Source organism: Misgurnus anguillicaudatus, chromosome 14, assembly GCF_027580225.2.
Source record: "Misgurnus anguillicaudatus chromosome 14, ASM2758022v2, whole genome shotgun sequence".
Taxonomy (NCBI): domain Eukaryota; kingdom Metazoa; phylum Chordata; class Actinopteri; order Cypriniformes; family Cobitidae; genus Misgurnus; species Misgurnus anguillicaudatus.
In genome coordinates, this window is record NC_073350.2 from 2,407,345 (window position 1) to 2,637,092 (window position 229,748).

Sequence of the window (229,748 nt, forward strand, 5' to 3'; positions counted from 1 at the left end):
TTTGAAATTGCGACTACCAAAGGTGGTTTTTAAATGATTCCAAAGTGGTTCTAATATTGATGTAAACCAGTCAGATGAGATCAGACCATGGTTTTTATTTAGCTTAGCTATTCGTTTGTGCAAAACTTTAGCCAGATTATCAACCACTTTCCCAGAATCTTCCGGAATGTATAGGCAACATAACATTCGGTCGCAATTACAATTACATGTGCTCCCCTGAGAAGCCAACAGCATGTCAAGCGCCATTTGATTTTGCAAAACAACTTTTCTAATTGCATTTACTTCCGAAATATTAGCAATAGAAATGAAAGTGACATTCGCTGTAACTTCAAATGCTTCATTTAATGCTTGTACTTCGTTTTGTAAATCAGTTACTTCTCAGAATGGAATACGTCTTCCTAACCATTTCTCAGTATCAGAAATCACATGTTTAGATAATCCTCTGACAGTACTCGCATCGCTAATAAAGGTACAAATAACAGGTTACCTTTCAGCCCTTAGGAAGTAATGGATAAGTTTTGTTACCACAAACGAAGTGTGTACCATTAAAAGCAATTAGTGTTTCATTTGTCATTATCAGAAGAGCTTTGTCACATCTGGAAAACTGGAAACGAATTTTTCTAGTTTGTAATGTTTACCCCGTTTTCTTCAATACCATAAAGAATTCCCTTCAATTTTACATTTAGAGCAAATCGATGGTTTGATTCAGTACTGTTGTATGCAGGCAAATACCAAGAATTACTTGGATAAGATAACTTTTTGTAGTGGCAAACACTGCTTATGGATAGCAGACTGCTTTCCCATGAATAATCGACAACCTTAAAAACACATCTGTAAGAAATTGAAATTATCAGTGGTTCAATAATCATACACTTGACACTTGCCTTGTGATTTGGTACAATTAGAATCCCCCAAAAGGTTATGAAAATATACTCTTTACCACCCCTAAATGCCTATGCTATGGCCATTTCCAACTTTAACAATTTCAGCCATTTTCAGCATCTCTTCTCAGCAATAGGGCATAGTAAGATAAACAAATTATCTGGTAAGGTTGCAACTTTGATACCAAAACCATTAACTGGTGTCTACCAAAACCATCAACTGTGTAAACCATCAACTGTGGATCACTACTTGGAGTGTTCAAAGATGGAAGAGAGGTGTCGATTATCAAATCAAATGTTACTTTGTTCAGTGATGGAGATTATATCAGATAGCGGTAATGGACGTACATATAGATGAAGATTTTTGAAGAAAAGATTGACATATCCAACAATTGGAAATATTACGCATCTTAGCGTATGTATGAGCTAGAGTTACTGCCGAATTAAGATTACAGTGATTTCTAACCATGGATGGAATAATGGATCTGAATCGTGAATCAGAATAGAAATCAACACAGCAAATAACATTGTGTTTGTGTTAATTTGGCTCATACACTTCAGTGTCATAATTAAAAATGACCCATTTACCTGGTTTTAATCTGGATAAATCTTGTATAACAGTCAAATGGCTTAGATTTCAAAACAAAACCCCTGTACATATGCTGTACATGTGTTAATTAATAGCCAATACAAATACTGAGTGCATACAGTTAGAGTGAATCCATGAATCATTCTGAACAGATGTGAAACACATCACATCTAATATATCTCTGACTCTGTGTCATGTCATGAAGACAACACTTGCAACCATGTCAGTTGTGATTCTTGAAACTCAGAATGTCTCTGTTCATGGAATCAACCAGAATCCACGAAGTCTCACCAGTCTGTCCTTCCGGCAGAATCTCGAAGTACAGCAGAGTTCCAACTGCTGTCTGCTGGAGGTTGGCACCAAAGAGACTCGTAAACATGATAAGGCTTTATTTTTCAGCGAATTTCTTGAAGGCCGCCGACATATATCTCTGCGAAAACATAAAAACAAAAGAAACGAAAACAAGAGAGCTCCATGGCCAAAAAACAACTTTGTATAAACAAATTTGTTAGGAAATATCTTGTTTTGACTATTGCTATAACTAGTTTTGACTCCCATAGAAAATATAGAAAACAACTTGTTTTGATTCTCATAGAAACCTTGAGAGTTTGATCCATAAACTGACTTAACTTGAAAACTTGGATGTTGAACGTCGACCTATGGGCAAGACAATCCAACGCGTCCCAGACCTATCTACCTATCCATCGATCTAACTGATGGCTGGCTAGTCTTCGGAGGGTACCAATTAGGAGATAGGAGATCTCCTACCCGGAGTAGCTCCAAAAATAACAAACTAAAATAACAAACACCACGCCAACCACACAACTGGCGCTAGGAACAGCCATGCTGGTCATGCTCTTACTAACCGGTAAATGCGTTGGACCACCCATGTTTGAATCCTACAACATTTCGATTGTTTAGTTAAGATTTGGGAGTATAAGCTAATTTTGCAGACTAATATTTGTCCATCTAGGTTAACCTAGCAACTTCACTGCTAAGTTTTACTGTTGAATTTTATTTCTTAATTTTATTCGCAGAATTTTATTGCTGAAGGGGTACCTAGTAGGACCGCATAAGGATCATCCCATCTTGGTTTTAGACCTGAGTGTTGTAAAATTTTATAAATTATTTGCCCTGGCACAATATTATGTTGTCCATAATTGTTACAGCATCCTGAACCTGATTTTGCTTTTTTTGTACCACTTCAATCAAAGCCATACAAAATGTAAAAAGAGAATCTGATATTAAATGTAACTTTACTTCTGCAAGGTCTGAAGTTTCTGGCAGCTATAGCCATTGAATCCTCAAAAGCCTACAGACTTCCTGAATACCTGACCAGTAAAGTATTTACCCTGATCAGAATCAATAATGTTTCATTTCATCTGGAATGATGTTTCGAACCAGCATATTAGCCATAAAGGCAGCAAAGCCTTTCTTTGTGAAAAGAAAATTATCAGTTATAATTGTAATATCTTGATAACCCTCGCACTAGGTAAGGTTATAAAGTCACTCTGCAATTCACCAGACAGCCCTGAGGTGTTCTGCTTACAACTGATAGAATTTGGGGGTGCCAAATTGTGGTTTTGACAAGTTACGCATCCGCAAACAATTTCTTTTGCATGTTTCCTAAAACCCCTCGCCCACCAATTTGCCTTAAAATGTGAACACATTTGAAAAACGCCTAAGCGTCCGACACTGTGTATCTGTGTGACCAAATAAGGAAAAGACTTTTGGATTTACAAATTGGTGTTAAAATTTCCAAATATCGTCATTTGCCAATTTGCAACTATTTTCAAACCATTCTCATTTCTCCTTTCTGGAGCATTGAATTTGAAAATCAGCTTCTCAGCTATGTCTGTGAGTAGTTTGTCACCATAGATGACACTTTTGAGCAGTAAGAGTTTCTCTGCCGTTCATGCGGCTGGCAACCGTAGCTGCCTGGTCAGCAAGGTATTCCACAACCTGTTCCCGGGACATCTCAGGAAACCTCTCTGCTGCCAACCTGCTCAAGAGATATGCACAGCTCCACAGGCATAACAAAATATTAAACATAAATGTTAGGTTTTTTGTTACTAGCCAATTCACATGTTTTTTTTTGTGATTTTGCCTTTCCCTTTTTGTCCACAAAAGATAAACATCATTGTAACAAATTGGAATTTTTAAGGGGCAAATTGTCTAAGAACACTTTATATTTGTATAATATCTATACAGTCACAGTCATGGCTGTTTGGAATTGCTTCAGACAGACCAAGTAATGTAGCTGGATTTGATGGTATGCCTTCTTCAATGTCATACGAGCAGCTCTCTCTAAAGATAATAAAGCATAAACAGAATATGGCAGATAATGGTTATCTATTGACCAAGCAAGGCCAAATACACTGCCTGAATCGCTCGTAAACAAGGCCCCAGCTTTGTAAAACAAAGTCAAGTTGTTGTGAATAATACCCATACAGTACAGACTTATTTCAATTGTATTAAAACAGATGTCATATAACCCTTTGTTCGTTAACATACAATGTAAAAGACTTTCTGTGATTAATCATGTCAAGTGCAGGAGCTTCGCGTAAGGCTTCTTTCAATCCCTCAAAAGCTATGTTGGCTACTGAAGTCCAGTTAACTGAGTCTTGGGCCTTTAGATTACCTTTTAAGAAATTGTTTAAGGGTTGTGATTTTTCTGTATACCCTTTAATCCAATTATGACTGTAATTACATAAACCCAAAAAAAGAAAGAGATCTCAGCTCTTGAATAGTTGTTAATAGATGTTTTTTTTAATTGCCTCACAGCGACTAGGTGTTTTTTGTCTTTTACCCTGCGATACACTTTGAATTTGGGTCAAAGATTACTTCTGTTACTTCTTTATTGTACAAGAAATCAAACAGCCTGACGTCTCTCTCATGTTCAGTTTTTGTCTTCTGAACAAATCAATATATAATCAATATATTGAATGATGACTGATGTTAAATCAAAATCTTTCAAATGTCTTTGATGTCTTAAAAGTCTTAAATGTCTTAAAAGTCTTTTGCAAAGACGGCTGATATCAGGTTGACCTTAATTGTAAAAGCAAATAATCAAATAATGATAGAATTTCTTTTACAATAAGTACAGACCAAAATCCATTAGTCATATCAAACACTGTAAACCATTTGTGTTCCGGTTAATTAAGCTGGAAATTGTTAATAAGTCAGCCACAAGAGGTCTTATCTTATCAATGTATTGGTTTGCTTAGCTACTTTATAATCAACTGTGAGACTCAATGATCCATTACTGCCATGTTACATTTTAATTTTGAAATTAATCTGAATTCAAATTGATCAACACACAAATCTAAACATCACAAATGAGTCCCCATTTATGTTACGAACCCCTGTTTAAAATTTGCTTGTTGGAAAAGGGTTAAGCAACATAAATGACATGTGACACTCACTCACACATCTCATTTCCCCTATTCTCGACAGGTGATTAAACTTAAATTATACTTAAACCAAAAAAACTTAACACAGAGAAACATCAAAATAAAACTCAAGTTCCCTTTCAATACGGTTCACTTCGCATTGCGTCAGTTAGCTGACGCTATGGGGAAACTGCTGTTTACTTCGTGACTGAAGCCTATTGGTTAACGTCTGTACAAAGTACAGACCAATGACGTTTGAACCCGCGCGCGGGATGCACACGTCCCTATATAAGCGCGGTTCAAGCGTCAGGAGCTCATTAATTTCTCCTTCAGCGCGAACCTCTCGCTGCTCCGAAGAAGAAGAAGCCTTACCTCGCCGTCGACAAAAGCCCTGCAGCGGAGTCCAGGCCTAGCGTCTTCCCTGCCCTTTCCGGCTGAGAACCGAAGACAGCAGAATCCAGGTCTAGCGTCTTCCCCTGCCGCTTTCCGGCCGAGAACCGAAGATAGCTTTCGCTTGCCGTGGTACGAGCCCTGTGCAGCGGACACATGCCTGACGAGGTCTCCCCTGTGGCCGCCCGGTAAGATCAATATTTTTAATATAAAGCTGTAAGCTAAAAGAGCAGGCGCTGTTGTTATAGCGTCCAGCACAGCGGCTTGAGTGAGCCTCCCTGCTATGAATTTCCCAGAGCGCGTCACCGGTCTGGCACCTCCCACGCCGGGACCGCGCTTATATGCTTCGGTTGTCTTATCCATGTTTCGTGCTCCCCCTGCTGTTCCTCTCTCCCCGGGATGAACACACGGCGAGCCATGAGACTAGATGGATGCATAGACCTGCACACACGGACTAACCCCCCTGTGTTCTGTCACATCGCAACCGTTCATGCTTACAGAGTCCCTTCGCTACTCTCACATTCAGTGGCGAGATCTCTGACACATATGAATCCCCCGAGTGCATCGGGTGATACCGTTTATATGACGCATGGCTGTTCTGTCTGTGTTGCTGCTCCCCTCTGCCGTTCCTCTCTTGTTGAGATGAACAAGCGGGGGAACCGTAAAACTAGAAAGATGCATACGACAAGCAAACACGGGCGGATCTGCCCCTGTTCCCTGTCATAGCACAGCCACTCGTGCTCCACGCTCGCGGAGTCCCTCGCTCCTTTCCCCGCAGTGGTGAGGTCTCTTAACGGCGTAGTTAGCACGCAGTCTTACGGCTTGCTGCCTCTAAATGCAGCTGTCTAGTGTTCAACGATTACAGAGCTTCATGCCCCTCCCCTCCTGGAGCGGCGCGATCTCATTCGTCTGCTCAATAGGGCGGATTCGCCGCTATTGGAGCATCAAGAACACTCATTATAAGAGCTAACCGGCTCACTATTCGTCTATACAGAGCTTCATGCCCCTCCCCCCTGGAGCGGCGCGATCTCATTCGTCTGCTCGATAAGGCGGACACGCCTCTATCTGAGCGCTAAAACACTTATTATAGAGCTTAACCGGCCTGAGTCTATCTCACTTCGGAAAGCTCACTACTAGTCTGCCTAGTCATTTCTCTCTGGTTTAGACGGAATCAGAGGCAGAAAGAATTTGTTTAACATACTGAGGCCCGAATACCTCCCTTTATTCAGTCCCGTCCTATATCAGTGCGTTGAATATTGGTACATTCTTATATACCCAGTTTTTCTGCCCTTTTTAATAAACGGCAAAACCGCGGGCCTCACGGCAGACTTCCTCTCTGCGATGGGTTCAGTCTGACATTAAACCACCTAGACATACTGCTCTGCTCCGTGAGCCTTTCGGGTCACCGTCACTACTGAGGCTCGTGCACCTGAACGGCCGAGCTCTGGTCTTCGCAGCACAGCTGCGTCGACATAGAACTGTCTGGGGGAAGAGGGGTTAAGTCGCGCCTTGGCTGGACTGCCCTGAAATGTTTTCTGTGTGCTGTTTATCCAAAACATACTGTGTAATACTGTTGGTTATGCGACCTCACTATAGTGGCGAACGGTATTGAATTCCTCTAAAAAGAGTAATTTCCGTGCTTACTATACTGTGTATTGACACCCCAAACACTTTCTCGCCTTATTGACAAGCAATCAGTAATACGCACACACGGCCCGCTGTCCATAATTCTATCGACGCTTGCCGAAAAAACCCCGGTTTGGCCATATACTGTGTATTGACACCCCACGGCTGTACGGTGTCTCTAACACCTTTCTGCCAAATTCGCTCGCAGCCCCCCTCAGTTTCTCCGCTACGATTCTGACGCCGCAAACGAGCATGGTCTTACGGCTGTCATTCTCTCTTCCTAGAGAGACGGCAGCCTCAGACTTTTGCATGGCTCCAAGCATTTGAATCGCGCCCTCTCCAGACGGCTACTCAAAGGCTTACAGCCAAGCGGCTTATGACGTTTTTCGGCCATACAGCTGATTTATATCAGCGGATCCGAAGACGCTTACACCTCCGCTCTGCTCCAATACTCGGAGATATTAAGGGTAATATCAACCTGAAGTGAGCTTGCTACCCGCCACAATAAGTTTCAAAACTCAAAGCGCGCGCACAGACAGACGCGCGGCATCTCGTTTAAGACGGGCTCACGTACCCCTCTAACGAGCCTCAGAAAACTGAATATCGTGGCATTTTGTTCATAAGTCCACTTCAGTTTGACTAAGCAAAGGTCCTGCCCCGAGCTGACGGCCGGGAAGCTCATGCTTAAGTTACACACAGCTGCATGAAGTGCTACCATTACGAGATCGCCAGCATCTGCTGTGGGTTGAAAACGCTTTACGACGGCAATCAGCCTTCGGCGCGTGGAACGCCCGTTTGTCTCATATCAATCACCTTGTACTGTACATACGGTCCATTAAGGGGATGATTTTAGCACTGCAGCACTCTCGACCATGTTATTGTGATAATGCGGTCGGGCAAACTACGGTGGTTTCATTATTTACCGAACCAGACTGAGATCTCGCCCCCTGTACAAGCTGGCGAGTCATCTCCTTTATAAAGTCATTGCATCGCTTTATAAGCTATGTTCAATCAGAGTGATACGCATCTCGTGCTTAACTACCAAGATGCAGACATATTAACCCGTTACGATGGGCGTGCAGAGATTGCATCCGTGGGACACGACCTACATTACGTGCCTTATAACATGTTGACACGAGCTGCTAGGACCCCTTTCGCGAGGCGTCCTTATGCAAAGTCTGATCTATTCAGTCTAGTGACAGCGAGAGTCTTCCCCCCGCGAATTGTAGGTGGAACAGCTTTCTCCTCACTACAGAGGCTCGTGCACGGCGGCTTTCTCCCCCTGCGTATATATATATGTGGCGGTGATAACAGCGAACCACGCTTTTATGACCGACCATCCACTTTATTCATAAGTCTGTCATTTCTCAGATGCGGACGGTGCCCGAGGCGCAGCGCTCTGGAACTGTCCAAGGTCCTGTATGACAGATATGTCTGACGTACATCAGACGATCAGCTGTTCATCGGCGTCACAGATCACTCACTAGCGCACCTGTCAATACAGGTTATTTATGGATCGTTGACGTTATCACCTCCCGTGACAATGAAGTCTACTCCATGTATGGATTAGATCCTCGGGCATGGTCTTAGAAGTTTCTCATTTGACATTTGTGACACGGCCGGCTGGTCCCCGCCGTCCACGTTGTCAGTTTACAGCTTCGACATCCCTGCTTCGCGCACTACTGAGGTTTGTTGCATTAAAGGTGCGCCGCGTAAGCTCACCTGTATGCACGATATGGGTTTTAATTATATGAGTCCACCGTGCGCTTAGAGAAGCTCACATATGCACGCTATAACATTTCGGTATACACTAAAGATGCGCTCGGAAAAGCTCATCTGTATACACGGCTGTGACACATACATACATTGTTGTTCATCTGTGTACGTTCACGGTGCGTTGAGTGCCCACCGTGCGTTCATCAATCATATCTGTACACATTCACGGCGCGTTCTGTGCATTGATTTATCTATACGCATTCACGGTGCACTGAAGGGTTCACCCGTGTGCGCACAACTTATTATCAGAACACATGACGGCGCACTTGAGAATCTTGCCGGCCTGTGCATTATAACACTCTGATTCATCTATATGCATTCACGATGTATTCAAGTGTTCACCTGTGCCCGTGCAATTTATAGTCAATACACATTTACGGCGCGCTTGGACAGCTCACCGATCTGTGCACTCTAATACTACCTATATGCATCCCGATGCGCTCGAGGGCGCACCTGGGTTCACACTATTGTGGTATCTGTATAATCCCACGCTACGAACCGTTCTGCCGCATATTATAGTCAGATCGGCCGTTCGTGAGCTTCGCAGATCACTCACTATGTATGTCTGTTGCTTACAGTGGTTATTTAGATGGATCGTTGAAACCATCGCACTGGCTCACGCCCCTCTATGAGCTATGTCCTATATAGAGCCCACTCTGTGAGAGTTTGGCTTTTTCATGGACTTGGTCTACAGGGGTATCTATATTTGATATCTGCTACACGGTCGGCTGGTCTTTTCTCAGATTGTACAGCTTAGACGTCCCTGCCCTACGAGCGCAGGTTCTCTCGGCTCAATCATGCACGCTCATGCGTTTTATGTGTACACCACGGTGCGCTCAGCGAGCTCACCAACGTGACTCTGAATTTACTTATCTCGCACACCCGCGGCGCGCTCGGTATCTCGCCGTCTTGTGCTATGTTATGTGCCCCCAGTGCGTTTAAAACCCCACCGTGTGCGCGTCAACATTTTATATTGGTGCTTACACATTGCTTTAAAGCTGTGAATATGCCGGGTATAGGGCCACACGCAGTGTCTCTCCGGTAAGGCACTTCTGTACGTTGTGTATGCACGGCGTGATGGGATTATGTTCCCCCATAGCGTCAGCTAACTGACGCAATGCGAAGTGAACCGTATTGAAAGGGAACACTTAGGTTACTCACGTAACCACGGTTCCCTGAAATAACGGGAACGAAGCATTGCGTCACTTGCCGTGCTACAAACGTCTACGCAGCGAGTGTATTCGGCTGCGCGATTCAGTCGAATAATAATGAGCTCCTGACGCTTGAACCGCGCTTATATAAGGACGTGTGCATCCCGCGCGCGGGTTCAAACGTCATTGGTCTGTACTTTGTACAGACATTAACCAATAGGCTTCAGTCACGGAGTAAACAGGAGTTTCCCCATAGCGTCAGCTAACTGACGCAATGCTTCGTTCCCGTTATTTCAGGGAACCGGGGTAACGTGAGTAACCTAAGCGTTATTTCGATTGGCCAACATGACGCACACAGAATTCACAGCTGCGTACCGCACTGCAAAGCTGCTGCCTAGGCCATAACACAGAGTTTCTCTGAGAAAAGTCAAACTTTCTCCTGTTGCTTCTGTAACATGAAGTTTCGTTTCTGATGTTAAAGAAACTTCTGTAAGAAAATCAGATGGAAAGATTGTTATCTCTGCTTTTTATCAATGAGAAGATAAAATATGTATTTAAAATATGGACCCTAACATATAGAATAGGCTACACATAAGCACTCTCTCTCTCTCAAAGCTTTAACGAGAGAAGAGAAAAGCTTATCGTTGTTTTGTTTTTTTTGCTTCAGCAATTGCTGGAAGAACAGATACAGCGCCTCACAAACCCCCTCCTTCGCTCACACAAACGTTCAGTGATTTTCAACACTTTAATTTATCCTTCATTTACAACTTGCAAATTCATTCCAAACTACTTACTTTTGTACCTTCCTACATCAAACCAAACCTAAAGGTTTATCCAAACATCTCTTTTAGCTCTATCGTCAGTTAAACGTTCAATACTCAAAGTTTCACCAAGAACTTCTTTCAAACTTTTTTCTCTCTGCTGATGACAGTTTGACTGAAACAATGCTGAACCCATCTCTGACCAATAAAGAAAAATAAATCTCTTTCAGAGCTTCCAAACAGTTAAAACTGATCATGGATATTACATTCCCTACTTCCTTTGATCATCATAAACTTACTCCACTTACTCTAACCTTCATACACTTACTTTGAGCCCTCAACTCTATGAAAAACAGCACACTGTCTTTCACACACATTCGTATCTGAACATACATTTATTGAGCATATTTTATTTAGTTAAAAGAATGAGAGTTGAAACACTTTACCCTTATTTTACCCATCAAAGTTTTACAAAATATTCCGTAGTTGTATTATGCTCTTGTGGAGCTTAATAAAATAGTCCCTTTTATCAGACAGTTGATAGCAGCTGCAATCTTAACACTAATTTGGAAGATTCAACCACAAACTTATAATCCTGTCCTTTAACTGTTATGTTTAAACATGGCAAATTTCGAAAAGCAACTTCCTTAAACATTGTAGAATTAAATGGCATGTATCATGTATATCATGGTATAACTGGCATTTACAAAGGCAGATCTTCATTGCCAAGCACAGCATAGAAGTAGCAAAACCAAAATACTCATCTGAACTCACGAAGGACATGATTGACCTTTTTACAAACATCATTGTTTGTGTCAAAATCTGAAACTGGTTGTATCGATGTCACTACCAGTGTCGCATGCATTTAAAATCTGGTAAAACCGACGTAATTTGCTTTTGATCAACAAAGAGTTGTAACTTAAACATAAGCCATTTTAGATTTTTGTTTATTTTCAAACTGAGCTTTTAACTTTTGACTGTCTATTTTATAACACCTTCAGCATTCCCTCCATAACTTCTTTATCTCTGTTATGTTTGTCTTGATTTTACATTTTCACTTTTCAATTTCTACATTTAGACAAAGTGACAAAAATCCAAGGGATATGCTTCGATTCTCGAGTTCTCATTTTTTGAATTTTGCACATGTTTTTTTAACTCTTTAGATACGTCTTTAATATGTCTTTACTTTTGTCTTGGAAACTTAAAGACCGCCCAACATACTTTTGATGTTATATTTATATTTGATGTTATATTTGCAACTGAATTTTTCTTTTTCCTCTTGTTTGATCTTAAAGTGCTCTTTCAGCTGTTGTTTTAGCTTTTTAATTATATCATCTAGCTTGATTGATTTCAGTCTCTGACTGCTCCATTATCAAAGTAATATAATCTGACCAGTAGACAAGCTACCAACACAGTACGTACTGAATTTTCCAAAATGTCAGAACAGAACACACTCACTTTTGCTTTTGCTTAAGTGGATGAGTCAGGAGAGAGGACACCGGACCAGCCGAGGTTAACCCTCCGTCTTCACTCGCAACTTGGAGTCAGAAGCCAGTGGTCTGGAAACATTTCCATCTGGATGTGCGAGACAAAATCCCGACTCCTCGTTCGGATAGAGACAACAAAAATGTTATTCTATCCTGCCGACTACGCCAAAACGGTTAGATCTGGTCTCCACACCACAGACAAAATAAAAAAACGATCCAGCCCAGGACACCAGATCACGTCAGAAAATATAAGTTTACTTTGTTAAAGCATCTGTCAGACAAGGCTGATCAATCGTTGCTAGAGGAGAGCATAAACAGAGTCGTAAACAGAGTCATGAGACAGAGCTTTTAGATGATAAAATAGAACAGAGTTTTATTGATGGACAGTTAGTTTCAGTTGCATATGCCTCAATGTTCAAACCTCGTCCACCCCGTCTACCCAGGAATACAGCATGCACGGTTATATCCAAAATTGCTCAGCTGCATCATCCCTTAGACCTTGGGCTTCCATAAACATTCTCTTTATCTATCTTGTTTACACACAGACAGAACAGCTCTATGAAACTTCCCAACTGTGAAACTGAACCACCAAGAGACATATAAAATATAGAAATACAATGAATTAATGAATTATATCATAAAATACAGAAATATAATAATGAATGAATAATGAATAAAAACAATAATGAATAAATGAATTAATAAACAATAATGTAATAATAAAAATGATAATAATGAAATTGATAATGATGGAATAATATTAAATAATCAAATACAATAATTAAATGGATAATAACTAATGATTATAAAATGATTATGATGATTATGTAAATAAATGATTAAAGATAAAAAAACACAATAATAAAAACATTATGCACGTGAGGATCTAAGGTAGGATCCTTCATTAGGAACCGGTATCGAAACTGAGGTATAGAAATTGGCACCGGATCGAAAGATTTTAAACAATACCCAGCCCTACACAAATCCCTACTTTTCTCAGTGCTTACACCATCTGGTCATATGGAAAGGACTAGCATTCAATACTGTTCACACAAGTCAGCACAGCTTCAGCTCAATTAGCAAGCAATTACCAAGGTGGAAACACTAAGGGTGGGTTGCACCAACAAGGATTAGGCCTAAATCTGGTTTAAATCAAAGCTTATTTAATAATTCTGTTGCACCAAACTTTAAACCTGTTTATAAATAAACAGGTTTAAATTTAAACTGTCATTTTGATCCAGGTTTAAGGGACAAGTTCGGTATTTTGCACTTGGGGCCCTGTTTTCAGATTGTTTGTGATGAAGTGGAACGGTTTTGACTGGGGTTTCGACATTTGCGGCTGCCCCGAGACTTTTTGGGTGTTTGTGTTTCGGTTCCTACCTCTGCAGTGGGTTTGGTGGTGCACTGGAGCAATCCTTTTTAGAATGCATTGGACTTTCGTTTACAAAGACGTGAAACTTATCGAGTGGTCAGGGGTGTTCAATGATATGCTCACACAAAAATCGCGTTAAAATATGCTTTCCAACAGCTGTTTTAGCATTCGTTGTTAACTTGTGGACTATTTTTCCAAACGCCCCACACCCGTACATTCTTCCGCTTAGAGCTTGAATAATAGACACTCCAGCCCAGCTGGTGGCGCTAATCCGCCATTGACAATTGCAAGAATAGAAACAAAGTTCCCGGCGCGGAGTAATACCGCACTTCACAGCACAACTAATACAAGTCAATGGAGTTGGCAAAAACTACAATAAAACCTGTTGGAATGCGTATCTTGCAGCGATTTCCGTGTGAGCACACCAGTGAACACCCCTGACCACTCCGTGAGTTTCACGTCTTTGTAAACGAAAGTTTAATATGCATTTTAGGAAGGATTGTTCCAGTGCACCATTAAACCTTTTGTAAAGGTAGGAGCTGAAACACAAACACCCAAAAATTCTCTGGGCAGCCGCATATGTCGAAATTTCAGTCAAAACCGTTCTATTTCATCATAAACAATCTGAAAACAGGGCTTTAAGTGTAAAATACCGAACTTGTCCTTTAAATCTTACAGTAAATCTAGATGATCTTTAATCCTGTTGCTCCATTACTTTAAACTCTGTTTTAAATCTCAGTGAGGGATTAACTTTAAACTTGTATATGAGGAGGTTTAAATATGTTTTTTTACAAATAAATGTATGGCTAAATGAATAGAAACACACACTGCGAGCGGGGTGGCGCTATTTAAAGATGCGTTTATTATATCGTCTCAACAAAGTGAGTTTTGCGGCTCAAAAAGATTATTAACAGCACCGGTGACAGCTACCGATGCTCGTATGTGCTTCTCCTCTGTCACGAGATCTCCTGTCAGATGAAGGACAGTGAATGAACGTACACAGGGTGGCGCTTCATGACAAATGCGTCGACAGATCTTGTTCATTATATCTCAATATCTGAGCTTTGCAATATTTCCTGTCACAATATTTCCTGATCTGTTAATTGTTTTGAAAGATTGTCAAATGTTTTTATTTGAATCAGACCTTTAGATTAACCTACCGATGTATGTAGGTGATTTATAATACAAAAGTTACATTACCTTTGCATAAACTGTTTATTTCCTTTTTGAATGACAACGTCAACATTGTTGCTATTTAATTACACTCTCAAAAATAAAGGTACAAAAGTTGTCACTGGGACCGTACCCTTTCAAAAAGGTACACCTTTGTACCCAAAAAGTGCATATTAGCACTTCAGAGGTACATATTGGCAGTTTAAAGATGCATATTTGTACCTAAATGGTACATATTACAGACCTGCAAACTTGTCGCTTTTCGGCGACAATCGCCGTTTTCTTGGTCAATTGGGTCCTTCACGTGAATCGCGTAGAACCGGAGAGTTTTTTTTTTTAGGTGGTGGGGGGGGTCGGGAGGCTGCCCTTTATCTGAATGCCATGCGGGCTAGAATTGCCAAACATTATTGGATAATTTTTATAATTGACACTTCTCTGGGCCAATCGGAATCTTGGCATTTGCTTTTCTCTGGGCCAATCGGAATCTTAGCACTTCCTTCAGAATCTTGAAGACAGCGCGCGAGCGCGGTCCTTTGGATGAGAGACACACCTGGCTACCACGCGAGTCTGATGGACACTTTTAACGTGAAGGAACCATCTTATTCAAGGTAAGTCAACTTTTTGGACCAAAAACAACAACTATTTGTTTGCTTGATTTAAATTAGCGTTAGCTACCGCTTATATTGTATTTTTAGGAACGAGTCTACGCCGAGTAATGCACAAACGTAGACCTTGCATAAAGTTTGCCTATGCTTCGAGCAAAATGACTAATGTTAGCTAACTTAGCAGGACGATTGTTAGCTAGGCTTATCGTTACCCGGGTGCTCTGCCCTGAGTTCCGAGATATACGGCTACTACTCGAATTCTGAGCTAACGTTACCCTGAATAACTTCATTACGGTGGCTGGCGTGCGCGCTTGCGCAGGCCAGGGAGTCATTCGTGATGTGGGTAAATGTGACTGTTTACACAATAGCTGATGCGAGAGTAATGTTAAAGGAAAACCCACCGTTTTTCAATATTTTACTATGTTCTTACCTCAACTTAAACTAATTAATACATACCTATCTTTTTTTAAATGCATGCACAATCTTTGAACATCACGTTGTGAATGTGATTTAGCCTAGCCCCGTTCATTCCTGGTGGCTGTATACCTGGTAAACAGTCATTTTTAACAACATACCGTAATACCGTACCTCACAGCACAACTAATACAAGTCAATGGAGTTGGCAAAAACTACGATAAAACCTGTTGGAATGCGTATTTTGCAGCGATTTTTGTGTGAGCATACCAGTGAACACCCCTGACCACTCCGTGAGTTTCACGTCTTTGTAAACGAAAGTTTAATATGCATTTTAGGAAGGATTGTTCCAGTGCACCATTAAACCTTTTGTAAAGGTAGGAGCTGAAACACAAACACCCAAAAATTCTCTGGGCAGCCGCATATGTCGAAATTTCAGTCAAAACCGTTCTATTTCATCATAAACAATCTGAAAACAGGGCTTTAAGTGTAAAATACCGAACTTGTTCTTTAAATCTTACAGTAAATCTAGATGATCTTTAATCCTGTTGCTCCATTACTTTAAACTCTGTTTTAAATCTCAGTGAGGGATTAACTTTAAACTTGTATATGAGGAGGTTTAAATATGTTTTTTTTACAAATAAATGTATGGCTAAATGAATAGAAACACACACTGCGAGCGGGGTGGCGCTATTTAAAGATGCGTTTATTATATCGTCTCAACAAAGTGAGTTTTGCGGCTCAAAAAGATTATTAACAGCACCGGTGAATGCTACCGATGCTCGTATGTGCTTCTCCTCTGTCACACGTGCTCCAGTCAGATGAAGGACAGTGAATTAACGGACACACGGTGGCGCTTCATGACAAATGCGTCGACACATCTTGTTCATTATATCACAATATCTGAGCTTTGCAATATTTCCTGTCACAATATTTCCTGATCTGTTAATTGTTTTGAAAGATTGTCAAATGTTTTTATTTGAATCAGACCTTTAGATTAACCTACCGATGTATGTAGGTGATTTATAATACAAAAATTACATTACCTTTGCTTGCATAAACTGTTTATTTCCTTTTTGAATGACAACGTCAACATTGTTGCTGTTTAATTACACTCTCAAAAATAAAGGTACAAAAGTTGTCACTGGGACCGTACCCTTTCAAAAAGGTACACCTTTGTACCCAAAAAGTGCATATTAGCACTTCAGAGGTACATATTGACAGTTAAAGATGCATATTTGTACCTAAATGGTACATATTACAGACCTGCAAACTTGTCGCTTTTCGGCGACAATCGCCGTTTTCTTGGTCAATTGGGTCCTTCACGTGAATCGCGTAGAACCGGAGAGTTTTTTTTTTTTTTAGGTGGTGGGGGGGGGTCGGGAGGCTGCCCTTTATCTGAATGCCATGCGGGCTAGAATTGCCAAACATTATTGGATAATTTTTATAATTGACACTTCTCTGGGCCAATCGGAATCTTGGCATTTGCTTTTCTCTGGGCCAATCGGAATCTTAGCACTTCCTTCAGAATCTTGAAGACAGCGCGCGAGCGCGGTCCTTTGGATGAGAGACACACCTGGCTACCACGCGAGTCTGATGGACACTTTTAACGTGAAGGAACCATCTTATTCAAGGTAAGTCAACTTTTTGGACCAAAAACAACAACTATTTGTTTGCTTGATTTAAATTAGCGTTAGCTACCGCTTATATTGTATTTTTAGGAACGAGTCTACGCCGAGTAATGCACAAACGTAGACCTTGCATAAAGTTTGCCTATGCTTCGAGCAAAATGACTAATGTTAGCTAACTTAGCAGGACGATTGTTAGCTAGGCTTATCCTTACCCGGGTGCTCTGCCCTGAGTTCCGAGATATACAGCTACTACTCGAATTCTGAGCTAACGTTACCCTGAATAACTTCATTACGGTGGCTGGCGTGCGCGCTTGCGCAGGCCAGGGAGTCATTCGTGATGTGGGTAAATGTGACTGTTTACACAATAGCTGATGCGAGAGTAATGTTAAAGGAAAACCCACCGTTTTTCAATATTTTACTATGTTCTTACCTCAACTTAAACTAATTAATACATACCTATCTTTTTTTAAATGCATGCACAATCTTTGAACATCACGTTGTGAATGTGATTTAGCCTAGCCCCGTTCATTCCTGGTGGCTGTATACCTGGTAAACAGTCATTTTTAACAACAGGGCTGTTTAGACAAAACAATCTGGCGAGCGTGTTGTCCTAGGCAAATACACCAACAGCAAATTTCTGTATATTAAAGGCCTACATTTTGCATCAAAGTCTGTCAATGAATTGTTTACATTGTGTTGTAAGTTGAATTTACATTATGAACACTAGCACTTTGAGATTGTTTATTCAATGTAAGGAGCCCTACATATAAAATGCATTATTATTATAACTATTGAACAGAAATGTATGTTGATATTCACTGCATATCAGCCATACAGTATGGAGACACGTTGTTTTATCATATTAGTCCTATGTATGATAGTTTGCAAGGTTATATTTTAATGATTTTAATTTACTTTTAGGCAATGGTTCTGGGCACTTTGGTGGAGCACTCACTGCCATTCACAATGGCCCGTCATCGTCATCCTTGCACAGATGCCGGCTGAGGACAAAGTGGCTCTGTCGCACGAACATCGGCAAAATATATATATATATTTTTATTTCTGTCTGTCTCTTGTTATTTTTTATTTCAGTGTCATGCTTCACAACACTTCCAGGCGTTTCCGTGAGTTGTAAATAAAAACATTTGTAAAATATTAAATGTGTCATTCTCCTTAAGCTTCAACGATGTTTTAACATTGATTTTTGATTAAAGTATGCTGATTTTTGTTAAGTCACGTCCAGAATCATATTAAAATCACACAAAAAATAAAGCTGGGGTAACCGCCCCAAAAGTACACCCCCCACCCCCCGCGTGACACTGTAACCTTTTTTTCACTGAGGAGTTTGCAGGTCTGATATTAGGACCTTTTTAAAGGGTACTGCCCCAGTGACAGCTTTGTACCTTTATTTTTGACAGTGTACACCGGAAAATTCAACATGGCGGACAAAATAAATCGCAGATGAAGGGTTTACAGTTTTTTTCAATCGCTAACAAGCGCTTAACCATACTTCAGATACTTTTTTTAAACACTTAACACAGACTCACACCTACAAAACACAATTGGCCAAATGGATAATTTTCTTCTCAAAAACACATTTTGTTGAATATATACTTACTTTTCATTTCAAAATAGAACACATCTTTCTCTGCACACACTTTACAAAAACACTGGAAATCTGACTCAAAATGAAATTATTCTTTCAAAGAATAACACATCTTTTCACTTCACAAGGCACATGCAATCAATTAAAGTTCACCAGGTTTCAAAATACTGGCTATTGTTGACATTACAAAAACTGCATAGACCTTTATGTTTCAGTTTTACAAGTATTTGCATGCAAAACATGCAATCAACCTTTTTTTACACAAAATTTCTTGGTTGGGAACTGTATGTCCACATGTACAGCAATGTTCACATTCAAAAGCATTCCAGTAAAAAGCAAATAATTTTTTTTACCTTTACTGTTGACTACAGGAGGTACGGTAGCCTATGATAGAACTGAAAAGGTTTTACTGTATTGATCTTGATCATTATTGAGGAACGTTCCTCTTCCCCCAGAGGGTCCCTTTACAGGGACAAAAAATTATACATGCATTACTGTATGACCTTATTGACATGTCAAGTGAGAATAGAAACAATCCATGTAAAATGCAACACTTACCAGTTGGTTTGTTGAAAGATGCTTATGATGGAGGCAACCGTTGACTGCCTCAAATTGGGCTGCACTCTTTCACCAGCCTCTCTTACTGAAATTAGTGAATTTCATCACTGACTACTGTTCTTGCAGCCCTTGGAATGCTACCACACTCATTCTTACACTTCTACATTGCTCTCTCTTTGCCCCTGCTTTTCTCCCTTGCCCTGCTCCTCTCACTGCATCTTTTACTGCATCTCTTACTGCTCCTCCACCTCTCACTGCACCTCTCACTGTCCTGCATCTCTTACTGGGCCTGCTCTTCTCCCTGTGCCCTTTGCTCTTACTCTTCTTCGTCCAGACATTACAGTGTTTTTCTGTTTCCAAAAATAGAATTCCTCAAAGTCCTCCTTTTACTGTATAAGTGTCAATGTAAGAGTCTAAGCAAGACTGGAATCAGCTGTGGTTGGCCCAATTTACCCAACATTAAGGTTTTAAACTGTATCTAAGGTTTGGAATATTGTTTTTGCTATTGTGGGATGTTGTGTGTTAACATTCCTAAATACTGCAAAAACAAGGTATAGCTTGTTTAAATTTTAGCATTGTGGAAATGTGTTTACTGACTGCATATTGTGTAAAAACGAAATGAAATGTGTGAATGCTGTGGCCGCAAAAGACCGATGCTGTGCTAATTGTGTTTAGAGTTTTGAAAATGTCACAAATGGTTGGACAAACGCTTGTTAGCGACTGAAAAAACTGTAATACAGTTTAAAGTTTTAATCTAAGATTTGTTAATGTGTGTTTAAGTTTAAGTGGTGTAACACAACTCAAATTAAAATTAAACTGAGATCGACAAACCCTAGATTAGCTCTAAACTCTGCTTTAATTTAATCCTTGTTGGTGCAACCCACCCTAAGAGTCAAAATTGAACACACATCAATCAGATCCTTCAAAAGATAGAAAAAAGGGCCCGAATCAGTTCACTGAGCTTTGGAACAATGGACCCACAGAGAAACGAAGGAATAGGTCGGGGTGAAGGAAGAGGCAGAAGAGGAGGGGAAGAAGGAGGAGGTGGTGAAGGAGGAGGAAGAGGACATGGTGAAGGAGGAGGAAGAGGACATGATGAAGAAATAGGAAGAGGACATGGTGAAGGAATAGGAAGAGGAGGAGGACATGGTGAAGGAGGAGAGAGAGGAGGAGGACGTGGTGAAAGAGGAGGAGGGAGATGAAGGTCAAGTTTACAAGCAGTCTCAGATAAAATTTGAGCCACTCTAGCTGACCATGTCCTTGTCCATGGTATGACTATGAGGGAGGCTGAGCAACGAGTAAAGCCTAATTTGAGTCGCTTCACTGTTGCCTCCATCTTCAGAGCCTTCAGGGAGGGAAACAGATAGGTGTACTTACAGTAAGACTGCTCTGTATAGTAACTAGTGTGCATACACTGTTGGACTATACTACTGGAATAAAGAAATGCATCAAACTCCATACAGATAGACATATCAGTAGATGAATGCCAGGGGTGGATCATGCAAGAGGATTTTACCTTCGCTGTTTGGCTAGGACCAATATAGCCTGTGATGTGGATGAGATTCTCTGGCCTGAACCAAAACAAAGACGGGATGTTGAGGAGGAATATTTAAAAAAATAAATAAAGTTGTGCTGTGTAGCACATGAATGAATAAAAATGTGCTAATGCATACATTGATTGTGTCTTTTTTAATCATGTGAAAAGGTTTTTGAGGGGGAGAACCACAAGCAACTTAACAGTTTTGGATATATTGTTTTGAATTTATTGCACCAGTGTGTAACACTATGTTGTAGTGTGCGTGTTTTTGAAAGCTTGTGTGTGTTGTCTTAGGGAAAAGTCTGGTTTTTCAGAAAGAGTGAATGGTTTTGAGTGTAGAGCTTCATTTTGACCTGAAAATATGATGTTTGGAGTATTGGGTGAGATGTTATGAAATTGTGTTTACTGTTTTGAAAATATGAGGCATAGTTTCAAGAAATGTGTTAAAGCAACTGAGAAAAACTTAATAAACTGCACTTGGGTCCACACTTCATCTTTGCCTCAGTGAGTACTCGTGAGCATTACTGTAATTCCACTACTTTTAACAGTAACAAGCATGTAACAAAGTATTTTTTTAAATCAAGTAATTACAATTACTGAAATTTAAATGAGTTTGTTACTCGCGTTACTCTATTTTGTAAAAAAAATAACACTTGCAGACAGACATTTCTGATCTAACGTCGCAGGACCGTGGTGGGAGGTGCAATCAATAAACTTCATCATGGCCGACAGTGCGTATAGAATGAACATGAAAAATCTAAACGGGACAACATACCTTTGTTTAAAAATTGTGTGCGAGTCATAATCCTCATAATCCAGTCTCATGTTTGTAAATTATCTTTGCCAAGCAATCCCAGTATGACATCAACTTGCATTTGTAGTCCACAAAGTAATAAATCTGAGAAATGTTAATATATTCTTAGATGTTATCATCGGCCTTTATGGAAGAGAATGATCTGCGATTGTTGTTTCCAGTAAAATATGCACTCTGCTGTACACCCGTGTTAAAACTCCATAGTATGTGTGAGTGCGCATTCAGTTTCAGTTTTGGTTTCACTCGCTCCGCATCCAACAAAACAATCCACTCGCTCTGTGTCCGTCCAACAAAACAACCCACGTACTCTGTTTTCTGATTAAATATCTTCCTTTAATACTGTTAATCATTTAAATCAAACATAAAAAATATACAAACAATATATGATCCTACATCTTAAATATCACAGATGCGGTAAAGAGAACTGTGCAACTCCACTGTATTCCACTGTAGTCCTGCGCACTACTCGCTCCAAATTCCTAAAAAGACAGTACCCAATTTAAACACATATATTTTCATTGTAAACCAGGGCTGTAGCTATCGATTCTTTTTGCAATCGATTAATCTAGCACTTAATCGATCGATTAATCGAGTAATCGGATAATTCTTTATATCAACCAAAACAATAATGCATAACAAAAATGATGTGGCTGTAAAATGATCAAGCATTTGGCTTTTATTTCTAAAAAAAACAGAGGTATTGATTCCAACCAGAGTATGTGAGTGGGATGATTTTGCCAGGAGCGAGGAGTGAATTTTTTGAATGTCAGAGCGTCGTGATTTTCTCTCGCTCCAAAAAAGCTCCACTATTGCTCAGTCACGAGCAAGAACCAAAAACACTGTGAGACAAGGGAGGGACACAAAAAATGTTTCTAAACATATTTTGGCCCCAATTGCATTTGTTTTGTATTGTTTAACTACACAAAATTAATATAATATCATGTTATTTATTATGTTTTTAATTATATTTTACTGACCCCCTCGCGATTTCCGCCTTTGCATTATATGATGGACAAATTCATAATAAGCACAGTTAAAGAAAGACAGAAATAAAGAGTTTCTGAAATACTACAGTGCAATGGGGGCAAAATACAAATGTATTTTAAAAGGTAATGATGGCAAAGAAGAACGCGAGTGCGGGGAGGTGATTACAACATCAAAAGATTCCTTGTGTAATCTTAAAAGGCACGTGTCAAGAAAACACAAGTTTTCTGCTTACACTTGGAAAGAAAATCTAAAGGTCGGTATTAATACAGCTTTAACAACCCAAACCACCAACACAGAATAAAAGAAAAAGCCATTTAAATTTGTAAATAATTTGCGGCATTTACCTTGCTACAGCGCATTCAGTGACAGTTATGCCATATGCTTAATTAGAGTTGGACAATAAATTGCGCATTCTGCTACAGAACTGCAATGGACTCATAATTTAAAATGGAGCGAACGCGGAGCGAGGCGTTAATAAGGAGGGCGTGGGGAGGGAGCGAGGAGCGGAATATTGTACACCCAGAGCGGAGCTTGAGCGGAGTTATTATGAAATGCTTTGAGCGCGGAGCGCAAATTCTTTCCACTCCACTCCGCTCACATCCCAGATAGCAATGAGTCGGTGGACCACCGGCGGTGCTCTGGCGGCAGTAAGCGTCATAAGGGCGTAATCGCAAACAGGTCTGACGGCGGACCGCCGCGGCAGCCGCTTTTGCATAAATTAAGCAGTCGGTCCGCCGGCTGCATGCTGGCGGCATCTTGCAACAAATGAGAGTGACGTATTCAGCGGCAAAAGTTTCATCCCCACCAGCGGGACGCACCCATAGCCAAAACTAAGCCTATTTATTGCTATTTTACCCATTTACTGATTATACTTGGGGATCAATGTGTGCTCTATGTCTGTTTGTAGCTATTAACCCATGCACAATTCTCCACTGAAGGTCTCCAGACCTTTTTTCAATGGGATGTTTGTACAGGGTCCTCCAGCTACCTTTGGGGGAAGAACCTGGTCCTAAGAGCTCCTGCCATTTCGATTCCTTTATCCCTTCTAGGCTACGAATGTGTGAAACTTTCACACATGTGATGTACAGTGCCTTTTTCCCTGTTTGGCTAAAAAGGTCCAGTTCAGGTATTTTAAAAGTCAGCAAGGCCCCCTCTTTTTCTTCAAAATCTTCTATGGCAGGGGATATCCTTAGTTCAGGGAAACCAGAGTTCATATCCTCATGAGTAGCATCCAATAAGCATTTAAAATCCACTGATAAACAATCCTGGATCTCCTTCACCAGCCTTTGCACCAGACGAATTGATCTGAACCCAAGCTTAGATGCCAGGATTTCAGTCGTCATCTACCCTTCCGATGTCAATAAATGTCCAATTTTTGTAATTTTTGCAGATATTAGAGCATTCTTCATTGAAGATGATTTTAAAATCTCTGATTCAAAAATAGAATTGTTCAACAAAGGTTCTTCTTTAGACCAAAGACCTTGCAACTCCATAGTGTCTCTTGTGATATTTAACGTCCTCCAGGCTTTCAGCACTGAATAGTAAAAAGAAGTCAGTCCAGACAAATTAGCGTTTTGTATATCCATAAGAAAGAAATGTTTATCTAGCCCCATCCCTCCTGCTCTCCTGAGGAGGGCACAAGCTACTCCAGACCAGCTTACATAGATAGATAGACTTTATTTGTCATTGTGCAGTAGTACTGTACAACGAAATTTACGTGTGGAACCTCTAAAACAATACTCACTTACATAAACACACACTCACACAATAAATAAAATATAAAATATATATAAAATACAACTTTACACTAAAGTCCCATTAAATAAAAACCCTGTTTATAAAGTACAAATGTGCTGACAGGTTGGTAGGGGTACATGGTTGTTCAGTTCTGTGATGGCCCTGGGGATAAAACTATTTTGCAGCCTGGAAGTACGTGCTCTGAGAGCACGATACCGTCTGCCAGATGGGAGCAGAGAGAAAAGGTGTTTTGAGGGATGTGTCTCATCTTGCAGAATGTTATGTGCTCTGCGGAGGCAGCGGATCTTGTAAATATCGCCTAATCGGTGGAGAGGAACTCCAATGATTTTTTTCCACAGATCTTATAACTCTGTCAAGACATTTCCTATCCTTCCCTGTGCTGTTGGCATACCATGCAGTCATCCCATATGTTATGACACTCTCAATGGCACATTGGTAAAAGACTTTAAGAAGCTCAGCAGACAGGTTGTTCCTTTTAAGTGTTCTTAAAAAGTAAAGTCGCTGTTGCGCCTTTTTAACAATAGCGATTGTATTCATCTCCCATTTGAGGTCCTCTGAGATCAGTATCCCCAAGAATTTAAAACAAGATACCTTTTCCACTTCCTCACCATCAATGATGAGGGGTTGGGGGGCCTCCTTACACCGTCTGAAGTCCACTATCATCTCCTTTGTTTTTTTGACATTCATAGTCAAGTTGTTGTTTTTGCACCATCCTGTCAGTCTGTCAACTTCATCTCTGTAGGCGTTCTCATCGTTATTTGAGATTTCTCCCACCACAGTTGTATCATCTGCAAATTTTATCGTTGTATTTGAAGGGTGGGTGGAGATGCAGTCATACGTGTAGATGGAATACAGCAACGGGCTCAGCACGCAGCCTTGTGGTACTCCAGTGCTGATAGACAGGCTTGAGGATTGGTGTGGGCCCAGTTTCACTGTCTGTGTGCGATCTGTCAAAAAATCCTTGATCCACATACACAGGCTGCTGCTGAGGCCCAAGTCAAGAAGTTTAGTGACCAGCTGGTTAGGAATGATAGTGTTGAACGCTGAGCTGTAATCAACAAAAAGGAGTCTCACGTATGTCTTCCCCTTGTCAAGGTGTTCCATACAGTATAGAAGTCTTTTAGCTGTTTGGAGTCTGAAAGTCTTGATTCTACTTCTGATATCCACTAATCCATGTCCACCTTCTTGTCTGGGCAAAAATAACACAGGTGCTTTTACCCAGTGCTGTCCAGTCCAGAAAAAGTCTATTAAACGTTTCTGAATTCTTGATACCAAGTCTTCAGGCAGTTCCAGGATGATCATTTTATGCCATAGGGATGAGGCTATAAGGTTGTTGCAGACCAAAGCTCTTCCCCTATACGATAACTGGGGTAGCAGCCAAAGCCAGTGAGACAATCGAGCACACACCTTCTCCACCAAGCCCTCCCAATTCTGTCTCATACAGTCCTCCTTCCCTAAAAACACCCCTAAATATTTAAAACCAGCTTATCCCCATTGTAAGTTACCTGGAAGGTTTGGAATATTGTGGTCTAAACCACACCACAAAGCGACACTTTTGGCCCAGCTTACTTTGGCAGAAGAAGCTTTACCATAACTCACTAAAATCTCTTTTACAACCTGAACATCCTTATCATTTCTTAAAAAAACAGAAATATCATCAGCATATGCTGAAACCTTTATACAGTCATTACAGCTTAAATCTTGCACCTTCAATCCCATTCATTTCTCTCTTAATTTGCATAGAAGAGGTTCAATAGCTAAACTGTAAAGCTGACCAGAGAGTGGGCACCCTTGTCGTATTCCCCTCTGCACCTTAACAGGGACACTAAGGCCACCTGCAATCTTTACCATACATGTGGCCTCATTATACAACAACTTTATCATATTTACAAAATTCTACCCAAAACCAAAAGCCTCCAATACTTTAAAAAGATACTCATGATCTGCGCGATCAAAGGCTTTTTCTTGGTCGAGTGATAAAATTCCCACATTAATATTGTTACACAAAGCATAATCAATCACATCACGCATTAAATTCAAATTATCAGAGATACATCTGTCTTTTATACATTAAGACTGATCCTTATGTATAATCTTATACAGTATTTTGTTTAGTCTATTAGCGAGACACTTTGATAAAAGTTTATATTCGGAACACAGAATTGCCACAGGTCTCCAGTTCTTTAACAGTGTAGGATCACCTTTTTTCGGTAGTAAAGTCAAGATTGCCCATTTGCAACTTAGGTATAAAACCAGTACGGATACATTCCTGCAGCACTTCAAAGAGATCCGTTCCAATTATTGACCAAAAATGTTTATAAAACTCACCAGGAAGACCATCAATACCTGGGGTACGACCTGAAGAAAGTCCCGCTACCGCAGTACTTAGTTCCCCAAAAGTAAATCCAGCTTCTAAACCTTGTTTATCATCGTCAGTTAAACTGGGAAGATCTTGTAAAAGTTCATTTTGAATTTGAATGTCTATGTCCTCAGCTGAATATAAATGGGAGTAAACATCTACAGCTAATCTTCGCATTTCCATAGGATCAGATGTGCATTGTCCATTGTTGTTTTTCAGACTAAACATTTGATTCACTTGTTCATTCTTACGTTCCAAGCTGAAAAAAAAGAAAGAAGTGGGACCGTCCATATCTTTTACTGATAAATATCTATTTCTCCCCAGAGTTCTTTTGACTTTTTCATTTAAAACCGAGCTCAATTTCAGTCTTTTTTCAGTCCACTCATGTGTATTCACAGAAAGATCTCCCATCATGTTCTTTTCAATCTCAATGATTTCTCTTTCAAGACATTCTAAAGTCTGTTTCAAACACACATTTGAGTAAGATGTATACTGCATACAAAATTCTCTTATGTGAACTTTCCCAACTTCCCACCAAAGGGTAATGTTATCATATCTTTCTTTCTCAATTTTCCAAGTTTCCCACAAATGTTTAAAAGAATCACAGAAATCCTTGTCTTGCAATAGTTTAACATTAAAGTGCCAGTACGCACTTCTTTTTTTCTTAAAAGTCATATTACAATCGACAGTGATTAGTTTGTGATCAGTAAAAGGTGTAGGGACAATAGCTGTATGTACAACTCAACTACAATCTGTCAAGGCGTGCTGCTGAAATAATTCCATCATAAACCTTGACCCAAGTGTATTGTTTTACCAAGGGATTGTTTTCTCTCCATATGTCAGTGAAATTAAAAGTTTTAATAACATTTGCTAGTACTGTAGGTGACTGAAAATGGGGTTCTTCTCCGTTTCTATCCAGTACGGAGTTAAGTGTACAGTTCCAGTCCCCACCTAGAAATATTAACTCACTTTCTTGTTGTTGTCTTAAAAATACATTCAGCTTATTAAAAGTATGTATTCTGTCAGCCCCTATATTAGGTGCATATATGTTCACAAACCCAAATAAAACACCATTTAAATCAACCTTAACTGCCAAACATCTTCCTGGTTCAATTTCTTTTTTATAAAGAACTTTAGCTTTTGTAGCTGGGGAAAATAGAATTGCAGTTCCTGCACTTAAATTAGTCCCGTGTGAGTAAACACATTCATTCCTCCACCACATTTTCAAGTCAACTTCATTATTTACGTCACTGTGAGTTTCTTGTAGGAAAATCACATCAAGGTTTTTCAACCTGATAAATTCTAGAATCGTGTCAGCCTTTCTCCTATCCCTCATCCCATTAACATTTAGAGAACCCACACGTAAGGATTCCATAAGGAGAAAAGAGAGGAGAAAAAAAAACAATCAAGAAGAAAAATGTATTGCCCATTATTATTAATTAAATTTTCCTTTCTTCGCTTTCCCTTTTCCAGTTTTACATTTTTCCGTATATCAGTTAAATGCTTCTTCAGTCTAAAACGTTTCTGCTGTGATAATTCGTCATAGCTGCAACTTTTTCTTGCCCATATAACAGAGGAGATAAATTTATCCAAATCTGGAAAAAATTCTCTCACTTCTGTAGTTTTACCTTTGGTCTCATCTAAAAAAGCATTAATTTGAGCCACACTATACAAATCTTCTGTCATTACTTTAGACATCTCTGTCCCTTCAGACCAATGCCCATCATCTCTTATGCTATCCTCAGTACATTGAGACAGTCCATCTAAATCATCTACTGAGTATTGTTCTCATGTTTGTACATCAGTTTGAGTTACAGTCTCATTTCCATTAACATCATCAACTATATCACCTGTATGCATAGGAACAGCAACACGACATCCAGCCTGGCCTCTACTCTATCAGTCTCATCATCCACACCAGCATCGCTTTCACTCTAAAGACCTTTTATTTTTCTTTTTTGTTGCTTGTTTCTTTTGTGTTACTGTATTCTCCACAGCATCAATAGTGTCGTTATGATGAGATGGTCCGCTTTCAGTTATGTTAACAGGCAATTGTTGTTCGTCATTCACTTTCTTATTAGGGCACGAGAAGCGTTTATGGCCTATATGTCCGCATTCAAAGCACCTCAAATTATCGGTACTTGCATACACCATATACGAATCATCTCCGTGATTTACACGGAACGAAATCTCCAATGTGCGATCTGATGAAGTCAGGAACATTAGTACTTGTCGCCTGAAAAACATAACGTGTTTAAGATCCGTGCTTTTACATCTTAAACGGATGTTTCTGACCCGGCTTGCGATCTTGCCATATCGCATTAATTCCTTAACGATCGCATCTTTTGATACAAATGGGGGTACATTTGAAATAGTGACTTTAGTCGACGGAGCCGATAGAGGAGTCACGGGCACAAACGTTTCCTTAATCCACAAACCATTTTCAGTTACTTGGCTTACTAACTGCTCTGATTTTAAAAACACGACAACAGCTTTATTCATTCGTGATGCTGAGAGAATATTGTCAAAACCGACAATTTCCCCCACCACCACGAGCACATCTTCGACACTGACGCCGAGTTCAGGCACACACCTGCACCCATTACGCAGCGACATGTCTGACGCCATACCGCACGCGGCACGCGACAAAAACAGCCGCAAGCCTAACCGTGCTTAATAACCAGTTACTGTTAAAACTATTGATTCTAATCCAGAGAGGGGAAAAAATAGAAAACACAAAAAAATCTAGAAATCCTACGCTCACTCTAACCAGCACGCTCCACTCGCCCCACTACACACGGACATGCGCAGAGAGAGAGAGAGAGAGAGAGAGAGAGAGAGAGAGAGAGTTTGTTAGTGTGTTTGTGAACGAGTTGAGTTTGAAATATGTCTTAAACAGCATTTTTATACATATTAGTACCCATTTGAAGTGCTTGGAAAAGACAAATTATAATCATTCAAGATACGCTGATCTTAAATTTTCCAGTGAGCCTGAACTTTCTTTGTAGTCATTGGCTTCAGTGAAGGACACAATGGGCAATTATACAATGTGCATCAACATGTGTACTTTGGTATCAGGTGCTTTAAACCTGCTAAGACCTGATATTTATTTATGCTAGGGGTGTCACGATTCTCCAAATCCTCGATTCGATTACATTTTCGATTCTAAGATCACGATTCGATCCGATTCTCGATTTTTACATATTTTTTATATGGCATATAATTTAGACAAAAATGATATGCCATTATTTATTATTATTATTATTATTATTATAATACTTTAACATTAACATGCACATTGCAAAACTCGCATGGGGGTTTGTGGGCTTCACTTAACGAGAGAGCTTGTAGAGAGAGGATTCCTTCTTGCACACACATGGACTATGCGCGGTTGGCTTAATGGATCGGGCGGATGACGTGACGAAAAATAATATTTTAATTAAATTCGGGCGGGTGCCGGATCGACTGCTTGTTATTAGCTCTGTCCTTCTAAGCATGCGACATCTCTGTCTTTCATAGTGGCAGCCTCAGAAGTTCAAGAAGAGAACTGAAATAAGACGGTCTAGCCTTCTGTGGACCCAAAATTTGCGTCACCTGCTGCACACGCCCCCAGTAGCGCCCACCGCGCCTGTCAGCAGAAAACAGCGGAGACATTTCTGACTTATTAAAATAAATATGTAATCAGAAAAATATTAATTTATTTCAGAACATATGACACATTGATGTAGATTAATCTATTTAACAGCATATCAAATAATCAACCTAGAAATATACGCAACATAAACAGAATAATATTAACACAAAACATAACTTATAATACTAAAACAGTGACAAGAAAAAGTTTTCTAATAAATACACACTTTTATTTAATAAAGCTTTTAATTGTTTGGGAAATCCTCGGCTGTTAAGGATCCATTCGTTCTATGATTAACAGCGCGGAGAAATGAGGACGCATTTTGACACAGCTCTTATCAACGCTGGCGAAGGAGGTACGTGGCAAACTCAAAAAATGAGAATTAAAAACAAAGGAAATAGAATGTGAGAAAGGGTTGCCTGGAATAAGTTTTCCAACGTGGTAAATTAGGATGACACCAGTGCAGGCTATGAAATAATAGTCCATCCGCGCATCTCTAACATGGACTTAATGCGCGTGTCTTGGACTCATAGCATCTGAAATAAATCCAGCATAATAAGCAGCTGCGCTTCTCTCTGTCTCACGTGCACGTGCTCGCATCTGTCCGACGTCTGAACATAAACTAAAGTAGTAATCCTTACGTATTTGTTCAGTTTTATGCGTTTCATGCAAGCTGAGGCAAACTATCCTTTTGTTTAATATAACCCGCTGCATCTTTGCGCCTCCCTCGCTATCGCGCACGTGCAGAGAGCTGCGCTCTGTCCAAAGTCAGATCACTGGTAATCCTGTTTATGATATGCATTTCAAGGAGTTGTAGCATCCCTCGTCTTTAAAATATGATCGCGTTCCGCTGGACAGATGTTTTTAAAGGCATCTCTGAGAGTTTTTTTCCTCGCTTGGCAAGCCGACCGGACGTGAAATGGGGGCGTGGCAGCATCGACGATCCCATTTTTTAATTCGAAGTTCGAAGCTGTGATTTAATTTCGATCGATTTCGATTTAAAATCGAAATCGTGACACCCCTAATTTATGCATCTGCAAACATAAATTTAAGAGACAAAAATTAAAATAATTTGGATGTGTATAATATTCTTTGACTTTTTGTCATTTGTTTGGTTGTATTTCATGTATCTCTCATTTTAAGGATTACATTAAAATATATTTTGTTATTTTAAAAATGCCATCTTCATATTTAATAATTTTAAGTAACACCTTGACTAAACAATAATTACATAGAACATCCCAAAACATGAGTCAGTAAAACACTATTTGTTTCACCACCTAAACAAATTTAGATAACTCTTATCTAATTTACTGTATGAAGAATTTGTACCCCATTAGAACATATGCAATATATCAGATAGATATCGGGCTAGTTTTATCCTATAGATTAAAACAACACTTTTAAATTGCATTACTTAAACTTGTATGAATGAAATAAATATCCGTCCTTCGGATGAGACGTTAAACCGAGGTCCTGACTCTCTGTGGTCATTAAAAATCCCAGGATGTCCTTCAAAAAAGAGTAGGGGTCTGCCCCGGCATCCTGGCCAAAACTTGCCCATTGGTCTACTAATCATCCCTCATACCAATTGGCTATATCACTCTGTCTCCCCTCCACTAATAAGCTGGTGTGTGGTGGGCGTTCTGGCGCAATATGGCTGCCGTCGCATCATCCAGGTGGATGCTGCACATTGGTGGTGGTTGAGGAGATTCCCCCATTCATATGTAAAGCGCTTTGAGCACTGAGAAAAAGCGCTATATAAATGTAATGAATTATTATTATTATTATAATAAATATACTTTATACTATATAAAGTGGCTTCCTCATTTCATGACGCAGTGTAGAGTTCCCTCGAAAGGGAACGTCTCAAATTTTCAGTGCACCCCTAGTCTTCTGAAGTGAAATGATAGGTGTGCGAGAGAAATAAAAAGATTTTGAGTTAACTTAGCAGAACTAAAACCAAAACATCAGCTTATCCGCACACAGGCGGTCCGTGTACCTTTTGATAGTTTGTTTTTCAACTTCAAATGAAATGAGCAGAAACGAGAAAACGGCCCCTTTGATCGTTTTTTCGTTTTTTACCGAAAGACGAAAAACGAGATTTTTTGTTTTTTGGAACAAAACGAATAAACCACTATAAAATTCGTTGTGACATATGGGCGGTCGCTAGACGCACCTCTCCGCCAATTGGTCAACCAAAATGTGAATATGTGACATCATCCGTTGTTCCTCAAGTCTGTTCAACAAAATAAAAGTTATAATAGTTATCCTTTATAAACAGCGCAGAGAGGATGCAAAGTACAGGGCCGGGTTTCCCAAAAGCATCGTAAGGCTAAGTAGATCGTAAAAACCCTTACGAAAATTAACCATGGTTTTATTGTGGTAAAAGTGTAGTAACCATGTTTTTTGGTGAATGGATTACTATCAGCAAAACTATGGTTTTACTACACTAACCATGGTTTAACTATGTTTTTTAAAAACCATAGTTGTCAAAACCATGGTTATTTTGTGGTTACCATGGTTTTACTACAGTAACCATGTTTTTTTTGTTTTAACTGTAGTAAAACCATGGTTAATTTTCGTAAGGGAACGATCGTACGAATCATCTTAGAATTTCCCAAAAGCTTCGTAACAAGTAGCACTTGAAAATCATCGTAGATCTACGAGTGGTCTGGAGTAATCGTTAATTCTTAAGTGCATCGTAAGACAACAGAGTTACAAGGACACCTGCAAGACAACTAGCAAATTGCACTCCTGCAATGACGATAATGTAATGTTTTAAATGTAGGCTATATTTATTTATTGGGTTCTTATTTGTTTATTTTATATTAAATATATTAAAAATTCAAATGAGAAATCAAATTTAAATGACTAAACATAAATTAATAAAGAAGTAAAACGTATTTGGTACGAGTTGGTAAAAGTTTTTTTTGTATTTTGGTAAAAGTTGGTACTAACAAATTGATAAATGGTTCCTACTGATTGCTGCTTCATCTAAAAATGTTTTGAAGGGAAATGGCATCTAATTAAAGAAACCAAATAAATATTTACAGTACAATGCAATAATCCATAATAATAAATAAACATATATAATAAAAACAAATAATAATCTAAACTATAATATAAAATGCAGAAGGCACTTCGGTGGGACGAGTCCTAACTAAATACGGAAAATAATATTTCATTATGCACAAATTATTAAAACATTTCATAAAACAAGTCATTGACCAATTATGATTAATAATATTAAAATATTAGGGCACATCGGCTAAAGATCATTAGCCTAAACAAGCTTCTGCTAAAAATTTGAGTCATTCTATTGGTGACATTTCAGCACTTGACAAACGGATAGCGACTCGTAAGTAGCACTTAAAACCCAGCTGCGAGCGATCGTTATACGTGCATCTTTGGGAAACCCACGTAAATGAACAACGAATGTTCGTTAAGTAGCTCGTAGAAAGCGCTCTTAAGTGCAATGTTCAACCAAGTGTAAATGCGTACCTTTCTTCAGTTTTGGACAAGAGATAAAGTTTGATTTATATGACAGATATGAAAAGTTCTTTAAAAAAAACAATGTCAAGAGATAAAGTTTGATTTATACGACAGATATGAAAAGTTATTTTAAAAAAACAATGTCATGTGGTAATTTTGTTGAAGTGATGATTTCGGTTTGTCTTCGGTTGTTTTCTGTGTGCAGAACCACAAATCGGGTTCTTGTGAAGGGGAAATTATTTTATTTTTAATGTGTTTATTACAGCTAAAATAAAAAAATTTGTTATATTTTTATCTAAAAATTATAATACATTTTACAACCAGACTTTCTTAAACTTTTTAAAATCATGAATGTAAAAGCAAGTAGTTTGGTGGATGCTTCAACACAGTGCAACAGATAGCTTTGGCACATTTTTGCCGGATTTATTTGTTTTATGAAGAATTGATGTTGAATCAAATCAATATTGGATTGATTCAATCTCTTACAGTACAAGTGATTTAAACACACGATGATATTTGCTGTGTGGTGAATAACAAGGCCTAACAGTAAATAATAACTAATCAAATCTACAAAATAGAGAAACTCAAAATAAGAGGACAGAATACGACAAGCAAGTTCTGCATAATGCAGAAATGCTGATTGAGCTTCATGTTTCTTTATTGAGATCACGCGCATTGGCTTGGCTTATAATGATCGAGCTAAGCTCATTGCTGGTAAGAAAGATGAGAATTATTAAGACATAATTAGGTAATTAAATAGATTTGTAATAATTATTCATTTATATTTCATATTCATATTGACTGTTAGGCCTATTTATATAAAAAATTATATTTACGTAATAATTTTAGATAGATTTATTTTTATGTCTCTAATTTAAGTGTTAGCACCAACACGAAAAAAACCATGAATGAAATATACATTTGCAAATTACATGGTACATTAACAAGCGGAATTCACACGGTACAATATTTGCCATGGCCAGTGTTGGGCAAGTTACTTCCAAAGTGTAATACATTATATATTACAAATTACTGTCATTTGAAAGTAATTAGTTACATTACAATATTACTGTCTCTGAACTGTAATGAGTTACACTACTTTTGCGTTACTTTTGAGTTACTTTCATCAAAAGAACAGAAGTATGACTAGGCATTATAAAATGTTAAAATGTAGTTTGTTGCTGCTTATAAATCTAGAAGTTATGTGTTGGCCCTCGAGCTTTGAATAGGCAAAGTGAAGACTTATGGCAAAATACAGTAACAATTACTGTCATAATCATAAACATAGACAAATGATCTGGTAAAAGAGCCCACTATAATGCAACCTATAGCCTAATAACATGGTAAGACACGCAATCTCTTTTCATTTCTATTCTTTTGATCACTTTTAATTCAGATTCACAGCACAAACCTGGCATGCACTGGGTTGACACAACTTATCAAAAAGTCCTATTGGAGGATTAGGCCTCAAGGAATACAGCTCATTTCAGTCCAATAGGATTACATGTAGGCTAACATATCATTGCTTAATAAAACAGACAAACAGAGGAACACTGCTTTTTGCCAAACAATGAATAGCCTATAGGTTCCCATACAAAGGCTGGTAAAAACTTAAAACAGTGATGTTTAAATGTACTATTTAGATAACCATGTTTAAGTCTTCACTAATGTTATGTTGTAGTTTAGGTTGCTATTTGTAATAAAACTGTAGATAGCATAGGAATAGCCTAGCAATCTATTATGTATATGGACTGTAATCATAGCAAAGCTTACCTTGTCATTGCTGGTGTGATATGGATTTTACTGGCAACATGTAAAAGTCTCTTTACTTCTGAGGTTCAAGCAGCACAGGAGACCGATAGAAACTTTCTGTTGCTTTTACTTGGTGCCTGATTGCGACCACTTTAGTCAATGCTTATAATACAGCCGCGGACTTCCCAGATTCGGCTCTTTAAGAAACATCTCTATATTTGACGCGCACCGCGTCCAAATCGCATTTCAAATACAAAGTTAAAGAACTTGTTGCATACAGCACGTGGAAATAGACATACGCTGTGTCTCAAACCGCCTACTTCCATACTATATAGTAGGCAAAGAGTACGAGAAGCAGTGCTTTTCGCCCACTATATAGTATGGAAGTATGCGGTTTGGGACGCAGCCATTTACACAGCTTTTTCATGTTTCATCGCGCGCATTGGTCAAAAATAAAAAATTTAAAATAACACGGTCTAATTTTGAAATGCATTGTTGTAACGCGCTCGTTACTAAGACTGTAACGAGTTAAATATTACCAAAATTTTACGAGTAATGCGTTATATTACTGCGTTACAGCAAAAACTAATATATTACTGTAATATATTATATTTTGTAATGCGTTACTCCCAACACTGGCCATGGCTATACTCATGAGTACTTTTTAAATGGCTTCTTTTTAGTCAAAGATTTGTATTTAGTACAGGCACACTGCATGTTTGGGAAGTATGAAAGTACTTTTCCGTAATTAGATTTTTTAGTATTCCCACTCATGCAAATATGACTATTGCACAAGTAGCCTATCTTTTTATATTTCTCCATAAATCTTCAAATACTAACAAAAAAATCTGCTATGATTTTCATAGTTTTGCAATAACAATACATAAAATTACATCCTAACACAAACCCCAAATCTAACCCCAACCGCAAGCAATAATTTAAAAATAGAAAATAAACAGGAAAAACAATACTTAAAATTACATTAAAAAGAAAGTCGTGCGAGCCGGGACACGAAAAACTATTTATAGAAATAAATGTGGTGACACAAAAAAAGCAGAAAAGCATGTCCATGAATACGAATAAATATAAAATATTTCGTAATTATACCACAGAATGCCTTGAGGTAGGGTTGCAACACCAACTAATAAGGAATATAATGAATATATTGACATTACTTATAAAATACATTCATATATTTACAATAAATCTCTATAATCTTTTCTGTGGAAATTATGTTTTGAATGTTTTAGGTAGCCTAATCGGCTTCGTTTATTTACTATTTATTTATATATTTATTAAGGCATTCTAACATCTCTGAGTATATTCATGGCAAGAACGGGTTAATCTATACACAAGTTACAAGGTGATCTACACACAGTCGAGAACAATTTTGCAATAATGTTTCTTATTTAGGCCTATGTTTTATTACTCTGAGTTTGGGAAATAGAATTTGTGGAATTATATGGAAAATATTAAAATATATTTCAATAATAAATATATAATATATAAGTTTACTATATTTAAAAAAAAATTATTATTCGAAGGTTTATGGAGAAATATAAAAATGTTGGCCTACTCTCTATTATATCTGCAAGAGTCATATTTGCAGGGGTGGAAATACTGAAAAATCTATTTACGTAAAAGCATTGTTACTTCCCAAACATGCATGACTGTCCTCAATACAAACATGTGACTAAAAACAAGCCATTTTAGTCATGTACTCACAATGTACATATCTATGTACTCATACAGCCAGTAGCAAATATTGCACTTATTCTGCCTTGCTAAAAACTAAAGATCTGCCCGAAGCCGAATACGTTTACGTTATTAGGCTATAATATAAAATAGATAAAGAGCTTAAATAGATAACAAAATATTAAAATGTACAATTTTATGAGCAAAAATGTAAATTGTAGGCAGTTACTATAGCCATATTTAGATGAAATTGTTTTCATGAGGATGTCTTTAGAAATATGTATGCCTCCTCCATGATAAATCTAGTACGTTTGGATGAAGATTTCGCGGTGGATATGGGAGTTTATAATTCGAAACATCCAAATGCGCTGCACATTCATGTTGTTAATGATCATTCACATTGCTTAAAAAAATAAAGACACTTCACTGATGCAGTGTAAACGCAAAGCACGTGACCATACGGTGTTGATCTAAAAGGATGCGCTCTGTCTTACCAACAAAAATCCTGCAATGTTCAACGGTATGAGCTTGATAATTTTAGCCAAGCCATGTGATCTCCGACAATAAAGAAACGTGAAGCTCAATCAGGAGCAGTTCCGCAGAACTGTTTCTGTCTGGATATTTTAAGTTTCTCTGTTTTTAGAAATTGGTTAGTTATTACTTATCAGGTCCAAATTATTTTCTTTGTGTGTTTATTAAATTTGTGTACTGTATATGGTAAGAGACGGTAAGATTCTATTCAATTCAATTCAATTTTATTTATATAGCGCTTTTCACAAGTGTTAATTGTTGCAAAGCAGCTTTACAAGAGAAGATGTAGAGGAGAACACATAAAATCAATAGATAATATAAGAAGTAGAGAAAGCGGTTAAACCGTACAAGCGAGCATATTAATAATGTAACGTATACAGCAGTGGTTCCCAACCAGCCCTAAGTACCCCCACAGCCCTATCAGTAAGGCTCAAGTACCCCTTCATCGAAACTAAACCAAAGTTGTGATTTGAAGACAAATAATTAGTAATTTTAATTAATTAATTAATTTTTAACATTAAAGTAAAAAGCACTGACTGATGAAGCATGTTTATTTCAACAAACCACTACCATTGCGATCAGTGTTTGCATTTTATCAGCTCATTTGCATTTTAAAAGACACACCCAAAAACGGCACATTTTGCTCAGGCCTACAAAATGGCAATTTTGACATGCTATAATTAATTATCTGTAGGGTGTTTTGAGATAAAACTTCACATATGGACTCTGGGAACGCCAAATACTTATTTTACAAATTAAAAAAATTCATCATATGACCCCTTTAAGGGCCAGATTTACTAACAGCTTGCGCAAACTATCATTTTGGCGTTAAATAACGACTGAACTTACTAAAGACAGGCAATAGATATTTAGCTCTGAAAAGGTGTTATTTTTGCGACCTTATTGCATATGCATTTGTGGAAGTTTCCTACATTAACATTAATGCGAGGAGAGTATTACATTTTGCCAGAGGAACATACTTTAAAATAAATCTATAGTTTGCCAAGCCATGCTGTTTAATTTGCTGGAGAAAAGAGGAGGAGAAGTCACGAGGAGAAATAAAATCAGGTATTTCAAAACTTATTTTACGCTTCATCTTTCGTCCTCCGGTTCATAGTGTACTTTTACTTAGCTGGAATTTCACAATCTGCGGTCTGCATTTTCATTGCGATGTCCTGCCGAGGTCTCTTATTTACGACCCTGTACTAATTTGCGCTGCTCTTAGTAGATTGCAATGGTCATTAGAGAAATGTGCTTATGTCATTATTGTGCCTGTGTATTTTATTTGCGCCTTTGTAGTAAATCACACGCAAATTTTCAGCGCGCTTATTTGGAATTGAGATCTCGGTCCTTCTTAATAAATGCCCTAAATTTACTAAAATCTCAATTTAAGTTACTGATAATTAAAGTGTGCAAATAAGTTAAATTATTCTGTTCAAATATAAAGAGAAACAAAATGTGTTAAGGCATTCTCTATAAATACAAAAGACATCATACGGGACAAAATATGTTTTTTTTGCATAATTTGAAAATGCAACGGCAGCGGGAATGAATATTATAACATTATTTAAACATTAATTAATAAACTTTGTGTCTTTAGAAACTATTCAGGTTCATTAAAAATAGTCAGATCGTTCTTGAGTTGGACATCGCTATTGCGTTTTGGATCATGCAGCGCATTTACTCTTGACGGCTAATTATATTAATGATAAGATTAAAATTACAAAGTTGTCCTTTTTACAATGCTTTCCTCACAAAAATCAATCGTAGGTCAATGACTGGACAAACGAAAGACATTTTTGTTAAAAGTAAATGAGATCAAAGCAAAATGTAAATCGTTTCGCGTACCCCCTGGGGTACGCGTACCCCCGGTTGGGAATCACTGAACTATAACATAAGTAAATATAGCTGCAAGCAGCGATGCCGGGGTCAAGCCGAAAAGGGCACAGAATGAAGTATTGGTTGATGACCATCATGATTTAAGATTTAAGAAGTTTTCAGTAGATTAAGGCAAATATAGCAATTTTTCAAATCTTGAGTGCTGTGTAGAAACAATGGGTTTTGCCTCAGGTCATGTTTGTGATGACACCCACCAAATTTTATATACATATGATTAAGCAATGTTGAGATATAGCCTCAAATGACTTGACCACTAGGGGGCACTGCACTAAAACAATAGATGGTGCCTCAGGTCACGATTGTGAAGACACCCACCAAATTTGGTGTACATACGATTAAGCAATGTGGAGATATAGCCTCAAATGACTTGACCACTAGGGGGCACTGCATCGAAACAATAGATGGTTCCTCAGGTCATGATTGTGATGACATCCACCAAATTTGATATACATACGATTAAGCAATGTTGAGATATAGCCTCAAATGACTTGACCACGAGGGGGCACTGCCCCGAAACAACAGATGGTGCCTCAGGTCATGATTGTGATGACACCCACCAAATTTGATATACGTACAATTAAGCAATGTTGATATATAGCCTTAAATGACTTGACCACTAGGAGGCACTGCACCGATACAATAGATGGTGCATCAGGTCATGATTGTGATGACACCCTCCACATTTGGATTTACATATGATTAAGCAATGTGGAGATATGGCCTCAAATGACTTGACCACTAGGTGGCACTGCACCGAAACAATCGATGATGCCTTGGGTCATGATTGTGATGACACCCACAAAATTTGATATACATATGATTAAGCAATGTTGAAATATAGCCTCAAATGACTTGACCACTGGGGGCACTGCACCGAGACAATATGGTGCCTCAGGTCATGATTGTGATGACAAATCCAAATTTGGTGTACATACGATAAAGTGATCTGGAGATAAAGCCTTAAAACTCTTAACCAGTAGGGGCACTGAAAAGTTTACAAGGGCTTTCAAAAAATGTCACTGATGAACTAGGTGGTGCTGTAACAAAACATTCCATACACCCTCAGTTCATGACATTTACAAGTTGTGAAACATTCACCTATTCATACAGTGTCAGCCACACAAGAGCCATCCAGCTCAACGGGAGCATTTGGGCTTAGATGTCTCACTCATGGACATCTCATCACTTGGTCAGGTGGAGCTGGGGTTTGAACCACCAACCTTCCGATTTGTGGACAGCCTACACTAACCACTGAACCACTGCCAATAAACACATCAATGTGCAAAACCTTTGCGAAGATATAGCCTCAAATCCATTTTCATGCTCGCCATTATATTTGTTGATGTGCTATACAACAACTGACAAAAACTTTTTCTCTAGAGTCTAGATTGTGTGTACCAAATTCAAGCCAATCAAACGAACGCTGTAGGAGGAGTTTTGAAAAAGTTGGTATGCTTTGTTATTGAAAATGTTACAGAAAACGTTTTGATATCATTTGACTCGGCATGCCTCAAGGAATCTAACAATAGCACTTTCATGAATTTAGACTCAATTTTGCAGTAGTTATAAGCAAAAAAAAAAATCACTTTTCAATGACTGTTATGACATATAACTCATGGACATTTTGACACTTGGTCAGGTGGAGCTGGGGTTTAAACCACCAACCTTCCGATTTGTAGACAACCACCACTAACCCCTGAACCACTGAACCACTGCTAATGTGCAAAAACTTTTGCGAAGATATAGCCGCAAATCCATTGCGGCATGCTCATCAACATGCTCAAACTAGGTGGCGCTGTACCGAAACTGTGCACGCACCCTCAGGTCATGACTGCCATCAAAACTACCAAATCTCATGTGAATATGTTTAACTTTGGCGAAGATACTGCCTCAAATCCGTTTGTTCCCACTCTGCGTAAAATTTGTTGACGCGGTGTACGGAAACGGATTGGCGAATCGACACGAATTCCATAACTTTTTGCCATGAGTGTCTCTAGATGCTACACACCCATTCTTTACGCAAATTGGACAAAAGCTCTAGGACGAGTTCGAAAAAGTAGGTTTTACAAACAATTCAAAATATCGAAATAATTAGCATGACGGAAATGATGTCATATGGTGCAATCGAATTGGCATGAGCCAAGGAATCAGAAGAAACAAGAATTGCATTTCTATGACGTACGGGTCAGCAGTTATAACCAAAAATGTAAGTGAAAATTTGGACTGTTGGTGGCGCTATCGGGTTTGACATAGACACTCCAAATTTGGTGTGGGGACTATTTGGAATGTCCTCTTTGGGTGTGCCAAATTTCATAACTTTCCTACAAAAAAAGTTAAAATTCAAAATGGCCGACCCCCAAAATGGCCGACCGAAAACCTTTTGGTATCGTTTGACTCGGCATGCCTCAAGGAATCTAACAATAGCACTTTTATAATTTTAGACTCAAGTTTGCAGTAGTTATAAGCAAAAATAGCCATTTTTCAAATCTCGTGAACAGTAGGTGGCGCTGTGACGAAACTAGGCATGGACCATCAGGTCGTGACTGCCATCAAAACTACCAAGTTTGGTATGAATACGCTTAACTTTGGTGAAGATACAGCCTCAAATCCGTTTTTTCGCGCTCTACGTAAAATTCGTTGACGCGTTATACGGTAACGGAATGGTGAATCAACACGAATTCCATAACTTTTTGCCATGAGTGTCTCTAGATGCTACACACCCATTCTTTACGCAAATTGGACAAAAGCTCTAGGACGAGTTCGAAAAGGTAGGTTTTACAAACAATTCAAAATATCGAAATAATTAGCATAACGGAAATGACGTCATATGGTGCAATCGAATCGGCATGAGCCAAGGAATCAGAAGAAATATACACTCCATAGACACTCCAAATTTGGTGTGGTGACTATTTGGAATGTCCTCTTTGAGTGTGCCAAATTTCATAACTTTCCTACGTACGGTTCTATGGGCTGCCATAGACGCAATGGCGGAAGAAGAAGAATAATAGATAATAAATATAGCTGCAAGCAGCAATTACCGGGGTCAAGCCAAAAAGGGCACAAAAGGATGTAAAATTGAGATTGGATAAGCAGTTTGAAGAACCTAGGTAAACCTAATAATTTTAGATGAAAAAACAAAAAAGTTATCAACAAAAATAATCTAAGTTCTTGTCTACTGCAATCGTCCTTCTGTTATTGACAATCATGGAACATTAGAGCACTGAAGGACATGTGAGTGGTGTTTGCAGTGGCAAAACATGGGTCACATCATGTTATAACAAGTTTAATTAGTCAAAAGAGACCATCCCCGTGTCTCTACAATGTTCTGATGCAGAGATATAGCTTTTGCAAAAACGGTTGATAAGGTATTCTCAATGGTTGCTAGGGAGTTAATTGGCAACATCCAGTGATTATAGTCAAAGCCATGAAATGAATAATCCATGATGACTCATGGTTTTAGATGTGTTGTTGCAGTAGTTTTAGGTAAAAATACCATATTCTATCTCAAAACCAGTAGGTGGCGCAAAGACAAAATTGTGCATGCAACATCAGGTCATGATTGTGTTACATCTAGCTAGTTTTATTACTATACACTTTAGTTTAGTTAAGAAACAGTTGTATGACCATAAGGCTGGCTTGTTATCAAAGGTTTTGTTCAATTATAAGGCCATCTAGTGGTGCAAGCATACAATTTTTTTTGTGTAGCCTCAGAATGTGCTCATGCATCAGCGTATCAAATCTGGTGAAAAAATCTTTTTTCGTTACAAAGTTACAACCATTTATGTGTAAAAAACACAAAATTTGAAGGTAATTTTTCGTTTTTTGCAATTTTCGGCCATTTCTGATGAAAATTTTAATATAACGCCAATAGAACTTTTTGTTCAGAAGGTAAGGTTAGTTTCTTCCTATGGTGTTTTCGAGTCGATCGGAAAAACGCTCGCGGAGATATTCACGCGTGTTTTTTAAGCGCTATTTTGCTGCGCAGGGTTAACCGTAAAGCGAATTCTGGCATGTTTGGTATCGTTGGACTCGGCAACTATTCAGAACTCCAAAGAAACAAGTCCCGTGAAAATACGTCAATCGGAGCCAAAGTTATAGGCGTGTAAAGCATAAGTCTGACCACTAGGTGGCGCTGTGACGAAACTCTGCAGGCACCCGTAGTTCCTGACTGGCATCACAAGTACCAAGTATATTGTCAATAGGCTTAAGTTTGCCGAAGATACATCCTCAAATCCGTTTTTTTGCGCTCTACATAAAATTCGTTGATGCGGTTTACGGAAATGGATTGACGAATTGACATGAATTCCATAACTTTTTGCCGTGAGGGTCTGTAGATGCTTCATACCGATTTTCGTGGAAATCGGGCAAAAGCTCTAGGACGAGTTCGCAAAAGTAGGTTTTACGAATAATTCAAAATGGCGGAAAAAATTTCATGACGGAAAATGACGTTATAGGATCCAGTCGAATCGTCTTGAGCCAAGGAATCAGAGGAAACAAGAATTTAATTTCTAGGACGTACGGGTCAGAAGTTATAAGCAAAAACGTAAGTGCAACTTTGGACTGTTGGTGGCGCTAGCGGGTTAACATAGAGACTCCAAATTTGCTATGGGGACACATTGGACTGTCCTTTATCAGTGTGCCAAATTTCATAACTTTCCTATGTACGATTCTATGGGCTGCCATAGACCGCAATGGCGGAAGAAGAAGAGGCAGAATAATAATTATAAGAAAACTAACAAATACAATAGGGGTCTTCGCCCCTTCGGGGCTTGACCCCTAATAATAATAAGAAGAAAACTAACAATCCCAATAGGGGTCTCGCCCATTCTGGGCTTGATATATTTACAAATAGGGGTGGGCGATATGACCAAAATCTTCTATCACGATAGAATTAATTTTATATCATTATAACGATATGTATCACGGTAGAGTTTTTTAGAAAGAAGATAAAAACAAACAAAACTCAAGCTCTCTGAAGATAAACAGTCAATGATATAAGAATGATAATAAATAATTATGCATGTATGTATAGGCCTATATATATTTTTATTTAAGGTAGAAAAGTGATTTAATCAGGAGCAGTGAGAGATTTCTCTCAATGCTGTTTGCTTAACACGAGTGACAGACAGAAGCAAAATTAGGTAACTTCCCCTTTAAGACCAACGTCCGGATCCAATACACTGTTGCACATGCGCTTTTCTCTTTAAGCTGTTTACTTTCTCTTAAGACCTAACTGGTCGTGTTTATAAAGAATTTTGATGCGTATGTGTATTTAAGGCCAATAAAGCGGGAAAAATGCTCACGAGCTTAATGAGCAGCGGTCGCGCGACTTGCGCGCACCTCATAGACAGAAAGCGCAGCGGTTGCGCGACTTGTCTGCTCCTCCTGACACACAGAAAGAACGCACGCATACAGATCTGTTGTCTGTTTTTCAATGGCTTAAAATAACTTGTTTTAAAACTGTAGTGCTTAAATACGTGTACAAACGTTACGTTTTCGCGACCACACGCATAGGAGCATGTAACCTCGATAGAAACGATAGTCCAAAATCTCTACCGGTTGACAAATTTCTACCGGTTAATTATGTCTACCGGTTTATCGCCCACCCCTATTTACAAATATATTTACAAATGGCCTAAATATATTTACAAATGTTGAGTTGATAGCTGAATTTTGTGTGAATATTATTTAACTACAAAAATAGTTGGCTATTTATTTAATTTAAAGTGAATTTACTTCATACTGAACCATCAATGAAAAAAAGCAATTGTACAAACATTATTTTATTGAACATGTAACCTATTTGTCAAATTTGACAGGTAAAATAATTGACATTAAGTCTACATTTAAAATGACAAGCAGTGTACATGTAACATGTGCTGAATAAACTTTGAGGTCTCTCAAATTCACAGCATAATCAGCCGCATCCTGCTCACACTGTAAAGATAGCGTTATTTAAATGTACATGTTTTAAATTTTGTATTGACCCATAGACTACTAATCGCATGCAGTCAGTGGAGAGTCATAATTAGACGGGTGAGATCAAAGCTTGGCACAGAGGCTGCACGAGAGAGTTGGCGAGCATGGAGTGGGGCTGAAACGCCTCTGAAGGGGGCCGCACACTGGACGAGAAGTGCCATGTATTTAAAAAATCCAACATTATTTTCTATGAATGTACACACACCGACGGCAACTGACGGCGGCTGTCCGCTGTGACTCCGGACGCTGCTCAAATCCCTGTCATGCCACAGAGCGCCACTCACATAGTTTAACATTATATAACATTTTTGTCCCAAATCTTTAACGATTAACTATAGGCTGCTAAAGCATATTTTGTTTCTGGAAGTAGACTCTGTCTGACTAAGCTTGCGCTATTGAATGCAACCATCCAGTGTGAGATACCAGCGTGCGAGTTGTCCTACACGCAACGCAGAATTTTTGTCTACACATACAGCCACATTGTGTGCAGTAATAAAACGATCAGAAATTGATTATTTTACACACAGTTCAAGTAACAAAGCTGTATTAACACTTTGGTGACCTGAATAAATACGTAAAATAAAAATAGTCTCAATTATTCTAACAGTAGCATATGTGCCCTGCTGAAAAAAAACAGCATCAAACCAGCATGGACCAGCATGGGAATTATGCTGGTTTGATGCTGGTTTAGCTGGTGGTCACCAGCATACCAGCCCAAAACACAGCATATGCTGGTATGCTGTTTTTTTCGGCAGGGTGCACAGAAAGCTGTTACTGTACCATGACAATATGGTTCCGATAAGTTGTTTAGGCCTACACAAGAACACAGACAATGCTTCATTAAAGTACATAACTGTAAATATTCATAAATTCAATCATGCAAGAGGCGCAGTTACCTCTGCTGCTGTGATTACGTCAAATAATTTTCCATCCTGTTGGTAGTACGTTTTACTTTTGCATTTATCACTGAGACACGGAAAGGTAAGCTACTACAAAAATGATCCTCACACAAATAAAAATTGATACAATCTCAAACTCCGTGTCAGTATACTGTGCTTGCGATCTCTCAAGTTTTGTACATTAGAGGCAAAGCTTCACAGCAGCATTAATAATGTGTTTAGAAACATATTTCTGCATCAAATATCATGCGGAGTTATCAGTGAGCCCTGCTTTCCGTCGTGAAGGACTCTTATTCTGCCTGACACAAGGAAGCTGGGCCGCGGTTTGGCCAATCAGATGAAGGGGGCGTTTCAGCGCCGTCACCAGAGGCGTAAATGAAATATAGAACCTATTTGGTCAGGGGATCTCTGGATAATCCGTAATTCGTTTGTAATTATAAAACGAAAATACAGTTTTTCTGTTTTTTGTTTCAAAACGAAAAACCAAATAACCGTTATTTGTGTCAGAATCAGAAACCGGAAAACCAATTAAAAACGGACGGTTTTTCGTTTTTGGCGATCAGTTTGATAGTTATTCCTTTTTGAACAATGAATGAATATTGTCTTTACACTTCATTCAATTCGTTTTTCGTTTATTGCAAGTGGTGCCCGCTGCAGAGCTAAATGGGCGGAGCTGGAGCTCTAGCGAGGCGTGGCACCCTCGCTGGATCTAGTGGGCGTGGCAGCATCAAGTGCGCAGGCGCAGATAGAGTTCGTTTAAACTTCCTGTACAGCCTGTATCAAGTACTTCGGAGTATTGCACGGGAAGAAAACGGTAATTTAAAGATAAACTGAACTTTAATATGTATATAAAATCTTAATCTTACAATTATCGCTGTCTCGACGTGATTTTCGGGAGTATGTTGAGTTTCGCGTTAAACACTCGATAGCTAATGTGCTAACATTCTCCCGTCCACCACAAGTGGTACGTACGTAGTGTTTTTATTGTAGTTTTTATTTTTTGTATTAAAATATTTGTTTAACCTGCACAGGTGCACCAGACAATACTTTTGCGAGGACAGGATTTTATGCTGTCTATATCACTGTGCCTAGTGCCTACTGTAAATAAGCATTTACACGAGCTCTGAAATCATGCAGTTCAACAAAAAGGTATGTGTGTGTGAATTAAATATTTTAATTATACTGTGTGTGATAAACATCATGTTTGTTGAACCTTTCTGTTTGTGCATGTCATAGTAATTTCTTCCTTGCATTTAAAACTAAAAACATGTTGTTCATTTAATATTTTCTCGTGTTGTGAAACCTTTGGGATGTCTGAATTTAAACTACTTTATTTCAGTTGTTATAATAGTTTTTCTACGTAACATTACTTATGACAAGTTAAAAACATGTATATAAATACTCTTTATGTTGTGCTCTTGAGCAAGGTGATTCATCACAAAAGCTGTTTATATGCAACGCACTGTACAAAACATGTAAACAAGACAATGATGCTAATTTATTCTTTCTATGTTTTAGATTTTATCATCATCAAGCATGGTCTCAAGTACAGACGATCCCACACTTTCACTGCTGTTACTGTACATCAACATTTTAAAATGTGTAAAAATCCAGCCTCTGGACAACCTACCATTGGCTGCAGCACCACCTTCAGCATCAGCATCCCCACCTTTATTTCCCCTCGACATTGGAACATGTCTGTACTGATTTTGAGGCAGAGCTTTTTAACTTCTTGCTGCTTGTAAACTTGTTTAGATATCTTTAGTGGATTATTAAGAAAGAACAAAGTACACAGTTGTCACAAATAACCCACTGAGGGTCAGTTAAGTAAACCAAGTGCACTTTAACAGAACTATAAACAAACATAAAGTAACTTAACACCAATCACTAGATGTGACAGCTACATACTGTATTAATTGTATATAGTCTAATTGTATTGTCTATAATTAACAGGGTGCCCCTCAACAGCTAGGAGGAATTGATTGTGGGGTATTTATGTTGATGGTAAGTGGTCTTTTATTTGCTGTAGTGTACACCTGTCTCTGTGTACTAAACACAGCATTTGTTAATATTGTTTTGTTTTTTGTATGTACTCTATGTTATGACTGTGAGAAAACATAAAAAAAACGATTAAGATTTTTGATTGCTATCTTTTGCCAGTCTGACACACCAATAATGATGAAGTGGTGGTGCTCAGTTAATTTAGACATGTCCTCTGACAAAGTATGATATTGATAACTATACTTATGATAAAACCTCCATTCTGTGCATTTCCAGTATGCAGAGAATATATATAAATAAAGCAATGCATGCCTAAAAACATTCTAATGTTTGTCTCTTCTTACAGTCAAGTCCCACAACTACTCACCCAGAAAGTAACATATGCAGATAACATGAAATTCACCACCTGAGTCAAATGTCATGGAGATCATCCAGACACCAGAAGTAGATGTATGTAGCGGGAATGTTTATGTACTGATTGACTTGTTTAACTTGTTAATGTGTGTATTAACCTTTCCTGTTTCATGAATTTGTTTATGAGCAGTACATCATTTTTAACTAGAAAATGCACTTCCGGAGGAACCGCAAAAGTGTGCTTGCTCTGGTGCGGTCACTAACGTGATTTGTGAAATGTAAAATTTTAGAATGTTTTTTATCTTGTGCATCCTCGCATTGGAGTCCCAAGTTCATGTACAAAGTTTGGTTTCAATACGTGAAAGCATTCCTGACACACACACACACACACACACACACACACACACACACACACACACACACACACACACACACACACACACACACACACACACACACACGCACACACACAGAAGTGTATACAGGCTTGTAACCAGGGGTGCTTCCAGCATTTAAGGACATCCGGGGCTTAGCACAGACCATTTTATGTAAATACAGGGATAGCTAGCTAGCCTAGAACCAACTATAACGGCTGTGCTGCACATGTTCAGGGTTCGACATTAAGGCTTGTCCGCTTGTCCGGGACAAGTGGATTTTTTGTAGTACAAGTGTAAGAAAAAATTAGTTGTCCGACTCCTCTATGAAAAATCCCTTGCTCTGCCACTGATTAGCAAAACACAAAAAATACATTATATTATAAAACTTTACCCGGACAAGTGACTTTTGTGCATGGACAAGTGAAACACAAATTTACTTGTCCGAAGGACAAGTTCCTCAAAAAGTTAATGTCAAGCCCTCAGTGTTTTCTTATTACATTTTTTTTAGAATTGTAATTTAAATAATTTTAATTTTTGAGTGAACAATCCCTTTAAAGTGCCATATTTTCACACACTAATTTTGTACATAATATACCAAAAATCCTTTAGTACTTAAGATAATCTTAAAAACATGAGACTTAAAGGTGCAGTGTGTAAATTTTAGCGGCATCTAGTGGTGAGGTTCCAAATTGCAACCAAAAGCTCAGTTCACAGCTCACCCCTCGCTTTTGAAATGCATAGAGAAGCTACGGTAGCCACCACAGGACAAACATGTCATGATTTTGTCCATTAAGACTGTAGAAACATGGTGGCATCTGTGTATGTAGATAAAAACATCTCATTCTAAAGTAATAAAAACATAACGGCCATATAAGAGCCATATGAAAGGTCTTTATACACCCCTGATAATATAGTTTTGTATATTATTTTGCATTTCTGTCAAGAGATCCTTCTAAAAATTACACACTGCACCTTTAATGTAGGCCAGAGTTCACGTCACAAAAAGCAGCAGATATAAGCTGCATTTTATTGATCATAAGCTCATTTTTAAAATAAGCGATAGGAAAGAGCGACAGCAGCACTGATAGCCTAATATCGTTTCATTTCTTTACTATTTATGAATATGATTGTGTGTTGAGCGTCTACGACAGGGCTATTCAATTAGTTTGTCATGAGGGCCAGAGATATATCAGTGATGATGACTACATATACATTTAAACATACTCATGTTGTATTTTGAAACTGCATAACAACAAAATAAGTGCATTGTACAATATACTTTTTCTACAAACATGTATTTTCAAACTGCATACAACAAAACTTGTGCATTGTAATATGACCAAGTAGGCTTTATCTACATCCAGACATGTTTGTATTTTAAAACTGCATAACAACAGTGCATTGTAAGATACCCGAGTAAGCTTTATTCTACATTTAAAGGTGTAAATAAGAGCCATATCTACTCACTTAAGTACACATAACCAAAAGTTTATAATATGGAACATAAAATTGTTTTATGCAGTTTTTTGTCAAAGCTTATTATTTCACAACCCTTTATTTAAACTACAACCGCCATCTTAATAACTGGCAAACATTAAGCTAGCTTCTAATAAGAGAAATTATACTTTTAGATTTCATCAGGGCAGTAAAATCAGGTGTATGTTTGTCAGCGCGATACGCATACAGTGGTGCAGGTGCTGGGCTGTGAGCGATGGCCGATTAACTTACTCGTTTAAATTGCATTCTTTTGTGAGAACGATGACTCGCATAATATTTGAGCCTTTGCTGTATGAGCAAGCACAGAGAAAACATTCGCGTCTGGAGATAACTGTAGTTACAGTCCCGAGTAAACAAGTAGATGTGATGTTTTCAGCACTCGGATTAAAACTCAACACTGAATGGCTGCAGAGACGGAGTCTCCATTGACTGTGGCGTTGACTAATGAATATGGATGATCTCTGTTCTTCTCTTCAATGGAGCGGGGCGTGGCTCTTTATAAATAATGCAGTAACATGAGAGACGGTACATCTCCCTCTTTTAATACAGTTAACAACGAAGTACAATATTTGTTTTCGATTTCACTTACACCATTTAAAAGCAGACATTCCAAGCATTATGTAGACATTTATCTTTTGTTTCTATGAAAACAATTCGTTAAGTTACAGCTCATTTTTCTGACGTGTTTCTGAAAGGACGTCACTAAGAGAGAGAACAAACGCGCATTATGTTTATTTTCTTAATTTTGCGAAAAGCACAACATTCTGTTTTTAATGGGAGTGGACAGAAAAAACACTAGACACTTTAACGTTTTAAATGATGTATAAATCATATTTGTAAGTCCAAAATCAGCAGAGTTATCTAAGTCTCTTTGCGGAGTGATTGAAAAATAAAGATTTTGCGGCGCCCGCGCCTCTGTCGACCCAGACTGTGAAATTAATGATAAAAGAAAATATTTCCCTCAGTGATTGACAGCATAATGCAATCAATCGTGTTCCCGTTCAACAGTAGCTAAGCATACGATTTAGATATATGTATCTTCTTACCTGAAGATCATGTAAATGGCATATACGCAGTCTTCTGGCAAAAGCTGTGTTTTTAAATGTGTCATACATTTCTGAAAGTCATGACTGTTTAAATACACTTGGCATCACATGCATGATTTAAGGTAAAGTGACACTTTTTCGCGTCAATTCACAATCATTTAAATCATGCAGCTGTCATAGAGCCGAAGCCAAACAATCACGCGAGCGAGGACGCGATACTGACGCGAGCGAAACTAATACGTTTACAATGTATTACATTGATGAAAAGGGGAATTAAACTTGTCGTGCCATATATCACTGAAATAAAAGAAAGGGATTAAAATATGTCTGAATCATATAATTCCTACCTGTATGTGAAAATGCACGTTCTCCAGAGAGCTCGCGTTGATTCAAGCATTCAGAATATAAAATCCATTTGCAGTTTTGCGTCCGAAACCGCATACTGTATAGTGAATAAGATGAAGTTTACGATTCTAAAAATATGTATCCAGGAATCTGTCCATATACGATACGAAGCTTGGGTGGCAGCCGAGGTTACTGAGTCCTCCAGGGCTCGCAGCAGAGTCTGAGGGTGTCGCCTCTTCTCCGGGCTGCTTTCTCTTCCTCAGCTCTTCGCTGTATTGTGGCTCTTAAAGGAACACCCGATTCTCTCAACAGCTCTTCTAAATTCCATTTTGCCATTTAAACCTTAAAACTACATCCCGCCATTGTTATTCAAACTTTTCCACGGAGCAATAGCCTGTTAGCTTAGCTTCTAAAGATGGCTGCCGCTATCTTTACTTTCTGTCTAAAAAACACGTTTGAACGTAAAGGCTGCCCTCTACTGGTAAAGGCTAATGACATTTTTTATTTTTACACAGGTTTTAATTGGACATTTTAAAGTGAAAATAACAAAATATAGACATGTTACTGCAATGTTTTTTTATCTTGGGCATCTTCACATTGGAGTAAAGAGTTCATATACAAATTTTGGTTAATAAATGTTACAGACATATTGAGATTTGAACTACTTCCTGTTTTGGCGGCGTTGACGCACATTTAGTTTGGGCTGTGGCGCGCAAACGCTTCCGAAAATCAAAAATCCTTCTAGTAACTTTTGTGAGGCTCGGTCCAAGGATCGCGTACGTGGAATTTCATGAAGTTTGGACAAAATTTGTGACCTGTGAAACTTTTTTAAGGTTTTGTGTTCTTTCCAATATGGCGGCCGAACGACATGGATCTGTGACTTCATCCTCTCAAGCAACTTACACCGGTACTGCCCGAACATTTTAAAGTTTGAACGGTGTCTCTGCGTCAAACGGTCTGGTCGCTAGAGCTGACACAAAAAATCTACCCGGGAATAATAATAACTAGAAAATGCATTTCGGGACGAACTGCAAAAGTGTGCTTGCTCTGGTGCCGCCGATTTAGTTTGTGCATCCTCACATTGGAGACCGAAATTCATGTACAAAGTTTGGTTTCAATACGTGAAATCATTCCTGAGATATAAACTACTTCCTGTTTTGGCGGCGTCCACGCACATTTAGTTTGGCCTGTGACGGGCAAACGCTTCCGAAAATCAAAAATCCTTCTAGTAACTTTTGTGAGGCTTGGTCCAAGGATCGTGTACGTGGAATTTCGTGAAGTTTGGACAAAATTTGTGACCTGTGAAACTTTAAGGTTTCCAATATGGCGGACGAACGACATGGATCTGTGACTTCATCTTCTCAAGGAACTTACACCGGAACTGCCCGAACATTTTAAAAACACACACACACACACACACACACACACAGAAATGTATACAGACTTGTAACAACTGTTTCTCTAAAATTTACCATAAAAAAAAATATTTCACTCAGTGATTGACAGCATAATGCAATCAATCGTGTTCCCGTTCAACAGTAACTAAGCATCAGGGACGTGCACAGGAATTTTAAGGGGCAGTTGCTCTAACCTAAAAAAAAGGGCACCTCCCTCCACAAAAAAATGCTACATCCAGACATGTTCGTATTTTGAATTTTAAAACTGCATAACAACATAAGTTATGCGTTACTGGAGAGCAGGGAGACAGTTCTGTCTTTAAACTGTCTCCCTGCTTTTATTACTCAAAACAAAACTGACTCGATGGCGAAAGGTCGGAAGACCAAATCATATCCACCGAGGAAATGTTTTTCGTGTTGTTACAGTAACACTTTGTTTACAGTTTTGCGCTGCTCAGCCTGGATTAGAACACAATGCGTCCGATTCGCGAACTGACTCCTTTGAACGGATTCGTTTGAATGAACGGTTGAAACAACAGATCTGTCCCAACACTAAACTCACAAGACGTCACTGTCAGCACAATCAGTCACTTATAGCGCCTCAGAAAGGAGAATGTAAATCTGTTTAGAAAGATTTGCCCTAAATAACAGTCTCAACTAAAAAACATAGACATTTATTACTATGTTAACTTTATGATGAATAAATATTTTATCAGGTCTACCAAATAAGGATTTTATCCTACAAAGCAATAAAAGCCATGGTAAAAAACTGATCAAAGATGATGACAGAAGAGTGTCAGGTAATATCTGTGTCTGATAAATGCATGGTGCAGAGGAGGTTGTAAAACTCTTCAGAAAGACCAGTCATAATTTTTTTAAAAGACTTTGACTTAAATAGTGACATTTTTACATTTAAAATATCTGCTAATGATGAGAACATTTTGATAATTATGTACATATAGAAAATCGGCCTAACATATCGGCCATCAGCTGCCCTGATTTCTAAATATCGGCATTGGCCAGAGAAAAAGCCATATCGGTCGACCTCTACGTGAAAGCATTCCTGACACACACACACACACGCACGCACACACGCACACACACACACAGAAATGTATACAGGCTTGTAACCAGGGGTGTTTCCAGCATTGAAGGACATCCGGGGTTTAGCACAGACCATTTTATGTAAATACAGGGATCACAAGCCTAGATAACCCGCTCTAGCTAGCCTAGAACCAACTATAACAGCTATGCTGCACATGTTCAGTGTTTTCTTATTAAATTTTTTTAGAATTGTAATTTAAATAATTTTAATTTTTGGGTGAACAATCCCTTTAAAGTGTCCTATTTTCACACACTAGTTTTGTACATAATATACCAAAAATTCTTCTTTAGTACTTAAGATAATCTTAAAAACATGAGACTTAATGTAGGCCAGAGTTCACGTCACCAAAAGCAGCAGATGTAAGCTGCATTTTATTGATCATAAGCTCATTTTTAAAATAAGCGATAGGAAAGAGCGACAGCAGCACTGATAGCCTAATATCATTTCATTTCTTTACTATTTATGAATATGATTGTGTGTTGAGCGTCTACGACAGGGCTATTCAATTAGTTTGTCATGGGGGCCAGAGATACATCAGTGATGATGACTACATATACATTTAAACATTCTCATGTTGTATTTTGAAACTGCATAACAACAAAATCAGTGCATTGTACAATATACTTTTTCTACAAACATGTATTTTCAAACTGCATACAACAAAACTTGTGCATTGTAATATGACCAAGTAGGCTTTATCTACATCCAGACGTTCGTATTTTGTATTTTAAAACTGCATAACAACATAAGTGCATTGTAAGATACCCGAGTAAGCTTTATTCTTCATTTAAAGGGGTAAATAAGAGCCATATCACACTCATTGAGAATTTAACTTATTTACTCACTTAAGTACACATAACCAAAAGTTTATAATATGGAACATAACATTGTTTTATGCACTTTTTGGCAATGCTAATTATTTCACGACCTCTATTTAAACTACAACCGCCATCTTAATAACTGGCAAACATTAAGCTAGCTTCTAATAAGAGAAATTATACTTTTAGATTTCATCAGGGCAGTAAAATCACGTGTATGTTTGTCAGCGCGATACGCATGCAGTGGTGCAGGTGCTGGGCTATGAGCGATGGGCGATTAACTTACACGTTTAAATTGCATTCTTGTGTGAGAACGATGACTCGCATAATATTTGAGCCTTTGTCTGCTTTGAACTTCGGAGAAACGCCAGGATCTTTTATCTAGTTCACAAAAATCGTTTCCTTTATTAAGACATCTAATGTCATTGTGATCGTTGAGCCGACATATCAGACAACAACTGTCGGAAGAGGAGTTGTTGTAAGCTGGAAATACAATAAATAAAGTTAAAACAGCCATAGAGTCCGTGGTCTCTGCATCTTGACGCGGGCAGACCAAAGCGCGAATACACGTGAAGGGGTGACTCGCGCTCTGCATCTCATGCAACAACATATGCACGCGCATCAAGATTGCGACCCTGTCCTCTTGCTTTCCATGTGAAATCAATGCTTCGCTGAGTGATTGACAGCATAATGATTGACAGCATAATGCAATCGATCGTGTTCCCGTTAGTTAAGCATACGATGATATATAACTTTCTTATCTGAAGATTATGTAAATATACGCAGTCTTCTAGCTGTGGCAAGCTGTGTTTTAATGTCTCATACATTTCTCAAAGTCATGACTGTTTACGTTAAATACACTTGGCATAACATGCATGATTTAAGGTAAAGTGACACTTTTTCGCGTCAATTCACAATCATTTAAACCATGCAGCTGTTATAGAGCCGATGCCAAACGATCACTGCTACGCGAGGACGCGAAATTGACGTCTTTACAAACTAATACGTTTACAATGTATTACATTGATGAAAAACGGAATTAAACTTGTCATGTTATATATTACTGAAATAAAAGAAAGGGTTTTACGTCTGAATCCCCGAAACATTCCTACCTGTACTGCACGTTCTCCAGAGAGCTCGCGTTGATTCACGCCTTCAGAATATAACATCCATTTGCAGTTTTGTACACAAATGTATATGAGAAATATTAATATTCCATTGGATTTAGTATCAAATAATCCTCAGTATATATAGTTTTCAATAGGCACGGACTAAGTTTCGGTCTAGTCACGTGTGAAGGCAAGGCAATTAAACACGCTTGGGCTGCCCTCTAGTGGTAAAAGCTATATGACATTTTTATTTTTACATAGGATTTTATTGGACATTTTAAAGTGAAAATAACATAATATAGACATGTTACTGCAATGTTTTTTTATCTTGGCCATGTTCACATTGGAGTTCCGAGTTCATATTAAAAAAATTATAAAGATATGTTACAGACAATCTGAGATATGAACTACTTCCTGTTTGGGGACTACGCCATAGGTATATTTTGACCTGTTTTGGGCAAATGCTTCCGAAAATCAAAAATCCTTCTAGTAACTTTTGTGAGGCTTGGTCCAAGGATCGTGTACGTGGAATTTCTTGAAGTTTGGACAAAATTTGTGACCTGTGAAACTTTTTAAAGGTTTTGTGTTCTATCCAATATGGTGGCCGAACGACATGGATCTGTGACTTCATCTTCTCAAGCAACTTACACCGGTACTGCCCGAACATTTTAAAGTTTGAACGGTGTCTCTGCGTCAAACGGTCTGGTCGCTAGAGCTGGCCAAAAAAATCTACCCGGGAAAAATAATAAAAATAATAATAATAACTAGAAAATGCATTTCGGGACGAACTGCAAAAGTGTGCTTGCTCTGGTGCCGCCGATTTAGTTTGTGCATCCTCACATTGGAGTCCCAAGTTCATGTACAAAGTTTGGTTTCAATACGTAAAAGCGTTCCTGAGATATAAACTACTTCCTGTTTGGCAGCGTAAAATTTTAGGAAAAAAATTGTTCTTTTGATGTTGTGCATCCTCACATTGGAGACCGAAATTCATGTACAAAGTTTGGTTTCAATACGTGAAATCATTCCTGAGATATAAACTACTTCCTGTTTTGGCGGCGTCCACGCACATTTAGTTTGGCCTGTGACGGGCAAACGCTTCCGAAAATCAAAAATCCTTCTAGTAACTTTTGTGAGGCTTGGTCCAAGGATCGTGTACGTGGAATTTCGTGAAGTTTGGACAAAATTTGTGACCTGTGAAACTTTAAGGTTTCCAATATGGCGGACGAACGACATGGATCTGTGACTTCATCTTCTCAAGCAACTTACACCGGAACTGCCCGAACATTTTAAAAACACACACACACACACACACACACACACACACACACACACACACACACACACACACACACACACACACACACACACACACACACACACACACAGAAATGTATACAGACTTGTAACAACTGTTTCTCTAAAATTTACCATAAAAAATAATATTTCACTCAGTGATTGACAGCATAATGCAATCAATCGTGTTCCCGTTCAACAGTAACTAAGCATCAGGGACGTGCACAGGAATTTTAAGGGGCAGTTGCTCTAACCTAAAAAAAGGGCACCTCCCTCCACAAAAAAATGCTACATCCAGACATGTTCGTATTTTGAATTTTAAAACTGCATAACAACATAAGTTATGCGTTACTGGAGAGCAGGGAGACAGTTCTGTCTTTAAACTGTCTCCCTGCTTTTATTACTCAAAACAAAACTGACTCGATGGCGAAAGGTCGGAAGACCAAATCATATCCACCGAGGAAATGTTTTTCGTGTTGTTACAGTAACACTTTGTTTACAGTTTTGCGCTGCTCAGCCTGGATTACAACACAATGCGTCCGATTCGCGAACTGACTCCTTTGAACGGATTCGTTTGAATGAACGGTTGAAACAACAGATCTGTCCCAACACTAAACTCACAAGACGTCACTGTCAGCACAATCAGTCACTTATAGCGCCTCAGAAAGGAGAATGTAAATCTGTTTAGAAAGATTTGCCCTAAATAACAGTCTCAACTAAAAAACATAGACATTTATTACTATGTTAACTTTATGATGAATAAATATTTTATCAGGTCTACCAAATAAGGATTTTATCCTACAAAGCAATAAAAGCCATGGTAAAAAACTGATCAAAGATGATGACAGAAGAGTGTCAGGTAATATCTGTGTCTGATAAATGCATGGTGCAGAGGAGGTTGTAAAACTCTTCAGAAAGACCAGTCATAATTTTTTTAAAAGACTTTGACTTAAATAGTGACATTTTTACATTTAAAATATCTGCTAATGATGAGAACATTTTGATAATTATGTACATATAGAAAATCGGCCTAACATATCGGCCATCAGCTGCCCTGATTTCTAAATATCGGCATTGGCCAGAGAAAAAGCCATATCGGTCGACCTCTACGTGAAAGCATTCCTGACACACACACACACACGCACGCACGCACACACACACACAGAAATGTATACAGGCTTGTAACCAGGGGTGTTTCCAGCATTGAAGGACATCCGGGGTTTAGCACAGACCATTTTATGTAAATACAGGGATCACAAGCCTAGATAACCCGCTCTAGCTAGCCTAGAACCAACTATAACAGCTATGCTGCACATGTTCAGTGTTTTCTTATTAAATTTTTTTAGAATTGTAATTTAAATAATTTTAATTTTTGGGTGAACAATCCCTTTAAAGTGTCCTATTTTCACACACTAGTTTTGTACATAATATACCAAAAATTCTTCTTTAGTACTTAAGATAATCTTAAAAACATGAGACTTAATGTAGGCCAGAGTTCACGTCACCAAAAGCAGCAGATGTAAGCTGCATTTTATTGATCATAAGCTCATTTTTAAAATAAGCGATAGGAAAGAGCGACAGCAGCACTGATAGCCTAATATCATTTCATTTCTTTACTATTTATGAATATGATTGTGTGTTGAGCGTCTACGACAGGGCTATTCAATTAGTTTGTCATGGGGGCCAGAGATACATCAGTGATGATGACTACATATACATTTAAACATTCTCATGTTGTATTTTGAAACTGCATAACAACAAAATCAGTGCATTGTACAATATACTTTTTCTACAAACATGTATTTTCAAACTGCATACAACAAAACTTGTGCATTGTAATATGACCAAGTAGGCTTTATCTACATCCAGACGTTCGTATTTTGTATTTTAAAACTGCATAACAACATAAGTGCATTGTAAGATACCCGAGTAAGCTTTATTCTTCATTTAAAGGGGTAAATAAGAGCCATATCACACTCATTGAGAATTTAACTTATTTACTCACTTAAGTACACATAACCAAAAGTTTATAATATGGAACATAACATTGTTTTATGCACTTTTTGGCAATGCTAATTATTTCACGACCTCTATTTAAACTACAACCGCCATCTTAATAACTGGCAAACATTAAGCTAGCTTCTAATAAGAGAAATTATACTTTTAGATTTCATCAGGGCAGTAAAATCACGTGTATGTTTGTCAGCGCGATACGCATGCAGTGGTGCAGGTGCTGGGCTGTGAGCGATGGGCGATTAACTTACACGTTTAAATTGCATTCTTGTGTGAGAACGATGACTCGCATAATATTTGAGCCTTTGTCTGCTTTGAACTTCGGAGAAACGCCAGGATCTTTTATCTAGTTCACAAAAATCGTTTCCTTTATTAAGACATCTAATGTCATTGTGATCGTTGAGCCGACATATCAGACAACAACTGTCGGAAGAGGAGTTGTTGTAAGCTGGAAATACAATAAATAAAGTTAAAACAGCCATAGAGTCCGTGGTCTCTGCATCTTGACGCGGGCAGACCAAAGCGCGAATACACGTGAAGGGGTGACTCGCGCTCTGCATCTCATGCAACAACATATGCACGCGCATCAAGATTGCGACCCTGTCCTCTTGCTTTCCATGTGAAATCAATGCTTCGCTGAGTGATTGACAGCATAATGATTGACAGCATAATGCAATCGATCGTGTTCCCGTTAGTTAAGCATACGATGATATATAACTTTCTTATCTGAAGATTATGTAAATATACGCAGTCTTCTAGCTGTGGCAAGCTGTGTTTTAATGTCTCATACATTTCTCAAAGTCATGACTGTTTACGTTAAATACACTTGGCATAACATGCATGATTTAAGGTAAAGTGACACTTTTTCGCGTCAATTCACAATCATTTAAACCATGCAGCTGTTATAGAGCCGATGCCAAACGATCACTGCTACGCGAGGACGCGAAATTGACGTCTTTACAAACTAATACGTTTACAATGTATTACATTGATGAAAAACGGAATTAAACTTGTCATGTTATATATTACTGAAATAAAAGAAAGGGTTTTACGTCTGAATCCCCGAAACATTCCTACCTGTACTGCACGTTCTCCAGAGAGCTCGCGTTGATTCACGCCTTCAGAATATAACATCCATTTGCAGTTTTGTACACAAATGTATATGAGAAATATTAATATTCCATTGGATTTAGTATCAAATAATCCTCAGTATATATAGTTTTCAATAGGCACGGACTAAGTTTCGGTCTAGTCACGTGTGAAGGCAAGGCAATTAAACACGCTTGGGCTGCCCTCTAGTGGTAAAAGCTATATGACATTTTTATTTTTACATAGGATTTTATTGGACATTTTAAAGTGAAAATAACATAATATAGACATGTTACTGCAATGTTTTTTTATCTTGGCCATGTTCACATTGGAGTTCCGAGTTCATATTAAAAAAATTATAAAGATATGTTACAGACAATCTGAGATATGAACTACTTCCTGTTTGGGGACTACGCCATAGGTATATTTTGACCTGTTTTGGGCAAATGCTTCCGAAAATCAAAAATCCTTCTAGTAACTTTTGTGAGGCTTGGTCCAAGGATCGTGTACGTGGAATTTCTTGAAGTTTGGACAAAATTTGTGACCTGTGAAACTTTTTAAAGGTTTTGTGTTCTATCCAATATGGTGGCCGAACGACATGGATCTGTGACTTCATCTTCTCAAGCAACTTACACCGGTACTGCCCGAACATTTTAAAGTTTGAACGGTGTCTCTGCGTCAAACGGTCTGGTCGCTAGAGCTGGCCAAAAAAATCTACCCGGGAAAAATAATAATAACTAGAAAATGCATTTCGGGACGAACTGCAAAAGTGTGCTTGCTCTGGTGCCGCCGATTTAGTTTGTGCATCCTCACATTGGAGTCCCAAGTTCATGTACAAAGTTTGGTTTCAATACGTGAAAGCGTTCCTGAGATAAACTACTTCCTGTTTTGGCGGCGTCGACGCACATTTAGTTTTTGCGGTTAACTTATTTACTCACTTAAGTACACATAACCAAAAGTTTATAATATGGAATATAACATTGTTTTATGCAGTTTTTTGTCAATGCTAATTATTTCACGACCTCTATTTAAACTACAACCGCCATTTTAATAGCTGGCAAACATTAGGCTAGCTTCTAATAAGAGAAATTATACTTTTAGATTTCGTCAGGGCAGTAAAATCAGGTGTATGTTTGTCAGCGCGATACGCATGCAGTGGTGCAGGTGCTGGGCTGTGAGCGATGGGCGATTAACTTACTATCTGTCTGATTATTTAGGCTTCAACGTGGCAAACTCAGCCTAGATTCATGAAGATTTTAACAGAGGTGGAAAGAGTAGCCAAAAACTTTACTGAAGTTAAAGTAAAAGTAACTAAATAAATAATTACTCAAGTAGAAGTAAAAAGTATGCAATGAAAATAATACTCAAGTAGCGAGTTACTAGTTACTCATGAAAAAATAAATCTAGATATATGCACACACACACACGCACACACACACGCACACACACACGCACACACACACACACACACACACTCTCACACACACACACACACACACACACACACACACACACACACACACACACACACACACGCGCACACACACACACACGCAGTGCCCTCCATAAATATCAGAACAATAAAGACAAGCTTTTTCTGTTTGATGTGGAGACCAGAAATTGGTAAGATAAATATCAGTATGCCAGAAGTTTAGAATGTCACATTTTATTAACCTTTGTTTATGTTTCAACACATACATGCTTTAACAACAAAGAACAACAGCATTAAATGCTGACTTATGTGTATTGTACACAAATGCACATAAGTGAATCAAACTGATCCTACATATTTTATGCTTTTCATGTGTAAACAGTCAGGACACCGCTCAGTGCCCATTAAAAAAAATAATGTGACAGATTCTGTACTTTTGTCTCATGTTCATCTTTTAATGTTTAGACATTTCTTGACTCCACAACAAACAGAAGAATACTTATGAAGGGCATTTCTACAGTATGTGTAAAACTGCAACATACACCAACAGTACAGAAAAAGAATACAAGCACAGAATAGACAAGCATTTCAAATTAACAAATTAACTTTAGTCTCAATGTTGATGTAGCTTGTAGCTGAAATATCAGACAAGTAAACTGACAACAGTTTTGTATATGTATAAAGTTGGAATCTCCTAAGATGGTCTGAGGACATTGACAGTTTACACTATAACAAAACTCATGTTTTCTTACGTTGTCATGTCACGTGTGTTTTGTGAGAATCACTTACATCATACAGTACATTAAACAGCGAATCAGACGTCAATCATCGAATTCATGGATCATGGATTTTCTTCAATCTGTGCTACAGTGTTTCTGGAGGTTGCACGCGTTTAACTGTGTCTGACGACGAACAGGTCGGCGGTCGCGCGTATGTAATGGCGGGTACATGTGTGAAGTTTTGCTTTTAGTTAAAAGATTGGTAAATTCATTTCCACGTCACCCAACACTGGTTATATTCTGCGTGTTTCTACATAGGTTACGAGTAAAACAGCTTCGGACGATTCCGTGTTTGAAGCGATCTGAACAATTCATTCAAACTGATTCGCGAACCACTTTAAAACATTTGGCCCATTCGCTTTGTAAAGAGTCGACTCAAAAGACTCATTTATTTGCAACACTTTGTAATGAAAACGACTCAAATGAGTCATTAATCCGCGAATGCGCCAGAAACACAAGATAGCAATTTAAAAATAAAATACAAATTTCGTAATTAATTAAAATACCGATGCCAAACGATCACTGCTACGCGAGGACGCGAAACTGACGTCTTTACAAACTAATACGTTTACAATGTATTACATTGATGAAAAAGGGAATTAAACTTGTCGTGCCATATATCACTGAAATAAAAGAAAGGGATTAAAATATGTCTGAATCATATAATTCCTACCTGTATGTGAAAATGCACGTTCTCCAGAGAGCTCGCGTTGATTCAAGCATTCAGAATAGAAAATCCATTTGCAGTTTTGCGTCCGAAACCGCATACTGTATAGTGAATAAGATGAAGTTTACGATTCTAAAAATATGTATCCAGGAATCTGTCCATATACGATACGAAGCTTGAGTGGCAGCCGAGGTTACTGAGTCCTCCACGGGCTCGCAGCAGAGTCTGAGGGTGTCGCCTCTTCTCCGGGCTGCTTTCTCTTCCTCAGCTCTTCGCTGTATTGTGGCTCTTAAAGGAACACCAGATTCTCTCAAAAGCTCTTTTAAATTCCATTTTGCCATCTTAACATTAAAACTACATCCCGCCATTGTTATTCAAACTTTTCCACGGAGCAATAGCCTGTTAGCTTAGCTTCTAAAGATGGCTGCCGCTATCTTTACATTCTGTCTAAAAAACACGTTTGAACGTAAAGGCTGCCCTCTACTGGTAAAGGCTAATGACATTTTTTATTTTTTACACAGGTTTTAATTGGACATTTTAAAGTGAAAATAACATAATATAGACATGTTACTGCAATGTTTTTTTATCTTGGGCATCTTCACATTGGAGTAAAGAGTTCATATAAAATTTTTGGTTAATAAATGTTACAGACATATTGAGATTTGAACTACTTCCTGTTTTGGCGGCGTTGACGCACATTTAGTTTGGGCTGTGGCGCGCAAACGCTTCCGAAAATCAAAAATCCTTCTAGTAACTTTTGTGAGGCTCGGTCCAAGGATCGCGTACGTGGAATTTCATGAAGTTTGGACAAAATTTGTGACCTGTGAAACTTTTTTAAGGTTTTGTGTTCTTTCCAATATGGCGGCCGAACGACATGGATCTGTGACTTCATCCTCTCAAGCAACTTACACCGGTACTGCCCGAACATTTTAAAGTTTGAACGGTGTCTCTGCGTCAAACGGTCTGGTCGCTAGAGCTGACACAAAAAATCTACCCGGGAATAATAATAATAACTAGAAAATGCATTTCGGGACGAACTGCAAAAGTGTGCTTGCTCTGGTGCCGCCGATTTAGTTTGTGCATCCTCACATTGGAGTCCCAAGTTCATGTACAAAGTTTGGTTTCAATACGTAAAAGCGTTCCTGAGATATAAACTACTTCCTGTTTGGCAGCGTAAAATTTTAGGAAAAAAATTGTTCTTTTGATGTTGTGCATCCTCACATTGGAGACCGAAATTCATGTACAAAGTTTGGTTTCAATACGTGAAATCATTCCTGAGATATAAACTACTTCCTGTTTTGGCGGCGTCCACGCACATTTAGTTTGGCCTGTGACGGGCAAACGTTTCCGAAAATCAAAAATCCTTCTAGTAACTTTTGTGAGGCTTGGTCCAAGGATCGTGTACGTGAAATTTCGTGAAGTTTGGACAAAATTTGTGACCTGTGAAACTTTAAGGTTTCCAATATGGCGGACGAACGACATGGATCTGTGACTTCATCTTCTCAAGCAACTTACACCGGAACTGCCCGAACATTTTAAACACACACACACACACACACACACACACACACACACACACACACACACACACACAGAAATGTATACAGACTTGTAACAACTGTTTCTCTAAAATTTACCATAAAAAAAAATATTTCACTCAGTGATTGACAGCATAATGCAATCAATCGTGTTCCCGTTCAACAGTAACTAAGCATCAGGGACGTGCACAGGAATTTTAAGGGGCAGTTGCTCTAACCTAAAAATAAGGGCACCTCCCTCCACAAAAAAATGCTACATCCAGACATGTTCGTATTTTGAATTTTAAAACTGCATAACAACATAAGTTATGCGTTACTGGAGAGCAGGGAGACAGTTCTGTCTTTAAACTGTCTCCCTGCTTTTATTACTCAAAACAAAACTGACTCGATGGCGAAAGGTCGGAAGACCAAATCATATCCACCGAGGAAATGTTTTTCGTGTTGTTACAGTAACACTTTGTTTACAGTTTTGCGCTGCTCAGCCTGGATTACAACACAATGCGTCCGATTCGCGAACTGACTCCTTTGAACGGATTCGTTTGAATGAACGGTTGAAACAACAGATCTGTCCCAACACTAAACTCACAAGACGTCACTGTCAGCACAATCAGTCACTTATAGCGCCTCAGAAAGGAGAATGTAAATCTGTTTAGAAAGATTTGCCCTAAATAACAGTCTCAACTAAAAAACATAGACATTTATTACTATGTTAACTTTATGATGAATAAATATTTTATCAGGTCTACCAAATAAGGATTTTATCCTACAAAGCAATAAAAGCCATGGTAAAAAACTGATCAAAGATGATGACAGAAGAGTGTCAGGTAATATCTGTGTCTGATAAATGCATGGTGCAGAGGAGGTTGTAAAACTCTTCAGAAAGACCAGTCATAATTTTTTTAAAAGACTTTGACTTAAATAGTGACATTTTTACATTTAAAATATCTGCTAATGATGAGAACATTTTGATAATTATGTACATATAGAAAATCGGCCTAACATATCGGCCATCAGCTGCCCTGATTTCTAAATATCGGCATTGGCCAGAGAAAAAGCCATATCGGTCGACCTCTACGTGAAAGCATTCCTGACACACACACACACACACGCACGCACGCACACACGCACACACACACACAGAAATGTATACAGGCTTGTAACCAGGGGTGTTTCCAGCATTGAAGGACATCCGGGGTTTAGCACAGACCATTTTATGTAAATACAGGGATCACAAGCCTAGATAACCCGCTCTAGCTAGCCTAGAACCAACTATAACAGCTATGCTGCACATGTTCAGTGTTTTCTTATTAAATTTTTTTAGAATTGTAATTTAAATAATTTTAATTTTTGGGTGAACAATCCCTTTAAAGTGTCCTATTTTCACACACTAGTTTTGTACATAATATACCAAAAATTCTTCTTTAGTACTTAAGATAATCTTAAAAACATGAGACTTAATGTAGGCCAGAGTTCACGTCACCAAAAGCAGCAGATGTAAGCTGCATTTTATTGATCATAAGCTCATTTTTAAAATAAGCGATAGGAAAGAGCGACAGCAGCACTGATAGCCTAATATCATTTCATTTCTTTACTATTTATGAATATGATTGTGTGTTGAGCGTCTACGACAGGGCTATTCAATTAGTTTGTCATGGGGGCCAGAGATACATCAGTGATGATGACTACATATACATTTAAACATTCTCATGTTGTATTTTGAAACTGCATAACAACAAAATCAGTGCATTGTACAATATACTTTTTCTACAAACATGTATTTTCAAACTGCATACAACAAAACTTGTGCATTGTAATATGACCAAGTAGGCTTTATCTACATCCAGACGTTCGTATTTTGTATTTTAAAACTGCATAACAACATAAGTGCATTGTAAGATACCCGAGTAAGCTTTATTCTTCATTTAAAGGGGTAAATAAGAGCCATATCACACTCATTGAGAATTTAACTTATTTACTCACTTAAGTACACATAACCAAAAGTTTATAATATGGAACATAACATTGTTTTATGCACTTTTTGGCAATGCTAATTATTTCACGACCTCTATTTAAACTACAACCGCCATCTTAATAACTGGCAAACATTAAGCTAGCTTCTAATAAGAGAAATTATACTTTTAGATTTCATCAGGGCAGTAAAATCACGTGTATGTTTGTCAGCGCGATACGCATGCAGTGGTGCAGGTGCTGGGCTGTGAGCGATGGGCGATTAACTTACACGTTTAAATTGCATTCTTGTGTGAGAACGATGACTCGCATAATATTTGAGCCTTTGTCTGCTTTGAACTTCGGAGAAACGCCAGGATCTTTTATCTAGTTCACAAAAATCGTTTCCTTTATTAAGACATCTAATGTCATTGTGATCGTTGAGCCGACATATCAGACAACAACTGTCGGAAGAGGAGTTGTTGTAAGCTGGAAATACAATAAATAAAGTTAAAACAGCCATAGAGTCCGTGGTCTCTGCATCTTGACGCGGGCAGACCAAAGCGCGAATACACGTGAAGGGGTGACTCGCGCTCTGCATCTCATGCAACAACATATGCACGCGCATCAAGATTGCGACCCTGTCCTCTTGCTTTCCATGTGAAATCAATGCTTCGCTGAGTGATTGACAGCATAATGATTGACAGCATAATGCAATCGATCGTGTTCCCGTTAGTTAAGCATACGATGATATATAACTTTCTTATCTGAAGATTATGTAAATATACGCAGTCTTCTAGCTGTGGCAAGCTGTGTTTTAATGTCTCATACATTTCTCAAAGTCATGACTGTTTACGTTAAATACACTTGGCATAACATGCATGATTTAAGGTAAAGTGACACTTTTTCGCGTCAATTCACAATCATTTAAACCATGCAGCTGTTATAGAGCCGATGCCAAACGATCACTGCTACGCGAGGACGCGAAATTGACGTCTTTACAAACTAATACGTTTACAATGTATTACATTGATGAAAAACGGAATTAAACTTGTCATGTTATATATTACTGAAATAAAAGAAAGGGTTTTACGTCTGAATCCCCGAAACATTCCTACCTGTACTGCACGTTCTCCAGAGAGCTCGCGTTGATTCACGCCTTCAGAATATAACATCCATTTGCAGTTTTGTACACAAATGTATATGAGAAATATTAATATTCCATTGGATTTAGTATCAAATAATCCTCAGTATATATAGTTTTCAATAGGCACGGACTAAGTTTCGGTCTAGTCACGTGTGAAGGCAAGGCAATTAAACACGCTTGGGCTGCCCTCTAGTGGTAAAAGCTATATGACATTTTTATTTTTACATAGGATTTTATTGGACATTTTAAAGTGAAAATAACATAATATAGACATGTTACTGCAATGTTTTTTTATCTTGGCCATGTTCACATTGGAGTTCCGAGTTCATATTAAAAAAATTATAAAGATATGTTACAGACAATCTGAGATATGAACTACTTCCTGTTTGGGGACTACGCCATAGGTATATTTTGACCTGTTTTGGGCAAATGCTTCCGAAAATCAAAAATCCTTCTAGTAACTTTTGTGAGGCTTGGTCCAAGGATCGTGTACGTGGAATTTCTTGAAGTTTGGACAAAATTTGTGACCTGTGAAACTTTTTAAAGGTTTTGTGTTCTATCCAATATGGTGGCCGAACGACATGGATCTGTGACTTCATCTTCTCAAGCAACTTACACCGGTACTGCCCGAACATTTTAAAGTTTGAACGGTGTCTCTGCGTCAAACGGTCTGGTCGCTAGAGCTGGCCAAAAAAATCTACCCGGGAAAAATAATAAAAATAATAATAACTAGAAAATGCATTTCGGGACGAACTGCAAAAGTGTGCTTGCTCTGGTGCCGCCGATTTAGTTTGTGCATCCTCACATTGGAGTCCCAAGTTCATGTACAAAGTTTGGTTTCAATACGTAAAAGCGTTCCTGAGATATAAACTACTTCCTGTTTGGCAGCGTAAAATTTTAGGAAAAAAATTGTTCTTTTGATGTTGTGCATCCTCACATTGGAGACCGAAATTCATGTACAAAGTTTGGTTTCAATACGTGAAATCATTCCTGAGATATAAACTACTTCCTGTTTTGGCGGCGTCCACGCACATTTAGTTTGGCCTGTGACGGGCAAACGCTTCCGAAAATCAAAAATCCTTCTAGTAACTTTTGTGAGGCTTGGTCCAAGGATCGTGTACGTGGAATTTCGTGAAGTTTGGACAAAATTTGTGACCTGTGAAACTTTAAGGTTTCCAATATGGCGGACGAACGACATGGATCTGTGACTTCATCTTCTCAAGCAACTTACACCGGAACTGCCCGAACATTTTAAAAACACACACACACACACACACACACACACACACACACACACACACACACACACAGAAATGTATACAGACTTGTAACAACTGTTTCTCTAAAATTTACCATAAAAAAAAATATTTCACTCAGTGATTGACAGCATAATGCAATCAATCGTGTTCCCGTTCAACAGTAACTAAGCATCAGGGACGTGCACAGGAATTTTAAGGGGCAGTTGCTCTAACCTAAAAAAAAGGGCACCTCCCTCCACAAAAAAATGCTACATCCAGACATGTTCGTATTTTGAATTTTAAAACTGCATAACAACATAAGTTATGCGTTACTGGAGAGCAGGGAGACAGTTCTGTCTTTAAACTGTCTCCCTGCTTTTATTACTCAAAACAAAACTGACTCGATGGCGAAAGGTCGGAAGACCAAATCATATCCACCGAGGAAATGTTTTTCGTGTTGTTACAGTAACACTTTGTTTACAGTTTTGCGCTGCTCAGCCTGGATTACAACACAATGCGTCCGATTCGCGAACTGACTCCTTTGAACGGATTCGTTTGAATGAACGGTTGAAACAACAGATCTGTCCCAACACTAAACTCACAAGACGTCACTGTCAGCACAATCAGTCACTTATAGCGCCTCAGAAAGGAGAATGTAAATCTGTTTAGAAAGATTTGCCCTAAATAACAGTCTCAACTAAAAAACATAGACATTTATTACTATGTTAACTTTATGATGAATAAATATTTTATCAGGTCTACCAAATAAGGATTTTATCCTACAAAGCAATAAAAGCCATGGTAAAAAACTGATCAAAGATGATGACAGAAGAGTGTCAGGTAATATCTGTGTCTGATAAATGCATGGTGCAGAGGAGGTTGTAAAACTCTTCAGAAAGACCAGTCATAATTTTTTTAAAAGACTTTGACTTAAATAGTGACATTTTTACATTTAAAATATCTGCTAATGATGAGAACATTTTGATAATTATGTACATATAGAAAATCGGCCTAACATATCGGCCATCAGCTGCCCTGATTTCTAAATATCGGCATTGGCCAGAGAAAAAGCCATATCGGTCGACCTCTACGTGAAAGCATTCCTGACACACACACACACACGCACGCACGCACGCACGCACACACACAGAAATGTATACAGGCTTGTAACCAGGGGTGTTTCCAGCATTGAAGGACATCCGGGGTTTAGCACAGACCATTTTATGTAAATACAGGGATCACAAGCCTAGATAACCCGCTCTAGCTAGCCTAGAACCAACTATAACAGCTATGCTGCACATGTTCAGTGTTTTCTTATTAAATTTTTTTAGAATTGTAATTTAAATAATTTTAATTTTTGGGTGAACAATCCCTTTAAAGTGTCCTATTTTCACACACTAGTTTTGTACATAATATACCAAAAATTCTTCTTTAGTACTTAAGATAATCTTAAAAACATGAGACTTAATGTAGGCCAGAGTTCACGTCACCAAAAGCAGCAGATGTAAGCTGCATTTTATTGATCATAAGCTCATTTTTAAAATAAGCGATAGGAAAGAGCGACAGCAGCACTGATAGCCTAATATCATTTCATTTCTTTACTATTTATGAATATGATTGTGTGTTGAGCGTCTACGACAGGGCTATTCAATTAGTTTGTCATGGGGGCCAGAGATACATCAGTGATGATGACTACATATACATTTAAACATTCTCATGTTGTATTTTGAAACTGCATAACAACAAAATCAGTGCATTGTACAATATACTTTTTCTACAAACATGTATTTTCAAACTGCATACAACAAAACTTGTGCATTGTAATATGACCAAGTAGGCTTTATCTACATCCAGACGTTCGTATTTTGTATTTTAAAACTGCATAACAACATAAGTGCATTGTAAGATACCCGAGTAAGCTTTATTCTTCATTTAAAGGGGTAAATAAGAGCCATATCACACTCATTGAGAATTTAACTTATTTACTCACTTAAGTACACATAACCAAAAGTTTATAATATGGAACATAACATTGTTTTATGCACTTTTTGGCAATGCTAATTATTTCACGACCTCTATTTAAACTACAACCGCCATCTTAATAACTGGCAAACATTAAGCTAGCTTCTAATAAGAGAAATTATACTTTTAGATTTCATCAGGGCAGTAAAATCACGTGTATGTTTGTCAGCGCGATACGCATGCAGTGGTGCAGGTGCTGGGCTGTGAGCGATGGGCGATTAACTTACACGTTTAAATTGCATTCTTGTGTGAGAACGATGACTCGCATAATATTTGAGCCTTTGTCTGCTTTGAACTTCGGAGAAACGCCAGGATCTTTTATCTAGTTCACAAAAATCGTTTCCTTTATTAAGACATCTAATGTCATTGTGATCGTTGAGCCGACATATCAGACAACAACTGTCGGAAGAGGAGTTGTTGTAAGCTGGAAATACAATAAATAAAGTTAAAACAGCCATAGAGTCCGTGGTCTCTGCATCTTGACGCGGGCAGACCAAAGCGCGAATACACGTGAAGGGGTGACTCGCGCTCTGCATCTCATGCAACAACATATGCACGCGCATCAAGATTGCGACCCTGTCCTCTTGCTTTCCATGTGAAATCAATGCTTCGCTGAGTGATTGACAGCATAATGATTGACAGCATAATGCAATCGATCGTGTTCCCGTTAGTTAAGCATACGATGATATATAACTTTCTTATCTGAAGATTATGTAAATATACGCAGTCTTCTAGCTGTGGCAAGCTGTGTTTTAATGTCTCATACATTTCTCAAAGTCATGACTGTTTACGTTAAATACACTTGGCATAACATGCATGATTTAAGGTAAAGTGACACTTTTTCGCGTCAATTCACAATCATTTAAACCATGCAGCTGTTATAGAGCCGATGCCAAACGATCACTGCTACGCGAGGACGCGAAATTGACGTCTTTACAAACTAATACGTTTACAATGTATTACATTGATGAAAAACGGAATTAAACTTGTCATGTTATATATTACTGAAATAAAAGAAAGGGTTTTACGTCTGAATCCCCGAAACATTCCTACCTGTACTGCACGTTCTCCAGAGAGCTCGCGTTGATTCACGCCTTCAGAATATAACATCCATTTGCAGTTTTGTACACAAATGTATATGAGAAATATTAATATTCCATTGGATTTAGTATCAAATAATCCTCAGTATATATAGTTTTCAATAGGCACGGACTAAGTTTCGGTCTAGTCACGTGTGAAGGCAAGGCAATTAAACACGCTTGGGCTGCCCTCTAGTGGTAAAAGCTATATGACATTTTTATTTTTACATAGGATTTTATTGGACATTTTAAAGTGAAAATAACATAATATAGACATGTTACTGCAATGTTTTTTTATCTTGGCCATGTTCACATTGGAGTTCCGAGTTCATATTAAAAAAATTATAAAGATATGTTACAGACAATCTGAGATATGAACTACTTCCTGTTTGGGGACTACGCCATAGGTATATTTTGACCTGTTTTGGGCAAATGCTTCCGAAAATCAAAAATCCTTCTAGTAACTTTTGTGAGGCTTGGTCCAAGGATCGTGTACGTGGAATTTCTTGAAGTTTGGACAAAATTTGTGACCTGTGAAACTTTTTAAAGGTTTTGTGTTCTATCCAATATGGTGGCCGAACGACATGGATCTGTGACTTCATCTTCTCAAGCAACTTACACCGGTACTGCCCGAACATTTTAAAGTTTGAACGGTGTCTCTGCGTCAAACGGTCTGGTCGCTAGAGCTGGCCAAAAAAATCTACCCGGGAAATAATAATAATAATAACTAGAAAATGCATTTCGGGACGAACTGCAAAAGTGTGCTTGCTCTGGTGCCGCCGATTTAGTTTGTGCATCCTCACATTGGAGTCCCAAGTTCATGTACAAAGTTTGGTTTCAATACGTAAAAGCGTTCCTGAGATATAAACTACTTCCTGTTTGGCAGCGTAAAATTTTAGGAAAAAAATTGTTCTTTTGATGTTGTGCATCCTCACATTGGAGACCGAAATTCATGTACAAAGTTTGGTTTCAATACGTGAAATCATTCCTGAGATATAAACTACTTCCTGTTTTGGCGGCGTCCACGCACATTTAGTTTGGCCTGTGACGGGCAAACGCTTCCGAAAATCAAAAATCCTTCTAGTAACTTTTGTGAGGCTTGGTCCAAGGATCGTGTACGTGGAATTTCGTGAAGTTTGGACAAAATTTGTGACCTGTGAAACTTTAAGGTTTCCAATATGGCGGACGAACGACATGGATCTGTGACTTCATCTTCTCAAGCAACTTACACCGGAACTGCCCGAACATTTTAAAAACAAACACACACACACACACACACACACACACACACACACACACACACACACACACACACACACACACACACACACACACACACACACACACACACAGAAATGTATACAGACTTGTAACAACTGTTTCTCTAAAATTTACCATAAAAAAAAATATTTCACTCAGTGATTGACAGCATAATGCAATCAATCGTGTTCCCGTTCAACAGTAACTAAGCATCAGGGACGTGCACAGGAATTTTAAGGGGCAGTTGCTCTAACCTAAAAAAAAGGGCACCTCCCTCCACAAAAAAATGCTACATCCAGACATGTTCGTATTTTGAATTTTAAAACTGCATAACAACATAAGTTATGCGTTACTGGAGAGCAGGGAGACAGTTCTGTCTTTAAACTGTCTCCCTGCTTTTATTACTCAAAACAAAACTGACTCGATGGCGAAAGGTCGGAAGACCAAATCATATCCACCGAGGAAATGTTTTTCGTGTTGTTACAGTAACACTTTGTTTACAGTTTTGCGCTGCTCAGCCTGGATTACAACACAATGCGTCCGATTCGCGAACTGACTCCTTTGAACGGATTCGTTTGAATGAACGGTTGAAACAACAGATCTGTCCCAACACTAAACTCACAAGACGTCACTGTCAGCACAATCAGTCACTTATAGCGCCTCAGAAAGGAGAATGTAAATCTGTTTAGAAAGATTTGCCCTAAATAACAGTCTCAACTAAAAAACATAGACATTTATTACTATGTTAACTTTATGATGAATAAATATTTTATCAGGTCTACCAAATAAGGATTTTATCCTACAAAGCAATAAAAGCCATGGTAAAAAACTGATCAAAGATGATGACAGAAGAGTGTCAGGTAATATCTGTGTCTGATAAATGCATGGTGCAGAGGAGGTTGTAAAACTCTTCAGAAAGACCAGTCATAATTTTTTTAAAAGACTTTGACTTAAATAGTGACATTTTTACATTTAAAATATCTGCTAATGATGAGAACATTTTGATAATTATGTACATATAGAAAATCGGCCTAACATATCGGCCATCAGCTGCCCTGATTTCTAAATATCGGCATTGGCCAGAGAAAAAGCCATATCGGTCGACCTCTACGTGAAAGCATTCCTGACACACACACGCACGCACGCACGCACGCACACACACACACAGAAATGTATACAGGCTTGTAACCAGGGGTGTTTCCAGCATTGAAGGACATCCGGGGTTTAGCACAGACCATTTTATGTAAATACAGGGATCACAAGCCTAGATAACCCGCTCTAGCTAGCCTAGAACCAACTATAACAGCTATGCTGCACATGTTCAGTGTTTTCTTATTAAATTTTTTTAGAATTGTAATTTAAATAATTTTAATTTTTGGGTGAACAATCCCTTTAAAGTGTCCTATTTTCACACACTAGTTTTGTACATAATATACCAAAAATTCTTCTTTAGTACTTAAGATAATCTTAAAAACATGAGACTTAATGTAGGCCAGAGTTCACGTCACCAAAAGCAGCAGATGTAAGCTGCATTTTATTGATCATAAGCTCATTTTTAAAATAAGCGATAGGAAAGAGCGACAGCAGCACTGATAGCCTAATATCATTTCATTTCTTTACTATTTATGAATATGATTGTGTGTTGAGCGTCTACGACAGGGCTATTCAATTAGTTTGTCATGGGGGCCAGAGATACATCAGTGATGATGACTACATATACATTTAAACATTCTCATGTTGTATTTTGAAACTGCATAACAACAAAATCAGTGCATTGTACAATATACTTTTTCTACAAACATGTATTTTCAAACTGCATACAACAAAACTTGTGCATTGTAATATGACCAAGTAGGCTTTATCTACATCCAGACGTTCGTATTTTGTATTTTAAAACTGCATAACAACATAAGTGCATTGTAAGATACCCGAGTAAGCTTTATTCTTCATTTAAAGGGGTAAATAAGAGCCATATCACACTCATTGAGAATTTAACTTATTTACTCACTTAAGTACACATAACCAAAAGTTTATAATATGGAACATAACATTGTTTTATGCACTTTTTGGCAATGCTAATTATTTCACGACCTCTATTTAAACTACAACCGCCATCTTAATAACTGGCAAACATTAAGCTAGCTTCTAATAAGAGAAATTATACTTTTAGATTTCATCAGGGCAGTAAAATCACGTGTATGTTTGTCAGCGCGATACGCATGCAGTGGTGCAGGTGCTGGGCTGTGAGCGATGGGCGATTAACTTACACGTTTAAATTGCATTCTTGTGTGAGAACGATGACTCGCATAATATTTGAGCCTTTGTCTGCTTTGAACTTCGGAGAAACGCCAGGATCTTTTATCTAGTTCACAAAAATCGTTTCCTTTATTAAGACATCTAATGTCATTGTGATCGTTGAGCCGACATATCAGACAACAACTGTCGGAAGAGGAGTTGTTGTAAGCTGGAAATACAATAAATAAAGTTAAAACAGCCATAGAGTCCGTGGTCTCTGCATCTTGACGCGGGCAGACCAAAGCGCGAATACACGTGAAGGGGTGACTCGCGCTCTGCATCTCATGCAACAACATATGCACGCGCATCAAGATTGCGACCCTGTCCTCTTGCTTTCCATGTGAAATCAATGCTTCGCTGAGTGATTGACAGCATAATGATTGACAGCATAATGCAATCGATCGTGTTCCCGTTAGTTAAGCATACGATGATATATAACTTTCTTATCTGAAGATTATGTAAATATACGCAGTCTTCTAGCTGTGGCAAGCTGTGTTTTAATGTCTCATACATTTCTCAAAGTCATGACTGTTTACGTTAAATACACTTGGCATAACATGCATGATTTAAGGTAAAGTGACACTTTTTCGCGTCAATTCACAATCATTTAAACCATGCAGCTGTTATAGAGCCGATGCCAAACGATCACTGCTACGCGAGGACGCGAAATTGACGTCTTTACAAACTAATCCGTTTACAATGTATTACATTGATGAAAAACGGAATTAAACTTGTCATGTTATATATTACTGAAATAAAAGAAAGGGTTTTACGTCTGAATCCCCGAAACATTCCTACCTGTACTGCACGTTCTCCAGAGAGCTCGCGTTGATTCACGCCTTCAGAATATAACATCCATTTGCAGTTTTGTACACAAATGTATATGAGAAATATTAATATTCCAGTGGATTTAGTATCAAATAATCCTCAGTATATATAGTTTTCAATAGGCACGGACTAAGTTTCGGTCTAGTCACGTGTGAAGGCAAGGCAATTAAACACGCTTGGGCTGCCCTCTAGTGGTAAAAGCTATATGACATTTTTATTTTTACATAGGATTTTATTGGACATTTTAAAGTGAAAATAACATAATATAGACATGTTACTGCAATGTTTTTTTATCTTGGCCATGTTCACATTGGAGTTCCGAGTTCATATTAAAAAAATTATAAAGATATGTTACAGACAATCTGAGATATGAACTACTTCCTGTTTGGGGACTACGCCATAGGTATATTTTGACCTGTTTTGGGCAAATGCTTCCGAAAATCAAAAATCCTTCTAGTAACTTTTGTGAGGCTTGGTCCAAGGATCGTGTACGTGGAATTTCTTGAAGTTTGGACAAAATTTGTGACCTGTGAAACTTTTTAAAGGTTTTGTGTTCTATCCAATATGGTGGCCGAACGACATGGATCTGTGACTTCATCTTCTCAAGCAACTTACACCGGTACTGCCCGAACATTTTAAAGTTTGAACGGTGTCTCTGTGTGAAACGGTCTGGTCGCTAGAGCTGGCCAAAAAAATCTACCCGGGAAAAATAATAATAATAACTAGAAAATGCATTTCGGGACGAACTGCAAAAGTGTGCTTGCTCTGGTGCCGCCGATTTAGTTTGTGCATCCTCACATTGGAGTCCCAAGTTCATGTACAAAGTTTGGTTTCAATACGTGAAAGCGTTCCTGAGATAAACTACTTCCTGTTTTGGCGGCGTCGACGCACATTTAGTTTTTGCGGTTAACTTATTTACTCACTTAAGTACACATAACCAAAAGTTTATAATATGGAATATAACATTGTTTTATGCAGTTTTTTGTCAATGCTAATTATTTCACGACCTCTATTTAAACTACAACCGCCATTTTAATAGCTGGCAAACATTAGGCTAGCTTCTAATAAGAGAAATTATACTTTTAGATTTCGTCAGGGCAGTAAAATCAGGTGTATGTTTGTCAGCGCGATACGCATGCAGTGGTGCAGGTGCTGGGCTGTGAGCGATGGGCGATTAACTTACTATCTGTCTGATTATTTAGGCTTCAACGTGGCAAACTCAGCCTAGATTCATGAAGATTTTAACAGAGGTGGAAAGAGTAGCCAAAAACTTTACTGAAGTTAAAGTAAAAGTAACTAAATAAATAATTACTCAAGTAGAAGTAAAAAGTATGCAATGAAAATAATACTCAAGTAGCGAGTTACTAGTTACTCATGAAAAAATAAATCTAGATATATGCACACACACGCACACACACACGCACACACACACACACACACGCGCACACACACACACACACACACACACACACGCAGTGCCCTCCATAAGTATCAGAACAATAAAGACAAGCTTTTTCTGTTTGGTGTGGAGACCAGAAATTGGTAAGATAAATATCAGTATGCCAGAAGTTTAGAATGTCACATTTTATTAACCTTTGTTTATGTTTCAACACATACATGCTTTAACAACAAAGAACAACAGCATTAAATGCTGACTTATGTGTATTGTACACAAATGCACATAAGTGAATCAAACTGATCCTACATATTTTATGCTTTTCATGTGTAAACAATCAGGACACAGCTCAGTGCCCATTAAAAAAAATAATGTGACAGATTCTGTACTTTTGTCTCATGTTCATCTTTTAATGTTTAGACATTTCTTGACTCCACAACAAACACTTATGAAGGGCACTTCTACAGTATGTGTAAAACTGCAACATACACCAACAGTACAGAAAAAGAATACAAGCACAGAATAGACAAGCATTTCAAATTAACAAATTAACTTTAGTCTCAATGTTGATGTAGCTTGTAGCTGAAATATCAGACAAGTAAACTGACAACAGTTTTGTATATGTATAAAGTTGGAATCTCCTAAGATGGTCTGAGGACATTGACAGTTTACACTATAACAAAACTCATGTTTTCTTACGTTGTCATGTCACGTGTGTTTTGTGAGAATCACTTACATCATACAGTACATAAAACAGCGAATCAGACGTCAATCATCGAATTCATGGATCATGGATTTTCTTCAATCTGTGCTACAGTGTTTCTGGAGGTTGCACGCGTTTAACTGTGTCTGACGACGAACAGGTCGGCGGTCGCGCGTATGTAATGGCGGGTACATGTGTGAAGTTTTGCTTTTAGTTAAAAGATTGGTAAATTAATTTCCACATCACCCAACACTGGTTATATTCTGCGTGTTTCTACATAGGTTACGAGTAAAACAGCTTCGGACGATTCCGTGTTTGAAGCGATCTGAACAATTCATTCAAACTGATTCGCGAACCACTTTAAAACATTTGGCCCATTCGCTTTGTAAAGAGTCGACTCAAAAGACTCATTTATTTGCAACACTTTGTAATGAAAACGACTCAAATGAGTCATTAATCTGCGAATGCGCCAGAAACACAAGATAGCAATTTAAAAATAAAATACAAATTTCGTAATTAATTAAAATACCGATGCCAAACGATCACTGCTACGCGAGGACGCGAAACTGACGTCTTTACAAACTAATACGTTTACAATGTATTACATTGATGAAAAAGGGAATTAAACTTGTCGTGCCATATATCACTGAAATAAAAGAAAGGGATTAAAATATGTCTGAATCATATAATTCCTACCTGTATGTGAAAATGCACGTTCTCCAGAGAGCTCGCGTTGATTCAAGCATTCAGAATATAAAATCCATTTGCAGTTTTGCGTCCGAAACCGCATATTGTATAGTGAATAAGATGAAGTTTACGATTCTAAAAATATGTATCCAGGAATCTGTCCATATACGATACGAAGATTGGGTGGCAGCCGAGGTTACCGAGTCCTCCACGGGCTCGCAGCAGAGTCTGAGGGTGTCGCCTCTTCTCCGGGCTTCTCTGCTTTCTCTTCCTCAGCTCTTCGCTGTATTGTGGCTCTTAAAGGAACACTGATTCTCTGAAAAGCTCTTTTAAATTCCATTTTGCCATTTTAACATTAAAACTACATCCGCCATTGTTATTCAAACTTTTCCACGGAGCAATAGCCTGTTAGCTTAGCTTCTAAAGATGGCTCCCGCTATCTTTACATTCTGTCTAAAAAACACGTTTGAACGTAAAGGCTGCCCTCTACTGGTAAAGGCTAATGACATTTTTTATTTTTACACAGGTTTTAATTGGACATTTTAAAGTGAAAATAACATAATATAGACATGTTACTGCAATGTTTTTTTATCTTGGGCATCTTCACATTGGAGTAAAGAGTTCATATAAAAATTTTGGTTAGTAAATGTTACAGACATATTGAGATTTGAACTACTTCCTGTTTTGGCGGCGTTGACGCACATTTAGTTTGGGCTGTGGCGCGCAAACGCTTCCGAAAATCAAAAATCCTTCTAGTAACTTTTGTGAGGCTCGGTCCAAGGATCGCGTACGTGGAATTTCATAAAGTTTGGACAAAATTTGTGACCTGTGAAACTTTTTTAAGGTTTTGTGTTCTCTCCAATATGGCGGCCGAACGACATGGATCTGTGACTTCATCTTCTCAAGCAACTTACACCGGTACTGCCCGAACATTTTAAAGTTTGAACGGTGTCTCTGCGTCAAACGGTCTGGTCGCTAGAGCTGGCCAAAAAAATCTACCCGGGAAAAATAATAAAAACTAGAAAATGCACTTCCGGAGGAACCGCAAAAGTGTGCTTGCTCTGGTGCGGTCACTAACGTGATTTGTGAAATGTTACATTTTAGAATGTTTTTTATCTTGTGCATCCTCGCATTGGAGTCCCAAGTTCATGTACAAAGTTTGGTTTCAATACGTGAAAGCATTCCTGACACACACACACACACACACACACACACACACACACACACACACACACACACACACACACACACACACACACACACACACACACACACACACACAGAAATGTATACAGGCTTGTAACCAGGGGTGCTTCCAGCATTTAAGGACATCCGGGGCTTAGCACAGACCATTTTATGTAAATACAGGGATAGCTAGCTAGCCTAGAACCAACTATAACGGCTGTGCTGCACATGTTCAGGGTTCGACATTAAGACTTGTCCGCTTGTCCGGGACAAGTGGACTTTTTGTAGGACAAGTGTAAGAAAAAATTAGTTGTCCGACTCCTCTATGAAAAATCCCTTGCTCTGCCACTGATTATCAAAACACAAAAAATACATTATATTATAAAACTTTACCCGGACAAGTGACTTTTGTGCATGGACAAGTGAAACACAAATTTACTTGTCCGAAGGACAAGTTCCTCAAAAAGTTAATGTCAAGCCCTCAGTGTTTTCTTATTACATTTTTTTTAGAATTGTAATTTAAATAATTTTAATTTTTGAGTGAACAATCCCTTTGAAGTGCCATATTTTACACACTAATTTTGTACATAATATACCAAAAATCCTTTAGTACTTAAGATAATCTTAAAAACATGAGACTTAAAGGTGCAGTGTGTAAATTTTAGCGGCATCTAGTGGTGAGGTTCCAAATTGCAACCAAAAGCTCAGTTCACAGCTCACCCCTCGCTTTTGAAATGCATAGAGAAGCTACGGTAGCCACCACAGGACAAACATGTCTTGATTTTGTCCATTAAGAGTGTTTAAACATGGTGTCACAAAATGCCGACTTCTATGTAAGGGGACCGTCTGTGTTTTTATATAAAAACATCTCATTCTAAAGTAATAAAAACATAACGGCCATATAAGAGCCATATGAAAGGTCTTTATACACCCCTGATAATATAGTTTTGTATATTATTTTGCATTTCTGTCAAGAGATCCTTCTAAAAATTACACACTGCACCTTTAATGTAGGCCAGAGTTCACGTCACAAAAAGCAGCAGATATAAGCTGCATTTTATTGATCATAAGCTCATTTTTAAAATAAGCGATAGGAAAGAGCGACAGCAGCACTGATAGCCTAATATCGTTTCATTTCTTTACTATTTATGAATATGATTGTGTGTTGAGCGTCTACGACAGGGCTATTCAATTAGTTTGTCATGAGGGCCAGAGATATATCAGTGATGATGACGACATATACATTTAAACATACTCATGTTGTATTTTGAAACTGCATAACAACAAAATAAGTGCATTGTACAATATACTTTTTCTACAAACATGTATTTTCAAACTGCATACAACAAAACTTGTGCATTGTAATATGACCAAGTAGGCTTTATCTACATCCAGACATGTTTGTATTTTGTATTTTAAAACTGCATAACAACATAAGTGCATTGTAAGATACCCGAGTTCTATTCTTATTCTACATTTAAAGGTGTAAATAAGAGCCATATCTACTCACTTAAGTACACATAACCAAAAGTTTATAATATGGAACATAAAATTGTTTTATGCAGTTTTTTGTCAAAGCTTATTATTTCACAACCCTTTATTTAAACTACAACCGCCATCTTAATAACTGGCAAACATTAGGCTAGCTTCTAATAAGAGAAATTATACTTTTAGATTTCATCAGAGCAGTAAAATCACGTGTATGTTTGTCAGCGCGATATGCATACAGTGGTGCAGGACAGATGCTGGGCTGTGAGCGATGGCCGATTAACTTACTCGTTTAAATTGCATTCTTTTGTGAGAACGATGACTCGCATAATATTTGAGCCTTTGCTGTATGAGCAAGCACAGAGAAAACATTCGTTGTGGCGTTGACTAATGAATATGGATGATCTCTGTTCTTCTCTTCAATGGAGCGGGGCGTGGCTCTTTATAAATAATGCAGTAACATGAGAGACGGTACATCTCCCTCTTTTAATACAGTTAACAACGAAGTACAATATTTGTTTTCGATTTCACTTACACCATTTAAAAGCAGACATTCCAAGCATTATGTAGACATTTATCTTATGTTTCTATGAAAACAATTCGTTAAGTTACAGCTCATTTTTCTGACGTGTTTCTGAAAGGACGTCACTAAGAGAGAGAGCAAACCCGCATTATGTTTATTTTCTTAATTTTGCGAAAAGCACAACATTCTGTTTTTAATGGGAGTGGACAGAAAAAATACTAGACACTTTAAAGTTTTAAATGATGTATAAATCATATATGTAAGTCCAAAATCAGCAGTTATCTAAGTCTCTTTGCGGAGTGATTGAAAAATAAAGATTTTGCGGCGCCCGCGCCTCTGTCGACCCAGACTGTGAAATTAATGATAAAAGAAAATATTTCCCTCAGTGATTGACAGCATAATGCAATCAATCGTGTTCCCGTTCAACAGTAGCTAAGCATACGATTTAGATAAATGTATCTTCTTACCTGAAGATCATGTAAATGGCATATACGCAGTCTTCTGGCAAAAGCTGTGTTTTTAAATGTGTCATACATTTCTGAAAGTCATGACTGTTTAAATACACTTGGCATCACATGCATGATTTAAGGTAAAGTGACACTTTTTCGCGTCAATTCACAATCATTTAAATCAGTGATTCCCAACCGGGGGTACGCGTACCCCAGGGGGTACGTGAAGAGTTTCCAGGGGGTACGCGAAAAGATTTACATTTTGCTTTGATCTCATTTACTTTTAATAAAAATGTCTTTTGTTTGTCCAGTCATTTACATAAGATTGATTTTTGTGAGGAAAGCATTGTAAAAAGGACAACTTTGTAATTTTAATCTTATCATTAATATAATTAGCCGTCAAGAGTAAATGCGCTGCATGATCCAAAAGTTCGCAATAGTGATGTCCAACTCAAGAACGATCTGACTATTTTCAATGAACCTGAATAGTTTCTAAAGACACAAAGTTTATTAACTATAAATAATGTTCAAATAATGTTATAATATTCATTCCCGCTGCCATTGCATTTTCAAATGATGCAAAAAAAAAAAAAGTTTGCATTGTTTTTGGCTAACATATTTTGTCCCATATGATGTCTTTTGTTTTTATAGAGAATGTCTTAACACATTTTGTTTCTCTTTATATTTGAACCGAATAATTTAACTTATTTGCACACTTTAATTATTAGTAACTTAAATTGAGATTTTAGTAAATTTAGGGCATTTTCTAAAAAGGACGTGAGAATTCCAAATAAGCGACGGAGTGGAAAATTTGCGCGTGATTTACTACAAAGGCGCAAATAAAATACACAGGCACAATAATGACATAAGCGCATTTCTATAATGACCATTGCAATCTACTAGCAGCGCAAATTAGTACAGGGTTGCAAATAAGAGACCTCGGCAGGACATCGCAATGAAAATGTGGACTGCGGAGTGTGAAATTCCAGCTAAGTACACTAAGAACCGGAGGACAAAAGATGAAGGGTAAAATACGTTTTGAAATACCTGATTTGACTTCTCCTCGTGACTTCTCCTCCTCTTTTCTCCAGCAAATTAAACATAGCATGGCTTGGCAAACTATATAGTTTTTTTAAAGTATGTTCCTCTGGCAAAATTTAATACTCTCCTCGCATTAATGTTGCTTCTAAAAGGAAAACTTCTACAAATGCACATGCAATAAGGTCGCAAAAATAGCACCTTTTCAGAGCTAAATATCTACTACGTGTCTTTAGTAAGTTCACTCGTTATTTAATGCCAAAATGATGGTTTGCGCAAGCTGTTAGTAAATCTGGCCCTTAAAGGGGTCATATGATGAATTTTTTTAAATTTGTAAAATAAGTCTTTGGCGTTCCCAGAGTCCATATGTGAAGTTTTATCTCAAAACACACTACAGATAATTAATTATAGCATGTCAAAATTGCCATTTTGTAGGCCTGGGCAAAATGTGCCATTTTTGGGTGTGTCTTTTAAAATGCAAATGAGCTGATAAAATGCAAACACTGATCGCAATGAAATAAACATGAAGCATGAAGCATGTTGAAATAAACATGCTTCATCAGTCAGTGCTTTTTACTTTAATGTTTAAAACTAATTAATTAATTAATATTACTTGTCTTTAAAACACAACTTCGGTTTAGTTTCGATGAAGGGGTACTTGGGCCTTACTGATAGGGCTGTGGGGGTACTTAAGGCTAAAAAGGTTGGGAACCACTGATTTAAATCATGCAGCTGTCATAGAGCCGACGCCAAACGATCACGCGAGCGAGGACGCGATACTGACGCGAGCGAAACTAATACGTTTACAATGTATTACATTGATGAAAAGGGGAATTAAACTTGTCGTGCCATATATCACTGAAATAAAAGAAAGGGATTAAAATATGTCTGAATCATATAATTCCTACCTGTATGTGAAAATGCACGTTCTCCAGAGAGCTCGCGTTGATTCAAGCATTCAGAATATAAAATCCATTTGCAGTTTTGCGTCCGAAACCGCATACTGTATAGTGAATAAGATGAAGGTTTAGGATTTTAAAAATATGTATCCAGGATTCCGCTGTCCATATACGATACGAAGCTTGGGTGCCAGCCGATGGTGCTGCGTGCCCCACGGGCTCTATGCAGCAGAGTCTCAGGCTGTGGCCTCTTCTCCGGGCTTCTCTGCTCTCCGTCTTTCTCAGCTCTTCGCTGTATTGTGGCTCTTAAAGGAACACCGATTCTCTGAAAAGCTCTTTTAAATTCCATTTTGCCATTTTAACATTAAAACTACATCCCGCCATTGTTATTCAAACTTTTCCACGGAGCAATAGCCTGTTAGCTTAGCTTCTAAAGATGGCTGCCGCTATCTTTACATTCTGTCTAAAAAACACGTTTGAACGTAAAGGCTGCCCTCTACTGGTAAAGGCTAATGACATTTTTTATTTTTTACACAGGTTTTAATTGGACATTTTAAAGTGAAAATAACATAATATAGACATGTTACTGCAATGTTTTTTTATCTTGGGCATCTTCACATTGGAGTAAAGAGTTCATATAAAATTTTTGGTTAATAAATGTTACAGACATATTGAGATTTGAACTACTTCCTGTTTTGGCGGCGTTGACGCACATTTAGTTTGGGCTGTGGCGCGCAAACGCTTCCGAAAATCAAAAATCCTTCTAGTAACTTTTGTGAGGCTCGGTCCAAGGATCGCGTACGTGGAATTTCATGAAGTTTGGACAAAATTTGTGACCTGTGAAACTTTTTTAAGGTTTTGTGTTCTTTCCAATATGGCGGCCGAACGACATGGATCTGTGACTTCATCCTCTCAAGCAACTTACACCGGTACTGCCCGAACATTTTAAAGTTTGAACGGTGTCTCTGCGTCAAACGGTCTGGTCGCTAGAGCTGACACAAAAAATCTACCCGGGAAAAATAATAATAATAATAATAATAACTAGAAAATGCATTTCGGGACGAACTGCAAAAGTGTGCTTGCTCTGGTGCCGCCGATTTAGTTTGTGCATCCTCACATTGGAGTCCCAAGTTCATGTACAAAGTTTGGTTTCAATACGTAAAAGCGTTCCTGAGATATAAACTACTTCCTGTTTGGCAGCGTAAAATTTTAGGAAAAAAATTGTTCTTTTGATGTTGTGCATCCTCACATTGGAGACCGAAATTCATGTACAAAGTTTGGTTTCAATACGTGAAATCATTCCTGAGATATAAACTACTTCCTGTTTTGGCGGCGTCCACGCACATTTAGTTTGGCCTGTGACGGGCAAACGCTTCCGAAAATCAAAAATCCTTCTAGTAACTTTTGTGAGGCTTGGTCCAAGGATCGTGTACGTGGAATTTCGTGAAGTTTGGACAAAATTTGTGACCTGTGAAACTTTAAGGTTTCCAATATGGCGGACAACGACATGGATCTGTGACTTCATCTTCTCAAGCAACTTACACCGGAACTGCCCGAACATTTTAAAAACACACACACACACACACACACACACACACACACACACACACACACACACACACACACACACACACACACACACACAGAAATGTATACAGACTTGTAACAACTGTTTCTCTAAAATTTACCATAAAAAAAAATATTTCACTCATTGATTGACAGCATAATGCAATCAATCGTGTTCCCGTTCAACAGTAACTAAGCATCAGGGACGTGCACAGGAATTTTAAGGGGCAGTTGCTCTAACCTAAAAAAAAGGGCACCTCCCTCCACAAAAAAATGCTACATCCAGACATGTTCGTATTTTGAATTTTAAAACTGCACAACAACATAAGTTATGCGTTACTGGAGAGCAGGGAGACAGTTCTGTCTTTAAACTGTCTCCCTGCTTTTATTACTCAAAACAAAACTGACTCGATGGCGAAAGGTCGGAAGACCAAATCATATCCACCGAGGAAATGTTTTTCGTGTTGTTACAGTAACACTTTGTTTACAGTTTTGCGCTGCTCAGCCTGGATTACAACACAATGCGTCCGATTCGCGAACTGACTCCTTTGAACGGATTCGTTTGAATGAACGGTTGAAACAACAGATCTGTCCCAACACTAAACTCACAAGACGTCACTGTCAGCACAATCAGTCACTTATAGCGCCTCAGAAAGGAGAATGTAAATCTGTTTAGAAAGATTTGCCCTAAATAACAGTCTCAACTAAAAAACATAGACATTTATTACTATGTTAACTTTATGATGAATAAATATTTTATCAGGTCTACCAAATAAGGATTTTATCCTACAAAGCAATAAAAGCCATGGTAAAAAACTGATCAAAGATGATGACAGAAGAGTGTCAGGTAATATCTGTGTCTGATAAATGCATGGTGCAGAGGAGGTTGTAAAACTCTTCAGAAAGACCAGTCATAATTTTTTTAAAAGACTTTGACTTAAATAGTGACATTTTTACATTTAAAATATCTGCTAATGATGAGAACATTTTGATAATTATGTACATATAGAAAATCGGCCTAACATATCGGCCATCAGCTGCCCTGATTTCTAAATATCGGCATTGGCCAGAGAAAAAGCCATATCGGTCGACCTCTACGTGAAAGCATTCCTGACACACACACACGCACGCACGCACGCACGCACACACGCACACACGCACACACACACACACACACACAGAAATGTATACAGGCTTGTAACCAGGGGTGTTTCCAGCATTGAAGGACATCCGGGGTTTAGCACAGACCATTTTATGTAAATACAGGGATCACAAGCCTAGATAACCCGCTCTAGCTAGCCTAGAACCAACTATAACAGCTATGCTGCACATGTTCAGTGTTTTCTTATTAAATTTTTTTAGAATTGTAATTTAAATAATTTTAATTTTTGGGTGAACAATCCCTTTAAAGTGTCCTATTTTCACACACTAGTTTTGTACATAATATACCAAAAATTCTTCTTTAGTACTTAAGATAATCTTAAAAACATGAGACTTAATGTAGGCCAGAGTTCACGTCACCAAAAGCAGCAGATGTAAGCTGCATTTTATTGATCATAAGCTCATTTTTAAAATAAGCGATAGGAAAGAGCGACAGCAGCACTGATAGCCTAATATCATTTCATTTCTTTACTATTTATGAATATGATTGTGTGTTGAGCGTCTACGACAGGGCTATTCAATTAGTTTGTCATGGGGGCCAGAGATACATCAGTGATGATGACTACATATACATTTAAACATTCTCATGTTGTATTTTGAAACTGCATAACAACAAAATCAGTGCATTGTACAATATACTTTTTCTACAAACATGTATTTTCAAACTGCATACAACAAAACTTGTGCATTGTAATATGACCAAGTAGGCTTTATCTACATCCAGACGTTCGTATTTTGTATTTTAAAACTGCATAACAACATAAGTGCATTGTAAGATACCCGAGTAAGCTTTATTCTTCATTTAAAGGGGTAAATAAGAGCCATATCACACTCATTGAGAATTTAACTTATTTACTCACTTAAGTACACATAACCAAAAGTTTATAATATGGAACATAACATTGTTTTATGCACTTTTTGGCAATGCTAATTATTTCACGACCTCTATTTAAACTACAACCGCCATCTTAATAACTGGCAAACATTAAGCTAGCTTCTAATAAGAGAAATTATACTTTTAGATTTCATCAGGGCAGTAAAATCACGTGTATGTTTGTCAGCGCGATACGCATGCAGTGGTGCAGGTGCTGGGCTGTGAGCGATGGGCGATTAACTTACACGTTTAAATTGCATTCTTGTGTGAGAACGATGACTCGCATAATATTTGAGCCTTTGTCTGCTTTGAACTTCGGAGAAACGCCAGGATCTTTTATCTAGTTCACAAAAATCGTTTCCTTTATTAAGACATCTAATGTCATTGTGATCGTTGAGCCGACATATCAGACAACAACTGTCGGAAGAGGAGTTGTTGTAAGCTGGAAATACAATAAATAAAGTTAAAACAGCCATAGAGTCCGTGGTCTCTGCATCTTGACGCGGGCAGACCAAAGCGCGAATACACGTGAAGGGGTGACTCGCGCTCTGCATCTCATGCAACAACATATGCACGCGCATCAAGATTGCGACCCTGTCCTCTTGCTTTCCATGTGAAATCAATGCTTCGCTGAGTGATTGACAGCATAATGATTGACAGCATAATGCAATCGATCGTGTTCCCGTTAGTTAAGCATACGATGATATATAACTTTCTTATCTGAAGATTATGTAAATATACGCAGTCTTCTAGCTGTGGCAAGCTGTGTTTTAATGTCTCATACATTTCTCAAAGTCATGACTGTTTACGTTAAATACACTTGGCATAACATGCATGATTTAAGGTAAAGTGACACTTTTTCGCGTCAATTCACAATCATTTAAACCATGCAGCTGTTATAGAGCCGATGCCAAACGATCACTGCTACGCGAGGACGCGAAATTGTAATACGTTTACAATGTATTACATTGATGAAAAACGGAATTAAACTTGTCATGTTATATATTACTGAAATAAAAGAAAGGGTTTTACGTCTGAATCCCCGAAACATTCCTACCTGTACTGCACGTTCTCCAGAGAGCTCGCGTTGATTCACGCCTTCAGAATATAACATCCATTTGCAGTTTTGTACACAAATGTATATGAGAAATATTAATATTCCATTGGATTTAGTATCAAATAATCCTCAGTATATATAGTTTTCAATAGGCACGGACTAAGTTTCGGTCTAGTCACGTGTGAAGGCAAGGCAATTAAACACGCTTGGGCTGCCCTCTAGTGGTAAAAGCTATATGACATTTTTATTTTTACATAGGATTTTATTGGACATTTTAAAGTGAAAATAACATAATATAGACATGTTACTGCAATGTTTTTTTATCTTGGCCATGTTCACATTGGAGTTCCAAATTCATATTAAAAAAATTATAAAGATATGTTACAGACAATCTGAGATATGAACTACTTCCTGTTTGGGGACTACGCCATAGGTATATTTTGACCTGTTTTGGGCAAATGCTTCCGAAAATCAAAAATCCTTCTAGTAACTTTTGTGAGGCTTGGTCCAAGGATCGTGTACGTGGAATTTCTTGAAGTTTGGACAAAATTTGTGACCTGTGAAACTTTTTAAAGGTTTTGTGTTCTATCCAATATGGTGGCCGAACGACATGGATCTGTGACTTCATCTTCTCAAGCAACTTACACCGGTACTGCCCGAACATTTTAAAGTTTGAACGGTGTCTCTGCGTCAAACGGTCTGGTCGCTAGAGCTGGCCAAAAAAATCTACCCGGGAAAAATAATAAAAATAATAATAATAAAACTTAAGAAGAACAATAAGTGTGCTTTTGCAAGCACACTTAACTAGAAAATGCACTTCCGGAGGAACCGCAAAAGTGTGCTTGCTCTGGTGCGGTCACTAACGTGATTTGTGAAATGTTACATTTTAGAATGTTTTTTATCTTGTGCATCCTCGCATTGGAGTCCCAAGTTCATGTACAAAGTTTGGTTTCAATACGTGAAAGCATTCCTGACACACACACACACACACACACACACACACACACACACACATACTTACCTACATTACAAAAAGGGGACTATCACTGAACACTGACCAAGAGGGGACTAGTGTTTCTGATCATTTTTTACACACAAAAACTACATAGAAAATTTTATTTTAATGCCTATTTTCATAATATAACTTCAAATGTCAATTTTTATTTTTTTTTTTAAATATGCCAAGTGGGGACCTGCAACCCTGACTGATGTCTACCTATCCAACAGGGGACCTCCATACCCTGCAATGGATCTCTATGGGGATTACACTAGTCCTAAACTAAAATAAATGTAAGAGCTGTCCAAATTAAAACAACTTGCACTGACATATATTTAAATAAACCAGTGCCCTTTGTTTTGCCCCAAAATGCACACAAGTTTTTAGTAAGGCATATTTGTTAAAACTAGTTATATTTCCTAATTAAACTAAGGTCTTGTCCAGGCTTAAGCTAATTCCTGTCCGGGAAACCACCCCTATGTGTAAAAAGTTTGGAGCAGTTTCCCAGACAGGGTTTAGATTAATCCGGGACTAGGGCTTAGTTATATTAAGACATTTAAGTGTGCATCCTAAAACAAAACAATGGCACTGATATTTGTTAAGATATGTCAGTGCAAGATGTTTTTAAATTAAGGCAGCTCAAACATGCATTTTATTCTGGGACTAGGATAATACCTATCCAGAAAACTATTTTATCATAATGTAACCTTAATGTTGACATATGTCAGCACAGGGGTGGAGGCGCTGTCCAAACTTAAGAGGGAGAGATTGGAGAGTTACAATTTTGCTTAAAACTTAGAGGGAGAAAGGGAATTTTCAAATTGCAATTTTGCCCAAGGAATTTCTTCCTAATAAAAACAGACTGTATGTTTTGTAACTGTGCAGGTGAATACTGTTTCTTTTGCACACAAGAACTAACGTAGTGAACAACATTCCCTGCTATATTCAGCTAACATTAACTATTAATATGAGCCTTTTGATTATGTTGTATTATGTTATTAAACTTAATAGTGATTTGTGACATATATTTTTATACAATGTAAGTGACTCATTAAGTTTAGCTACCACCCTTTGGCCGGTTTAGTTTTCAAATTTAATATTTTTATAAGCTTATGACATATATAAGCTTTGAAACTGTTCTTACATCAGATTTAAGGTGAATATAGCAAGAGGGCTGAGCAGACAGAAGAGGGAGAGGAAGAACAGTTGAGCAGGTAAAGATGGCAGTCAATAAGTTTTAATATTAGGTTTATACTGTTTTAGTTTTTTGTCTTAGTGGATTTGTTCTTATATTAGAGCAAAGGTGAAGTAGTAGCTATTTAGACAAATCAAAAGAAGGATAGGAAGAACAACTGATCAGCTAAAGCCCAAGAAACACAACTAAAAAGATGGATGAAGATGTTAAAAATGAAAAAGGTTCTAAAACTGAAATGCAGAGGGTGAGAATAGAATCCTGCTTGTCATTAAACATACACAAACACCTACGCTCACACAAAACTAAGAAAGATTAGAAAGACTTTAGCTGAAAGCACATGTCTCAAAACCAGATCGACCCACGCATGTGCCTTTTAAGCAGCAATAGGCATGATCATGTTAGTGATTTCACAAAATGTCTTTGGTCCCCTATTTGATGGTGAAGTGTGACATGTGTTTATCTGCTTTGACTTTTAGGAAACACACACTTCACACTTCACTATTTAACAGGGGACCTAATGTATTATTATCTTGAAGAAACTCACTATTTTATACTATTTGGACAGAAGTTAAAATGTGTAAAATGTGTCTTAGAAATGAGCAGTTTAAGCACCAAATTTAGGCATGATCATGTTAGTGACTTCACAAAATGTCTTTGGTCCCCAGTTTGATGGTGAAGTGTGACATGTGTTTATCTGTTTTGACTTTAAGGAAACACACACTTCACACTTCACTATTTAACAGGGGACCTAATGTATTTTATCTTGAAGAAACTCACTATTTTATACTATTTGGACAGAAGTTAAAATGTGTAAAATGTGTATCTTAGAAATGAGCAGTTTAAGCACCAAATTTAGGCATGATCATGTTAGTGACTTCACAAAATGTCTTTGGTCCCCAGTTTGATGGTGAAGTGTGACATGTGTTTATCTGTTTTGACTTTAAGGAAACACACACTTCACTATTTAACAGGGGACCTAATGTATTTTATCTTGAAGAAACTCACTATTTTATACTATTTGGACAGAAGTTAAAATGTGTATCTTAGAAATGAGCAGTTTAAGCACCAAATTTAGGCATGATCATGTTAGTGACTTCACAAAATGTCTTTGGTCCCCAGTTTGATGGTGAAGTGTGACATGTGTTTATCTGTTTTGACTTTTAGGAAACACACATTTCACACTTCACTATTTAACAGGGGACCTAATGTATTTTATCTTGAAGAAACTCACTATTTTATACTATTTGGACAGAAGTTAAAATGTGTATCTTAGAAATGAGCAGTTTAAGCACCAAATGTAGGCATGATCATGTTAGTGACTTCAAAAAATGTCTTTGGTCCCCAGTTTGATGGTGAAGTGTGACATGTGTTTATCTGCTTTGATTAAATTCTGAATAACTGTGAATGTACTGACAAAATTTACAATGACACTAAAACAACAGTTCTTACCATCAAAAAGATTAAAACTAAAAGTTGTACAAGGATTATTGCACTAAAATGTTATGTTATAAAGTAATTTAGTAAAAGACAATATAACTGAACCAACTAAAACATTTCAATGCATTAAATAAACATAATAGTTTAAGTTTAAACCCCTGAAATCTTTTCTGATGGCAAGAAATGTTAATGCAATTAAACAGATGTCACACTTCACTATTTAACAGGGGACCTAATGTATTTTATCTTGAAGAAACTCACTATTTTTTACTATTTTCACACAAGTTTAAATGTACGTGTTAAAAATGAGAAGTCAAAAGCTCTGTGGATTAGCAGGACTAATGCTAGAAAACACAGGAAAATGGCTAAAGGAAACAAAGGTAAAAGAAATAAAAAATAAGGATGGTGTCTCAAACCTGCAGATTTGTGAAAGACACATTGAAAGGAACAGGAATGGGTCATTTGGCAGTGGCAGACAACAGTGTGAATAGGCTTTATGCCCAGCTGCACTTCTTCCTGAACTTCAGCCAGCTCCTTGTTTCCTGTCTGCCATTATTGGACAAACTGATTAATCCAGGTGTGCCTGACCTCAGTAGTCACAGCAACAATAATCCGACACACCTGAATTAATCAGTTTGTCCAATAATGGCAGACACAATTTTATTATGGACAGTGGTTACACACAACCCAGTTAGTTTTTATTATCATTTCAGAATTGTTTTCAGTCAATGCCAAAATATTTTGTTGCAGCAACACAATTGAATAATGAATAACTAATGTGAAGTGGTAATGTTCAACAAAATCATCTTAATTACTTTTCAGTAACTTAAAATTGTTACGTTTTCTGAACATGTGTTTGTAAAAACTAATCAAATATTTTTTGCTTGTCCAACTCAAGAGTAGTTTATTCTTACAACTCATTTGCATTGTGGACAGTGGTTCCATACAATTACTTTTAGTAACTTTAACATAACAATTTCTTTTTCAAGTTACATCACACATATGCTTTTTGTAATAAACTCTATATAGCGTTCATTTTATTCATAAAAGAATCTCAGACACCAGTTCTTCAAGCCATGTTTATTGCACTTAAACTAGAGATACCGTAAAGGATATACCGACAAATGAGATGTGCTCATCAACTTGAAAAGCTTGCAAAGTTTTTCAAGGACTCTGGATATTACCATGTAACCTTGTAACAACATTACAATTTTTTACAGTTACTGACAACTGAAATGCACGAAGCACCATTCAGGCAGTTTTTTCAAGCCTCCTGATAAATATAATTAAACAACAGTATTACACAACTGTAAAGCCAACTGACAAAATAGGATGCTCTCCATTCAGAGAGCTGGCACATGCGGCTTTCAAAGCTTTTTCAACTACTTTGGACAATTAATGTAAATTTTGTGACATTACAAAACTGTCAAATTGACTGAAAATGTATGGACCTTTTACAAGGCTTGCAAAGCTTTTTCAAGAACTTTGGGATAATTTAAGTTAAATGTTACTGTAACAACATTATAAACGTTAACATTCCATGACAAATTAGATGCAGCACCATTTACGTACAGCCAAAGCTTTAAACAACTCTGCATTAATCTAATTAAATAAAAACACACTGCAAAACTATAAAAATAAATTGACGACACTGTTTACTTCCCGAATGTTATTGTACTGCCATTTTCAAAAACATGGCATTTACATATGAAATATTTAAACATTCCTTGCTCAAAACATCTGCGAAAGGCTTGGGCCCGGTGGCATAAAGCACCTTAAGTTTTTCCCTTAAGCATGACACTTAAGGGGTAAATTCCCCTTAACTAAGAGAATAATTTAAGGGTGTTGCATACAGTATAATCCCTTAAACAGTTTTCTTAGGTAAGAGTAATCGTTAAGTGTTTCACGACAGCGACCCAGGTTTGTCGTTATAAAATACTATTGTTGCCATGGAGACGCAACAGAAAAAACTTAAGGGTTTTTTCTGCAACACCCTTAAGCTTCCCTTACGAAAAAGAGGTATACTTCAAGTTCATTTTATTAAGTATACTTAAGTAATGTTGGAGTATAGTTTTAAGTATACTTTATGCAGTAAGTGTACTAACATTTATGTTCTAGTAGTATACTTTTAAGTGTACTGCTTGAATACCGCTTGGGACTAAATTGGCCCACTTTTAGTATATAGAAGTATACTTCTAAGTGTACTATAAGTGTAAGAGTAGTCAACTTTAAGTGTACAACTAGTGCACAATTAGTTCTTCATTTGTACTGCAAGTGAACTCATGAGTATACTAGTAGTTTTCTAGACTTATACTTCAAGTGTGCATGCAAATGTTCTGTTAGTGTACTCTTAGTAAACTAGTAGGTTACTTATTGTGTGCTGCAGGTATACTTCCAAGTGTTCTTTTAATATACTTTCAGTTAACTAGTAGTTTACTAGTCATATACTGAAAGTGTACATGCAAATGTTCTGTTAGTGTACTCTTAGTAAACTAGTAGGTTACTTATTGTGTGCTGCAGGTATACTTCCAAGTGTTCTTTTAATATACTTTCAGTTAACTAGTAGTTTACTAGTCATATACTGAAAGTGTACATGCAAGTGTTCTGTTAGTGTAATCTTAGTAAAATAGTAGGTTACTTATTGTATACTGCTTGTGTAACAAAGCACTTTGAGACTGAGGATCCACCTGCAGGTTTTTATTAAACACTCTCCAACAGGCAAGGTCAAACAACAGCAAACACAGCAATGTAAGGCAGGCAAATCTCGTAGACATGAAACAGGCAAAAGGGTCAGGGCAGGCAACAAACATACAGTACTCATAAACCAGGTAAAACAGATCAAGATTAATAAATACAGATAGATAAGCAGGCAGGCAAACAGCTCAGCAATGACAGCCGGTACAAATCAAGACTTTGCACTGACTAAGGGCTCTATCTTACACCCGGTGCAATGCAGCGCAATGCGCGACGCAAGTGTCTTTCGCTAGTTTCCACCCAAATTTTCACGTTTAGCGCCGCGTTGTTTAAATAGCAAATGCATTTGCGCCCCCTTTTGCGCCCATGGGCGTTCTGGTCTGAAAAAGAGGTGTGTTCAGGCGCATTGTTGGCGCGTTGCTATTTTGAGGCAACTAAAATAGACTACGCCATTGACCAACAAAAACCTGGTCTAAAGTCTAAGGTCAAGTAGTCAAGTAGGAAGTAGTGCAGCTGGGCATAAAGCCTATGGGAGTTCTGGGTTTATCCCCCACCTGCTTAAATGTGTCCTGTCTTGAAAAAGCTTAAAAGTTAAAATTAATGCAGTTATTAGTACCTTTAGTAGTAGTACCTTTTTATCCCCTTTGGGAAATTCTTTCAAGCATGCGTTTTTTTACACTTACAAAACAATACAATATAACAACAAAAACAAGTTTTTAAAAGAATTCATCATTTAAATATTTCACTATTGTGGTACAAAGGATTTTCCTAATTTTAAGCAACATTGAAGAACTTACCAAGCCTTTTGACCCACAAGAACTGGAAGCTGCAATGAACGCGCTGAAACCTGGGAAAGCAGCAGGAATCGACGATGTACTGACAGAAATGATACAGCACCTGGGACCTAAAGCAAAGACCTGGCTCCTAGAAATGCTGAACTCATGCATGGCAGAAAAAATAATTCCATCGGCATGGAGAAAGGCCAAGATAGTCACAGTTCTTAAACCTGGAAAGGATCCATCATCCCCAAAGAGCTACAGACCAATTTCACTCCTTTGCATTACTTACAAGCTCTATGAGAGGCTTTTACTCCAACACCTTATGCCAGCTATAGACTCTAAGCTTACTGAAGATCAAGCTGGTTTCCATCCTGGTCGCTCTTGCGCTGGGCAGCTATTGAACCTCACCCAACATATCGAGGATGGCTTTGAGTGTAAACTCATCACTGAGCAGCTTTCATAGATCTTACTGCTGCCTACAATACTGTCCAGCACCGCACCATGATTAGGAAACTTTTTGACATGACTGGTGACCTCGACCTGTGCAAAATCATCAAATGCCTCCCCAACAACAGACGATTCTTTATCCAATTAAATGACAAGAAGAGCAAATGGAAAGCCCAAAAGAACGACCTACCACAATGCAGTGTACTGGTCCCCCTCCTCTTTAATATCTATACTAATGACCAACCACTTCACTCACAATACGGTCGCTTTATCTATGCGGACCACCCAACAGGAGAACTTCCAGAAGATTGAGGTTTTCTGGAAAGTGTCCTCTGAGAGATGACAACCTACTACAACCATCTGAAACCAAATCCATCAAAAACCCAACTATGCAGCTTCCATTTAAAAAACCGAGATGCGAAAAAAGAACTGAGCATCTCATGGGATGGCTACAAACTCTCTGTGTACTTGGGAGTCACACTCGACAGGACACTCTCTTTCAAAACCCACCTCCAGAACACCAAAGCCAAGATATACACCCGCAATAACATCCTGCGCAAACTGGTAAACTCAAAATGGGGTGCCGATCCACCAACCATCCGTGCAACTGCTCTAGCTCTGTGTTTCTCCACAGCCGAATATGCATGCTCAAGCTGGAGCCGCTCCCACCATACCAAACTGATTGACACAGATCTCAAAGACACCTGACGCATTATTACGGGATGCATAAAAACAACGGCTCTACCATGTCTCTACGCTCTAGCTGGCATTGCCCCCCCTTACATCAGACGATCCATCATCGCACAAGACGAGCGGAGAACACTGGAGTATGACACCAGGCATCCCCTGCATGGACACACAGCACCCCCACACTGCCTGAAATCAAGAGCCAGTTTCCTGCTGACAGTCCCACCTCTCCAGACAACCAGAAAAATAGCAAGGACCAACATTTGGAAAGATGAATGGAACCAGCTAACCACACGAGCCCAGGACTGGATGGAGAGAGGAATCACTCCGACTGAATGACTTGCCAGCGGGCACGATCTCCCATGGCCAACTTGGAAGACCCTCAACAGACTACGAGTGTAACAGGGGAGGTGCAAAGCACTTTTGAAAATATGGAACCTCCAGACAGACGGCACATGTAACTGCGGAGCAGTACAGACAATGCCCCACCTACTGAAGTGTGAAAATGCCCCCCAGTGCAGTCCCCAGGACCTGGCTGAACCAACCCAATCAGCCGTGACCTGTGCCAGATACTGGCAGAATGACATCTGAAATTGCAACGGATTCGAAGAAGAAGAAGCAACATTGGCATCCTAAATCTTTGACCCGAATGTTCAAACTCATCATACAATGGGTGCATATAATTAAATGTGACCCGTGCTGGCAAAATTAGTCAGAATGAACAAATTTTCAAAAAGAGTTATTTATATTCTCTATTAAAAAAAATATATAAAACAATATATGACTTGTTGGAATGTGACGAAAAATGACAGCACTACACCTGTTTGAAGTTGACAGAGTCAGCAAAGTCAATTTTGAGAAAAATCAAATTAAAGATTTTTGAAGGTTCAAAAGCAAAATCAGCACATCCTTAACTTAAAATCACTGGTAAAAATAATAGATTTAACACACAGTCAAAAACAACATCAATAGGATAAATATATGTTGAACTTACTTTTATTGTTTTATTGACATTGAGACAAACAGCTTTCAGATCTAATCTAATATAATGTTACACATCAGATCCTCAACAGTTAAAGGTAGGGTAATACATTTTGAAAAATGCTAACGGTAGCCGCCTAGCAATGAAATCCCGATCCCGCCCTCAAGTCAAATCGCCATCCAAAGTCACGCCTCTTTCACAACACATGAACACACACAGATCAGACGGTCACGTCTCATGTCTCATTCAGCAGTGAGAAAACTTTGCAGTACAAAGTCGAATAACACTTCCAAAATAACCAAACAACTGTTTACATCAGAATTAGTTTAAGCACACGTTCGGTTGTGTAGACGTTGTAACTATATCGTATATCGTTATATCGTACGTAAAGTAGAATATCTGAATCCATTTCAATACAAACATATCGCGTACCTACCTTACCAAAATAAACAGTGCAACGACTCTTTCAGACCCTTTGCCTCCTGCAGCTGTTTGCATCTCGTGGTAAAGCAGTAAAGTTACTGATGTTCATTTGGGTTTTTGCTCTTGCTGATCCAGGCAGTTTTTGCTGTTGTTGTTATAAAAGATGTCTTTAGTTTTGTGCCTCCTGTGTAGGTTGTCAATTCAGTAGAAAAGTTTGCTGTTCTCACTGTTTACAGGCAGGAGGTGAGCGCACGTGAACGCGCCGATGACGTATGGTGTCTGCGTGGACTCGCTGCGCGGTGGGCATTCAAATTACGCTTACGTATGAGGGACAAAAATGGAAATGTCCGTTCGGACCGAAATCTATGATTTGTTGAACATTTTTTGGTCCTACGCCTTTCACAGATGACATAAATTTCTACAAATACATTTAAACAACTTAACACAGTGATTGCTATCAGGATGTAAGGAGACTTTTAACCAGCATAACAAAAAATGTTTCAGGATCAAATCTGTTACCCTACCTTTAACCAAACATTCACTTAAGACATAACAGATTAAGGGCCCTATTTTAACGATCTAAGCGCATTGTCTAAAGCGCACGGTCTAAATGGGCGTGTCCGAATCCACTTTTGCTAATTTAACAACGGGAAAAATGGTTTGTGCGCCGAGCACACGTCGAAAAGGGTTGTTCGTATACTCCTAATGAGTAATGGGAGTGTTTTGGGCGTAACGTGCAATAAACCGATGAGAGTCTTATCTCTCATCCCCTTTAAAAGTCAGTTGCGCTGGCGCTATGTTTAATCCCTATTTAGATGATGGACTTTGTAAACTGAAAAACTAAGCGGAGGAAGAAGACCCCCAGTTTAAGATTAATGTTAAATAATTGTGTTGTTTTTTACTTGTATTGAAATTGTTATTTTTTTATTAAAACCTTTAAAACCCGTTTTCTTTTAGTCATAGAAGTAAAAATAGCAGGCTTTTAATTGCTGTAAATGTATGGCTATCCAATATCATCAAAAAATAATTTACAAGTATGTAAGAAAAGGTTTGTACTGTAAAAATATTTGTAACAAACAGGAGATAAAGAATTTACAAACGGCTCTCGGTACTGTGACGTGTGGACAGTACTTTCTGAAATCTCCTGCACTACCTATATTTGTATATTTGTAGAAAACTTAAAGGCATGCAAAGAAACCAAACACATACATGCTGAATTAGTAACCACATGAGCACAAGTCATCCACTATGTTAAAGAGTTTCCTCTAAATCACCACATTTAGTATAGCTTTTATCTGAGCTTAAACAGCAACTAGAAACAAAATGAATCTTTTTAAATGGTATTGTCTGTCTTAGATACCCATCTGTCTTAACATTTCTACTCTCAGCCAGAGTTCTAAAATGAAATGTTCTAAGAAATGAAATGTAGAATTTAGTTGCCACTAAATATCCATTTTGCTCTGCTAGGTTCTGCACACTTTGGTAAGTAATGTGGAGAGACTTCCTACAACCCCCCAGAAATTCCTCTGCAAACCCCCACGTGCAATTAGCATTTCTATGGAGAGAGGCTTCAAGGGAACAGTGTGTGACAGACACGTTTAGGATTGTCTGTAAGAGTTTAACCCTAAAACAACCAAATACAAAGTGTAACCAATCAAATCATTTCAACAGGAAAGTTTCAATGTAGTGTCCCAATAGTTGTCCGGGTTTTGGGAGTGTTTTTTTAAAGCAACCAATCAGTGTTGAGATTAAACACCAATGGGGACACCAGAAATGTGCAAAGATGTGAAATTACAGTACCTCTGTAGGTGTGAAAGTGTTCAGCTAAAAGCTACTATTTTTCCTGGTTTGAACGAAGAATTAGATCTAACTTCATATTTGTAAAATGTATATAATTATGATGTGTGTGATTATTGATTATACTTCACTGCATGAAAAGTGTGATTTTCGTCAGTTAAAGGCGCTCTAAGCGAATCTGTGTGATGTCACTTTTTGTTGATGTTTGAACTGTTTTCAAACAAATGGAGTGTAGCTAACACCTCCCCCTCCCTTCCGTGCTTTCATGAACGCGCCCAACCCCCACCCCCAAATCCTTCTTGTCATTTATTGGCTGGAACACTTTGTTATGGTTTCTGGTGGTATGTTTGGCCGTTTTGTTTTTATTGCAGTTTGTGGAGCCTGGGCCCGGTTGCATAATTTTCCCTTAAGTTCACCCTTATGTTTCCCTTACACTTAAGTGTGTTGCAGAAAAAAACCCTTAAATTTTTTCTGTTGCGTCTCCATGGCAACAATAGTATTTTATAACGACAAACCTGGGTCGCTGTCATGAAACACTGAACGATTACTCTTACCTAAGAGAACCGTTTAGGGGATTATACTGTATGCAACACCCTTAAATTATTCTCTTAGTTAAGGGGAATTTACCCCTTAAGTGTCACCGATCGAGAGTGGGCAAATTACCCCAATGTAAAGAAAATGTCTTATTTTAATTTTAAACTTTTAAATTGTTGCCTAAATTTTAAATTGAGATTTGTCTTACCTTAAATGTTGTTTTGCAGGCATAAAAGTAAATTTCTTCATCCTATGTTTTTTTTTATTTATATCTGAGTTGGGAGTTGAAATCCAACCTTATTTCATCCTTCATCACTGACTTGTTACCTAAAATGTAGCAACATTTTAAAACATGTCAACAACTAGTGACGGATAGGATTTGATATGGGGATTTAATAAAATGTTTTTACACAGCAGTGTTTTTTATCCTTTATTTTATCAGGAATAATCACATTGAGATAAAAAATCTCTTCTGGCCAAAAATGGCAGCACACAAAGTTTCACACAAAAATATTTCAAGAAAAACTATACAAAAAACTTCCTGTCCAGCACTCAGAACTACAATTCGAAATAATAACGAAATATATAAATGTTTGAAACAAGAATATGATTATTTCAAATAAGACTCCAAAAGGTTTCTAAATCTAGCATCACAGTAAAAGTGTTTCACCTAAACCTCAAGCATACAAGAGGATAATGAAATAAAAACAAATGTAAATCAAAAAGGGTGTAAAGTGGGTTTTAGTTTTACTCCTTTTATGTGTCTTTGTTTTTAAGCAGTTTATTGTAATAGTGACACAACTTTACATTAAGTTGTGTTAATAACAACAAAATACTACTTAATGATACTAATGCTGCGTTCCAGGCAGGTTTTGAGCCCGCAAATCACGACTTCAAAACCACGACTCAGTCAAGACTCAAAACTTGGAGTAGGACTACGCGTTGCCTGGAACGCAGCATAATATTTATTATAGCGTATCTTCTTTCCCGATGACACGACGTAGCTTGCAATGCATCTTGGACACAGTAGTCTATAAACTTCTACAACGTTTGAGACGCTTTGTGAAAAGGACTACATTTCCCATAATGCCCCGCCCAACGCTCGCTGGAGAAACCGGAAGCGCGAATTTGAAACGCTGAACCAACGACGCGGGACCTTTTGTTTGTATTGTGAAGAGCTGTATAATAAAGCAAGGTAAGTTAAGATACTTTTCTTTTTAAATCTGAACGTATACAAATGATTTAAAGGATGTTTTAGGCTAGAAGTGCTAGTATTTATTTGCCATGATCTATAACGGTCGGTAAACGTGCGTGCTTGCATTGATCTAAGTTAACGTTACATGAGACAAAGAACTATTAAAAGAATGAGTAAAATGTTTGAATCTTTGAAAAATAAATTAAACCCACAAAGAAGCAAACTCAAGACAAGATGTTTTGGTTTTAAAACAACAAATCAGCATTTCTTGGAAATCATAACTGATAGCAAAGTGACTGTTTTTACTATTGTTTCTTAGTAAAACGCTTGAAACCCTGTTTTTTAATGTAAGTTACCAAAAAGACGCGTTCCAGATCAACTAATAAAATGTAAGATTGTTTACTATTCTATATAAAGATTTCTTCAGTGGACAGTGCTTGGTATTTTACAAGATTTTTAAAACCTATTTAATTCCTAGGAGTCATACAGTTTGTCTTTATTGTTTGCCCTTTATTTTACCTTTCTTAAAGTAAAAAAAACCCTCATGTTTTTGTTTTGTTTGCAGAAATCATGTACACATTATCAGCTTTAGAAGTGGATGTCATTCCTGCAGTCTTTGTGAAGAATGATGCGAGTTAAATTTATTTCATTTGAACAACCTAACAGGTTAAACGGTAAACAAATCTGTGTATTTGATATGACTTTGATAGATATTGTTACAACTTGGAAAACAACAAACCAAACCAGTCAGAGACAGCGATGTGAGGACATCAACAGAAAATAAAGTAAGATTATGAATATTATGTTTATTATTTATCTTTGTGCAATTTGATTTGGAGTATTGAATGCATCTAATTAGGGATGTCCCGATCAGGTTTTTTGCCCTCGAATCTGAGTCATTTGATTTTGAGTATCTGCCGGTACGGAGTCCCGATCCGATACTTCTATAATACATAAAAAAGAGCAAAAAAAAACAGATCCAGGATGTTCCTTATGTCATGCCGCACACGTTGCTGTTTCTATGTGGACTCAAAAGGGTCTAAGGGCACACTCACATTATCCAAACCAAACAATACCCCAGCGCGATTGTCACCCCTCCCAACTCCCCCAGATGCACGCACTCACACTGTACTTTTCTCGATCCGAGTCTGGGCGCGCTTTCGTCATTAAGATGCGATTGTTTTGAAGTAAAGCGCTCTCTTAACACTGGAACCCACCGTAATGATAAGTATGTGTTTTTTATTCAGAGTCGTTTGGTGCGCGATTACAGACAGCCCTCTCACAGACAGCCCTCTCACTCGGACATTCACGTAACCCGGCTGCGCGCATCAAAAGGTTTTTACGGAAGCAGATGAAGGTGAGTGGTCGCGCAACTGACGTCTTCACCTTTTGAAACGCGCCCAAGTGAACTGCGCTCCAGCCCACCTCTGCAACCCAGCCGGGGCGCGGCACAGAGCGATCACACTAGTCAGACAAACCAGGCTTTGGGGGTTAAACGCGCCCGAGCACAGTTTGGTTTGGATAGTGTGAGTACACCCTAACTCTGTGCCAGCGCATAACTATAGATGTGTTAAAAAGTAATGAGAATATAGTAGGGTTGTGCCGATAGACGATAGTATCGTGTATCGACGATCTTCAAACCTATCGCCAATGGCAGGCTTTCATGGTGATAGTCATGACGATAGTTGGCGAATGTATTATTATCATCATAGTTTTACATTAACATGCACATTGCATGCTTTCCCCGCATGAGGGTTTGTGGATGTGACGCAATGAATGTTGTTAGAGAGATTCCTTCTTGCACGCACATGGACTTAATGCGCGCGTCTTGGACTCCTTCTAGCACCTGAAATAAATCCAGCGCGTCATAAGCAGCTGCGCTTCTCTCTGTCTCACATGCATGCGCTCTCGCATCTGTCCGAAGTCTAAACATAAACTAAAGTAGTAATCATTATGTATTTGTTTAGTTTCATGCGAGCTGAGGCAAACTATCCCTTTTGTTTAAAATAACCTGCTGCATATTGGCGCCTCTCTCACTCGTGGACATGCAGAGAGCTGCGTTCTGTCCGAAGTCAGGTCACTAGGTAGTAATCCTGCTTATAATGTGCATTTCAAGGAGTTGTAGCAATACATCCCTCATGTTTAAAATATGATCGCGTTCCGCTGGCCCAATGTGTTTAAAAAGGCACCTCATGAGAGCACCACTGCTTGACACGTGTAGCCTTCTGCAACAGCACTAAACAAATGCATTAAATTGTTTGATTGCACGCGCGTGTGTGCCTAAGTGCATTTTTTTTACAGTCAGTAAGTAATCATGTTAAATAATCATGATTATGACTTTTCCCATAATTGAGCAGCCCTAGCAGGGCTAACATGTTCGAGGGGTAATCCTGATTACAGCAAAGGCACTGGTGTGTTTCAATGACATTTTGGACCTCTGGTAGGATTTTATAAGTTTCAATTTTAAAGCTGTGCCACAGGTTGACCCAAACTTTAAAACCTGAACTTTAAATGATGCAAATCTATGGGTCTGACACCCTATATGCATTTGTTGCACATGTCATTATGCACAATTGATCAAACTTTGAAGGAAGTTATAAGAATCAACCTCCTTGACTAATTCTAAGCATAAGATAGGCTACCCAAAAACACTCAATTAACAAGAAAACAACATACTGATTCAGCAATATGTCTTATAAATTAGCCATAGGGCCCGATTTCCGATCATGTGATCGAATCGGGACATCCCTACATCTGATGTGACTTAAAAGTGGCCGCATGTTTTTAAAATGATCTCTGAAATTTACAAACACATTTTCACATGTCTTGAACTGAATGTTAAAAGTCTCTGTTCTTGGACTGTTGGTGTTTTGTACTATGTGCTTCATGTCCTCACTTTTGCATTTTATGTTAATGCATTTTCTAACTGTATGTGTTTGCTACTATTCTAGATGCTGTAAGAAGTCTTTTATGTGCACAGAGATGGAGGTTGAAAAGTTACTAAAACACGCTCATATTAGGCACGGTTCCTTGAATCGTGCCTGAGCTCGCTTTCATCATTAGGATGCGATTGTTTGCAGAACACAAGAAGTAAAGCACTGTCAATGTGAGTCAAACAACTGCTCGACTGAGGAGTTGAAGAGAGAAGGGCAGCTGCACATTTCTAAAATTGTGGTAAGCTTAATCAAACCACCCATGCTTTAATTTGACAGAATCCATTTTGTAATAAGGTATTTTTACTTGTATTTTGTAGAAAGCACTCTGTCGGCTACACAACTCGGAGGCAAATTGTAGGCACTATCACCAGGAGCAGAGGTATGGATGAAAGATAAAGCCTAAAATGCATTCTGTTGTTTCCGAAGCAAATAAACACATTTGTTTTAATTTAATACATTTTGCTTCTATAGATTAAGCTCACCACATAATGGGAAGGACACCTCATTTTTAGTGGGAGCACTGGCTACAAGCCTGGAGTTGCACAATGAAGGCCTTGATAAAAATTAATTTGGTAAGTAATTTTCATTTGTGGTTGTTGTTATTTCTATTTTTGTATAGTTTTGTGTGTATTTTGCTTTTAACAAACCTCACTCACTTGTTTCTAGTGGCCTGCAAGACATTACCAGAGCTAGCCAGTGTGGCCACATCACGGAGTGACCAGAGGAGGAAGAGGGTAAGATTAGAATTAGTTTCTGTTCTAATTCTTTATTTCTGTTTCATTAGTATAAACTGTAATGATGTTCATTATTCTTGTTATATACAACAGTTGTGTTTCTGCTCTTGGAGTCAAACCCAGTGTACTAGCTGTGGACAAAGTGGGCTTCTGAAGGGGAATCACCACTGACATGATTTCAGATGAAGAATACAATGCTGTTGATGGAGTGTCGGGTGGATTGTGAGACCTTCATCGTTCTGCAGTCAGGCGCTCCGCAATCTGTGTGCTAAGCTGCAGCTGCAACTGTGTGTTTTCAAACTATGCAGCGTTGCATCACAGTCTGCAATCTGAATTGCTGTCTAACAGAATGCCACCGCTTACCTATGACCCCAAGGCAGCAAAATGAACACATTTGATGCCAAATGTGATCCCAACAACATAATCGTTGGCTTTTTTGACTTTGTGTGTATTTATTTTTCCTATGCTTTATTAATAAAACTCTTAAATTTTATCAACATGTCTCTCCCAAATGTCTGTTTTCTTTCCCTAATATTTTTTTATTAATGCCCTTAGCCCATGGTATACGTTACATAGTCTTTATAATATTAGCCTTCATGACACATAAATTTTTTGTTATATCTCATATAATATATCTAATATAAACCGTAATTTTATTAAATAATAAAAGGGAGGGGTTTATTCAAAATAGTATTATAATTGCCCAGACTGGCCAATCGCAACAAATATATCAGCCAATGACAGATGCTATTTCTGTTTTAAAAGTTGTTGCTACCGAAACTGCTCATTTTTAATACGTACATTTAAACTTGTGTGCAAATAGTATAAAATAGTGAGTTTATTCAATATAAAATACATTAGGTCCCCTGTTAAATAGTGAAGTGTGACATCTGTTTAATTGCAACTACATTTCTTTACATGAGAAAAGATTTCAGGGGTTTAAACTTAAACTATTATGTTTATTTAATGCATTGAAATGTTTTAGTTGGTTCAGTTATATTGTCTTTTACTAAATGACTTTATAACATTACATAACATTTTAGTGCAATAATACTTGTACAACTTTTAGTTTTAAACGGCAAAATCTTTTATGAAGAACTTTTTTGATGGTAAGAACTGTTGTTTTAGTGTAATTGTAAATTTTGTCAGTACATTCAAAGTTATTCAGAATTTAAAATATTTCCTAAAAGTTAAAGCAGATAAACACATGTCACACTTCACCATCAAACTGGGGACCAAAGACATTTTGTGAAGTCACTAACATGATCATGCCTAAATTTGGTGCTTAAACTGCTCATTTCTAAGATACACATTTTACACATTTTAACTTCTGTCCAAATAGTATAAAATAGTGAGTTTCTTCAAGATAAAATACATTAGGTCCCCTGTTAAATTGTGAAGTGTGAAGTGTGTGTTTCCTAAAAGTCAAAACAGATAAACACATGTCACACTTCACCATCAAACTGGGGACCAAAGACATTTTGTGAAGTCACTAACATGATCATGCCTAAATTTGGTGCTTAAACTGCTCATTTCTAAGATACACATTTTAATTTCTGTCCAAATAGTATAAAATAGTGAGTTTCTTCAAGATAAAATACATTAGGTCCCCTGTTAAATAGTGTAGTGTGACATCTGTTTAATTGCAATTACATTTCTTGCCATGAGAAAAGATTTCAGGGGTTTAAACTTAAACTATTATGTTTATTTAATGCCTTGAAATGTTTTAGTTGGTTCAGTTATATTGTCTTTTACTAAATTACTTTATAACATAACATTTTAGTGCAATAATCCTTGTACAACTTTTAGCTTTAAACTTCAAAATCTTTTATGAAGAACTTTTTTGATGGTAAGAACTGTTGTTTTAGTGTCATTGTAAATTTTGTCAATACATTCACAGTTATTCAGAATCTAAAATATTTCCTAAAATTCAAAGCAAATAAACACGTCACACTTCACCATCAAACTGGGGACCAAAGACATTTTGTGAAGTCACTACCATGTAGTAAACAATTTTACAAACATTACATTTTAAGAGTTTTGACACTTTTGTATTAAAGATATTTAAGACACCTTTATGTACACTGTCAAAAATTCTGTGTTTTTTGTCAAATCAACATATATTTTTATGTTACTTTAAGTTGAATAATTGCAACCTGTTTTTGTAAGTTATGTCAACTTATCACAATTAAAAATAGTAGGTTAAATTGGATTGCAAAACCAAGTTGTTTTTTTATTATTGTATATGTTATGTTTGGAGAGTTTGAAAAAATTGTTCCTTAGATAAGCAGCCTGTTAAATAGTCTTTATTCAGATTCAGAGTCTCTCAGAGCCATTCAATGAATAGCGAGGTGTGAACGTCGTGTGTTAATGGGCAGTTACAGTTCCTGCTCCAGCCTACAGAGGTGCTGCTGAGTATGAGTGTTTACACAAACACACATGTAGGTCCCCATTTGGTAAAAATAAAAAAAAATTTACCAGACTGTTTTTCACTTGATTTTAGCATGATTTAAAGCATGACCAACAGGGGACCTGGAAAATGTCCCCTCTTTGCTTTATGGTCCCCTGTTGGTGAGTGTGTAACGACACCAAAGTCCCCACTTAGATAGGTAGGCAAGTACACACACACACACACACACACACACACACACACACACACACACAGAAATGTATACAGGCTTGTAACCAGGGGTGCTTCCAGCATTTAAGGACATCCGGGGCTTAGCACAGACCATTTTATGTAAATACAGGGATAGCTAGCTAGCCTAGAACCAACTATAACGGCTGTGCTGCACATGTTCAGGGTTCGACATTAAGACTTGTCCGCTTGTCCGGGACAAGTGGATTTTTTGTAGGACAAGTGTAAGAAAAAATTAGTTGTCCGACTCCTCTATGAAAAATCCCTTGCTCTGCCACTGATTATCAAAACACAAAAAATACATTATATTATAAAACTTTACCCGGACAAGTGACTTTTGTGCATGGACAAGTGAAACACAAATTTACTTGTCCGAAGGACAAGTTCCTCAAAAAGTTAATGTCAAGCCCTCAGTGTTTTCTTATTACATTTTTTTTAGAATTGTAATTTAAATAATTTTAATTTTTGAGTGAACAATCCCTTTGAAGTGCCATATTTTACACACTAATTTTGTACATAATATACCCAAAATCCTTTAGTACTTAAGATAATCTTAAAAACATGAGACTTAAAGGTGCAGTGTGTAAATTTTAGCGGCATCTAGTGGTGAGGTTCCAAATTGCAACCAAAAGCTCAGTTCACAGCTCACCCCTCGCTTTTGAAATGCATAGAGAAGCTACGGTAGCCACCACAGGACAAACATGTCATGATTTTGTCCATTAAGACTGTAGAAACATGGTGGCACAAAATGCCGACTTCCATGTAAGGGGACCCTCTGTGTATGTAGATAAAAACATCTCATTCTAAAGTAATAAAAACATAACGGCCATATAAGAGCCATATGAAAGGTCTTTATACACCCCTGATAATATAGTTTTGTATATTATTTTGCATTTCTGTCAAGAGATCCTTCTAAAAATTACACACTGCACCTTTAATGTAGGCCAGAGTTCACGTCACAAAAAGCAGCAGATATAAGCTGCATTTTATTGATCATAAGCTCATTTTTAAAATAAGCGATAGGAAAGAGCGACAGCAGCACTGATAGCCTAATATCGTTTCATTTCTTTACTATTTATGAATATGATTGTGTGTTGAGCGTCTACGACAGGGCTATTCAATTAGTTTGTCATGAGGGCCAGAGATATATCAGTGATGATGACGACATATACATTTAAACATACTCATGTTATATTTTGAAACTGCATAACAACAAAATAAGTGCATTGTACAATATACTTTTTGTACAAACATGTATTTTCAAACTGCATACAACAAAACTTGTGCATTGTAATATGACCAAGTAGGCTTTATCTACATCCAGACATGTTTGTATTTTGTATTTTAAAACTGCATAACAACATAAGTGCATTGTAAGATACCCGAGTTCTATTCTTATTCTACATTTAAAGGTGTAAATAAGAGCCATATCTACTCACTTAAGTACACATAACCAAAAGTTTATAATATGGAACATAAAATTGTTTTATGCAGTTTTTTGTCAAAGCTTATTATTTCACAACCCTTTATTTAAACTACAACCGCCATCTTAATAACTGGCAAACATTAGGCTAGCTTCTAATAAGAGAAATTATACTTTTAGATTTCATCAGAGCAGTAAAATCACGTGTATGTTTGTCAGCGCGATATGCATACAGTGGTGCAGGACAGATGCTGGGCTGTGAGCGATGGCCGATTAACTTACTCGTTTAAATTGCATTCTTTTGTGAGAACGATGACTCGCATAATATTTGAGCCTTTGCTGTATGAGCAAGCACAGAGAAAACATTCGTTGTGGCGTTGACTAATGAATATGGATGATCTCTGTTCTTCTCTTCAATGGAGCGGGGCGTGGCTCTTTATAAATAATGCAGTAACATGAGAGACGGTACATCTCCCTCTTTTAATACAGTTAACAACGAAGTACAATATTTGTTTTCGATTTCACTTACACCATTTAAAAGCAGACATTCCAAGCATTATGTAGACATTTATCTTATGTTTCTATGAAAACAATTCGTTAAGTTACAGCTCATTTTTCTGACGTGTTTCTGAAAGGACGTCACTAAGAGAGAGAGCAAACCCGCATTATGTTTATTTTCTTAATTTTTCGAAAAGCACAACATTCTGTTTTTAATGGGAGTGGACAGAAAAAATACTAGACACTTTAAAGTTTTAAATGATGTATAAATCATATATGTAAGTCCAAAATCAGCAGAGTTATCTAAGTCTCTTTGCGGAGTGATTGAAAAATAAAGATTTTGCGGCGCCCGCGCCTCTGTCGACCCAGACTGTGAAATTAATGATAAAAGAAAATATTTCCCTCAGTGATTGACAGCATAATGCAATCAATCGTGTTCCCGTTCAACAGTAGCTAAGCATACGATTTAGATATATGTATCTTCTAACCTGAAGATCATGTAAATGGCATATACGCAGTCTTCTGGCAAAAGCTGTGTTTTTAAATGTGTCATACATTTCTGAAATCATGACTGTTTAAATACACTTGGCGTCACATGCATGATTTAAGGTAAAGTGACACTTTTTCGTGTCAATTCACAATCATTTAAATCATGCAGCTGTCATAGAGCCGACGCCAAACGATCACGCGAGCGAGGACGCGATACTGACGCGAGCGAAACTAATACGTTTACAATGTATTACATTGATGAAAAAGGGAATTAAACTTGTCGTGCCATATATCACTGAAATAAAAGAAAGGGATTAAAATATGTCTGAATCATATAATTCCTACCTGTATGTGAAAATGCACGTTCTCCAGAGAGCTCGCGTTGATTCAAGCATTCAGAATATAAAATCCATTTGCAGTTTTGCGTCCGAAACCGCATACTGTATAGTGAATAAGATGAAGTTTTAGGATTTTAAAAATATGTATCCAGGATTCCGCTGTCCATATACGATACGAAGATTGGGTGCCAGCCGATGGTGCTGCGTGCCCCACGGGCTCTATGCAGCAGAGTCTCAGGCTGTGGCCTCTTCTCCGGGCTTCTCTGCTCTCCGTCTTTCTCAGCTCTTCGCTGTATTGTGGCTCTTAAAGGAACACTCGATTCTCTCAACAGCTCTTCTCTATTCCATTTTGCCATTTAAACCTTAAAACTACATCCCGCCATTGTTATTCAAACTTTTCCACGGAGCAATAGCCTGTTAGCTTAGCTTCTAAAGATGGCTGCTGCTATCTTTACATTCTGTCTAAAAACACGTTTGAACGTAAAGGCTGCCCTCTACTGGTAAAGGCTAATGACATTTTTTATTTTTTACACAGGTTTTAATTGGACATTTTAAAGTGAAAATAACATAATATAGACATGTTACTGCAATGTTTTTTTATCTTGGGCATCTTCACATTGGAGTAAAGAGTTCATATAAAATTTTTGGTTAATAAATGTTACAGACATATTGAGATTTGAACTACTTCCTGTTTGGCGGCGTTGACGCACATTTAGTTTGGGCTGTGGCGCGCAAACGCTTCCGAAAATCAAAAATCCTTCTAGTAACTTTTGTGAGGCTCGGTCCAAGGATCGCGTACGTGGAATTTCATGAAGTTTGGACAAAATTTGTGACCTGTGAAACTTTTTTAAGGTTTTGTGTTCTTTCCAATATGGCGGCCGAACGACATGGATCTGTGACTTCATCCTCTCAAGCAACTTACACCGGTACTGCCCGAACATTTTAAAGTTTGAACGGTGTCTCTGCGTCAAACGGTCTGGTCGCTAGAGCTGGCCAAAAAAATCTACCCGGGAAAAATAATAAAAATAATAATAATAACTAGAAAATGCATTTCGGGACGAACTGCAAAAGTGTGCTTGCTCTGGTGCCGCCAATTTAGTTTGTGCATCCTCACATTGGAGTCCCAAGTTCATGTACAAAGTTTGGTTTCAATACGTAAAAGCGTTCCTGAGATATAAACTACTTCCTGTTTGGCAGCGTAAAATTTTAGGAAAAAAATTGTTCTTTTGATGTTGTGCATCCTCACATTGGAGACCGAAATTCATGTACAAAGTTTGGTTTCAATACGTGAAATCATTCCTGAGATATAAACTACTTCCTGTTTTGGCGGCGTCCACGCACATTTAGTTTGGCCTGTGACGGGCAAACGCTTCCGAAAATCAAAAATCCTTCTAGTAACTTTTGTGAGGCTTGGTCCAAGGATCGTGTACGTGGAATTTCGTGAAGTTTGGACAAAATTTGTGACCTGTGAAACTTTAAGGTTTCCAATATGGCGGACAACGACATGGATCTGTGACTTCATCTTCTCAAGCAACTTACACCGGAACTGCCCGAACATTTTAAAACACACACACACACACACACACACACACACACACACACACACACACACACACACACACACACACACACACACACACACACACACACAGAAATGTATACAGACTTGTAACAACTGTTTCTCTAAAATTTACCATAAAAAAAATATTTCACTCATTGATTGACAGCATAATGCAATCAATCGTGTTCCCGTTCAACAGTAACTAAGCATCAGGGACGTGCACAGGAATTTTAAGGGTCAGTTGCTCTAACCTAAAAAAAAGGGCACCTCCCTCCACAAAAAAAATGCTACATCCAGACATGTTCGTATTTTGAATTTTAAAACTGCACAACAACATAAGTTATGCGTTACTGGAGAGCAGGGAGACAGTTCTGTCTTTAAACTGTCTCCCTGCTTTTATTACTCAAAACAAAACTGACTCGATGGCGAAAGGTCGGAAGACCAAATCATATCCACCGAGGAAACGTTTTTCGTGTTGTTACAGTAACACTTTGTTTACAGTTTTGCGCTGCTCAGCCTGGATTACAACACAATGCGTCCGATTCGCGAACTGACTCCTTTGAACGGATTCGTTTGAATGAACGGTTGAAACAACAGATCTGTCCCAACACTAAACTCACAAGACGTCACTGTCAGCACAATCAGTCACTTATAGCGCCTCAGAAAGGAGAATGTAAATCTGTTTAGAAAGATTTGCCCTAAATAACAGTCTCAACTAAAAAACATAGACATTTATTACTATGTTAACTTTATGATGAATAAATATTTTATCAGGTCTACCAAATAAGGATTTTATCCTACAAAGCAATAAAAGCCATGGTAAAAAACTGATCAAAGATGATGACAGAAGAGTGTCAGGTAATATCTGTGTCTGATAAATGCATGGTGCAGAGGAGGTTGTAAAACTCTTCAGAAAGACCAGTCATAATTTTTTAAAAAGACTTTGACTTAAATAGTGACATTTTTACATTTAAAATATCTGCTAATGATGAGAACATTTTGATAATTATGTACATATAGAAAATCGGCCTAACATATCGGCCATCGGCTGCCCTGATTTCTAAATATCGGCATTGGCCAGAGAAAAAGCCATATCGGTCGACCTCTACGTGAAAGCATTCCTGACACACACACACGCACGCACGCACGCACGCACACACGCACACACGCACACACACACACACACACACAGAAATGTATACAGGCTTGTAACCAGGGGTGTTTCCAGCATTGAAGGACATCCAGGGTTTAGCACAGACCATTTTATGTAAATACAGGGATCACAAGCCTAGATAACCCGCTCTAGCTAGCCTAGAACCAACTATAACAGCTATGCTGCACATGTTCAGTGTTTTCTTATTAATTTTTTTTAGAATTGTAATTTAAATAATTTTAATTTTTGGGTGAACAATCCCTTTAAAGTGTCCTATTTTCACACACTAGTTTTGTACATAATATACCAAAAATTCTTCTTTAGTACTTAAGATAATCTTAAAAACATGAGACTTAATGTAGGCCAGAGTTCACGTCACCAAAAGCAGCAGATGTAAGCTGCATTTTATTGATCATAAGCTCATTTTTAAAATAAGCGATAGGAAAGAGCGACAGCAGCACTGATAGCCTAATATCATTTCATTTCTTTACTATTTATGAATATGATTGTGTGTTGAGCGTCTACGACAGGGCTATTCAATTAGTTTGTCATGGGGGCCAGAGATACATCAGTGATGATGACTACATATACATTTAAACATTCTCATGTTGTATTTTGAAACTGCATAACAACAAAATCAGTGCATTGTACAATATACTTTTTCTACAAACATGTATTTTCAAACTGCATACAACAAAACTTGTGCATTGTAATATGACCAAGTAGGCTTTATCTACATCCAGACGTTCGTATTTTGTATTTTAAAACTGCATAACAACATAAGTGCATTGTAAGATACCCGAGTAAGCTTTATTCTTCATTTAAAGGGGTAAATAAGAGCCATATCACACTCATTGAGAATTTAACTTATTTACTCACTTAAGTACACATAACCAAAAGTTTATAATATGGAACATAACATTGTTTTATGCACTTTTTGGCAATGCTAATTATTTCACGACCTCTATTTAAACTACAACCGCCATCTTAATAACTGGCAAACATTAAGCTAGCTTCTAATAAGAGAAATTATACTTTTAGATTTCATCAGGGCAGTAAAAGCACGTGTATGTTTGTCAGCGCGATACGCATGCAGTGGTGCAGGTGCTGGGCTGTGAGCGATGGGCGATTAACTTACACGTTTAAATTGCATTCTTGTGTGAGAACGATGACTCGCATAATATTTGAGCCTTTGTCTGCTTTGAACTTCGGAGAAACGCCAGGATCTTTTATCTAGTTCACAAAAATCGTTTCCTTTATTAAGACATCTAATGTCATTGTGATCGTTGAGCCGACATATCAGACAACAACTGTCGGAAGAGGAGTTGTTGTAAGCTGGAAATACAATAAATAAAGTTAAAACAGCCATAGAGTCCGTGGTCTCTGCATCTTGACGCGGGCAGACCAAAGCGCGAATACACGTGAAGGGGTGACTCGCGCTCTGCATCTCATGCAACAACATATGCACGCGCATCAAGATTGCGACCCTGTCCTCTTGCTTTCCATGTGAAATCAATGCTTCGCTGAGTGATTGACAGCATAATGATTGACAGCATAATGCAATCGATCGTGTTCCCGTTAGTTAAGCATACGATGATATATAACTTTCTTATCTGAAGATTATGTAAATATACGCAGTCTTCTAGCTGTGGCAAGCTGTGTTTTAATGTGTCATACATTTCTCAAAGTCATGACTGTTTACGTTAAATACACTTGGCATAACATGCATGATTTAAGGTAAAGTGACACTTTTTCGCGTCAATTCACAATCATTTAAACCATGCAGCTGTTATAGAGCCGATGCCAAACGATCACTGCTACGCGAGGACGCGAAATTGTAATACGTTTACAATGTATTACATTGATGAAAAACGGAATTAAACTTGTCATGTTATATATTACTGAAATAAAAGAAAGGGTTTTACGTCTGAATCCCCGAAACATTCCTACCTGTACTGCACGTTCTCCAGAGAGCTCGCGTTGATTCACGCCTTCAGAATATAACATCCATTTGCAGTTTTGTACACAAATGTATATGAGAAATATTAATATTCCATTGGATTTAGTATCAAATAATCCTCAGTATATATAGTTTTCAATAGGCACGGACTAAGTTTCGGTCTAGTCACGTGTGAAGGCAAGGCAATTAAACACGCTTGGGCTGCCCTCTAGTGGTAAAAGCTATATGACATTTTTATTTTTACATAGGATTTTATTGGACATTTTAAAGTGAAAATAACATAATATAGACATGTTACTGCAATGTTTTTTTATCTTGGCCATGTTCACATTGGAGTTCCAAATTCATATTAAAAAAATTATAAAGATATGTTACAGACAATCTGAGATATGAACTACTTCCTGTTTGGGGACTACGCCATAGGTATATTTTGACCTGTTTTGGGCAAATGCTTCCGAAAATCAAAAATCCTTCTAGTAACTTTTGTGAGGCTTGGTCCAAGGATCGTGTACGTGGAATTTCTTGAAGTTTGGACAAAATTTGTGACCTGTGAAACTTTTTAAAGGTTTTGTGTTCTATCCAATATGGTGGCCGAACGACATGGATCTGTGACTTCATCTTCTCAAGCAACTTACACCGGTACTGCCCGAACATTTTAAAGTTTGAACGGTGTCTCTGCGTCAAACGGTCTGGTCGCTAGAGCTGGCCAAAAAAATCTACCCGGGAAAAATAATAAAAATAATAATAATAAAACTTAAGAAGAACAATAAGTGTGCTTTTGCAAGCACACTTAACTAGAAAATGCACTTCCGGAGGAACCGCAAAAGTGTGCTTGCTCTGGTGCGGTCACTAACGTGATTTGTGAAATGTTACATTTTAGAATGTTTTTTATCTTGTGCATCCTCGCATTGGAGTCCCAAGTTCATGTACAAAGTTTGGTTTCAATACGTGAAAGCATTCCTGACACACACACACACACACACACACACACACACACACACACATACTTACCTACATTACAAAAAGGGGACTATCACTGAACACTGACCAAGAGGGGACTAGTGTTTCTGATCATTTTTTACACACAAAAACTACATAGAAAATTTTATTTTAATGCCTATTTTCATAATATAACTTCAAATGTCAATTTTTATTTTTTTTTTTAAATATGCCAAGTGGGGACCTGCAACCCTGACTGATGTCTACCTATCCAACAGGGGACCTCCATACCCTGCAATGGATCTCTATGGGGATTACACTAGTCCTAAACTAAAATAAATGTAAGAGCTGTCCAAATTAAAACAACTTGCACTGACATATATTTAAATAAACCAGTGCCCTTTGTTTTGCCCCAAAATGCACACAAGTTTTTAGTAAGGCATATTTGTTAAAACTAGTTATATTTCCTAATTAAACTAAGGTCTTGTCCAGGCTTAAGCTAATTCCTGTCCGGGAAACCACCCCTATGTGTAAAAAGTTTGGAGCAGTTTCCCAGACAGGGTTTAGATTAATCCGGGACTAGGGCTTAGTTATATTAAGACATTTAAGTGTGCATCCTAAAACAAAACAATGGCACTGATATTTGTTAAGATATGTCAGTGCAAGATGTTTTTAAATTAAGGCAGCTCAAACATGCATTTTATTCTGGGACTAGGATAATACCTATCCAGAAAACTATTTTATCATAATGTAACCTTAATGTTGACATATGTCAGCACAGGGGTGGAGGCGCTGTCCAAACTTAAGAGGGAGAGATTGGAGAGTTACAATTTTGCTTAAAACTTAGAGGGAGAAAGGGAATTTTCAAATTGCAATTTTGCCCAAGGAATTTCTTCCTAATAAAAACAGACTGTATGTTTTGTAACTGTGCAGGTGAATACTGTTTCTTTTGCACACAAGAACTAACGTAGTGAACAACATTCCCTGCTATATTCAGCTAACATTAACTATTAATATGAGCCTTTTGATTATGTTGTATTATGTTATTAAACTTAATAGTGATTTGTGACATATATTTTTATACAATGTAAGTGACTCATTAAGTTTAGCTACCACCCTTTGGCCGGTTTAGTTTTCAAATTTAATATTTTTATAAGCTTATGACATATATAAGCTTTGAAACTGTTCTTACATCAGATTTAAGGTGAATATAGCAAGAGGGCTGAGCAGACAGAAGAGGGAGAGGAAGAACAGTTGAGCAGGTAAAGATGGCAGTCAATAAGTTTTAATATTAGGTTTATACTGTTTTAGTTTTTTGTCTTAGTGGATTTGTTCTTATATTAGAGCAAAGGTGAAGTAGTAGCTATTTAGACAAATCAAAAGAAGGATAGGAAGAACAACTGATCAGCTAAAGCCCAAGAAACACAACTAAAAAGATGGATGAAGATGTTAAAAATGAAAAAGGTTCTAAAACTGAAATGCAGAGGGTGAGAATAGAATCCTGCTTGTCATTAAACATACACAAACACCTACGCTCACACAAAACTAAGAAAGATTAGAAAGACTTTAGCTGAAAGCACATGTCTCAAAACCAGATCGACCCACGCATGTGCCTTTTAAGCAGCAATAGGCATGATCATGTTAGTGATTTCACAAAATGTCTTTGGTCCCCTATTTGATGGTGAAGTGTGACATGTGTTTATCTGCTTTGACTTTTAGGAAACACACACTTCACACTTCACTATTTAACAGGGGACCTAATGTATTATTATCTTGAAGAAACTCACTATTTTATACTATTTGGACAGAAGTTAAAATGTGTAAAATGTGTCTTAGAAATGAGCAGTTTAAGCACCAAATTTAGGCATGATCATGTTAGTGACTTCACAAAATGTCTTTGGTCCCCAGTTTGATGGTGAAGTGTGACATGTGTTTATCTGTTTTGACTTTAAGGAAACACACACTTCACACTTCACTATTTAACAGGGGACCTAATGTATTTTATCTTGAAGAAACTCACTATTTTATACTATTTGGACAGAAGTTAAAATGTGTAAAATGTGTATCTTAGAAATGAGCAGTTTAAGCACCAAATTTAGGCATGATCATGTTAGTGACTTCACAAAATGTCTTTGGTCCCCAGTTTGATGGTGAAGTGTGACATGTGTTTATCTGTTTTGACTTTAAGGAAACACACACTTCACTATTTAACAGGGGACCTAATGTATTTTATCTTGAAGAAACTCACTATTTTATACTATTTGGACAGAAGTTAAAATGTGTATCTTAGAAATGAGCAGTTTAAGCACCAAATTTAGGCATGATCATGTTAGTGACTTCACAAAATGTCTTTGGTCCCCAGTTTGATGGTGAAGTGTGACATGTGTTTATCTGTTTTGACTTTTAGGAAACACACATTTCACACTTCACTATTTAACAGGGGACCTAATGTATTTTATCTTGAAGAAACTCACTATTTTATACTATTTGGACAGAAGTTAAAATGTGTATCTTAGAAATGAGCAGTTTAAGCACCAAATGTAGGCATGATCATGTTAGTGACTTCAAAAAATGTCTTTGGTCCCCAGTTTGATGGTGAAGTGTGACATGTGTTTATCTGCTTTGATTAAATTCTGAATAACTGTGAATGTACTGACAAAATTTACAATGACACTAAAACAACAGTTCTTACCATCAAAAAGATTAAAACTAAAAGTTGTACAAGGATTATTGCACTAAAATGTTATGTTATAAAGTAATTTAGTAAAAGACAATATAACTGAACCAACTAAAACATTTCAATGCATTAAATAAACATAATAGTTTAAGTTTAAACCCCTGAAATCTTTTCTGATGGCAAGAAATGTTAATGCAATTAAACAGATGTCACACTTCACTATTTAACAGGGGACCTAATGTATTTTATCTTGAAGAAACTCACTATTTTTTACTATTTTCACACAAGTTTAAATGTACGTGTTAAAAATGAGAAGTCAAAAGCTCTGTGGATTAGCAGGACTAATGCTAGAAAACACAGGAAAATGGCTAAAGGAAACAAAGGTAAAAGAAATAAAAAATAAGGATGGTGTCTCAAACCTGCAGATTTGTGAAAGACACATTGAAAGGAACAGGAATGGGTCATTTGGCAGTGGCAGACAACAGTGTGAATAGGCTTTATGCCCAGCTGCACTTCTTCCTGAACTTCAGCCAGCTCCTTGTTTCCTGTCTGCCATTGTTGGACAAACTGATTAATCCAGGTGTGCCTGACCTCAGTAGTCACAGCAACAATAATCCGACACACCTGGATTAATCAGTTTGTCCAATAGTGGCAGACACAATTTTATTATGGACAGTGGTTACACACAACCCAGTTAGTTTTTATTATCATTTCAGAATTGTTTTCAGTCAATGCCAAAATATTTTGTTGCAGCAACACAATTGAATAATGAATAACTAATGTGAAGTGGTAATGTTCAACAAAATCATCTTAATTACTTTTCAGTAACTTAAAATTGTTACGTTTTCTGAACATGTGTTTGTAAAAACTAATCAAATATTTTTTGCTTGTCCAACTCAAGAGTAGTTTATTCTTACAACTCATTTGCATTGTGGACAGTGGTTCCATACAATTACTTTTAGTAACTTTAACATAACAATTTCTTTTTCAAGTTACATCACACATATGCTTTTTGTAATAAACTCTATATAGCGTTCATTTTATTCATAAAAGAATCTCAGACACCAGTTCTTCAAGCCATGTTTATTGCACTTAAACTAGAGATACCGTAAAGGATATACCGACAAATGAGATGTGCTCATCAACTTGAAAAGCTTGCAAAGTTTTTCAAGGACTCTGGATATTACCATGTAACCTTGTAACAACATTACAATTTTTTACAGTTACTGACAACTGAAATGCACGAAGCACCATTCAGGCAGTTTTTTCAAGCCTCCTGATAAATATAATTAAACAACAGTATTACACAACTGTAAAGCCAACTGACAAAATAGGATGCTCTCCATTCAGAGAGCTGGCACATGCGGCTTTCAAAGCTTTTTCAACTACTTTGGACAATTAATGTAAATTTTGTGACATTACAAAACTGTCAAATTGACTGAAAATGTATGGACCTTTTACAAGGCTTGCAAAGCTTTTTCAAGAACTTTGGGATAATTTAAGTTAAATGTTACTGTAACAACATTATAAACGTTAACATTCCATGACAAATTAGATGCAGCACCATTTACGTACAGCCAAAGCTTTAAACAACTCTGCATTAATCTAATTAAATAAAAACACACTGCAAAACTATAAAAATAAATTGACGACACTGTTTACTTCCCGAATGTTATTGTACTGCCATTTTCAAAAACATGGCATTTACATATGAAATATTTAAACATTCCTTGCTCAAAACATCTGCGAAAGGCTTGGGCCCGGTGGCATAAAGCACCTTAAGTTTTTCCCTTAAGCATGACACTTAAGGGGTAAATTCCCCTTAACTAAGAGAATAATTTAAGGGTGTTGCATACAGTATAATCCCTTAAACAGTTTTCTTAGGTAAGAGTAATCGTTAAGTGTTTCACGACAGCGACCCAGGTTTGTCGTTATAAAATACTATTGTTGCCATGGAGACGCAACAGAAAAAACTTAAGGGTTTTTTCTGCAACACCCTTAAGCTTCCCTTACGAAAAAGAGGTATACTTCAAGTTCATTTTATTAAGTATACTTAAGTAATGTTGGAGTATAGTTTTAAGTATACTTTATGCAGTAAGTGTACTAACATTTATGTTCTAGTAGTATACTTTTAAGTGTACTGCTTGAATACCGCTTGGGACTAAATTGGCCCACTTTTAGTATATAGAAGTATACTTCTAAGTGTACTATAAGTGTAAGAGTAGTCAACTTTAAGTGTACAACTAGTGCACAATTAGTTCTTCATTTGTACTGCAAGTGAACTCATGAGTATACTAGTAGTTTTCTAGACTTATACTTCAAGTGTGCATGCAAATGTTCTGTTAGTGTACTCTTAGTAAACTAGTAGGTTACTTATTGTGTGCTGCAGGTATACTTCCAAGTGTTCTTTTAATATACTTTCAGTTAACTAGTAGTTTACTAGTCATATACTGAAAGTGTACATGCAAATGTTCTGTTAGTGTACTCTTAGTAAACTAGTAGGTTACTTATTGTGTGCTGCAGGTATACTTCCAAGTGTTCTTTTAATATACTTTCAGTTAACTAGTAGTTTACTAGTCATATACTGAAAGTGTACATGCAAGTGTTCTGTTAGTGTAATCTTAGTAAAATAGTAGGTTACTTATTGTATACTGCTTGTGTAACAAAGCACTTTGAGACTGAGGATCCACCTGCAGGTTTTTATTAAACACTCTCCAACAGGCAAGGTCAAACAACAGCAAACACAGCAATGTAAGGCAGGCAAATCTCGTAGACATGAAACAGGCAAAAGGGTCAGGGCAGGCAACAAACATACAGTACTCATAAACCAGGTAAAACAGATCAAGATTAATAAATACAGATAGATAAGCAGGCAGGCAAACAGCTCAGCAATGACAGCCGGTACAAATCAAGACTTTGCACTGACTAAGGGCTCTATCTTACACCCGGTGCAATGCAGCGCAATGCGCGACGCAAGTGTCTTTCGCTAGTTTCCACCCAAATTTTCACGTTTAGCGCCGCGTTGTTTAAATAGCAAATGCATTTGCGCCCCCTTTTGCGCCCATGGGCGTTCTGGTCTGAAAAAGAGGTGTGTTCAGGCGCATTGTTGGCGCGTTGCTATTTTGAGGCAACTAAAATAGACTACGCCATTGACCAACAAAAACCTGGTCTAAAGTCTAAGGTCAAGTAGTCAAGTAGGAAGTAGTGCAGCTGGGCATAAAGCCTATGGGAGTTCTGGGTTTATCCCCCACCTGCTTAAATGTGTCCTGTCTTGAAAAAGCTTAAAAGTTAAAATTAATGCAGTTATTAGTACCTTTAGTAGTAGTACCTTTTTATCCCCTTTGGGAAATTCTTTCAAGCATGCGTTTTTTTACACTTACAAAACAATACAATATAACAACAAAAACAAGTTTTTAAAAGAATTCATCATTTAAATATTTCACTATTGTGGTACAAAGGATTTTCCTAATTTTAAGCAACATTGAAGAACTTACCAAGCCTTTTGACCCACAAGAACTGGAAGCTGCAATGAACGCGCTGAAACCTGGGAAAGCAGCAGGAATCGACGATGTACTGACAGAAATGATACAGCACCTGGGACCTAAAGCAAAGACCTGGCTCCTAGAAATGCTGAACTCATGCATGGCAGAAAAAATAATTCCATCGGCATGGAGAAAGGCCAAGATAGTCACAGTTCTTAAACCTGGAAAGGATCCATCATCCCCAAAGAGCTACAGACCAATTTCACTCCTTTGCATTACTTACAAGCTCTATGAGAGGCTTTTACTCCAACACCTTATGCCAGCTATAGACTCTAAGCTTACTGAAGATCAAGCTGGTTTCCATCCTGGTCGCTCTTGCGCTGGGCAGCTATTGAACCTCACCCAACATATCGAGGATGGCTTTGAGTGTAAACTCATCACTGAGCAGCTTTCATAGATCTTACTGCTGCCTACAATACTGTCCAGCACCGCACCATGATTAGGAAACTTTTTGACATGACTGGTGACCTCGACCTGTGCAAAATCATCAAATGCCTCCCCAACAACAGACGATTCTTTATCCAATTAAATGACAAGAAGAGCAAATGGAAAGCCCAAAAGAACGACCTACCACAATGCAGTGTACTGGTCCCCCTCCTCTTTAATATCTATACTAATGACCAACCACTTCACTCACAATACGGTCGCTTTATCTATGCGGACCACCCAACAGGAGAACTTCCAGAAGATTGAGGTTTTCTGGAAAGTGTCCTCTGAGAGATGACAACCTACTACAACCATCTGAAACCAAATCCATCAAAAACCCAACTATGCAGCTTCCATTTAAAAAACCGAGATGCGAAAAAAGAACTGAGCATCTCATGGGATGGCTACAAACTCTCTGTGTACTTGGGAGTCACACTCGACAGGACACTCTCTTTCAAAACCCACCTCCAGAACACCAAAGCCAAGATATACACCCGCAATAACATCCTGCGCAAACTGGTAAACTCAAAATGGGGTGCCGATCCACCAACCATCCGTGCAACTGCTCTAGCTCTGTGTTTCTCCACAGCCGAATATGCATGCTCAAGCTGGAGCCGCTCCCACCATACCAAACTGATTGACACAGATCTCAAAGACACCTGACGCATTATTACGGGATGCATAAAAACAACGGCTCTACCATGTCTCTACGCTCTAGCTGGCATTGCCCCCCCTTACATCAGACGATCCATCATCGCACAAGACGAGCGGAGAACACTGGAGTATGACACCAGGCATCCCCTGCATGGACACACAGCACCCCCACACTGCCTGAAATCAAGAGCCAGTTTCCTGCTGACAGTCCCACCTCTCCAGACAACCAGAAAAATAGCAAGGACCAACATTTGGAAAGATGAATGGAACCAGCTAACCACACGAGCCCAGGACTGGATGGAGAGAGGAATCACTCCGACTGAATGACTTGCCAGCGGGCACGATCTCCCATGGCCAACTTGGAAGACCCTCAACAGACTACGAGTGTAACAGGGGAGGTGCAAAGCACTTTTGAAAATATGGAACCTCCAGACAGACGGCACATGTAACTGCGGAGCAGTACAGACAATGCCCCACCTACTGAAGTGTGAAAATGCCCCCCAGTGCAGTCCCCAGGACCTGGCTGAACCAACCCAATCAGCCGTGACCTGTGCCAGATACTGGCAGAATGACATCTGAAATTGCAACGGATTCGAAGAAGAAGAAGCAACATTGGCATCCTAAATCTTTGACCCGAATGTTCAAACTCATCATACAATGGGTGCATATAATTAAATGTGACCCGTGCTGGCAAAATTAGTCAGAATGAACAAATTTTCAAAAAGAGTTATTTATATTCTCTATTAAAAAAAATATATAAAACAATATATGACTTGTTGGAATGTGACGAAAAATGACAGCACTACACCTGTTTGAAGTTGACAGAGTCAGCAAAGTCAATTTTGAGAAAAATCAAATTAAAGATTTTTGAAGGTTCAAAAGCAAAATCAGCACATCCTTAACTTAAAATCACTGGTAAAAATAATAGATTTAACACACAGTCAAAAACAACATCAATAGGATAAATATATGTTGAACTTACTTTTATTGTTTTATTGACATTGAGACAAACAGCTTTCAGATCTAATCTAATATAATGTTACACATCAGATCCTCAACAGTTAAAGGTAGGGTAATACATTTTGAAAAATGCTAACGGTAGCCGCCTAGCAATGAAATCCCGATCCCGCCCTCAAGTCAAATCGCCATCCAAAGTCACGCCTCTTTCACAACACATGAACACACACAGATCAGACGGTCACGTCTCATGTCTCATTCAGCAGTGAGAAAACTTTGCAGTACAAAGTCGAATAACACTTCCAAAATAACCAAACAACTGTTTACATCAGAATTAGTTTAAGCACACGTTCGGTTGTGTAGACGTTGTAACTATATCGTATATCGTTATATCGTACGTAAAGTAGAATATCTGAATCCATTTCAATACAAACATATCGCGTACCTACCTTACCAAAATAAACAGTGCAACGACTCTTTCAGACCCTTTGCCTCCTGCAGCTGTTTGCATCTCGTGGTAAAGCAGTAAAGTTACCGATGTTCATTTCGGTTTTTGCTCTTGCTGATCCAGGCAGTTTTTGCTGTTGTTGTTATAAAAGATGTCTTTAGTTTTGTGCCTCCTGTGTAGGTTGTCAATTCAGTAGAAAAGTTTGCTGTTCTCACTGTTTACAGGCAGGAGGTGAGCGCACGTGAACGCGCCGATGACGTATGGTGTCTGCGTGGACTCGCTGCGCGGTGGGCATTCAAATTACGCTTACGTATGAGGGACAAAAATGGAAATGTCCGTTCGGACCGAAATCTATGATTTGTTGAACATTTTTTGGTCCTACGCCTTTCACAGATGACATACATTTCTACAAATACATTTAAACAACTTAACACAGTGATTGCTATCAGGATGTAAGGAGACTTTTAACCAGCATAACAAAAAATGTTTCAGGATCAAATCTGTTACCCTACCTTTAACCAAACATTCACTTAAGACATAACAGATTAAGGGCCCTATTTTAACGATCTAAGCGCATTGTCTAAAGCGCACGGTCTAAATGGGCGTGTCCGAATCCACTTTTGCTAATTTAACAACGGGAAAAATGGTTTGTGCGCCGAGCACACGTCGAAAAGGGTTGTTCGTATACTCCTAATGAGTAATGGGAGTGTTTTGGGCGTAACGTGCAATAAACCGATGAGAGTCTTATCTCTCATCCCCTTTAAAAGTCAGTTGCGCTGGCGCTATGTTTAATCCCTATTTAGATGATGGACTTTGTAAACTGAAAAACTAAGCGGAGGAAGAAGACCCCCAGTTTAAGATTAATGTTAAATAATTGTGTTGTTTTTTACTTGTATTGAAATTGTTATTTTTTTATTAAAACCTTTAAAACCCGTTTTCTTTTAGTCATAGAAGTAAAAATAGCAGGCTTTTAATTGCTGTAAATGTATGGCTATCCAATATCATCAAAAAATAATTTACAAGTATGTAAGAAAAGGTTTGTACTGTAAAAATATTTGTAACAAACAGGAGATAAAGAATTTACAAACGGCTCTCGGTACTGTGACGTGTGGACAGTACTTTCTGAAATCTCCTGCACTACCTATATTTGTATATTTGTAGAAAACTTAAAGGCATGCAAAGAAACCAAACACATACATGCTGAATTAGTAACCACATGAGCACAAGTCATCCACTATGTTAAAGAGTTTCCTCTAAATCACCACAGTTAGTATAGCTTTTATCTGAGCTTAAACAGCAACTAGAAACAAAATGAATCTTTTTAAATGGTATTGTCTGTCTTAGATACCCATCTGTCTTAACATTTCTACTCTCAGCCAGAGTTCTAAAATGAAATGTTCTAAGAAATGAAATGTAGAATTTAGTTGCCACTAAATATCCATTTTGCTCTGCTAGGTTCTGCACACTTTGGTAAGTAATGTGGAGAGACTTCCTACAACCCCCCAGAAATTCCTCTGCAAACCCCCACGTGCAATTAGCATTTCTATGGAGAGAGGCTTCAAGGGAACAGTGTGTGACAGACACGTTTAGGATTGTCTGTAAGAGTTTAACCCTAAAACAACCAAATACAAAGTGTAACCAATCAAATCATTTCAACAGGAAAGTTTCAATGTAGTGTCCCAATAGTTGTCCGGGTTTTGGGAGTGTTTTTTTAAAGCAACCAATCAGTGTTGAGATTAAACACCAATGGGGACACCAGAAATGTGCAAAGATGTGAAATTACAGTACCTCTGTAGGTGTGAAAGTGTTCAGCTAAAAGCTACTATTTTTCCTGGTTTGAACGAAGAATTAGATCTAACTTCATATTTGTAAAATGTATATAATTATGATGTGTGTGATTATTGATTATACTTCACTGCATGAAAAGTGTGATTTTCGTCAGTTAAAGGCGCTCTAAGCGAATCTGTGTGATGTCACTTTTTGTTGATGTTTGAACTGTTTTCAAACAAATGGAGTGTAGCTAACACCTCCCCCTCCCTTCCGTGCTTTCATGAACGCGCCCAACCCCCACCCCCAAATCCTTCTTGTCATTTATTGGCTGGAACACTTTGTTATGGTTTCTGGTGGTATGTTTGGCCGTTTTGTTTTTATTGCAGTTTGTGGAGCCTGGGCCCGGTTGCATAATTTTCCCTTAAGTTCACCCTTATGTTTCCCTTACACTTAAGTGTGTTGCAGAAAAAAACCCTTAAATTTTTTCTGTTGCGTCTCCATGGCAACAATAGTATTTTATAACGACAAACCTGGGTCGCTGTCATGAAACACTGAACGATTACTCTTACCTAAGAGAACCGTTTAGGGGATTATACTGTATGCAACACCCTTAAATTATTCTCTTAGTTAAGGGGAATTTACCCCTTAAGTGTCACCGATCGAGAGTGGGCAAATTACCCCAATGTAAAGAAAATGTCTTATTTTAATTTTAAACTTTTAAATTGTTGCCTAAATTTTAAATTGAGATTTGTCTTACCTTAAATGTTGTTTTGCAGGCATAAAAGTAAATTTCTTCATCCTATGTTTTTTTTTATTTATATCTGAGTTGGGAGTTGAAATCCAACCTTATTTCATCCTTCATCACTGACTTGTTACCTAAAATGTAGCAACATTTTAAAACATGTCAACAACTAGTGACGGATAGGATTTGATATGGGGATTTAATAAAATGTTTTTACACAGCAGTGTTTTTTATCCTTTATTTTATCAGGAATAATCACATTGAGATAAAAAATCTCTTCTGGCCAAAAATGGCAGCACACAAAGTTTCACACAAAAATATTTCAAGAAAAACTATACAAAAAACTTCCTGTCCAGCACTCAGAACTACAATTCGAAATAATAACGAAATATATAAATGTTTGAAACAAGAATATGATTATTTCAAATAAGACTCCAAAAGGTTTCTAAATCTAGCATCACAGTAAAAGTGTTTCACCTAAACCTCAAGCATACAAGAGGATAATGAAATAAAAACAAATGTAAATCAAAAAGGGTGTAAAGTGGGTTTTAGTTTTACTCCTTTTATGTGTCTTTGTTTTTAAGCAGTTTATTTTAATAGTGACACAACTTTACATTAATTGTGTTAATGACAACAAAATACTACTTAATGATACTAATGCTGCGTTCCAGGCAGGTTTTGAGCCCGCAAATCACGACTTCAAAACCACGACTCAGTCAAGACTCAAAACTTGGAGTAGGACTACGCGTTGCCTGGAACGCAGCATAATATTTATTATAGCGTATCTTCTTTCCCGATGACACGACGTAGCTTGCAATGCATCTTGGACACAGTAGTCTATAAACTTCTACAACGTTTGAGACGCTTTGTGAAAAGGACTACATTTCCCATAATGCCCCGCCCAACGCTCGCTGGAGAAACCGGAAGCGCGAATTTGAAACGCTGAACCAACGACGCGGGACCTTTTGTTTGTATTGTGAAGAGCTGTATAATAAAGCAAGGTAAGTTAAGATACTTTTCTTTTTAAATCTGAACGTATACAAATGATTTAAAGGATGTTTTAGGCTAGAAGTGCTAGTATTTATTTGCCATGATCTATAACGGTCGGTAAACGTGCGTGCTTGCATTGATCTAAGTTAACGTTACATGAGACAAAGAACTATTAAAAGAATGAGTAAAATGTTTGAATCTTTGAAAAATAAATTAAACCCACAAAGAAGCAAACTCAAGACAAGATGTTTTGGTTTTAAAACAACAAATCAGCATTTCTTGGAAATCATAACTGATAGCAAAGTGACTGTTTTTACTATTGTTTCTTAGTAAAACGCTTGAAACCCTGTTTTTTAATGTAAGTTACCAAAAAGACGCGTTCCAGATCAACTAATAAAATGTAAGATTGTTTACTATTCTATATAAAGATTTCTTCAGTGGACAGTGCTTGGTATTTTACAAGATTTTTAAAACCTATTTAATTCCTAGGAGTCATACAGTTTGTCTTTATTGTTTGCCCTTTATTTTACCTTTCTTAAAGTAAAAAAAACCCTCATGTTTTTGTTTTGTTTGCAGAAATCATGTACACATTATCAGCTTTAGAAGTGGATGTCATTCCTGCAGTCTTTGTGAAGAATGATGCGAGTTAAATTTATTTCATTTGAACAACCTAACAGGTTAAACGGTAAACAAATCTGTGTATTTGATATGACTTTGATAGATATTGTTACAACTTGGAAAACAACAAACCAAACCAGTCAGAGACAGCGATGTGAGGACATCAACAGAAAATAAAGTAAGATTATGAATATTATGTTTATTATTTATCTATGTGCAATTTGATTTGGAGTATTGAATGCATCTAATTAGGGATGTCCCGATCAGGTTTTTTGCCCTCGAATCTGAGTCATTTGATTTTGAGTATCTGCCGGTACGGAGTCCCGATCCGATACTTCTATAATACATAAAAAAGAGCAAAAAAAAACAGATCCAGGATGTTCCTTATGTCATGCCGCACACGTTGCTGTTTCTATGTGGACTCAAAAGGGTCTAAGGGCACACTCACATTATCCAAACCAAACAATACCCCAGCGCGATTGTCACCCCTCCCAACTCCCCCAGATGCACGCACTCACACTGTACTTTTCTCGATCCGAGTCTGGGCGCGCTTTCGTCATTAAGATGCGATTGTTTTGAAGTAAAGCGCTCTCTTAACACTGGAACCCACCGTAATGATAAGTATGTGTTTTTTATTCAGAGTCGTTTGGTGCGCGATTACAGACAGCCCTCTCACAGACAGCCCTCTCACTCGGACATTCACGTAACCCGGCTGCGCGCATCAAAAGGTTTTTACGGAAGCAGATGAAGGTGAGTGGTCGCGCAACTGACGTCTTCACCTTTTGAAACGCGCCCAAGTGAACTGCGCTCCAGCCCACCTCTGCAACCCAGCCGGGGCGCGGCACAGAGCGATCACACTAGTCAGACAAACCAGGCTTTGGGGGTTAAACGCGCCCGAGCACAGTTTGGTTTGGATAGTGTGAGTACACCCTAACTCTGTGCCAGCGCATAACTATAGATGTGTTAAAAAGTAATGAGACTATAGTAGGGTTGTGCCGATAGACGATAGTATCGTGTATCGACGATCTTCAAACCTATCGCCAATGGCAGGCTTTCATGGTGATAGTCATGACGATAGTTGGCGAATGTATTATTATCATCATAGTTTTACATTAACATGCACATTGCATGCTTTCCCCGCATGAGGGTTTGTGGATGTGACGCAATGAATGTTGTTAGAGAGATTCCTTCTTGCACGCACATGGACTTAATGCGCGCGTCTTGGACTCCTTCTAGCACCTGAAATAAATCCAGCGCGTCATAAGCAGCTGCGCTTCTCTCTGTCTCACATGCATGCGCTCTCGCATCTGTCCGAAGTCTAAACATAAACTAAAGTAGTAATCATTATGTATTTGTTTAGTTTCATGCGAGCTGAGGCAAACTATCCCTTTTGTTTAAAATAACCTGCTGCATATTGGCGCCTCTCTCACTCGTGGACATGCAGAGAGCTGCGTTCTGTCCGAAGTCAGGTCACTAGGTAGTAATCCTGCTTATAATGTGCATTTCAAGGAGTTGTAGCAATACATCCCTCATGTTTAAAATATGATCGCGTTCCGCTGGCCCAATGTGTTTAAAAAGGCACCTCATGAGAGCACCACTGCTTGACACGTGTAGCCTTCTGCAACAGCACTAAACAAATGCATTAAATTGTTTGATTGCACGCGCGTGTGTGCCTAAGTGCATTTTTTTTACAGTCAGTAAGTAATCATGTTAAATAATCATGATTATGACTTTTCCCATAATTGAGCAGCCCTAGCAGGGCTAACATGTTCGAGGGGTAATCCTGATTACAGCAAAGGCACTGGTGTGTTTCAATGACATTTTGGACCTCTGGTAGGATTTTATAAGTTTCAATTTTAAAGCTGTGCCACAGGTTGACCCAAACTTTAAAACCTGAACTTTAAATGATGCAAATCTATGGGTCTGACACCCTATATGCATTTGTTGCACATGTCATTATGCACAATTGATCAAACTTTGAAGGAAGTTATAAGAATCAACCTCCTTGACTAATTCTAAGCATAAGATAGGCTACCCAAAAACACTCAATTAACAAGAAAACAACATACTGATTCAGCAATATGTCTTATAAATTAGCCATAGGGCCCGATTTCCGATCACGTGATCGAATCGGGACATCCCTACATCTGATGTGACTTAAAAGTGGCCGCATGTTTTTAAAATGATCTCTGAAATTTACAAACACATTTTCACATGTCTTGAACTGAATGTTAAAAGTCTCTGTTCTTGGACTGTTGGTGTTTTGTACTATGTGCTTCATGTCCTCACTTTTGCATTTTATGTTAATGCATTTTCTAACTGTATGTGTTTGCTACTATTCTAGATGCTGTAAGAAGTCTTTTATGTGCACAGAGATGGAGGTTGAAAAGTTACTAAAACACGCTCATATTAGGCACGGTTCCTTGAATCGTGCCTGAGCTCGCTTTCATCATTAGGATGCGATTGTTTGCAGAACACAAGAAGTAAAGCACTGTCAATGTGAGTCAAACAACTGCTCGACTGAGGAGTTGAAGAGAGAAGGGCAGCTGCACATTTCTAAAATTGTGGTAAGCTTAATCAAACCACCCATGCTTTAATTTGACAGAATCCATTTTTTAATAAAGTATTTTTACTTGTATTTTGTAGAAAGCACTCTGTCGGCTACACAACTCGGAGGCAAATTGTAGGCACTATCACCAGGAGCAGAGGTATGGATGAAAGATAAAGCCTAAAATGCATTCTGTTGTTTCCGAAGCAAATAAACACATTTGTTTTAATTTAATACATTTTGCTTCTATAGATTAAGCTCACCACATAATGGGAAGGACACCTCATTTTTAGTGGGAGCACTGGCTACAAGCCTGGAGTTGCACAATGAAGGCCTTGATAAAAATTAATTTGGTAAGTAATTTTCATTTGTGGTTGTTGTTATTTCTATTTTTGTATAGTTTTGTGTGTATTTTGCTTTTAACAAACCTCACTCACTTGTTTCTAGTGGCCTGCAAGACATTACCAGAGCTAGCCAGTGTGGCCACATCACGGAGTGACCAGAGGAGGAAGAGGGTAAGATTAGAATTAGTTTCTGTTCTAATTCTTTATTTCTGTTTCATTAGTATAAACTGTAATGATGTTCATTATTCTTGTTATATACAACAGTTGTGTTTCTGCTCTTGGAGTCAAACCCAGTGTACTAGCTGTGGACAAAGTGGGCTTCTGAAGGGGAATCACCACTGACATGATTTCAGATGAAGAATACAATGCTGTTGATGGAGTGTCGGGTGGATTGTGAGACCTTCATCGTTCTGCAGTCAGGCGCTCCGCAATCTGTGTGCTAAGCTGCAGCTGCAACTGTGTGTTTTCAAACTATGCAGCGTTGCATCACAGTCTGCAATCTGAATTGCTGTCTAACAGAATGCCACCGCTTACCTATGACCCCAAGGCAGCAAAATGAACACATTTGATGCCAAATGTGATCCCAACAACATAATCGTTGGCTTTTTTTGACTTTGTGTGTATTTATTTTTCCTATGCTTTATTAATAAAACTCTTAAATTTTATCAACATGTCTCTCCCAAATGTCTGTTTTCTTTCCCTAATATTTTTTTATTAATGCCCTTAGCCCATGGTATACGTTACATAGTCTTTATAATATTAGCCTTCATGACACATAAATTTTTTGTTATATCTCATATAATATATCTAATATAAACCGTAATTTTATTAAATAATAAAAGGGAGGGGTTTATTCAAAATAGTATTATAATTGCCCAGACTGGCCAATCGCAACAAATATATCAGCCAATGACAGATGCTATTTCTGTTTTAAAAGTTGTTGCTACCGAAACTGCTCATTTTTAATACGTACATTTAAACTTGTGTGCAAATAGTATAAAATAGTGAGTTTATTCAATATAAAATACATTAGGTCCCCTGTTAAATAGTGAAGTGTGACATCTGTTTAATTGCAACTACATTTCTTTACATGAGAAAAGATTTCAGGGGTTTAAACTTAAACTATTATGTTTATTTAATGCATTGAAATGTTTTAGTTGGTTCAGTTATATTGTCTTTTACTAAATGACTTTATAACATTACATAACATTTTAGTGCAATAATACTTGTACAACTTTTAGTTTTAAACGGCAAAATCTTTTATGAAGAACTTTTTTGATGGTAAGAACTGTTGTTTTAGTGTAATTGTAAATTTTGTCAGTACATTCAAAGTTATTCAGAATTTAAAATATTTCCTAAAAGTTAAAGCAGATAAACACATGTCACACTTCACCATCAAACTGGGGACCAAAGACATTTTGTGAAGTCACTAACATGATCATGCCTAAATTTGGTGCTTAAACTGCTCATTTCTAAGATACACATTTTACACATTTTAACTTCTGTCCAAATAGTATAAAATAGTGAGTTTCTTCAAGATAAAATACATTAGGTCCCCTGTTAAATTGTGAAGTGTGAAGTGTGTGTTTCCTAAAAGTCAAAACAGATAAACACATGTCACACTTCACCATCAAACTGGGGACCAAAGACATTTTGTGAAGTCACTAACATGATCATGCCTAAATTTGGTGCTTAAACTGCTCATTTCTAAGATACACATTTTAATTTCTGTCCAAATAGTATAAAATAGTGAGTTTCTTCAAGATAAAATACATTAGGTCCCCTGTTAAATAGTGTAGTGTGACATCTGTTTAATTGCAATTACATTTCTTGCCATGAGAAAAGATTTCAGGGGTTTAAACTTAAACTATTATGTTTATTTAATGCCTTGAAATGTTTTAGTTGGTTCAGTTATATTGTCTTTTACTAAATTACTTTATAACATAACATTTTAGTGCAATAATCCTTGTACAACTTTTAGCTTTAAACTTCAAAATCTTTTATGAAGAACTTTTTTGATGGTAAGAACTGTTGTTTTAGTGTCATTGTAAATTTTGTCAATACATTCACAGTTATTCAGAATCTAAAATATTTCCTAAAATTCAAAGCAAATAAACACGTCACACTTCACCATCAAACTGGGGACCAAAGACATTTTGTGAAGTCACTACCATGTAGTAAACAATTTTACAAACATTACATTTTAAGAGTTTTGACACTTTTGTATTAAAGATATTTAAGACACCTTTATGTACACTGTCAAAAATTCTGTGTTTTTTGTCAAATCAACATATATTTTTATGTTACTTTAAGTTGAATAATTGCAACCTGTTTTTGTAAGTTATGTCAACTTATCACAATTAAAAATAGTAGGTTAAATTGGATTGCAAAACCAAGTTGTTTTTTTATTATTGTATATGTTATGTTTGGAGAGTTTGAAAAAATTGTTCCTTAGATAAGCAGCCTGTTAAATAGTCTTTATTCAGATTCAGAGTCTCTCAGAGCCATTCAATGAATAGCGAGGTGTGAACGTCGTGTGTTAATGGGCAGTTACAGTTCCTGCTCCAGCCTACAGAGGTGCTGCTGAGTATGAGTGTTTACACAAACACACATGTAGGTCCCCATTTGGTAAAAATAAAAAAAAATTTACCAGACTGTTTTTCACTTGATTTTAGCATGATTTAAAGCATGACCAACAGGGGACCTGGAAAATGTCCCCTCTTTGCTTTATGGTCCCCTGTTGGTGAGTGTGTAACGACACCAAAGTCCCCACTTAGATAGGTAGGCAAGTACACACACACACACACACACACACACACACACACACACACACACAGAAATGTATACAGGCTTGTAACCAGGGGTGCTTCCAGCATTTAAGGACATCCGGGGCTTAGCACAGACCATTTTATGTAAATACAGGGATAGCTAGCTAGCCTAGAACCAACTATAACGGCTGTGCTGCACATGTTCAGGGTTCGACATTAAGACTTGTCCGCTTGTCCGGGACAAGTGGATTTTTTGTAGGACAAGTGTAAGAAAAAATTAGTTGTCCGACTCCTCTATGAAAAATCCCTTGCTCTGCCACTGATTATCAAAACACAAAAAATACATTATATTATAAAACTTTACCCGGACAAGTGACTTTTGTGCATGGACAAGTGAAACACAAATTTACTTGTCCGAAGGACAAGTTCCTCAAAAAGTTAATGTCAAGCCCTCAGTGTTTTCTTATTACATTTTTTTTAGAATTGTAATTTAAATAATTTTAATTTTTGAGTGAACAATCCCTTTGAAGTGCCATATTTTACACACTAATTTTGTACATAATATACCCAAAATCCTTTAGTACTTAAGATAATCTTAAAAACATGAGACTTAAAGGTGCAGTGTGTAAATTTTAGCGGCATCTAGTGGTGAGGTTCCAAATTGCAACCAAAAGCTCAGTTCACAGCTCACCCCTCGCTTTTGAAATGCATAGAGAAGCTACGGTAGCCACCACAGGACAAACATGTCATGATTTTGTCCATTAAGACTGTAGAAACATGGTGGCACAAAATGCCGACTTCCATGTAAGGGGACCCTCTGTGTATGTAGATAAAAACATCTCATTCTAAAGTAATAAAAACATAACGGCCATATAAGAGCCATATGAAAGGTCTTTATACACCCCTGATAATATAGTTTTGTATATTATTTTGCATTTCTGCCAAGAGATCCCTCCAAAAATCACACACCGCACCTCCAATGTAGGCCAGAGTTCACGTCACAAAAAGCAGCAGATATAAGCTGCATTTTATTGATCATAAGCTCATTTTTAAAATAAGCGATAGGAAAGAGCGACAGCAGCACTGATAGCCTAATATCGTTTCATTTCTTTACTATTTATGAATATGATTGTGTGTTGAGCGTCTACGACAGGGCTATTCAATTAGTTTGTCATGAGGGCCAGAGATATATCAGTGATGATGACGACATATACATTTAAACATACTCATGTTATATTTTGAAACTGCATAACAACAAAATAAGTGCATTGTACAATATACTTTTTGTACAAACATGTATTTTCAAACTGCATACAACAAAACTTGTGCATTGTAATATGACCAAGTAGGCTTTATCTACATCCAGACATGTTTGTATTTTGTATTTTAAAACTGCATAACAACATAAGTGCATTGTAAGATACCCGAGTTCTATTCTTATTCTACATTTAAAGGTGTAAATAAGAGCCATATCTACTCACTTAAGTACACATAACCAAAAGTTTATAATATGGAACATAAAATTGTTTTATGCAGTTTTTTGTCAAAGCTTATTATTTCACAACCCTTTATTTAAACTACAACCGCCATCTTAATAACTGGCAAACATTAGGCTAGCTTCTAATAAGAGAAATTATACTTTTAGATTTCATCAGAGCAGTAAAATCACGTGTATGTTTGTCAGCGCGATATGCATACAGTGGTGCAGGACAGATGCTGGGCTGTGAGCGATGGCCGATTAACTTACTCGTTTAAATTGCATTCTTTTGTGAGAACGATGACTCGCATAATATTTGAGCCTTTGCTGTATGAGCAAGCACAGAGAAAACATTCGTTGTGGCGTTGACTAATGAATATGGATGATCTCTGTTCTTCTCTTCAATGGAGCGGGGCGTGGCTCTTTATAAATAATGCAGTAACATGAGAGACGGTACATCTCCCTCTTTTAATACAGTTAACAACGAAGTACAATATTTGTTTTCGATTTCACTTACACCATTTAAAAGCAGACATTCCAAGCATTATGTAGACATTTATCTTATGTTTCTATGAAAACAATTCGTTAAGTTACAGCTCATTTTTCTGACGTGTTTCTGAAAGGACGTCACTAAGAGAGAGAGCAAACCCGCATTATGTTTATTTTCTTAATTTTGCGAAAAGCACAACATTCTGTTTTTAATGGGAGTGGACAGAAAAAATACTAGACACTTTAAAGTTTTAAATGATGTATAAATCATATATGTAAGTCCAAAATCAGCAGAGTTATCTAAGTCTCTTTGCGGAGTGATTGAAAAATAAAGATTTTGCGGCGCCCGCGCCTCTGTCGACCCAGACTGTGAAATTAATGATAAAAGAAAATATTTCCCTCAGTGATTGACAGCATAATGCAATCAATCGTGTTCCCGTTCAACAGTAGCTAAGCATACGATTTAGATATATGTATCTTCTAACCTGAAGATCATGTAAATGGCATATACGCAGTCTTCTGGCAAAAGCTGTGTTTTTAAATGTGTCATACATTTCTGAAATCATGACTGTTTAAATACACTTGGCGTCACATGCATGATTTAAGGTAAAGTGACACTTTTTCGTGTCAATTCACAATCATTTAAATCATGCAGCTGTCATAGAGCCGACGCCAAACGATCACGCGAGCGAGGACGCGATACTGACGCGAGCGAAACTAATACGTTTACAATGTATTACATTGATGAAAAAGGGAATTAAACTTGTCGTGCCATATATCACTGAAATAAAAGAAAGGGATTAAAATATGTCTGAATCATATAATTCCTACCTGTATGTGAAAATGCACGTTCTCCAGAGAGCTCGCGTTGATTCAAGCATTCAGAATATAAAATCCATTTGCAGTTTTGCGTCCGAAACCGCATACTGTATAGTGAATAAGATGAAGTTTTAGGATTTTAAAAATATGTATCCAGGATTCCGCTGTCCATATACGATACGAAGATTGGGTGCCAGCCGATGGTGCTGCGTGCCCCACGGGCTCTATGCAGCAGAGTCTCAGGCTGTGGCCTCTTCTCCGGGCTTCTCTGCTCTCCGTCTTTCTCAGCTCTTCGCTGTATTGTGGCTCTTAAAGGAACACTCGATTCTCTCAACAGCTCTTCTCTATTCCATTTTGCCATTTAAACCTTAAAACTACATCCCGCCATTGTTATTCAAACTTTTCCACGGAGCAATAGCCTGTTAGCTTAGCTTCTAAAGATGGCTGCTGCTATCTTTACATTCTGTCTAAAAACACGTTTGAACGTAAAGGCTGCCCTCTACTGGTAAAGGCTAATGACATTTTTTATTTTTTACACAGGTTTTAATTGGACATTTTAAAGTGAAAATAACATAATATAGACATGTTACTGCAATGTTTTTTTATCTTGGGCATCTTCACATTGGAGTAAAGAGTTCATATAAAATTTTTGGTTAATAAATGTTACAGACATATTGAGATTTGAACTACTTCCTGTTTGGCGGCGTTGACGCACATTTAGTTTGGGCTGTGGCGCGCAAACGCTTCCGAAAATCAAAAATCCTTCTAGTAACTTTTGTGAGGCTCGGTCCAAGGATCGCGTACGTGGAATTTCATGAAGTTTGGACAAAATTTGTGACCTGTGAAACTTTTTTAAGGTTTTGTGTTCTTTCCAATATGGCGGCCGAACGACATGGATCTGTGACTTCATCCTCTCAAGCAACTTACACCGGTACTGCCCGAACATTTTAAAGTTTGAACGGTGTCTCTGCGTCAAACGGTCTGGTCGCTAGAGCTGGCCAAAAAAATCTACCCGGGAAAAATAATAAAAATAATAATAATAACTAGAAAATGCATTTCGGGACGAACTGCAAAAGTGTGCTTGCTCTGGTGCCGCCAATTTAGTTTGTGCATCCTCACATTGGAGTCCCAAGTTCATGTACAAAGTTTGGTTTCAATACGTAAAAGCGTTCCTGAGATATAAACTACTTCCTGTTTGGCAGCGTAAAATTTTAGGAAAAAAATTGTTCTTTTGATGTTGTGCATCCTCACATTGGAGACCGAAATTCATGTACAAAGTTTGGTTTCAATACGTGAAATCATTCCTGAGATATAAACTACTTCCTGTTTTGGCGGCGTCCACGCACATTTAGTTTGGCCTGTGACGGGCAAACGCTTCCGAAAATCAAAAATCCTTCTAGTAACTTTTGTGAGGCTTGGTCCAAGGATCGTGTACGTGGAATTTCGTGAAGTTTGGACAAAATTTGTGACCTGTGAAACTTTAAGGTTTCCAATATGGCGGACAACGACATGGATCTGTGACTTCATCTTCTCAAGCAACTTACACCGGAACTGCCCGAACATTTTAAAAACACACACACACACACACACACACACACACACACACACACACACACACACACACACACACACACACACACACACACACACACACACACACAGAAATGTATACAGACTTGTAACAACTGTTTCTCTAAAATTTACCATAAAAAAAATATTTCACTCATTGATTGACAGCATAATGCAATCAATCGTGTTCCCGTTCAACAGTAACTAAGCATCAGGGACGTGCACAGGAATTTTAAGGGTCAGTTGCTCTAACCTAAAAAAAAGGGCACCTCCCTCCACAAAAAAAATGCTACATCCAGACATGTTCGTATTTTGAATTTTAAAACTGCACAACAACATAAGTTATGCGTTACTGGAGAGCAGGGAGACAGTTCTGTCTTTAAACTGTCTCCCTGCTTTTATTACTCAAAACAAAACTGACTCGATGGCGAAAGGTCGGAAGACCAAATCATATCCACCGAGGAAACGTTTTTCGTGTTGTTACAGTAACACTTTGTTTACAGTTTTGCGCTGCTCAGCCTGGATTACAACACAATGCGTCCGATTCGCGAACTGACTCCTTTGAACGGATTCGTTTGAATGAACGGTTGAAACAACAGATCTGTCCCAACACTAAACTCACAAGACGTCACTGTCAGCACAATCAGTCACTTATAGCGCCTCAGAAAGGAGAATGTAAATCTGTTTAGAAAGATTTGCCCTAAATAACAGTCTCAACTAAAAAACATAGACATTTATTACTATGTTAACTTTATGATGAATAAATATTTTATCAGGTCTACCAAATAAGGATTTTATCCTACAAAGCAATAAAAGCCATGGTAAAAAACTGATCAAAGATGATGACAGAAGAGTGTCAGGTAATATCTGTGTCTGATAAATGCATGGTGCAGAGGAGGTTGTAAAACTCTTCAGAAAGACCAGTCATAATTTTTTAAAAAGACTTTGACTTAAATAGTGACATTTTTACATTTAAAATATCTGCTAATGATGAGAACATTTTGATAATTATGTACATATAGAAAATCGGCCTAACATATCGGCCATCGGCTGCCCTGATTTCTAAATATCGGCATTGGCCAGAGAAAAAGCCATATCGGTCGACCTCTACGTGAAAGCATTCCTGACACACACACACGCACGCACGCACGCACGCACACACGCACACACGCACACACACACACACACACACAGAAATGTATACAGGCTTGTAACCAGGGGTGTTTCCAGCATTGAAGGACATCCAGGGTTTAGCACAGACCATTTTATGTAAATACAGGGATCACAAGCCTAGATAACCCGCTCTAGCTAGCCTAGAACCAACTATAACAGCTATGCTGCACATGTTCAGTGTTTTCTTATTAATTTTTTTTAGAATTGTAATTTAAATAATTTTAATTTTTGGGTGAACAATCCCTTTAAAGTGTCCTATTTTCACACACTAGTTTTGTACATAATATACCAAAAATTCTTCTTTAGTACTTAAGATAATCTTAAAAACATGAGACTTAATGTAGGCCAGAGTTCACGTCACCAAAAGCAGCAGATGTAAGCTGCATTTTATTGATCATAAGCTCATTTTTAAAATAAGCGATAGGAAAGAGCGACAGCAGCACTGATAGCCTAATATCATTTCATTTCTTTACTATTTATGAATATGATTGTGTGTTGAGCGTCTACGACAGGGCTATTCAATTAGTTTGTCATGGGGGCCAGAGATACATCAGTGATGATGACTACATATACATTTAAACATTCTCATGTTGTATTTTGAAACTGCATAACAACAAAATCAGTGCATTGTACAATATACTTTTTCTACAAACATGTATTTTCAAACTGCATACAACAAAACTTGTGCATTGTAATATGACCAAGTAGGCTTTATCTACATCCAGACGTTCGTATTTTGTATTTTAAAACTGCATAACAACATAAGTGCATTGTAAGATACCCGAGTAAGCTTTATTCTTCATTTAAAGGGGTAAATAAGAGCCATATCACACTCATTGAGAATTTAACTTATTTACTCACTTAAGTACACATAACCAAAAGTTTATAATATGGAACATAACATTGTTTTATGCACTTTTTGGCAATGCTAATTATTTCACGACCTCTATTTAAACTACAACCGCCATCTTAATAACTGGCAAACATTAAGCTAGCTTCTAATAAGAGAAATTATACTTTTAGATTTCATCAGGGCAGTAAAAGCACGTGTATGTTTGTCAGCGCGATACGCATGCAGTGGTGCAGGTGCTGGGCTGTGAGCGATGGGCGATTAACTTACACGTTTAAATTGCATTCTTGTGTGAGAACGATGACTCGCATAATATTTGAGCCTTTGTCTGCTTTGAACTTCGGAGAAACGCCAGGATCTTTTATCTAGTTCACAAAAATCGTTTCCTTTATTAAGACATCTAATGTCATTGTGATCGTTGAGCCGACATATCAGACAACAACTGTCGGAAGAGGAGTTGTTGTAAGCTGGAAATACAATAAATAAAGTTAAAACAGCCATAGAGTCCGTGGTCTCTGCATCTTGACGCGGGCAGACCAAAGCGCGAATACACGTGAAGGGGTGACTCGCGCTCTGCATCTCATGCAACAACATATGCACGCGCATCAAGATTGCGACCCTGTCCTCTTGCTTTCCATGTGAAATCAATGCTTCGCTGAGTGATTGACAGCATAATGATTGACAGCATAATGCAATCGATCGTGTTCCCGTTAGTTAAGCATACGATGATATATAACTTTCTTATCTGAAGATTATGTAAATATACGCAGTCTTCTAGCTGTGGCAAGCTGTGTTTTAATGTGTCATACATTTCTCAAAGTCATGACTGTTTACGTTAAATACACTTGGCATAACATGCATGATTTAAGGTAAAGTGACACTTTTTCGCGTCAATTCACAATCATTTAAACCATGCAGCTGTTATAGAGCCGATGCCAAACGATCACTGCTACGCGAGGACGCGAAATTGTAATACGTTTACAATGTATTACATTGATGAAAAACGGAATTAAACTTGTCATGTTATATATTACTGAAATAAAAGAAAGGGTTTTACGTCTGAATCCCCGAAACATTCCTACCTGTACTGCACGTTCTCCAGAGAGCTCGCGTTGATTCACGCCTTCAGAATATAACATCCATTTGCAGTTTTGTACACAAATGTATATGAGAAATATTAATATTCCATTGGATTTAGTATCAAATAATCCTCAGTATATATAGTTTTCAATAGGCACGGACTAAGTTTCGGTCTAGTCACGTGTGAAGGCAAGGCAATTAAACACGCTTGGGCTGCCCTCTAGTGGTAAAAGCTATATGACATTTTTATTTTTACATAGGATTTTATTGGACATTTTAAAGTGAAAATAACATAATATAGACATGTTACTGCAATGTTTTTTTATCTTGGCCATGTTCACATTGGAGTTCCAAATTCATATTAAAAAAATTATAAAGATATGTTACAGACAATCTGAGATATGAACTACTTCCTGTTTGGGGACTACGCCATAGGTATATTTTGACCTGTTTTGGGCAAATGCTTCCGAAAATCAAAAATCCTTCTAGTAACTTTTGTGAGGCTTGGTCCAAGGATCGTGTACGTGGAATTTCTTGAAGTTTGGACAAAATTTGTGACCTGTGAAACTTTTTAAAGGTTTTGTGTTCTATCCAATATGGTGGCCGAACGACATGGATCTGTGACTTCATCTTCTCAAGCAACTTACACCGGTACTGCCCGAACATTTTAAAGTTTGAACGGTGTCTCTGCGTCAAACGGTCTGGTCGCTAGAGCTGGCCAAAAAAATCTACCCGGGAAAAATAATAAAAATAATAATAATAAAACTTAAGAAGAACAATAAGTGTGCTTTTGCAAGCACACTTAACTAGAAAATGCACTTCCGGAGGAACCGCAAAAGTGTGCTTGCTCTGGTGCGGTCACTAACGTGATTTGTGAAATGTTACATTTTAGAATGTTTTTTATCTTGTGCATCCTCGCATTGGAGTCCCAAGTTCATGTACAAAGTTTGGTTTCAATACGTGAAAGCATTCCTGACACACACACACACACACACACACACACACACACACACACACATACTTACCTACATTACAAAAAGGGGACTATCACTGAACACTGACCAAGAGGGGACTAGTGTTTCTGATCATTTTTTACACACAAAAACTACATAGAAAATTTTATTTTAATGCCTATTTTCATAATATAACTTCAAATGTCAATTTTTATTTTTTTTTTAAAATATGCCAAGTGGGGACCTGCAACCCTGACTGATGTCTACCTATCCAACAGGGGACCTCCATACCCTGCAATGGATCTCTATGGGGATTACACTAGTCCTAGACTAGGATGAATGTAAGAGCTGTCCGGATTAAAACAACTTGCACTGACATATATTTAAATAAACCAGTGCCCTTTGTTTTGCCCCAAAATGCACACAAGTTTTTAGTAAGGCATATTTGTTAAAACTAGTTATATTTCCTAATTAAACTAAGGTCTTGTCCAGGCTTAAGCTAATTCCTGTCCGGGAAACCACCCCTATGTGTAAAAAGTTTGGAGCAGTTTCCCAGACAGGGTTTAGATTAATCCGGGACTAGGGCTTAGTTATATTACAGTTTTTTACGATTGCTATGACAGATTTTTCAATACTTTTAACAAGTTTTCAAAACTCTTAACACAGTTAGCACTACATCCACCTATGTAAGCTATACTATTAACACATTTCTTGTTGGTTTAACACAAAAGGCATATAATTAACACAAATTTAAAATGCTTGAACTTCTTTTACAAACAAGCTCAAACAAGACCAAAACAGTAGATTTTTAAAGTCAAATTTACAAATGCTTTCACACAGCATGTCAAAACAGATAACATCATGTGCTAAACCTCACTTATAGTCAAAGTAAACAGCTGTTTATATGATGAATTGAAACATAAATATATCCCCTGTATTTTATTCCATTGGGATTGAAAAACAACTTATTGTACCAATGCAAATATATAAATCACAACTGATTCCCACCTAGGAAACACAATCAGGTTCTTTCAATTGGATGACTATATGGTATACAATAGAGTAAAGGAGGGGCTCTTTAGGTCGATCTTGTGTGGAAAAGGAACAATATGAGCAACACAAAAAATAAGATATATGGCTACACAAGTCAACTGAAGACCACCATGACAAGGGAGAGGTTTTTCTCCAGTCCCACCTGGATGTAATAGATGGTGCATTCCCAGACATCACACCTGAACACTGTCAGAGGTGGATAAGACATGGCAAAAAGTTCTTCACAAGATGCCTTGCCAGAGAAAAATCAGGTGTAATGTGAATGAGAACATGTGGCCAAATAGAAACGCAATAGATTAGATGATGAAATTTTCTTTTTTACTTTATTCTTCAGTGGCTTTTTTGTTTGTATTTGTTTATTTTTACTTTTTTACTGTAAATGTAAGTAATATTGAATATCTTGCAGTAATGTCCTGTTGTAAATACTGTAAGTTCTTTACTGCAGCAATTATGTCTACTTTTTTTATAAAACGTACTCTAAGATGGATGATTCATTTTTGTCTTGAATTGCTGCAGCAAAACAAACATAATACATGCATTTACTAAACCCAACTAAACAAAAATATAAAAATGTTTTCAAAAAAACTCTATAACCTATAATCTATAGTCTATAATCTACTACAGTCTATAAGGACAGACTTACACATAAACTTATGCAGTTTTTGTTTTTCCACCTTATGTTTGTGTTTTTCATGACATTGTGTTATGATTGACTAAATGTTTTTGTTGGAAGAGAACATGTGTTGGTGATCTGGTATAACTAGTTGATTCTGAAACATATTTACAGTGTTTTTGTAAACAGTGTGAGAGTTTAGTTTACAATGTGTGATTTTGAGGATAAAATTAACTGTTTTGCCAGTTGTGTGTTTTAGGTGTGTTGGTGTGTTAAGAGTTTAGAAAATTTGTTAAAAGTATTGAAAAAAGTGTCATAGCAATCGTAAAAAACTGTAAGACATTTAAGTGTGCATCCTAAAACAAAACAATGGCACTGATATTTGTTAAGATATGTCAGTGCAAGATGTTTTTAAATTAAGGCAGCTCAAACATGCATTTTATTCTGGGACTAGGATAATACCTATCCAGAAAACTATTTTATCATAATGTAACCTTAATGTTGACATATGTCAGCACAGGGGTGGAGGCGCTGTCCAAACTTAAGAGGGAGAGATTGGAGAGTTACAATTTTGCTTAAAACTTAGAGGGAGAAAGGGAATTTTCAAATTGCAATTTTGCCCAAGGAATTTCTTCCTAATAAAAACAGACTGTATGTTTTGTAACTGTGCAGGTGAATACTGTTTCTTTTGCACACAAGAACTAACGTAGTGAACAACATTCCCTGCTATATTCAGCTAACATTAACTATTAATATGAGCCTTTTGATTATGTTGTATTATGTTATTAAACTTAATAGTGATTTGTGACATATATTTTTATACAATGTAAGTGACTCATTAAGTTTAGCTACCACCCTTTGGCCGGTTTAGTTTTCAAATTTAATATTTTTATAAGCTTATGACATATATAAGCTTTGAAACTGTTCTTACATCAGATTTAAGGTGAATATAGCAAGAGGGCTGAGCAGACAGAAGAGGGAGAGGAAGAACAGTTGAGCAGGTAAAGATGGCAGTCAATAAGTTTTAATATTAGGTTTATACTGTTTTAGTTTTTTGTCTTAGTGGATTTGTTCTTATATTAGAGCAAAGGTGAAGTAGTAGCTATTTAGACAAATCAAAAGAAGGATAGGAAGAACAACTGATCAGCTAAAGCCCAAGAAACACAACTAAAAAGATGGATGAAGATGTTAAAAATGAAAAAGGTTCTAAAACTGAAATGCAGAGGGTGAGAATAGAATCCTGCTTGTCATTAAACATACACAAACACCTACGCTCACACAAAACTAAGAAAGATTAGAAAGACTTTAGCTGAAAGCACATGTCTCAAAACCAGATCGACCCACGCATGTGCCTTTTAAGCAGCAATAGGCATGATCATGTTAGTGATTTCACAAAATGTCTTTGGTCCCCTATTTGATGGTGAAGTGTGACATGTGTTTATCTGCTTTGACTTTTAGGAAACACACACTTCACACTTCACTATTTAACAGGGGACCTAATGTATTATTATCTTGAAGAAACTCACTATTTTATACTATTTGGACAGAAGTTAAAATGTGTAAAATGTGTCTTAGAAATGAGCAGTTTAAGCACCAAATTTAGGCATGATCATGTTAGTGACTTCACAAAATGTCTTTGGTCCCCAGTTTGATGGTGAAGTGTGACATGTGTTTATCTGTTTTGACTTTAAGGAAACACACACTTCACACTTCACTATTTAACAGGGGACCTAATGTATTTTATCTTGAAGAAACTCACTATTTTATACTATTTGGACAGAAGTTAAAATGTGTAAAATGTGTATCTTAGAAATGAGCAGTTTAAGCACCAAATTTAGGCATGATCATGTTAGTGACTTCACAAAATGTCTTTGGTCCCCAGTTTGATGGTGAAGTGTGACATGTGTTTATCTGTTTTGACTTTAAGGAAACACACACTTCACTATTTAACAGGGGACCTAATGTATTTTATCTTGAAGAAACTCACTATTTTATACTATTTGGACAGAAGTTAAAATGTGTATCTTAGAAATGAGCAGTTTAAGCACCAAATTTAGGCATGATCATGTTAGTGACTTCACAAAATGTCTTTGGTCCCCAGTTTGATGGTGAAGTGTGACATGTGTTTATCTGTTTTGACTTTTAGGAAACACACATTTCACACTTCACTATTTAACAGGGGACCTAATGTATTTTATCTTGAAGAAACTCACTATTTTATACTATTTGGACAGAAGTTAAAATGTGTATCTTAGAAATGAGCAGTTTAAGCACCAAATGTAGGCATGATCATGTTAGTGACTTCAAAAAATGTCTTTGGTCCCCAGTTTGATGGTGAAGTGTGACATGTGTTTATCTGCTTTGATTAAATTCTGAATAACTGTGAATGTACTGACAAAATTTACAATGACACTAAAACAACAGTTCTTACCATCAAAAAGATTAAAACTAAAAGTTGTACAAGGATTATTGCACTAAAATGTTATGTTATAAAGTAATTTAGTAAAAGACAATATAACTGAACCAACTAAAACATTTCAATGCATTAAATAAACATAATAGTTTAAGTTTAAACCCCTGAAATCTTTTCTGATGGCAAGAAATGTTAATGCAATTAAACAGATGTCACACTTCACTATTTAACAGGGGACCTAATGTATTTTATCTTGAAGAAACTCACTATTTTTTACTATTTTCACACAAGTTTAAATGTACGTGTTAAAAATGAGAAGTCAAAAGCTCTGTGGATTAGCAGGACTAATGCTAGAAAACACAGGAAAATGGCTAAAGGAAACAAAGGTAAAAGAAATAAAAAATAAGGATGGTGTCTCAAACCTGCAGATTTGTGAAAGACACATTGAAAGGAACAGGAATGGGTCATTTGGCAGTGGCAGACAACAGTGTGAATAGGCTTTATGCCCAGCTGCACTTCTTCCTGAACTTCAGCCAGCTCCTTGTTTCCTGTCTGCCATTATTGGACAAACTGATTAATCCAGGTGTGCCTGACCTCAGTAGTCACAGCAACAATAATCCGACACACCTGAATTAATCAGTTTGTCCAATAATGGCAGACACAATTTTATTATGGACAGTGGTTACACACAACCCAGTTAGTTTTTATTATCATTTCAGAATTGTTTTCAGTCAATGCCAAAATATTTTGTTGCAGCAACACAATTGAATAATGAATAACTAATGTGAAGTGGTAATGTTCAACAAAATCATCTTAATTACTTTTCAGTAACTTAAAATTGTTACGTTTTCTGAACATGTGTTTGTAAAAACTAATCAAATATTTTTTGCTTGTCCAACTCAAGAGTAGTTTATTCTTACAACTCATTTGCATTGTGGACAGTGGTTCCATACAATTACTTTTAGTAACTTTAACATAACAATTTCTTTTTCAAGTTACATCACACATATGCTTTTTGTAATAAACTCTATATAGCGTTCATTTTATTCATAAAAGAATCTCAGACACCAGTTCTTCAAGCCATGTTTATTGCACTTAAACTAGAGATACCGTAAAGGATATACCGACAAATGAGATGTGCTCATCAACTTGAAAAGCTTGCAAAGTTTTTCAAGGACTCTGGATATTACCATGTAACCTTGTAACAACATTACAATTTTTTACAGTTACTGACAACTGAAATGCACGAAGCACCATTCAGGCAGTTTTTTCAAGCCTCCTGATAAATATAATTAAACAACAGTATTACACAACTGTAAAGCCAACTGACAAAATAGGATGCTCTCCATTCAGAGAGCTGGCACATGCGGCTTTCAAAGCTTTTTCAACTACTTTGGACAATTAATGTAAATTTTGTGACATTACAAAACTGTCAAATTGACTGAAAATGTATGGACCTTTTACAAGGCTTGCAAAGCTTTTTCAAGAACTTTGGGATAATTTAAGTTAAATGTTACTGTAACAACATTATAAACGTTAACATTCCATGACAAATTAGATGCAGCACCATTTACGTACAGCCAAAGCTTTAAACAACTCTGCATTAATCTAATTAAATAAAAACACACTGCAAAACTATAAAAATAAATTGACGACACTGTTTACTTCCCGAATGTTATTGTACTGCCATTTTCAAAAACATGGCATTTACATATGAAATATTTAAACATTCCTTGCTCAAAACATCTGCGAAAGGCTTGGGCCCGGTGGCATAAAGCACCTTAAGTTTTTCCCTTAAGCATGACACTTAAGGGGTAAATTCCCCTTAACTAAGAGAATAATTTAAGGGTGTTGCATACAGTATAATCCCTTAAACAGTTTTCTTAGGTAAGAGTAATCGTTAAGTGTTTCACGACAGCGACCCAGGTTTGTCGTTATAAAATACTATTGTTGCCATGGAGACGCAACAGAAAAAACTTAAGGGTTTTTTCTGCAACACCCTTAAGCTTCCCTTACGAAAAAGAGGTATACTTCAAGTTCATTTTATTAAGTATACTTAAGTAATGTTGGAGTATAGTTTTAAGTATACTTTATGCAGTAAGTGTACTAACATTTATGTTCTAGTAGTATACTTTTAAGTGTACTGCTTGAATACCGCTTGGGACTAAATTGGCCCACTTTTAGTATATAGAAGTATACTTCTAAGTGTACTATAAGTGTAAGAGTAGTCAACTTTAAGTGTACAACTAGTGCACAATTAGTTCTTCATTTGTACTGCAAGTGAACTCATGAGTATACTAGTAGTTTTCTAGACTTATACTTCAAGTGTGCATGCAAATGTTCTGTTAGTGTACTCTTAGTAAACTAGTAGGTTACTTATTGTGTGCTGCAGGTATACTTCCAAGTGTTCTTTTAATATACTTTCAGTTAACTAGTAGTTTACTAGTCATATACTGAAAGTGTACATGCAAATGTTCTGTTAGTGTACTCTTAGTAAACTAGTAGGTTACTTATTGTGTGCTGCAGGTATACTTCCAAGTGTTCTTTTAATATACTTTCAGTTAACTAGTAGTTTACTAGTCATATACTGAAAGTGTACATGCAAGTGTTCTGTTAGTGTAATCTTAGTAAAATAGTAGGTTACTTATTGTATACTGCTTGTGTAACAAAGCACTTTGAGACTGAGGATCCACCTGCAGGTTTTTATTAAACACTCTCCAACAGGCAAGGTCAAACAACAGCAAACACAGCAATGTAAGGCAGGCAAATCTCGTAGACATGAAACAGGCAAAAGGGTCAGGGCAGGCAACAAACATACAGTACTCATAAACCAGGTAAAACAGATCAAGATTAATAAATACAGATAGATAAGCAGGCAGGCAAACAGCTCAGCAATGACAGCCGGTACAAATCAAGACTTTGCACTGACTAAGGGCTCTATCTTACACCCGGTGCAATGCAGCGCAATGCGCGACGCAAGTGTCTTTCGCTAGTTTCCACCCAAATTTTCACGTTTAGCGCCGCGTTGTTTAAATAGCAAATGCATTTGCGCCCCCTTTTGCGCCCATGGGCGTTCTGGTCTGAAAAAGAGGTGTGTTCAGGCGCATTGTTGGCGCGTTGCTATTTTGAGGCAACTAAAATAGACTACGCCATTGACCAACAAAAACCTGGTCTAAAGTCTAAGGTCAAGTAGTCAAGTAGGAAGTAGTGCAGCTGGGCATAAAGCCTATGGGAGTTCTGGGTTTATCCCCCACCTGCTTAAATGTGTCCTGTCTTGAAAAAGCTTAAAAGTTAAAATTAATGCAGTTATTAGTACCTTTAGTAGTAGTACCTTTTTATCCCCTTTGGGAAATTCTTTCAAGCATGCGTTTTTTTACACTTACAAAACAATACAATATAACAACAAAAACAAGTTTTTAAAAGAATTCATCATTTAAATATTTCACTATTGTGGTACAAAGGATTTTCCTAATTTTAAGCAACATTGAAGAACTTACCAAGCCTTTTGACCCACAAGAACTGGAAGCTGCAATGAACGCGCTGAAACCTGGGAAAGCAGCAGGAATCGACGATGTACTGACAGAAATGATACAGCACCTGGGACCTAAAGCAAAGACCTGGCTCCTAGAAATGCTGAACTCATGCATGGCAGAAAAAATAATTCCATCGGCATGGAGAAAGGCCAAGATAGTCACAGTTCTTAAACCTGGAAAGGATCCATCATCCCCAAAGAGCTACAGACCAATTTCACTCCTTTGCATTACTTACAAGCTCTATGAGAGGCTTTTACTCCAACACCTTATGCCAGCTATAGACTCTAAGCTTACTGAAGATCAAGCTGGTTTCCATCCTGGTCGCTCTTGCGCTGGGCAGCTATTGAACCTCACCCAACATATCGAGGATGGCTTTGAGTGTAAACTCATCACTGAGCAGCTTTCATAGATCTTACTGCTGCCTACAATACTGTCCAGCACCGCACCATGATTAGGAAACTTTTTGACATGACTGGTGACCTCGACCTGTGCAAAATCATCAAATGCCTCCCCAACAACAGACGATTCTTTATCCAATTAAATGACAAGAAGAGCAAATGGAAAGCCCAAAAGAACGACCTACCACAATGCAGTGTACTGGTCCCCCTCCTCTTTAATATCTATACTAATGACCAACCACTTCACTCACAATACGGTCGCTTTATCTATGCGGACCACCCAACAGGAGAACTTCCAGAAGATTGAGGTTTTCTGGAAAGTGTCCTCTGAGAGATGACAACCTACTACAACCATCTGAAACCAAATCCATCAAAAACCCAACTATGCAGCTTCCATTTAAAAAACCGAGATGCGAAAAAAGAACTGAGCATCTCATGGGATGGCTACAAACTCTCTGTGTACTTGGGAGTCACACTCGACAGGACACTCTCTTTCAAAACCCACCTCCAGAACACCAAAGCCAAGATATACACCCGCAATAACATCCTGCGCAAACTGGTAAACTCAAAATGGGGTGCCGATCCACCAACCATCCGTGCAACTGCTCTAGCTCTGTGTTTCTCCACAGCCGAATATGCATGCTCAAGCTGGAGCCGCTCCCACCATACCAAACTGATTGACACAGATCTCAAAGACACCTGACGCATTATTACGGGATGCATAAAAACAACGGCTCTACCATGTCTCTACGCTCTAGCTGGCATTGCCCCCCCTTACATCAGACGATCCATCATCGCACAAGACGAGCGGAGAACACTGGAGTATGACACCAGGCATCCCCTGCATGGACACACAGCACCCCCACACTGCCTGAAATCAAGAGCCAGTTTCCTGCTGACAGTCCCACCTCTCCAGACAACCAGAAAAATAGCAAGGACCAACATTTGGAAAGATGAATGGAACCAGCTAACCACACGAGCCCAGGACTGGATGGAGAGAGGAATCACTCCGACTGAATGACTTGCCAGCGGGCACGATCTCCCATGGCCAACTTGGAAGACCCTCAACAGACTACGAGTGTAACAGGGGAGGTGCAAAGCACTTTTGAAAATATGGAACCTCCAGACAGACGGCACATGTAACTGCGGAGCAGTACAGACAATGCCCCACCTACTGAAGTGTGAAAATGCCCCCCAGTGCAGTCCCCAGGACCTGGCTGAACCAACCCAATCAGCCGTGACCTGTGCCAGATACTGGCAGAATGACATCTGAAATTGCAACGGATTCGAAGAAGAAGAAGCAACATTGGCATCCTAAATCTTTGACCCGAATGTTCAAACTCATCATACAATGGGTGCATATAATTAAATGTGACCCGTGCTGGCAAAATTAGTCAGAATGAACAAATTTTCAAAAAGAGTTATTTATATTCTCTATTAAAAAAAATATATAAAACAATATATGACTTGTTGGAATGTGACGAAAAATGACAGCACTACACCTGTTTGAAGTTGACAGAGTCAGCAAAGTCAATTTTGAGAAAAATCAAATTAAAGATTTTTGAAGGTTCAAAAGCAAAATCAGCACATCCTTAACTTAAAATCACTGGTAAAAATAATAGATTTAACACACAGTCAAAAACAACATCAATAGGATAAATATATGTTGAACTTACTTTTATTGTTTTATTGACATTGAGACAAACAGCTTTCAGATCTAATCTAATATAATGTTACACATCAGATCCTCAACAGTTAAAGGTAGGGTAATACATTTTGAAAAATGCTAACGGTAGCCGCCTAGCAATGAAATCCCGATCCCGCCCTCAAGTCAAATCGCCATCCAAAGTCACGCCTCTTTCACAACACATGAACACACACAGATCAGACGGTCACGTCTCATGTCTCATTCAGCAGTGAGAAAACTTTGCAGTACAAAGTCGAATAACACTTCCAAAATAACCAAACAACTGTTTACATCAGAATTAGTTTAAGCACACGTTCGGTTGTGTAGACGTTGTAACTATATCGTATATCGTTATATCGTACGTAAAGTAGAATATCTGAATCCATTTCAATACAAACATATCGCGTACCTACCTTACCAAAATAAACAGTGCAACGACTCTTTCAGACCCTTTGCCTCCTGCAGCTGTTTGCATCTCGTGGTAAAGCAGTAAAGTTACTGATGTTCATTTGGGTTTTTGCTCTTGCTGATCCAGGCAGTTTTTGCTGTTGTTGTTATAAAAGATGTCTTTAGTTTTGTGCCTCCTGTGTAGGTTGTCAATTCAGTAGAAAAGTTTGCTGTTCTCACTGTTTACAGGCAGGAGGTGAGCGCACGTGAACGCGCCGATGACGTATGGTGTCTGCGTGGACTCGCTGCGCGGTGGGCATTCAAATTACGCTTACGTATGAGGGACAAAAATGGAAATGTCCGTTCGGACCGAAATCTATGATTTGTTGAACATTTTTTGGTCCTACGCCTTTCACAGATGACATAAATTTCTACAAATACATTTAAACAACTTAACACAGTGATTGCTATCAGGATGTAAGGAGACTTTTAACCAGCATAACAAAAAATGTTTCAGGATCAAATCTGTTACCCTACCTTTAACCAAACATTCACTTAAGACATAACAGATTAAGGGCCCTATTTTAACGATCTAAGCGCATTGTCTAAAGCGCACGGTCTAAATGGGCGTGTCCGAATCCACTTTTGCTAATTTAACAACGGGAAAAATGGTTTGTGCGCCGAGCACACGTCGAAAAGGGTTGTTCGTATACTCCTAATGAGTAATGGGAGTGTTTTGGGCGTAACGTGCAATAAACCGATGAGAGTCTTATCTCTCATCCCCTTTAAAAGTCAGTTGCGCTGGCGCTATGTTTAATCCCTATTTAGATGATGGACTTTGTAAACTGAAAAACTAAGCGGAGGAAGAAGACCCCCAGTTTAAGATTAATGTTAAATAATTGTGTTGTTTTTTACTTGTATTGAAATTGTTATTTTTTTATTAAAACCTTTAAAACCCGTTTTCTTTTAGTCATAGAAGTAAAAATAGCAGGCTTTTAATTGCTGTAAATGTATGGCTATCCAATATCATCAAAAAATAATTTACAAGTATGTAAGAAAAGGTTTGTACTGTAAAAATATTTGTAACAAACAGGAGATAAAGAATTTACAAACGGCTCTCGGTACTGTGACGTGTGGACAGTACTTTCTGAAATCTCCTGCACTACCTATATTTGTATATTTGTAGAAAACTTAAAGGCATGCAAAGAAACCAAACACATACATGCTGAATTAGTAACCACATGAGCACAAGTCATCCACTATGTTAAAGAGTTTCCTCTAAATCACCACATTTAGTATAGCTTTTATCTGAGCTTAAACAGCAACTAGAAACAAAATGAATCTTTTTAAATGGTATTGTCTGTCTTAGATACCCATCTGTCTTAACATTTCTACTCTCAGCCAGAGTTCTAAAATGAAATGTTCTAAGAAATGAAATGTAGAATTTAGTTGCCACTAAATATCCATTTTGCTCTGCTAGGTTCTGCACACTTTGGTAAGTAATGTGGAGAGACTTCCTACAACCCCCCAGAAATTCCTCTGCAAACCCCCACGTGCAATTAGCATTTCTATGGAGAGAGGCTTCAAGGGAACAGTGTGTGACAGACACGTTTAGGATTGTCTGTAAGAGTTTAACCCTAAAACAACCAAATACAAAGTGTAACCAATCAAATCATTTCAACAGGAAAGTTTCAATGTAGTGTCCCAATAGTTGTCCGGGTTTTGGGAGTGTTTTTTTAAAGCAACCAATCAGTGCTGAGACCAAACACCAATGGGGACACCAGAAATGTGCAAAGATGTGAAATTACAGTACCTCTGTAGGTGTGAAAGTGTTCAGCTAAAAGCTACTATTTTTCCTGGTTTGAACGAAGAATTAGATCTAACTTCATATTTGTAAAATGTATATAATTATGATGTGTGTGATTATTGATTATACTTCACTGCATGAAAAGTGTGATTTTCGTCAGTTAAAGGCGCTCTAAGCGAATCTGTGTGATGTCACTTTTTGTTGATGTTTGAACTGTTTTCAAACAAATGGAGTGTAGCTAACACCTCCCCCTCCCTTCCGTGCTTTCATGAACGCGCCCAACCCCCACCCCCCAATCCGTCTTGTCATTTATTGGCTGGTACACTTTGTTATGGTTTCTGGTGGTATGTTTGGCCGTTTTGTTTTTATTGCAGTTTGTGGAGCCTGGGCCCGGTTGCATAATTTTCCCTTAAGTTCACCCTTATGTTTCCCTTACACTTAAGTGTGTTGCAGAAAAAAACCCTTAAATTTTTTCTGTTGCGTCTCCATGGCAACAATAGTATTTTATAACGACAAACCTGGGTCGCTGTCATGAAACACTGAACGATTACTCTTACCTAAGAGAACCGTTTGGGGGATTGTACTGTGTGCAACGCCCTTGAATTGTTCTCTTGGTTGGGGGGAATTTACCCCTTAGGTGTCACCGATCGAGAGTGGGCAAATTACCCCAATGTAAAGAAAATGTCTTATTTTAATTTTAAACTTTTAAATTGTTGCCTAAATTTTAAATTGAGATTTGTCTTACCTTAAATGTTGTTTTGCAGGCATAAAAGTAAATTTCTTCATCCTATGTTTTTTTTTATTTATATCTGAGTTGGGAGTTGAAATCCAACCTTATTTCATCCTTCATCACTGACTTGTTACCTAAAATGTAGCAACATTTTAAAACATGTCAACAACTAGTGACGGATAGGATTTGATATGGGGATTTAATAAAATGTTTTTACACAGCAGTGTTTTTTATCCTTTATTTTATCAGGAATAATCACATTGAGATAAAAAATCTCTTCTGGCCAAAAATGGCAGCACACAAAGTTTCACACAAAAATATTTCAAGAAAAACTATACAAAAAACTTCCTGTCCAGCACTCAGAACTACAATTCGAAATAATAACGAAATATATAAATGTTTGAAACAAGAATATGATTATTTCAAATAAGACTCCAAAAGGTTTCTAAATCTAGCATCACAGTAAAAGTGTTTCACCTAAACCTCAAGCATACAAGAGGATAATGAAATAAAAACAAATGTAAATCAAAAAGGGTGTAAAGTGGGTTTTAGTTTTACTCCTTTTATGTGTCTTTGTTTTTAAGCAGTTTATTGTAATAGTGACACAACTTTACATTAAGTTGTGTTAATAACAACAAAATACTACTTAATGATACTAATGCTGCGTTCCAGGCAGGTTTTGAGCCCGCAAATCACGACTTCAAAACCACGACTCAGTCAAGACTCAAAACTTGGAGTAGGACTACGCGTTGCCTGGAACGCAGCATAATATTTATTATAGCGTATCTTCTTTCCCGATGACACGACGTAGCTTGCAATGCATCTTGGACACAGTAGTCTATAAACTTCTACAACGTTTGAGACGCTTTGTGAAAAGGACTACATTTCCCATAATGCCCCGCCCAACGCTCGCTGGAGAAACCGGAAGCGCGAATTTGAAACGCTGAACCAACGACGCGGGACCTTTTGTTTGTATTGTGAAGAGCTGTATAATAAAGCAAGGTAAGTTAAGATACTTTTCTTTTTAAATCTGAACGTATACAAATGATTTAAAGGATGTTTTAGGCTAGAAGTGCTAGTATTTATTTGCCATGATCTATAACGGTCGGTAAACGTGCGTGCTTGCATTGATCTAAGTTAACGTTACATGAGACAAAGAACTATTAAAAGAATGAGTAAAATGTTTGAATCTTTGAAAAATAAATTAAACCCACAAAGAAGCAAACTCAAGACAAGATGTTTTGGTTTTAAAACAACAAATCAGCATTTCTTGGAAATCATAACTGATAGCAAAGTGACTGTTTTTACTATTGTTTCTTAGTAAAACGCTTGAAACCCTGTTTTTTAATGTAAGTTACCAAAAAGACGCGTTCCAGATCAACTAATAAAATGTAAGATTGTTTACTATTCTATATAAAGATTTCTTCAGTGGACAGTGCTTGGTATTTTACAAGATTTTTAAAACCTATTTAATTCCTAGGAGTCATACAGTTTGTCTTTATTGTTTGCCCTTTATTTTACCTTTCTTAAAGTAAAAAAAACCCTCATGTTTTTGTTTTGTTTGCAGAAATCATGTACACATTATCAGCTTTAGAAGTGGATGTCATTCCTGCAGTCTTTGTGAAGAATGATGCGAGTTAAATTTATTTCATTTGAACAACCTAACAGGTTAAACGGTAAACAAATCTGTGTATTTGATATGACTTTGATAGATATTGTTACAACTTGGAAAACAACAAACCAAACCAGTCAGAGACAGCGATGTGAGGACATCAACAGAAAATAAAGTAAGATTATGAATATTATGTTTATTATTTATCTTTGTGCAATTTGATTTGGAGTATTGAATGCATCTAATTAGGGATGTCCCGATCAGGTTTTTTGCCCTCGAATCTGAGTCATTTGATTTTGAGTATCTGCCGGTACGGAGTCCCGATCCGATACTTCTATAATACATAAAAAAGAGCAAAAAAAAACAGATCCAGGATGTTCCTTATGTCATGCCGCACACGTTGCTGTTTCTATGTGGACTCAAAAGGGTCTAAGGGCACACTCACATTATCCAAACCAAACAATACCCCAGCGCGATTGTCACCCCTCCCAACTCCCCCAGATGCACGCACTCACACTGTACTTTTCTCGATCCGAGTCTGGGCGCGCTTTCGTCATTAAGATGCGATTGTTTTGAAGTAAAGCGCTCTCTTAACACTGGAACCCACCGTAATGATAAGTATGTGTTTTTTATTCAGAGTCGTTTGGTGCGCGTTTACAGACAGCCCTCTCACAGACAGCCCTCTCACTCGGACATTCACGTAACCCGGCTGCGCGCATCAAAAGGTTTTTACGGAAGCAGATGAAGGTGAGTGGTCGCGCAACTGACGTCTTCACCTTTTGAAACGCGCCCAAGTGAACTGCGCTCCAGCCCACCTCTGCAACCCAGCCGGGGCGCGGCACAGAGCGATCACACTAGTCAGACAAACCAGGCTTTGGGGGTTAAACGCGCCCGAGCACAGTTTGGTTTGGATAGTGTGAGTACACCCTAACTCTGTGCCAGCGCATAACTATAGATGTGTTAAAAAGTAATGAGAATATAGTAGGGTTGTGCCGATAGACGATAGTATCGTGTATCGACGATCTTCAAACCTATCGCCAATGGCAGGCTTTCATGGTGATAGTCATGACGATAGTTGGCGAATGTATTATTATCATCATAGTTTTACATTAACATGCACATTGCATGCTTTCCCCGCATGAGGGTTTGTGGATGTGACGCAATGAATGTTGTTAGAGAGATTCCTTCTTGCACGCACATGGACTTAATGCGCGCGTCTTGGACTCCTTCTAGCACCTGAAATAAATCCAGCGCGTCATAAGCAGCTGCGCTTCTCTCTGTCTCACATGCATGCGCTCTCGCATCTGTCCGAAGTCTAAACATAAACTAAAGTAGTAATCATTATGTATTTGTTTAGTTTCATGCGAGCTGAGGCAAACTATCCCTTTTGTTTAAAATAACCTGCTGCATATTGGCGCCTCTCTCACTCGTGGACATGCAGAGAGCTGCGTTCTGTCCGAAGTCAGGTCACTAGGTAGTAATCCTGCTTATAATGTGCATTTCAAGGAGTTGTAGCAATACATCCCTCATGTTTAAAATATGATCGCGTTCCGCTGGCCCAATGTGTTTAAAAAGGCACCTCATGAGAGCACCACTGCTTGACACGTGTAGCCTTCTGCAACAGCACTAAACAAATGCATTAAATTGTTTGATTGCACGCGCGTGTGTGCCTAAGTGCATTTTTTTTACAGTCAGTAAGTAATCATGTTAAATAATCATGATTATGACTTTTCCCATAATTGAGCAGCCCTAGCAGGGCTAACATGTTCGAGGGGTAATCCTGATTACAGCAAAGGCACTGGTGTGTTTCAATGACATTTTGGACCTCTGGTAGGATTTTATAAGTTTCAATTTTAAAGCTGTGCCACAGGTTGACCCAAACTTTAAAACCTGAACTTTAAATGATGCAAATCTATGGGTCTGACACCCTATATGCATTTGTTGCACATGTCATTATGCACAATTGATCAAACTTTGAAGGAAGTTATAAGAATCAACCTCCTTGACTAATTCTAAGCATAAGATAGGCTACCCAAAAACACTCAATTAACAAGAAAACAACATACTGATTCAGCAATATGTCTTATAAATTAGCCATAGGGCCCGATTTCCGATCACGTGATCGAATCGGGACATCCCTACATCTGATGTGACTTAAAAGTGGCCGCATGTTTTTAAAATGATCTCTGAAATTTACAAACACATTTTCACATGTCTTGAACTGAATGTTAAAAGTCTCTGTTCTTGGACTGTTGGTGTTTTGTACTATGTGCTTCATGTCCTCACTTTTGCATTTTATGTTAATGCATTTTCTAACTGTATGTGTTTGCTACTATTCTAGATGCTGTAAGAAGTCTTTTATGTGCACAGAGATGGAGGTTGAAAAGTTACTAAAACACGCTCATATTAGGCACGGTTCCTTGAATCGTGCCTGAGCTCGCTTTCATCATTAGGATGCGATTGTTTGCAGAACACAAGAAGTAAAGCACTGTCAATGTGAGTCAAACAACTGCTCGACTGAGGAGTTGAAGAGAGAAGGGCAGCTGCACATTTCTAAAATTGTGGTAAGCTTAATCAAACCACCCATGCTTTAATTTGACAGAATCCATTTTTTAATAAAGTATTTTTACTTGTATTTTGTAGAAAGCACTCTGTCGGCTACACAACTCGGAGGCAAATTGTAGGCACTATCACCAGGAGCAGAGGTATGGATGAAAGATAAAGCCTAAAATGCATTCTGTTGTTTCCGAAGCAAATAAACACATTTGTTTTAATTTAATACATTTTGCTTCTATAGATTAAGCTCACCACATAATGGGAAGGACACCTCATTTTTAGTGGGAGCACTGGCTACAAGCCTGGAGTTGCACAATGAAGGCCTTGATAAAAATTAATTTGGTAAGTAATTTTCATTTGTGGTTGTTGTTATTTCTATTTTTGTATAGTTTTGTGTGTATTTTGCTTTTAACAAACCTCACTCACTTGTTTCTAGTGGCCTGCAAGACATTACCAGAGCTAGCCAGTGTGGCCACATCATGGAGTGACCAGAGGAGGAAGAGGGTAAGATTAGAATTAGTTTCTGTTCTAATTCTTTATTTCTGTTTCATTAGTATAAACTGTAATGATGTTCATTATTCTTGTTATATACAACAGTTGTGTTTCTGCTCTTGGAGTCAAACCCAGTGTACTAGCTGTGGACAAAGTGGGCTTCTGAAGGGGAATCACCACTGACATGATTTCAGATGAAGAATACAATGCTGTTGATGGAGTGTCGGGTGGATTGTGAGACCTTCATCGTTCTGCAGTCAGGCGCTCCGCAATCTGTGTGCTAAGCTGCAGCTGCAACTGTGTGTTTTCAAACTATGCAGCGTTGCATCACAGTCTGCAATCTGAATTGCTGTCTAACAGAATGCCACCGCTTACCTATGACCCCAAGGCAGCAAAATGAACACATTTGATGCCAAATGTGATCCCAACAACATAATCGTTGGCTTTTTTTGACTTTGTGTGTATTTATTTTTCCTATGCTTTATTAATAAAACTCTTAAATTTTATCAACATGTCTCTCCCAAATGTCTGTTTTCTTTCCCTAATATTTTTTTATTAATGCCCTTAGCCCATGGTATACGTTACATAGTCTTTATAATATTAGCCTTCATGACACATAAATTTTTTGTTATATCTCATATAATATATCTAATATAAACCGTAATTTTATTAAATAATAAAAGGGAGGGGTTTATTCAAAATAGTATTATAATTGCCCAGACTGGCCAATCGCAACAAATATATCAGCCAATGACAGATGCTATTTCTGTTTTAAAAGTTGTTGCTACCGAAACTGCTCATTTTTAATACGTACATTTAAACTTGTGTGCAAATAGTATAAAATAGTGAGTTTATTCAATATAAAATACATTAGGTCCCCTGTTAAATAGTGAAGTGTGACATCTGTTTAATTGCAACTACATTTCTTTACATGAGAAAAGATTTCAGGGGTTTAAACTTAAACTATTATGTTTATTTAATGCATTGAAATGTTTTAGTTGGTTCAGTTATATTGTCTTTTACTAAATGACTTTATAACATTACATAACATTTTAGTGCAATAATACTTGTACAACTTTTAGTTTTAAACGGCAAAATCTTTTATGAAGAACTTTTTTGATGGTAAGAACTGTTGTTTTAGTGTAATTGTAAATTTTGTCAGTACATTCAAAGTTATTCAGAATTTAAAATATTTCCTAAAAGTTAAAGCAGATAAACACATGTCACACTTCACCATCAAACTGGGGACCAAAGACATTTTGTGAAGTCACTAACATGATCATGCCTAAATTTGGTGCTTAAACTGCTCATTTCTAAGATACACATTTTACACATTTTAACTTCTGTCCAAATAGTATAAAATAGTGAGTTTCTTCAAGATAAAATACATTAGGTCCCCTGTTAAATTGTGAAGTGTGAAGTGTGTGTTTCCTAAAAGTCAAAACAGATAAACACATGTCACACTTCACCATCAAACTGGGGACCAAAGACATTTTGTGAAGTCACTAACATGATCATGCCTAAATTTGGTGCTTAAACTGCTCATTTCTAAGATACACATTTTAATTTCTGTCCAAATAGTATAAAATAGTGAGTTTCTTCAAGATAAAATACATTAGGTCCCCTGTTAAATAGTGTAGTGTGACATCTGTTTAATTGCAATTACATTTCTTGCCATGAGAAAAGATTTCAGGGGTTTAAACTTAAACTATTATGTTTATTTAATGCCTTGAAATGTTTTAGTTGGTTCAGTTATATTGTCTTTTACTAAATTACTTTATAACATAACATTTTAGTGCAATAATCCTTGTACAACTTTTAGCTTTAAACTTCAAAATCTTTTATGAAGAACTTTTTTGATGGTAAGAACTGTTGTTTTAGTGTCATTGTAAATTTTGTCAATACATTCACAGTTATTCAGAATCTAAAATATTTCCTAAAATTCAAAGCAAATAAACACGTCACACTTCACCATCAAACTGGGGACCAAAGACATTTTGTGAAGTCACTACCATGTAGTAAACAATTTTACAAACATTACATTTTAAGAGTTTTGACACTTTTGTATTAAAGATATTTAAGACACCTTTATGTACACTGTCAAAAATTCTGTGTTTTTTGTCAAATCAACATATATTTTTATGTTACTTTAAGTTGAATAATTGCAACCTGTTTTTGTAAGTTATGTCAACTTATCACAATTAAAAATAGTAGGTTAAATTGGATTGCAAAACCAAGTTGTTTTTTTATTATTGTATATGTTATGTTTGGAGAGTTTGAAAAAATTGTTCCTTAGATAAGCAGCCTGTTAAATAGTCTTTATTCAGATTCAGAGTCTCTCAGAGCCATTCAATGAATAGCGAGGTGTGAACGTCGTGTGTTAATGGGCAGTTACAGTTCCTGCTCCAGCCTACAGAGGTGCTGCTGAGTATGAGTGTTTACACAAACACACATGTAGGTCCCCATTTGGTAAAAATAAAAAAAAATTTACCAGACTGTTTTTCACTTGATTTTAGCATGATTTAAAGCATGACCAACAGGGGACCTGGAAAATGTCCCCTCTTTGCTTTATGGTCCCCTGTTGGTGAGTGTGTAACGACACCAAAGTCCCCACTTAGATAGGTAGGCAAGTACACACACACACACACAGAAATGTATACAGGCTTGTAACCAGGGGTGCTTCCAGCATTTAAGGACATCCGGGGCTTAGCACAGACCATTTTATGTAAATACAGGGATAGCTAGCTAGCCTAGAACCAACTATAACGGCTGTGCTGCACATGTTCAGGGTTCGACATTAAGACTTGTCCGCTTGTCCGGGACAAGTGGATTTTTTGTAGGACAAGTGTAAGAAAAAATTAGTTGTCCGACTCCTCTATGAAAAATCCCTTGCTCTGCCACTGATTATCAAAACACAAAAAATACATTATATTATAAAACTTTACCCGGACAAGTGACTTTTGTGCATGGACAAGTGAAACACAAATTTACTTGTCCGAAGGACAAGTTCCTCAAAAAGTTAATGTCAAGCCCTCAGTGTTTTCTTATTACATTTTTTTTAGAATTGTAATTTAAATAATTTTAATTTTTGAGTGAACAATCCCTTTGAAGTGCCATATTTTACACACTAATTTTGTACATAATATACCCAAAATCCTTTAGTACTTAAGATAATCTTAAAAACATGAGACTTAAAGGTGCAGTGTGTAAATTTTAGCGGCATCTAGTGGTGAGGTTCCAAATTGCAACCAAAAGCTCAGTTCACAGCTCACCCCTCGCTTTTGAAATGCATAGAGAAGCTACGGTAGCCACCACAGGACAAACATGTCATGATTTTGTCCATTAAGACTGTAGAAACATGGTGGCACAAAATGCCGACTTCCATGTAAGGGGACCCTCTGTGTATGTAGATAAAAACATCTCATTCTAAAGTAATAAAAACATAACGGCCATATAAGAGCCATATGAAAGGTCTTTATACACCCCTGATAATATAGTTTTGTATATTATTTTGCATTTCTGTCAAGAGATCCTTCTAAAAATTACACACTGCACCTTTAATGTAGGCCAGAGTTCACGTCACAAAAAGCAGCAGATATAAGCTGCATTTTATTGATCATAAGCTCATTTTTAAAATAAGCGATAGGAAAGAGCGACAGCAGCACTGATAGCCTAATATCGTTTCATTTCTTTACTATTTATGAATATGATTGTGTGTTGAGCGTCTACGACAGGGCTATTCAATTAGTTTGTCATGAGGGCCAGAGATATATCAGTGATGATGACGACATATACATTTAAACATACTCATGTTATATTTTGAAACTGCATAACAACAAAATAAGTGCATTGTACAATATACTTTTTGTACAAACATGTATTTTCAAACTGCATACAACAAAACTTGTGCATTGTAATATGACCAAGTAGGCTTTATCTACATCCAGACATGTTTGTATTTTGTATTTTAAAACTGCATAACAACATAAGTGCATTGTAAGATACCCGAGTTCTATTCTTATTCTACATTTAAAGGTGTAAATAAGAGCCATATCTACTCACTTAAGTACACATAACCAAAAGTTTATAATATGGAACATAAAATTGTTTTATGCAGTTTTTTGTCAAAGCTTATTATTTCACAACCCTTTATTTAAACTACAACCGCCATCTTAATAACTGGCAAACATTAGGCTAGCTTCTAATAAGAGAAATTATACTTTTAGATTTCATCAGAGCAGTAAAATCACGTGTATGTTTGTCAGCGCGATATGCATACAGTGGTGCAGGACAGATGCTGGGCTGTGAGCGATGGCCGATTAACTTACTCGTTTAAATTGCATTCTTTTGTGAGAACGATGACTCGCATAATATTTGAGCCTTTGCTGTATGAGCAAGCACAGAGAAAACATTCGTTGTGGCGTTGACTAATGAATATGGATGATCTCTGTTCTTCTCTTCAATGGAGCGGGGCGTGGCTCTTTATAAATAATGCAGTAACATGAGAGACGGTACATCTCCCTCTTTTAATACAGTTAACAACGAAGTACAATATTTGTTTTCGATTTCACTTACACCATTTAAAAGCAGACATTCCAAGCATTATGTAGACATTTATCTTATGTTTCTATGAAAACAATTCGTTAAGTTACAGCTCATTTTTCTGACGTGTTTCTGAAAGGACGTCACTAAGAGAGAGAGCAAACCCGCATTATGTTTATTTTCTTAATTTTGCGAAAAGCACAACATTCTGTTTTTAATGGGAGTGGACAGAAAAAATACTAGACACTTTAAAGTTTTAAATGATGTATAAATCATATATGTAAGTCCAAAATCAGCAGAGTTATCTAAGTCTCTTTGCGGAGTGATTGAAAAATAAAGATTTTGCGGCGCCCGCGCCTCTGTCGACCCAGACTGTGAAATTAATGATAAAAGAAAATATTTCCCTCAGTGATTGACAGCATAATGCAATCAATCGTGTTCCCGTTCAACAGTAGCTAAGCATACGATTTAGATATATGTATCTTCTAACCTGAAGATCATGTAAATGGCATATACGCAGTCTTCTGGCAAAAGCTGTGTTTTTAAATGTGTCATACATTTCTGAAATCATGACTGTTTAAATACACTTGGCGTCACATGCATGATTTAAGGTAAAGTGACACTTTTTCGTGTCAATTCACAATCATTTAAATCATGCAGCTGTCATAGAGCCGACGCCAAACGATCACGCGAGCGAGGACGCGATACTGACGCGAGCGAAACTAATACGTTTACAATGTATTACATTGATGAAAAAGGGAATTAAACTTGTCGTGCCATATATCACTGAAATAAAAGAAAGGGATTAAAATATGTCTGAATCATATAATTCCTACCTGTATGTGAAAATGCACGTTCTCCAGAGAGCTCGCGTTGATTCAAGCATTCAGAATATAAAATCCATTTGCAGTTTTGCGTCCGAAACCGCATACTGTATAGTGAATAAGATGAAGTTTTAGGATTTTAAAAATATGTATCCAGGATTCCGCTGTCCATATACGATACGAAGATTGGGTGCCAGCCGATGGTGCTGCGTGCCCCACGGGCTCTATGCAGCAGAGTCTCAGGCTGTGGCCTCTTCTCCGGGCTTCTCTGCTCTCCGTCTTTCTCAGCTCTTCGCTGTATTGTGGCTCTTAAAGGAACACTCGATTCTCTCAACAGCTCTTCTCTATTCCATTTTGCCATTTAAACCTTAAAACTACATCCCGCCATTGTTATTCAAACTTTTCCACGGAGCAATAGCCTGTTAGCTTAGCTTCTAAAGATGGCTGCTGCTATCTTTACATTCTGTCTAAAAACACGTTTGAACGTAAAGGCTGCCCTCTACTGGTAAAGGCTAATGACATTTTTTATTTTTTACACAGGTTTTAATTGGACATTTTAAAGTGAAAATAACATAATATAGACATGTTACTGCAATGTTTTTTTATCTTGGGCATCTTCACATTGGAGTAAAGAGTTCATATAAAATTTTTGGTTAATAAATGTTACAGACATATTGAGATTTGAACTACTTCCTGTTTGGCGGCGTTGACGCACATTTAGTTTGGGCTGTGGCGCGCAAACGCTTCCGAAAATCAAAAATCCTTCTAGTAACTTTTGTGAGGCTCGGTCCAAGGATCGCGTACGTGGAATTTCATGAAGTTTGGACAAAATTTGTGACCTGTGAAACTTTTTTAAGGTTTTGTGTTCTTTCCAATATGGCGGCCGAACGACATGGATCTGTGACTTCATCCTCTCAAGCAACTTACACCGGTACTGCCCGAACATTTTAAAGTTTGAACGGTGTCTCTGCGTCAAACGGTCTGGTCGCTAGAGCTGGCCAAAAAAATCTACCCGGGAAAAATAATAAAAATAATAATAATAACTAGAAAATGCATTTCGGGACGAACTGCAAAAGTGTGCTTGCTCTGGTGCCGCCAATTTAGTTTGTGCATCCTCACATTGGAGTCCCAAGTTCATGTACAAAGTTTGGTTTCAATACGTAAAAGCGTTCCTGAGATATAAACTACTTCCTGTTTGGCAGCGTAAAATTTTAGGAAAAAAATTGTTCTTTTGATGTTGTGCATCCTCACATTGGAGACCGAAATTCATGTACAAAGTTTGGTTTCAATACGTGAAATCATTCCTGAGATATAAACTACTTCCTGTTTTGGCGGCGTCCACGCACATTTAGTTTGGCCTGTGACGGGCAAACGCTTCCGAAAATCAAAAATCCTTCTAGTAACTTTTGTGAGGCTTGGTCCAAGGATCGTGTACGTGGAATTTCGTGAAGTTTGGACAAAATTTGTGACCTGTGAAACTTTAAGGTTTCCAATATGGCGGACAACGACATGGATCTGTGACTTCATCTTCTCAAGCAACTTACACCGGAACTGCCCGAACATTTTAAAAACACACACACACACACACACACACACACACACACACACACACACACACACACACACACACACACACACACACACACACAGAAATGTATACAGACTTGTAACAACTGTTTCTCTAAAATTTACCATAAAAAAAATATTTCACTCATTGATTGACAGCATAATGCAATCAATCGTGTTCCCGTTCAACAGTAACTAAGCATCAGGGACGTGCACAGGAATTTTAAGGGGCAGTTGCTCTAACCTAAAAAAAAGGGCACCTCCCTCCACAAAAAAAATGCTACATCCAGACATGTTCGTATTTTGAATTTTAAAACTGCACAACAACATAAGTTATGCGTTACTGGAGAGCAGGGAGACAGTTCTGTCTTTAAACTGTCTCCCTGCTTTTATTACTCAAAACAAAACTGACTCGATGGCGAAAGGTCGGAAGACCAAATCATATCCACCGAGGAAACGTTTTTCGTGTTGTTACAGTAACACTTTGTTTACAGTTTTGCGCTGCTCAGCCTGGATTACAACACAATGCGTCCGATTCGCGAACTGACTCCTTTGAACGGATTCGTTTGAATGAACGGTTGAAACAACAGATCTGTCCCAACACTAAACTCACAAGACGTCACTGTCAGCACAATCAGTCACTTATAGCGCCTCAGAAAGGAGAATGTAAATCTGTTTAGAAAGATTTGCCCTAAATAACAGTCTCAACTAAAAAACATAGACATTTATTACTATGTTAACTTTATGATGAATAAATATTTTATCAGGTCTACCAAATAAGGATTTTATCCTACAAAGCAATAAAAGCCATGGTAAAAAACTGATCAAAGATGATGACAGAAGAGTGTCAGGTAATATCTGTGTCTGATAAATGCATGGTGCAGAGGAGGTTGTAAAACTCTTCAGAAAGACCAGTCATAATTTTTTAAAAAGACTTTGACTTAAATAGTGACATTTTTACATTTAAAATATCTGCTAATGATGAGAACATTTTGATAATTATGTACATATAGAAAATCGGCCTAACATATCGGCCATCGGCTGCCCTGATTTCTAAATATCGGCATTGGCCAGAGAAAAAGCCATATCGGTCGACCTCTACGTGAAAGCATTCCTGACACACACACACGCACGCACGCACGCACGCACACACGCACACACGCACACACACACACACACACACAGAAATGTATACAGGCTTGTAACCAGGGGTGTTTCCAGCATTGAAGGACATCCAGGGTTTAGCACAGACCATTTTATGTAAATACAGGGATCACAAGCCTAGATAACCCGCTCTAGCTAGCCTAGAACCAACTATAACAGCTATGCTGCACATGTTCAGTGTTTTCTTATTAATTTTTTTTAGAATTGTAATTTAAATAATTTTAATTTTTGGGTGAACAATCCCTTTAAAGTGTCCTATTTTCACACACTAGTTTTGTACATAATATACCAAAAATTCTTCTTTAGTACTTAAGATAATCTTAAAAACATGAGACTTAATGTAGGCCAGAGTTCACGTCACCAAAAGCAGCAGATGTAAGCTGCATTTTATTGATCATAAGCTCATTTTTAAAATAAGCGATAGGAAAGAGCGACAGCAGCACTGATAGCCTAATATCATTTCATTTCTTTACTATTTATGAATATGATTGTGTGTTGAGCGTCTACGACAGGGCTATTCAATTAGTTTGTCATGGGGGCCAGAGATACATCAGTGATGATGACTACATATACATTTAAACATTCTCATGTTGTATTTTGAAACTGCATAACAACAAAATCAGTGCATTGTACAATATACTTTTTCTACAAACATGTATTTTCAAACTGCATACAACAAAACTTGTGCATTGTAATATGACCAAGTAGGCTTTATCTACATCCAGACGTTCGTATTTTGTATTTTAAAACTGCATAACAACATAAGTGCATTGTAAGATACCCGAGTAAGCTTTATTCTTCATTTAAAGGGGTAAATAAGAGCCATATCACACTCATTGAGAATTTAACTTATTTACTCACTTAAGTACACATAACCAAAAGTTTATAATATGGAACATAACATTGTTTTATGCACTTTTTGGCAATGCTAATTATTTCACGACCTCTATTTAAACTACAACCGCCATCTTAATAACTGGCAAACATTAAGCTAGCTTCTAATAAGAGAAATTATACTTTTAGATTTCATCAGGGCAGTAAAAGCACGTGTATGTTTGTCAGCGCGATACGCATGCAGTGGTGCAGGTGCTGGGCTGTGAGCGATGGGCGATTAACTTACACGTTTAAATTGCATTCTTGTGTGAGAACGATGACTCGCATAATATTTGAGCCTTTGTCTGCTTTGAACTTCGGAGAAACGCCAGGATCTTTTATCTAGTTCACAAAAATCGTTTCCTTTATTAAGACATCTAATGTCATTGTGATCGTTGAGCCGACATATCAGACAACAACTGTCGGAAGAGGAGTTGTTGTAAGCTGGAAATACAATAAATAAAGTTAAAACAGCCATAGAGTCCGTGGTCTCTGCATCTTGACGCGGGCAGACCAAAGCGCGAATACACGTGAAGGGGTGACTCGCGCTCTGCATCTCATGCAACAACATATGCACGCGCATCAAGATTGCGACCCTGTCCTCTTGCTTTCCATGTGAAATCAATGCTTCGCTGAGTGATTGACAGCATAATGATTGACAGCATAATGCAATCGATCGTGTTCCCGTTAGTTAAGCATACGATGATATATAACTTTCTTATCTGAAGATTATGTAAATATACGCAGTCTTCTAGCTGTGGCAAGCTGTGTTTTAATGTGTCATACATTTCTCAAAGTCATGACTGTTTACGTTAAATACACTTGGCATAACATGCATGATTTAAGGTAAAGTGACACTTTTTCGCGTCAATTCACAATCATTTAAACCATGCAGCTGTTATAGAGCCGATGCCAAACGATCACTGCTACGCGAGGACGCGAAATTGTAATACGTTTACAATGTATTACATTGATGAAAAACGGAATTAAACTTGTCATGTTATATATTACTGAAATAAAAGAAAGGGTTTTACGTCTGAATCCCCGAAACATTCCTACCTGTACTGCACGTTCTCCAGAGAGCTCGCGTTGATTCACGCCTTCAGAATATAACATCCATTTGCAGTTTTGTACACAAATGTATATGAGAAATATTAATATTCCATTGGATTTAGTATCAAATAATCCTCAGTATATATAGTTTTCAATAGGCACGGACTAAGTTTCGGTCTAGTCACGTGTGAAGGCAAGGCAATTAAACACGCTTGGGCTGCCCTCTAGTGGTAAAAGCTATATGACATTTTTATTTTTACATAGGATTTTATTGGACATTTTAAAGTGAAAATAACATAATATAGACATGTTACTGCAATGTTTTTTTATCTTGGCCATGTTCACATTGGAGTTCCAAATTCATATTAAAAAAATTATAAAGATATGTTACAGACAATCTGAGATATGAACTACTTCCTGTTTGGGGACTACGCCATAGGTATATTTTGACCTGTTTTGGGCAAATGCTTCCGAAAATCAAAAATCCTTCTAGTAACTTTTGTGAGGCTTGGTCCAAGGATCGTGTACGTGGAATTTCTTGAAGTTTGGACAAAATTTGTGACCTGTGAAACTTTTTAAAGGTTTTGTGTTCTATCCAATATGGTGGCCGAACGACATGGATCTGTGACTTCATCTTCTCAAGCAACTTACACCGGTACTGCCCGAACATTTTAAAGTTTGAACGGTGTCTCTGCGTCAAACGGTCTGGTCGCTAGAGCTGGCCAAAAAAATCTACCCGGGAAAAATAATAAAAATAATAATAATAAAACTTAAGAAGAACAATAAGTGTGCTTTTGCAAGCACACTTAATAAAACTTAAGAAGAACAATAAGTGTGCTTTTGCAAGCACACTTAATAAAACTTAAGAAGAACAATAAGTGTGCTTTTGCAAGCACACTTAATAATAATAAAACTTAAGAAGAACAATAAGTGTGCTTTTGCAAGCACACTTAATAAAACTTAAGAAGAACAATAAGTGTGCTTTTGCAAGCACACTTAATAAAACTTAAGAAGAACAATAAGTGTGCTTTTGCAAGCACACTTAATAATAAAACTTAAGAAGAACAATAAGTGTGCTTTTGCAAGCACACTTAATAATAAGAATAATAAAACTTAAGAAGAACAATAAGTGTGCTTTTGCAAGCACACTTAATTATATTATTATTGGAATTCTTATATAGCACACAGGACTCAGCGGTGATGAGAAACGTTCAGCTGACCTGTGAGTGGCTAAAGGAGACCACTTGCTGGGAAGATGAGCTGCAAAAGATCTAAAGGATGATGTCCTGTTGGCTATAACAATGTTGGACTTGTTTATAAACACCATGTTTTATGAGGGTGAAAGGAATGAAGAAGAAATGTCGATTCCCTTCCCTTTTATATTTTAGAGGAGAGCAGGAGATATATGAGACAAAAGAGTTATTCGTTGTCTTGTGAATCTACTAGTGGGGATAGACTAATGTAAATATTGATTTTTTTGATTGGTTTTGTAAAATACCATTAAATGTTTGTGTTAACTGTAAAGTGATGTGTTCTTGAAATAAATTTATAATATTTATTATTGTATCTTATTATACCATTAAAGTCTTGTGTTCTTGAAATATTCATGATATTATTTTATATCTTCTTATTATAACATTTTATATAGATTTCTTTTACGTTAGATGCATATTTGCATATTTTGCTAAATTTGTGTTAATAGAAACCAATAAATACACTTGTAGGACAGTGGAGTACAACACTTGTACACCTGAGTATGTGACTATTAAATTACATTTATCTTCTACAAAAATGTAGTAGAAGTGAATGCTTCACTAATGTCAAAGCACATTGTATATCCTCTACTGTGGTAAGTCACACGGTTGGTTTTAGACTACTTGTCTGCTTATTCATTAAAAATAGCATAATGCATAGCCTATCACATAAAGGTTGAATCTTTTCAAAGTTACAGTCAATATTCCATTTAAATTTGCAATATCATTTTTACACCATATGCTTTCACATTTACATACAATAAGGGCAGATTAGGTAACCTAGTCTTATTTATTATTATTATATGTATTTATTTATTGAATTAATCAGATGATTTGGTAATACAACAAGGTTGTATTAAACATTAGTAAATGCATTAATGGCCTTGTCACTTTCAGATATTTACATCATGGTTGGTAAGCCACAGAAACTAGTATAAATGTATAAAAGTATAATATGACCTTAACATTATAACATTTACAAAAGGTTTTAGACTTCACTCATCCACTATGCTTGTAAATCATTTAAGGGCATATATGCAAGTGAAAGTGTTGCAATGCAGATCCCTGCTTCACTGTACTGTTGTACATTTGTATTTAAAGACATAATTTGACATCATCCAATTCCACAAAGTAGTTCACAATTCAATTCAAAACTTTGGCTTACCATAAACCCTGATGTAAATATCTAAAGGGTAAACAAGGCCCTTTTATGGAGGAAGGAGTGGTGTGCTGCTCTGCCAGTGAAAGCTTACTATCTGTGCAACCCTCTTTATTTGTGTCCACCGCAACGTGTAGGTTGTGAACTAATCAAAATGATCGATAACACTTTACAACAAGGTTGTATTTGTTTAGATTAGTTAATGCATTAGCTAACATGAACTATCAAATAACAATACTTCTACAGCATTTATGAATCTTAGTTCATGTTAATTTCAGCATTTACTAATACATTTATAAAATCAAGCTTTGTAACTGTTAACGTTAATGCATGAACTAAATAACTGTATTGACATTAACTAACATTAAAGGAACACGCCCACATTTTGGGAATTTAGCTTATTCACCGTATCCCCCAGAGTTAGATAAGTCCATACATACCTCTCTCATCTCCGTGCGTGCTGTAACTCTGTCTGACGCAGCCCCCGCTAGCTTAGCTTAGCACAAAGACTGGAAGTGGGTGGCTTTAGCTAGCATACTGCTCCCAATAAGTGACAAAATAACGCGATCATTTTCCTATTTATGTGTTGTGATTTGTATAGTCAAACCGTGTACAAATAACAAGGTGATATGAGACACAGCGATCTTTTAACAGTATACATACTGAGAACTATATTCTCTGAAGACGAAGCACTGCCGCATGGGCGGAGTGATTTGCACAACTCTGACCGAACTCTCTGCTCCTCACCAGGGGCTTCTCGTGTGCTGCGAGCAGATCACTCCGCCCATGCGGCAGTGCTTCGTCTTCAGAGAATATAGTTCTCAGTATGTATACTGTTAAAAGATCGCTGTGTCTCATATCACCTTGTTATTTGTACACGGTTTGACTATACAAATCACAACACATAAATAGGAAAATGATCGCGTTATTTTGTCACTTATTGGGAGCAGTATGCTAGCTAAAGCCACCCACTTCCAGTCTTTGTGCTAAGCTAAGCTAGCGGGGGCTGCGTCAGACAGAGTTACAGCACGCACGGAGATGAGAGAGGTATGTATGGACTTATCTAACTCTGGGGGATACGGTGAATAAGCTAAATTCCCAAAATGTGGGCGTGTTCCTTTAACAAGAATTAATACTTGCTGATATTTTTCATGTTAATGCATTTACTAATGTTTAATACGACCTTGTTGTATTACGAAATCATCTGATTAATTCAATAAATAAATACATATAATAATAATAATAAATAAGACTAGGTTACCTAATCTGCCCTTATTGTATGTAAATGTGAAAGCATATGCTGTAAAAATGATATAGCAAATTTAAGTGAAATATTGACTGTGGCTTTGGATGGATTCGTCCTTTGTGTGGTGGGCTATGAATTGTGCTGTTTTCGATGAATAAGCAGACAAGTAGTATAGTTCAAGCAATGTGACTTCCCATAGTAGATGATATATTATGTGATTTGAGATTAGTGAGTCATTCTCTTCAACTACATTTTTGTAGAAGATAAATTTAATTGAATAGTGACATCCTCAGGTGTCCTACAAGTGTTGTACTCCACTGTCCCACAAGTGGATTTATTTGTTTCTATTAACCCAAATTTAGCAAAATGTGCATCTAACATAAAAGAAATCTAGATAAAATGTTATAATAAGAAGATATAAAATAATATCATGAATATTTAAAGAACACGATACTCTAATGGTATAATAAGATACAATAAAAAAATATTATAAATTTATTTCAAGAACACATCACTTCACAGTTCACACAAACATTTAATGGTGTAAACAAAACCCACGAATAACTCTTTTGTCTCATATATCTCCTGCTCTTCTCTAAAATATAAAAGGGAAGGGAATCGACATTTCTTCTTCATTCCTTTCACCCTCATAAAACATGGTGTTTATAAACAAGTCCAACATTGTTATAGCCAACAGGACATCATCCTTTAGATCTTTTGCAGCTCATCTTCCCAGCAAGTGGTCTCCTTTAGCCACTTACAGTTCAGCTGAATGTTTCTCATCACCGCTGAGTCCTGTGTGCTATATAAGAATTCCAATAATAATATAATTAAAAATGATGTACTGCTCATAAACAAATTCATGAAACAGGAAAGGTTAATACACACATTAACAAGTTAAACAAGTCAATCAGTACATAAACATTCCCGCTACATACAGCTACTTCTGGTGTCTGCATGATCTCCATGACATCTGACTCAGGTGGAGTGAATTTCATGTTATCTGCATATGTTACTTTCTGGGTGAGTAGTTGTGGGACTTGACTGTAAGAAGAGACAAACATTAGAATGTTTTTAGGCATGCATTGCTTTATTTATATATATTCTCTGCATACTGGAAATGCACAGAATGGAGGTTTTATCATAAGTATAGTTATCAATATCATACTTTGTCAGAGGACATTTCTTAATTAACTGAGCACCACCACTTCATCATTATTGGTGTGTCAGACTGGCAATCGACAATCTTAATCGTTCATTTTTTGTGATCTCACAGTCATAACATAGAGTGCATACAAAAAACAAAACAATATTAACAAATGCTTTGATTAGTACACAGAGACAGGTGTACAGCAAATAAAAGACCACTTACGATCAACATAAATACCCCACCATCAATTCCTTCTAGCTGTTGAGGGGCACCCTGTTAAAGACAACACAATTAGACTATATACAATTAATACAGTATGTAGCTGTCACATCTAGTGATTGGTGTTAAGTCTTTATGTTTGTTTATAGTTCTGTTAAAGTGCACTTGGTTTACTTAACTGACCCTCAGTGGGTTATTTGTGACAACTGTGTACTTTGTTCTTTCTTAATACTCCACTCAAGATATCTAAACAAGTTTACAAGCAGCAAGAAGTTAAAAAGCTTAACCTCAAAATCAGTACAGACATGTTCCAATGTCGAGGGGAAATAAAGGTGGGATTGCTGATGCTGGGTATGAAGGTGGTGCTGCAGCCAATGGTAGGTTGTCCAGAGGCTGGATTTTTACACATTTTAAAATGTTGATGTACAGTAACAGCAGTGAAAGTGTGGGATCGTCTGCACTTGAGACCATGCTTGATGATGATTAAATCTAAAACATAGAAAGAATAAATTAGCATCATTGTCTTGTTTACATGTTTTGTACAGTGCATTGCATATGAACAGCTTTTGTGATGAATCACCTTGCTCAAGAGCACAACATAAAGAGTATTTATATACATGTTTTTAACTTGTCATAAGTAATGTAACGCAGAAAAACTATAAAAACAACAACTGAAGTAAAGTAGTTTAAATTCAGACATCCCAAAGGTTTCACAACACGAGAAAATATTAAATGAACAATATGTTTTCAGTTTTAAATGCAAGGAAGAAATTACTATGACATGCACAAACAGAAAGGTTCAACAAACATGATGTTTATCACACACAGTATAATTAAAATATTTAATTTACACACACATACCTTTTTGTTAAACTGCATGATTTCAGAGCTCGTGTAAATGCTTATTTACACAGTAGGCACTAGGCACAGTGATATAAACAGCATAAAATCCTGTCCTCGCAAAAGTATTGTCTGGTGCACCTGTGCAGGTTAAACAAATATTTTAATACAAAAAATAAAAACTACAATAAAAACACTATGTACGTACCACTTGTGGTGGACGGGAGAATGTTAGCACATTAGCTATCGAGTGTTTAACGCGAAACTCAACATACTCCCGAAAGACAGCGATAATTGTAAGATTAAGATTTTATATACATATTAAAGTTCAGTTTATCTTTAAATTGCCGTTTTCTTACCGTGCAATACTCCGGAGTACTTGATACAGGCTGTACAGCAAGTTTAAACAAACTCTATCTGCGCCTGCGCAGTGCGCACTTGATGCTGCCACGCCCACTAGATCCAGCGAGGGTGCCCCGCCTCGCTAGAGCTCCAGCTCCGCCCATTTTGCTCTGCAGCGGGCACAACTTGCAAGAAACGAAAAACGAATACGGACTACCGGCACATCCGGGAACTTGACTGTAAATTTCGTCACCGCCCCTTTTCGGGGGATAAAAAAGCAGCGCTTCCATTGGCTTCCATTCAAAATAGCGGAACGGGGCGGCGTTTTTACACAGCCGGCAGGCGTAATTGACTTGTGAAATCACTCAGATTAAACGTGTCGAGTATTTATCTGTCCTGTCCATCCTACCTGCCATAGAGCGCGAAAGATACATTGACACGTTTGATTTGGTCGATATGGAGACATGCCCCTTTCATTCTCACAGCGTCAACTTTTGTGTAACAACGCCATCCAGTGATTGCTGAAAATATCGCTAAGCCAGTTAGTTGTATGGCTGGACGGAAAAGTGCACCCATTACTCTAAATATAAAGACATAATAAATAAATACGAAGTAAAATCATTCACTTGCTTCCCTGTTTACTCGATGAGGTACGAGTAAATGTCCGGGTAATACACCTCTGGCCAATAGGGAGCGTTGTTACACAAATTTGATGCTGGGAGAATGAAAGAGACATGTTTTTATATTGACCAAATTAAATATGTTAATTTATCTTTCGCGCTCTATGGCAGGCAGGGTGGACAGATAATTACTCAACATGTTTAATCTGAGTGATTTCATAAGTTATTTACGCCTGCCGGCTGTGTACAGGGGCTGCTTTGTTCCGCTATTTTGAATGGAAGCCAATGGAACGTCTAGTGTGGTTTCCCCCAAAAGTGGGTGTGAACCTGTTCAGAGACATTCTATGACGTTGCGCCGGTTGTGCGTATTGACTAAAGTTCAAAGACTCTCTTCAATCTTTGTTCAAAAAGGAATAATGATCAAACTGTTCGCCAAAAACGAAAAACCGGCTGTTTTTAATTGGTTTTCCGGTTTCTGATTCTGACACAAATAACGGTTATTTGGTTTCTCGTTTTGAAACAAAAAAACAGAAAAACGGTATTTTCGTTTTATAATTACAAACGAATTACGGATTATCCAGAGGTCCGTGTACTTTTTCGTTCATTCATTATTCTATTTCGGAATGACAGATGAAATTTAAAAAAGGGTGCATCTTCGTTTTTTGTTTAAAATAAAAAAGCAGAAATGACTGTTTTTTGTTTTTCAAATGTATTGCTATCATTAAATAATAGTATTAAAAAAATGGACGACACTTCGGTAAGAACCAGGGTATGCTTTACTAATTCGATATCCTATCTGAAATCAAGTAAAGAGAAATTGGAAATCGGCTCGTATTTTTTTTATATAGTTTAACAAATGGAAAATGAGATTACAGCTCGATCTTTCACCTGTGGTTCACAAATCAGTTCATGAGCTCCACACCTCATCCAAGCCTCCGGTCGTCGCCAAAACGCCCCCTCCATCTGATTGGCCAAACCGCGCCCTGGCTTTCTTGTGTCAGGCAGAAAAAGAGTCCCTCAAGTAACTCTCCTTGATATTTGATGCAGAAATATATTTCGGAACACATAATGCTGCTGCAAAGCTTTGCCTCTAATAAACAACACTCGAGAGATCAGTATACTGACACAGAGTTTGAGTTTGTGTCACAGGAGTGACGATCTTTTGGGCGGAACCAAAAGTTGGGAAAGTTTGGTTCCGCCCGGATGTTTCCGCACGGACCGGGAAGAGAAAACACCGGACATCCGGTATCACCGCGAGGGCTGTAATCAGCCAAACTACGGACAGCTGCGGGTGATTAACAAGAACGCCGGGTGATTGGACGAAGACAGCACCCGGGCGAATACTTAAGAGCAGCTTAAGTCACAGTTTGGTGTTGTTGTTATGACCAGTGTTGGTGTGTGCTGTAGCGCTGAGTTAAACTCACCGGGTACGCCAGTTGAATTATTGGACTCTCTCTCTCTCTTTGTGCATCGTGGGATTTCGGCGGAGGCAGATATTAAAGACCTTACGGGTTGGAAAGTAAGTGGAGACCGACTTTGTATAAACGAAGTGAAGGAAGAAGGAACGTGCTATTGTGAGTACCCATCTGTGCAGTTGGAATTATCACAGGAGAAGTTAACCTAAAGAAGCGTGAGATAACAGAAGCACCGCCGTTGTGAGTAAACGAACTCATTCACTGAATATACCTTGCATGTATTTTACCTGGATATCTTTTAAGTGCTTTCCAGCGAGAGTGAGTGGCCCCGCCCCTGAGTCAGCGTGGTGGGTGAGCCACAGGATCTTTGTGTGAGACCGCCGCAGCGACGGAAACCAACTGCTAGGCCGTGTTACCATCTCCACATTCTTGCCCAGAGCGAGGCGAAGGAAGACGGGCGTCTATTGTGTGCACTGAGCGTGGTGGGTGAGTCTTGGATGTAGAAATTTCACTTTGAAGTGGTGCTGTGTATATTGCAGTGAGATTGCTGTGTCGTGTCAGACGTACCCCGCCTCCAGTCACTCGCTAGGGGCGCTGAAGAGGAAGGCGGATCCTAGAATAACCCTGTGTATGATTATGCTGTGAGTGTGTTTCAGTATTGGAAATTACGGAGTAGTTCCTGAAGTATTTTCGTAGCCAGACGCTTGGCGGACTTGTGTTAGGAGTGGCGGTGAAGACCTGTACGACTGGCGGTGTGAGTATTAACAGTTACATTGCTACTTTACCTGTGTGCTGTCTATCACCACAGAGTCAGAGGCGAAGGAGATCCGCTGCCCCGAGGTCTCTACAAAGGGGCGCCCCGGTCCGGTTGTCGATTGCCAACGGGCGTCGAGGAAAGGGCAGCGCTCGACCCGGGTGTGACGGCGTGACACTTCCGCCCCTCTGTTGAATCAACGAGGCAGCCGAGAGGGTTTGGTCCCCGGCGCTATCTTGGAAACCGCTGCCGGTCGATGCAGTACGCCTAGCCGTTATCGTGAGTCCGCTACCCTGAGAGAATATAACATAACCTGTTCAGTCTGTCCATTAACAGGGAAGAAAGCCGTCGTCTGTGGAGGAAGAGAGAGAGAAACAGTGTGAGCTCTAAGGAGACCCGTTGTGAAGGAGAACTATACGTACCAGAAGCTGTAATCAGCGACGAGGTGAGGAACCTAACTGAGAACGATTCACTGTGCCTTTGTGTCCCAGCTGTCGTCTGGGGAGGAAGAGAGAGAGAAACAGTGTGAGCTCCAAGGAGACCCGTTGTGAAGGAGAACCATACGTACCAGAAGCTGTAATTAGCGACGAGGTGAGAGAACTAACGAGAACGATTCACTGTGCCTTTGGGTCCCAGCTGTCGTCTGTGGAGGAAGAGAGAGAGAAACAGTGTGAGCTCTAAGGAGACCCGTTGTGAAGGAGAACCATACGTACCAGAAGCTGTACTCAGCGACGAGGTGAGAGAACTAACGAGAACGATTCACTGTGCCTTTGTGTCCCAGCTGTCGTCTGTGGAGGAAGAGAGAGAGAAACAGTGTGAGCTCTAAGGAGACCTGTTGTGAAGGAGAACCATACGTACCAGAAGCTGTACTCAGCGACGAGGTGAGAGAACTAACGAGAACGATTTACTGTGCCTTTGTGTCCCAGCTGTCGTCTGTGGAGGAAGAGAGAGAGAAACAGTGTGAGCTCTAAGGAGACCCGTTGTGAAGGAGAACCATACGTACCAGAAGCTGTAATTAGCGACGAGGTGAGAGAACTAACTGTGAACGATTCACTGTGCCTTTGTGTCCCAGCTGTCGTCTGTGGAGGAAGAGAGAGAGAAACAGTGTGAGTACTAAAGTGACGAGTCGAGGAGGAAGATTCATACTTACCCGGCAGCTGTAGTCGGTAGAGACCCTCGTGAGGACGATCCGCTGTGTCTTCGTGCCCTAGTGGTAGCCTGTAGAGAGGAAGAGACACAGGAAAGGAGAGTGAGTCGACAACTAAGGAGCTGCGTGGGAAGACGGCGGAGTGCCGCGAACTACACGCAGGTACACGGACAGGAAACAGTACATGCCCATATTCATTGTGATTTTATTCTGCCTCCAGGAAGGAAGAGGAGCGCGCCACGGGCAGAGGGAACCAGAGGCGGGAGCCCGTTCCCCGACGAAACCCCCCCCCCCCTGGAGGACAGATCCTGATCTTAGTTTTAAATCCCTTTCCCCAAGTCCCCATATATTTTAAATATTTAAATCAATAAAGAATATTTTTATACTTACCTGTACTCGTTGTTGTCTGGTCATTGGGTTGGTTTTGGGGACCTCCTCGAGGTGGAAGTTAGAAGGGGCGTGGCTTAACCCTTAGCGGCCAGCCCCTGGCTTGTGACAGATTTTGGCGTAGTCGGCAGGATTCCACCTCGAGTTGAGTAACCAGACTAGCCCAATGACCGACAACGCGGGACCCGCAGCCCAACCCCGTGCAGTGCCTGTCTTTATGGGCAGCCCTTGGGTCCAAAAGTATGGAGGGACAGAGTCAGGGGTGCGACTTACAGAATGGAAAGCTCAGTTGGAGTATCTGGCCGACCTGCAGGGCCTTAGTGTAGCCCAGCGGCTCCAGTTCGTACTGAACTCCCTAGAGGGAGAAGCTCGGCGGGAAGTACAGGCCGCCCCTGAAGCTGTCCGAACCAGCGCCCAAACTATATTCCAGTTTCTCACCGAGCAATATGGTGATCACACCCCCGTAGCCGTCCTCCGTTCCCAATTCTTTAATAGTAAGCAAGGCCCCCGACAACCCATTAGAGCTTTTGCCCTTAGACTGCGAGAGCAGTTCACCCGGTTACAGACCCGCCGTGATCATGGATTGGGAGATGGAGAGACCCTGCTGCGCGACCAATTCCTTTTGGGGATGAAAGAGGGCCCCGTGAGACAGAGTCTGAGGGTACAGTTTCGGAGAGACCCCGACCTCACATTCGAAGATCTAAGGAAGGAGGCGCTAGCGTTGGAGGGCGACGAGGTTGAGGTGAGTGAGACTCCAGTGTGTGCGGCTGTGAATGAAAGCGTGCCGCCACCACCTGAGCGCACGGATTGGAAACAGACTCTGAAGGCGGAACTCTTGAAAGACGTCCGGGAACAAATGTCAGAAATGTCTACGACCCTCCTGGGAGAGCTGCGCCAAAGTAGGGCGCGGGAGGAACCAAGGCCGGCACCCCGAGAGCGAGTGTACTCGGAGAGGAGCCGAGAGCCGCCGGGACGACTAAACCGTTATAATCGGCCCCGGTTCGAATGGGATGACCAGGGGCGACCGATTTGCAACCGTTGTGGTGAGTCCGGACATATCAGCCGTCAGTGTGGGCCCCGCAGGGCATCTGAAGGGGGTTTTTAGGACGACCGGCCACAGTGGGTCGTGTGGCCGGGACCCCTCGAGAAGACCCGGGAAGAAGGGATAGTTCAAGGCAACAGATGATCGGGCATAGCCCGGTGGCAGAGGTAAAAGTGTGTGGCAAGTGGATTCAGTGCCTGGTAGATACAGGCTCGCAGGTAACGATGTTTGCAGAAAGCCTCTCCAAGGAGATATTCGGACGAGGGGGAACACAAGGAGCGGAGGCCCCCTGGCTGACGTTGAAGGGCGCTAATGGCCTGGAAATCCCCTACATAGGCTATCGCCTGACGGATCTGGAAATACATGGAGTCGTTGTCCCCCAAAAAGGGGTAATTATCGTCGAAGATAAGTGTTTGGGCACCCACCGAGCCCTATTGGGCATGAATGTTCTCTCCGAGTGCTGGGAAGAGATATTCCAGGCTAGGCCTGGTCCAAGGATCTCACCTGCTGAGAGGCCCAAGTGGGAGCGTGTAGTGGCTGACTGCCGCCGGGTCCAAATGAATCAGGTGCGTAGAGATCGGGAGGAAGTGGGGAGAGTAACGTGTCGTTTTGCTTTGTCTATTCCCCCTAGGAGTGAGGCTATCGTGTGGGCAAGAGTGCCCCTTCGGGAAGCAAACCCAGAGGAGTGGGTATTGGTCGAACCACACACGGACTGCCCGCAGGTGGAGGTAGCACGGGGCGAGCGGCGATCCGCCGGGGGAGGGTTCCTGTGAGGGTACGAAATGAGCACCCCTACGCAGTGCAGCTATACCGACATCAACGACTGGCCCGGCTAACGATGGTCACGTCCCACCAGGTGAGGGAGGAAAGGGACGTCAGCTTTCGTCAGGTGTGCCCCACTGTGATCGAGGTGGCCCTGACTCAAATGGATACCCCATCGAATAATCTCGGAAGACGTGTGCCCAACCACCTAGCGGGTGAGTCATTACAAGGGGACGACTTGGGACAGGTACAGGCACAGAAATTGCAGGCGCTCCTCCGGAAGTGGCAACATGTGTTTGCAAGGCACGATGAAGACTACGGATGCACCGGGGTGGTGGAGCACCACATCCCCACTGGGGACGCAGGGCCAAGTAGGGAGAGATACCGACCCATCCCACCCACCTTGTATGCGGAGGTACGCACGCTTCTACAGGGCCTGTTGGGCAGGGGCATCGTCAGGGAGAGCAGTAGCCCCTGGGCGGCCCCCATCGTGCTCGTGCAGAAGAAGACAGGAGCCTGGAGGTTCTGTGTAGACTACCGTCAGCTGAACCTGGTGACAAAGAAGGACGCATTCCCCCTACCACGAATTGAAGACTCCCTTGCTAGTCTCACGCAGTCAGCCTGGTACTCGACCTTAGATCTGGCCAGCGGATATTGGCAGGTGCAGGTGGCCGAGGCAGACAGGGAGAAGACCGCCTTCACGACCTTGTTCGGACTATTTGAATGGGACCGGATGCCTTTCGGGCTCTGCAACGCTCCGGCCACGTTCCAACGCTTGATGCAACGCTGCCTTGGAGGTCAGTTGATGGAGTCAGTATTGGTATATTTGGATGATGTGATTGTGTATTCCCCAGATTTCGACTCACACCTCCGACACCTAGAGGAAGTCTTTCGAGCAATGGAGAGATACGGGCTGAAGCTACAGCCGGACAAATGCCATCTGCTGCGGCGAGAAGTGAGGTTCCTGGGACACGTGGTCAGCGCAGCAGGGGTGGCCGTGGACCCCGAGAAGGTCTCTGCGGTAAAGGATTGGGCCGCACCGAAGACTGTAAGGCAAGTACGATCCTTTTTGGGGTTCGTGGGGTATTATCGGCGATTCATTAAAGACTTCTCGAAGATCGCCAAACCCCTTAATCAATTACTGGTTGGCACGGGCCGTAGCCGGGGCCGTGGGTCACCCTCTATTAACTGGGATAATGATTGTGAGTTGGCTTTTCAGAGGCTGAAGCAGGAATTACTACAGGCCCCCATCTTGGCGTATGCCGACTTTTCTAAACCCTTTGTCTTGTATACAGACGCGAGCAACCTGGGACTGGGAGCAGTACTGGCCCAACGGCAAGAAGGAACAGAGCGGGTAATCGCTTATGCGAGCCGAAGCCTCCACCCGGCAGAGAGGAATGATGCCAACTACAGCTCCTTCAAACTGGAACTGCTGGCCCTAAAGTGGGCCTTAAGCGAGAAGTTTAAAGACTATCTTTGGGGAGCCAAGGTAACGATCATTACAGATAACAACCCTCTGGTGCACTTACAGACGGCGAAGTTGGGGGCCGTGGAACAGCGGTGGGTGGCCCAGCTGGCTAACTTCGATTATCGACTGCAGTATCGGCCCGGGCGAGAGCATACGAACGCAGATGTTCTCTCGAGACTACCAGAGGGAAAGAGCCCCAGACGCCGGGGGTATTGGGAGGAAGATAGCCAGGAGGAAGGCTACATGATCGGGGCCGTGGAGGCGCCAGGAGGCCAGCGGGAGGCCGTGCCAGGAAACTGGGGGTGGGACCCCCGCCGCTGGATAGAGAGGCAGGCTCAGGACCGGGACGTGTGCCAGGTGAAAATGTGGGTAGAACAGAGGAAACGGCCAACGTCGGCGGAAAGATTGGCCCAGACGGAGACTGGGAGAAGATTACTGGGGCAGTGGGAGAAGTTGGAGCTGCAGGAAGGGGTGCTTTGCAGGAAGACCCGCGACCCGAAGTCGGGTGAGGAAGTGAGTCAGATCGTGGTACCCGCCGACCAGGTGAATGCATTAGTCACAGCCTATCATGACCAGTTGGGACACCAGGGACAGGAGAGGACCGTATCCCTATTACGGAGATTCTTCTACTGGCCTGGGCTGGAGGCATCTGTGCATGACTCGATTCAAGCCTGCCCCCGATGCACACTGTTTAAATCCAGACGAGAAGCCCGAGCGCCGATGGTACCCATCCACGCAAAGGCCCCCCTCCACATAATGGCAATGGATTTCCTGACGCTGGGCCGCCCCCAGGACCGTTATCAGAACATCCTGGTAATCACAGACCTGTTTACCAAGTACGCCTGGGCGGTCCCGACGCTTGATCAGACGGCCAACACCACCGCCACAGCTCTATGGCGAAATGTGTTCCAGACATTTGGATGTCCCGAGTTTCTGCACTCCGACCAAGGGGCCAATTTCGAATCAAAAGTAATCCGTGAGTTATGCCAGTTGTATGGATGCACTAAAACCCATACGACATCATACCACCCCCAGGGAAATGGGAGCTGTGAGAGATTTAATCAGACCCTGCTGGGACTACTGGGGACGTTGGATCAACGACAGCAGAGTGACTGGGTGAGTGCTTTACCAAATCTTCTGCAAGCCTACAATAACAGTGTCCATAGCACAACGGGGTATGCCCCTACTTACCTGATGTTCGGCAGGCACGTCCGGATGCCCACTGACCTGGTCCTGGGAGTGGCTGCAGACCGGGAAGAAGTGAGTGTGACGGAGTGGGTGGGGCGCCACCACCAGCGTTTACACTTTGCATATGAGCAGGTGTCAAAGAAAATACAGACAGCGGGAGAAAAGAACAAACGGTTGTACGATCGGACTGCTCGAGATGCCCCCCTGTTACCAGGTGAGAGAGTCCTGGCGAGGGATAACCGGCGACAGGGAAAAGGAAAGCTGAGTGACCGCTGGGAGGCTATCCCGTATGTGATCTGTAAGCAGCAGAGGCCGGGACAACCAGTGTATACCATCCGGCCCGAGGGGAAACCTGGCCCCGAACGGGTGGTACACCGAAACATGCTTCGCCCCTGTCCGAACTACCCCGAGGCTGTGAAGGAAGGGCCCATGGAACCGGTACCGGCGGCCCCCTGGACGGAGGGATGGGCTGTGGTACCGGGCCGACCTGTGGCGACGCTACCTCCAGCTGCCCAGGTGCAACCAGCGCTGGCACCCGAACCGGCTGAGCCCCCAGCTGTCCAGATACAGCCAGAGCTAGCACCCGAACCGGCTGAACCTCCAGCTGCCCAGATGCAACCAGAGTTAGCACCCGAGCCCGCTGAACCCGAGTCACCCGTGAGACGCTCCCAACGGGAGAACCGAGGACGCCCCCCGGCCCGGTACGGTGAGTGGACGACACCGAGGCATTCTAGGGACTAGAATGCATTGGCGGGGGAGGATGTCACAGGAGTGACGATCTTTTGGGCGGAACCAAAAGTTGGGAAAGTTTGGTTCCGCCCGGATGTTTCCGCCCGGACCGGGAAGAGAAAACACCGGACATCCGGTATCACCGCGAGGGCTGTAATCAGCCAAACTACGGACAGCTGCGGGTGATTAACAAGAACGCCGGGTGATTGGACGAAGACAGCACCCGGGCGAATACTTAAGAGCAGCTTAAGTCACAGTTGGTGTTGTTGTTATGACCAGTGTTGGTGTGTGCTGTAGCGCGGAGTTAAACTCACCGGGTACGCCAGTTGAATTATTGAACTCTCTCTCTCTCTTTGTGCATCGTGGGATTTCGGCGGAGGCAGATATTAAAGACCTTACGGGTTGGAAAGTAAGTGGAGACCGACTTTGTATAAACGAAGTGAAGGAAGAAGGAACGTGCTATTGTGAGTACCCATCTGTGCAGTTGGAATTATCACAGGAGAAGTTAACCTAAAGAAGCGTGAGATAACAGAAGCACCGCAGTTGTGAGTAAACGAACTCGTTCATTGAATATACCTTGCATGTATTTTACCTGGATATCTTTTAAGTGCTTTCCAGCGAGAGTGAGTGGCCCCGCCCCTGAGTCAGCGTGGTGGGTGAGCCACAGGATCTTTGTGTGAGACCGCCGCAGCGACGGAAACCAACTGCTAGGCCGTGTTACCATCTCCACATTCTTGCCCAGAGCGAGGCGAAGGAAGACGGGCGTCTATTGGGTGCACTGAGCGTGGTGGGTGAGTCTTGGATGTAGAAATTTCACTTTGAAGTGGTGCTGTGTATATTGCAGTGAGATTGCTGTGTCGTGTCAGACGTACCCCGCCTCCAGTCACTCGCTAGGGGCGCTGAAGAGGAAGGCGGATCCTAGAATAACCCTGTGTATGATTATGCTGTGAGTGTGTTTCAGTATTGGAAATTACGGAGTAGTTCCTGAAGTATTTTCGTAGCCAGACGCTTGGCGGACTTGTGTTAGGAGTGGCGGTGAAGACCTGTACGACTGGCGGTGTGAGTATTACCAGTTACATTGCTACTTTACCTGTGTGCTGTCTATCACCACAGAGTCAGAGGCGAAGGAGATCCGCTGCCCCGAGGTCTCTACAAAGGGGCGCCCCGGTCCGGTTGTCGATTGCCAACGGGCGTCGAGGAAAGGGCAGCGCTCGACCCGGGTGTGACGGCGTGACACTTCCGCCCCTCTGTTGAATCAACGAGGCAGCCGAGAGGGTTTGGTCCCCGGCGCTATCTTGGAAACCACTGCCGGTCGATGCAGTACGCCTAGCCGTTATCGTGAGTCCGCTACCCTGAGAGAATATAACATAACCTGTTCAGTCTGTCCATTAACAGGGAAGAAAGCCGTCGTCTGTGGAGGAAGAGAGAGAGAAACAGTGTGAGCTCTAAGGAGACCCGTTGTGAAGGAGAACTATACGTACCAGAAGCTGTAATCAGCGACGAGGTGAGAAACCTAACTGAGAACGATCCACTGTGCCTTTGGGTCCCAGCTGTCGTCTGTGGAGGAAGAGAGAGAGAAACAGTGTGAGCTCTAAGGAGACCCGTTGTGAAGGAGAACCATACGTACCAGAAGCTGTAATTAGCGACGAGGTGAGAGAACTAACGAGAACGATTCACTGTGCCTTTGTGTCCCAGCTGTCGTCTGTGGAGGAAGAGAGAGAGAAACAGTGTGAGCTCTAAGGAGACCCGTTGTGAAGGAGAACCATACGTACCAGAAGCTGTACTCAGCGACGAGGTGAGAGAACTAACGAGAACGATTCACTGTGCCTTTGTGTCCCAGCTGTCGTCTGTGGAGGAAGAGAGAGAGAAACAGTGTGAGCTCTAAGGAGACCTGTTGTGAAGGAGAACCATACGTACCAGAAGCGGTACTCAGCGACGAGGTGAGAGAACTAACTGTGAACGATTCACTGTGCCTTTGTGTCCCAGCTGTCGTCTGTGGAGGAAGAGAGAGAGAAACAGTGTGAGTACTAAAGTGACGAGTCGAGGAGGAAGATTCATACTTACCCGGCAGCTGTAGTCGGTAGAGACCCTCGTGAGGACGATCCGCTGTGTCTTCGTGCCCTAGTGGTAGCCTGTAGAGAGGAAGAGAAACAGGAAAGGAGAGTGAGTCGACAACTAAGGAGCTGAGTGGGAAGACGGCGGAGTGCCGCGAACTACACGCAGGTACACGGACAGGAAACAGTACACGCCCATATTCATTGTGATTTTATTCTGCCTCCAGGAAGGAAGAGGAGCGCGCCACGGGCAGAGGGAACCAGAGGCGGGAGCCCGTTCCCCGACGAAACCCCCCCCCCCCCTGGAGGACAGATCCTGATCTTAGTTTTAAATCCCTTTCCCCAAGTCCCCATATATTTTAAATATTTAAATCAATAAAGAATATTTTTATACTTACCTGTACTCGTTGTTGTCTGGTCATTGGGTTGGTTTTGGGGACCTCCTCGAGGTGGAAGTTAGAAGGGGCGTGGCTTAACCCTTAGCGGCCAGCCCCTGGCTTGTGACAGATTTTGGCGTAGTCGGCAGGGTTCCACCTCGAGTTGAGTAACCAGACTAGCCCAATGACCGACAACGCGGGACCCGCAGCCCAACCCCGTGCAGTGCCTGTCTTTATGGGCAGCCCTTGGGTCCAAAAGTATGGAGGGACAGAGTCAGGGGTGCGACTTACAGAATGGAAAGCTCAGTTGGAGTATCTGGCCGACCTGCAGGGCCTTAGTGTGGCCCAGCGGCTCCAGTTCGTACTGAACTCCCTAGAGGGAGAAGCGCGGCGGGAAGTACAGGCCGCCCCTGAAGCTGTCCGAACCAGCGCCCAAACTATATTCCAGTTTCTCACCGAGCAATATGGTGATCACACCCCCGTAGCCGTCCTCCGTTCCCAATTCTTTAATAGTAAGCAAGGCCCCCGACAACCCATTAGAGCTTTTGCCCTTAGACTGCGAGAGCAGTTCACCCGGTTACAGACCCGCCGTGATCATGGATTGGGAGATGGAGAGACCCTGCTGCGCGACCAATTCCTTTTGGGGATGAAAGAGGGCCCCGTGAGACAGAGTCTGAGGGTACAGTTTCGGAGAGACCCCGACCTCACATTCGAAGATCTAAGGAAGGAGGCGCTAGCGTTGGAGGGCGACGAGGTTGAGGTGAGTGAGACTCCAGTGTGTGCGGCTGTGAATGAAAGCGTGCCGCCACCACCTGAGCGCACGGATTGGAAACAGACTCTGAAGGCGGAACTCTTGAAAGACGTCCGGGAACAAATGTCAGAAATGTCTAAGACCCTCCTGGGAGAGCTGCGCCAAAGTAGGGCGCGGGAGGAACCAAGGCCGGCACCCCGAGAGCGAGTGTACTCGGAGAGGAGCCGAGAGCCGCCGGGACGACTAAACCGTTATAATCGGCCCCGGTTCGAATGGGATGACCAGGGGCGACCGATTTGCAACCGTTGTGGTGAGTCCGGACATATCAGCCGTCAGTGTGGGCCCCGCAGGGCATCTGAAGGGGGTTTTTAGGACGACCGGCCACAGTGGGTCGTGTGGCCGGGACCCCTCGAGAAGACCCGGGAAGAAGGGATAGTTCAAGGCAACAGATGATCGGGCATAGCCCGGTGGCAGAGGTAAAAGTGTGTGGCAAGTGGATTCAGTGCCTGGTAGATACAGGCTCGCAGGTAACGATGTTTGCAGAAAGCCTCTCCAAGGAGATATTCGGACGAGGGGGAACACAAGGAGCGGAGGCCCCCTGGCTGACGTTGAAGGGCGCTAATGGCCTGGAAATCCCCTACATAGGCTATCGCCTGACGGATCTGGAAATACATGGAGTCGTTGTCCCCCAAAAAGGGGTAATTATCGTCGAAGATAAGTGTTTGGGCACCCACCGAGCCCTATTGGGCATGAATGTTCTCTCCGAGTGCTGGGAAGAGATATTCCAGGCTAGGCCTGGTCCAAGGATCTCACCTGCTGAGAGGCCCAAGTGGGAGCGTGTAGTGGCTGACTGCCGCCGGGTCCAAATGAATCAGGTGCGTAGAGATCGGGAGGAAGTGGGGAGAGTAACGTGTCGTTTTGCTTTGTCTATTCCCCCTAGGAGTGAGGCTATCGTGTGGGCAAGAGTGCCCCTTCGGGAAGCAAACCCAGAGGAGTGGGTATTGGTCGAACCACACACGGACTGCCCGCAGGTGGAGGTAGCACGGGGACTAGCGGCGATCCGCCGGGGGAGGATTCCTGTGAGGGTACGAAATGAGCACCCCTACGCAGTGCAGCTATACCGACATCAACGACTGGCCCGGCTAACGATGGTCACGCCCCACCAGGTGAGGGAGGAAAGGGACGTCAGCTTTCGTCAGGTGTGCCCCACTGTGATCGAGGTGGCCCTGACTCAAATGGATACCCCATCGAATAATCTCGGAAGACGTGTGCCCAACCACCTAGCGGGTGAGTCATTACAAGGGGACGACTTGGGACAGGTACAGGCACAGAAATTGCAGGCGCTCCTCCGGAAGTGGCAACATGTGTTTGCAAGGCACGATGAAGACTACGGATGCACCGGGGTGGTGGAGCACCACATCCCCACTGGGGACGCAGGGCCAAGTAGGGAGAGATACCGACCCATCCCACCCACCTTGTATGCGGAGGTACGCACGCTTCTACAGGGCCTGTTGGGCAGGGGCATTGTCAGGGAGAGCAGTAGCCCCTGGGCGGCCCCCATCGTGCTCGTGCAGAAGAAGACGGGAGCCTGGAGGTTCTGTGTAGACTACCGTAAGCTGAACCTGGTAACAAAGAAGGACGCATTCCCCCTACCACGAATTGAAGACTCCCTTGCTAGTCTCACGCAGTCAGCCTGGTACTCGACCTTAGATCTGGCCAGCGGATATTGGCAGGTGCAGGTGGCCGAGGCAGACAGGGAGAAGACCGCCTTCACGACCCCGTTCGGACTATTTGAATGGGACCGGATGCCTTTCGGGCTCTGCAACGCTCCGGCCACGTTCCAACGCTTGATGCAACGCTGCCTTGGAGGTCAGTTGATGGAGTCAGTATTGGTATATTTGGATGATGTGATTGTGTATTCCCCAGATTTCGACTCACACCTCCGACACCTAGAGGAAGTCTTTCGAGCAATGGAGAGATATGGGCTGAAGCTACAGCCGGACAAATGCCATCTGCTGCGGCGAGAAGTGAGGTTCCTGGGACACGTGGTCAGCGCAGCAGGGGTGGCCGTGGACCCCGAGAAGGTCTCTGCGGTAAAGGATTGGGCCGCACCGAAGACTGTAAGGCAAGTACGATCCTTTTTGGGGTTCGTGGGGTATTATCGGCGATTCATTAAAGACTTCTCGAAGATCGCCAAACCCCTTAATCAATTGCTGGTTGGCACGGGCCGTAGCCGGGGCCGTGGGTCACCCTCTATTAACTGGGATAATGATTGTGAGTTGGCTTTTCAGAGGCTGAAGCAGGAATTACTACAGGCCCCCATCTTGGCGTATGCCGACTTTTCTAAACCCTTTGTCTTGTATACAGACGCGAGCAACCTGGGACTGGGAGCAGTACTGGCCCAACGGCAAGAAGGAACAGAGCGGGTAATCGCTTATGCGAGCCGAAGCCTCCACCCGGCAGAGAGGAATGATGCCAACTACAGCTCCTTCAAACTGGAACTGCTGGCCCTAAAGTGGGCCTTAAGCGAGAAGTTTAAAGACTATCTTTGGGGAGCCAAGGTAACGATCATTACAGATAACAACCCTCTGGTGCACTTACAGACGGCGAAGTTGGGGGCCGTGGAACAGCGGTGGGTGGCCCAGCTGGCTAACTTCGATTATCGACTGCAGTATCGGCCCGGGCGAGAGCATACGAACGCAGATGTTCTCTCGAGACTACCAGAGGGAAAGAGCCCCAGACGCCGGGGGTATTGGGAGGAAGATAGCCAGGAGGAAGGCTACATGATCGGGGCCGTGGAGGCGCCAGGAGGCCAGCGGGAGGCCGTGCCAGGAAACTGGGGGTGGGACCCCCGCCGCTGGATAGAGAGGCAGGCTCAGGACCGGGACGTGTGCCAGGTGAAAATGTGGGTAGAACAGAGGAAACGGCCAACGTCGGCGGAAAGATTGGCCCAGACGGAGACTGGGAGAAGATTACTGGGGCAGTGGGAGAAGTTGGAGCTGCAGGAAGGGGTGCTTTGCAGGAAGACCCGCGATCCGAAGTCGGGTGAGGAAGTGAGTCAGATCGTGGTACCCGCCGACCAGGTGAATGCATTAGTCACAGCCTATCATGACCAGTTGGGACACCAGGGACAGGAGAGGACCGTATCCCTATTACGGAGATTCTTCTACTGGCCTGGGCTGGAGGCATCTGTGCATGACTCGATTCAAGCCTGCCCCCGATGCACACTGTTTAAATCCAGACGAGAAGCCCGAGCGCCGATGGTACCCATCCACGCAAAGGCCCCCCTCCACATAATGGCAATGGATTTCCTGACGCTGGGCCGCCCCCAGGACCGTTATCAGAACATCCTGGTAATCACAGACCTGTTTACCAAGTACGCCTGGGCGGTCCCGACGCTTGATCAGACGGCCAACACCACCGCCACAGCTCTATGGCGAAATGTGTTCCAGACATTTGGATGTCCCGAGTTTCTGCACTCCGACCAAGGGGCCAATTTCGAATCAAAAGTAATCCGTGAGTTATGCCAGTTGTATGGATGCACTAAAACCCATACGACATCATACCACCCCCAGGGAAATGGGAGCTGTGAGAGATTTAATCAGACCCTGCTGGGACTACTGGGGACGTTGGATCAACGACAGCAGAGTGACTGGGTGAGTGCTTTACCAAATCTTCTGCAAGCCTACAATAACAGTGTCCATAGCACAACGGGGTATGCCCCTACTTACCTGATGTTCGGCAGGCACGTCCGGATGCCCACTGACCTGGTCCTGGGAGTGGCTGCAGACCGGGAAGAAGTGAGTGTGACGGAGTGGGTGGGGCGCCACCACCAGCGTTTACACTTTGCATATGAGCAGGTGTCAAAGAAAATACAGACAGCGGGAGAAAAGAACAAACGGTTGTACGATCGGACTGCTCGAGATGCCCCCCTGTTACCAGGTGAGAGAGTCCTGGCGAGGGATAACCGGCGACAGGGAAAAGGAAAGCTGAGTGACCGCTGGGAGGCTATCCCGTATGTGATCTGTAAGCAGCAGAGGCCGGGACAACCAGTGTATACCATCCGGCCCGAGGGGAAACCTGGCCCCGAACGGGTGGTACACCGAAACATGCTTCGCCCCTGTCCGAACTACCCCGAGGCTGTGAAGGAAGGGCCCATGGAACCGGTACCGGCGGCCCCCTGGACGGAGGGATGGGCTGTGGTACCGGGCCGACCTGTGGCGACGCTACCTCCAGCTGCCCAGATGCAACCAGCGCTGGCACCCGAACCGGCTGAGCCCCCAGCTGTCCAGATACAGCCAGAGCTAGCACCCGAACCGGCTGAACCTCCAGCTGCCCAGATGCAACCAGAGTTAGCACCCGAGCCCGCTGAACCCGAGTCACCCGTGAGACGCTCCCAACGGGAGAACCGAGGACGCCCCCCGGCCCGGTACGGTGAGTGGACGACACCGAGGCATTCTAGGGACTAGAATGCATTGGCGGGGGAGGATGTCACAGGAGTGACGATCTTTTGGGCGGAACCAAAAGTTGGGAAAGTTTGGTTCCGCCCGGATGTTTCCGCCCGGACCGGGAAGAGAAAACACCGGACATCCGGTATCACCGCGAGGGCTGTGATCAGCCAAACTACGGACAGCTGCGGGTGATTAACAAGAACGCCGGGTGATTGGACGAAGACAGCACCCGGGCGAATACTTAAGAGCAGCTTAAGTCACAGTTTGGTGTTGTTGTTATGACCAGTGTTGGTGTGTGCTGTAGCGCGGAGTTAAACTCACCGGGTACGCCAGTTGAATTATTGAACTCTCTCTCTCTCTTTGTGCATCGTGGGATTTCGGCGGAGGCAGATATTAAAGACCTTACGGGTTGGAAAGTAAGTGGAGACCGACTTTGTATAAACGAAGTGAAGGAAGAAGGAACGTGCTATTGTGAGTACCCATCTGTGCAGTTGGAATTATCACAGGAGAAGTTAACCTAAAGAAGCGTGAGATAACAGAAGCACCGCAGTTGTGAGTAAACGAACTCGTTCATTGAATATACCTTGCATGTATTTTACCTGGATATCTTTTAAGTGCTTTCCAGCGAGAGTGAGTGGCCCCGCCCCTGAGTCAGCGTGGTGGGTGAGCCACAGGATCTTTGTGTGAGACCGCCGCAGCGACGGAAACCAACTGCTAGGCCGTGTTACCATCTCCACATTCTTGCCCAGAGCGAGGCGAAGGAAGACGGGCGTCTATTGTGTGCACTGAGCGTGGTGGGTGAGTCTTGGATGTAGAAATTTCACTTTGAAGTGGTGCTGTGTCTATTGCAGTGAGATTGCTGTGTCGTGTCAGACGTACCCCGCCTCCAGTCACTCGCTAGGGGCGCTGAAGAGGAAGGCGGATCCTAGAATAACCCTGTGTATGATTATGCTGTGAGTGTGTTTCAGTATTGGAAATTACGGAGTAGTTCCTGAAGTATTTTCGTAGCCAGACGCTTGGCGGACTTGTGTTAGGAGTGGCGGTGAAGACCTGTACGACTGGCGGTGTGAGTATTACCAGTTACATTGCTACTTTACCTGTGTGCTGTCTATCACCACAGAGTCAGAGGCGAAGGAGATCCGCTGCCCCGAGGTCTCTACAAAGGGGCGCCCCGGTCCGGTTGTCGATTGCCAACGGGCGTCGAGGAAAGGGCAGCGCTCGACCCGGGTGTGACGGCGTGACACTTCCGCCCCTCTGTTGAATCAACGAGGCAGCCGAGAGGGTTTGGTCCCCGGCGCTATCTTGGAAACCACTGCCGGTCGATGCAGTACGCCTAGCCGTTATCGTGAGTCCGCTACCCTGAGAGAATATAACATAACCTGTTCAGTCTGTCCATTAACAGGGAAGAAAGCCGTCGTCTGTGGAGGAAGAGAGAGAGAAACAGTGTGAGCTCTAAGGAGACCCGTTGTGAAGGAGAACTATACGTACCAGAAGCTGTAATCAGCGACGAGGTGAGAAACCTAACTGAGAACGATCCACTGTGCCTTTGGGTCCCAGCTGTCGTCTGTGGAGGAAGAGAGAGAGAAACAGTGTGAGCTCTAAGGAGACCCGTTGTGAAGGAGAACCATACGTACCAGAAGCTGTAATTAGCGACGAGGTGAGAGAACTAACGAGAACGATTCACTGTGCCTTTGTGTCCCAGCTGTCGTCTGGGGAGGAAGAGAGAGAGAAACAGTGTGAGCTCCAAGGAGACCCGTTGTGAAGGAGAACCATACGTACCAGAAGCTGTACTCAGCGACGAGGTGAGAGAACTAACGAGAACGATTCACTGTGCCTTTGTGTCCCAGCTGTCGTCTGTGGAGGAAGAGAGGGAAACAGTGTGAGCTCTAAGGAGACCTGTTGTGAAGGAGAACCATACGTACCAGAAGCTGTACTCAGCGACGAGGTGAGAGAACTAACGAGAACGATTTACTGTGCCTTTGTGTCCCAGCTGTCGTCTGGGGAGGAAGAGAGAGAGAAACAGTGTGAGCTCCAAGGAGACCCGTTGTGAAGGAGAACCATACGTACCAGAAGCTGTAATTAGCGACGAGGTGAGAGAACTAACTGTGAACGATTCACTGTGCCTTTGTGTCCCAGCTGTCGTCTGTGGAGGAAGAGAGAGAGAAACAGTGTGAGTACTAAAGTGACGAGTCGAGGAGGACGATTCATACTTACCCGGCAGCTGTAGTCGGTAGAGACCCTCGTGAGGACGATCCGCTGTGTCTTCGTGCCCTAGTGGTAGCCTGTAGAGAGGAAGAGAAACAGGAAAGGAGAGTGAGTCGACAACTAAGGAGCTGAGTGGGAAGACGGCGGAGTGCCGCGAACTACACGCAGGTACACGGACAGGAAACAGTACATGCCCATATTCATTGTGATTTTATTCTGCCTCCAGGAAGGAAGAGGAGCGCGCCACGGGCAGAGGGAACCAGAGGCGGGAGCCCGTTCCCCGACGAAAACCCCCCCCCCCCTGGAGGACAGATCCTGATCTTAGTTTTAAATCCCTTTCCCCAAGTCCCCATATATTTTAAATATTTAAATCAATAAAGAATATTTTTATACTTACCTGTACTCGTTGTTGTCTGGTCATTGGGTTGGTTTTGGGGACCTCCTCGAGGTGGAAGTTAGAAGGGGCGTGGCTTAACCCTTAGCGGCCAGCCCCTGGCTTGTGACATTTGTATATTTTTTTATTTTTGGATCATTTTTGTTGTAGCTCTTTCCATATCCCAGTGATAAATGCAAAAGTAAAACGTACGGTAGCCTATTACCCACTGGATGGAAAACTATTTGACGTAAAAAAATCATTGTAATGTTAATATTAAATATGTTAAAATGTTGATTTTTACGTCAAGTACAAGTGTAAAATATTACAATATATCACACTTAATAGCCTACACAACCTCGGTGTGCATGTGTCACAACTGAATTAATAATAATAATAATAATAATAAAGTTAAAAAGTCAGACTGTAAGCATGTGTACTCCGTTTACACGAAAAAAAATAGCTTTGTATGTTTGTAATATTTCTGCAGTAATTTTGGTCGCTATATAAGCAAGGCGTGTACCCGATCTAGAAATCACAAAGGGGTTTGACATAATGATCAATTCAAGCATAAAGTTCAAACAGGGTATGAGCATTCATAAACATTTTTGTGAGGATATCTTAATACTCAAAACAAGCTTATTTGCATCTTTGTGAAATTTAAATCAAATGTTTGCACATAATTTTCTATCGCATTGACTGACATGCATCTGTCTGTACCTATGCATCTTAGTTATTTAATTGTTCCGCACTTGTTAAAGGAATAACATATCATAAAAATGGCCTAGATAAAAAAACAACTGAACATTCTAATAAAGACACAATTTATTTAATATTTTATTTATTTATTTAATATTTTCTATGTGTTTATACGGATTTTAAAGACTCCCTTTGAAATCTTGCACTGTAAAAAGTATCTTAATAAAATGTATTAATGTTTTTTTTTTTAGTTGGACAAACCAAAATAAATGACTAAAAACTGAACAGATATGTTTAAAATGTATATTATTGTGGTGTTTTCATCAAATAAAATAAGTATTTAACTAACAGATTATTTCTAATGGATATCCTTGTACATATTTCTTGTACATTTTAATCAATAGATTTGAGAATATCACACTTATATATTTACGTTTTTAAAACTGTAATTGCTCATTTCAAATTAATATTATTTGTATTTAACATCAACAAGTACGTTTCACTCCTGACTTTAACTATGATTTTATTGATATTTTTGGTGAAACATTTTTACATTGTATTATTTGAGTGAATGTAGGCAAAAAAAATAAATAGATTACATTAATTTAAAAATCACAGAGTCAGCCAACAGCGGTTTTTAATCAGCAGCAGAAGAAACTGCGCATTTTGCAGACGAGAAACACCTTAGAAACTCCTCAAAAATTCTGGTAAGTGTTGAGTTTATGAATATGTACATTTACAATATTTACTTTGTTAATAAAATATTGTCTGTGTTCTTGTGTAAACAACTTTAATTTAATTTATCTGAATACTGTCGGAGTCTGTCATGTTAACTGGGTACAGTAACAGTTTTTGTGCACATAGGCTGCTAGAATAATCGTGACTATTTTTATTTATTCAGGTCACCAAAATGTTAGTAAGACTTTGCCACTATCTATGTGTGTAAAATAACCAATTTCTGATCGTTTTATTATGTGGCTGTATGCATGGCACGCCGCGTCAGAGTTTATTCAGCTCATTGTATTTGAAACTTCTACACGGTTTGTCATTTTGAATGTACATTAATGTCATGTGTTTTACTTGTCATATTTGACAAACAAATGTTAAATAAAATAACGTGTGCACAATTGCTTTGTTTATCATTGATAATTGATGGTTCAGTATGAAATAAATTCACTTCACATTAATACTGTAAATAGTGCTGCTATATGGTAACAGATGGCATGCATGGTTTATGAAGTAAATATGAAATCCTTAATAACATATTTTACCTGGCCCACTTATTCCGCTCACATATCTGTCATATATTTCATAAAATATCAAAACTGCAAGTGGGAGATACTACGGACATTGTAATTTTTGTTGGTGATTTTAAAGTATGTAAAATCACTTCCCATCCAGTGGATAATAAAGTAACGTTACTTTTGCATTTATCAACACGAAAAGGCAGACCTACAACAAGAATGATAAAATGCTCTTAACAAACTCACACTCTGTGTCAGTATACTGTGCTTGCGATCTCTTAAGTGTTATTTATTAGAGGCAAAGCTTCGCAGCAGCATTAATTATGTGTTTAGAATTTCTGCATCAAATATCATGGGGAGTTATGAGTGAGCCCTACTTCACGTCGCGAACTTAAGTGACTCTTAATCTGCCTGACACAAGAAAGCCAGGGCGCGGTTTGGCCAATCAGATGGAGGGGGCGTTTTAGCGACGACCAGAGGCTTAAATGAAATATAGAAATCATGAACTGATTTATAAACCACAAATGAAAAAAGAAAAATTGAGCCGTAATCTCATCTTCCACTGTTAAACCAAACGGAACAACGAAAAAACGAGCCGATTTCAAATTTTTCTTTACCTGATTTCAGATAGGATATCAAATTAGTAAAATATACAATGATTCGGTCCGAAATGTTGTCCATTTTTCTAATACTATTATTTGATGATAACAATACATTTGGAAAACAAAATACAGTCATTTCTGCTTCTTTATTTTAAACAAAAAACCAAGATGCACCCTTTTCTAAATTTCATCTGTCATTCCGAAATAGAATAATGAATGAACGAAAAAGTACACGGACCTCCAGAGATCCCCTGACCCTATTTACTGATTTGTAATCCACAAATGAAAAATCGAGCCGTAATCTCATTTTCCATTTTATGAAATAAACGGAAAGACAAAAAACCAACCGATTTCCCATTTCTCTTGACATGATTTCAGATAGGATATCAAATGAATAAAACGTACACGGACCCTAGTGCATGTCCGAATCCACTTTTGCTAGTTTAATGATGGGAAAAATTATCTGTGTGCTTGCCGCATGGTCTATAAGGGTTGTTTATATTATCATAATGAGTAATGGGTGTGTTTTGGGCATAACCAAAAAAAACAATGAGAGTCTCGTGTCCCATTCCCATTTAACTCCCTGGGGTCCACCATGGCGCCCCCGCAACAAACTCTTTATTCTTCAGTCACTGTGCAAAGAGACTTACATTACTCTGCTGATTTGAACATACACATCATTTAAAACAATAAAGTGTTTTGTGTCCACTCCCAATAAAAACAAAATGTTTGCTTTTCGCAAAATAAGAAAAAAATAAACATGATACGCATTCCTTTCCCTTTCCCTTAGTGAAGTCCTTTTAGAAACACATCAGAAAATAACGAATACTTGTCAACAACAGACAAACAAAAGATAAATGTCTACATAATGCTTGGAATGTGTACTTTTAAATAATGTAAGTGAAATCAAAAACACATATTCTCATTCTGTGTTAACTGTATAAGGAGAGTTACCATCTTTCTCCTGTTACTTAATTTTCTGAAATAAGCTAAGATCGCCACACCCCCATCCCATTGATAAGTAAAAGAGTTGAGACGATCCATATGCATTGCTCACATCCCACAGTCAATGGACACTTAATCCCTGATCCAGTCTCTGCATTCAGTGCTGTGTGGAGTTGTTTTATCCAAGTGCAGTAAACATGACATCTAAATCCTTATTTACTTGTGTATGTGTGTCTCTAAAAGTTCTCTTCAGATGCAAGTGATTTCTTTGTGCTTCCATCAAACAGTACGACACACCATCCACATACACACAAACACATAAGGCATCATATTTAATGCGCTTTGTGGTATATTATGCTGTAAATGACACGATTGTATATGGGACATTTAAAACACGCAACGGCGTAATAGCGTCTGTAAACAAACACAAAGTATTGATAAGTTGACCACCCTCATCCCTTGTTGTGTTTGTACTATAATGATTACAAAAACACAAATAAGAATCCAGACAACGATTACTTGTTTCTCTTAGATAGTGAACTGAACAACCAAACTCTAACTCAGTGATCATTTTTACAATGGCAAAACAGTACTTTTACCAGAGTTCAATAACAACTCAATACACTACATCTCGTACTTAATTTACCATGCTTTACTATAGTATTTGTAGCCAAAAACATGGTTGTGCTTTTTCTGTGGTAAAACCATGGTTTCTAATATATGTATTATACCTTTTATTGAAATATTTTTTTTACTGCAGAAAAAAGTAGTTTCCTCTCACATTCCTGTCTACAAGGCTCATTATGCGGCTCATTATGCAAGTATTTTGTTTCCTCAGGTGTCAGTCACAGATTATAAACATGTTTAGTTTAGGTTTTTAGGATTTATATCAGTGACTTAAAAATGTTGCTTTTTCAAAAACCATGCATGAACATTTATATATAATTATACAAATATGTACATACATGTTGCTCACATAATATTGTAGCACAGTTTGTGCTGAACACAGTGGTATGAGACTTTTGGGTAACACTTTATATTACGGGGTAATAAGGAATATGGACATTTTTAAATGATTTATACTCTTAAGTATAAATCAAACCACATTCATTCGTCTTGTAAACGGATTTGAAATGATTATGTGAATTTTTGTATCTAAGTTAACTATTACTTTGATAGCACATAAACCAGGGGCGGAGCCAGACATTGTAGACATTGGGGGCTTAGCCCAAATCTAGGGGTTTCAAAGCTTGGTCCCCTGTTGATATTTTTTCTCCATTTACGGCAGCTTTATAAACTATTTTTTAATCTAAGTGTTCTCTGTATTGTCCAGTGTTGGGTGTAACTAGTTACTAAGTAATTTGTTACTGTAATTTAATTACTAAAAAAAGTAATGTAAGGGATTACTCTTATTTTTCTTGTAATCGAATTACAGTTACTTCTGATGTAACTAAATACTGTCTATGGACTGTAGAACAATTATGTATACTATAATAAATAGTGGATTTAACATGGTTTTAGTTTACAATTCTCACTATTAACTGGTTGATTATTAGCATTAATATTACTGAGATGTTGACTGTTTTTTAGTAGGCCTACTTAAATAGCACATATTAATGCCTGATTCTGCAAAACTTATTCTACACCCTTAACCCTCCCCATTTCTACAAATACTTAAAATAAACAACTACTTTAGTATTAATAAGCAGTAGTTGGAGTATATTAAGGCAAAAGTAGTTAATAGTTAATTAATAGAGAGAAATGAACCCTAAAGTGGGACCAGAATAATTGATGTACTTTTTATATATTGTTTCTTCGAGCCATTTCAAGCCTATCCTTGTATCATGTACTAAATAGGATTTAGAAAGTAATTAGTAATAATTAAATACTTTTTGGAGTAATTTGTAAAGTAATTTAATTACATGATTGACGATGTAATTAGTAACTAGTTATTAATTACTTTTTTGAGTAACTTACCCAACACTGGTATTGTCATTTTGAAACTGCAACATAACAAATTTTGACAATGATACTTTAACTTCTCTTATCCAAAAATAGGCAAACATGTTTGCTGAAGGCTAATCCAGTAACTATAAAGCTACAGAAGAATAACAATTTGAAACCGATTGTTTCTAAAAACTCCGGCCAGAGTGGAGATCTTGAAAATCTTCGGTTGCACGGTTGCATGTAAAGTGAGACAAACGGATGTTTAAGCAGGCAACGTCACAGAGTATGCGCCAGAGCTTGCACCTACGTCAAAAGTGCGACCCATGTTTACATGTGACTGCTACTCTGAATGCTTCCAAGATCACATTTATGTTTGTGCAAACTCGTTTCGTGTGTTTGTATTTACAATACAGCTGCTCCATTATGTCGAGGAGCAGAGACGAGTGCTCGGAGGTCGGCGGTTTTGCGCGTGTTTGACTTCATGCGGCGCTGCAAGAACCGACGGACGGATGGTGTCAAAGTACCGCGAGAGCGATTCGAAATTAGACCTCTACGTGTGGTTCCTCAACTCGCTCTCACGGTACGTTGACGTCATCAATCACCTACTACAACAACTCCTCCCTCCAACATGAAGAGCCAGTTCACGTCACCACCAGCGCTGCCGGTGATTGGCTTACGTGGGCTTGAGCGTCTCTTGACGGCAAATATGCACGGGTACGTGTAAATAAACACTTTTCTGAAAACTGACATGTGTGCACGATATTATTTTTGAAACCGGAGAGGTTGAAATGTCCGTTTATGAAAATGGCCGTCCATGTGTAAACATAGCCTGACAGAACAATTTCTCACCTGCTTATGGAAGCGTTTCTCTCTCTTTCTGTCTATTTGTCTGTCTGTGATCTCTCTCCACCCTCCTCTCTTCCTATTTGCACTGACAGTTATCACACATAAGGATATTTGAATGTAAGAGATTGGGGATTCACATTTTATAACTGTCTATCAATGTATTTCTGAGGTAAAATCATTGCGAATTTCAAATGCATATGGACAAAACATACCTAACTAACTATATACTTTCTCACCTTCTTACTTCTGACGTCTTTAAAAATATAAATCGTATATCCATCTATAAAAAAGTATATATGCAACAATGAGCAAGTTTTTTCAAAGTTTTAATTCACTGTTATTAAATGTACTTTAAATACAACGTTACCAATGACCAATGAGGCAGACTAGACCAGAGCACCACAGTAAGTTAGACGTTAGCCATGCAGATAATATATCAGTTGACGCTATTTAACAGTATTTACATCACATAACTATAAATATACACTTACAGTAATAACGAAGGCACTGTAATAATAAAGACACTTTGAAAATGCGTTTACTGTGGGGAGATTCAGAATGTTATTTTGCCTTCAACACGCATCTCTTATTTATTTTCAGTTGAGTGGGGGACCGGAGAGTTAAAGCTGAGTGACGCCACCTAGCGTCCTGGATGAATTCATTTTACAGATCTGAAAAGATTCGGGGCTTTTGACAAAACATTCGGGCTTATGTTTTTTTGTTTATTGTTTTCCTTCAGCAGGGAAAAGCTATCATGATCATCTACAGCAGCATAGCTAAACTAATATTTACTGATCTGCTGGCCTGGTGATTTATTTCTCTCTACCATCACCTAGAGAATCACCTCGGAGAATAGGTAAATGTCTGTCAAAAGGGAAGGACATCAGATGCAGAGCATAGGGAGAAATTATGTCATCAGGAACATATTACAAAACGTCTCCCAAGTCAACTCATCACAATATGGGAAATTAAATAAAACTCTTATAAAGGGAGTGGCAAATCACAGAAATATTTGAGGAAACAATGTGTGCTAAAATCACACATATCTGTGTTCAATTCAAACATGCATGTACAGGTTTGATGGATGGTCACTCACCTATTAAGTTAAGTTTTTCGCATACCATACACATAAATTAATGTTTTCATGAATGTCTTTGCAAGCCACTATAATAATTGAGGGTGGAGTGACAAAGTTACACTTTAGCTGCTGATGTATTTAATGAGCATATAACAGAGTTCTTCACATAGTATTTTAAACTATTTGTTTAATATGTAGTCATAATTTAATCATGCTTTAATCATATGATTAAATTCATGTCATATGAATTTAATCATATGACATTCTTCTGTGAAACACAAATTATCATATTTTGAAGAATATCTATTATTATTTTCATAAAATGGAATTGAACGGAGACCAAATTTTCAAGCTTTGAAAAGGCATAAAGACAAAGTAATAGTAATTCATTGGACTTGAGTTTTGAAATCACCTGATCTGAATCACATTCTTTGATGAACAAACCTAAATGTAAGATTTGATTAAAGTTTAAAATAAGATAAAGTGCAGTTTTTGTATCACATTAGAAAAAGCATCAGTAACACTTTACAATTAGGTTGTATTTGTTAACAATTAGCATTAGCTAATGCAAATTAACAGCACAAATCAAACATGGTGGATTGTCGATAACCTTAATAGTTCTTGTGATTACACATTATAGCTAATTTTTTGATTTGAAAACACTCTGTAATTGTCTGCAATTGTCAACCCAGTTTTGGGTCAAAAATAGACAACCCCAACCCAGTTATAATTAAACCTGTGCTGGGTTGTTTCAACCCAAAATGCTGGGTTGTTTTAATACATTGATTAGTCAAATATAAACATATGCTAGGTTAATGTAACCTAGCAGGTAGGATTGTCTGTTTTTAACCCAACACTGGGTTGAGACTTAAGGGGATCGCACACCGGCCGCGCAGCTCAGCACCGCGCAGCGCTGCGCCGTTCTAAAAAAATGTAACACATTGTTTTCTATGAGTGTACGCACACCGCCGCCGCCAGGTGGCGCCTGTCCGCGCCGCCCAGCTGTGACTCAGGAAGTTGTTCTAATCCCTGTCGCGCCACAGAGCGCCACTCACATAGTTTAACATTAAATAACATAATAAGTGTCCCACATCATTAATGATTAACATTGGCTGCTAACGTATATTTTACATTTTGAAGTAGATGCTATCTGACGAAGCTCGCGCTATTTAATGTGCACTTCCGGTTTACAATACCTCCGAGTTCTCCTAGGCGCGACGCGGCGCTGAGCTGCGCGGCCGGTGTGCGATCCCCTTAACCCAGCATTTTTTTAGAGTGTACACGAGTTTACTTTAAAGGTGCAATGTGTAAGATTTAGGAGTCTCTATTGACAGAAAATGAATATATTATACATATTTATGTTTTCATTGATGTTTAATGACCTTACATTAAAAACAAATATGTTTCTATTACCTTAGATTGGGCTGTTTTTAATTACATACACCGGGGGTCCCCTTACATGGATTTTGCCATCATGTTTCTACAGAAGCCTTGAGCGGACAAACTGCTCTACAGAGCGCTTTTCGTCAATATGTTGTTCTTATTCTTCTTCGTTGCTGTTATTGGATGCGTCTGCCACAGCTCCCATGGTCGCGCTGAAACCCCACAAAGAAGAAGCAGCAGGGGCCTCATTTATAAAGCTTTTTTACGCACAGATTTGATCTAAGACCGTGCGTACGCTCAAATCCACTCAAACGCTCAGATTTATAAAACTTGTCTTTGACGTGGAAAAGTACTTAAGTAGTATTAGCGGGCCACCACCTGTCAAAATTTGATTGATTTATGACCCCTTTGACCGGTGGGCGGGACAATCAATCAAAAGCTGTACAATCTGTCCAGTTTCTGGACTGTCGTATTTTGTGCCTTAGACAGCGAGTATCCGGACCGTGCGTGTTTTACGATGTGTCAATCAGCTCGTTGTTTTTCCTGTGTGTGTGTGTGTTTTGTCAAGCGAATGTTGTCATGTTTATTGCTGTTAAAAATAAAGTTTATAGTTTTAGACTGTCCAGGTTCTGTGCTGTCAGCAGTCTCTGTGTGCGTGTATCTCCCGACCGCGTTTCTCGCACCCAGCCCTACATTCCTTCACTGCGGGGTGTCCATTGTAAACGAGTAAAGCTTTCTAAAACTCAATGTTGGGAAATAAAGAGTAATTCACCCTCACGGTGACAAAAAGTAAAGGTTTATTTTAGATTTAGGGATTTCTTTAATCAAGTCTGTGATTAAAACATGCTCAGCAATGCGCGCACCGACGGCGACAGAGAACTTACGCTGATGCGCTCTTATATCTGTCGTTAAGAAACTTTTAAACGTTTTAAGACATTTAAGCCCCTCTTGTGGTTTGAATTCATTAATGTCACCTAATATCCGAGTGTGTACATGTGTATTTACGATAAATGTAACACGATACGCATTGTCAAAATAAAAGGTTTCCTGAACATGGTATTCCAGTGCGTGTTTTTTGTCTCGCGAGTGCTCGTCATATTTATTGATGTGAAAAAAGTTTGATGTCTAAGACGTTCGGTTTCTGGACGGTTGGTTTTAACCAGCGGTCTCTCATTCTCACCACCCGTTATCACCCACCCAGTAGACCCCAGTGTGTCTGAACAGCGGTGGTGTTCAGCGGCCCGTATTGTTCCTTAAACTCCGTGTTGGTAAAATAAGTGTAATACAGCCATTGACAAAAAGTAAAAGGTTTATTTTAGATTTAAGGTGGTCCACCAGCGCCTTTATGGCAAACACTTCAGGTTCTAAAAGTTTGTAACACCAAGAATTTGTTTAATGAAATATACAGTACATGTATAAGCAATGCCCCCGAGTCCATAATCTCCGGACGGGTCGCCAATACTCTTTTCTTTAGACTAAAGGGTATTTATTTTAACATAAATAAAAGTTTATTTGCATCACGAACGCCGAGAAACTGTTCATGCACCGCAATCTATTGTTCACGCGCATTAAAGGTCGATCACCGGTGATGACCAGAGAACGAACCGGGTGTGTGTTCATATAAACTTAATAAATGTAATTCTGTCCGCTCTGGCAAAATAAAAGTTTATTTTAGATTTAGCCATTTCTTTAACCAAGTCTCTGATTAAAACAAGTTACTTTTGCTTAGGGCAATAGGCACATGCACACACACATATCTGTGGTATTAAAAATAAGGTTTTTAAAGTTTAAGAAATTTAAACATTTGAAAAAAATCAAACATTTTAGAGGTGTCTGAGTAAACTTATATCTAATGTCATATGAGCCGTACCGTGTCGCGTTCGTGTCTATGTGCGTGTCCGTGTCAGTTTATGTATGTGTGTGTTTTGCGATCGTAGAGTAGGGCTGGGGATGTGAGAGACTGTGAGGGTGTGTGTGTGTGTGTGGTTATCACGTGGTGGGGGTCCCAAATGATCAATGGCAGGATTTTTATGTGACGGACAGGCCCTAGGTCAGCCTGTGGGGTTAGATACAACTTAGGTTAACATCTATCAACGCATAATAAGCAAACATGAAATTATATTATACCTATGCATTGTTACTGATGTTCCTAGTTTTGTGTATTTTTCTTAAACTTTTGCTTTTCAAACTTAGTCAGTCTTCATACTTTTGCATACATTTGTTCAAAGTTTTTCTTTGCTAGTGTCAAATCCTGTTTGAGATTTTTTGTAAACTCATCAGATGTACACACTTGCGTATTTTTCTTAAACAAACATGCTTTTCAAACTTGGTCAGTCTTCAGACTTTTGTCTCTTCATACATTTGTTCAAAGTTTTTCTTCGCTAGTGTCAAATCCTGTTTGAGATTTTTTGTAAACTCATCAGATGTACATACTTGCGTATTTTTCTTAAACTTTTGCTTTTCAAACTTAGTCAGTCCTCAGACTTTTGTCTCTTCATATATTTGTTCATAGCTTCTCCTCGCCAGCGCCAACTCCCGCTTGAGATTTTTTTTTTGTAAACTCATCAGATGCACACACTTGCATATTTTTCCCAAACAAACTTATGCTTTTCAAACTTGGTCAGTCTTTAGACTTTTGTCTCTTCATACATTTGTTCAAAGTTTTTCTTTGCTAGTGTCAACCCGTGTCTGAGATTTTGTAAACTCATCAGATGTACACACTTGCGTATTTTTCTTAAACAAACTTTTGCTTTTCAAACTTAGTCAGTCTTCAGACTATTGTCTCTTCATACATTTGTTCAAAGTTTTTCTTCGCTAGTGTCAAATCCTGTTTGAGATTTTTTGTAAACTCATCAGATGTACACGCTTGCGTATTTTTCTTAAACAAACTATTGCTTTTCAAACTTAGTCAGTCTTCAGACTTTTGTCTCTTCATACATTTGTTCAAAGTTTTTCCTTGCTAGTGTCAAATCCTGTTTGAGAATTTTTTTTGTAAACTCATCAGATGTACACACTTGCGTATTTTTCTTAAACAAACCAATAGCTCGATGTACATAACAAAGACTGCAAAATAATAAAGAGTGATTAAATTAAGATGCAAACATCTACAAATTGGCAATGTTTTTAATCTATTGGTACCATTTTTAAGGCTACATGTCCAAACTATTTCAAACATTGCCAATTTGTAGATGTTTGTATCTTAATTTAATCACTCTTTATTATTTTGCAGTCTTTGTTATGTACATTGAGCTATTGGTGGTGTTACAAGTTTACAGATTCAGACATAATGCTATCATCGCTGTTTCATCGTGAAAGATTTAGTAAGTAAATCTAAAACATACTTTGCGTTGTTGTTTTAATCATCTAGCACTAATTTAAAGAGTTTGCCAAAATGTTGCATAAACTATAGAAATGAAACAATCTGTATTCACAAAAACAATCACAGATATATGATGTCGCTTACAAAGAAAACAAGACGATTGATGAATGCAAAATATTGTCTAAGCAGATAGAACTAAGAAGAAGTCTGAAGAGTGCCCAAGTTTGAAAAGCAAAAGTTTAAGAAAAATACACAAGTATGTGCATCTGATGAGTTTACAAAAAAAATCTCAAACACAATTTGACACTAGCGAAGAAAAACTATGAACAAATGTATGCAAAAGGCAAAAGTATGAAGACTGTCTAAGTTTGAAAAGTAAAAGTTTGTTTAAGAAAAATGAGATTACAAAATCTCAGACACGAGTTGACACTAGCGAAGAAAAACGATGAACAAATGTATGAAGAGACAAAAGGCTGAAGACTGTCTAAGTTTGAAAAACAAAAGTTTGTTTAAGAAATATACGCAAGTGTGTACATGAGTTTACAAAAAATCTCAAACAGGATTTGACACTAGCGAAGAAAAACTTTGAACAAATGTATGAAGAGACAAAAGTCTGAAGACTGACTAAGTTTGAAAAGCAAAAGTTTGTTTAAGAAAAATACACAAGTGTGTACATCTGATGAGTTTACAAAAAATCTCAAACAGGATTTGACACTAGCAAAGAAAAACTTTGAACAAATGTATGAAGAGACAAAAGTCTGAAGACTGACCAAGTTTGAAAAGCATAAGTTTGTTTAAGAAAAATACACAAGTGTGTACATCTGATGAGTTTACAAAAAAAAATCTCAAACAGGATTTGACACTAGCAAAGAAAAACTTTGAACAAATGTATGAAGAGACAAAAGTCTGAAGACTGACTAAGTTTGAAAAGCAATAGTTTGTTTAAGAAAAATACGCAAGCGTGTACATCTGATGAGTTTACAAAAAATCTCAAACAGGATTTGACACTAGCGAAGAAAAACTTTGAACAAATGTATGAAGAGACAATAGTCTGAAGACTGACTAAGTTTGAAAAGCAAAAGTTTGTTTAAGAAAAATACGCAAGTGTGTACATCTGATGAGTTTGCAGGGTCTCAGACGCGGGTTGACACTAGCAAAGAAAAACTTTGAACAAATGTATGAAGAGACAAAAGTCTGAAGACTGACCAAGTTTGAAAAGCATAAGTTTGTTTAAGAAAAATACGCAAGTGTGTACATCTGATGAGTTTACAAAAAAAAATCTCAAACAGGAATTGACACTAGCGAAGAAAAACTATGAACAAATGTATGAAGAGAGAAAAGTCTGAAGACTGACTAAGTTTGAAAAGCAAAAGTTTAAGAAAAATACGCAAGTATGTACATGAGTTTACAAAAAAAATCTCAAACAGGATTTGACACTAGCGAAGAAAAACTTTGAACAAATGTATGCAAAAGTATGAAGACTGTCTAAGTTTGAAAAGCAAAGGTTTAAGAAAAATACACAAGTGTGTACATCTGATGAGTTTACAAAAAAATCCCAAACAGGACCCGACACCAGCGAAGAAAAACTTTAAACAAATGTATGAAGAGACAAAAGTCTGAAGACTGACTAAGTTTGAAAAGCAAAAGTTCAAGAAAAATACACAAGTGTGTACATCTGATGAGTTTACAAAAAAATCTCAAATAGGAATTTGACACTAGCGAAGAAAAACTTTGAACAAATGTATTAAGAGACAAAAGTCTGAAGACTGTCTAAGTTTGAAAAGCAAAAGTTTGTTTAAGAAAAATGCGCAGGTGTGTACATGAGTTTACAAAAAATCTCAAACAGGATTTGACACTAGCAAAGAAAAACTTTGAACAAATGTATGCAAAAGTATGAAGACTGACTTAGTTTGAAAAGCAAAAGTTTGTTTAAGAAAAATACGCAAGTGTGTACATCTGATGAGTTTACAAAATCTCAGACACGGGTTGACACTAGCGAAGAAAAACTTTGAACAAATGTATGCAAAAGTATGAAGACTGACTTAGTTTGAAAAGCAAAAGTTTAAGAAAAATACACAAAACTAGGAACATCAGTAACAATGCATAGGTATAATATAATTTCATGTTTGCTTATTATGCGTTGATAGATGTTATCCTAAGTTGTATCTAACCCCACAGGCTGACCTAGGGCCTGTCCGTCACATAAAAATCCTGCCATTGATCATTTGGGACCCCCACCACGTGATAACCACACACACACACACACCCTCACAGTCTCTCACATCCCCCGCCCTACTCTACGATCGCATAACACACACATACATAAACTGACACGGACACGCACATAGACACGAACGCGACACGGTACGGCTCATATGACATTAGATATAAGTTTACTCAGACACCTCTAAAATGTTTGATTTTTTTCAAATGTTTAAATTTCTTAAACTTTAAAAATCTTATTTTTAATACCACAGATATGTGTGTGTGCATGTGCCTATTGCCCTAAGCAAAAGTAACTTGTTTTAATCAGAGACTTGGTTAAAGAAATGGCTAAATCTAAAATAAACTTTTATTTTGCCAGAGCGGACAGAATTACATTTATTAAGTTTATATGAACACACACCCGGTTCGTTCTCTGGTCATCACCGGTGATCGACCTTTAATGCGCGTGAACAATAGATTGCGGTGCATAAACAGTTTCTCGGCGTTCGTGATGCAAATAAACTTTTATTTATGTTAAAATAAATACCCTTTAGTCTAAAGAAAAGAGTATTGGCGACCCGTCCGGAGATTATGGACTCGGGGGCATTGCTTATACATGTACTGTATATTTCATTAAACAAATTCTTGGTGTTACAAACTTTTAGAACCTGAAGTGTTTGCCATAAAGGCGCTGGTGGACCACCTTAAATCTAAAATAAACCTTTTACTTTTTGTCAAGGGCTGTATTACACTTATTTTACCAAAACAGAGTTTTAGGAACAATACGGGCCGCTGAACACCACCGCTGTTCAGACACACTGGGGTCTACTGGGTGGGTGATAACGGGTGGTGAGAATGAGAGACCGCTGGATAAAACCAACCGTCCAGAAACTGAACGTCTTAGACATCAAACTTTTTTCACATCAATAAATATGACGAGCACTCGCGAGACAAAAAACACGCACTGGAATACCATGTTCAGGAAACCTTTTATTTTGACAATGCGTATCATGTTACATTTATCGTAAATACACATGTACACACTCAGATATTAGGTGACATTAATGAATTCAAACCACAAGAGGGGCTTAAATGTCTTAAAACTTTTAAAAGTTTCTTAACGACAGATATAAGAGCGCATCAGCGTAAGTTCTCTGTCGCCGTCGGTGCGCGCATTGCTGAGCATGTTTTAATCACAGACTTGATTAAAGAAATCCCTAAATCTAAAATAAACCTTTACTTTTTGTCACCGTGAGGGTGAATTACTCTTTATTTCCCAACATTGAGTTTTAGAAAGCTTTACTCGTTTACAATGGACACCCCGCAGTGAAGGAATGTAGGGCTGGGTGCGAGAAACACGGACGGGAGATACACGCACACAGAGACTGCTGACAGCACAGAACCTGGACAGTCTAAAACAATAAACTTATTTTTGATAGCAATAAACATGACAACATTCTCTTGACAAAACACACACACACACACACACAGGAAAAACAACGAGCTGATTGACACATCGTAAAACACGCATGGTCCGGATACTCGCTGTCTAAGGCACAAAATACGACAGTCCAGAAACTGGACAGATTGTACAGCTTTTGATTGATAGTCCCGCCCACCGGTCAAATGGGTCATAAATCAATCAAATTTTGACAGGTGGTGGCCCGCTAATACTACTTACTTACCTCCACGTCAGGTTCCGACTTGACGTACGCACGTTTCCTTGTGGCAATATTGCAGTATTGCAGGTAGACATATTCGAAACTTTTTGTTTTGTACCTTTTGTGGTTAACATGCAGAATTTTTTTTCATTTGTTTTGGAGTTGTCCTTATTCAAAAAAAGAAAAAAAAATGGTTAGATTTGTGCTCTTTTGTTAGAATTCATATATTTTTCTTAAGAATTTGGAAAATATTTAATTAGTTTTTTTCTCTTATGATATCTTATTACATACGAAATATTAGTTGATTAATGTGTTACTTTTGTTTGCAACGTTTATTATAAATAAATGTAAATATGGTGATTATAAACCATTATTCCATATTTTTTATTAGAAGTTAAGCAATAGGCTACCTAAAATCTATTAATAATCTGATAAACAAGAAAGCTGCTAAATGTATTAATGTATGTCAGCATTTCCATGTTTTTATTAAATTATTTTTCTCTTTCATCCCCTGGCTAATGTAAAAAAAGTGTTGAATATGTTTGATAAAAAATAAATAAATATTCGAAACTTTTACAGCATCAACATAATCTGTATTAGAGCTTCGATCGGGCACAAAAAACCATAACCGAAGCCCCTGCACGTTGTGTCCGAGCCCAGCCCGACCGACACATTACCGACAATGTTTTAATAGTGCGCCGTGACATTCTCAACTACAATTCAGAGTTTTTTGAATTACAGAAATCTGTTTAGAATTATCTTAATGAGCTAATGCAACAAGGACGAAGCATGTACACTGCACTGTTTGTTTATTCAGAATAGAACCGTAGAAACATGCAACAATGATGCACACAGAAAACGAACAAACTGTGGAGAAGGCCTACTAGGCTACTCCAAAATAATTTAACCAGGTTTTAGAATATATTTTAAAACAAAATATGTTGGCCTATTTTGATATTTTAAAATGTAGGCCTATTCTAATGCAAAAAGATGGCGCCCAAGCTATAGGTTCAGAAAACGATTTTCTAGTTCGTCATCTTTTCAAAACATATTTAAAAATATAGCAAAATCGTTTTGCAGTGTTTAAAGCACATCTTAATGTTACAGAACATGTGCTTTATTGAATGAAAGTAAAACCGATCGAATTTAATGATTAAAACGACGTGAAAGGAACTAAATTGTGAAGCCTCGATTTAAAGCAACACTAAAGAACTCTGGCTCTTTGCTCCCCCTACAGGTTAGAAGCGTAATTGTTCATTACCACTTTCGTAAATACTGCAGCAAAGCTGGCTCTGATTGGATTGTAGGTCTGCCGTAAAGCAAGTTTTTGTAGTTTTCACTCGAAGTACAGGACCGCTACCCGACGGTTGGAAACTTCTTTAGTGCGGTTTTAGCCGATAGAGGGCTGCAAAGCGAATGTGTAGACAGTAAATCAGATGTAAGAAATACAGTAGAAAGATTTAAAATTCATCCTTATTATGTTTACATGTAATGCGATCAAAAGATTCATTTGTGCTGTCTTGATACATGGTTACTTTTATAGACTATGGACCCCCTAAAGTAACTTTGGCCACCCCCTGGCCATCCCATTAAAAAAATTCTAGTTCCGCCACTGGGCTGATCCACGCACACTTTGCAGTACTCCACAGAAGCTGCTGTGGAGACCAACGGGGACTGATTTTAATAATTTGGCAGTTTTGCATGTGGTGGCTCAGCAGCTCCTGCGCGATTGCTGAATCTGCCCTGATAAATGTGCGCTCTGTAAATAATAAAGCCTCAACTGTTCAAAACATGTCTATTTGAAAAAACTTTCAAAATACATAATATAAAATTTAAAAAAAATTTAATTAATTGAAACATGCATTAGCCACACAAACACTTCACATACACTCTAAAAAGAAAAGGTTCTAAAATGAACCTTTTGAAGTTTCTGGAGATTGCAACTGTGGGGGAACATTTAAGGTTCATTTTTGAAACTTTTTAAAAAGGTTCCAATTAAAACCCTCTTTTAAAGGTGCTTTAAAGAACCAGCAGAGTTCCTTTTTGAACCTTCTTCTGGACATTATAATAATTATAATAATATTTTTTATTATTATTGTTATTGTTATTATTATTATTCATTCATTACTACCATTACACTTTTTCATAACAAACACAACATCGTGATACTTCATTAAATGTTTATTGCATACATAACATGACAGCACTTTAAACAAACAGGCTAAAGACAAAAAAAATTACTAAAAAAACAACCTTAATATTTCAGTCAATCGTTCAACTATTTCATTCAACATTTAACAGAATGTAACTGAATATATCATTGATATATGTAAGGAATAACTGACGACAGGCCATTGAATTATAAGAAAATAATGCACACCCAAGGTGGTAATGTGGCACGATGCGAAGCGGGATGCCATTACACCGTGGGTGTGCGTTATTTGCAAATAATTCAAAGGACCGGAGTCAATTATTCCGCTTATACCACGGTTACCACAAACATTTCTCTGGTGTCTATTTTTAAGACATTTGACAAGTTAGTGCGGTTATCGAAAAATAATGCATACCCGTGGAACAGTTCTCTACCAATCAGAATAAAGCATTCAACAGCCCCGTGGTATAATTTAAATATATATCATTTAAAAAAAAATGTATTCCTCCATATCATGTATTTACACAGCACTCTATGCATTTACATAAACATACAGTAATTTAAACAATTACAGTAATTATTCAATGTTGAAGATGAAGTGGACTGCACAACAAGAGCTATGGTGACATCTTCTACCTCAAAGACTTTCTCACCTTCCTTCATTATCTCCAGGATTGAAGTATATACCGGGCTGGGTGTATTTGGTACCTAAACAAGAAAGTGATAATGTTATACAAAGCTCATACTTGGATTTAATATTATAAACAATATATTATTTTTAACTTTAAAAACATTCCAGCTTCCCAGTTCAGATGCTTTTTTAGGAATTTTTACCTGTCACAATCAGTGGCGGCCAGTGACTTTTGAGGGTGCACAATGTGAAGCTCGCCATGTGTGTGGTTTGTTGTTTCAAACGATGTACTTTCGGCGCGTCATGTGAACCATGTACATCATGCATCTTGTCAAAATAAGTCCATGCTGGCCACGCATCATAGAGGTTTATGATAAAAATGTGTAATGAGTTTACTGTTAAGTTAGTGTCTTGCGAGTATTTTGTGTGTGAGTGTCTTTTTTATAGTTATTGTTTCGATGCATGTGCAGCAGGCACTTATTTTGACAAGATGCATAATGAACATGGTTTACGTGATGCCCTGAACACATATTTTGACAAAACAAGCAACACACATGACACTCCGAACACATATTTTTAATTAACGCCCCTCGGAAGAGAACTCACCCGCATTCATTGTTTATTGTCATTCTTAGTTTAACATGCTACATTACCTCTGTGTGTCAAATCAACATAGGCTTCTTTTGCATCATCCAGTTCGGTACAGATATCCACTCCAACCTGTCTTCTGTGGCACTCATTAATCACTTTCTGTGCCACCAGGCCTAGATTCTTCAGCATGTTTCTTTCAATGTCCGTGTCAAGTATGCTTTGGACCTCAAAGTAGTGATGAGCGAGTCACTCGAAACTCGGATCATTTAACCCGATCCCTAAAATGACTCGAGAACCATGAGCCTTTAGTGACCATTAACCCGAGTCAGTTGAGTCCTCTCAGATTTTGCTTTAAAAATGAGAAATTGGATCAAACACAAAGCTCTTCAAATGTTTACAACAGAATTACAACACATAACTCTACATAAGCTGCCATATGTTCTATAACTTGTAACAACGAGTTAATTTACATCACCAAATGTCGACTGGGGGTACCGAGTGAGCCAAAAGTTCACTCGTAATTTTATGCAGCTCCGAGTCCGAGTACAAAGGGATGCGTGCGCGCGACAATGAGTTGGTCGACGGCTCGGGGATTCACACAGAGAGTGACTCAACTCATAGAGCTTGAATCCGATGAGCCTTGCTCGTGTTATTAATACACTGACTCATGTAGGCTAATCTGTTGCAATATTTGACTGGCACAATGTTTTAGGTAGAAGCTGCAAATGTTTCAACATTTTAAATACGAGGACTGTTGCAGCAGTGCTGCTGTAAAGATCCGCCACCGACGGACGTACACGGCTCCTCTTGTTGACTGAGTCACTCAGAGTGACGTGAGTGGTTCACTCACAGGACCCGTGCAGGAGCGGGCAAGCGGCTCTGTCTGGGACTCACTCACAAGATCATGTTCTTGCGCGGATGAGTGACTGTGTGGCTGCATTAGCGGAAGCCTATCGTGGATCTTGTAAGTCAATCTGAAACAGGACATGTTCCTCTCACGTCCCAATTCAACAAAGCCTCACATCTTTTAAACGTGGTGTTGGTATATTTGTCGTTATGAAATGAAACTAAACACACACACCGAACTTTTACAATTATGTTATTGATAATGTTACCACGGACATGCATCCCTGATAGCACACATACATCTCGAAGACGTCTATTTGATGTCTGCGTTTACATCTGCAAGACGTATTATTTAGATTGTTTGCTCATCTGCAATACGTCTCTGAGACGTTTCCTAAAAAATGTCATATAGACATATTGAAGACGTCTGCAAGACGTTTTTGATTTAGAATGTATGTAAAGCAGCTCTTTCTAAGACCTTTATAAGATGATTTTGCACACCAGATGTATTCCAGATCTCCAGATTTTTACCAGACATCTTGCAGACGTACCTGTGCTATCTGGGATGTTTTTTTACAAGTTCCTCAGGTCACATGAGCCCTTTTTTGCGAGCAGAGGAGTTGTAGACTCGTAGCTGCATGCGTGATCTGAGTTGCTTGGTTGCATTAGTATTAGCGATTGGAACTGGGAGATTTTGACCAAGTGATTCAAGTGACTAAAGTGACTCGCACAACCCGGATCATATAAGTGAGTGACTCAGATTAACCCAAATCCTTAAAAAGATCCGGGTTGACCATCACTACCTCAAAGGCAAGCTGTTAGAATCCAATAAAATAAAAATATTAACAGATACAACATTTTTTTGCTTTTTAATTTTGAACAATATTCTACTCACAACTGAAGGGACGTTAAGGGCTGGATAGAGTGTTAATGTATCCTTTGTGGAGTTATGTTTTATGAATTTTGTTCTCTCATTCTTTGTCTGTGCCATGCAGTCCTAGCCTGACTACGTCAGACTTCGTACTTCCGCTAAATTTCATTACGCTTCTGTACTCAGTCTGAGATACCTCCCATTCAAACCGTTTTCCCCCGGTCTCAAAACGACCGTCCAATCAACGAACAGAGGGCGGGCTGAGAGCCGTGACGTAGACGCTAAACGCCGGGTCACGGTTGTAGTTTGTTGTGGACATGGAGACACAGAAAGCTATTTGCTCTGTTGTGGAGAACTGGCACTTGCCAACTAAAACCCGAACAAGAAAAGTGTTTGTTAAACATTTGAATGGAGATTATGTTGTTGCCCTACTCCCGACAAGTTTTTGGAAAAGTTTAATTTATCAACTTTACCGATCGTCAGCGAGAAACTGTGTGCAGCACAGCTTGACGTGCACAACGATCGAGAAATCATGGAATGGAATTATATTGTTCACAGTCAATGGTGGAGGACGCGTGGGCAAGCATTCTTTGGTGACATTCCTGATTAACCAGAAAATAAGGTAGGAAGATTTAATTTACATATGGTTATGGTTGTCTGGTGGAAGAGTTTGAGAGGAGAGAGGGGCTTTCCTCCCGTTAGACGTGAGTGGAAAGCCACCGTAAGGATAGTGTTCAACTAGCTATGGCCCGCTTTACTTTACATAATCTGCAAAAGTCGTTCATAGCCATGTTAACTCTGGTATTTCGCTCGATGGGTTTGTTTTCACATCATACGTGTATTTTACAGCAGAGATTCGATCGATTCGGCTGATCCGGCGCATAAAGCACATCATATCTAAATGTTATGTGTGATTGGCTTACGTTTAGACCAATGATTTTAAACTTCAGACAAGCCCCTCCCACGAGAAGGAAAACGATTGTCAATTGTGCCCAGCCAGACTCTGTCTATGAAGCGAAGCAAAATAGCAGAGGATGGTATTACCAGGCTAATGCAGTCCTCTAAAAGTTTGAAATTTGTTTTTTTTTCAAGCATTCTGTTTTCATTTTTTTTACCCCAATGCTGTAATCATCTTCCCCTGACACAGACTATCCACAAACTTTACTGCTTTTCAGTGGCGGCCAATGACTTCTTTTTTCGAGGGCGCTCGATGCAAAGTTTGTCACAACATGTATGTAGCCTGTCATGTTTGTGGTTCCTTTTTTCAAAATATGTGTTCTGCGCGTCGAGTGAACCTATGTGTCTTGTCAAAATAAGTGCCTGCTGCAGATGCGTCTAAAGGGTTGCGTAATCAGAGTTTACTGTTAAGGGAGTGTCTTGCGTGTATTTTGTGAGCATGAGCGTCTCTTTTATCATAAACCGTTTTGACGCGTGTGCAGCAGGCACTTATTTTGACAAAACACGTGATGCACATAGTTTATATGACGCAACACACATAATTTGAAAACGCAAGCAACACACATGACACTCCGAACACTTATTTTGAATTGGCGCCCCCCGGGTGAGCAATCACAGGCTGCCACTGCTGCTTTTACTGAATCCTGAAGGTCAGTCTGTTTGTGACAATTACCTCTTTCTATACTGTACATGTCTTGGTTTTCCTCAGTCTTATAGAATAAAATACACAAAGCATTTAACAATTATAATTGTCCATTAAGGTGTCACTTTGTCTGACATGCTTACCTCTCCACTGTCTGGTTATCTATTGGACCCTTGATGAAATCTTGTGGCTCCACTCTCTTCCAATTTTGTCTCTCAAGAACTGGTATTTGGTGACAAGGGATAAGCACACTTTGTTTTATTGGTCACTTGTTGGATACCTGAAAATAGAAGATATATAAGTGTTCAGATGCAAAACCCTATAAGTGCGCCTTGTACATGCTTTCTTGTAAATGAGCATTTTTTATCAGACTCTTATGGATTCTGCCAAAAAAAAGTTGCCTGAGGCAGACTTATTTGATGAACATATAATACTTGCCTGGAGCATTCGATGAAAAGTTTACATAACTTATACAATTATACACAACATTTGAAGTGGATCAAACATTTCATAAATGTGGTCTTAAACCAATACTCAATACCAGTTCTTGTCTTAGGACAACTTTGATTAACTTTTTTGATCCACTTTAAATGTTATTTTAAAGTAACAAAAATATATATGTTGATTTGACAAAAAATGCTGCATATTTTTAGTAATAAAGTAATTAGATGTAAAACACTTACTCATGACTGATGTGTGTGGTCTTAGTAGGCATTTCAGTCTTCATTTTTTTCTGTAGTCTAATGAATTTAACTTGATCCCTTTTTTAGGAAATAATTTTGCTATCATATTCTCAGTTAGGTTCATTAACGTATCCCCATTAATTTCGGTAACACTTTATTTTACAACCCGCAAAGTACCGCGTAATTAAACCGAATTTACAGCGTACCTATTTGTAACAACAGGGTACCTCTACAGTACGTACTTGTAGGTATAAGGGAATAATATTTTAAGTTTGGGGTAAGAATATGAAGAATTATAAATTATTTATACTCTAAGTATTTTATAACTACAGAGTACCTATTATAATATTACATGGTATGTATGACTTAGTCAAGTCTATGGGGAAATTATGTTTTTTTTTATGATTTGATTGTGAATTTTTCATATTGACTACTGAATGTTGTATACAGTCGATGTCTACGAGCCTATTACTTGCTTTAAAAACAAAAGTCCAGCTGATTCAAAGTGGTTATCTTTTCTTTAAGGTAAGTACAATAAAAATAGCAACTTATTCCCTATTTACAAGGAAACTCTTAAATTTGCGGGAGCTTTGCAATTTATTTACTTTTATTTCAAATGACACAATAATGACCACAAAGCAGCACGCTATTGGTTTATTTTTAATAGGTGTTATCATTGGTAGAATAAAACTTTGCAACATGTGTAAAGACAATTATTTTAGCCAAATATAATCATGCAATGGCAAACCAGAATGAAACAACAGCAGATATCAGCTCCACTAAAGCAAAAGACGACTACATGCGTAGGCTACTGCGCAGGTGTAGAGTGCGCGGCCGTCTGCGGGAGGTTTGCTGGAACGCGATCCTGAGGTGAAATTTCTTTAAGAGGTTTTAAAAACTTTCTTCACTTTAATTTACAGCCCGCAAATATAAGACTTACTTGGTAACTCCTGTATACATATACAGATCAAAGAGGTACAAGTTGCTATTATTTTTATTGTGCTGTTATATTTTATTTGCCGACGTAGCTTGTAAACATCAACTGTAGGCTATACAATAGGCCTACACTTCATCAGGTAAGTAGCAAATATGAACAAAAACAAACATATTAAAAATAGACCATATTACCCATAGACGTAAGTCATACATACCACGTAATATTACAATAGGTACCCTGTAGTTATGAAATACTTAGAGAATAATTTTCCATATATTCTTACCCCCTTATTACCCCAAACTTAAGATATTGTTCCGTTATACCTACAAGTATGTACTGTAGAGGTACTCTGTTGTTACAAATAGGTACGCTGTAAATTCGGTTTAATTACGCGGTACTTTGCGGGTCGTAAAATAAAGTGTTACCTTAATTTCATTCTCTAAAACAAGGAGCAGAAGATAATGTTAACAAAATTGCATGCTGAATTATATATTGCAGCTTAACAGTTAAAAAGAGTAGGCATTTCCGTAAGATGAAAATTGAAATGTTAGGATAAATTCGTAGAAAATGTTTCCAGTCAACCAGTTACATCTTGAGTAGTCCTTTGAATAATGTCTGTGCTCATATTTGTTTCAGTCCCTAGAAAAATAATTGCAGTTTAGATGAGAATGATATCACATAAAAGTTAATTTGCAAAGATAAATATACACTTATATACTATTCATATTAATTTATTTACAGTACTATATCAAAAATAGGTTACATTACTTTTGTGATTCATATCTGAAGATTCCCATTATTTCCAGACATCCGGTCTTAGATATTTTCTTCAAAAATACTCAAAATATGCAGCCCACGCTTTAATATTAACATTAGGCTACATAACGTTAATGTTGTCTTCAATTTTTTATAAAGTGAATAGTAGAAATTGTTAGGTTTACCTCAGATAGGTGCGCTGCTCCTCTCAGTCAATGTGCTCGCGCTGCTTTTCTGCGTGAAACCTTGCGCGTGTAGATGCGCGACTGCGGCTGCCGGACTTCGTAAATAGTATTTACGTCATTAGATAAGCAATGCGCGTTGTGCACGCTATACATTATGGTCCAGCATGCGCCCTTAAAATAGCATAATGAACCGCGCGCAACGCGCCACTGACTTCAGACTAGTTTTTTTTGGTTAGTAGCGCAATTGTTTTTTGAAACTGCAAAATAGCATAAGAGATGGTTTGTAAACAGTAATTACGTCATGGTGCCGATAGGTCTCGGTTTCATGGACTAACAAACGTTTGTGCCAGCTAACACATGTTGTTTCATTGGATGTTGCGGTTGTTAAAATATTATGTTCTGGCCAGCACTGTATCTTATTTATTTTATTATACATGCATTAAATAAGTTCTGAATGATACTTGGAGATGCTTTTAGTGTGTGTTATAGGTACCTGTCGCAAACCATCTATTCAGTTCATTTGAATAGACGCATATATATATATATATATTTGTTATTACACATTTAACGAATTGTGTGTCTGTGTGCGTGGGTGCGTTGTGTGTGTGTGTGCAGTATATATGCATAGACTGTAGACATATAGCCTAAGCTTCAGCAGGAGCTCTGGCTGTGGCTGGGCAGACTGCAGGAGCTCTGGCTGTGGCTGGGCAGACTGCAGGAGCTCTGGCTGTGGCTGGGCAGACTGCAGGAGCTCTGGCTGTGGCTGGGCAGACTGCAGGAGCTCTGGCTGTGGCTGGGCAGACTGCAGGAGCTCTGGCTGTGGTTGCGGCCAGGCAGACGGCGGTGACTGTGGCCGAGTTGACTGCGGGAGCTGAAGAAGGCTGATCCTCACAAGTAAACAGTCAATAAGTGTCCATGGTGAGTCCACCGATACCTGCTGGGTCCCTGACTGGCTGAATCGTTCTGTCATGGTTTACAAAGGATGGGACCCAAGTGCAAAGGTAAAGGTGAACTCAAGAGTTTTAATAACCAAAAGAGCCCACGAGGGGGCAAAAGACAAAACAATAACAATGACCAACTAGACTAAGACAAGACAACAGCACAATATGACAAAACTACACAGGATTAGACTTTCTTGACTTGACTATGACAACTATGTTTCACATAGCAACAAACCAGAACACACAAATGATACAAAACGATTCAGCACAGGACAAGACACACTGGGGCCTTAAATAAGGGAAACTAAACAAGATAACAAGGGAAGTTCAGGTGCGGGGAGTTAACCAATAATGAATAACTAACAAGGAAACAAGGGGGCGGGGCCAGAGACAAGACACTGCAGCACACTACACAAACAAAAGGCCATGTGCTACAACACAAAACATGGGTACTGCCACAATCCTGCCACATGACCATGAATTACTATGAATAACTATAACAGACTGGCAGGATCATGACAGTTTTTAGTATATTTTTTATTGCTACGTGGCAAACAAGTTACCAGTAGGTTCAGTAGATTCTCAGAAACAAACAAGACCCAGCATTCATGATATGCACGCTCTTAAGGCTGTGCAATTGGGCAGTTAGTGTTCAAAAAAATAGCAGTGTCTACCTTTAACTGTACAAACTCAAAACTATTTTGTACAAACATTTTTTTTCCTGGGATTTAGCAATCCTGTGAATCACTAAACTAATATTTAGTTGTATGACCACAGTTTTTTTAAACTGCTTGACATCTGTGTGGCATGGAGTCAACCAACTTGTGGCACCTCTCAGCTGTTTTTCCACTCCATGATTCTTTAACAACATTCCACAATTCATTCACATTTCTTGGTTTTGCTTCAGAAACAGCATTTTTGACATCACCCCACAAGTTCTCAGTTGGATTAAGGTCTGGAGATTGGGCTGGCCACTCCATAACATTAATTTTGTTGGTTTGGAACCAAGACTTTGCCCGTTTACTAGTGTGTTTTGGGTCATTGTCTTGTTGAAACAACCATTTCAAGGGCATGTTCTCTTCAGCATAGGGCAACATGACCTCTTCAAGTATTTTAACATATGCAAACTGATCCATGATCCCTGGTATGCGATAAATAGGCCCAACACCATAGTAGGAGAAACATGCCCATATCATGATGCTTGCACCTCCATGCTTCATTGTCTTCACTGTGTACTGTGGCTTGAATTCAGAGTTTGGGGGTCGTCTCACAAACTGCCTGTGGCCCTTGGACCCAAAAAGAACAATTTTACTCTCATCAGTCCACAAAATGTTCCTCCATTTCTCTTTAGGCCAGTTGATGTGTTCTTTGGCAAATTCTAACCTCTTCTGCAGATGCCTTTTTTTAACAGAGGGACTTTGCGGGGGATTCTTAAAAATAGATTAGCTTCACACAGACGTCTTCTAACTGTCACAGTACTTACAGGTAACTCCAGACTGTCTTTGATCATCCTGGAGGTGATCATTGGCTGAGCCTTTGCCGTTCTGGTTATTCTTCTATCCATTTTGATGGTTGTCTTCCGTTTTCTTCCACGTCTCTCTGGTTTTGCTCTCCATTTTAAGGCATTGGAGATCATTTTAGCTGAACAACCTATCATTTTTTGCACCTCTTTATAGGTTTTCCCCTCTCCAATCAACTTTTTAATCAAAGTACGCTGTTCTTCTGAACAATGTCTTGAACGACCCGTTTTCCTCAGCTTTCAAATGCATGTTCAACAAGTGTTGGCTTCATCCTTAAATAGGGGCCACCTGATTCACACCTGTTTCTTCACAAAATTGATGACCTCAGTGATTGAATGCCACACTGCTATTTTTTTTAACATACCCCTTTCAACTAATTCAACTAATTGCCCAATTGCCCAGCCTTAAGAGCGTGCATATCATGAATGCTGGGTCTCATTTGTTTTCTGAGAATCTACTGAACCTACTGGTAACTTGTTTGCCACATAGCAATAAAAAATATACTAAAAACCTTGATTATTCTGGTTAGTCACATTGTACTGCTATTATTTTGAACAAGATTGTATATATATATATATATATATATACAGTTGTGTTCAAAATTATTCAACCCCCAATGCTGTTAAGGGTTTTAGGGAATTTAGTGTACATTTGTAATTGTATTCAGAATGAAATCCTACAATGACTTCTTAAAGAACCATATGCAACTAAAATGACATCAATTGGTTTTGTAATATAGTAGTAAATGTTTCTTTTGCGAATTCTTCATTGACACAATTATTCAACCCCTTAAAGAACTACCACTCTGAAGAACAGAGGTTCATTGAAGTGTTTTCAATCAGGTATTGAAAACACCTATGGATGTCAGGGAACATCAATAAAGCCTAATAAGCACCAATTAGGCAGCTTTAAAATGACTGTGATACTCAACTCCTTCTAAACATTTACTGGTGTGGTTACAAACATGGTGAAGTCAAAAGAATGGTCCAGGAAGACAAGAGAAGAGGTGATTAATCTTCACAGGAAGGGCAATGGCTATAAGAAGCTTGCAAAGAAGTTAAACATACCAAGAGACACCATAGGAAGCATCATTCGCAAATTCACGGCAAAGGGCACTGTTGAATCGCTTCCTGGTCGTGGCAGAAAAAAGATGCTAACTGCGACTGCTGTGCGCTATCTGAAGCGTAGAGTGGAAAAAAGTCCCCGTGTGACTGCTGAGGAACTGAGAAAAGATTTGTCAGATGTGGGTACTGAAGTTTCTGCTCAGACAATACGGCGCACCCTGCGTACTGAAGGCCTCCATGCCAGAACTCCCAGGCGCACCCCCTTGCTGTCTCCAAAGAATAAGAAGAGTCGACTGCACTATGCCAAAAGTCATGTGGACAAACCACAGAAGTTTTGGGATAGTGGTCTGTGGAAAATTAGAACTGTTTGGGCCCATGGATCAACGCTATGTTTGGAGGAGGAAAAACAAGGCCTATGAAGAAAAGAACACCTTGCCTACTGTGAAGCATGGTGGGGGGTCAATCATGCTTTGGGGCTGTTTTGCTTCTGCAGGTACAGGGAAACTTCAGCGTGTGCAAGGTACCATGAATTCTCTTCAGTACCAGGAGATATTGGATGACAATGTGTTGCAGTCCGTCACAAACCTGAGGCTTGGGAGACGTTGGACCCTTCAACAGGACAATGATCCCAAGCATACCTCCAAATCCACTAGAGCATGGTTGCAGAAAAAAGGCTGGAACATTTTGAAGTGGCCATCGCAGTCACCAGACTTAAATCCGATTGAGAACCTCTGGTGGGACTTAAAGAAAGCAGTTGCAGTGCGCAAGCCTAAGAATGTGACTGAACTGGAGGCTTTTGCCCATGATGAATGGGCGAAGATACCCGTAGATCGCTGCAAGACACTTGTGTCAAGCTATGTTTCACGTTTAAAAGCTGTTTTAACTGTAAAAGGATGTTGTACTAAGTACTAAGATTGAATGTCACTTGGGGGTTGAATAAAACTGATAATGATGTGAGCACAGAAAAGACATTTGTGGTTATTTCATTATAAATGTTATGTTATATTTGTCTGACCTACACATGCCTCTTTGATGTAATTGTAAGCAGGATGACTGAATGATCAAAATCAATGTCAAACCGGCCAAAACAATCAATTTCAGTTGGGGTTGAATAATTTTGGGTTGAATAATATTTATAACAATATATAGGTATGAATAACAATAATCAATATATGGGCCATTCTACCGAATTGGTGCAAATTGACACTTCAAAACTTCTTGAAAAAAGGGTGTTTTTTCCTTCAAGCTTTGTAGTCATAAACATAGTAGAACATCTAAGGAACACTAATCTACTGATTGGACACTTTAGTTTCCTAGCATGTTTTTATAAATTTTTCGAAATGTTTTCTCTCTCCCAAAATTTGTCACTACCGAAACACAACAACATTTGATATAAAAATGAGGTTTTTAATAGCCTATTCTGATTTTCTTTACATTAACCTTCTAAATATATTTTTTTACATTTTTTTAAAGACAGTGTCATGGTTATATTGATTAGAAATATTATTTTAACAAAACTATAAGAGTGGTTCATCAAATTAAATGCATTTTGAAAGCAATATTTCTCTGTAATTGCCATACATGCACTGATACAGTTTTCAAATTCAAGGATTCATTAGTTAAAATTTTTATCTAACTAAATAAAATTATGTCATCTTTTCCGATAACAAAACCAATTTTATTTTTCCATAACATTATTTGTTTTGGTCGTGACATCAAATGTTCGGTAGTGACGACCATATTGGATTGTCCATATTTTGTGTAAAAAAAGTAATTAGTTAGTCAAAAATGGTTGGCATTATGCAGTCAAAACATACAGCACAAAGAATATCTAACGCAACACCACATAAAAGCACTTTGCACTGAAATTACGCTGAAGAGATGGCGGATAGTTCAGACCTTGAAGGGATGCAAGATGCTGTGTTGATTTTCACATCTCTTTAGAAAAAGATGACAATGTATGTCCATATAAAACTTCAAGCCCACAGTATAAACTACAGAATTTGGTGTGTGTGCACCCATGTCCATCTGTAATGTTGGTGTACACATGTGTGCCTGTTTTTCCATTACACATTCTAACTTCTCTAAACCTCCTTAAAGGGGACATTCTATGAAAATCAGACTTTTTCCATGTTTAAGTGCTATAATCGGGTCCCCAGTGCTTCTACCAACCCAGAAAACATGAAAAATAGCAACCCTGTAACTTTGTTTTGGTAAGGCTCTCTCTGCAAGCATGTGAATAAATAGGTCATGCGGATTTCGCTCCCCCCATGACGTAGGTAAGGGCTCCAATTATAATGATACTGCCCCTTCAACTGCGCTATCCAACCATGAGGCTACCTCGAGTGCGATAGACAGAGAGAGAAAGAATGACTGACAGCACGACGCGTTTGTATTCCATCAAACACAAACAGGAGCCTACAATCTTATAACTTGTAGTTTTAATAATCTTTCTAAAGATTGAATTAACGTTCTAAAGGATTAACGTTACCTTAGTGCAAGAGAGAGAAAGCGAGTGAGCGAACGAACGAGAGAGAGAGAGCAACGCGACGGTTCGCTTTCAAGCAAGTTATGTTGTTTAATATGTTTCTCTGAAGTTTATATAAATGAACACGAGGATTAAT

At 38.8% G+C, this 229,748-nt stretch overlaps 6 long non-coding RNA genes across 6 annotated transcripts; 5 read left to right on the plus strand and 1 right to left on the minus strand.

The window, feature by feature from the left end:
- The first annotated feature begins 47,452 nt into the window (after window positions 1-47,452).
- Window positions 47,453-48,449, plus strand: LOC129427998 (uncharacterized). The gene is made up of 3 exons (XR_008638811.2): window positions 47,453-47,565; window positions 47,783-47,900; window positions 48,270-48,449. It is a non-coding gene; the product is annotated as an uncharacterized lncRNA (long non-coding RNA).
- Window positions 48,450-48,460: 11 nt separating this feature from the next.
- On the plus strand, window positions 48,461-174,014 carry LOC141369540 (uncharacterized). Its single transcript, XR_012373336.1, has 3 exons — window positions 48,461-48,755; window positions 49,099-49,202; window positions 173,668-174,014. It is a non-coding gene; the product is annotated as an uncharacterized lncRNA (long non-coding RNA).
- Window positions 103,144-107,715, plus strand: LOC141369430 (uncharacterized). Its single transcript, XR_012373101.1, has 7 exons — window positions 103,144-103,620; window positions 104,186-104,405; window positions 106,572-106,794; window positions 106,874-106,935; window positions 107,028-107,128; window positions 107,223-107,290; window positions 107,384-107,715. It is a non-coding gene; the product is annotated as an uncharacterized lncRNA (long non-coding RNA).
- LOC141369431 (uncharacterized) lies at window positions 130,234-135,462 on the plus strand. Its single transcript, XR_012373102.1, has 7 exons — window positions 130,234-130,506; window positions 131,072-131,291; window positions 133,458-133,680; window positions 133,760-133,821; window positions 133,914-134,014; window positions 134,109-134,176; window positions 134,270-135,462. It is a non-coding gene; the product is annotated as an uncharacterized lncRNA (long non-coding RNA).
- On the plus strand, window positions 158,325-163,776 carry LOC129426526 (uncharacterized). The gene is made up of 7 exons (XR_008638455.2): window positions 158,325-158,806; window positions 159,372-159,591; window positions 161,758-161,980; window positions 162,060-162,121; window positions 162,214-162,314; window positions 162,409-162,476; window positions 162,570-163,776. It is a non-coding gene; the product is annotated as an uncharacterized lncRNA (long non-coding RNA).
- A 2,594-nt stretch (window positions 174,015-176,608) lies between the features above and the next one.
- LOC129427999 (uncharacterized) lies at window positions 176,609-178,875 on the minus strand. Its single transcript, XR_008638813.2, has 6 exons — window positions 178,713-178,875; window positions 178,375-178,494; window positions 177,801-178,002; window positions 177,517-177,567; window positions 177,083-177,188; window positions 176,609-176,946 (listed from the first exon to the last, which is right to left on the minus strand). It is a non-coding gene; the product is annotated as an uncharacterized lncRNA (long non-coding RNA).
- Window positions 178,876-229,748: the final 50,873 nt, after the last annotated feature.